The 288,358-nt window shown below is 35.7% G+C and overlaps 1 protein-coding gene across 4 annotated transcripts; it reads right to left on the reverse strand.

Moving 5' to 3' along the window:
* Positions 1-22,188: 22,188 nt before the first annotated feature.
* OLFM3 (olfactomedin 3) lies at positions 22,189-215,128 on the reverse strand (the record flags this gene model as incomplete). Of its 4 annotated transcripts, XM_079724714.1 has the most annotated exons (7): positions 22,189-22,866; positions 23,968-24,074; positions 43,510-43,729; positions 48,758-48,913; positions 51,901-51,967; positions 54,977-55,143; positions 65,027-65,155. In XM_079724714.1, the coding sequence occupies 7 exons, from the start codon at positions 65,153-65,155 to the stop codon at positions 22,189-22,191; spliced, it is 1,524 nt and encodes a 507-aa protein (XP_079580840.1). The 4 variants fall into 4 exon arrangements, with proteins under 4 accessions (XP_079580840.1, XP_079580842.1, XP_079580843.1 ...); XM_079724716.1 differs by lacking the exons at positions 51,901-51,967; positions 65,027-65,155 and adding an exon at positions 215,060-215,128 and having other exon boundaries at positions 54,997-55,143; XM_079724717.1 differs by lacking the exons at positions 51,901-51,967; positions 65,027-65,155 and adding an exon at positions 214,894-214,905 and having other exon boundaries at positions 54,997-55,143.
* Positions 215,129-288,358: the final 73,230 nt, after the last annotated feature.

Consider the following 288,358-nt stretch of genomic DNA (forward strand, 5'->3'; position numbering starts at 1 on the left):
GATTGGTTCAGGGTTAGTCATGTGACTTAACCACACCCAATAAAACTTTTCTGGAACTAGTAGGAAGAGAGCATTTTTCTCTCCACTAGTAGAGTTAGCAGTCAGGATGATGTAAGCTTGAATCTTCTGAGGGCTTCTGAAATCTGAGAATAAAGTCTTTAAAAAACAAAGCAGATTTTATGCTAAGTGAAATAAATCATATGGAAAAAGAAAAATATCATATGATTTACACATATGTGGAATATAAAAAATCCCAATAAATAAACAAACAAAACAGAAACAAGCAAATAGATACAGTGAACAGATTGGTGGGTTACCAGAGGGGAATGGGGGTGGGGGTGGATAAAATAGGTAAAGGGGGTCAATTGTATGATGGCAGATGGAAACTAGAGTTTTGGTGGTGAGCATGCTGTAGTGTATAAAGAAGTTGAATTATAATGTACACCTGAATTTTATATAATGTTATAAACCAAAGTTACCTCAATTAGAAAAAAATCTGTCACCACACAGTGTAAATTAGAAAAAAAATTAAAGAGCTGGGCTTCCCTGGTGGTGCAGTGGTTGAGAGTCTGCCTGCCAATGCAGGGGACACGGGTTCGTGCCCCGGTCCGGGAGGATCCCACATGCTGCAGAGCGGCTAGGCCCATGAGCCATGGCCGCTGAGCCTGCGCGTCCGGAGCCTGTGCTCCGCAGCAGGAGGGGCCGCACCAGTGAGAGGCCCACATACCGCAAAAAAAGAAAAAAGAAAAAAAATTAAAGAACTAATTTTGTGCTTAAAACAAAAGCAAAAGCAAAACAAAGCAGAGCCAAGAGATAAAGAGAGACCAAGTCCTAAAAACATCATTTGAATCCTGGAATCAGCCATATCTGATTTTACAACCATGGATTTTTTTTTTTATATCACATGAGCCAGAAAATTCTCTTTTTAGCTTAAACCAATTTGAGTTAGGTTTTAGATATGTGCAACAGAGGGAGTTCAGACTGATGCCAGGAAAGACCTTTCAGAAATACAAACAGCTACCATTTTTTATCACCATAATTTAATTTAAAAAACATTTTCACAAAAGGTAGGAAGAATTTATTGTCTTTTAATACAGTTCTTTAAGATAGAAATAATTTACTTTAATAAACTGATTGCTCTTAATGTTCTCATTTCTTGGCAAGCAAGTTAAAACCATATCACAGGGCACTGAGGAGCAGCGGGTCTAATAGAATAGTAATGGAACTGAGACTCTAGAGAAGGATGTAAGTCTCACTTCTACCAGTTAGTATTGGTGATTCTCAAGGAGTTACTTAAGTTCTCTGCATCGGTGCCCCCTCAGGTTTTAACTGGAGTAAATGGTTTCTGCATAGGTACCCCATATGCTCTTTATGAGGAGAAAGGTAGGCTAGTTTACATAAAAATGTTCAAAAGTTTCAAGTCACCATAATGCACATTATTTCTTACCTATGATTATGACTTAAGGACTAGATAAATTTTAATTTAATCTCTAGTGACTTTGGCAAATTAAGCTGTGCCTCTTCTTTCAAAGATTAAAACATTTGTAACAGTCACTACACTATATGCTTTCAAGTTTTGGCTAACATTTTGGGCACAATTTTATTTTGATATTATAAAGTGCACTTCTACTGAGTATGTTAGAGTTAAAGGCAATAAAGTGATGTTTTTTAAGAATGTTCACATTGTGTGAAAAAATGAACACATGTTTTATGGGCTAATTATGTGATGTGTAGAAAAGTTTTTTTGTTGTTGTTCATAGCTATGTTTTGAAGGATTGGTCAGCGAGCCATAGCATAAATATTGTTATAATGAGATTTTTGTGCATGAATAAATCAAGCTATTTTCTGTACTCAGCAATTTTTAAAGAGACAGACTTGTTTAAAATGAATTTGATGACTAGAGTAAAACAGTTGGCTTTAAATATTTTCAACAGACAAAACATCTGATTTAGTGAAGTTCAGTGTTTCTTTACCAGGAGGCTATTCTCTTTGGCTTTGTTACTTTCAAAGTTCTAGACACTAGACTGAGCTCCTGTGCATTCTGGGCCAATGGAGAGAAATGTGGGTGTGTTTCTGTGGAAGAGAACCTGCTTCGTAGTGGAGGACTTGCATCACATCCAGTCGCATTTGGCAGAAATAAGAGGGAAAACAGGAAAGCAGATGAAGCAATTGCTGAGATTGCTCTTGATGCCCCCAAGCCTGCACAGTGTATCTGTTTACATTGTCTGCTTACTGACTGCTTGCCATTCGGATGAGTGTTTCTCCTTCTCTGTTTGCCTTTGAAGTTCCCTATTGCCGGGACCAGAGGTAACGGATCATTTTGCACAATATATAGGAGCAAAGTGAAAGTACCAGTTTCTCCTTCAGAAATCTACTGAAATATCACCTGCAGTGAGCATATGTTTGGCAACAACAAGGTCATATACTTGGCCATTTAAACAGTTTGATCAAAACCAAGGGCCCCAGTTTTTTAAGGGCTACAACTTCAATTATGACTTGGCCCAAATACTTCAGCACCTTTTTAATGCGGACAGCTGTCAATCAGGTGGGCACTATTTCATTTTAATATTTTCCTGAATTGAGCTGATTTACTAATTCTACCTGTGCTGAATGTCTTCCATAGCTGTGCTTTGCTATATGGATTTAGCTGCTTCTAGGCTCCAGTGATAAATAGTGTGGTAGGTAAAGCACGTGGACTCTGGAGCCATATTATCTTGAGGTTCAAATCCCAGTTCTAACACTAATTAGCTGTATGACTTAGAGAAACTTACCTAATCTCTCAGTGCCTCAGTTTCCTTACATGTAAAATGGGGGCAAAGGTTGGTTGTGAAGATCAAATAAATATAAGTGACTGGCATATTGTAAGGAGTCCATCAGTGTAAATTATTATTAAGATTTTCATTATTGATTATGATTAAACTTTGATACGTCATTCATCCTTTTTTGCTGATCCAGAAATTTAATTATATCATCACACAATGATTCTGGAATGTTTATTGACTACATATGTTATGTCCATATCATTGTGATAAGTGCTGTTGAAGATAGCAGTGTGTCTTATGCAGTGTGTTTTATGCAGTGTCCTCTGTCTAGTGACTGGTAGAACTAATACTTGAATTTGACAGGGCTTTTGACTGAATCCTATGCCCTCTGACTTACATGACCGTATGTGGCATAAAGGTAAATGTGATAGAAGTGGGCAGGATTGACATAGCTCAGTAGTGTGCAAGGGCAGCCTGGCTGATTCAGCTGGGCTTGCTGGAGTCATGACCACACAGCAACTCCTCAGCTATGTTTCTGTTCTCAGGGTTATCTTTGAAAAGTATTTTAAAAAATTGCCACAGTGATAGTTTCTGGGGATATTCCCAAAGGGAACATGCTGTCTACTTTACTTATATTATAGGGCAACAAAGTGTCTATCTTACTTACAGAGGTGGAAAGAGAAGCTTGCTTCAGTTTTCCTGGTGATGGACACAGCTTCCTAATATGGAAGGACATTCTGATTTTGTTTATATTTGTGATAGTCTAATTTAATTTCCTTTTCTTTCTCTTATAAAGTAAAATATTCAAATCTTTTCTGGGGGAAAACGGTGAGGAAAAGAGTGCCTGTTGTCTTAGAGTCTGGTCTAAATCTTTTGTGCAGACTGGCCTGTGAACTACAATTGCTGCTACTTCCAGGTGGTTTTACAGGCATAGGAGATCTAAATTTTACATATCTGAGAAAATAAATTAGGGCCTTCTCCAGATGATGCTCCCTGAACTATAAATCTCCTTTGCAGTTTCAAATTCTATCTATATACCTTGGCATTAATATTCATTCACTAAGGTAAGTTGGGCTAGAGCAGGTGTAAGCAATGATCACGGTTAGTATAAAGAGGACAGAGAAAAAGAGATAAAATGGAAACAATAGAAACAGAATGAGGAAGCTGGAGAGAGTTAGGGGACAATATGAAAATAAACACATGAGAATGATTTATACGAAGAATTTGGTTGAAGAAAGAGAGATGAGAACTCACGATTTTAAATCAGATCTCTTAATATGAATCACAGTGAACAAAAATGTGTTCAAGTTAGATTTTAGCTAAGAAAGTAGATGCTGAGGTTTAGCATTATTTCCTGAAGTTATTATTAACATCAACAGTAAGCCTTCGTTTATTGCATCAAGGCCAAAATCAAGGTATTGTACTTGAAGCAAAGATGGGACTAAAGCATTGAAACCAAGGCTTTACCATCAGCTAAAGCTATGAGCTTAGACCAGTGGTTCTCAGGTTTAAGCCTAAACTGAATCATATGGGGGACTTCTAAAAACACAAATTACTAGGCTTCAACCCAGAATTTCTGATTCAGTAGGTCTAGAGAGAGGGCGCAAGAATTTACCTTTATGACAAGTGCCCATGTGATGCTGATTGACGAGAGGCCATACTTTGTGAACCAGGGGCTTAGCTCATCATTGGGACCTACATGAGCCTCCTTTTCCTCAGGCAGAGAATGTGACAGAAGACTGTCTACCACTATAGTATTTATGTGTGCGAAGTCTTTTAAATGTATGTATTTTCTTGAAAACTTTCTTTCATCTACATCTAAGACTATTTCATTGATTTGGCCTACTTTATTGGGAACATAATCAGATTATTCTAGTACACCAAGACTGTCAGTGGTAAATTCCAGTGTCCTCTTGGACATTTTGTATTATCAATAATGGACATAAATTTTATTATTTTGTTTTTTTGAGGAGGCAGAATATTGGCTCTCATGTCTTTTAAGATGGTCTGTCTATGGCTATCCTTTCCTCTAGCTTTCTCATAGCTTTTGACAGTTAGGAAAATGGAAAATACTCTTGCATTAGGTGAATTCTGAAAATAATACTTCCATAGATCATTGATAATCCATTTTTCAACTTCTCAGAATTCCAGATCACCAAAAGGAACTACCCCTCCAAATAGTGTTATGTTTTTTACTCATACACAAATTTATAAGCCTAAATACTTTACAGATGACCTATGGAGACTCCTGATTTAGAGATTATATGCAGTTCTAAAGGACAAAAATGTTATTAATTAAAAAGTAGTGGGAATTTGAATATATTATATTCTAATCCTTAATTCTCTATATAGGTATATATTCAAGAATAAACACTTTAGACATCTGGGGAAATCAAATTATTATTTGCAATATTGGAGGAATATTCTACATGTTTAAACACGTTTTGAGTCACACTGTGTTCTAGGCACTATGCCAATTGCTGAGGAAACACATTTAAATGAAAGATTGATCCGAGTTTTTAAGAAGCTTCAAATAGATGAAGAAGATACAAATAACTAATTATGTATGATACAATGTGAAATCGTCAATGGGAGTATGTGCAAAATGCATGAGAATAGATAAACGGATATAAAAATAGAGTGTAAATGTGAAATCATTTCTAGAAAGAAATACCTCATAAGTTACCAAATAAGCATTTTAAATTAAGTAGGCTATTCAAATTCATACAGACTATTAGCTTTGGTGGGGCTAAGCAGCAGAAATAAGAAACTGCCAGAAATCTCTAAGGGATTTTTGTTTTGCATATTATTGAGGCTTAAATAAGGATACTTATATTTTGAGTACCATGTCTTTCCATCTATCCTTCCCTCCTTCTAAATGGGTCTAAATGTTTCAATGTATTTGAAATATATGACCATTATAACTTACCATTATTCCTTAAATACATAAAGTGCTCACAATCTCTTAATCATAGATTTGTTGAATCTGGATTTAATAGTAAAAGTTGAAGCTGGAGGGCAAAGATGTTAAATTTAGTTCTTGAGACTATATAGTGTTGTTGAATATTAGAGCTAAAACTTTTTGCCCTTGAAAATATCTAAATATTTATTCCCTGGATAATAAGTACTTCCTGGTGTATTTTAACTTTGTTTGCTCAACACACTTCTTAAATTCATATACAGCATGTGCTGTGACTAATGCAAACAGAGCAGCTATCAGATCCATTTCATTAAGAGATTAGATGGAGATGCTGTAAATTCCCCATGAAATTTTGATGTACAATTCATTCCTTAATTAAAAGCAAACGGCCTTGCTTTCTGGGATTAGGCCACCTAATTATGTATAAAAAGAGAGAGAATATGTTGATAAAGAGTATTTGAGAAAAAAGGGAAGAAAATACCACCAGAGTTTGCCCTAAATGAATGCCATCCCAGAAAGTAGAATACAAGAATTAAAATCAGAAGCATTTTTGAATAATCTATTCTTCAGATTCCCCCAACTCATGAAGAATAAATGTGGCTAATGCTCCAGTGAAAGGCAGGAGTTGAGCTGATGAGACTTTGGGAAAAATTACAGATACTGAGAGATCGTTGATCCAGACTATAGAGAACAACTTGTCCAAATTTCAGGGTTTATTCTGACCTCCACTGCTAATTCACTGTGTAACCACAGGCAATTGAGTTAATCTTTCTGTGACTTCATTTATGCATTTGTCAAATGGAAATAATAACACCTCTTCACAGGAATATTTGGAGGTTTAATTAAATTAGTGCTTTGAGCTTCTTAGATAAATGTTGCCATAGAAATGCAAAGTGCAATTATTGAAGTCATTTTTCCTTTTCCTGTGTGAAACTGATGATTGAAACACATTTATTTTAATTGGAAAATTGACTAATTGTCTAAAGAAATGTTTCCTTATGACATGTGATACATGTAACTATAGGTCAAACCTCTTTATAATGAATTGGATCATAATCTAATTCTTTAAAAAATTTTAAAAAAGTGTACAATTTTAAATGTTATTTTCCATTTATAGTTATTACAAAATATTGTTTATATTCCTTGTGTTGTCCAATACATCCTTGAGCCTATCTTACACCCATTAGTTTGTACCTCCCACTCTCCCATCCTATATTGCCCCTCCCCCCTTTCCCCATGGGTAACCACTAGTTTGTTCTCTATATCTGTGAGTCTGCTTTTTTTGTTATATTCACTAATTTGTTGTATTTTTTAGATTCCTCATATAAGTGATATCATACAGTATTTGTCTTTCTCTGACTTATTTCACTTAGCATAATGCCCTCCAAGTACATCCATGTTGCTACAAATGGCAAAATTTCATTCTTTTTATGGTGGAGTAGTATTCCACTGTATATATATGCCACATCTTCTTTATTTATTCATCTGTTGATGGACACTTAAGTTGCTTCCATATCTTGGCAATTGTAAATAATGCTGCTGTGAACATTGGGGTTCATGTATGTTTTTTGAATTAGTGTTTTTGGTTTTTTTGGATATATACCCAGGAGTGGAATTGCTGAGCCATATGGTAGTTCTATTTTTAGTTTTTTGAGAAACCTCCATACTGTTTTCCACAGTGGCTCCTCCATACTGTTTCCCATCAACAGTGTACAAGGGTTCTCTTTTCTCCACATCCTCCCTGACGTTTGTTATTTATGTTCTTTTTGATGATAGCCATATTGACAAGTGTGAGGTATCTCATTGTGGTTTTGATTTCCATTTCCCTTATGATTAGCAATGTTGAGCCTTTTCTCATGTGCCTGGTGGCCATCTGCATTTCCTCTTTGGAAAAATGTCTATTTGGTTCTTCTGACCTTTTTTTTTTTAAGGATATTATTATTTTTTTAACATCTTTATTGGAGTATAATTGCTTTATAATGGTGTGTTAGTTTCTGCTGTATAACAAAATGACTCAGCTATACATAAACATATATTCCCATATCTCCTCCCTCTTGCATCTCCCTCCCACCCTCCCTATCCCACCCCTCTAGGTGGACACAAAGCACCAAGCTGATCTCCCTGTGCTATGTGGCTGCTTCCCACTAGCTATTTTACATTTGGTAGTGTATATATGTCCATGCCACTCTCTCACTTCGTCCCAGCTTACCCTTCCCCCTCCCCTTGTCCTCAAGTCCATTCTCTACGTCTGTGTCTTTATTCCTGTCCTGCCCCTAGGTTCTTCAGCACCTTTTTTTTTTTTTTTTTTTAGATTCCATATATATGTGTTAGCATATGGTGTTTGTTTTTCTCTTTCTGACTTACTTCACTCTGTATGACAGTCTCTAGGCCCATCTGCCTCACTACAAATAACTCAGTTTCGTTTCTTTTTATGTTCTGCCCAGTTTTTAATTGAGTTGTTTTTTTTGATGCTGAGTTGTATGAACTGTTTATATGTTGGATATTAACCCCTTATCGGTCCTGTCATTTGCAAAATCTTCTCCCATTCAGTAGTTTGTCTTCTCATTTTGTCAGTGATTTCCTTTGCTGTGCAAAAGCTTTTAAGTTGAATTAGGTCCCATTTATTTATTTTTGCTTTTATTTTCTTTACTTTAGGAGAGAGATCCAAAAAAATATTGCTGTGATTTGTGTCAAAGAATGCATAATCTAATTCTAAATTTAATGACAAAAAATGTAATCTGTGGCAAAAGACTTAGTTATTTCAAGAGTTATTCAATATGTAAAAATTCTAATACCTTGAGGTAATAACAGTGGAATCTGGCTTATAGTCTGGTCCAGAAATGTGATGACTCCCACACTATAATTTATAGGGTTGATTCAGTTCCCCAGTTCTTTATCTGGTACCTTGATTACTTTTTGCTTTTTGGTTCAAAAAAAAAAAAAAAAAAAGCAGTGCTGTTTAAGTAAGGAAGATACCAACCTTCTGAAGAGAGGAAGTTTCCATGTGAAAAACAATTTGTGTATATACACTCTTGTCTGGGATATGATCATGTGAGCAAGTGGCTCAGGATAAGGTCACTGGCAGAGAGGAGGTCAAGGAATTGAGGCGCTTCAGTATTAGAAGATCATCTACAGTAGTAGTGTTAAAGAGAGTGATGGTAAAATACAGAATTATGAAAAATAAGAGGGAGACCTGAGGGTCTGTAGATGATTCTACAAAGAGTTGTAACACGTGGTGAAACCTGGTGACAGGAGGTTCAAAATTGAGTTGTGGCACCATTAGGATGAAGGGACGATAAGTAGCAATGAAGAGCAGAGAGTACCCAAACTGACCTTCACACACAGGTGTTTGAGGACTGCTGGGAGAGGAAATAGCCCTCTTTTGAGAGGGGAAGTCATGTCCTTCAGGGAGAACCAGGTTTCTATTAGACCAGGTTCTGTTATTGAGCAGAGGTTTTCAGCACTGATTGTGTACTAGGATCTCCTGAGAAACTTTAAAAGCAATACTGTTCCTGAGCCCCATTTCAGACCAACTAACTCAGGATCTCTGAGGGTAGATCCCAAAGAACAGAATGAAAAATCAAACAAAAACCCAACAAACATCTCTCCAAGAAATTGAACAGGGTTCAAAAACTAGTACATAGTTTGTTTCATACATACTAGTACATAGCCATGTTTCAGTTTGATCAAGGTGAGGGGGACATTGAGATTGGAGGTTAGAAAGGTAGGGGATTTTGCTATGACAGATTTTGAGTTCTAGAGGATGCTCTGAGTGGGAGTCAGAAGTCTGAAAGTGGATGTGCAATGCCATAGCAGGTTGGAGTGACCTATAGTCCTAGGTTTCTTGGACAATAAAGATGTCAGACTTGACCACAGGCTGTGATCGCTGGACTGTGGGGATTGGGGAGGCAGAGAGTTTTTGCCAGGGGCACACAGAGTTCTCTGCCTTCCCTTTCACTTTTCCGCATTAGACACAAGGAGGATAGGGGAGGGAAAAAGTTTATTCTTAGTAATCAAGACCCCCTTTTACCCCTGCCAATGGGAGTAGTGATGAGTTAAACCACAATCCAGATTACATTTTTTTTTGGTTTGCTTTATTTCTCACTTTTTTGGATAGATAACCAAAATGTCAACCTTGTTGAATATTTCTATTTTTTTTTAAAAACAGCATCGACTAAGATAATTTTAAAGAATTGTGAATTCTTGTTTCATGGTCATCTCTTATGCTTAGGGAAACTATCTCAGGTTGAACAGGTGTATCTTAGGAAACCTATATCTCACATAGATGAACAGTTAGGCAGTAAAAATCCTCCTTTTACCGAAGGAGGATTCAGTATTAGCTTGTAGTTTATAGATGGCATTCAGTAAAAGTGGAAGTATATTGACACAGCCTTCCTGATGATGACATGAAAAGCAGGAGCAGTTCTCTCTGCTAGGGATTAAAGCTCAGCATGAATCTTCTGAGGATTAAATTCTGCACTCTAGCCATTCGTATATCTGTAAGTTGCTGGTAAGATAAGACTTTACAACTCCTGTGTCTCTGAGGATCTAGGTTATAGAAAAGAAAAGTCTACAGTGTCAACATGAACTGAAGACCCTATATGGTTTAAGAATTTGGTACATCAATAAAGTGAACATAGCATATATATGTAAAGGATAACTTTTTGGAACTTCTTTTTCCTTATTCTCTTTTTATACTATAGTACTTCTGTGGCATTTAGGGGAATCAGAACTTACACAGAACTGGAACATCAGCAAATTGTCCAGTACACCTAATTTAATAAAAATCAGTGCCTATGTCATATATAGCCCTTCAAACTTTTTGCCTTCTTTACTCAACTGTTCTCTGTTCCCTTAGACCATTACATCACTCTCACAAGGCATTTATTTTATTTTTCTGGCTGAAGCAGTGGGTATAGGCAAAGCTCTGCAGGATGTTTTTGGGAGACTCTAAAGGCAAGTTACTTATGACTGCAACAGATGTTGATGATTTTTAGGGAAATGCTGACTTTGTATTGTGAATATCTCTCTTAGGGAAAAGTAAGGAATTTCCAATTGCTTGCTAGCTATAAGAAGGGCTAAACAGCCTTGCTATAAAAGTGGAACAATAAAATTCTGACAAAGAAAAATCTAATGAATATATCTCAGTTCTTATTAGAAAGCAAATTTCTCTCTCACTAGTTTAGCACTCCACGGGTATGAGTAAAGGAAGCGGTAAGAAATCCGACCCCAAATTTCAAAATACTTTGTTATTTGATTTTTTTTAAAAAAGGCTGACCACAGAAATGCAAACAGATACTATCAATCTTTCCTACCATTGTTGGTCTAGCATCATTATTATTAGTAGTAGTGATAATAGCTATAGTAAGTCTTGTAATAAGCATATTGTTCCACTGTTACCTCTTGAGAAGTAAAAAACTGAGGTATTTGGCTTGTGTTATTGTAGACTCAAGACTTGGAATTTCTCTTAATCAGCTACTTAATCATTTGTGTTTAAACAAACAAGTATTTAATTCTATTATGACTATAAATATAAAAAATTCAAAGCAATTCAAAAGCTAATTAGGAAATAAGCAACTAAACTATATCAGACATTAAGATGCACAGTCTGGAGTTCTGACTGAGATAATTGTTGATTTTCAACGACTGATTGATTCATTCATTCATTCAACTGTTATTTATTGGGATACTACTATATTCTTGGCACTAATTTAGGAACTGCAGATAAAAACATCATTAAGGCAACTGTGGTCCCTACCATGATGGAGCTTACTTGTTGTTTGGCATTCTATGAAAAGTAGAGAAAATAAGCAGATTCAGTGAAATGAAATTGAATCTTGCAGCTGCGTTTGATCAAGAAGCATTTAACAAAGTGGTCCATATCTGCCTCCTACTTTTATGAAATTCATGGCACACCTAGTCAAGTACTATGGACTGCAGCATTCATAAAAGCAGTCCCTAAGTCTGCCTTTAATTATCTGCAGTGTCCACAGTAATTAGTACCTAGCTTATTTAATAGGTACACCTGGAATTTCATAGATAGACCATAAATATTTCCCCTGACTGAGCAGACGGATTGTCTCAATTTAGAATCAGCTTGTGTATAACCTAAACTTATTGTTTTCTTACTGAGCTTTATTTTAGTTTCTCCCATTGTCTGATTTCTTTCCTTCCTTTTTTTATTACGCATTCTGATCCTAACTGTCCTCCCTTGTTTTGGTGGAACTGAGTTTCAAGAAGCTTTCATTAGACATAAATTTCAAAATCAGCCTAAAGAAAGCCCCAGGAAGGTTATGGGCCCCAAGGAGGAATTTCATTATAGTCCAGAGCTGTTTATTCTTTAACAAATAGTCCAGTTTCCTTTGGGGATTCATTAGAGGAGGTTCTATTTTTTTCTTTTTTTTTCTTTATTGTTATTTGACATTTGAAGTTAAGAGTTTTTTTTTTTTTTTTTTTTTCCTGGCTGTGCTGCATGGCATGTGGGATCTTAATTCCCCAACCAGGGATCGAACCTGTGCTCCCTACATTGGAAGCACAGAGTCTTAACCACTGGACCACCAGCGAAGTCCCTAGAGAAGGTTCTATTTCTTAGAACCACTAGAAATTGTATCATTCCTCCAGAGCAAAATAAACAATGTGAGTTGCAGTGATATGTTGGTTCAAATGTGGGGTTTATTTGAGGAGATTTTATAGCATCATTAGTCAGCTTCTGACAAAGGTTGGTCTAACAAAACAGCTCACATATAGTTGGGAAAGTAATTAATTAGACTGTAAGGTCAAGGACAAGGTTTTATGTCTGTTCATTTTATAAATGTGATCTAGTCCTTCCCTGACAATCATTTCACCACATCACTATATGTTCCTGCAGAAAGAAAAACCACACATTTCCTTGCAAATTTGTCTGACTCCTGTTTTTCTCTACATTTTAATATTGATGCTCTGTATGGAATTATTTGGACTAAGTGAGCTTTACATTTGGCCAAGAGGCATTAGCAAAGATTCTGATAACAAGAGAGGAGTGAAAGCATTCAGAATGTGGATATAAGCTTAGAGGAAAGAAGGCTTATATTATGCATGTAGACTTTATGACTGGGCCAGAGGAAGTATATTGGGTAATAATGGAAAGCACATTTGTAAATGACAGGTGGATTTAGTCAGAGCAGCCTGAAATTGATTTAATGGGAAAGAGAAAGCTATGATTTCCTAATGAACAGGGAGTGTCATAATGCTTTATTGAGGTGAAACTGATGGAAGAATGCAGTTTAGATTTTGTGAGAAGAGATTGGAGACAGAGATATCTGCCAACAACATTTGGCATTTTGTAGGTAGAAGGTGGTAAGACCTTGTATTATTTACCTGTGACATTGGGGTGAGTTATTAAGATTGAAGAAAAATCCTTTGAAAGAAAAAACCACATATTTTTTGTATTTTAGTGAGAGTTTGGACATAGGAAATCAGGGTGATGGAAGAGTTAAATATGCCTAGAAGATATTAGTGATATTATTGAAGAAATACAGTGATTTCGCTGGTCAAGTCAGCAACATAGAGAACTTACAGTTTGCCAGGGAGTACTATGCTAATAAACGATCCCAGGAGACTCATAGTCCAGGATGGGAGGCAGACAAGTAAACAGATACTCACTTATAGTAAAAGTGCTGTGATTGAGGCAGTTACCAGGTAATATGACAAAACAAAAAGGGAGCAAATAGCACAGCTGAGGGAATAGTTAGGAAAGCTTCCTAGAAGAAGCACAGTCTAAGCTCATCTTTGAAACATGGGCAAGAATTAACCAGATAAGAAAGGTACTACAGATAGTGCTATAGTGAGAAGGAATAGCAGGGGAAAAATGGTGAGGAGTGAAATCGAAGTATTTATTTGTTGAGGATGATGGAGGGTTGTGTGTATTGTGTTAAGGAGATTAGACTTTATTCCCTAGGGACACTTGTGTAAGAAAGATGAGTTCATTTATGGAAATGCTACCTTTATATTGATGGAGCATTTGCATTATAGGTACCACTTAGATACATACAAATTCTGCTTGGAGACATGATGCAGATTTGGAAGTCATTAAGTAGTAGTTGAAGCCATATGAGAGGATGAGTTCTTAAAAGGAGTGCAAAGAAAAAAGAACCATGATCTTGAACTGATTTATTGGGGGAGCAGACATTCCTAGTTAGGAAAAAAGTTTTAGTCAAGTAATAGAGAACAATATGAAATGTTTGTCTTAGTTTTAACGTAACATAGTTTCTACAGAGAAACTACTTCGAAACTTTTGGAAACTGAATTAGTAAACTTTCACTTTTATCTCTCCTTTCCTCTTGGTGTTTTCCCTTTGAGTCTGATATCTACAAGCATCCAAGCCCCAGTTCATGCACAGCCTTTACTGATCTTTTAGAATAACAGATTAGGAGAAGGTTAGAGTTGAAAGAAACCTTAGAGACCATCTAGGTAAGTGGCTTTTATACTTGTTAAAAGAACAACAAAAATGTTTTCTGGCAATAAAAGCTTAAAATAGAAGCATTTTTAAAAGTAGATAAAATGAGTTTGCATTTATTGGAGGTGGTGAGGTGGTGGGGAGTTTGTAGTTCATTGTCCCACCTCAGTTAAGTTCCTCTATCCCTTGTGGTAGACTCTGAGGGACCCCTATGGAAACCTCAAGCTCTAAAGGGCAGCTTTTGAATACTACTGAGAGCCCAGTGCTTTCATTTACAGAAACCAACAAACTTGCTCAAAGACATGCAGTTAGATCTAATTTTAGAGCAAATATTCTGCCTTCTGGAAGAGTTTCTTGAACTGTAGGAAGAACTGATCTTCACTAATGTTACTTAGAAGGTGCATTTACTTAGAACCATTGACAGATTAATGAACATCAGATTTCTTGTTCATGCAGCCTCTGAAAACACAGAATAAGGGGTAACACGTGAGAGGAGAATTATGACTCTTTCACTTTTCCCTGACCTGGTAGCACATGCCTCTTTGATAAAACCCTATTTGTTCTTCCAAGACATATATTTCTAAGAGATGTCTTTACTTACAGGAGAAAAAAAGGCAAAATAGGGAACCAGAAACTGAGTGGGTGAAAATTTAAATGCTTTTTCCTTTTAAAAAATTAGTTTTAAGGTGAGACTGCAAATGACCAAGGTAGGATAGAAATAATATTTACTTTTGAAATAAAATTTATTTGGAGAGATCAGTTTAACCAAAGAGTAAATTAAGCTCCATTTTGTCTTTATGCTTCTTATATTTAAAATCTGACCTTAGTAAGAAATGGAAATTTATTTTCAATACAATAAATTTGGAAAAGTTAACTTCTTAGGATGTTCTCAGAATGGAACAATGTTTTTAATGTTTTTAGATATGGGAAGGTGGTCACCTTGTCATTCAGTCTTATACTTCTTTGGTTATTAATGTTTACTGTGAGATTATTCTGTATCAGACACTGTGCCAGGAAATCCCTATGCTTGAGGAGTACACACTAACTTGGAAGAAACAAATGATTAAAATGTGATGTAATAATTTTGATAATATAAGATCAGTACTTTGAGAGAATGATGTTTTCGAAGCTTCAGAACTAAGGTGGTATTTTAAGTGAATTTTGAATGATAAATACAAATTTAGAGAGTAAGAGGTCAGTCTTAAATGTGAATTATGAGGAAAGGTATAAAACCCACCATTTAATCTGACTTGGAAAGTGGGGAGCTTGCTTGATCAGGAAGTATTCTGTAAAGCCATAGCTAATGGAAGTGGCCCTTGGCCAAAGCAAAAAGTAAAGCTGATTATATAGGAGAGGAATCAGAGGTCAGTAAACAGAAGAGGTGTTTCTAAAGAGGGCATCTGTTTCTCTGGGCATGGAGATGCAGATTAGAGGGTTGATTGAATAGAGTAGGAAACAGTGAGTGAACCAAACAAATTGGAAGATAATGGTTGAAAACAAATATCTGGAATAGCATTGATTTAGATTTTAGATATGATTAGATTTATTTATTTATCACAGTAATCTGATAATAGAAGGGACAGGTGTGTTTAAAGAGCCAAAGGTGTGGTAGAAAACAAGGTTGTGGATAGGATGGTATTTTTGTTAACTGGGGTAGGAAGGAAAAATAGATTGGGGGGCAGGTGAAGGAAAGATAAGGATTTTGGTTTGAAACATACTGAGTGTGAGGTGCCTGTGAACTATCTATGGAGAAATATAAACATGGAAACATAAATGTTCCGTTTACTCATTTGTGAAATCAGAATGATATGTTTTGCCCTCCCTATTCCATAAGGATGTTGTAAGGCCTTACATGAAAGAATAGAAATGAAATAGCCTTGAAAAGTGGAAAACAATGAAATGGAAAGGGTTCTTTGTATTTGTTTAGTGTACATTTTCTAAGGAAGAATGGCAAAAAAAGCACTAATAATAAATTAATTATACATTTTAACCGCTTTTCTGGGCCAGACTTTACCTGAAGGACAAGAATGTCATTTGAGTATAAGAACTCATTACCTATACAAAGACATGTTCAACTTCTTTTTCAATGTGTACTACATCTTCCAAGAATAGTTTCTAATGGAGTTTAATAAAGACATTGCAGATATTTATTTTTATTATTTTTGGTTCATATCAGAGTGGAATTAATGAATGTCTTCTTAAGTACTTTGGGGAACAAAAAGAAATCAAACAAAATATCACTGATGGAAGCAGCCTCAATTATCTACTCAGCATGATTTTATCTGTATAAACATGACTAGAGTTTTTTTTTTTTTTTTTTTTTTTTTTTGCGTTACACGGGCCTCTCACTGTTGTGGCCTCTCCCGTTGTGGAGCACAGGCTCTGGATGCGCAGGCTCAGCGGCCATGGCTCACGGGCCTAGCTGCTCCGCGGCATGTGGGATCTTCCTGGACCAGGGCACGAACCCATGTCCCCTGCATCGACAGGCGGACTCTCAACCACTGTGCCACCAGGGAAGCCCTAGAGTTATTTTTTTAAATACAAATTATTTTTATTTTCTGTAGCTGTTGATTACATGCATATCAACCACAGTAGCTTCTAAACCAAGGCAAGTGTTACAATCTTTTCTTTTGCTGTTTATGCGTTGCTGTGGTAGATAATTTCAGAAGAGGAGTTTGCAGTTAAATTTGATGGAGCACACTACATCTCCTCAATTCCAGTCAGATTCTAATGGTGCTGCTAAAAGGCTGCATTAGAACTATAAGAGAAAGTTCTCCAGACTCCAATAGATGTAGGACAGGCCTCATAATAGAGACTCTTGGCCACTAAATGTGGCAAGAATGTGCTCTAAAGCTGGATCACGAAAAAAAATTGGATTTGCTCCAAATATAAAAAAAGTCCCTTTAGAGGTTTTGTTTTGTTTTGTTTTTAATAGGGAACAAATTAATCTTGCGTTCTTCTGAAGAAAAAAATTACGGGTAATACTAGGATGTTAATTCCTTTCCTCTCTGAAACAAGCTAAATTCTTGAGTATTGCAAGACAGATGACACACATTCAGTGCTTGTCATAAAGATGCTTAATAAATTTGGGATTAAAATTTCATTGACATAGTGGTGATCTTTTGGGTCATGGCTTTCTTTTGAGAATGGGATGAAAGCTGTAAGTCCCCTACATAAAAGAATGTACAAGCACACACTAAATTTAGCATATATTTTCAGGGAGTTCAGTCATCATCAGAAGTATATCCTTGAACTCCCAAGTTAAAAAAACAAAAAATGAACAAAACAAAACAAACTTCTGAATAGAGAAATAATAAGAAATATTTGATCCATGGATTTCTAGGAACGGAAAGGAAGAGGTAAAATTTTTTGTGTGGATCAGATGGTGACATTTCATTCCTTGACTGAATTTACCTTGACTATCCCACCTAAAGATCTCCTATCCCACCCTGCCCCTAGTAAATACCCAGTCACTCTTTATGAGGTAGAATTATTTCCTTTATAGCAGTTAGTACAATCAGAACTTACTTTTCATTAATATTTTTGTTGCTGCTTGTTCTTACTAGAATGTATGCCCATGAGGACCTTTAAAATGGCTAATGCTTCTTTTCATCAGCTCATTTTTTGCTCCATTTTCAAGACTTTTGTCATATAGTATTTACTTTCTGATAATGTCTGAATGATATGCAATATTTCCAAGTCTGAAGTGTGGTAAGAATGATATTTTATGGCAATATTTTAATTATTTTTTTAAAAATATGTGCAGTTTCTTCTGGGAAGACTATAGCTTTGGTAGGGATGTAACTTTGTACTGAACTGCATATGTGTGTATGGTTTACCAGCAGATTTCTTGCAGCTCTGTTCCTGAGATCTCTTTTGTATTCACCATTTTGCTTCATATCTCTAACTATGAATAGTGTTTTAAGATGGTTATAGTTATGAAAAGTACTGTGTACTCTTGACAAGGTACAGCTTTATGTCCTTTTTTATATTATTTTCAAGTCATGTTTAATAATAATTTATACTTGTAAAACTTATTTGGCAATCAATGAACTGAGCTTCAAAGAGGATACGTCTTCTGCCAATTAGTTTGACGCTTGGGAGACAAGGCAGACTCCAAACATGATTAAAGTTCCTCTAACCCTGATGAAGAGGGATAAACTATATCACATAATATTAAGGTATGATTCAGAAAAATCAGCCTAGTAAAGTCAGTTTGGGGAGGATTTCTTTCTGACTGGTTAAATAGTAGAGTAAACGCTTTTCTTTATTCAAGAAGAGATTGCCATCAATTGAATTCATTATTTGATAGAAAAATAACTAAAAGAGTTTGGTGAAGTTGGTTTTTCTTCCATCAGCTAATGTTTTCACAGTGTTTTTTCTAGTTCGAGTTCAACAATTTGAAAGAACACATTTTATTAAGCTCAAGACCTTTTATGAAGAGTTACTGATTATGACAAACTATCAGCTAAGAGATTTACGCTGAGCTTACTTAATTTTAGAAACAGAAGTCATTCCATGATCTTGATTTCAGTATGGATACAGCCTACTAAACTGAATGATATTTAGTGCTTCTGAGCCTTTCTAGAAATGACTGTTTCTATCTATGAGCAGTCAGAGATTAAGGCTTTGTATCATCCTATAGTATCTAAATTTTAATTAATGCTCCCTGCCTATTGTGCTAGGTAGACCACTTTTAGTAGCTTTTCTCATGGTCCACTAATCATGTGATGATGGAGAGGCAAAGTATGCTTTGTCTATAAATTCACATTCTTTTATATTGTCATAGGAACTCAAATTGTACATTTAGTAAAGGATAGAATCATACCTACCTTGTCAAATCAGCAAGATGCCATTTTTTATTCTTTTTCAAAAATATCCATATTTCTAGAAGGCTTGGCTTTTAGAAACTCTGTAATGTCAGTAATTTTTCATATTTGCTCTAACTCGAAGCGATACTTTGAATTTTGCTATCAGTTGCATTCAAATTTAGCATTTGTAGAAAGAAACAATTTGGTAATCCTGAGTGCTCAGATAGGGTTTAAAAAATGTTTTTAAGGAGAATAAAGCTAAGGGATTATTATATGTGTGTGTGTGTGTGTGTGTGTGTGTGTGTATATATATATAATATGTATAATTATACATATTATGGATTATAATATGTATAATTATATATATATAATATACCTTAGTAGAAAAATAACTGGTTTCATTTGTTGATGAACATAAGTACAATTTTATATTTATACTTTTAAAATAATTCTGTTTGAAAAATTTGTAATTTTAAGTTTGGTAGTAATTTTCAGATATAAACGCCATTTTCTTGTTAGGACTAAGAATCAATTTTATGAAAAAAAAGATGTCATCAGAGAATACTATAGATTATAACGATGAAATGACTCTATGAGTATGGTGATAGGAACCAGAGATTCTGAGTTCATGGTAAATCTTATCACAACCTTATCACTCTATGGAATGTGGCATATAGGCACTTGTCATTATTTTCTTTTTTAATCTCTACATATTGGTAATGCACTAACACACTGTCATTTTCTGAACTCATAAATGTAAGTGCAGGTGCAAGTAATAAACATCATGATTCAAGTGCCACAAATACAAATGTCACACAAACACAATCAGACCATGATCATATTATTATTTAAATGACATGGAAGTTTGTTAATGATATCGTTAATTCAGAAAATTCCAGTTACACAGTTCACTTAGAATTAAAACTTTCTGAGCTTGGATTTCTTTATGGATTGGATTATGTGTATGATTTTAAAATAGTCATTATTTCCCTCATAAAATGTATTTTATTTGTTGGAGATTTTAAAAACAGTGATTAGAGTAAGTTCTTATTTATTTCAGGCACAAACTGATAATAATTTATTAAGAAAAATGCTTTTAAACTAAGTGTTTAATGCAAATTACATTTTTAAACCCATGTCAACCCCACTTCTAGTGACAATAATAAAATCTGTGCCTGCTCTAGCAGCACATACACTATAACCTGGATGTGGTGATGAACCCTTACATAGAAAACAATAAAGTGCTTTACAAGCTGTACATCTCACAAAAAAGCTGTGATCATTGAGGTTTTGAATTTACGTGATAGCATGTCACATTATTTTTTTAAAAAACAAGTAATGAAGACCCAGATATCTGCTAGAGGCCATATACTAAAAACTCATTCATTTCTGAAATTGACTTTCTTTCTTCATACAAACTCTTGATGTACAAAGTATTGGCTGATTATTTTTGTGGTGTGTGTACAATGACAAGTGAGTCCCATAAATTTTCTAACTTTCAAAAGCAGAGGAGAACATATATAAATGTTTAAAAGAGAAGACAGTATTGCAGAAGAACCCAGAGTGGTCATTAAATCATGCTAATAGCATTTTGTAGGCAAAAAAAGAAATCTTTGTTAAATTTTAACAATTTTGAGATTGAGTTTTTCATACTACAGTTTTGACAGTGAGATATTTGAAAATGATGTTTTACTTGTGACATTTGAAATGAATTACTCTTAAATATTATTTCTTTATACAATGCCTTATCCGATTTATTATATCCTTACTTTACAAAGGAAATGATATTATGTATGTGTGAAACTAAACATTCACAACAGTTTAAGTTATCTATTATTTATTATAGAATATGCTTTTTAAATTGTAAAACCAACCCACACTAGTTTCCATAAAACTGCCTCAGGTAAGTATGTGGAAAGTACCTCCAAACTCAGTGATATGTTTTATATATATTGATTATATGTTTTTGGTGTTATTAACATAAAATATTATTAAAGCTTTATTTTTTGGTTATAGTATTTCTGCACACAGTGAATCAGGGTAACAGGGGGTTGCTGTCCCATCTTATTTTCTAAATTGGTTATTTATACAATAAACCACACAGACAACTCCCAAGTTTTCCCACAATTTTCTTTTGTACAAATCTTGCCAGTAGCTCTCCAGAATTTATAAGTCTAGATGACATTACAGAAATTTTATTTTTAAGAGTTTTCACATGTGCTTCCTGTACTTTTAGAGTCCTGACACAAGAAATTACATTATTGCCAGTTGTGTGTAAAATTTAAGTTAAAAAATTAATATATTTAATTATAAAGAACAGAATTTGAATGTCTAACAAATGAGTAGAGTCAACTCAAGTCAGTTGTGACTCAACTGCATCTTTGCAAGCAACTATATGGGTTGCTTTCAGTGGAGTGATCAGAATAACTCATCCTACTGAATCAATTTTAGGATTCCATGTCAGTGGTCCAGTAAACTTGGGGTAAAATAAAGACTCTATGTAAGGAATCTGGTTTGATTTTCTTTTTAGTTTATAATGCTTATGTAAAGGGGTAAGCTGAGAAGAGACCTCCTTTTTTGACCACTCTTGAAAAGTGACCCATAATGATTACTGAGATTAAACTTCAGTGTATTTTATAAAAAATATGACTTACTTTCACAGAAGTGAAGAGATACAGTTGCACAATGGTGGTTACAATGGTAGAAATACCTATTGCCAATAAAATGTTAGCAAGAGATTTAAAAATGACTGTACAGCACCGCATCAGAGAACTGTATAACAGCAAAATGATTAATAATATTTTCTCATATAAATAAGATCCTTAAATCTCTTTTAGAAATAAATGAGGGGGAAGTGCTTTTTTTTTTCCTAATTCCTACCAAAATATTTTCTGATGTGGAGCAAAAGACAGTAAAAAAATGAGTTAAAAAAAAAAGACATTCATGCATTTAAGCCACCATTAATCTCTGACTCTAATATAAGGCAGATCATTAATCTTTTGTAAAACTATGACTTTAGCCACTTAAGCTCATTTTAGTGCTTTTCATGACAAGGACATGATAGGCCTTGTAAATTTAGGAGTTAAGATGTGTTTCCAACAGGTTAGTTTATACAGGCTCAGATGTTTTTTGAAACACCAACTTTATAACAAAAAATGCTTTGGAGAAATGATGAAAGTTGTTATAAAGAAAAACCAGAAAGGGTCTATAGAGTTTATCACAGATGACACTGTTAGATCAGTGAACACAAATTACATTTGCTTATGTGTCATCCTCAGTCTTAATGATGTGGAAAAGGGTGACATTGAATAGGACCTGGTGACCATTGTTCCAGGCATAAAGAGCTCTATCTCTTGCATTGTAGTCAAGCATAGATATGTGAAAGTATTGGTTATGAAAGGGAATGTCCGTGTACTCATATGTGGAGGTTTTGGTGGAATAGGAATAATACACCTTGGCTCCAGTTAAGTGGGAGTTGGTGACATACAGTGTCCCACAGATCATGAAGGATTCCCCCGCACTTCTCTTGGGATAGCCAGTGCTCCAGCTCTTCATTACCTCCAAGGTATCTTTGTTAAGTTGGCTGATGACAATATTGCCTGCATTCTGGTTAGTTGCATACACAGCCCACAGCCCGATTTCATCAGCCATTAGGTCGATGTCAGAGAACCCACCCCATGTGTAAGGGTAAACGTTGTGAAAACCAGCATACTCCAGGCTTCTTTGGGCAAGCACTCTCCCCATATCAAAGCTGTATTTGATGATGATGTTACTCTGATACTTGTTAAAATAGAGTGAGCCATTGTAGACAACATGGTTAGTTCCTGCCCATTTGAAAGGGAGGTTGTATGTCCTTGATTCGGCCCCGCTGACAAAGTCTGCAATTGATTTGTACTCACGGACAATTTTATTGTTAGTATAACTGTCCATGTACCAAACCTGGGAAGAAGGAAAAAGTGGAGTAATTAAATTCTGTACTTTTTTGAGAATTCCAAAATAAAGACAGTGAGAATCAGCGCATATTAATATTGTCATTCTCAGGCTCTGGAAGATTCTCTTACCACTTACCTGCTGCAGTTCGATAGTACTGCAGGCTTTGGCAAAAATAGTGACATGGTCTGTGTGGAAAGGAAACAACTAAATGTACTGCCTTGAAGTTGATTTGCTTTTTGTCCTTTGTTTTTTTGTTGTTTTAAAAATTTTTTACCATTCAGTGCATATCACTGAGTGAATCAAACATATATCAATGCAAATCACATCACTTTGTTCATTTACCTGATCAATTTGATTAGTAATAACTGCAAAAAATATCACGTTCAGAAAATTTATTTATTCCATCCCTTGCTCTGAAAAATATATGGCTTAATTTTGCACATTCAACTTATTTTTCCTTTATGGATACCACAGAACCTTCTAGTAATACTTGTTCATTGGATCAGCTTATAGGTACAACCACCTTTTAATGAAATAATTTTACTAATTTAGCTACTAAACTTGCTTGGATGTAACCCTTGAGAATCCTAATGTATACTGAGTTCTGTAATAGAACATAAATGGAGCTATGGTAAGTCTCTAGTATATTGATTTTCATAATACAGGCATTGCCAAATACCCTCTATGCTGTTTTCTTTCAAATTACCCCTAGATTCTCGGTATATTTTAGCTTGTTTAGTGAATTGGTTAGCTCTTGAGCTTTTTTACTTATTTAGTGTTTTCTTTCACACTAAGGAGCAAATTCTAGAAGGAATATACAGAAAATTTTGTATACTTGTAACTAGCCCTTTTCAAGCATAAAATAGGACTAACCAATAAAAAATTAGACTCACTATACTGATGAATTATAGGATAGAACATTTTACTAAAATAAGTTTGCCATGTATCTGTAGATTTGTTAATATTATCAAACTGAAAATATTTGCAAACAATGTAACACTTTCCAAGTTGAAACTAATATCCCTGAAAAAACAATGGATAGTCTAGTAGGCATAAAGCTTAAATAAAACATAATTCTAAGCAAAGGCATTTGAGGAAGCAACATACTCTGTTATTTTTTTCAGATGCTAAGGGATCTGTCATCCAAGCGCCAAATCGGGTTCCAGATGTCTTGACTGTAACTGGGCCTGTGATTTTCATCAATTTGCCACATGCTGAAATTAGAGTAACATGAACATGTTGGGTGAACATGGCCGGTGATTCCAACACACATACTTACACCAAGAGCGAAGAAAGGAATCCTAAAACAAAGCAAATAGAATTAATACCACATTCTGAATAAATGATCATTCATGTGGGATGCTATGCATTTAACTATAATTTGAACCATGAGTAGTTGCTTTTTCAGTGCTCTAAATCTAAAGTGTGGAATTTTAAAACGGGAAATTATTTATACAATCTGGAAAGAGATAAATGAGGAACGTCATTATCATTATACCAGTCCAGCTGCTGCTTCTAAGTAAAGAAGCCAGCAAAATTAAATTTTCCATGACGCTGTTTACCTGATCATCAGCTTCCCCTCACCTGACCCTCTCTGCTCATGCTTTGAGACTTTGGACTACTTATGCAAGCCAGAAAGAACTCTGTTAGTCGATTTTCAGTTTGTATTGCTAAATGAGCAGCTCCTGTGAAAGTTATATTTATAGAATATAATAATAAAAATGTAATCACAACCTACCTGAAAGACGTAGAGTTTTGAAAAGTAAATGCCTTGTGCAGGCCTGATAGAGCAGCCCTAAAGGTACAGGGAAAAAATCCCACAAAACTCAAGCCCTCATACCCTGTAGTCCCATGCAGTGAAAGAGGTAGAGTATCAATTGATGTAATACATGATAAAAAACTAGTGACTTTCTTGAAAAATTATATTTTTTTCTTTTTTTTTTTTTTTTGCGGTACGTGGGCCTCTCACTGTCGTGGCCTCTCCCGTTGCGGAGCACAGGCTCTGGACGTGCAGGCTCAGCAGCCATGGCTCACGGGCCCAGCCGCTCCGTGGCATGTGGGATCTTCCCAGACCAGGGCACGAACCCGTGTCCCCTGCATCGGCAGGCGGACTCTCAACCACTGCGCCACCAGGGAAGCCCGAAAAATTATATTTTTTGTCACTCTATCTATGAATAAAATCTTAGGAAAAGCTTGGACTTCATAAATGCCAAAGTCTAAACCAAAAAGAAACCCAGACATTTTGTGAGATTTTTACAACAGAATAATTTAAAAGTGATTTATCATACACATTGTGAAAGGCAATATGAGTGCCTGTAAATGTTGACTTTTGGTCTAAACAAAGAAATTTTCCTATCCATTTATACTCCTCTTTTCTTTGTGTTCTTTTTTTACTTTTAAAAAAATTGTTCTATATGGCCCATGTTTCTTAGATCCTCCTCTGCCTATCCTTAGAACTGATAAATTTCTACTTAGTGTCTGTCAGTTCCTGTATGTTTGGAAGGGAAAGAACAGATCCCCAAAGCAAGTAAAGGACAAAACTAATTGTAACTTAGGGCTTATTTTGCCTCATTTTTCTCTATGTGTGTTCCTCATAAGAATAATTTGTAACTGGCAGAATACTAAGCCATGCAGTTAGAAAGATGATGAATGATAACATTATATTTTATGCTATTACTTGAGTGATAACTACACATTTAGTAATCTCCAGCTTTTTATGAACCCTAAACCGAATATATTTTTTTCTTCTTTTTTGAAGAAACTAGATGTGATAGCATCTTTATATATTTTATATGAAGGAATTACTTTATAACTTCCTAAGACCTGATAAACTGAGCAAATCAGAAGTCTTTGTGGCATTATCTATATTGAATAGCAAGATCTTCAGTTAAACCTATTTAGAATATATTAGCTCAACTTGGTATAAACACATGAACAATATGAGAATAAAATAGTATCAGTTTGAACTAGAAAAAAGTAAATGTATCCTGAAAGAATATAAGTTGCGTATATTCTCTGAATGCACTAAATTAGTGAAAGTAATATGATCTTCAATGATGGCCTACATAAATATTTCTAAATTCACAATGGTAAGTGCATGAAAATTTAAACTATAAGTATATTGAAATAAATAGAAAGACATCGCTCCCCATAAAAAACACCACAAATAAAATGTGACTTCTTCCTTATGCATGAAAAATAAATACTTTTGTTGAACAGGATACAAATAGCAAAAATAGGTAAAATATGAAAAAAACTGGCTAAGATGATGGTGCTTTTATCTCCTTTATTTTGCAAAATCTCATTAAAATGATAGTAAAGGAGTAAAACATGGGGGAAAAAACCCAAAGCAAAGAGAATGGTACAGAGCCATTAGTGGAGAATAAACTTTTCTTTTTAAATAAATTTATTTATTTATTTATTTGTTTGTTTATTTATTTATTTTTGGCTGGGTTGGGTCCTCGCTGCTGTGTGCAGGCTTTCTTTAGTTGCAGTGAGTGGGGGCTATTTTTGTTGTGGCATGCAGGCTTCTCATTGTGGTGGCTCCTCGTTGTGGAGCATGGGGTCTAGGCGTGCGGGCTTCAGTAGTTGTAGCACTCAGGCTCAGTAGTTGTGGCATGCAGGCTCTAGAGTGCAGGCTCAGTAGTTGCGGCACTTGGGCTTAGTTGCTCTGCGACATGTGGGATCTTCCTGGACCACGGCTCTAATCCGTGTCCCCTGCATTGGCAGGTGGATTTTTAACCACTGCACCACCAGGGAAACCCCACTGCTCCACAAGGGAAGCCCAGAGAAGAAATTTTTAACAAATTTCTGGAAGGCAGAAAGTGATGGATAGTGGTAATTAAAGGTGTAGGATGAAATAAAATGCACTAGTGTCTAAGCAGAGGAGATAAGAGCTGAGGATGGAGCTACTCTGCCTTGAAGAAAAGTAAGGGACACCTCAGCATGACGTGCAAGTGGTAGGAAAACTGATTAAATTAAAAGGATTTACCATACATATTATGAATTGCTGATAGGCATATGAAGAGATGTTCAACATCATTAATTGTTAGGGAAATGCAAATCAAAGCCACAATGAGATATCATCTTACGCCTGTTAGAATGACTATTATTGAAAAGATAAGAAATAACTGATGTTGGAGAGAATATGAAGATAAGGGAACATTTTTACACTGTGGGTGGGACTAAATTGGTACAGTCACTATGGAAAATAGTATAGTGCTTTCTTAAAAAAAATAAGAATAGTATTACCATATGACTCAGCTATTCTACATCTGGGTATTTATCCAAAGACCATGAAAACACTAATTTGAAAAGATACATGCACCCCTATGTTCATTGCAGTATTATTTACAATATCCATTATATGAAAACAGCCTAATTGTCCATCAATGGATGAATGGATAAAGAAGTATGCACAGTGGAATACTACATAACCATAAGAAAAGAAACCCTGTCATTTATGACAATGTGGATGGACCTTGAAGGTATTATGCCACGTGAAAAATTCAGACAGAGAATGACGAATACCTTATGATTTCACTCATATGTAGAATCTAAAAAATGAAACAAACGAACAAACAAAATAACACAAAAGCAAACTGGTAGATACAGAGATCAGATAGTGTCTCCCAGAGGGGAAGGGTTTGAGGTATGGGAGAAATAAGTGAAGGGGGTCAGCTGTTTGGTGATAGATGATACCTAGACTTGTGGTGATGATCACTTTGTAGTATATAAAGATGTTGAATTATAATGCTGTACCCCTGAAACTTGTATAACAAAAAATTGTTTAAAAAGTTAGGGATTCAGAAACATGGGTATAAAGGATGTCGCAGGTGAGATAGGACCTGGAAAACAAGAACGCCACTGAAAGAATCGCTTAAGATCAATTGATACCATATTCATCCTTGATGTGGGACCCCAGAAGGCAGTTTAAAAAATCTACAAAACTGTGTTAATTGCCTGATGAGACTTAGGCCAACTTATGAAAGCATTGGAGCTCCAGAACAAAGGTTCTTGCATTCTGACATTGGTAGTTTCCTTGCCTACTCACCATGGAATGAAGTGTCCATTCCTACCTAAATACAGAACTTCCAAGCAGATTTATTGTTCAAATCTTTAAAAAAATCAATGGTTAACCAAGGATTAGCATATGTTTTTGAAAAGCTTACAATAAGAATGACAAACGTAAATGTGCAGAAAACCCAGACCACCATAAAAAGATAATTCGGAGAGCAGAAGAAATCCTAGTGTCTTTAAAGAGATTTGTATATTGTAGACTATATACTGTGAAAGGAAAACACAAAAGATCTACTGGAAACTTAAGATATGATTTCATTTTTAAAAATAATAGGTTGGAAGATGAAAAGAGTTATCCCCAAAATTAAAAGAAAAAGATAAAAATGAAAATAAGACAAAATATATGGATGCATATAGGATTGATCCAGAAGCTCCAACATCTGAAAAGCAACTTTCTAGAATGAGAGGAGAGAGAAAAAGAGTAAAGAAAATTATCGAAGAAATTATTCATGGAATTTCCCCAGATACAAAACCTAAATATTTGGAATAAAAGCCTATACTATAATAAATGAAAAAAATATTTACTCCTAAAAAATTTACTGTGAAATTTTAGAAGGTACTGAATGAAGTGAAGATATTGGACCTTTTCACAGAAAATGTGTGACCTGGACACATGCAGACAAATAAGAACTAGACTGACATTGGCTTTTCATCAATACTGGATGCTTGAAGATAATAATCAGTGCCTTTATATTTAGGAAGAAAAATCAGGGGAAGATAGAATAAGGATATTTTCTGACTTGCAAACTTCAAAGTTCACCTACAATGCACTCTTTTTTAAGAAGTTACTTGAGGTTATATTGCAGCAAAATAAGCAAATATACAGACAGTGGAAAATCAGGAAAATATGATTTCTTGTTTCAGAGTGACAGCTGTGCAGAAGGCCTTGAGAACAGTTAGTCCAGAATGGACAGAATCTCTAGGAGGGTGGTCTCAGAAATAAGAGGAATTAATCTATAGAAATACTGTATGAGACCTTCTAGGAAAAAACTGGTTATGGTGAAGTCAGTTATTGGAGTACATAAGAGGAGAATTCATTTGAACTTAACTCTAGTAACAGTCTCATTTGAATAGCACTGATGTGACATTTGACTTAGAGACATTGAAGTCCACCACTTAGCTGCCGAAGAACGACATCAGCATTGTGGTAATAATGCAAGCACTCATGTTTAACTTGTAGAATCAGGCTGTGAACTAATTACAGAATATTTAACAGACATTTCATCTGTTCTGTGATTATTGAAAAGACAAAATGTTTCCAACCATGATAACATAAAAGCATAGGTAAAGTGCACACTGTGAGAAAAGTAAAAATTGAAAGAAGAAATGATAGAAAGATGGGGGTGTAACTGTCTTTGTATTTAAAAATACGGTGTTTAGAGAGTTTTCCTAGAGTTGAGGAAAAAATGATAATATTTAAATATAAGTGAATAGTTATGAAAGCATATTATGAGGAAACAAGAAAGAAAGTGGCTTTGGCTGGGCTATCTATATCCTCACATTGCAGAGCAGAAAGTCAATAAACAATGTCCAAAACTGATAAACCAAAAAAAAGTGGAAAAAAGCATATTAACCACCTGAAGCCATAAATTTAACCACCTGAAGCCCTAAAATTAAATGTGATTGCCTCTGGAAAGCAGAGCTGGAGGAGGAGACTGTTGCTTTTTATTCCAAGTCCTTTTTATTTAAGCATATAATTTTCTAGCCATGCACATACAATATTTAATTATAATTTAAAAAGTTAAAATAGTTGCAAAAACTTAAAAGCAGACATCAAATTTAAAAAGTAAAAATCACATTTATATACTGCCTATTGAAAGATCATTTCCAGATTTTTATTTGCCATGCTTCCTTGCAGGTTTAGGAAGTAGGTGGAAATTGAAGATGTAAGGTAAGTCTCCAGAATTGGAAGCTGTGAATATTTTGCATTTTAATTTGGTTTCAGTACTGCAAGCACTAGTTTGAAATTGTGTTCTTTAAACTTCTAGCTCTGTCTTACAATTGATAATGCAATCCCTCTAGTTCTTTTAATCTTAAAAAAAATTAGAATCCATACTATGAATTTTAACATTCATCAGTTACTTCATATAGATGTTAAAAAAAGCTAATAAGTGTTAACATTGGTTAGTACATTTGGAGGAGCTGTACTAAAAGATACTAATCATGTGATTCCAGTAGAAATGTTGTACATTTTATTTCAAAATAGTAAGTGATTATGACCTTGGAAAAATATGCTCCTGTTGAATAACTACTTTTTATAAGAGGAAAAATTAGTCTAAAATGTCTTGAAAAATATCCTTTAAAGATGAATAATATTTCATGGTCATTTGAAAAAAAAATACAAAGAATCTCAGATGCCAGTTTAAATTTGTTCTGGACATAGATCAATATAATGTCCCAAATATGAAACATAAACATAATGGAATGTTCATCCCCAGAAAACTTTATACCCAGAGGAAATGACCAAGTGGTAACACAATCAGTAAGAAATTATGATGATGTCAGGTTGTTCTGATACTAAAAGTGAATAGAGATTTTGTAGTTACAAAGTTTGATATAACATTTTAGAGGGACAGACTGTAAAATTAAACCTCAAACTGTGGTTTTTAACCTACCTTATCAGCAAAATTGGTTCCTTTGCCCTAGGTGGCTTCTATTGCCTGAAGGCTGGAGCATAGTTTGGACAAAGCAAGAAGACACAAAGCTCATATTTCCCTCAGTCATATGCATACTTTAGATGTTGATTTGTTTTCTGAGTTTAAATGATCCTCTGGATTCAGTTTATGTCAACATAACTTTAATATGAATTGAGTTGGATTGGTTAGTAAAATCTGAATAAGAACAATCTCTGGGACTAGGATTCATGCCATGAATCAACATTTCCAGATACTGATAATGCATTGGTGGCTTGGGATATCTTGGCTTCTGGGGTATTTGGCTCTAACCCAGTATTGTATCCATATGGCAAAGAGATACTGCTAAGCCTTGTAATGTTTAGGCCAGGAATTAAGTCAGAAATTATACCAGAGGTTAAAGGCTTCTGACATCTCAACTAAAAATGACTTTGCTTTCTTTTTGTAGCAGTAGGTTTTTCTCTGAAATATGGTAGAGGGTAAAATAAATAGTTATGATTTAAATGTAAAATAATAATTTTTTAAACAACCATTCACTAAGAAGTTATTATGTACCAGGACTGCTAGATACTGGGGATATAAGGTGAACAGGGAGACAAAATAGGTCCATAGGTTGTAGCTTCTCAAAGTACCATTGCTTATATGCTATCCTTTCTACTTCTTTTCTTCTTTTTCTTTTTTTAAATTAACTGGCAAGGAAAGTTAAGAAGTTATTTCAGGCCAAATCTATGTTGAGAAAAAAAGGATGTAGCATTGAGTGCACTGAATATCTGTTGATAATAAATAAAAATTATAGAAATTCAGCCCTGGGTACTAAAATATATAATAGCACTTCTTTCATTAAGACAGCCTTCTTAGATAACTTGAAATTTATCTCATTTTAAAACACATTTACCTCTACTGTTCTGCAAAACATACCCTTAAACTGTGAAACATAGAAAGAAACAAGCAATTTCAACTAATCTCCCATGTTCGTTTTCTGTAATGGTGAGAATCTAGAAAGGATAAGTTTACTACAGTTATATAACTTATTAGGTCTTACTGATTTGGTCCTGCATATGTGTCTTAATGGTAGTTGTCTTGTCTCTGTGAAAGTTAACTTATCTCTATTATCTAGTAAATCAATATAAATTTTGCAAACTTTTAACTCTGGGAGATTTCAGTGAATGGGTTTTTAAGTTAGATAAAAACCATTTTCAAAATATGCATGTGAAACTATGTTAGCTCTAGTTTCAAATAAAGATATTTCATATCTAGTCTCTGGCCAGGGAAGATTCTATGAACATTTATGAACATTGTGTTTTTCCTGCTTTGATTCTTTGTGTATTTCTTTCTCCATTAGCTATCTCTCCTCTGCCTAGCGACTCACAATGTGCAAAGCTAACGTTTGTCTTCCTGGCACCACTCGGAATTTGAACTCAGTCCACCACAACTTTTCATCCCAAAGTTGTAGCCTTTGAGTAAACCAAGCTTTGTAGTGTTAATGTAAAAAATACACTTGAAGTGAAGAATTAATGACCTAAAGTATTGACAATTTTAAAATAATGTCTATGTTTATCTTAAATGAGTCCTTTAGTTTCTTAGTCTGAAAAAGTGAGTACATTGAACATTTTGGTCTCCATAGCAATAAACTTGCTTAAAATCCAAAATAGGTCTATGATAATTATGTATGGAAATGTCCTTTACTCTACACTGTGTCATGGATAAAGTGCTTTGCATAAAGTTCTTCCACTTTGGGTGATCATGGTGGGGTCGCCTATTGATTAATCAATTCTTTTACCATCTATCTTGTTTGGTGGGAGTAATTGATTCTTATTATAGTCAGTTCTGCCTCAGAAAGCACACACGTAAGTGCTGAAAGAAGGGCTTTTGGATGTGGTCTTCAGTTAGGTGTGTTTCATTCCCTTATTTATTCATTCATCCAAGATTTAATGAGCATCAAACATTGTTCTTGGTACTAGAATTACAATGCTGAAAAAGACATAACACCTCTGTTCTGGTGAAGCTTATGTTTTGATCAGGAGAGAGAGAAAATAAATGAACAAATAAGCAAACAAGCTAATATATCAGGTAGGAATAAATGTAATACAGATATTTAAATAGGGCAATTTGATAAAGAGCGACAAGGGAGCTGCTTTAGACTGGTGACTAGGGAAGACCTTTCAAAGAAGGTGATATTTAATTTGGGATCTAATTGACAAGCAGGCAGCCATGGATCCTTGAAGAGAAAGATGTTTAGGCATTGAATCAACCAGAAAAAAGTAGGATTTTAAAGTAATTGGAGGCATGGCTTAAGAAATCTGCCTGGATTTGAATCCTGATTTTATCACTCACTCTCTGGAGGACTTGAACAAATTTTAACCTGTCAGTGTCTCATGGATAACAGCAGTAATAATATCTAACTCAAAGGGTTATTGGGAAGATTAAATAAAAAATAAATGCTAAGTGTTTTGATCAGTATTTGGTACAGTTAATTGTCTAATAAATGTTAGCTATTACTATTGTTCTTATAAAGGCCCTGGATTTGGATATGCTTGGTGAGTTAAGAGAAATTGAAGTAAAAATGCAGAAGGCCAGTGTGTCCAGAGAAAACTTGGAAAAGTAGATGAGGTTGGAGAATTGAACGGAATAAAGCTTTGTAAAATCAGAGTATTTGGATTTTATTCTAGGTATGATGGAAAGCTATTGCAGGATTTTAAGAAGATGGGAAAGTGACAGAATGTGAGCTACGTTTAAAAAAAAAAGATCACTCTAGCTACATGTGGAAAATTAATTGTAGAGGAGATAGAGTATAGGCAGAGGAACACACTGAATGTCATCACATTGGTCAGGTGGGAGATAATGAAAGTGGTGATGAAGATGGAGAAAAGTAGATGGATTTGGGTTATGGTTTTGTTTTGGTTTCTTTTCTTTTCTTTTTTGGATAAAGTCAATAGGACCAGGCTTTGGATTAGACATTAGGATGAAAATTAAAAAGAGAAATTAAAGAAAATCTCAAACTGAAAAATAATTTAGAGAAAAATCAAGAATTCACTATGGGTTATTTAAAGTTGCTCATGCCAGTATCCATGCCAGTTATCCATGCCAGTAGAGATGTAGAGAAAATAGTATGCAAATGTAGGTAGGAGACACTCTTCTGAGACACAGTTCTTTTGTTTTTTTCTTTTTGCGGTATGCGGGCCTCTCACTGTTGTGGCCTTTCCCATTGCGGAGCACAGGCTCCGGACGCGCAGGCCCAGTGGCCATGGCTCACGGGCCCAGCCGCTCCGCGACATGTGGGATCTTCCCGGACCGGGGCACGAACCCGTGTCCCCTGCGTCGGCAGGCGGACTCTCAGCCACTGCGCCACCAGGGAAGCCCTGAGACACAGTTTTGACAGTCTTCAGCACACCGAAGATAGTGAAAGCCAGAGCCTTGGAGAGAGGACATACACAAAGAAGAGGAAGGCATTTAGAACAGAGTTCTGGGACATCACAGTACTTCTAGCACCCAGCAAAGGAGCCCAATAAGAAGCTATACATGGAATAGGAAAAATAGTGCAGTGTTAAGAAATCCTAAAGAAGAAAATGTTTTAAGAAGGATGATGTACTGATCTCTGGGGAATACAGAGGTGTCTAGAAAATCAAAGAAATGACGTGGAATTTGGCAGCAAGCAGTTATTGGTGATTACAAAAATGAAATGAAGAGAATGTTGAGATCAGAAGCTGAGTTGGATCTGGTTTTGAAAAGACTGCATACCAAAGCAGCAGCTATAAAAGATTATTTTGAAGAAGAAGCAGAGAAAAGGGGGTGAAGAAATATAAGGTTGTGGGGAAATTTTATTCTTGTGCTGATATTACTATTGTTGCTTAATAAAGATTTGTTTGCCTTTATAAATAATCTAGTAGAGAGGGAGAAACTTATGATATGAAAGAGAATAATAAATGAATTTCATAAGCAAATGGTAGTTTAATCTATTTATTAACTATGCCTCTTTTAACGGTTTTGTTGTTTGTCTCTCTGTTCTGACTTCCACAGTTTTCCAGGAAATGTTCTTTGTGTAGTACATTTCTTCCAGGTTAGAATCCTGAGGTGGGTGTTAGGTGGTCTGGTTTCTAATCTAAGCCACAATATTAAATCATTGTGTAATATTGGATAATGTTCTTGTTCTCCAGGGTGGAGTTTCCTCATCTCTAAGATGGAAGTTCTGAAGCTTGACATTTTGTTACTCTAAGGGAACATGGAATGGATATGGGATCAGTAGACATTTATGCTGATGGGGAGAAGGTGGTATTATTTGTGGTAGTTGTAAAACACACACACGTCATCAGGGTGATCATGATCATGGACATCATCATTATCTACCCTTACTCTTGGGAAGCAAAACACAGAAAGGGCTCTTGATGTTGATTTCTTCCCAGTAGAAGTTTCTCTTAAAAATAGTTATTAGGGTCCTAAGCTAAAATTCATAGTGTCAAATGATATTAGTAAAATTAGAGTTGCAGGAATTTATAAAAACTGGCCACTTTTTTATTTATAATTCATGGTAGTATTAAGTAAACACAGGTATTCTCATTCTAACAGAGCACAGAAATTATAAAGTAAAATAAACAGTGAAAGTCATTTCCATTTATTGGTTTCCCCAAACTAGCTTTTGTTCAAATAAACATTATTTTTCTCACTTTACTCTCACTTTCTATGAGGACAAAGGAAGCCAGACAGAAAGGATAATTTCCCCAAATGCGTGGAAGACAAATGTTCCTGCAAAAGTGGATGGCAAAGAAGGAAGCTGAGTCTTGCTTCATTGATTTTTTCCTGCTATGCTCTTGTCTGCAGTGAGATACATGAAAATATTAGCATTTTATAATATATTACATGTGCAGGGTTCTGTATGTTCAGAAAATATACTGAATGGGTAGTTGAGAAAAGTAACCATTTTAATACTCTGATGATTTTGAGACATTAACTTTTTTATTATCAGTTACAATACATATTTATCAATAAGTAGCTCAGGAAAAGGTATCATTTGGGATTCAGCAGGAAGTTCAGTTGTTTGGATCAATGAAGCATAAAAACCATCTTTTTGTTTATTTCTTTAATATATAATTGTACTTTGTAATGTTGTGTACTAATAGCTCTGGATTTGAATCCTAAGACCATGCCAATATAAATAAATTTAATGGAGTGGCAAATATGTTTATGAAAGAATGTTACTTCTTTTTACTTAAAGGCCATTGGAGAACTCATGTAGCAAGAAGTAGATATGATTTGATCTTTAAAGTCTTTCTATTAAAGCTACTTAAAGTAAGTTTTTCTCTACCATACGTTTGATAGTAAGATCTATTTATATTATTTAACTTTTTATTTGTATGTCTAATCTTACCAACTATACTGCTGAAGGAAAGGTGGGGATAAGAATGAACATAACAGATGCCATATTGCATGGCATGGAATGAGTTTTCAGTGGGTGTCTGGTAAATGGGATCAAGAATAATATGTGTCTAAATACCTCCACTTACCAAAGTTAACACAATTTTACTCTTAAATTATTTTAAAAACTGCCTGAACTTTTTCTGAAATAAAGCTTATATTATGAACATATCTTTAAGGAGAAGCCTATCTAACATCCAAACTAAATGGAGCAGAATTGCATTATTAAAACTGAATAATTTGGCTTGCCTCTAAAAACACAGGCTTTATATTGTTAAAAGGTTTATAATTTAGTTGTAATCTAGGAAAATTTAGGACATTAAAAAGAAAGATAAACAATAAATCAATTTATGGTAAAACAGGATATACCAGTTACCCCAAAAATGTGCTAAAATCACTAGGGTCTCAGGGTTCCAGAAGAATGAATCATCATCAGGTGCATGGATACCAGAGAAATTGCATTCCATATTATAATCTGGAATTTTAGGAAGAATAGGACTCTTTGGTAAATGACTTATTTGAAGCTCTCCTCAATTTAATTTGAGGAGGTATTCTTATAAATTTCTACCATTATATTTCCAAGTTAAATTGCACTCTTCTTCATCCCAGGCACACAGTTTGACTTTCATGTTAATTCTTTCTTTCACTGAGATTTTCACTGTCTCTTGCTTTAAGTACTAAGTACAGCCAAATATCTGGTGTTTTGGGAATGAAATACTGCATTGCCATTGAAGAAAGAACAGATGGCAATAAAAACAAGGATTAAAAAAAGACTGTGCTTTTGTTGTCTTTTTTCCCAAAAGATTTTTTGTTTTGTAAAAGATATAGATGTTTTATCTTTGACATACACTGATTTATTTCTTGAAAGCAACATAAAGCTTTTTATTTTAAAAATAATATTTGCTCTCAGAAACTCTGTAGACACCAATTTTTACCTGTTATGTTTCAGATGTTTTATCACAGTCTATAGAGATTCAACTGGAACAAGACACAGATGATCCCTGACTTCTCAGAGCAGAGGACACCTTGTCTATAAGGTAGTGAAGATTAAAGAGAAGGAAATGGGAATTTTCTGTAAAATATCTGAAGTGTCATGGGGGGGCGGTATGGTGGGGACATGTGGGAGACTGTGCCAGGGGAATTCAGCCATGTTGAGGAGCAATCAGAGAAGGCTCCACAGAAAAGCTGGTATCTGGTCTGTAAAATGAAAAAGCAAGCTTAGAATTTGGATAGGTAAGGTAGGGAGGAAGAGTGTTCCATGAAAGGGGAGAGGAAGTTCAGTGTCCAGGAGCTGAAGAAGCATGCATGATTGAGGAACTGAAAGGATTAAAATGACTAACGCTTAGAGTGAGTGCCTGGTGAAAATTTGAGAGAAAAGGGCTAGAGTTAGGCAGAATCCATGTCATCAAGACAAACGAGGCAAAGCTATTGAGAATTAATTTTAAAGGAAAATCACTTAAACAAGGTATAATATAATTAGATTTGCATGTCAAAAAGATTATTCTAAATTCCTAGTGTGGTAGAGAGGGAATGACTTCAGGTAAGGGGAGTGGTTAGGAGGCCATTGCGGTAATCCATCTGAGAGGTGATCAGTGGTGCTGTGGACTAGGGTGGTGGAAGTGTGAATGCAGAAAAGAGGTGGTTTTGCGAAATCGTGAGGGAGAAGGGAGATGTGGTGATTGCATGTGAGTGAAATTCAAGGAAGAATCAAAAGTGACTCTGACTTCATTCTTTCTATAACAGTTGGGTTCTGTTTACTGAGTTAAACTTACTGAGGTGTCCAGGGCGTTTCTCTATTATTAGGTACCCAACAAAACACATCATGTGTGGGAAAGAAATCTCAGTCTTTGAACTCAGAAGGACTTGGGTTTAAAGTTGTTGCCTCCAACATGTACCTCTGGCAAATTAATTTAAGCTGAGTATCTATTTTCCATAAATTGCTAATAATAATACCTGACCCCGAGTTCTTAGAGCAATTAGGACTAACACACCTAAAGAAGCTGGCATAGTGTCTGTCAAGCAGTAGGCTGTCAGCATTGCTGTAGTTACCTGCTTATGTGCTTATTGTCCCCACTATAATGCAAGTTTCCTGACAGTAGGAGGACACTGCCTGCTACTCATCTTTGTAGCCCCAAATACCTGGTTAAGTGCCAGTGAACACTGGGGAGTCAATAAATATTTGTTGAATGTACAAATAAGACTACTACCACGTAGACAATTTGGTTTCTCTTTTAAAACTAATTTGGCATAAACATGATAAAAATAGTAACCCAAGTTGAGATTACTTGTAATCTCAAATTTTGAATGCTGCTTGTTACTTCTGTTAAACATGAAGGCTCAAAACTGTTTCTGTTAATAGAAGGATGCATCCTGTACTTCACTAGATGGCACCAAACTATTGCCCTAAAATAGAACTAACCCGAGGAAGTGTGTGGGGGGTGGAGGTGGAGGGCTGGAAACCTGGAAAACCTGATTATAATCTACATTAAATATCTATTGGTGATCTCAGGGGGTGTGCAAGAGCTTCAACTGTGCTTTTCCAGTCAAATTCTCACATGCATACAATTATATTTTGCATGTCTAGGAATGTGATATGTTTTAATTAAGCACAGGGGACTTTACTCAGTCCCTCATAGAGAAAATTAAGCACTTTTAGGAAAGTACATTACTGTACCTCATTCAGGCCACTAGGATGCATTGCTATTGAAGCATTTTTTCTAATTTCTATTTTCTCTAAAACTTTAATTCCCTAGTAGAAATAAGCTGAATGGTACCCTAGTGGTCTCAATGACTTGTGTTTCCTTCAGCACCTTATTAAGTTAAACTTTGTAGGCAATGACACTAGTTTGTTTTTTTAGTTTCTTAAAATTCATGTGATGTGCACTGTGACATCTTCCCTAAAAGCAAATCCACTGAAAAGGTGAGTGGAAATGTATTCATCACGGCTGCAATTTTATTTTCTTTCCCCAGCCCATTTTTACCCTCTGCTAATTGGCTGTATGTGTTTAGAGGCTTTTGTGAAGAATAAAGATGCCATTGATGGATGAGCCTTATTGCTCCTGTTACTATATTGCTCATGTCATAATTATTCAATATCCCACTCTAGATCTGAGCAGCATAGCAACTGGATTTTAGACCTTTTTGGAACATTGAACCCCTGGTACTTTTTTTCTCTACATTTCCTGTGAATGGTCCTGATGTTATTTAACATCTGTCTTCTGAGTCTGTGTGCTCTGATATTTTGATATTCGGGCCCTTATTTATGAGATACTGCCAGGCATGGAATTAAAAGAGTTCACAGAGATAACTTGGTCCAGTCTGTACCAATTTTCAGGAATTGTAAAAACGAAGTAAAATGTTAATCAAGTTATAATTTAGTACCACACAAAATTGTTTGTGTTTTCTTCTGTAAATATATGTGCCTTATCAGGTACTTCCTTTGAAATTGGAGTAATTCTTTTTTTAATGAAAAATATGAAGATTCACTTATTTATTTTTTCAGGAACCATGTGGCTTTAGATTTCACAGTGTTAGAGCTGTCTGTCTCTACCTGGACATGTTTTCTACATTGTAATTAAGCATTGTGGTCCAGTTGATAGACATCCTCTCTGCTCAAGAGAGTCTCAGTAAGTGGTTTTGATTAATTGACATAAACATGGTATGATGGAGAAAAGTACCCAGTTCTTGGGACAAAAGCATAAATGAGTTAGAGTCATTGCTTGTGGCACTGGCCTCTGTACTAAGTGAATAGGGATCTGAGGACCACTAATAATCTAAAGCATTATGATGTAAGAACTGTTTTCAATATTTTATAAGGTCATATCAGTTAACTCAAATAGCAATCATCTCATTAAATAAGAAAATTAAATGCTAGTTTTATTGCTGTTTGATATCTCTATTGGTTGCTAGATTTTATATTTTTGATCAGTTAAAATAAAAATAAATGTTAACTAATTAATATAATTTATTTGACAGTCACAGTCTTTCAAACTTTGTGGCCCATGGGGGAAAATTAATAAAACAAGTCTTTGACATACATTGCAGATCACAGTCCTGAGGCCTGAGGACACCATAGAGACATTATCCATGGTTCAGTAAGAAGGAATAGGATGAATCTGTGTCTACTTGGATTAACCCTCTTTGTCTCAAATATCATTTTTAATATTGTAGGAGATTCTGTGTTGGGAGTTATATGTGGATTAGTAAAAACAAATTGGGAGTTACGAAAGAGCTGAGAGGAATGTAGAATTTCCTAACTGTGGTGGACATTATTTCCAGCTAAGTAAACTCAGAGAGAGTGTATGTTAGAAGTGAAGTTCATTTGTAAAGTAGAGCAAATCCCAAGAGTTTTCCATGTTAATCCTTCAAAAACATAACGGGCACACTTTAAGGTTCAACATGATTACTAGGTGTAGAACCTTTCTGTTGCCTGTCCTTGTTTATTAGTTGAATCCATTTGTGCTAAGTAGGTGCCTGGACTTAGCATACAAAGCCAATGGCTTGGGTTTATTGTGAGATACTAGGAATGACAGAGTGAATAGATTCTCAAGGTCTTCAGTGGTTCATCAACAACAAATGGACCTCTTCCAAATCAAATTAAAGCCCTACACAGATTAGTCCTATGTACTGTCATTTACAGAATATCTTTACCCAGATATTTTATGGGCTAATAAATATGCATTTGAATACTCCTTTGAACCCCTAAAGTAACTTCTAGGTATTGAGAGCACTAAAACAATTCTTGGTTTGGGATTTTCTTCTTGCCAGGCATCATCTGGCAAGCTATAAAATGAATCTGTGCATTGAAGACAAAGTTTTTTTTTTTTTTTTTTTTTTTTTTTTGCGGTACGCAGGCCTCTCACTGTTGTGGCCTCTCCCGTTGCGGAGCACAGGCTCCGGACGCGCAGGCTCAGCGGCCATGGCTCACGGGCTCAGCCACTCCGTGGCATGTGGGATCTTCCCGGACCGGGGCACAAACCCGTGTCCCCTGCATCGGCAGGCGGACTCTCAACCACTGCGCCACCAGGGAAGCCCACAGCAGAATTTCTTTATGCAGTAATATTTACCTATTTTCTGTTAGCAATAAACTCCACAACTTGAATTATAAAAGCACACCATATAAGGGAGTTTTTAAGTGCTGTATTAAGTAAATGACTTTTCCCTTGCTTAATCTTAATCAGTCCTGTGTTGACACAAATATGTGGCTAAAAGAGATCATTGTTTTGCAAGTAAAGGGGATTGTTCTCTGCTACTTGTTGAAATACCTTATATTTACTCTGTTGAAAGTTTAGAAATTGTTACTATGACTGCTTATGGAATTAATTTATTCAGCAAATATTTACTGATTAACTTTTCTTAGTCAGTTTTCTAGGCATTGGGAGATACAGTATTTAGAGTGAATATCATAGACGTACTTATTCTTATGGAACAGAAGTCTAGCAAAAGAGACATCCAATAACACAAAATGATAATGAAACAGGAACAGTCCAATCATTGGTGAGATTTCAAGATTTGAGAGCACCTGGCAGGGATGCAGAGGATACATGGGGAGGGCAGTGAAAATTCAGGTGAAACATTACATTTAAACTGAGACCTGCAAAATGAATAGGAGTCTGTCACATGTGACAGGTGAAAGTTTGTTTATTGATAAAGCAAGGATAAACAGGGGAAAGAGTGTTTCAGGAGAAGGAACAAACAGCTTCTCAGTATGGCCCCATGGTTAGAGTGTAGAGCACATTTGACTGGGATATAGTGTATGAGGGGAGAAATGGCAGGACCTAAGATGGGAAATGTAGGGAGTGCCACAATGAAGGGCCTCGTAAGCCATGGGCTGTATCCTAGGGCATAAGAGATTCATAGGAAATTTTAAATAGAGGAAAATAATTTCAGACTTGTACTTAAAAAAAATCCCTTTGGCAATAATGTGGACAGTGGGTAGAGAAGAGCAAGTCATGGAATCTGTTGGAGTCATGATTATTAGGAGACCAGTTATAGGTGAAAAAGTATGGGCCTTGCATGATGAGAAATAAGGAGCTGAGGATTGCTGCACGTGTGTTTAGCCTTAGGAGTTTACGTTACTGCCTTCTGATAAATTCTGTTGGATTCTCTTGGAAATCCTGAGATGACTGCAGTGGGGCCTCCGATGTGGTGATTCCCCACTTTGTTTTGAGGCTGTGATTACTGAATGCAACATATTGTATTTTAGCTATCTTTTTTTTTTATCATTTGGATTGCATCTGTAAAATAAGTAGTCTTTAAAATTTTTTGTAAGTCATCCAAATTTTATTTTGTGTTTACATTTATGCTCTGAATGTTTCTTTACTAGAAATTGACTCTTTTTTTTGAAATTCTTTACTCCTCTTCCCAGTTTATTTCCTATTCCAGAAAAGTTTTTCTTACCTTGAGAGAACACTTTCTATGGTTATTGAGTCCCCCTCACCTAACACCATCATATCACAGCATGTCAACAACTAAAATACTATTCTTAAATGGATTTACAATCCCTCTTAGTCAATTCATGAACACTTATTTATTTCACATTGTTACGAACTGGTCCCATGATGACTTCAACTGAGTGGCAACAGAAAAGTCTGTAAACTCAGACCAGGTGGAACCACACATTTTAGCAGTCAAAAATTAAAATTCATTCCCCATGTCACATGCTTGGCCCCTTGTAGAGTAGTGAATATGTATTTGAGTAGGTACCTCCTTTTTATTTCTTGAGTGGATCAGAGCAGCAGATGGGAGCTCTGCATAGTAGAGAAATTGTATTCATTTCCTTATCATTGCTCTTTCACATTTGGTCCCAGGGCAATGGCCTTGTCCCCAGTCTCTAACATTCTCTACTGCCAGAAATGGCTTTCCTCTTCTGTGGCCACACAGTGATTGACCGTCACCAGTAATCTGTCTGAAATAAAGCTTATTTCCATTAGTGTAGCCAATAGCATTGCTGTATTTGCCAGACCTCTTATTTCAAGCCACCGCGGTAACAGGGTGCTCTGAAAATCAGGCAACTGTTAATCAGATAACCTTGAATAACCAGGCCTGCTTAAGCCATCAAGGAACACTTATTTTTTTTTAACTGTTCTTTTTTTTTAAATTGATTAATTAATTTATATTTTTGGCTGTGTTGGGTCTTCGTTTCTGTGCAAGGGCTTTCCCCAGTTGCGGAGAGCGGGGGCCACTCTTTATTGCGGTGCGCGGGCCTCTCACTGTCGTGGCCTCTCTTGTTGTGGAGCACAGGCTTCAGACACACAGGCTTAGTAGTTGTGGCTCACGGGCCCAGCTGCTCCGTGGCATGTGGGATCTTCCCAGACCAGGGCTCAAACCCGTGTCTCCTGCATTGGCAGGCAGACTCTCAACTACTGCGCCACCAGGGAAGCCCAAGGAACGCTTATTTTACACTTAGAAAGCAGGTACTAGTTTCCCTAGAATTAGGAATTCATGACTATTTCCAAAATATAAGAATGCAGTTGTCATTGAAGCTACTTAAAAACACAACCCAGACAAATGGAATTGTTCTACTCACTTAGCTTTTTCATGCAGTCACGAAGTCTGGTTTCCAAGCTAAGCACCCTTTGATGTAGTTCCTCATAGTCATAGGCTCCAATTTCCTCCTGAATTCCAGTGAGGACAGCAGACAGATTCCGGATTTCCTCCTTGAACTGGGTGATTAACTTGGCATCTGTTTTGTACTGTTCCAGCACAGGAATCAAGGGCAGGAGCTCATCCATCTTCTCTTTCAACTCCTGTGAAAAGCAGCCAATTGTATTCATGAGAGTCATTTAAACAGATCAAACAGCAACGTTCTTTTTCACATGATACTTAAGGGAGATTATTAAGACAGATTCACAATTGCTTATTGATTTTTTTTTTTTTTTTTTTGCGATGCGCGGGCCTCTCACCGTTGTGGCCTCTCCCGTTGCGGAGCACAGGCTCCAGACGCGCAGGCTCAGTGGCCATGGCTCACGGGCCCAGCCGCTCCGTGGCATGTGGGATCTTCCTGGACTGGGGCACGAACCCTTGTCCCCTGCATCGGCAGGCGGACTCTCAACCACTGTGCCACCAGGGAAGCCCTGCTTATTGATTTTTGATTGAAATTGTGTGTTTCGTGAGAATGTAAGTGGCTACACGATCATTAATAGCAATCCACTTATCTCAGCTTTTCAATACAAGAACACCTCTTTAAATGGTTACTTGCTTATGAAACAGATTGATCCTTATCATAAGTACAAAACTTCCTATGGTAGCAGTTCGGGGTTTATGTACTATCTTGCTTTCTGGTGGCATCTTATAAAGTGAACAATGCATTATTTAGTTAGGAAGTAGAAGCAGGGTCCATCTTCTAGTTATGAATTATTAGAAATAGGTCAAATATCCTGTTTAGTTAAGTCTATTTACCCATTAACTAATTATTAATAATATAGGGGTACTTACAGGAAATTTTGGATCCTGGAACAGCTTTTGCCTAACAGAATTTTTCCAACATTGGGCTTCCACCACTCTGTCCTTCTAGTCCTCCCTCTTTTTAATATCCTTCTTAGCACAGCATCATTAGGAAGGTACGTTCAGCAAGTATAGTAAATCATGCAAAGCTTTTCAAAGCTCAAAGAAATGTATGGTGCTGTTTACTATTTTGAATTATTACCCATTTTCCGACTTAGCAGAGAAAATTTAGAGCTTTTTATGTAAGGCAGAGTTGCTTACCAATGTAGTGAAATTAACTCTTTCAGGGGCTAAGGTGCTCATAATTTATGTAATAAAAGAGCACAGAGTTGTTTGAAACTGAAACGTTGATATTTGTCTAGAGAACAAGAAGTATACTTTGCCAACACTGTTTCCGTCACTCCTATCTTGGGACTGAGCCAAACCTGCAGTTTCACTTTCAGTTTCTGAACATGTCACCTTTTTCTCCTTTCTTTTAACTTGGTGGTGGTGGTCAGTGAAAATATTTCATGAGTTTGATTCAGTTGTGAGTTTATTGCAATTAACTCATTCGTTGAAGAGCTGTCACTACTATGATCATAACAGAAACCATGCTGTATACTAACTAATTTAAGGAGCTGAAAATTGCATTTTACAATTACATTTAGAACATGTTATCACTATCAATGCATTAAAATAGCAGGAGCTCCCATTGCCACCCTGATTTATGGGCTTGTGTATCTTGGGGGGAATTTCCACTTGTTCTGTAAGATTGGAATACTTAGAATTTGTCTGTATGTCCATGTTGAGTGGGAGGGGACAGAAGTCTTAATAATGAGAAAGATTGATAAATATCACAGTCAAAAGGCAGAATTGCATAGCTTTGCTCATTTTAGTGGCTCATTTTGAAATAAACTTCTTATTAGTTTGAGCATTTTGTGCTATCCCTAAAGGAAGACACAGTTGCTTCATTAGGATTTTAATGAGAAGAGTTCTGATGGTACCATTTGCTGCATATTATAGCAACTGTTACAATGAAGAATTTTACATTCTACTATGGGAATATTGAAAAGAGAGTAATTCAGTGTCACAATTTTGGTGGCATTTTATTTCCCCTGAGCTAAAAATTATATATGTGTGTGTGTGTGTGTGTGTGTGTGTGTGTGTGTGTGTGTGTGTGTGTATGAATTTTGGGGTCTTTTCAAAAATTTATAATTCAATTATTGGCAGTCGATTCTAACTCTGGACACTTGTCAGAGAACAATAGAAAGTCCAACTAATGTACATATCGAATACGTAAAAGATTAAAGTAGAATAACACAGATCTGTGCTTACTTATCCTTTCTAGAATTTCATTTTCTACTATGTTGCTCTTATAGCAAAGTGTATACCTAGACTGTCTTACCCAACCAAGATTTCTTCATATAAGAATGATAGTCTCAAGTATGATAACTAGAACAAGCATTTTTATCATAAAGAATATAGAAGACACAACCTACTTAGATTTTTTGATAAGCGGAAAAGGGTGTGCCAGAGGAGGATTTTCTTCCAATTTAAAAGTATTCTTCAATGTTAAACTTACTTTTGGAATGTTCCACTTCTTCTTCTCATATATGGCACCTCAGCAGCTAGAGCAAAATCTGACTCATGATAGGACTTGGTGAATAAATATATTTAACAAGCATATATTGAGCATTTAATTATTATTATTAAATTTAATTCAGAGAGCTATAGTCTACTTGGAGAGGCAATATAGCATTGGTATTAGGAGGCTTAACTCGGGAGCTGGACTCTGTAGTTCTGATACATATTAGATATACCATCCTGGACCAATTGCGTAATTTCTTTGTACATCAGTTTCTTCATGTGAATGATGGGAATAAACACAGTGTCTACCTTATAGGATTGTTGTGAGGATTAGATTAGCTAATATATAGTATATTTAAAGTGCTTGGAACTATGTGTTGAATATGTGTAATTCTTCAAGAAAATGATGTTATTATCATTATTGCTATCTGGAGTTTGACATACAAGTTTAGTATCCACGTGGATTACATGAATTAGGAAAATCAAAATCATGTTCTGTGGTCCTGCCTAAAAATTAAGTTTTCTTATTGGTGGCTTGGCTTCTGCTAGGCAAACTTATAGAATAGGCAACTTTCTCTTTTTTTTCCCTCTCAGCCTTGTATCTTTTTGTTTCTTTGTCTCCTCTCTTCTCCCATAAGTTCCCATAGATGCACACGCGTCATCATTTGTCACCAACTCTGCCAGACCTGGTACTTTCAAGCTGTCCCTTGGTGTCACAGAGTTATGTACTGTCCATCCGAACTTGAATGATTTTCACTCTGAGCCAGAAACCCTGAGCTTCTCTCCTTCTGTCCCCCTTCCTTTCTGGGAATGCTCCCTATGTGCCGTAAGTACCGGCTGATCATTCCTACTTTGTTGGTAGCCTCAGCATCACATCAGGCTCACAGTATTGCTCTATTGTCTACACCCTAACCCTGAATATTGAAAATTGACATTGAACATCTTTTGATTTTCTTGATCTCCTCTGTAATTTAGTATTTTCTGGGGAAGAAAGTGGGCACTAGTCCAAAACCGTTTTCTTGAATATTGCCAAGTCCTGTAGCTCTTCCCCTGAACTTCTCTAAACAAAATTAAGAAAAATTAATAATTCTTCCCTTTGTGCCATTTTGATGTTTATGCCTCTTTTTACTGTCAAATTTTACCTGCCTGTTTGTTAGTTGTCTTTCAAAGAAGAGAGATTATGTAGTATATACCCAGCAGAGGGCCCAACACTGCCTTGTACACAGTATGTGCTCAATAAATATTGGTTAAAATTAATTTATTTGCTTTTCAGCCTTATACTCTTCTGTGTTTACCATTCCCCCATAATTTCTCTATTCTTCTAGTTTACTCATTCTCTTATTTCCAATAATCTTTAAATTTATTTTTATCTTCTAGGCCTTGCTCTAATTTGTTGTCATTTCTTAACCTTCTGGCTTTGCTTACTTCTCTCTTCAATTTAATCTCATGATTCATCACTTTAGCCCTCTTTCTTGTCAATACCCTGAACTTTCTTACCCTCCTGTCCTTCTGTTGTACCTTTCTGGGAAAACTTTAAAACTGGTTCAGTGCATGATTGTTTTTTATACCTTTCTACTCAGGCTCCTGAGCACCACTGAAGAAAATTACAAAACCAGGCTAATTTCTGCCATATTAAACTGTGTCATGCAGAGACCCTGCTTCATGTCCCTGACTAGCTCCCTGCCAATCACAATTTTGTATGAAAAGCACTTCTAATGTTTGACCAAAAACTTGGATTCAGGCCCACTCCCTCACCATTAGCAGTGTATCTCACTTCCTAACTGGCAGGGAAAGCAGAGGCTAAAAATCACAGTATGTTTTATAAACAATGTGCTATGCCTTTGTAAGGCAGACTATTTCTTTTTAATAGAGGCTCAAATGGCATTATCATAGATTTTATTTTAATCTATGACAGTGTCATACATAGTTAATAAAAATCCACATAGCATGCTTAAAAGCATTGTTTCTCCATTTTCAGTGTTTCTAGATAATTACCAATAAACAGCTTAAAGTCTAAAAAAATACTTTTTTGTGGGACTTCCCTGGTGGCGCAGTGGTTAAGAATCTGCCTGCCAACGCAGGGGACACGGGTTCGAGCCGTGGCCTTGGAAAATCCCATATGCCGCGGAGCAACTAAGCCCGTGCGCCACAACTGCTGAGCCCGTGTGCCACAACTACTGAAGCCTGCGCTCCTAGAGCCTGTGCTCCACAACAAGGGAAGCCCGCACACTGCAACGAAGAGTAGCCCCGACTCGCCGCAACTAGAAAGAGCCCGCGTGTAGCAACGAAGACCCCACGCAGCCAAAAAAATAAATAACAAAATAAAATAAATACTTTTTTGTATCAAACTGTGAAACAACCCTTGTTTATGTGCTGTTAATAATGGTATTATTGCCTCTTTTAATAATTCATATTCTCTGTATTTCTCCTCATATTAGCAAGGCATAAAATCATCAGAAAATCTTTGATAAATTTAATTATTAATTTTCCTAGATTTACCATTGTCATACATATTGAAATGCCTTTAAATCTATCCAGAATCTCCACCTAGCTCTAGGAGGGTAAGGCTCTTTTTATAGCAAGTCTTCTATGCATTCCTACCAGTTAATGGTCAGTTTCAGTGGAGAGATTATTGATGTCCCCAGTGAATTTTGAACCTTGCATATATGGGCCGATGTACAGTTATTTCTAGCTGAGTGCCATGGTGGCTGTCCATCATACACAGTGTCTCATTTGGACTGACAAAATTGTGAAGTCAAACCTACTTGAAAATGCTTGGTCATTAGTGTCTTCCGGTCATCTTCAATCTGCCGAAACTTGGCCTTCAGCCCTTTCATTTGGGTTTCCATTTTTAGAACATATTGGAAATCTCTCTGAGTTCTCAAGTTTAAGACTTCAATAGACTGAGACATGTTTTGAACCTGTTAAACAAAAATATTGGCATTATTGTCTGTTTACAGGTATATACAATCACTACTGCAGTAGCAAAAATGACATTAACATTAAAAACTGGAAGTGCGAAATCCATAATTGCATTTCCACAGGACATACTTTCAGAAGGCTAATTCTTCATGATAAGCATTCAAATAATTTAGCAAAAGAAAACTGTACCTAGGCAGGATATAATAAAATGGACATTCTAGCATTAGAAATGACTAAATATTAATAAGAATTTGATATATCAGAAAAATAAATTTAAAAAATAGAATATTCATTCCAGGGCTTAGTAAGCTTATCATGGCTCAATCTATTAAATGTTAAGATAAGTTGTTTCTTTAAGTACTGACTGACTTCCTCAAGATCTGGGATGCTTAGCAATTGTGGATGGTGGTGAAGTGTCCAACAGATCTAGCATGCATTCATTCCAGTACAGTTACTTCAAGCTGCATCTGAAGTACTCCCAGGGGTGAGGCTGAACTGAGCAAGATGAGTGGTGGTAGCATTGGGACACCTCCTAACTCAGAGACCATACTGTTTATGAGACTTGGAAAATGGCCACTGCATCAAGTGTTTGGTAGATAGGCAATAAACATATGTTAAGGTGATGGCACCATCCCAAGTTCATTGAGCCCCAGGCTATTTAGAAGTGGGAAATAGGTGACCTATAAAGCATGTAGAAATGAGGAAAGAAAGACTACTCTAATTCTTATGGCAGCAGAATCTGGAAAACAAAGTGAAAGCCTCTAATAGGAGGAGAGCTATTAAATAAGTTGAGGAATAGAATATGACTAAACTAATTTAAAGGATACAATAGAGCTCTATACTTTGGTACTCACAGTATTGTCTACAGAGCAACAGCTTGGCATCACCTGTGAGCCTGTCAGAAATGCAGAATCTTGGGGCCCACCCCAGAGCTACTGAGGCAGACTCTTTATTTTATCAAGATTCCCTAAGTGATTCTTATGTTTATACATTTTGAGAAACATTGCTTAACATGGAAGAATATCCATGAGAAAAGTAAGTGAGAAAAGCAAATGTAAGGATCTTTATATAACTTGAATACTTTTATTCTAAATAAAATTCACCTCTCTCCCTCCCTCCCTCTCTCTTTCTCTCACTATGTCTCACACGTACACACACACACACACACACACACACACATACACACACACTTGAGCACCCATATGTAAAAGAAAGGAGTATATAAGCAAAAAACATGGAGAAAGATATGGAAGGATTAGAAGAATACATATTAGGTGGTTAAAATTAGTTTTCTGGTGGGGGGTGGTGAGGTGTGGGTGAGAGGAGAAGTAACAAAATAAATATTGTAGAAAGAGGTCCCTGGTAAATATTGTATACAAATTTTATATGGATAAATGAATACATGAAAGCATGGGCTCAAAAAATGGGATTTCAGATGACTTTTACTTCATTTCATATATTTTTATGTGTTATTACATGTATTTTAAAATAAACAAGTATTATTTATGTAACACATAAAAAAAGTTATTTTCATTGTGAAACGTTGTGAGTCACAAATAAGGAAGGGATTTGTTCAGAGACAATTTCTGTCATCAGGTAAGTCACAAAGCTTAGTGGACCAGCTAGCTTTAAAGAGCCCGTTGTCAATATATTCCTCAGCATTGGAACATTCAGAAAAGGCAGTGAATTCTGCTGCCTTGGCTTGCCTCAGTTCCGCCACTTGTTTTTTTTTTTTTTTTGTCAGAGAAGGTCACATTTTTCTGTTTCTTTTTCTGCTGTCTTGATCCATAGTCCTGTCCGTTATAAACCCTGTCTTTTTGGGACATACTACAGTCTAGCTTATATTAAATCTAATTGTGTAATGTGTGTGAATGGGAAGCAGAAAAGTGGCTGCCCTTCTGTAAACTCATTGAGGTTAGAATCTGTGTCTTATTCATACCTTTTATTCCCAAGACCTTATACAGAACTAGGCGCAGAATAATTGCTCAATAAATATTTATTGGGTAAAATTATCTTAGGCTTCCAACAGTGGTAATATGCAACAAGTATTTTAATATTTTAACAAAAGTATCTTTCTCCTGTCACTGGTTTGGCTATAGTATTACATGACCCTCAAATATTTCTTAATTTACTATCATTCCTACATTCAGAAAGCTTCATTTAAAAAAAAACTTTGATGCAGCACAGAATTACTGAGGCAACATTGAAAGCATGGTAACTGCATCTTGGATGAATGCAATGCTTTCAAAATAATTTTCAACTCCATTATGGTTAAGCATGAATAAAGAAAAGCCATTTGTGTTAAAGAAACTATCTACACATTTAAATACGACATTTGTCTATGAAAACACGCATCTCTGGCATGTCCAATATTTTCCTAGGAATTCTGTGTACTTAGGCAGAATCCATACAATTAGAAAACGATAGGCAAGTGAGATATCCTGGATAAAGTTAAAACAGCCTCTCTTATTTTGCCTTTAACTTACCCTATCAATTTAAATTTCAACTTTATTTGTGTTATGGGAAAATGCACTGAGAGAATTTTTGCTGAGACTTGATTGTGACCTTCAAGCAGAATCATGTATAATTATAAGAGCTACATTTGGGGTGATGGCTAGAGATGGAGCTGTCTAACTGGGGAGGATGGTTCTGGGCTGCCTTTTGCTTTTCCTGCTGGCTGTACCTAGGACTGTTTAGTTTCCCACTGGTTGTGGAGACCCACTGAGAATCAGTTTCCTGGTGATACTTGAGATTGGATCCCCATGATTACACTTGTGGGAAGGAGACTCATTCCTCTTTTAGTCTGCTTATCTCTGATGTCCTGCTATTCAGCTGTCTACACATGCCCCTGGGTAGACTGTCTACATAGTGTGGCAAGCTCATTGTTACTCTTCACTGATAATTTTGTGAACTCTTTATTTACCTTGGTTCTTCGCATAAATAAAACGTCTGAGGCCTTTCTGCACTTAAACACAAATTAACTTAGATTTTCACTCTCATTTATAATTAGTGTGGAGGCCACTTGAAAAAAAGAAGTCCTACAGTTCAGTATGCTTGGATAGCATTGGGATTAACAAAAATAAACAGGGATTTCTTTACTGTAGTTCTTCACAGAACCTTTAGTATTAAACCATGTAACAGAAATCTTCAAGAGTGAAGTATCATGTACCGTGTTTCTTAAAATTATTTTATTGGAGGATGTCATCAGCATCCTATTCCAAAAATCACAGTTTAGGAAATATTGACCTAGACAATGCGGGCCTGTACAGAGATGCTACATAGCTAACAGACAAGCATTTTTTTTAAGTGAAAAATTTTAGTTTGTATACACTAAGACCTGATGTATTGTGAAACCAATTGTAATTTTTCTGATATTCAGTAGTATAAATACTTGTTCAAAATATTTGACAGAGCATCAGTTAAATAAGTGTGGGTACCACCAGTGGCAGTTTGAATGACACTGGCATGGTGTTGAGAAAATGCAAAGTTGACCTGGTATGGCTCCACAGTCTACTGGTTGAGTGACATTGATAAGTTTTTTAGCCTCAAGAAACACGTTTCCTTTTATGTAAACTCAGAAGGGCAACAACCTCTGCTATAAGGTTTGAATGGAGCAGATACAAATACAATAGATGGGAACGATTGTTATTAATATTATTCTCAATAAGAATATTACCTTATTGTAGACTAAATCAATCCTTTGGTTAATAATGAAATAGGCTGCTTAACCGTCACACTCCTATTTGCCATCTGGTACCTTGGATATTTGTAAAACTATAGAGAAGCCAGCAAGGGATTGGCTCAGTCTGCATAAGGAATGCTGCTTTCAGATGTTTTTTCTTTGGGTCGGTGCAGCAAACCAGTGCTACTTACTTCCTTCAGGACACTCTAAATAGTATACACAATTTATTATTCCTCTGTTTCCATAACACTACCAAATGGTGAATTTGATTAATCTAACCTGTGGTGATGTTGATTTTGTTAATAAATTTTGTTTTTTGTCATTTAGGTATTGATGCAATTTTTAAACATCTTTATTGGAGTATAACTGCTTTACATTGTTGTGTTAGTTGCTGCTGTATAACAAAGTGAATCAGCTATACGTATACATATATCCCCATATCCCTCCCTCTTGCGTCTCCCTCCCACCCTCCCTATCCCACCCGTCTAGGTGGTCACAGTGCACCGAACTGATCTCCCTGTGCTATGCAGCTGCATTTTTAAAGGTGTGATTTTCTCGAATTTTGTTAAAATGGTTAAACAAATTGCCTATTGGATGGTATGGTCATATAAACTTCAATGATTGCTTCAATCAATCCCCTTAGTTGTACTTTTCATACCTTATTCATCCTTTACTAATTCCTGGTTTTATCATAGCTCTGGAATACATTTCCCTCTGGACATGAAGAGAATATTATCCACTTCCTGACATTCGTAGTTTATTTGAACTTTTCAGCTGATTTTTGAAGAAATGTCCAAGTCTATGTGTGGGTGTGTGTATGCAGTGCTGTACTGAAAATAGTAACAGAAATAAGATTATCGAGTCTAAGAAAATGTTTCTCATCATAGTTGATGTAGAAAGAAGATATTTTTGCATAGAAAAGAAGATGGAGTAGAAAGTTAGTAATCTGAGAGGAAATACAAGTTAATAGAAAAACAAAATAGGATTTAAAAGATTAAATCTTTTTACCAACATAATTAATTTCCCTAGTAACCAAACAATATTAAACTATATGTTTGAACTTTTTCATAGATATAAAGAAAATCTATGAAGAGAAGAATAATCATAGTTCATATGTCATGAACAGTTTTAACAGTTGAGAGGCATGTTAGCTGGGGTCATTAACTTGAATGACAGTTACATTTGCTCTTGTTTAGGGGACAGATATTGAAGGAGCAGGGAAGACTGGATCTTTTTAAAAAAGAGACTTAAGAGAGAGCAAATAGGTGATGATGACTCCAAGGGTAAGGGCAGAAAAAGCAGACTAATCTCTGTATGAAAATATGAAAAAAAAAGTCTTCTTAAAATCTTAGGGCATCAATATACTTCAAAGTAATGTACACTGAGGAAAGTTATTTTAATTATATGGCAGTGGAAGAGAGTTACTGTAGCTGGACTTAAAATTGCATAAACTAGGGATGTCTGTATTAACAAAGTCAGTGCTTTCATTTTTCTATCTTCTCTTAATTTTCTGTTAAAGCTTCCTATTCAGTGCTATAATTGTGTAGATGATCATGGAAAGGATATTGCGTAGAGTGAATTGCTGAGCATGATATCCTCTAAAAACACATACTACCTAATTTATCTTATTATCCCTGAAGATATTTAAAATTAAAATATGTTATCATCCTTCCATTACTCTGGCCACCCCAGCTGTCCAACTATATTCAGAGGCCAACACAGTGGAAGTGTGAATGAGGAAAATTGAAATTGAAAGAACCATTCGTTGTTTTTTTTTTCCTCCCTAAACTAAACATAAATAACCCTTCATGAGATGACTTTCATCTGTGAAAGAGAATAAATCAAGGGCATTCTGCATTTGATTGTTATGGATCCAGCTTAAGTAAATTATATGGAGAGAATGCTATTGAATGAAATTGAAGAACTTAATGTTCAAAGGAATGACTTAGAAAATGATGTTGAATACTTGGAATTATTCATTATCTGTCCAGATAGCTTGCATATTGTATGCCATTATTTTAACTTCCCTGCAAGATTGTTAATGAGATTGAAAAGTATGAGCTCAAAGAGCCTAGTGTGATCCTGAAAGTTGAGGCTAAATTTCTGTCATTGGAATAAGACTTCATACTATTTTCTTCTTAAGGAGAGATAGACTAGATATTAAGAAATATGACAGAAAGCCAGTCTTAAGGCAAGACTGGGAGAAGTAAAAGTCATATAAATAGAACAACAGAGCAGGAATCTTGAGGTACTACTTTCAAGGAAGGGGAAAGCATTTATTTGAGAAGGGGGACAAAAATTGGAAGAACCCTCCTCACCGTTACCTGCCTTCCCATAATTTCCTTTTCAAAGAATGGTAGATTTCAATAAAAATATTCACAGGGGACAGAGGACACCTACCTTTTCCAGCAGCTGGCGAAGCTGCCTGCTTTTGGCATCCCGGGAGCACAGGTTTTGTTCTGGAGCAACCACTGTGCAAATGCATCGTCCATCAGGATCCTGTGCTGAGCTGTATACCTGCCACCCTTCTTTGGGACTAATCTGAGTCTGAGGAAATCAATAGCACAAAACACAGAACACACAGACAAAGAGTGTGGGTTTGTATAATTGTAAGCAAAGCATGTTTCTTTTTTTGATATTTAAAGTTTGTGATTTTATTCTCTAAAGTTAAAAAGAAAGAGTTTAAATAATTCACATAGGCAGCACAGCTTCATTCAGTTATACCTTCCTTTTCAGTGCTCAGAGGAGAATCTTTCTTTTTCTTTTGATTCCATATTATTAACTATTTATTGATCCTACACCACTTCCTCATGCTTTCTGTCATATTTGGACAATTTAATGCAACTTTAGAAGTATCTAAATATTCAATACTTAGAAGTATCTAAATATTCAATACTTAGTCACATATCACCAATCTTTCTACACAGGTTCTGTTAGCTTGTCTTCCTCAACAGTAAATGGTAATTAGTAGTATGTATTTTTCTGATTATTACGCATGTGTGATATTCTGAAGCAAAGTCCTCTCCCAGAGAGCTTCCCATGTATTGAAGGGTCAATTATTAATAAAGCTGGAAAAGTATCACATGAGAATATAGGGTAAAAATAATTAGACCAGCATTGTTTTGCAAAGGATATAGAGTCTCAGAAGAGTTAAAGATAGTATTTTGGCATAGGCCGCCGAACTGATCTTCCCAAATTACTTTTGTGCACTTGTCACCCAAACTCCCTAGAACCCTATCTTAAAGTGACATTCCTGTTCTACTGCAGTCTGCCTCCTATTTATGTTTCTGATTTTTTTTTTTTTTTTTTTTTTGCGGTACGCGGGCCTCTCACTGTCGTGGCCTCTCCCGTTGCGGAGCACAGGCTCCGGATGCGCAGGCTCAGCGGCCATGGCTCACGGGCCCAGCCGCTCCGCGGCATATGGGATCCTCCCAGACCGGGGCACGAACCCGTATCCCCTGCATCAGCAGGCGGACTCTCAACCACTGCGCCACCAGGGAGGCCCTATGTTTCTGATTTTTCTGTATCTTCCTATAAGAAACTTCTTTCCAACCAAATTGGTCTTTTTGTGTCCTGAAAGCGTGCAACCTTGATTCACATCTTTGTATGTTACTCATTTTGTTCTCCTACTTGGAATACCTCTCTTACAAATCTTCAATTTACTCAGTCCTTATGGTTTCAACCTCTTCAGAAGGATTGTCTATGTTATTCTTTAGGCACTTAATGTGTATTTTCTAGTATTGTTATCTGTCTTTCTTATGTCTTTTTCAATAATTAGTCCATATCCAGCTACAGGATATATTGGCTACTTCCTATCTGCCATATCAAGTACATTCTATCAAGTACAAAAATAAGTAACTTATTTTTTGTCTAGTTATTTTTCAGAAGAACTCTGCTTTGAGCATACATTGTCCACTATGCAATCAGAAGCTGTTGTGGATGTCTTAATGCACAGCCCAGAGAGAGACTCATTCATTATTCCAGGTGCTGAGAGTGTCAGTGGCTTGACTCTCAACTGAGTTCTCTTTGGGGTTTGCTGAGGCTGAAGAATGCTGCCTGCTCAAGGTCAGACCCTATTACACAGCATAGCTCACATCCATTGACTTGCTGATGCATGGGTACAAAGAAGGATGCTAATAAGCAGGAATAATTATTATTCCCATTTCACAGAAGAGAAAATTAGTTAACTTGCCTAAGAATGCACAGCTTGTACATAGTAGAGCTATGTATGAAGCCAGAGCAGTACTGTCCAATAGAATGAGAGCCACGTGTATAATTTTAAATTTTCTAGTAGGCAGGTTTAAAACAGTAAAAAGAAACAAGTGAAATTACTTTTAATAATATATTTTATTTAACCCAGTATATCCAAAATATTATCATTTCAGCATGTACTCAATATAAAAATTATTCATTCATACTTTACATTGTTTTTTTCTCCTTTTTTGTACCCTCTTTGAAATTGAGTGTGCATTTTACACTTATAGCACACCTCAACTTAGAGCAGCCACATCCCAAGTGCCCAATAGCCACAGTGGCCTCCTTATTGGACTGTATAGCTATAGAATCTTGCTTTTAATTCCAGTGCTATGGCCATATTAATATGATGCTGAACATCCAGATAATCGTTCTTAAAGGTCAATCATATGGATATTGAAAAACCTACCTGACAGGTGTTACATACACAAACCATCCAATTTGCATCTGAGTTTCTTTTTCCTGTGGAAATATCAGATAAACCAGTGGGCCTCCTTCTAGCTAAGCTCTGACTAACTTCTATAGCTGGGATCTGAAACTCTTCAGTCTTTGTCCTTCCCTCTATGGTTTCCAGGGAATCAGCAGATAAGGAGATATTTCTTATATTATCAGGAGAAGAGAGAGATGAATTTTGTCTAGAAAAGAAGGTCTTTAATGACTCAGGCTGGAGGGGCTGGAACAAGGAAGGATGAAAGAAAGGCTGAGATGGGGCTAGGAACATGGAGGTGAATGGTGCCCAGCAGAGAACTATTTTGCACAATGCCCAGTGTTACTGGGCTGGTCTGTTTGCCTTTAGACTGGAGTGCTTTGACTGGTAGGAAGCAGATTCTTTTTTTTTTTTTTTTTTTGCTGTACGCGGGCCTCTCACTGCTGTGGCCTCTTCCGTTGCGGAGCACAGGCTCCGGACGCGCAGGCTCAGCGGCCATGGCTCACGGGCCCAGCCGCTCCGCGGCATGTGGGATCTTCCCGGACCGGGGCACGAACCCGTGTCCCCTGCATTGGCAGGCGGACTCTCAACCACTGCACCACCAGGGAAGCCCGGAAGCAGATTCTTAAAAGGACTAAACCAGCCTGACCTCTCTCCACAGAGCTGCCATAGTCTGTGGCATCTTCTGTCTTGTAATTTTCAGCAGAACAGATATAATCTCCTGCTTATTCTCTCCCAGGTCCTAGCTCATCACATACCATCAACCAACACACAGATTTTTTCCTTTCAAGGGCTTTAGAGAAAATTACTATAGGGTGCTTATAGGCATTCCAACAACAATCATGGGGAAGCTATAAATTATAAACTCACGAAATTCAAAAAGATGTCACAGTCCTTGTCCTTAGTCTGTAATGAAAAGGAAATGGTGCGAAACCTATCTTTTAGTCTCCTTCTTCAGATAGCTCATAGAAGTGTCCTATGCTGCCTTTTATTTCTGAGGTATTGGATTCATTATCATTTCTTTCTTTTGATTCCCCTTACTCCTTCTTTCTAGCATTTATGCCTGACTATGATTGGGACAGAAAGATGTACTTAGAATTATATATTGTTAGAATCAGATAAGATCATAAAGATAATCTTTTCATACTAAAGAAGAAAAAATGCAAAGAGATCATCTACAGAATGGAGATAGGTACAGCTTAGCAGAGTAGTTTCAATGATGTAATTAAAGGTTTAAGCTGTGTAACAGTATGGGACGAATATATCTTGACATAGGTTCTACAGTTTCAGCTAGGCTTTTCCTGACATTGGACACAAATCTCAAACACGTCAGAAAATTAAGGCTTCTCACTAGAATAAATTTAGCTTTTGTATAAAGGAGCAGGGACCACCCAATTACAATATTAAAATATCTTTAACAGCAGTGCAAATACTGATTATTAAACCTGGCATCATTAATATTGATGTTCGCTTGCCAGGTGTTTGGCTAACTAGTAAAGAGCTTATAATGTCAGGGCAAGGTGTCAGTTGCTCTCTGGAATGAGGGAAGCAGAAAAGGTGGATAGGGCTTGATGTTCATTTAGCATTCTTCCTGAAGTGTCAGCTTAATAAAAGTAGACTCTGGTTGTGTTTGTACTTTCAATTGTCTTCTTGTAAGAATTATTGAAAAGAGCCATGGCCTTATCTACTACAGAGTCAGTCTGAATGATCTCAACTATAGCAAGTTACCTCTCTGGCAAGAAAAAGGTAACTCAAAAGAGAAAAAAGCTAGTATAAAAGATGAGTGCTTGACAGTTGTGTGGGTTTGATAGAGACTTTTGTGTCAGGTTTAGTGATAAAATAAAGGAAGCTTTATGAGCGTCTCTAGTGTTCTCTTTTATGGCACCCATACTGGCATTGAAAAGAGGATAAAAATAAAACCAGCTAAGACCTCAGGTGGAAAGAAATGTTTAGATGGGTTTTGGATACCAATGAGAAAAGATCTGCTCTCATTTTAACTTAAAAGAGCAGTTACTTAGGTGTCGGTAAAACTCATATAATAGTAATAGCAAACATTTATGGTGCTCTAGCCATTAGTTGGCAGTTCACATACATTAACTGCCTTTGAATATCACAGTAACTCTATGAACCAGGTGATGTCAGCATTTTATAGGTGAGGAAACTGAGACTTAGAGACAGTAAGGAACTTGCTCAAGGTCATGTAAGAGGTAATCAGCAGAGCTGAGATTTGCACTTGCACAGTCTGACATCAGAGCTTGAAAGTTTAACCCCCATACTGCACCACCAATTATCTGAAATTCCCTTTTATATATGATGAAGATAATTCTGATAGCATTTTCTGAACTACCATGAAGCTGACTACTTGGACCTGGAGGGTGCATACGGTTTATTGCTATCCAAAGCATGCTGATCACAGTGATTACTGATGCAGTTCTCTTTGAACCTTTTGTGTTAATTAGAAGAACTAAATGAACTATTTAGCAGTATTTAATATTACAAAACTCATGAAATATTTAGGCATATTCTAAATAGGAGAATTAAAATGATAATTTTAACAATTGGATTTCAAGTTTGGATTTTTTGCTTACAATTTAATTACAGAGCTATGCTTTATAAATACAAAGCTACTGTGTGAGAAGTCTCTCAGAACTTCAGGGGCTTTGAACAGGAAAGAAAGATCCTGAAGACTGAGGTAAAAATAAAAATTAAAAAAAAATCTTGCATTTCAGCATGTTTTTCTTTTTATAAAACCCCTTCTCTTGTATTAGTCTCACTTCATTTGAACCAACTACCCTTTGAAATAGACATTATCTTATTTATGAGGAAACTGAAACACAAAGAACCGAAGCAATGTTTTCCAAAATCACCCATTTAGTAAATGTTATATATGGGACTTACACCAATTTTCTCCAGTTTTCAGATCAGAGCTCTTTATGTTCATCCTCTGCAGATAAATTGCAGATAGATGGCCTATGTCCATTCACCAATAGCTGAAAAAACTTTGCTTTAGAGGAGATGGACCCAGCGAGGTGGAGAGCATTATCCAAACAATGTGGAAACAAGTAGCAGTTGAGACTCCAAAGGAATAATTAGCAGTAAAGGCTTGGTGAGACACAAGTGGAGGGACAGGCAAAGGGACAGAATTCTGATTCTTTGAAGAGGACAGAATCAACTGGTTGAACATTGTTAGGTCTTATGTTTATGCTGAATGTCTGGGAATTTCATAGAAGTACAGACTGAGGCAGAGAAGAATAAGGGATCAAGCTACTGAAAGGGGTGTACAAGGTAGGGGAAAATAAAGCAGAAAAAAATCCATTTACTAAAACCTATTCAATTTAGAGTAGGAGTTACCTGATGATTTAGAGGAGATACCTGATGAAAAGTCCTTATAAATTTTCTGTCTGAGGATAGGTTTGGTCTCAGAGAATGAAATGTGGTTTAGCATGCTAATGACTTTAGTTGTGAAGAGAAGTAATGTGAGGACAGGAATAATAGAGATGTTGACAGACCACACTAAAAGGAGCTGTGTTCTGGAGGATGTGTTAATAAAGATGTCACTGCATAGCAGTTTTCCTCCTATTTCTTATGAGACTAGTTGGAACTGAAATAAGAAATGTATATTCTTCACTCAAGGCAGCCTCAAGGGTCTAAGAAAAACAACTGTAAAAACAATGACCAAAAATAGTTAAACACAAAACCGAAGACATTCTCAAATTCAGGTTGATTGATCACTTCTTCTCATATTCTGGAAATCATAATGACTCAGAGTTGGGAAGGAATTAGAAGTCATGTCTGGTCCTATGTCTTTCCACTCAGTGACACTTCTATGTATTCTCCTTGTGTTTCCGCTTGAACTCTGCATGATAAGGATTTCCCTGCTTCATAGGCAGCCCCTTCCATCGGTGGAAAGCTAAAGGACTGGCTCTGAACTTCTCTCTTAGTAATGTTCCCCCTTTTGCTCTCCTTCTGCTTTAAGTACTTAAGAATAAATCTACTCTCTTACCTATGCCACAGTTCTACTCTAAAAAGGCAATTATCACATTCTCTGTGACTTTCAAGATTTACCATTCTGTTCTCTCATCCATTTCCTTAATTTGTTTAGTTGGTCTTTCACAAAATGGACATTGCCTAAGGATTTGGGGAAGAAAAACAGTGGTACAAAACAGAGAAGTCAGATATCTTCAGGACTAAAAAAAGAAAAAAAAAAGGTGAGTTAAGAAACTTAGAGAGTATTGAGAGTTTGTGTCAGAGTATTCTACTCATTTTCCAGAACTTAAAACTGACTAACTCATTGAAGTAGTTATTTATGAGGAGAAGCTGGCTAGACATTTGAAAATGTAGCAAAACAAATCACCGATGCCCACAGGTCCCTTGGAGGCCTCTTCCCACCACAGCGGCAGGGCTGATTGAGAACAGCTGGTGTCTGCTAAATGTCCTCTGCTTATTTAATTATTCTTTTCCAGGTTCTTCCTGGTGTGGAATCCACAGTGTGAGTGATTTCTCAGAAGCTCAGCCTCAGGGGGAAGTTACCCTGCATCAGAGAGACATGCCAGAGGGAGCCTGAGCTTTCTCAGAGCCCAGGCTTTGTCTCTGCAGACACCCACTCCTCCGAAGGTAGATGGGCCCAGTTATAGATTAGGAGGGGAAGGAAAGAAAGAAAGAAAGAGAGAGTGAGAGAGAGAGAGGAAGGAAGGAAGGAAGGAAGGGAGAGAGAGGAAGGAAAGAAAGAAAGAAAGAAAGCAGGGCCAAAGAGGAGGATAAAGGGATGTTTCAAGATTCTAAGAGAAGCCAGAGGGAGCTTATTCCCCTAATAAGGAGCTGTGTTTAACTACTTACTGACAAAAATATCCTGGAAATTTAAAAACCTATTTCAGCTTTTGAGACAATCAAACGTACACTGCCTATTTCAGAGGCATCTGCCATAAGCAGATTTAATTGCCTTTAATGATTAAAACCCTGTATTTCTTATTTTTGTTTTTTCAAGGTCATTTGAAACTACCATGTTAAAGAAAGACCACATTCATATTTGTGTAAATCTGTACTTTTTGCCATCTGCACATCCCACAAACACATAAAACAAAATTTAAGACCTATATTATTTATTTATTCATTCATTCATTTTTGGGGGGAGGTGTATACAGACTTGCAAGCACAGACTTTCAAGTTTATGCCATTCGTACTGTCTAAAGTGAGAATGTAGAGTGAGAGAGTTGAGAAGGGCTGAACATCATAGCTCTACTTACTGGGAAGGGAACTGTCAGCCCTTCCATCTAAGGAAAGTGGAGTCCAGGGTCACAGGAAACCACCTTAGATGGACAGAGAGAACCTCGTGTGGCACTAGGGACCAGGAGGGGCAAGGAGAGCAAAGGTGGGTGAAACGACTTCCCTGGTCAGGACTGCAGTCAGGTGACTTGCTTCTACCCTTGATTCTGTCGTTAACCAGCTGGGGGAAATCTCTTTAGTCACTTAAACATTTGGGGTCAGTCTTTGCACTTGCAGAATGAGGAGGTTGGATTAGATCAGTCATATTTCCAGCTAGGCTCCTGAGAGTTCTAAGGTTTCTGTGGAGGCATTTTGACCAGGGAAAGGGGTTGATTACGTGGGGAGGGAACAGATGATAGAGGCACAGTAAATGCCTCCCCCCCATAATTTATTATTTGACCCATGACCTGTTTTATATATTGGATTTCCACCTCAAGATTCATTCAACAAATATTTATTCTGAATGTATTACATAAGATTTAATTCTAAAAAAAAAAGGCACTGCTGCCAAAAAATAGTGTAAAAATAGCTGGCCTGGATAGTTTCTAAGATCCTTTCCAGCATTAACATTTAATGATCTTAATGTAGGAACTAGATTCATTCATTTCTCACCATGGGAATCCTAAGATATGAGCAATTATCTTGAATAGTTAAGGTGGGGAAATTACTTCTGTAATATTTGGCACTTCTGTAAAACATGCACGCACACACACACTCATTCACTCACACTCACACACTTTTGCAACATGATTTCTCCATTCCAGTGAATAACATAGTGTAAACTTTTCTGAACTTTATTCATTTTTTGTCACTCAAAGGGTGACTCAGTTGTGTCAGAACATTTGTAGACCATATCAATATTTTATATTTTTCAACCAACAGATTACTAATCAGAAGGTAAAGGAAATTGATTTACTTTAAACTCATAAGAGAGCAAGAAGTTCTAAAAGAATCATGCATAATTTTGGAAAGTTGATTCTCCTCCATCAACAAGAAACAGGAAATAACCAAACCAATATCTGTAGACACAGAAAATATACATATCAGAACCAAGGTACCAAGTTTGAAACATAGCTTATTCATGAATTGCTTAGCTTAGGTTCATTTCTTGAAAGAGTTAATTCAACAACTAAGTTGTTAAAAATCACCAGGTACTTGAACATTGAGGAAATTTGGCTCAGTAAATATTAAATAATGTACATTTCTTTGTTTTGTGATTGCTTATTGATGCCATGTCATGGTTTCTTTATAACTACAAATGTCTTTTACATCCCTCCTGCCACACACATCATACAGGGAAGGAGGGGAATCTCAGTAATGGAGGCACTGAGGTACCATAAGTGATTCAAGGGCGGTAAAAATATAAAAGCAGGTCAAAGTGTGCCTCACATGTGCTCTGCTGTTGCCCTGAGCACCAGGTTAATCTGGCAAATTATGTAATTAATTTGATCTGACTCTACTCAGTTAATTACACGTTGATTGATAGAGTAATTATTATTAGTAACTGCAAACATATCTTCAAAATGGAGAGTTGCTTTTTTTTTTTTAAGTATCTGACTTTTTCTGATCTGTGGAAGCAGTCCAATGGTAAAAAACAGATAAACATAAAAAGGTAAAGGGCTCTGAATACTAATTGTTTCTGTACTTTTTATTTGCTAGCAGGGAAATTGTTTTTCCAGGTTATTCCTTCTATTTGAATTTGTAAGCTTCTATTTGAATAACCAATAGTTTTCATTTTTATTTGAAATATTTTAGAGTATTTCCAAATAAACCATGAGAAAAGACATTTGTTATAATGTGGGAAGGGTTAAAAAGCCACTAACTGTAGACGAATGAAGACTACAGGAGTTAGACTTGTGACAGGAGAAGACTTTATGAAAAAATTAAACAATACAGGGAGATGATTTTATCAAGTAAGTTTTCTGTTCATGATTCTTGGCTCTCTTAAAGGTCTTTTTGGTCATGCTTTAAACAGCTGAGGTTTTTTTTTTTATTCATTTATGTTTAAAAGAGGTTGGTTTCTCTGACTGAATGCATTTCAGTCACAGGAATTGAATTCCAAAGAAGAACCTGCTATAGTAAAACTAGATTAGCTAGAATATACCCTATAGCATATTCTGTAGGAAAAATTATGGGGATTTTACAGATGTTAAAAGAAGTAACATAATAAGAAACAAAACATATTTTAAAAGAAAGAATTCTTCAAAACCTCAGAACAATGTAAATTAAAGCTTTTCATTAAGAATTTAATGAATCTAGTATTTCCTTTCACAACTAATTTCTCAGGCAGTTCGTTTATTCTTTGATGTAACTTTAAAGTGTTCCTAAAGGAACATCCATGACTAAAGTTACCACATAAATATTGTATTGTTGAAGAAGACCTGTAAATAGAGAAGCAAAATTTCAGCCTTTGCAATTTACAGAATAAAGCCCACTGGTTTAATGCACTTACTTCCCAAGACGGCCAAACCCACCGGAGTGACTTACTAAGGTATCTGGCGTGGATAGCCTCGTGGTGTTCAGTCCTACCAAGGATGGGAGAGTTTGGGACATCCAGTTTGATATCATTGCCATGGTGCTAAGCACAGCACCAAGCTTCAGCAGTGGAAGACTCATTGCTGTGGAGCTAATGAGTTTTCATAGTGACTGATTAAGATCCCGGTTGTGGGCTGGCAGCGGGAGGCGTGACTGCAGCACGCCACATCTACAGCATGAAAAGAGATCCACTTCCCAAGCTCTAATCATGCAGGGAAAGCTCACAGAACCTCTTTCCCTCACCCTCACAGGAAGCGCCCTGCTCTTCCTTTTCCTCCTTTACCAGATACTTTGCTGGATCATCAAACAAAATATTCTTGATAGGGCTTCGCTGGTAATTGTTAGAGCAGAGGTTGAAGGAAGGAGGAAATTTGAGCTTTTCCTGCTCCACTATATAGTCAGTTACCATCAACAGAGTTCACTGCCTCTGGGATTTCTGTCAGTATAATCAGCTGCTCTTTATCCTTCATAAAAAAACATAGCACCCTTAAATTGAGGTCTGTCAAAGCACCCATTTCAAACACCAAATTTAATATCCACAGATTTCTCTGAGCATGGAAAAAGTGCTTTTAGACAAAACATGAAAACAAAGTCTGCAGAGAATATCCAAGATGATTAGATATTGAGTAAGAAATTATTATTTTTTATATAGTAACCTAAAATTAGCACTGTTGCCTCTTAAAAAAATTGTCAGAGATTAATAGCTACTGCCTGTGGAGGACATTGCCCTAGGCACCTTACATGTGAACAGACAGGAAAGGCGGCCTTGGAGAAAAGCTCCTGATAAAGAAATTTCATAGGTTCCCAGTTTTGCTTTCATGAATGAATGCTTAGCAGTTTCTCAGGCACACAGCAAACTCAGTTAACTCTATTTTCACCTTGTGAAGAATGACAGACCAGTACCACAAGTCTATGTCATGAGAGAACATGTGACATTAAAAAAGCACAAGACTTGGCTTCTGTGACTCCCCAGGGAATCTGAGCTCTAGCTTCTTGTTCTCTTGCAGTTAGTTGAGTGACTGGCCAGTGAATTAAAACTCCTTGGCTTCACTTTTTTTTTTTTCCTGTGATATGTGGGGGGTGGACTCCCTGCTCTCCAAGGCCCCTTCCAGCTGTAAAATTCAATGATATGTTTATTAGAGTTCTGACGGCAAATGTATATATTGAATTTGCGGCTTATGGGTAATTTATTATATTCTTTTTACAAACACTGCAAAATTGTCCACATCCAAATCTCAGGTCCCAAATGGAATAAATCAGAGGCCATTGTCTTATATAATATATGTGGTTTAAAATAAAAATACAGAGAGAAGACATGAAGGGAAATATGGGTGAATGAAAATTAAGTGAAAAAGAATCATATGAAAAGGAAAAAAAATACTATTTTGATTCCTTAGGAGAATTCTGGAATTATTTGTATCTGGAAAGATATGTATTTTCCTTAAACAGTTTTGGCAGGAGAAATAAAGAGAATTTCTTTAATAAAATTGAAAGACATATATATTTATAAAGGTGTGTGTGCATTTATTCTTCAAAACAGCTTTAAACTGGGGACTCCAGTTTAAAGCTGGACTGGAGACTCCAGTTTAAAACTGGAAATCCAGGCTACATTTTTTCTTTCAGAATACATCCAGATGATTTCAGCTGACCCTTATTTTTTAACCACAGTGCCCAGAAAACCAAATATTATGTATATTTGTCTTTTTCAAAAATTGTATCATATGAAAAATTTAACATAAAAGCACCATAGTTTATATATTAAACTTAAATAACTTAATAATAATAATAAACTTAAATAACAGTATTAAATAACAGCATTCATAGAAAAGACTGTTAAATATTACATTATTATTACAATGTGGCAGTAACAAAAAGTAAAGTGGATATACAAATCTAGTTGTTTGAAAAATTACCAGAAACTCTACCTGACTTTAATAAAGGAGAAGAGTGTCTTTTAAGAGCTTAATTTCCAAAATTGAAAACTAATATAAATGCAATTACTGGATAATTTAAGATGCAACATGGCAGATGGTAATTATACTTATTAATGAGCTATCAATCAACAAAATAATAGCTTCTTTAGAAGAATATAGCATGAATGTCAGGGGAAACCAGTACTCTTATTTGCAAATTAAAAAGAAATGAAGAAATAAAGAAAAATACAATATAAATGGAAAGCTTCTTGCAATTTCCCAGAGATGCAAATACCTGCACTGCAGAACTGAAAGAGAACAACAGTGAAAGTTTATGATTTGATGATGTTTATGAACAATGTAAAAGCTATAATGTGTGCTTTAAAAAAAAACATTTAAATGGCACACACTGAAATAGGAAAGCTTAAATTATAATGATTGTTAGTTATGGGAAATAAAATAGCTATGATTTGTAAAAGATTAAATAGTTTGCATTGCTCTCATAATCTAGTAAATTGATTATAATTTCCATTTTATAAGTTGGGTTCTTGTTTGCAGATGGGGAAGCTGATTTTTCTATGTGGATGTAGCAACCTGTGTTCAAGGCAAGAAACCCAGTGGTTACAGAAGTCCCACAAGCATGGTGTGAATGTTGATGGAGTAAAGTAGCAAGAGACAAGGCTGGAAATACTAGCAGTTACCAACTCCCAGGGCTTTACGGTCAGCCAAAGATGTTTGGATATTATCTTGGATGCTATTCAAGAATTTTAAGCAAGGCTGTGAAGTCATTAGTTTTATGTCTGAAATTATTACATTGGCATTTTCACGATGCAGGATAGGCTGATGGGGGTTGTAGGAACAGCAAAGCATATCAGAGACAGGAATGTAACTTAGGAGCATATTCTCATAGTTTAGGTAAGACATGATGAGGGCCTAGAACAAGAAACTGTCAGTGGAGCTCAAAAGGATGGATACCGTAAAGAATTGGGGTGAAATCGATAGCACTTAGTGATTGAATAGATGTGAGAAGTGTGGGAGAGGAAGTTATTGATTAATATATTTATTCATTAGATATTTTATGGTAGATTTTTTATTACCCAGAGTGATTTCATGATAAACCTATATAGTAAATAATTAGTAAACAAAGAATTAATGACCAAGAAAGACTTATAGGTAATCTTATGTAATATTGCCATGTGCTGTCATTGGAATTTTATTTTTCTTTGATCTGGAGCACGAAAGTTTAACATTGCTTTGGTACTCAGTACACTTGCTAGTCTGGGGACTATCTGTATGGTAGGTGTGTGTGTTGGTTTCTGGGGAACCTAGCTTGACTAAAAGAATAGGTGAACCAAATTGACCTCTAGAAAAAACAAAGTAGACTCTTGTTAGCAAGGAGGAAAAATAGGAAGAGTGGCATAAAGTAGAGGAAGAGGCTTAAAGTTTATGCTGACTTCGTATTCAGTCACAGAGGATGAGGAGAATAATACAACTTTGCTGAGTGACACAAAGTCATTCTGGGTCTCTGGAGCTAATAGTCCAACTCAAAATAGAGAAAAAGGACTGATGTTCTTGCTTCTTCCTTCACTGAGAAGTCAAAGCAATTACAAGAGAACTTCCGTAAGGCCCCATTACTCTACCTACCTACCTACCTCACCTGTGCCCACATGACTCTACCTTTTCTCTTGTTCCAGAGATAAATTGTTTGTGTTCCTAGGTAAGGTTGATTCCCCCTCTGCACTAGATCAGTGCCTTTCAGACTATCATGCATAGGAATTACCAGGAGAGCTTGATCCAGATTCCTTTGTCCCACCCTGAGAGTCTGACTTATTAGCTCTAGCACAGGGCCAAATAATTTGCATTTCTGACAGTCTCCTAGCTGATTCTCATTCTGCCATTCTTGGACCACCCTTGAGTAGACTGCCCTAGATCACATCCATCTCATCAACTCAATGACAGCTCTCTTAATCCTTTCCTCTCTTACTGACATCAATAAATCTTCCCACTTTAATGGGCCATTCACAGCAGGATGTAAACACCCACTTATATCACTCATTTTAAATACAAACAGGTAAACAATAGTTTCCTGATCCTATTTTCTCTCCATTTATTTCCCCTATCACTCACTATCCCTTTGCAGCATACCTTCCTAAGAGTTGTCTATACTCACCATCTTCAATTTCTCTTTCCCTAATCAAGGTTTTGTTCACACTTCTCTACTGCACTGATACCACTTTTATCAAGGCTACCAATGATACCATGTTGCTAAATCCAGCAGTCAATTCTCAGTACTCAACTTTCTTGACCTATGAACAGCATTCATCAGACTTTTACTTTATCCTTCCTGAAATAAAATAATGTCTTCACTTATCTTCGAGGATACCACATCCACCTAGTTTTCCTTCTATGTTCTGACCTATCTTTCTCAGTCTCTTTTGTCAATTCTTCCTCATCTATATGCTAATGACTCCCAAATTCATTTCTTCCTCGCAGACCTCTCCTATCAATTCAGACCTGTATATCCAATTATCTACTTGACATCTCCACTTGGATGGTTAATAGACATCTTAAATTGAGCATGTTAAAAAAAATGAGCTTCTGATATGCCTTTCCCATCTCCAGCAAACAAAACAAAACAAAAGAAATAAACCAAAAAAATTATATACATGCAACCATTCCTATAGTCTTCTTCATTTCAATTCCATGGTTGAAAAGTTAGATTTCAACCTTAACTTTTTCTTTTTTTTTTTTGCATCTCTTATCAGTTTCATCATCAGGTCTTTTCATCTCTACTTTCAAAATATACCCAGCATTCAACCATTTTACACCACTCTCACTGCCACCATGGTGCTCCAAAGTCATCATCATCTCTCATCTGGTTTATTACAAGAGACACTGATTATTGACCTTGTACCACTTCAGTCCTTTTTTTAACCCCCCAACAGAGTGATTCTGTTAAATTGTAAGTCAGATTATGTTATTCCTCTTCTTAAAACTCTTTAATAGATTCCCATTTCACTCCTGGTAAAAGTGAAAATATTTAGCATGAACCATAAGGTTCTGCATGATCTGGCTTCCTCTTATTTCTCTGATCTCATTTCTTATAACCCTTCCCTTCACTGGAGTCACTCTGGTTCTTCAGAGATGCAAGATAATTTTCCACCTTAGGGCTTCCAGTCTCTCAAATGTCTTCTCACTTCCTTTTTGTTTTAATTCAAACATCACTTTCTCATAAGATCTTTGCTGACCACACTATCTCAAATTTCTACACTTTTCATCTGATCATTTCATGTTGTCTTTTGCTGGTTTACATTTTTTCTCCTTAGAACTTATCACAGGTTAGGATCCTACATATTTTAATTATTCATCTTGTTATTTGTTTTATCCACTAGAAATAAAGTTCCATGAAAGCAGGAACGTTGCCTATTTTGTTCACTGGGGTATTCTCTATGCCTAGGAGAGTACCTAGTACATAGCAGGTTATCAGTAAGTATTAAATTAATGCATAAATTAATATATTATTGTTTTGTTCCTGAACTTCCCTCATTGTAAAATGGAGACCATTTTAAATGCAAAAATTAAAATAGAGCCCCCCCCCGTTTGCTGCAAAATGAGCTGGTGTAATATTATTGCGTTTTGCATGTGTGTTGTTACGTGTACACGATGAATGTATACCTGAGTAAAAAGATAGTGTAAACTTAAAAGTTAAGAATGCTTTTTCCTTCCAAATTTGATATTAAAATGCAAGCACTTTTGGTCTAAGCCAAGAAGTACTGTCTCTCTTATTTTGACTTCTCTTGATAAGCCACAAGTCACTGGAACCCTGAATAAATATGAAAGCAGTCTTTTCTTCCTCTTGCCTTTGGTTAATGAAGTTTGTCTCCAATAACATAGGGGAGGATGGAAGAGACTGTAGACTATGGAAAGGATGAGTTTAAATAAAATGAATTGGAGAAGATGGAGATCTGAGTGACCATTCACACAACTTCCTTTCATTTGGCTCCTGGCAATCAATTAGGGACCACTTGTAGCTCCTAGAATTCAGCGCTTTGCCATTCTTGCCTTGAGGTTTCAGGGTTGTCTTAAAAGTGTTCACTTGGGCTTCCCTGGTGGCGCAGTGGTTGGGGGTCCGCCTGCCGATGCGGGGAACGCGGGTTTGTTCCCCGGTCCGGGAGGATCCTACATGCCGCGGAGCGGCTGGGCCCATGAGCCATGGCTGCTGGGCCTGCGCGTCCGGAGCCCTGTGCTCCGCAGCAGGAGAGGCCGCGGCGGTGAGAGGCAAAACAAAAGTGTTCACTAAAGAAAGAATGTATTGAGTGAAAAACATTAGCAAAGTTCTCTAAAGGAGGGATTTATGCCTTCTCATCTTTGCCTTCATCTGAGAAGCCGACTGATGCTCTATAAGCCCGGGGGATCCTCTGTTGGCAGCTTTTGTTGCTACTTCAAAGGAGAAAAAAAATGGATGTGTGGGGGAGGAATATATTCAGGGCAAACATGGTTTTTTTTTTTTTTACTCTGACTTTCTACTCAAAATTGAAGAAGTGAAAAAATATAAATCCAGGATTAGGCTAGAGGAAAGGAGGATGCAAAGTGGTGTGACAGAGAGACCCTCAGACTGTAAGGCAAAAGGCTTAAATTTTGCATCACTTAGTCATTGCCTTGCTCTGGGTCGTTCAACTGGGAAATGAAGAGATTAAGTTGAATTTCCTATATAGTCCCTTCCATGATATAGTGCCATACTTAAGAGCTCAGCTTCGATCTTTGCAGTTATACAAGCCCCTCCTCGCTTTCTGCCCTGACACCACTAGACAGCTGGCTGTGTGACCTCCCAGAGCCTCGGTTTCCCTATGTGTGAATCGGGGATAACAAGAGAACCTGATTCCTTAGGAGTTTGTGAGGATGAAATAAACATCTACATATAAAGCCCTTGTCACAAGATTTGGCAAACAAGGAGTTCTCAATCAATATTTGTCATCATTACTCTAGTGCCAAAGAAGTTTATGTATATTTTCCCCATATTTATAGAAGAGAGAATAGAGATAGAAATTGTTAGCAATAAGGAAGTGAAGATCATCAAATTTTGTATAAATTACCAATGTAAAGGTTTAGCTTTAAGAGTTTTAAAAGGGTAAAATATTCTTGATTCCAATATGCTTGGTTCATAGGGATTGGCTGACAGCAGTATCCTAGAAAGGGTCTAAAGCATACCCATCCCACAGGCCAGCCTTGAGGAGCCACTTACTTAAGCCTGTCTGCCTGGCACTGTTCTTAGAACTTTATTTGTATGAATTTATTTAATTCTCACAAACCCTATGAGGTTGGTATTGTTACTATAACCAGCTTATAGATGAGGAACTGAGGCACTGAGAAGCTAAGTAAGCTAGTCTAGGTCACACAGCTAATTAAGGGCAAGTTCAGTATTTGAACCTCAACTGTCACATTCTAAGTATGCTCTTAAGTATTACGCACACACATATATGCACACACACACATACATACAAAACACATGCAATGACAGTATTATAGCAACTATTTATTTCAGGTTTAATCCTTTTTAAATAATTGGAATTATTTGGGGGAAGCATTGCCATTTAGTCATTGCATGCTCTCAGTAAATGAATACTTAAAGCTGAGCACAAAAATTAAAAGTAATGTGTCTTCACTTATTGAGTTTATCTTTGAATGTGACAGAGCCAGGTCAGGGAGACACTGACTCAGGTAAGTGTTCAGTCCCTGCTTCATTTTCATTGGAATCTATTTTCAGGTTTTTCTAATTCACCCAACTCACCAGGGCAGACAAGTGTTAAATTATTGCCAAAAGCTTTTCTGGAAGAAATTGTTTAGAAAGAGAAATCTCAAAGAGGTTGGAAAATTGCCTGGTGATCAGAAAGAAGACTGTTTCAGTGGTAGCATGAAAGAATAAAATTGGATCTTGAAGTGTGCAGTTTTCTGAAAGGTTGTTGTAAGTTGTTTCATAAAACTTATCTCCCTCTTGAAATTTGAAATGTATGTTTAGCAGGAACCAAAATTCAGGTAGTAGTAAATAACCCCAAACGTCAAAGTATAAAAGAAGATTACACTTGTAGCTTGCTTTTTAACAAATTCACATAAACAGCAGGAGCTCTGCAGAGTTAATTTGTACGTAGCAGCATTAGCTACTTATTTGTCAGGATTGTCCCCTCATCAGTATGTGTAGTCAAAGTTGTTTTGTGATTTGAAAGAAAGTTCTAGCAGACAAACATAATTAAACATAAATGTCTAAAGATATGGACTTGAAACAAGTCAGGCAAGCTTCGTCATTGAAAGTGTCGTGAGAGTTATGTAGTCTTATAAAAGGGGGTTAGAAAAACAGTTAAGGCCAGGTCATTAAAATAACCATCACATAGATGAAGCTGTACAAGCTCATTACCTCATTTGGTTGTCTTTTTTTGGTTCAACACATTTAAGAACTACTGACCTTATAAAAACAGTTTTAGGAGGACAGAAGTAACTTGACTTAGAAACAGCTCCCTTTGTGAGTACTCATCTGAAAGGGGCCCAATGACATATATATGAACTTGACAATGAATAAGTAAAGGAAAACTGTTGACAAAGGTTATCTCTTGTTATTGAAGTTAAATAGATGATTTTTTTCTGCTTCCTAATATTTTTTGTTCTCTCATTTCCCAGCTTAATTATGTATAATTTTCTGTTGTTAGAAAAACATAAGCAGAAATATGTCATTATTCTCATTGACTTTTAAAGGCATTGACCTATTAAACATTTATTAAGTACATTCTTTGGGCCAGGAACAGTACAATACTGAAAAATGCAAGATTAATATGGTACAACCTCATATTTGGGGTAATTTATCAATCTGGGAATGTAACAGACTATAAACAAATATGTACATATGAACTGAATAGTTCCAATCTTATAGAAATATAGTGGAGGATTAAAAGAAAAGGATATTGGTAGCTTCCGGTGAAATGGTCAGGAAAAAGATAGTGCTTGAGCTGGTTTTAGAAGTTTAGTTCTTAATTCTCTTAATTTTTAACTCAGAGAAATGGACAGTGTAGTTTACTATGGACCCAAAAGTAAAATAAAATTTAAGTCATAAGGAATTTTGTGCAGTGCTTCAAAGAGTAGAGAATTATATTCTTCTGCCCTTCCTTTGTCAATATGCATCATTTGTCCTAGTACATTTTTACCTCTCTTCCAATTAATAAAATAAAATCATGATATTTACTTAAACCATAATAATATAGGGCTATTGAGCGAAAAAAGAGAACAGAAAGAATGAACATTATTGTGAAAACAGCATTTTCCTTGAGAAGGAGGAGAGGTAAATAGAAATATCAAAGCTCTTGCATTATCAAGAAAATTGTATTTAAAATTACATGCGCATGTCAACAAGGAGTAGTTTGAATTCTAATATTTACATATAATATGAGTCATAAAGCATATGGCTGAAAATTTAATTCTAGTATAGATGCTTCTTGTCATGTGCCTGGTAAAATGTATGCAGATAAGGTATAGCATGAGGAGTGCTGGAATATTTGCCATTATTGAAAGCAGATTGTCTTTGCAGTGTGTTCTCTCTCTCTCCTTCCCTTCCCCTCCCTCCCTCCCTACTTTTCCTTCTCCCTTCTCTCTCTACCTTCTTTCCTTTTTATCTTCCACCCTCCTTTCCTTCTTTTTTCTCCCTCTCCCTTCCTTTATTCTCCTTCCTTTCTTTTTCTCTTTCACTTTCACCTAAGTGTCCTGCACTGAAGTAGGATACTAGTATGGTTGCAAGGGCTCCCCAGGTGATTCTGATGTGTTCCCAATTTTTTTTTTTTTTTGCGGTACGTGGGCCTCTCACTGTTGTGGCCTCTCCCGTTGCGGAGGACAGGCTCCGGACGCGCAGGCTCAGTGGCCATGGCTCACAGGCCCAGCCGCTCCATGGCATGTGGGATCTTCCTGGACCGGGGCACGAACCCGTGTCCCCTACATCGGCAGGCGGACTCTCAACCACTGCGCCACCAGGGAAGCCCTATGTTCCCAACTTTTAACAGCCTAGGCTGTATGGCTACAATTTAAGCACAAATAATTCTAGTATTTTACACTTCAAATTAGGAAATTTTATGTTTTACCTTTCTACTCATTCAACACTATTTAAAACAAAACAAAATAAACAAAAGTTCCCTTTTCTAAACATTCAAGCATGCATGCTTAGGCTATGGTTTACCTCTTACTGTGGTCGTAAGGTTTTCAAGAGGTTATTGAACTTAAACTGGAGACTGCTTATAACTACTGTTCAGTAATGGTAACACATCATTCATGTGCACCTCATTTTTCTTCTAAGAGTGATTCAGAAACATGCCCATGATAAAAAATGTGTCCTTTCTAAAATAGTTTTCCTTTCAATAATATACTTATTAATATCTATCAAACTACATGTATAAGTTAGTATTTTTCTATGAAAATTGCATTTAGAATTATTTGAGGAGCAAGGTTTGTTTCATGGTGAATTACTTATGCATTCAATAGGGATTTATTGATCATCCTTTATATGCTAAACACTAAATGCTAGAGAACAAAGATTAATAAAATTCACTCATTTAGGATCTCAGAAACAAGAGAGAAAAACACGTATAAAATAATCTCAATATAACGTGCTATGTAATTTGTACAAAATGTAGTAGGACATAAACAGATTAGCAATGAATTCAGTTTGGGTGGGATAGAAAAAGCTTCAGGAGACTGTGGGTTTAGGTGGATTCAGTAGAATTTCCTAAGTAGATCAGGAAGGAAAGGCCATTCTACCCCAGGAACAGCATGTGAAAATGTACCACCAAGGTGTCAGAGATCACATGTTCTTTAGGGAGCTCTAAGTAGCTTGGACTAGGGCCAGTGAAAAGCTCCTGGTGGGGTGGGGGGAGGGAGGAGATAGGGTTGGAGAGGTAGCAGGGACCACCAGCTGGTGCTTGTGGCTCTCCCAGGAGATTAGATCTTACTACAACTAGTCTTTCAAGAGTTGCAGGAAGGAGAGTGATAGCAAACTTGTTTGTTATTTGGGGGAAGATTACTCAGAAAAGGTGCAGTAAATACTGGGGAGAGGGGTAAGGAGGAGATTGACAGCTGGGAGAGCAGTTAGGGGGCTGTTTGGATGCTCCGATAAGAACTGAGATGTACAGAGGAAGGATAACACATGGGCTAGGCAATTTACATAGAATTTTGTGAATTATTAGATGTGGAGGCCGACAAGAATAAACTCTAGATTTCATGAAACACAGTATTGCAGAAAAAATGCTGGGGAATCACCGAGAACAGTGCTAAACATTAAGGTGCATATGAATCACTGGGGGGTCTTGTTAAAATGTAAATTTTACTTCAGAAGTTGAGGGCAGGTCCTGAGATTCTGCAGTTTGAGCAAGCTCCCAGGTGGTCAGAGTGGCTGGTCTACAGACCACACTTTGAGGAGAAGGGGCCATGGAAGCCAACTAAGTGAAGGGCTGATGTGTGTGGACACACATCCTGTGTGATGAAGAAGGTACAACCAAGGAAAGAAAAAGGGTCAAGCTCTGCAAGAGAAGCGAGAGTGAGGATTCCCAAACACACATATTTCTCACTGAAAAAAGGGGTTCAGGAGTTCCCACCATCCAGAGATGGTTGCTAGCAGAAAGCAGACGTTTAAATTTAATACAGTTTAAATGGGCCCTAAAATTTCTTGAAAGTAAAGTTATAGTTAAAATTTTATCTTGAAAAAGAAAGGTGAACACAAAATAAAATAAATTATCTTACAATTGTGAGGATATATTAGTATGAAGTAAGAATAGATGAAGTCTTTGTGTGTGTGTGTGAGAGATTATTTTTAAAAAATATTGTCATCTGTTTTCACAGCACAATCATAAAGAGATTTGTTTTTGCAAAACTCTTCAAGGAGTTACCTAATTTTTTCAGGGCCTTTGATATTCAAATCATTATCTTTTAAAGAGCCCATTCCATAATTTCTCTCTCCAATTGTTAAAGGATATAAATCTGCCAGGCACTGCTTAATAATCCCCTTGTATTTTATCAGGGCAGTTCTCTCATAACACTTCCATCACTGCATGAAACCATGTGTCATTTGCATGATTTCGATTACCTTCCATTATATTTGCATTGAATAACATTGGATAGTTGCCATATATAAAAATCAGTGGCTTAAGATGGATGCCACTGTTAGGCAGTGAGGGATATTTTAGTGGGATCTGAGGGGTTTCATTTAAAAAGTGGTCATAATTTGTAAATATTTGAGTTTTGATGGCTGTTTCTGCCTTACGCAGCTTCACAATGGCAGGACTTCAGTAACACGAACTCAGGGTTGACTACAGACTTAGCATGGGTGGTCACCCATGTACTCTGATATTGGGATGAGAGGAAACGGAAGAGGATGATGTTTTCACTTAATTCACTCATTTTAGAGAAGTAGTCTATTAACTATATGTAGAAAGGTTGATGCATTGTGTTTCTGCAGCTATGAAAATTGAAATGTGTTAGTTTGATTTGGTTATATTCTCATCCATCAGGGTGGGAATAATCAGGAAATATCTGGAGTTCTGGGTACTGCTTGAAGTTACCAGTGTTAGAGTCTCAGTGAAGGCTCAGGGTATCCCCCAAACCCCGGGAACATACTGGATCCACAAAAGGTGCAAGCTAAAGGAAAAGCCTGAAAAGTTGCTGATTGGCAGCTGAATGAAAACAAACTACCCACGTGATGGGGGTTGGGAGGTAGGAACACCTGGATTCTAATCCTAGTTTTTCATTTAAATTTAGCAGTCTGGCATACCTTAGTTTCCTTTTCAGCTCTAACATTCTCTGACTCTGTGTGCATAGTGTTAAGAGAATGGGTTTTGAAATCATATAGACCTGGGTTGGAATCCCAGTTCTGTCACTTACTGTGTGATCCTGACTAAGTTCTTTTTTGAACCTTATTTTATTGATCTTTAAATTAAGGATTTTAATATCTACTGATAGAGCCCATCTGATAAAGAACATCAAGGACATATCTGTAGTCCAACAGAGTTAGGCTTATTAACATGTCACATCAAGACAGGTGGCACGCCAGAGGAACCATGGAGCATCTCACCAAGCAAAGGAAGACACAGGGTTAAAAATAGGACTTGAGGGACTTCCCTCGTGGTGCAGTAGTTAAGAATCTGCCTGCCAATGCAGGGAACACAGGTTCGAGCCCTGGTCCGGGAAGATCCCACATGCCACGGAGCAACTAAGCCCGTGTGCCACAACTACCGAGCTTGTGCTCTAGAGCCCGCAAGCCACAACTAGTTAGCCTGTGAGCCATGACTACTGAAGCCCGCGTGCCTAGAGCCCGTGCTCCACAACAAGAGAAGCCACCACAGTGAGAAGTCCGTGCACCACAACGAAGAGCAGCCCCCGTTCTCTGCAATTAGAGAAAGCCCGCGTGCAGCAACGAAAACCCAACGCAGCCAAAAATAAAATCAATAAAATAAATAAATTCATAAAAAAAAAGTGGACTTCCATTTTTACTGATCTGATTTCAAATAGCTAAGTTTCTGATAGTCTATGATTTCAGCAATCGAAGTGTCTTGGCTCTACATCCTCCAGTAAAGTAACAAAAGCAGTATTTAGAGGTTGACTTAATAAGCTTGTACTAGGGCCTCCCTGGTGGCGCAGTGGTTAAGAGTCTGCCTGCCGATGCAGGGGACATGGGTTCGTGCCCCGGTCCAGGAAGATCCCACATGCCACGGAGCGGCTAGGCCCATGAGCCATGGCCGCTGAGCCTGCGCGTCCGGAGCCTGTGCTCCACAACGGGAGAGGCCAAAACAGTGAGAGGCCCGCGTACCGCAAAAAAAAAAAAAAAAAAAGCTTGTACAAATAAAATTAGACAATGCATATGAAGTGCTGGGCACAGTCCTCTAAGCAATTACTACAATTAGTAGTAGTAGTAGGATTGCTTAGCTGTCCTTTCACACATAAACCTTCCCATAATAAAATTGGCTGTTGAGTTAAAAGTTCCCAGTCTTAAGTCACTAAAACACAACTTTGAAAATTTAATCAGTCGATAAAGGGATGGAGTCCTTTTTTTTTTTAACATCTTTATTGGAGTATAATTACTTTACAATGGTGTGTTAGTTTCTGCTTTATAACAAAGTGAATCAGCTATACATATACATATATCCCCATATCTCCTCCCTCTTGCGTCTCCCTCCCACCCTCCCTATCCCACCCCTCTAGGTGGTCACAAACCGAGTCCATTGTTTTGACCTTAGAAGCCTGATGCTTTGAAAAGATGTCTGGATTCAGCATAGTCACCTGTTGCCATTGAAAATACAGATTTCCCACTTGATCAGAAATGCTCAAGGGGCTTGGAATGGAACGTGTATTTGCACTTTTCAAAAACTCCTGGTTTTGATATCCAGGCAAAATTTCAGAAACATTCATATAACCAAAAGAGCATGGGGAAGCAACGTCACAGTATAATATATACTATTCCCAAATGGTTAGGAGTAAAGATTTAGAACATCAAAGAATATGGCTTAAAGGTCATCTAGTCCAGATTTCGCTCAGTATTGAAATGCACGATGCAACATCCCTGATACCTAGATTTTTCAACCTGGATACTTTCAGTGTTGGTAAAATCAATCTTATGCTACTAGATGCTTTGATATTGGACATTTCCTATCATGAGTAAGTCCTTGTTGCCTCTCATATTCCATTCACTGTTCTAGTTCTGCCTTGTGTTGTATCAACTGAGAGGTCTACTTCTTTCTGTTACATTATGGCCCTTTAAAATAACAAGCTCCCTAAACCTGCCTTTTTCCAAGAAGAATATGCCCAGACTTTTTGATTCTTCCTCCTATGTTATGCTTGCAGGGCTCCACCTTCCTGGTTATTCTCATCTGGACACACTCTTGTTGGTCAGTATTATTATGCTCAGAACAGAATGAAATTCTCTGAAACATGCCAGGTTGGTCTGATCAGCCTAGATCAGAGAAGAGTAAAAAGGCTTATTCATAACAAATGATGATACATTTTTTTCTTTTGTAGGATTAATGAAATTTATTGCAATTTAAATATATTATCCTTTCCTTTAAGAATCATGATTATAACTGATATAAGGAAAACATTTTCCACTCTAATTTAACAACTGATGTTTGTTAAAGTCAAGTCCAGTTGGAGAGAATATGGTAATTTTGCACCTATGATAATGTATATCTCAGTGATGAATTGAGTTAAAATTTTCTCATCAGTCCACAGGATGATTTAAGATACATTGTATTTTTGAATCCCCTTAAGCAGTCACTATGCTAGGGTTTCCCAAATAGCTGATCTACAGAGAATTTCAGAGTCTTAAATTTCGGCTTTAGATCTCTAAGCATCTTCCCAATTGAGAAGCAGACAAATTTAGTGGGGAAAACAGCTTAGAGGCCACCACTGCCTTTTCTTTTCTGTTTTATTGCTTTGAACTTTAGGTTAAAATTCAACTCTCTCCCCCTTCTCCTTACTCTCCTAGCAAACTCAAATATATTGGATTAGCTGATACACAATTGGTTAATTCAGGAATGATGTCAATATAATGTGAATTTAGATTGGTTCATACATGTTTTTTCCAAATTATTAACATTTTGCACCAAAAGTAACAGAAGCAAAGTATAGTAGCACAGCTGAACACAGCAAGCTGAAGTTATGTGGTTCTTTACAGGATGATACTTTACCTAATGTCATTTTTCCTGACTTGATGTGGATATTCACTTTGTCTCTCTTGCTGTGGTGTTCCCAGATTGTGCGTTTTGCTCTTTATAGCTCAGCAGCCTCAATAGGTCCTTACCTCCCTTTCCATCAAGTTGCCTTCAAATTTTCTTGAAAGTTAAAATCCTGTGTTTACTGAAGTCTTTCCTTATTTATTATTATTATTTATTATTATTCCTTGTTTATTAGAAACTAAGATATATTTTTAACTGTGTTAGTATGCTAGTACAGTTATTGTTTTGTAAGTTCTCTAATCAAATTATATAGGTTTGAGTGGTCTGATATAACCCATTATCCTGTAACCCTTCTCGTTTTTAATGCATGATTTTGGAAACATGATATTTTCTTCCGGAATACATATTTTGTATTTTATTTGCAGAGTGTTCAGGACTTTCCCAGCCAGAACTGGTGGAGGGACAGTATGGTTTGAAGGGTTTTGTGGGGCTGGGGTCCTCTAACCCTCACCCAACTCAGTGCCTGTGCCTCTTCTAACACAGACATTTGGGCTCATCCTCAACATCAGTGCCAATATGCCTCCCTAAATGTGAAAATCTAATGGCTGAATAGATGACACTTTTCCCTCTCAGGAATTGTAAGTCACCTCAGTACCACTACACACAGAGGCTGACCCATAAAAACAAATTCTCAGGATTCCCACATTTCTGTCCCATGTCAGTGGCCTCTATCCCATTCCACTCAGTCTTATCCAATATGATTTTTGTTTTATCTTTACTCCTTGGCTTTAATTTCTTGTCTCAGGCCCCAAAGTTGATAATTATTTCTGTCCCCTCCATATGTGGAATTCACTTTGGCTTTCCTCAGGTGTTTGCACCATGAACTTTCTGTGTGGTTTCTTGTTTATTCTGTCTTTTCTATTCCAGTTCTAAGCACAATGGAGCCTTCTCGACCAGGCTGATTTCTCAGCAATGTCTCTGGTTGAAACAACCTTGGCCAGTCCTTAAGAGGAAGTTAGAAAGACTAGTTAGATTTAGAAAGACTCTGTCATGGGAGCACAGAAGGACATTTTTGATCCTGTGAGCTTACTTTCAAAGTCACCATTACTCTCCAATAAGGCTATGCCTTTTCAATCTTTATATCTGCAAAAGCAATCTATTTATTAGCACAAGCCCAAAGTGGAATTCACTTTATACTGCGGACTTCTAGGTCTTTGGTTCTTCTTTTATAATATTTTTTAATGTTATTTTCTATTCTGGTAAGTTCTCCAAGTATGTAACATTATTCTACATGTGGGAGGATACTAGTATAGAAGGTAAAGGCTCATTAATTCTTTCAGATCAGTGGCAAGTCATTCAGGAATGTTTTGTGCCATATAACAACTTCCTGCTCAAAAATCATTAGACTTTATCCCAGCGTATCTAACAGTCCCATAAAACCACAGCCTGCACAAATCCTGGAAGACACTGGCTGTGGTGCCATCAGTCCAGGGCTGGTAATGCTCACATTGACTCAGAGTTGGCAAGTTCAAGGACTACTAGGTCAAAACATGAAACTCAAACATTTAACTTTACTAGATTTGCTTTTAAAAAGAAAATGAAGGGTTTTTATTAAAGTCTCTAAGAATTTACACAATACTTTTAGTTGGTTCAATGTTTATGTATTTGGTTAGAATCTTTCTCAAAGAGAAAGCTAGTCCAATGATTTGTCATTATGTGTAACAAAGCTGCTTGCATTTCTAAAGGCACGTGAAAGAGAAAACAGCCATTGTATTTCGTCAACAGAAGGAATCTATCCATATGTAGAGCACTAACAACCATTCATTTGTATATTTAAAATATAGCCAGATGAAATAAATTGTGTCTAATTCTCAGAAAACTGTTTTACCAGCCAAGTATATTTAAGGAAACACTATTTATGTTTGGTAAATATAAATAAGATACAATTATTTCTACCTTAAAAATGTAATTGCTGTTTTGGAAGTAGAAGCTCAGTACTCTTGTCTCAGTCAATAGAATCATTGATTTTCATTAAAATGTATTTTGTGCTGGACTTAAATTGAATAAAACTTCTTTGACTATATATTATTTATTTTACAAAAATTAAACACTTTCAATATCATTGTTCAATTACAGTAATTTACATGTTGCATCAATAGATAATAAAATTTTAAAAATATGTAACGCCACCTCTTAGCTTACAGTGATTAGTGCCTTAATCTAAATGCTTGACTTCATAAAATCACAAGTACTTTGTTAAATGTCATGGTATATTAGGAACACAATCTGTATTTTGAAATCTGGTTAATGTTAATTTAAAAATATAGCTATAAAAATGTGGGAAATTACAGAGCACTTAATAGTATTTAATGTAACTTATGCAAATAAACATTCATCTATCCATATTAATGTTTTTATATATGCATTCTACATAAAAATTTTGCAAGTTAGGTAATCATTGAAATGCAACATGTAATGATCATCTATTTAGTCAAATATTTGAAGTAATTTTTTATAAATAATAAGCAAAGCACAGTACTGGAATATGGCTTCGCTAATTTTAAGTCTTATATATGAGTGTGATTTAAAATATTTATTTGGTTTTACTATGTGCTGTGCCCGAGAGGAACCAAGGAAGAATATTACATTTTGATGATGCTAGAGGACAATGCCATCCTTTAAAATTCAAGCACTTGGCTCTTTGCTTACATGAATAGTCATGACTTTTTGGTTTGCCCTTCGTGCAGTCATGGGACAACGGTGTGACAATGCTTTGAAGGCAGTACTTTCATTTACAAGCCCCTACTAGCAGTTGTGTTACTAATACTTTACAACAGGCTTTTGTGATTTGTTTGTATTGTTAAACCTGTTTTAATAATGAACAGTTGGAGGCCCATAGAGGTTAAGAACACTGTCACACAGCAGGGAGGCAGAAAAAAAATTCAAACCTTTGATTCTTCAAGTCTGGAGATTATAGTTACTGGTAATTTTATTCTTTGTGATCTTCTACAGCTAAGACATTTTTGCTATCATAACTTGAGCACTGACCTAAAAATGATACACTGCCATTTCTATATTACAAAGGTGGCAATGTTCTTAATATCCATGAAGAGTGTTGCTGAAGGAGTTTTACACCCTGGAGGCCGCACAGTGCCTATAAAGAGAATCTAGACTAGAATGTTATTCCTCAACCTGGTTGTTTTCATGTTAGGCAGTATTCTGTTTCTTGAAGAAGAGTGAGGTCCATAATTATTTATCCCACCATGTCAATACAACTCAATGATAAAGAGCTTGTAGTCTAGATTTAGTCAGACCTGGGTGTGAATTCTGGTTCTGCTACCTAGCAGTCCTGTACTCTAAGGAAATTATTTAACTTATGGATAACCTCAGTTACCTTATCTTTATATCAGGAATAAATACTACTACTTAGCTGATAAAGTTATTGTGAGGATTACCATGGAATAATTGACCAGCTAAAATGCTTAGTGTAGTGTCTAAAATATATTAATATTAAAAATATTAGCTGTTACCAATGTTAAGTTTCCCAAGAAATAGCATGTAGTCAGTGAATAATTGTGAAATTTTATTTGGTCAATTAAAAAAACAATTGCTTTACCTTTCCCACATAATGTGGATATTATGTTTTTGTACCTGGACATTTAAAAGATCTCTGAGATATCAGTAGCTCCAGGGATGTTGCTCGCTGTTTTAAAAATCCTCTATAATTCATCAAGAACATTGTGCTCACCTTTGCCCCTAACAATCTTCCCTGACACAGAGTTTCAGCTATAGTGCACAACAATGACCTCATTTTCCCTCACTGGTATCACTGAGAGTGGCGAATGTGAAATTATCTCTGCTTGACTTGGCTGCAGACAGCACAGTTGCCTCATCATACAAGTGTGGGATTTCCAGTTTTTCATTAAGTATATATAGTCCCTGCCTAGCTTTCCAACTGCTTGTTCTACTTTGTCCTCACACATCACAGTATAAGACTCCCCAATTACTAAGTTTCTGGTTCCCCTGTGTCCTTAGATACTATTTCCTTCTTCTAGAATGTTAATGGACTTCTTACCCATAAAAATTTAACTCAAAGTTTGTTTTCTGTCTGAAGGTTTTCTCAACTCCTGCCCTTCAGCAAACTTAGGGGAGGTCAGAGAGATCTTTTCTTGCAGTGGTTCCCAGTGGGGGTAGAGGTAGAAAGACTCAGAATTACCTAGGGAGTTTTTTTTTTTTTTTAAGTATTTGTATGATGGGGGCTTTCCTTCCCACAAATGTTGTTGGAATGAGCACTAGAATGTGTAATATAAAAAATTTCCCAGGTATTTCTAATAAAGCATCCACTACTTCTTCCTGTAGCCTCAAAGAGAAGAACTGATTCTTAATTTGATTTTATGGCTCTCATACTACCTGGTTAGGGTATAGTCACATTGTTTTATAATTGCTTATCTCTATGTTTGTTACCCCACCAAACTTTTCAAGGGCTTTTCACCATTTTAATCCCAAGAAAGTATAGTGTAAGTACCTGATGGAAGTTAATTGGTGCTTTTATTTTGATATGTGAATGAATATATTTTAGTACCATATTACTTATTTTATTGTCACTCAACTAGACACATCAAAGTGAATAAAGAAAGTCACATTAATTTGTGTTTAGATCGAAACAGAGAAAAAATAGTCTATGCATAAAGTGCAAACACTTCCCTTCATAAGAAAGCCCTCAGGTCATCATCCACTTTAACTGTATACAGAATCATAAGGTTAGTTTGCTGGTGTTCTAGCTTACCAATTAGTAAATTGGATTTAAGAAAAGTGAATGGATTTGGTTGGAATCTTCTGCAGAAGGATGCACCATTTAGCAGCAAGAGTTGATAGTCAAACAGACTATCAATAACACAAATCCTAAAATAGACACCTAAAATAGCTGAAAAGTTTGGGACATTTTGATTTAACAATAAACATCTCCATAGATATGTCACTCAGGAGCAAAAAAATAAAACAAATGCATATTTATAATCATTCTAAGTTGTATTAAAATGTTAAATTGATTATAAGAAATTGAAAATAGAATGTACATGAATATGCATTGATACATATTAAATGTACATTAAAATGTGTACATTGAGCGTAGAATTTATGCTAAAATGATAGAAAGTACATATTTTAGCTATGTGTTAGAACTTAAGTAGCACACAGAGAAGTGAGGTAAATGTGTGCATAACATAATGTGATAAATGTTGTCATAGAAGAATGAATTATTTCTATGGGATCAAAAGGGGAGCTACTCACTTTGAGTTGAAGAGTTATGAAATGCATGAGAGATGATGAATAAGCTGGTGTTTAAAGAATGGGTGGCTTTCTGGGTAGCATTTCACAGGAGTAAAACCAGAAGTACAAAGGAGAGCCTGGGGTACTTGGAGGAGTTGAGAAGTTCTGTGTTGTTGAATTATAGAGAGGTGAGGATTAGAGATGAGTTGGGAGAAGTTGAAAGAGATGGAAAGACTTGTAGGCCATCCTGAGGAGGTCTGAATCAATACTATTGACAACAGGGGGGTAGCAAAGGTTCTTAACAAGGTAGTGGTACGATTAGATGTATTTGGGTATTTTTGTTGTTGTTGTTAAAATAAAATACAAAACAGAGACCAGATCTGAAAATTCCCTGAGCAGATAAAACCAGTTAAACCACATAAGGAAACCTAATTTAGCTTATCCTGCAACACAAGTGAAACTTGGGTCATTTTTTGTAAATGCCTCTGAAAATCACAAATAAAACCTAAATTGTCGTCAAAGCGGGCTCTGGACCCCGAGCGACAGGATTCCCACGGGGCCGGGAGTTGGGCTTTGTAAGCCATCCAAGCCTGCTGCTCGGCACTCGCGCCTGGGTTTGAAGAGCGCCGGATAAACAGGTTCAATCAATTTCTAATGACTTGGGGGAGCCGGAGGAAGATGGCGGAAGAGTAAGACGCGGAGATCACCTTCCTCCCCACAGATACATCAGAAATTCATCTACACGTGGAACAACTCCAACAGAACACCTACTGAACGCTGACAGAAGACCTCAGACCCCCCAAAAGGCAAGAAAGTCCCCACATACCTGGGTAGGTCAAAAGAAAAAAAGAATAAACAGAGACAATAGGATATGGACGGGACCTGCACCAGTGGGAGGGAGCCGTGAAGGAGGGAAGGTTTCTACACACTACAAGCCCCTTCGAGGGCGGAGACTGCAGGTGGCGGAGGGGAAAAGCTTCGGAGTAGCGGAGGAGAGCACAGCAACAGGGGTGTGGAGGGCAAAGCGGAGAGATTTTGGCACAGAGGATCGGTGCCCTCAGGCACACACCAGCCCGAGAGACTTGTCTGCTCGGCCGCCAGGGCGGGCGGGGCTGGGAGCTGAGGCTCGGGTATCGGCTTTCAGTCGGGGCGCAGGGAGAGGTCTGGGGCTGGCGGCAGGAAGAGACCCTGAAGGGGTTAGTGCTAGCCCGGAGGGAGTCCGGGGAAAGGGTCTGGAGCTACCGGAGAGGCAAGAGACTTTTTTCCCTTTTGTTGCCTGGTGCGCGAGGAGAGGGCATTCCCCTCCCTCCCCTCTGCCTGAGTGAGCCAGAGCCCCCGAATCAGCGGCTCCTTTAAACCCGTCCTGTCTGAGCGAAGAACGGACGCCCTCCGGCGACCTACGCGCAGAGGCGGGGCCAGGTCCAAGGCTGAGACCCGGGAGCTGTGAGAGCAGAGACAGGGAAATCTCTCTGTGCAGCCTCCGAGGCAGCGGATTAAAGCTCCACGGTCCATTTGATGTGCCCTGCGTCTGTGGAGTGCATGAATGGACAGCGAATCATCCCAAATTGAGGAAATGGACCTTGAGGACAAGATTTAAGACTTTCCCCCCCTTTTTTTCCCTCTTTTTACAACGAATTATCTCAAATTAAGGAGGTGGACTTAGCAAGATTTCAGACATTTCGCCCTTTTCCTCTTTTTACAACGAATTATCCCAAATCGAGGAGGTGGACTTGGAGAGCAAGATTTTTGATTTTTCCCCCTGCTCTCTTTTTGTGAATGTGTATGTGTAATCTTCTGTGTAAGATTCTCTCTGTATAGCTTTGCTTCCACCATATGTCCCAGGGTTCTATCGGTCCGTGTTTTTTTTTTTTTTCAATAATTACTTTTTAATTTTAATAACGCTACTATATTTCATACTTTATTCTATTTTACTTTACCTGCTCTTTCTTTTTTTCCTCCCTTCCCTTCCTCCCTCCCTCCCTCCGCTCCTCCTTTCCTTCTTTCTTTTTCTTTCCTCCATCACTCCCTCCCTCCCACCCACCCTTCTTCTTTCCACTTTCTTTTTCTTTCCTTCCTCCCGCCCTCCCTCCCTCCTGTCTTTCTTTCTTTCTTTCCTTCCTCCCTCCCTCCCTCTCTTCTTCCATTCACTCTTCCTTTTGCTTTCATTCCTCCCTCCCTCCTTTCTTTCCTTTCTTTCCATCCTTCCTCCCTCCCTCCTTTCTTTCTTTCTTCCTTCCTTCCTTCCTTACTTCCCTTCTTCCTTTCTTTCAATCTCTCTTTCTTTCTTCTACTAATTATTTCTTTCTACTTTTTCTCACTGTTATTCTGAGCCGGGTGGATGAAAGGCTCTTGGTGCTGCAGCCAGGAGTTAGTGCTGTGCCTCTGAAGTGGGAGAGCCAACTTCAGGACACGGGTCCACAAGAGACCTCCCAGCTCCACATAATATCAAGCAGCGAAAATCTCCCAGGGATCTCCATCTCAACACCAGCACCCAGCTTCAGTCAACGACCAGCAAGCTACAGTGCTGGTCACCCTATGCCAAGCAACTAGCAAGGCAGGAACACAACCCCACCCATTAGCAGAGAGGATACCTAAAAACATAATAAGGCCACAGGCACCCCAAAACACACCACCAGACGTGGACCTGTCCACCAGAAAGACAAGATCGAGCTTCAACCACCAGAACACAGGCATTAGTCCCCCCCACCAGGAAGCCTACACAACCTACTGAAACAACCTTAGCCACGGGGGACAGACACCAAAAACAACGGGAACTACGAATCTGCAGCCTGCAAAAAGGAGACCCCAAACACAGTAACATAAGCAAAATGAGAAAGCAGAAAAACACACAGCAGGTGAAGGAGCAAGATAAAAACCTACCAGACCTAACAAATGAAGAGGTAATAGGCAGTCTACCTGAAAAAGAATTCAGAATAATGATAGTAAAGCTGATCCAAGATTCTATTTCCCAGATCCAAAATCTTGGAAATAGAATAGACAATATGCAAGAAACAGTTAACAAGGACCTAGAAGAACTAAAGATGAATCAAGCATCGATTAAAAACACAATAAATGAAATGAAAAATACTCTAGATGGGATCAATAGCAGAATAACTGAGGCAGAAGAACGGATAAGTGAGGTGGAAGATAAAATAGTGGAAATAACTGATGCAGAGAAAAATAAAGAAAAAAAAATGAAAAGAACAGAGGACAGTCTCAGAGACCTCTGGGACAACATTAAACACACCAACATTCGAATTATAGGGGTTCCAGAAGAAGAAGAGAAAAAGAAAGGGACTGAGAAAATATTTGAAGAGATTATAGTTGAAAACTTCCCTAATATGGGAAAGGAAATAGTTAATCAAGTCCAGGAGGCACAGAGAGTCCCATACAGAATAAATCCAAGGAGAAATATGCCAAGACACATATTAATCAAACTGTCAAAAATTAAACACAAAGAAATCATATTAAAAGCAGCAAGGGAAAAACAACAAATAACACACAAGGGAATCCCCATCAGGTTAACAGCTGATCTCTCAGCAGAAACTCTACAAGCCAGAAGGGAGTGGCAGGACATAATTAAAGTGATGAAGGAGAGAAACCTGCAACCAAGATTACTCTACCCAGCAAGGATCTCATTCAGATTTGATGGAGAAATTAAAACCTTTACAGACAAGCAAAAGTTGAGAGAGTTCAGCACCACCAAACCAGCTTTACAACAAATGCTAAAGGAACTTCTCTAGGCAAGAAACACAACAGAAGGACTATACCTACAATAACGAACCCAAAGCCATTAAGGAAATGGGAATAGGAACATACATATCAATAATTACCTTAAATGTAAATGGACTAAATGCTCCCACCAAAAGACACAGATTGGCTGAATGGATACAAAAACAAGACCCATATATATGCTGTCTACAAGAGACCCACTTCAGACCTAGAGACACATACACATTGAAAGTAAGGGGATGGAAAAAGATATTCCATGCAAATGGAAATCAAAAGAAAGCTGGAGTAGCAATTCTTATATCAGACAAAATAGACTTTAAAATAAAGACTATTAGAAGAGACAAAGAAGGACACTACATAACGATAAAGGGATCGATGCAAGAAGAAGATATAACAATTGTAAATATTTATGCACCCAACATAGGAGCACCTCAATACATAAGGCAAATACTAACAGGCATAAAAGGGGAAATCAACAGAAACACAATCATAGTAGGGGACTTTAACACCCCACTTTCACCAATGGACAGATCATCCAAAATGAAAATAAATAAGGAAACACAAGCTTTAAATGATACATTAAACAAGATGGACTTAATTGATATTTATAGGACATTCCATCCAAAAACAACAGAATACACATTTTTCTCAAGTGCTCATGGAACATTCTCCAGGATAGATCATATCTTGGGTCACAAATCAAGCCTTGGTAAATTTAAGAAAATTGAAATTGTATCAAGTATCTTTTCCGACCACAATGCTATGAGACTAGACATCAATTACAGGAAAAGATCTGTAAAAAATACAAACACATGGAGGCTAAACAATACACTACTCAATAACGAAGTGATCACTGAAGAAATCAAAGAGGAAATTAAGAAATACCTAGAAACAAATGACAATGGAGACACGACGACCCAAAACCTATGGGACGCAGCAAAAGCAGTTCTAAGGGGGAAGTTTATAGCAATACAATCCCACCTTAAGAAACAGGAAACATTTCGAGTAAACAACCTGACCCTGCACCTAAAGCAATTAGAGAAAGAAGAACAAAAAACCCCCAAAGTTAGCAGAAGGAAAGAAATCATAAAGATCAGATCAGAAATAAATGAAAAAGAAATGAAGGAAACGATAGCAAAGATCAACCAAACTAAAAGCTGGTTCTTTGAGAAGATAAACAAAATTGACAAACCATTAGCCAGACTCATCAAGAAAAGAAGGGAGAAGACTCAAATCAGTAGAATTAGAAATGAAAAAGGAGAAGTAACAACTGACACTGCAGAAATACAAAAGATCATGAGAGATTACTATAAGCAACTCTATGCCAATAAAATGGACAACCTGGAAGAAATGGACAAATTCTTAGAAATGCACAACCTACCAAGACTGACTCAGGAAGAAATAGAAAATATGAATAGACCAATCACAAGCACTGAAATTGAAACTGTGATTAAAAATCTTCCATCAAACAAAAGCCCAGGACCAGATGGCTTCACAGGCGAATTCTATCAAACATTTAGAGAAGAGCTAACACCCATCCTTCTCAAACTCTTCCAAACAATATCAGAGGAAGGAACACTCCCAAACTCATTCTACGAGGCCACCATCACCTTGATACCAAAACCAGGCAAGGATGTCACAAAGAAAGAAAACTACAGGCCAATATCACTGATGAACATAGATGCAAAAATCCTCAACAAAATACTAGCAAACAGAATCCAACAGCACATTAAAAGGATCATACACCATGATCAAGTGCGGTTTATTCCAGGAATGCAAGGATTCTTCAATATACGCAAATCAATCAATGTGATACACCATATAAACAAGTTGAAGGAGAAAAACCATATGATCATCTCAATAGATGCAGAGAAAGCTTTCGACAAAATTCAACACCCATTTATGATAAAAACCCTGCAGAAAGTAGGCATAGAGGGAACTTTCCTCAACATAATAAAGGCCGTATATGACAAACCCACAGCCAACATTGTCCTCAATGGTGAAAAACTGAAACCATTTCCACTAAGATCAGGAACAAGACAAGGCTGCCCACTCTCACCACTCTTATTCAACATAGTTTTGGAAGTTTTAGCCACAGCAATCAGAGAAGAAAAGGAAATAAAAGGAATCCAAATTGGAAAAGAAGAAGTAAAGCTGTCACTGTTTGCAGATGACATGATACTATACATAGAGAATCCTAAAGATGCTACCGAAAAACTACTAGAGCTAATCAATGAATTTGGTAAAGTAGCAGGATACAAAATTAATGCACAGAAATCTCTGGCATTCCTGTACACTAATGATGAAAAATCTGAAAATGAAATCAAGAAAACACTCCCATTTACCATTGCAACAAAAAGAATAAAATATCTAGGAATAAACCTACCTAAGGAGACAAAAGACCTGTATGCAGAAAATTATAAGACACTGATGAAAGAAATTAAAGATGATATAAATAGATGGAGAGATATACCATGCTCCTGGATTGGAAGAATCAATATTGTGAAAATGACTCTACTACCCAAAGCAATCTACAGATTCAATGCAATCCCTATCAAACTACCACTGGCATTTTTCACAGAAGTAGAACAAAAAATTTCAAAATTTGTTTGGAAAAACAAAAGACCCCGAATAGCCAAAGCAATCTTGAGAACGAAAAATGGATCTGGAGGAATCAGGCTGCCTGACTTCAGACTATACTACAAAGCTACAGTAATTAAGACAGTGTGGTACTGGCATAAAAACAGAAAGATAGATCAGTGGATCAGGATAGAAAGCCCAGAGATAAACCCACGCACATATGGCCAACTTATCTTTGATAAAGAAGGCAGGAATGTACAGTGGAGAAAGGACAGCCTCTTCAATAAGTGGTGCTGGGAAAACTGGACAGGGACATGTAAAAGTATGAGATTAGATCATTCCCTAACACCATACACAAAAATAAGCTCAAAATGGATTAAAGACCTAAATGTAAGGCCAGAAACTATCAAACTCTTAGAGGAAAACATAGGTAGAACACTCTATGACATAAATCACAGCAAGATCCTTTTGGACCCACCTCCTAGAGAAATGGAAATAAAAACAAAGATAAACAAATGGGACCTAATGAAACTTCAAAGCTTTTGCACAGCAAAGGAAACCATAAACAAGACCAAAAGACAACCCTCAGAATGGGAGAAAATATTTGCAAATGAAGCAACTGACAAAGGATTAATCTCCAAAATTTATAAACAGCTCATGCAGCTCAATAGCAAAAAAACAAACAAGCCAATCCAAAAATGGGCAGAAGACTTAAATAGGCATTTCTCCAAAGAAGATATACAGACTGCCAACAAACACATGAAAGAATGCTCAACATCATTAATCATTAGAGAAATGCAAATCAAAACTACAATGAGATATCATCTCACACCAGTCAGAATGGCCATCATCAAGAAATCTAGAAACAATAAATGCTGGAGAGGGTGTGGAGAAAAGGGAACACTCTTGCACTGCTGGTGGGAATGTGAATTGGTACAGCCACTATGGAGAACAGTATGGAGGTTCCTTAAAAAACTAAAAATAGAACTACCATATGACCCAGCAATCCCACTACTAGGCATATACCCTGAGAAAACCATAATTCAAAAAGAGACATGTACCAAAATGTTCATTGCAGCTCTATTCACAATAGCCCGGAGCTGGAAACAACCTAAGTGTCCATCATCGGATGAATGGATAAAGAAGATGTGGCACATATATACAATGGAATATTACTCAGCCATAAAAAGAAACGAAACTGAGCTATTTGTAATGAGGTGGATAGACCTAGAGTCTGTCATACAGAGTGAAGTAAGTCAGAAAGAGAAAGACAAATACCGTATGCTAACACATATATATGGAATTAAAAAAAAAAAAATGTCATGAAGAACCTAGGGGTAAAACGGGAATAAAGACACAGACCTACTTGAGAATGGACTTGAGGATATGGGGAAGGGGAAGGGTAAGCTGTGACAAAGGGAAAGAGAGGCATGGACATATATACACTACCAAACGTAAGGTAGATAGATAGTGGGAAGCAGCCGCAGAGCACAGGGAGATCAGCTCGGTGCTTTGTGACCGCCTGGAGGGGTGGGATGGGGAGGGTGGGAGGGAGGGAGATGCATGAGGGAGGGGATGTGGGAACAGATGTATATGTATGACTGATTCACTTTGTTATAAAGCAGAAACTAAAAAAAAAAAACAAAACAAAACCTAAATTGTCTTCCAAAAATGGCATAAGATAACCACTTTTACCCAGTCTCCTGTCATTTGGAGAAACTCCAGTGCTATAACCAATGTTTGTAAAGAATAAACAGCCTCTGCATCTTCACTATGTAAGCTGTCGTATTACGACATGCCTCTGAGCTTCATTCCACTTTTGGTTTGAAGACTCCCAGTTCATGAACTGTGCCTCTGTGCTCAATAACTTCTTACTAATCTGTTTTTTTTTATTAATCTGGTTTGATTTTTGATAGTTTCTGGATTTTGACAGTTTGTTTTAGTCAGAGAACTCTAGTGAATGAATGGAGAGTGGATTTGGTAGGATGACTGGTTAGGTGACCATGGCAAGAGTTCAGGAAAAGTTTTTTTTTTTTTTTTTTTTAAGGTTTGAAAAGGACTGAAGAGAAATGATATATTAAAAAGTTATTTAGAAAAAAAAAGTTATTTAGGAAGAAACGAAATTGAGTTATTTGTAGTGAGGTGGATGGACCTAGAGTCTGTCATACAGAGTGAAGTTAAGTCAGAAGGAGAAAAACAAATACCATATGCTAACACATATATATGGAATCTAAGAAAAAAAAAAAGGTCATGAAGTACCTAGGGGTAGGATGGGAATAAAGACACAGACCTACTAGAGCATGGACTTGAGGATATGGGGAGGGGGAAGGGTAAGCCGTGATGAAGTGAGAGAGTGGCATGGACATGTATACACTACCAAACATAGGGTGGATAGCTAGTGGGAAGCAGCTGCATGGCACAGGGAAATCAGCTAGGTGGTTTTTGACCACCTAGAGGGGTGGGATAGGGAGGGAGGGAGGGAGGCAGACGCAAGAGGGAAGAGAGATGGGAACATATGTATATGTATAACTGATTCACTTTGTTATAAAGCAGAAAGTAACACACCATTGTAAAGCAATTATACTCCAATAAAGATGTTAAAAAAAAAAGTTATTTAGGGCTGATTGGAGTGCAGAAAAGAGATGGGTGGAACCCCTTACTGGAGAGAGGGAAATGAAGATGAGGCATGGTTTGGGCAGAGGGAAATGCATGCAGCTTGGAACGTGCTAAGTATGAATAAAATATCAGTGGGATATCCAAGTGGAAATGTTCTATAAGCAGAAATATGAATGGGAGATTTGGGAATTTGTTGGATCAGGAGATTCAGATTTGATCACTGTCACTCATGGGAATGGATGAATACTACCAAGGCAGAACATACAGAATGAAGACAGAAAAGAAGATTATGGACAGAACTCTGAGATAGCATATCTTCAGAGATAAGCAAAGAAAATAGGGTGAGTCAATGTCAAAAGAAGCAATGTTGGGAAAGGTTAAAAGAGGAATAGGAGAGAGTTTTGTCCTATGTGCCATGGAGAGAGTCACGTGTTGCATCAACAGTGTCACATGTTGCAGGGAAATGGAGTAGAAAAGTGGTTATCCCATTATACAGTATAGAAGCCACTCACTACTTTAGTTTGATTGCCTTCAGTGGATTAGTAGAGCCAGTCATCTGAAGTGTGCAGATTGAGGAGCAAGTGGGAGATCAGAATGTAAACAACAATGTCAAGTCCTTTTTGCAGAAGGGACTCAAGGGGAAAGTCAGATGAAGTTAAATTATATGTGGGAATATTCTTTTGATAAATAGTTTTGAGTGATTCTGAAATTTGAGGTTTTTCAACAAAATTTCTTACCCTGTAGTTCATTCAGCTGTAATAAGTAGACGTCTGCTTGAAGTAAGTGTGATGCTTTTCCTTAGAATAGATTTGTTTTTAAAAATGAAAATTATAGATTTTCACCTTTTAAAAATAGTGTCTGCAGACACTAGCTATTTATCTCTCTTCCCTGGAAAGGTCTCACTTGTTCTAGTTTAATCTCACTTTCCTTAGAAGTTAGACTTTCCAAGTTAAATGATGATGAATGATAATTATTCCTAATGAAATCTCAACTGGGCACCAAGAAGCTAGGCAGCATAGGGTAGGGATAAAAAATATTATATCTTATTGTTTTGTAATAAGATAAATGTTATATCTAATAATTAACCATAGCAACAGCTACCTGCAGTATAAATCTTAATAATTACATGTATTAATAATAATATAATAATAATTATTAATAATAATCATAATTACAAAAACAAATCTTATTTATTTTTGTAATTATGATTAACATTTTGGTAACTTAAAATTCAAAAGCCTGTTATATCATTTTTGCTTTTGTATCAACTCTATTGATAATTATCTCTCATTCTATATCTTAATGGGTACATTGTGAAAAATAAACTCCAGAAAATATGGAAAACAGTGATTTTCAGAATCATTTTTTTTCCAGAAAGGCTAATTTTTTTTCAAAATTTATTTATTTATTTATTTTTGGCTGTGTTGGGTCTTCGTTTCTGTGCGAGGGCTTTCTCTAGTTGTGGCAAGCGGGGGCCACTCTTCATCGCGGTGCGCGGGCCTCTCACTATCGCGGCTTCTCCAGTTGCCGAGCACAGGCTCCAGACGCGCAGGCTCAGTAGTTGTGGCTCACGGGCCTAGTCGCTCCAGGGCATGTGGGAATCCTCCCAGACCAGGGCTCGAACCCCTGTCCCCTGCATTAGCAGGCAGACTCTCAACCACTGCGCCACCAGGGAAGCCCAGAAAGGCTAATTTTAATTACCACGGAGCTATAGGTGCTACAGCTGAATGAGTGTATGGGTTACATGGTCATAGGACACTCAAAAGCTGCTAGCTGAAAACTATGCTTCAGTGAGTACTGGAAAGTTTGTAGATTTTCACAAACCAAAACAAGGTTAAGTCTATCAGAATATCAGTAAAATAGAATTCTTCCAGCATGAATAAATTTAAAGTAGGACTGAATAATACACGTGTGATAACACAAACATGAGGAAAAGAAGAGTGTCTGGTGTCCTCTTGCATTTTCTGCAAGCTCTCCTTCAGTTGCTCTTCTGTGAATGTGTATTCATTTATGAGGGCCAGAGGTGGAAGTATTAGCCTCAAGAAAATCCCTGAAGTGACTTAGCATTGAATTTCTGCTGTTTTATACAGCACAATTTATTTTCTATGGGGAAAATTGTCTTTGATATGTCAAGTTCAGGCTTGTAAAATGATAGGCTAATAAAAATACAAACATGTATTAAAAATAACAAAAAATACAAATATTATAATCATATAAATCATTTATGTAAGTTCTGTCCATTACCACAACAAGATATTTTAATGATGAATATCAAACTGGAAACTTTCCTAGCTTTTTATCTATTTAAACGTTCAAAAGAATTAATTTCTATAGGTAACTGTGTACACACACACACAGTGTACATGTGCACAGATGCAAATCAAAATAATTTTCAAGCATGTTATACTTTAAAAAATAGATACATCTCAGACTAGCCCAGAAAGAAACCAGGAGAAGTTCTACATAACCACATGGGGTCCCTTGGTTAAAAAACAATAATGTGCTAGTACCTAATATTTTCTCTTGCAGGTTTCAAAGTCCTCTCATTCTAGCCTCAGACTAACTCAGAGTAGGACCCCACTTTAAAGAAAAAAAGTATTTTAGGAGGCTTTCAACTTTTCCATGGTTATGACAAGTATGTACAAGATCTTCATATTAAAATTAATTCTTCTGATTCCTAATGTATTTTTCTTTCCTAGTATTAAAGAATAGTTGAATGCAGGATCTTTGTAACCAGATATCCTTGGCTAAAATTCTGTTTTCACCATTTACTAGCTTAGTTAAGTTACTAGTAGATCTTTTTCAGTTTTCTTTAATGGAGAATGGAGAAAATAATGGTACTCAGAGAGTGACTGGGTTAAATGATAAAATACTTGTTCAACGTTTTAATTTTGGCAGACTAGTTAAACACCTGTAATGTTAAATATTATTTTTATTATTCCTGAATAATTTACATTTATTTATTAAGATAAGTTGTCACCAAACTCATGATCTAGCAAAGAGAAAGTATCTTGACTTTTGAAATATAATATGCCGTCTCCAATCTTTTGTTTTTCATTTCTTCCTCTTAATTACGTAGATTAGTATGTGTAGGCTGTCCTGAGAGCAGGGATAATCACCATACCTTTGTAATCCTCTAAATCTATAAATTGGAAAAAAATTGGAATTTTTTTCAACATATTTTTACTATCAATGGTTGTTCTGGAAAATGACTACTCTTCTGCCTGTTGACCATGTGGTTTTCAAAGACATTATATTTTGAACTATTATGTTAGTAAATAGACACGTCAGACTAACCCAGAAGGAAGCCAGGAGAAATTTCAATCAATACTTCTTGAATTTAATGCTGTCTCCACTCCTTATATGCTATATTATGTTGGCTGTAGAGCTAACGCTATCATATCTGAAATAGAAGGTCTGATACAACTCTTGATCATTTTTGCCTGTACTGCAGGTAGCTGTTGCTATGGTTAATTTCTTTCTTGGACCTCTACTGTATAATAATTCTAATAATATAATAATAATGATTATGACAACAACAGTGACAAATATTCATTGAGCGTCTGTCAGATATCAGGGACTGTATTCAGAATTTTGATATATACTAAGTAATTTAATTATTGCAGAAATTGAGGCAAGTATCATTATGATCTTTTACCGATAAGGAATTTGAGGCTCTGCAATATTAAATACTTCACCCAGGGTCACACAGTACAACTGGTAGTATTCCATCCCCAGTGTTAGAATTGTTGTTCTAACTGCATTGTGATACTGTATGAGGTAGGAAAGGGAGGAGAAGGCAGATTTTCCCAAAATCTGACTTTAAGAGAAAGGGACAGGGATCTGGTCTTACCTCCCCAGCTGCCTATACAGTTTCTAACTGTCTGGCCAGCCTATAAAATCTTCCAAGCCGATTTAAGTAATTAGTAGACATTATACTGAAAGTCATTGCAGAGCTTTAAATCCCAACTTCTTTTATTTGTGGATTAGACTTTCTGAGTCACAATGACTGTGAATCCCCTCATGACTAACAATTTCATTAAGTAGAAATATTTCTGACCTCATACTTCTTGATGAAATCCATTTAAAGAAACTGGTTTATGAAACAAAGTAATTAAATCTCATATTAATGAAGAAAAATGGAATTACTCTGTATACACCAGAATTTTTAAATAGGTAATCTCCCTTAGATTGAGAGGGAAAGTACTAAGGTGTCAGTTGGTAAGCAATCTGAAAAAGTAATTAAAATACATATTGATTAAGGATAGTGAAACTAATCTGTAAGATATTGTAATGGTGGACACGTCATTATAATTTGTCAAAACCCATAGAATGTACAACACAAATAGTGAACCATAATGTAAACTCTGGACGTTAGTTAATAATAATGTATCAATATTAGTTCATCAATTCTAACAAATGTACCGCATTGTATTAGCTTGGGCTGCCATAACAAAATACTGGGGGTCTTGGTGTCAGAGATTTATTTTCTCACAGCTCTGGAAGTAGTAAGTCAGAGATCAGAGTGCCAGCATAGTCAGGTTCTGGTGAGAGCTCTCCTGACTTGCAGATGACTGCCTTTTCACTGGGTCCTGACATGGCAGAGAAAGTTCTGGTACCTCTTCCTCATCTTCTGAGGGCACTAATGCCATCACGAGAGTCCCACCCCTCATGACCTCATCTAAACCTACTTATCTCCCAAAGGCCCCATCTCCAAATGCCATCACATTGAGGTTTAGGGATTCAACATGAAATTCGAGGGGCACACAATACAGTTCATTGCATGCATTATTGCAAGATGTTAATAATAAGAGAAATTGTGCAGGTGTGTGTGCTGGGAAGTTGTATTTGGTAACAGTCTACTTTCTGCTCAGTTTTTCTGTAAACCTAAAACTGTTCTAAAAAATAAATTCTAGGGCTTCCCTGGTGGTGCAATGGTTGAGAGTCTGCCTGCCGATGCAGGAGACATGGGTGCCCCGGTCCGGGAAGATCCCACATGTGCAGAGCGGCTAGGCCCGTGAGCCATGGCCGCTGAGCCTGTGCGTCCGGAGACTGTGCTCCGCAACGGGAGAGGCCACAACAGTGAGAGGCCCGCGTACTGCAATAAATAAATAAATAAATAAATAAATAAATAAATAAATAAATTCTATTAATCTAAAAATTTGAAGTACATATTCTAGGACACAGGAAGATTTAAATGAGCAAACATAAATCGCATACAAGAAGTGGCAATTTATAATCCCTATACTGAATTTTATAAAACAGTATTATTTCAAATATGCTGTTTTTCTTCTGTCATTAGACCATTTGTCCCCATTTTGAAGCTATAACAAGACCCCCAAAAATGTTTGCATGGAACGGAATTGGAAAATATCATCAATCCTTATACCTAACTTCCAATAATCTTGTGAAAATGGCCTTGTCAATTTTGAAATAACTACAAGGAAAGACTTCAATGGCATCATTTAAGTGAGTGTCACAAACTAGATTTTAGTTGAATAACAAAACAATTTAACTTTTCTTGCAAAACAATTTGCACAAAAATGAGGAAACTACTTACATAAATGACTGGTTTGCTCATGCTAAAGAGAATTTATCAGAATTCTCTGGCAGATTCAGTGTTGCTCTCCTAATTTATTTACTGTACTTCAGATTAAAGGATTTCAGAAGTAACACAAGGAGGTTGTAAATATTTAAAAGATAGAGCCTTATATCAGCAATTCCTAAGGTTCTCTCCGTTTAAAATGTATTTTTCCCTTACACTTAAAATGAAGATTGGGATTGTTCATAAATATTCATTTCATGGATATTTTTCCCCAACTCTCTTCCTATAGTGGAAGCCACCTACTCTGAGGAGCCTCAGAGTGCAAAGCATGTTAGAAGAAACTGCTATATGCCAGAAGGGAGTGGCGCCAAGTGTTGGATGCCTTCTCAAACTCCCTCCTCCATACAGCAACTCCAAAGGCACCTGGACAATGAACACAGAGAAATGATAGGTGCTGGGCCACTACATAATGGTATACCCTCTCAAATGCTTTTACAAACTTATATTTTTTAAAGTATTTCTATATCCTCTGGGAGGAAGAGTGGCTAAAAAATAAATGTTAGCTTCAGAAATTTAGGGTAGTCAGTTAAATAGCTCTGGCTCTGTTGTTTTGTTTGTATTTGTTTGTTTTAAGATAAAAATGAATTTAAGCCAGTCCAAAATGAGAGATAATTTTAGTGTGAAAATTCCAAATTGCGTATTGTCATTCATCTAGTTTATTAAGCTTTTCTATATTTCAGGTTTTCATTTTTTTTCATAATAATCATTCTACCTTAATTCTGTATATCAAATTTTTTAGGAGACTGCATGGTTTGTCTAAGGGTTTCAGCATAGGCTGTAACAAATAATTGCATCACATATTTGATTTTAAATTGCCTTGTGAGAGGTAGTATCCTATAGTGGGATGACCGTGGGATGAAGTTGCCATATCTGGATCCGATATCTAGTTCTGTCACCTTCTGATGTGTGAGATTTGGGTTAAAATTTTTGTTTCTCAAGAAACTGTTTACATGACATCTGAAACATAATCGTGGGTAAATGGATCCTTCACTGAGCCATTTTGAAGAACAAATGAGCTTACACGTGATGGTTCTTTGTGAAGAATAAAGTAGCATGCAAAGAATAGTTATTAAATATGCAGATAATTACAATCTTTGACAAGTAATCAATGGCACAAGCCATGGTTATTTTTTATTTGTTGATAACTTGAAACAGTCTAGAGTTGAGCCAGAACCTTAAGATGTCAACCCCCGTTTGTTTAAGATATACCCACAAGAGTGGCACCAGCAGAACTCTGTAGGGAAAAACTAAATCAGTCTCTTTTCATCCATCTTCCACCTCAGTCCTGACAGACTTCCTGACTCTGGTTAGGGTACCTTGACCTCTGTTTTATAAGGTGGAGATCAGAATACTGAACATGTATTTTGTTTTGGTTAAAGATGTTCAGGGCTTCCCTGGTGGCGCAGTGGTTGAGAGTCCGCCTGCCGATGCAGGGGATGCAGGTTCGTGCCCCGGTCCGGGAAGATCCCACATGCCGCAGAGCGGCTGGGCACGTGAGCCATGGCCGCTGAGCCTGCGCGTCCGGAGCCTGTGCTCCGCAACGGGAGAGGCCACAACAGTGAGAGGCCCGCGTACCGCAAAAAGAAAAAAAAAAAAGATGTTCAGATTTTATTGATGCCATTATTACATCTTAAAAACTAGTTTTGCAAACAGCTATATTTCTAAAATGGCATTAATAAATAAAACAAAAAACATGATCAGATGTTACCTTTGTATATTTTAATGTTTGTGAGAAAATGTTGAATAATTATTTTGAAATATGAGAAGGATGAGAAAATGATAAATAGGTGAAACTTATTCTGGGCGTATAGATTTCAGTGCTACTTTTAATATCAACCTGTTTTTAATTAAATTCCCCCCAATATTGTTGTATGTATGAATAATCTTACTAAAACATCTTAGTTTAAGTATTTTAAGATAACTTTGTTCGTTACATGGCACTTCAGTACTTAGACTTTTAATGAAATACATCTTTTTTCAGATTTTATTTATACAACACATTTTTCATTAAAGCTTAGTTGTCTTTAATATCATTGTCATGAAGTCATAGGACTGTTCAGATTTCCTCAGAGTTTGCTGGATAAGTTTTCTCTGTTTGATAGTTATGACTGGTTTAGGATGTGTATGGCAGGTGACATCACTTTAGTTGCAGCTCAGGAATTGAGAGGACCTCATGAGCATGCTCAGGAGGCATAGTGAGATTTAAGTGTCTTCCTCAGTGGATGTCCCAGAGAAACTACAACTGAACACTAAGTCTTCCATTTCAGTGAAAGATTGTGAGCTTCTAGAAATTGACAAATCTTTGGAGAGACCCAAAATAAGATTTTATACCTTAGAAAGAGACAAAATATAATATTACCTAGAAAGAGAGGCCTAGACAATATTTTTAATTAAAGGGATAATATGGAGGATCATTTATTCAGATTATTGGTTCAATGGTCTATGCTTCATTTTGGGGTATTGGCTGGTATGCCATGATGGTACAGCATATCTGAGCTAACCTCTGCCGAGACTGTTCCACTGTGGATCTTGTCAGTGTCAGAGGAACAGATTATACAGTTACCATGGAGAGCCCACAAAGCACATAGGCATTCATGTATGTTGGTCAGCCCATTAAAAATATCATAGCAGAGAGAAATTGACTGCCAAAATCTGATAAATTTGTATCCTGCACCAACTACAATTGAATAATGGTGCCATTTGTAGCACTGACGCTCTAACACTGGCTTTAGATTGGTGGTTGTAGGTAGCAGCAGGGCTGGAAATAATAGAGACAAGATTCTAGTGTCAACCTGGGCTCATGCCAGAAGCCATTACCTGTGAGCTACCAGCATCCTTAGTAACTATGCATCTTCTGGGTCGATCTTTTGAGTAATGGCAGGAGAGTTCTAGGAAGCAAGCTCATGATGGTAGCAGAAAATCTTACTATAGAGCTTTAGAAAACAAAGGTAACCAGAATCCCTGAAAACTGATTCACAATTAGCCTCCATACATATTTGTTTGTGCTTTTAGGATCAGGTGTAGTTTCATTAGCAGAGAGCAGTTATGCAAACATCATTCAGATGAACCTCACTGTGAACTTTTATTAATCAATAATTATTGTTCCTCAGAGAAATCATATGAGCTGCATATATATGTATATATATAAACTGTATATAAATATAGTTTAATCATATTTGTTGGTGTATTGACCAGCAATGATAGTGAAAGTTCTGAGGACTGTCACCAAGGGAGAAAAATGTGAAGGGGTAATTTGGAATGAGCTGAATTATCTTTTTAGCCTTGAGGTTCTAATAAAATTAAAGGAGAGCTATAAAAACTTCGTCAGAGGATGTCATGAGATCCTGGTGGACTGAGGTACCATTCTTTTTTTAAGGACTAATGAGAATCCATTTTTGTCTAAAACACAAAAAGCATGCCTTAAGGTTTGTTTATTAATCACTATATTTCTTTCCAATATCAGTTTTCATGGTATTATTTATGTGTGTTGCTGACTGTACAACAGAGTTTGAATGGTGACCTTCTGAATTTGTTCATATTTCTTCCTATTTTTGATATATCTGTATTTTACAAAATGAAAAACTATTCCTTAAAATAATAATCTTTCAACTCAATATTTTAGCTATTTTGCTATGTTTTAAGTTATTTATTGCTGTGCTCTATATCATTTCATCTTCTCTTTCTAAAAGATTTCATTTGATATATGTTAGATATTTTATGTCTTTCCTGGATTTAATGAGCTGTTTTGCCTTTTTATGCAATACATTGGGTCTGGTTCCAAAGTCCTTTTCTCCTGTCTTTCATCATGGCTGGGATATTACTAATTCACATAAGAAAAGAGGGTTTATATAGAAGCCTAGATTTAGCTATGGATTAATTGAATGCCATTTTGATAAATGCAGTTCCGAATAGCAAATAGCCAGATACCTTCTATTCCATGTTCAGAAAATCTTAATTTATAGAAAACTGATACAAGGCCTATTCATTTCTAAAGTCTAAAGTAAATTCATTTTCTAAAGTTCTTAAATATTTACAGTCAGCGGTAGCATGAATTTGTAAGAAGGAAAACCAAAATATTGTTTCTTCTAAATTACATTCTTACCATAAGGAAAATAGTACATAGTAGATGAAAAAAACTCCATTTTAGGGGATGTCCTCCATCCCCTATAATCTGGGATTATAAAAAGAGCAATTGATACAACAAACATTCTGACATTTTACCGACAGAAATCCCATCTGTTTTTCTATAGTCTTGCCTAAATATTTAACATTATGTCGAGCTTTCTGGTGAAAACATGAAGGGATTATTAACAGTTTCTTCCCCGATTACTTTAGTTGTGAGCCTCAAGAAAATTCAATCCATATAATATAGTTTCATTAGTTTTTATGTACTGTACATAGAAATTTAGTCATATGAAATATTTATTATATGTACACATACTTGATTTTAAGATACCATTAAGTATAAGATACATTAAGATTAATAATGTTTTTGAAGAAAACTATATTGAGCAAATATCGATTGTAAAATAATCTAATTTTCTGAAATGTTATATCCAAAAATATATGTATGTTAGACTCAACAAAAGTAGCACAATTATTTCTACTCTTAGTATTGGTGTACATATATCTTGCTTTTTCTTTTAAGAGTAGAGGAGCTCTACCAGTTCTGATATTGTTTTTTTTTTTATTTTTTATTTTTTTATTATTATTTTTTTTTGCGGTACGCGGGCCTCTCATTATTGTGGCCTCTCCCGTTGCGGAGCACAGGCTCCGGACGCACAGGCCCAGCGGCCATGGCTCACGGGCCCAGCCGCTCCGCGGCATGTGGGATCCTCCCAGACTGGGGCACGAACCCGTGTCCCCTGCATCGGCAGGCGGACTCTCAACCACTGCACCACCAAGGAAGCCCTGATATTGTTATGTAATCATATATTTTATGTCCGTGTATATACTGGATTAGGGTAACCCTAAAAGTACTATGCGAACTTTCAGTGAAACTCCCATTCATGTCTATGTCAGTGCTGTCTCCCAATCCCGCAGCCATGGCTGCCTATAAGAGTATACTGATCTGGCACCATGAAAGCTTCTGGAACCTAGAAAACTGCTTTAGTTGCGGGGACAACACTGATGTGAACCTGGAAGGGCAGAAGGAGGTAAAGTACGAGAGTCCAGCTATGACTTTGACATCTGATGCATCTTTGTGTGGAAGACAGCAATCTAGGCCCTCTGGATAGTGCTACGTGACATTGACCAATTATTGTTACCAGTAGTGAGCAACCTTATGAAGGTCTGACCAATCTCAACAAAGAAGGGGTAGCTGTCAAGGATGGTGAAGTCCAGGAAAATAGCTGGAGATTTTGTAAAGTCCAACCTCCCATGAAGGAGTCCAATTATCCTCTCTACAGTGACACCAGTGAGGATCATCCCTATATAGATCACACTGAAGATCAGCTGCCCTTTGGTGAAAGCCTAAATGGTACTAAGGCCTGGTCTTACCTTTTTAGATAAATAGTTCATAAATCAAGAAGGTGATGTGGATACTGTGATCATAGATTATGACAAAAGTCTTCAGGAAACTGTCAAATATCTGAGTATCTCTGAAAAAAACATCATGGGGGGGGTGGGAGTTGAATGCACCCACTGGTATTCCAGTTATCTATGAATTAGACAAGAACTTGAAGTACACCATACCCATGCGTTTCCTGGGAAACCAGGTAACTTTAAGTACAGCCGTGGAAGCTGTAGCTGGTCAGTACAAAGTCTGGAAGTTAAGAGATCAGGAAGACCACTAACACCAAGAAATTTATTTCTATCCACTGCCCCATTCCTATCATGCCTCTCCCTTTATGTGTCACATAGACATCTGTCAGAATCTCAAGTTGGAGCTACAGATGAGAGAGTAGAAGCTCCCAGTCTCATTTCTGTCCTGTTTTGACTATTCTGCCTTTTATATCTGTTCCTCTCAAAGAACCTAGTCAAAATGTCTTCTGTCACAGATTTTTAGTTTAAGGCTTTTGGTAGTGGTTAACTTACCATAGATCTTGCTTGAATGAAGATAAGGAATAAATAAGACATGGGGATTAAGTGAGTCTAAGGTTATTCCTAGCAGTCAGCCCTACTTTGCAGTGACTGTCCCAGGGGCCGTTAGCATACTAGAGAAATAGAAGGAAAATGTAACCTTTATTTCAATTAAAAAAAAAAAAAAAGGTCATGTTTCCACCTTAACCTGAGAGGAGTCTGGCTGGGATCAAACCTGTTTACCTGCTGTATTTACTGTTTTTTGTTTTTAATCTATGTATATAAGTCAAAGGAATAGGAATTCTTTCCAGATTTCTGCTGCCAGTTAAAATAATGTAGTCATACAAAATTTCAAGCCGTTCCTTACTCCACTGTGATGTAAGCTCCCTGACACCTAAGTGGTAGGAGGAGTATATCCTATTGTATATTTCAGAATCCCTTCCTCCCTCACTGTTATGTGGAAGGTGAAATACCCTTAATACTTTTGATAATGTCCAATTATGTCACCTTTTAAAGTCATGTTCTAGTTACTTGGCTTTTCCACCTGGGTCCAATACCAGTTTTAGTACAAATACCTGTCCCCCCCCGTTTTTTTTTTTGGCCATAACAGTGTGCACTGATTTAGAAGTTGTGTTCAATTACATATATTGTATGTTACTTTTATATATTTTTACATATTTATTATATCTGCATTCTTAAGAATGGGTACTTTTAGAGTTACAGATTAATGTGTGAGAGACAAACAATTCAGGATTTAACACATTCATGACACTAATAATATTGAGAATAAGAAACAAAAGAGAAAAGGGCAAGGGAAGAGGTTCCATTTAGGCTTACTTCTTGCTGTCACTTTTTTTCCCCTGATTTATATTGCCTCTCCCTACCTTTGGAACCACTACCATCAAGAGCCTTACCAAATAAGCAGAAACCTAGGTTTATTTATTAGCATTCATTCACAGCACCATCAGTGATCTAGGGAAATCTGCACTCTCCTTGGCTTCTTCTTAAACCTTTTGTTTTCTGGGTTCATCTGTGGACTTTCTGGAGCCCCAAACTTCTCCCAACATCTCATTTTTCCTGGTCTCCTTGGAATTTCCCTCTTTACTTGTTATCTGTTTTTCATATTTCTCTGCCTGTATGTCAGTAATGTTCCTTTTTTTTTTCTTGGATAATTTGAAGAAGTACTTCAGTTTCCCTTAATATGTATATAGACATCAGAGACAAAGGAAGAGGTTGAGCCCTTGTCTAAACGCTCAATTCTTTTCATATAAAAGGTATTATAAAAGCTTCAGTTGAATTTTTGAATATTCAGAGTGAGGTCTGCAGCTGAATTTGAGATGTGAACAAGAGAGTGTGTGTACAAAATGGGAAGTTATTTCCCCTGATTGCATATAAATATGGGAAGGTTTTGTGTTTATTTTTTCCCCTGAGATTTGGAATGGGACAGAGAAGAGAAGAGAGGTAAGGGAGGAGAAAAATGAAAGGCATGAGAAAGAAATATAAAAGAAAAGCCCAAATACTTTTAAAATTAAGAATAAATAATAATCAAATTTAAATTGATTGTTTTATAGTATTGAATCACACTTTTTGGCTCAAAGATTATGTATAGAAACATAAAATCTTGGGAAGGGGTGAGGCTGGATGGTGGATGTACTTGTGTACATCAAGTAAATTGGTGTTTCACATCTGGTTTAGTCCCAAGGCCAAAAAAAAAAAAAAAAAAAAAAATAGACTGGAGAAGGAAGAAGTAGGATCAAGGGCTTAGAATGACTTAGGACAGTATTTTCTGGATCTTACAGTAGAGGAAGATCCCAGCAGATAGTTGTGGTAATGAATTTTCAAGAGTGGACCTTTTCCCTCAATGAACATACATCCTAATGTTAACATTCTTGTATATTCTCCTACCAAATTGAAACTGGGCTATTTCCATGCAATAAATAAAAAAGGTTACAAGTGCTGTGGAGAAGCCATCTGAGATGACCTCAGCCATCTGACTGCAACTGCATGAGAGGCCCTGATTAAAAGCCACACAGATGAAGCCCATCAACTCACAGAGCTGAGAGAGACCATAGTAAATTGTGTCAATTTTTTTAGACACTAAATTTATTAGACACTAAAGTTTTGGGATAATTTGTTATACAGCAATATATATTTGTAGCTCACTCCTTTACCAGTTTACTTATGAAACCATATTTTCTCTTTGATTATTTCCAATTCATTCAGCAAATATTTATTAAATGTCATATACTATGACAGGCTCTTGATATAATAAGGTAAATAAAATATCATGTCATATTCCTCCAGTGGATTACACATGATGCAACCTCAATTATTTAATTCCTTCTCTTAAGAAACATTAAGAGGGAAATTAATAAATGTTTTAGTACTTGTTATTGGCACAATAAGCTATTCTTCTGCAATAAATTAATTTAGATCTCTTTTTTCAAATTATTTATAGATAATTTTTAAAAACAAACTATAATGCAGTAGGAAACTATAGATATAGTAGATTGAATCTTTGCATAACCTCCTGGTAGGAAAGGCTTTAATAATCAAGATGTGAAACTATGAACCATAAGTCAAAAGATTTAAGTATTTGACTCCATAAAATAAAAAAAATTTATTGTGACAAAAGATACCATATATATGACAGAGAAAATGTTAAAAATCTTTAATATTTAAATAGCTCCTAGATTTTTATAACCAAAGTCAAATAATCCAGTATAAAAATAAGCAAGAGACATGGAAATGCAATTCATGGAATAAAAAATGGAAAGGAAATAAACATAGAATAATATATTTAAACTCACTAATAGAAAACAACTCTGAAGTTAGTTTAACGTTAAGATACTGGCAGTCTCTTATACGGCTTGTTTTTTGGGGTAGAGAAGGGAAGGCATGTGAATTGCTAAAGTCTTTTGTAAATTCAGTGGTATCTATTAAAACTTTACCAGTCCCACAGTTCAGACAGTTCTGAGGAAAAAAATCAGTAAAGAAGGATATATGTACTATGGTTACTGCTGTTTTTTTTCAAACAACATGAATGTCAATTAACAAGATAGTAATTAAGTAAATTATCATACATCAGTACTGTATAGCAGCATTTAGCCCTTCATATGAATGTGTTTTATCCAAAATTCTTGTTATATTTTTAAATGGGAAAAATCAAATTGCAGGGTAATTATAGTATCATTCATTTTCAGTGTTTAAAAAATAAAGAGAAATAAAGAAGAAAATATATGTGTAATAAATTTGTAGAAATATTTGGATATACTGATCTAGCACAGGAAACTTAAGTACAAATATAAATATAATTCATAACATTAATTAACTAAAGGGTAAAGATTATAAGGAGTAGAAAGATGCTTACTTTTTTCTCTGTATACGTGTAATATTTAAGTGTCTTATTTTTGTATTTTTGAATACTTTTTCATATCATTTGAACCAACAGTTCCACTTCTCAGAAGCTATCCTAAGAAAATAATTGAAAATTCAGGGAAAAAGGGTAGAGAAAATGCCTTCATCTGTATAACAAATAACTACTAAATTGGAAACATCCCAAAAATCTAATCAAAGGGGACTGATTAAGTAAATCATGTTGTAGTCCTAAATATGATATTCATGGATATTAAAATTGTACCTTTTAAAAAACTTTTACTGATCTTATAAAATGGTTATAATATTGAGTGGAAAAAGGAGGATAAACATTGCACACAAGTAATAATCTTAATGCTTAGAACACATATTCTTACACAGTTATGTACATACACAAACACATACATACACACACAGAATGGAAAACAATCTGGAAGAAAACTATTGTGATCAAATATTTTGCTAGGATTAGAAGTGACATTATTTTCCTTTCACTTTTTAAACTTTACTGTAATTTCTGAAAGTTTTATAATACGCGTCTAGTGATTTTATAATTTCTCAAAAGAAAATATCGTAACCAACACGAACACACCAGAATGAATCAGGAATTTTGTGAATTTTTAAAATTTTAAATGAGAGTTAGTTGATTATCCTTCCAATCAATGTAAAACTTTGTTTCTGATATCTATATAAAGGAGTTAATTATATCGCACACTTATACACCATGCTCATTATGAAGAAAACAAAATTAAACACACAAACAAAACCTCATAAGATTTGTTTTCAATGTGCTGAGTATAGAGAAAATCCTGAATTCTAAAACTCAGTGAAGAAAGAACCATTTGAGTCACTGCTTAAATCATTATAAAAACATACTCAAGAAAAAATTTGGGAAGATAGAATTTCTATACTAATGAAAAGAGGTAGTGGTTCAGCAAATTCAAGATAACAGAACAGATTATCATTGTTGAAATAAATTAATCTTCAAGCAGCAAATATTTCCACTTTCCAGATAAAGACATGAGTCCTTCAGACCTTATTTAATACATATAGCATAATTTTAATTTAGCCAAATATTTGAGTAATCTGAAAATTTGATTTAATAAAAGTTTTTCTTCCAGGAGTTTATTAGTATTAGTTTAGTTTTCATAGTGATATAATAAATGTATCTTCTTCTGGACATTCAAAACCAAGGCTGTTCAAGCAGCCTTGGACATTAAAATGAAAAGGAGGGAGGGGAGGGGAAGGCGGAGGGGCAGAGGGAAGGAGGGGCAGTGTGGAGCCCAGGAGACAGAGAGAGGAAGAGAGAGAAAGGAAGAGAAAAGACAGAAAAAGAAGAAGGAAGGAAGGGAGGAAGGGAGTGAAGAAAAGGAAGGGAGGAGAAAAGATATGTGAACATACTGTAAACCAAATTTTTCCAAGTAAAATTTTTCAAGTTTTTAGAGTAAAAAATGACCACTTTTGTCTACAAAGCTTGTATTTTGGGAAAAAAAAAATTAGAGAAAAAGAGTGATTGTTAGATAAATGTTTAACCTTGGTTTATTCTGGTTGAACTAATGTCAGAACCCTGCAGATAACTTTTTGGTAGGTGAATGTATTCTACCCAGATCTCAGAGTTTAGAAGGACGTAGGTAGAGATTTTAAACTTGTACATAATCTGCCCCATGAATCAGTAACTTAGTGTGTAAAGTATGTAATGCCTTCTTCTTTGCGTTAGGGCAATTGAAATCTTTTGCTGAGATTCAAAGAGGAAATTTTTAAATGGCCATTAAGTTTGAAAGAAATAATAACATACCTTATTAAGTATTCCATATAAGGAAGATAGATAATGTATGAATAACATGCTAGTTATTACTAGATGAATATATTAAACTAAAAGCAATAAAAATAAAATGTAAGCACCAGAAGAAAAGAACAAAAATATTGATGATCTACTGACCACTGTTACTCATAGAAAGCAGTTTTTTATTTTTGGGTCAGTTTCTTATAGAGTATTCTCATTTTAAATGGATTTTCCTTTTTTTTACTTAGGTTCACAAGTTGATTCAATGCTTTGATGGTGTGATAAATAACAAAGACCAGTATTTATATGCATTAGATCATCTACATTAATGCCAATTTCATTTTTGTAAAGCCAAGCATGGTGCTTAGCTATTAAAGAAAATACATGTTAGTAGCAAACTTTCTGATGAGTGTATGCAAAGCTATCTACATTTAATATTCATTACTAGTGTTTACAATTTCAAGTCTGGCATGGACATTATTTACTATGAAAATCATGATATGTAGTGATATTTCACTGTGTATTAGAATCATATGAAATTGCCATTTTTAAAAAGATATAGGGCTACCCTGGTGGCGCAGTGGTTGAGAGTCCGCCTGCCAATGCAGGGGACACGGGTTCGTGCCCCGGTCCGGGAAGATCCCACATGCCGCGGAGTGGCTGGGCCCATGAGCCATGGCCGCTGAGCCTGCGCATCCGGAGCCTGTGCTCCGCAATGGGAGAGGCCACAACAGTGAGAGGCCCGCGTACCGCAAAAAAAAAAAAAAAAAGATATAAACCAGTTTTACATGGTTTCACTTAATCCTTATTTCTCACAAAATCTCAAATTTGCCTTTACATGCACCATGGATGGTAAAGTTAGGCACATTCAGGACAGGACAATACTTTTAATTTTTTCTAATGAGGGACTATTTTAATTATATAAAGCTCACAGTCCTCATTAGCACAAGCTTCATATATTCTATCTTCCTGCTGGATAAGAATGAGATTCTACCTTGAATGAGACTATTATTTTTCATGATAAATGATTCTGCAATTTATTTTTCCCACCTAAACTATACAGGTGTGCCAAGCTAGAGATGTACTGGGCCTGGCCTCAGTTCTACACCAGAATATCTGGAGAAGTCTGGGGAAATGATAAGAGTTTTTGTATTTCCCCCAACTATTCTAATAACAGGCTGGTAAATATAAGAGACCCATAGCAGATAACTGGTCAAATTTATTGTTCTTTTAAAAACTTCATCCACAGAGGCTTATAAAATAGCAACCAGTGAACAACAGACTTTAAGTTGAAAGTTGCACATTTATCTAACAATCCACCCTTTCTCTGGTTATTTTTTCCAAAATACAACCTTTGTAGAACAAAAGTAGTCACTTTTTACTCTAGAAATTTGAAAATTTTTACTTGGAAAGTTTGCTTTACATCATGTTCATATATTTTCTCCTCCCTTCCTTTCCCCTTCTCTCTCTCTTCTTTTCATTTTAATGTCCAAGACATTAAAATGTTGAAAGAAACCGAATAATTTTGCTTACTCATATTTTAAAACTGGTGGCATTTATATTGCATACAAAATTCAGTAAAAATTTGACTGATGTCCAAACCATTTTTAACACCCATGAGTTGCTCTGAGCATTATCATGTCCTCAGTAAAGAAACCAGAGAACCTGATAAAACCCTACAGAAGAAAGAATCTGTTTAGAGGCAAATATTTGTCCTCCCTATTCAACCTATAATTATTTAACAAATTGAAGGTAGTCATTTTCATAATTTGCTATCATTTTCACTCAATATTTTTAGTGAAGTATAACAGAGAAATAGGACTTGAGTTTTTTCAAATAGATTGAATGTTAGATTGTGTGTGTGTGTGTGTGTGTGTGTTCATTCATTCATTCATTCATTCATACTACTAATGACCCTCAATTCCTGAATGCTTGATCCCTCCTATAGTGAAAAGGATCTTTACAGATTCCTGTGAGCCAACTTTTGGTCACTGAAGAAGCAGTCAAACTGACAAGAATGAGCACAACCAACAAAGATCCCTTCATTTTTGCAACACATAGTTTTAAATTTGATTTTCAGAGTCACTTAACGGGAGGTATATCACAGAGAACCAGAAATATAAGCTAAGTGCTCTACTAATGAGATGTCCAAAGGGAAATGATCATTCCCAATTACTATTTGATATTTGTAAAACAATCTCTTGCGATATTAACAGTATATACTGTGACTTATAAAATGGTAAGCATATAAATTATCTGGTTTATTAAATCGGTGCTGATGTTTAGTTCAGATAATTTAGATACTTAGAATAATGTTTCAGGTGGATTGACTTTTATTCATTTTACTCTATGTAAACTCAAAGAGAATTGCACTTTCTCAGAATGTGCCACTTCGCTACTTTCCATTTTAAAGAAAAATAGAGTCTGTAGCATAATAAATGACTATTTTATTATTTATTTATTTATTTATTTTTTGCGGTACACGGGCCTCACTGTTGTGGCCTCTCCCGATGCGGAGCACAGGCTCCGGACGCGCAGGCTCAGCGGCCATGGCTCACAGGCCCAGCCGCTCCGCGGCATGTGGGATCTTCCCGGACCGGGGCACGAACCTGTGTCCCCTGCATTGGCAGGCGGACTCTCAACCACTGTGCCACCAGGGAAGCCCCATAAATGACTATTTTAATATTTGCCTTTGTGTCATATTTGAATTGTCTTTTTAAAATTCATTTAAAATGTTTCGCAGTCCAGTGAATGTAACAGTAATACAAATTGTAACTGTTATTCAACAACTTAAACTGTTTGTTCCATAACAGTGTAATTTCAGGCATCTTTAACAAAAGGCACATGTATTAAAAAAAGCCTTCTTAAGCTTGTCATTAGCGTATTTGGAAATGTTTTCCCCAATGGAGCTGGAAATATATATGGCGTAGAAGCACATGAGAGATTTCTTTTATTTGGAACTCTCAGGATACAGGGAACATGATCCCAGTATTGAGCTGTTTACCTTTCACAGAGAGAATAAATATGAATACCAATAGATGTTAACACTCTGATTACTCTCAGGTCAGTAGCGGGTAGAGTGACTAAATAAGATGAATGAGCACAGGGTTTTAACATGTTTATCTGCAAACACTTTTCTGGGAGTCATTATGCCCTTGTACATGCTGCTAACGTTTTATTTCTAACCTCAGTTAATGGGATTTATTTCTTCATGAGTTTTACCCTAGCCCTGGACTAAGTTCCTTTATTTGTTTATTTGCTTGTAATCTTTTGTCTTGTTTCTGGTGGATTCTGCTACAACCCCAAGCCTCCAATTCAGTTGGTAGAGATAAATTATGCATTATCAGTACATGCTGAACAAATTATTCTTTATTCAGGTTGGGATTTTGACCTTAAACTTGTGCTGTTCTACTTTGGTAAACCTCAAGAAGATTTTTTCTTTTTTTGCTTATATTAAAGTAGACCTAAATTTCAGGGTTCATTCATCATTTTCCAAGAGTCTTATAGTCACCCCATGTATTAATGACAACTTTTAACTTTCTTTTTCCTTCCCTTGAAAGCTCCATCCCCTCCTATTGGGCCCAATTCTGGACCTCTGATCCATATCATGGCACCTCCTGAAGGGCGTTGAACTGTTTGACAGGGTCCTTGGGGCAGTGGTTTACAAATTGTATGGTTTCGCTATTATTAGGTTATTAAATTAATTTAATGGGTCATGAATAGCTTTTGAAATTAAAATGGAATAGAATAGGATATCAGATTGAATTTGATAATTCTTACATTTCCAGTGTAGGTGTAAGAACTCTGAAATTTTCATTGTGTGTTTGTGTGTGTGTGTGCTTTTGGAAATTTATCACTTATTCTGGTTTGTGTTTGAAAAGCATTAAAGCCTAGAGCAGAGTTTCTCAGGATAGAGTCATCAAATGGACCCATTTAAAAGGTAGATGATAATGATGATGGTAATGATACTACTACTACTACTGCTAATACTGTGGATAGCACTGTTTACTTAGATTGACTTTTCTAATACAACATATGTATAAATGTATGCAGCAAATATGTATAAAGATTAGGAATAGATTTATTATTCATTTTACTGTTATATAACTAAAAGCCAAAAAAGTAAAATTTTAAAACTAAAATAAAATTTAGATTAATAATGTTAATGTTATTAATATAACTGCTTTCTTGACTTTAAACTGACCAGATGAGGTTTAATAATATAAAGATATATTGGCATCTTTTAATTTTCATTTGCTATTGATTCTTTTAATTTTGAGAATGTTTTATCATCCCTGAATCACTGTCCAGGTCATTGTAGTTATTTTGCACAGTTACCATGACACTACTGATGAACTGCTATAGCTGGTATGTTCCAGAAAGAAGAGCTGCACTTTGTACACTCACAGTTTGCATGTGGTACTTATTGCAGTTGTGCAGGTCTTTTTATCTGTGTTTAGCATGCTTATGCACTCTGTATCTATAAGGTATCTCCATTCTCTGATCACTTTTTTCTATTAGAACTCTTGAAAAAAAACATGTTTTATATCATTCCTTGACTTTGTTTGAGCCTCCCTCAGAGCAAATTCAGTAAAAGCCAAAAAACCCCACAAAAAAAAAAAAAAAAAAAGTAAATGCAAGCGGTAAATCCTGGGTCAAAATTAGGATGAAAGATGGTCACAAGATGATCTAAAACATGATTCAATTTCACTCCTTTTCAGTTTATCTTTGAAGAAAAAACACAAAAATTAAAATCTATCATTGAACTTTGCAGAGTATATTCATGGAGCTCAGGAATTCCTTAGACCCCAATGTGGAAAACTTTCCCTGGAGGATTTCTCCAACTTTTTTGACTGCAGATGGATATGTGGTGTGTGTGTGTGTGTGTGCATCTATCTCATGTGTCCCAATTGTCTGTAGAAAAATAATCTGTGATAAAAAAATATTGAAAGAAACAAAATGGTAACAATGCATGGATTTATATGTTTAAAATTAACACTACCATCAACTGTCCTAAAATATATATTACTATAAAAATATTTAAAAAATAGGGCTTCCCTGGTGGCGCAGTGGTTGAGAGTCCGCCTGCCGATGCAGGGGACACGGGTTTGTACCCCGGTCCGGGAAGATCCCACATGCCGTGGAGCGGCTGGGCCCGTGAGCCATGGCCGCTGAGCCTGCGCATCCGGAGCCTGTGCTCCGCATCGGGAGAGACCACAACAGTGAGAGGCCCGCGTACCGCAAAAAAAAAAAAAAAAAAAAAAAAAAAAACCAAAAAACATACCACTACCAGCACAAGATAGCAATTATGATGGACTTGTAACAAAATGGTCTTTGTAAAATGTATTAGAATTCCAATAATTTATATTAACATATGTACACAATGAATGTTGTAAAATGGTTAAGTATTATATGGAGAACACTAAATTACAATGCTAAGTATACTCTACTCCCTAAGTTTAGTTTGTGAATGCCAAACCTCTGTTAATTCTTTTAGTACCTTGCTAGTATAGCCCTCAAGTGAGCATGAAAATGAACACCAATGGAAAGTGTATGAAACTAAAGGGTGTATTTTTAAAAATCAGTTTGAGCCATAAGAGTCCATGTGGGTGGTGAACAATACATTAGGAAACACTCCACTAAAATTTTAAATATAGTATTAGAAATAGCTATAAATTTACCAAACTTTAGAGAGGTTAAAAAAAAAGATTGTTCTACATTAAAACATAAAATTGACCTATAGCCAATTAGTTCTGGAATGTAAAGCTAAGAAAGAAATGAATATAATTCAGGCAACCCATCTGAGTCAAACAGGAAAATCATTATTTCTAAAGTAAATACAACTTTTAAAATTATGATTAGCAGTTATGGTTTGTAAGATCATTAAAGAAAAAACTCATCTCCTGATTCTGTGGCAAATTTTTGAAATTCCTTTTTAGATAAATCATATTAACAATATATTTCAATTGAGTATCTATTTAGCTTGAAAAAACCATACATATCTGAAAGCAAAAAACAGTTGTTTTTGTTTTTATTTTTGTTTTTTGCTTCTGGTCATTCATTTACCTGTTAGTTTTTAGACAGGAAAGAATTTTCAAAGGAAATGGGTCATCCTCCCTTAATGTTTATCCGTGTCAGAAATATCCTTGGCTTACTAAAAAAGAAGAGTTTTAGAGGGGTTATTCCATATTTTCCATTTTAGAAGGATGATTTTTAAATATTTAATTTTTTGAGCAAGTATTATAGGAGATAATAACAAATAGAAGATCTCATTTCCTTCTTTGTCAAAGATTTTAATATCGAGCCACATTGCATTGCTTCCTAACTGTGATTTTTCTTGGAAAAGAGCATATTTACTTCACAAGTAGGATTTTTCCCTTAAGTTTATAGTTTAGAAGTAAAGGACCCTAATTCCTAAAAAAAAATGTTTCTTAACTGTGAAATACATTTTCAGACTATGCCAGGATATAGGGGAAAATAACAGAAAAGTTACAATATAGTTGCTTGGCATTTTCAAATTACATCATAATTTTTAAATGACACTTTAAGGAAAGAATTTCATGGATAAGGATATTCCAGTTGGGAAAAGTTAATGGCAATTCTGTGTGTTTTGGCATTTGCATGTGCTAGACAAGAACAAATTTGCTTTTACCATTTCTTAAAGCTTCAAGGACCATAAACAAGCAATAACATACTTAAAAGTGAATGATTTAAAAGTGTTTAAAGATGATTCAACCTCTAAATTCTAACCCAAGTTAGGAATTCTTAGGTCGTATATATATATATATATATATATATATATATATATATATATATATATATATATATATATATATATATATACAGTTTTTTTCAAGTGGACTTAATATGACCTGAGTCAAATATACTTCAGAGTGCAGGATAAACTGGAATATTCAGTTTAGCTTTCAGGGGTTTAAAACAGAATTTTTTTTCAGGATGTCTTGTTGGAGTCTAATTATAATAGCTACGTTTTTGCTTACTATAGGTTAAACACATTATTGAATTTAATTTTCATAAAAACCTTCTGAGGTGGATTATATAATCTCCTTTTGACAGATTAGGAAGCTAAGGAAGCTTAGTAAGGTTAAACTGCTCACCCAAGGTTATGTAACTGGTTAAGTGACAGGTTCAGGATTTTATTTTTATTTTTTTATTTATTTTATTTTTTATAAATTTATTTATTTTATTTACTTATTTTTGGCTGTGTTGGGTCTTTGTTGCTGCGCACGGGCTTTCTCTAGTTGCGGTGAGCGGGGGCTACTCTTCGTTGTGGTGCGCGGGCTTCTCATTGCGGCGGCTTCTCTTGCTGTGGAACACGGGCTCTAGGCACACGGGCTTCAGTAGTTGCGGCACATGGGCTTAGTAGTTGTGGCTCATGGGCTTATTTGCTCCGCGGCATGTGGGATCTTCCCGGACCAGATATCGAACCCGTGTCCTCTGCATTGGCAGGTGGATTCTCAGCCACTGTGCCACCAGGGAAGCCCCAGGATTTGATTTTTGACTGATTCTAAACACATACAGTAACAGCAGCTTTACTTGTGGAGTGATTCAAATTTTGCAATTATAGTGAGTGATTAAAAGTAATTCTAAATGGTATTCAGACTTCTGGATGTTTAAGTGATTATATTTAATACTGAGTGATTTGGGGAACTAACTTACATCCGCAAGTATACATTTCCCATAAAAGAAGAAAAGAATAGAATTGGATGATAAAAGTAGAAAATCCTCAACATATATTTAATTAATTCATTCAACAAGCATTTATATGGGTACCACAGAGTGTACAAAGGGAACAGGCAGTTATATTTGGTATCTATTGCTGTGTAATAAAGTACCCCAAAACAGTTGCTTTTAAAAAATGAACATTTACTATCTCACAGTTTCTGTGTGTCAGGAATCTGGGTACACCTCAACCAGGTGCCTCAGCCTCAAGGTCTCTCACAAGGCCACAGTCATGGCTGGAATTGTGATCACATATGAAGGCTCAGTGGGGGAAGATCTGCATCAGAGCTCACTCGTGGGTATTGTCAGGATTCACCCCCTCACAGGTCATCCAGCTGATGGTATCATTTCCTCACTGGCTATTGGCCTGAGACTGCCCTCAGTTCCTTGCTATGTAAGATTATCCCTAGGGCAGCTCACAGCATGACAGAAGAAGAAGGAGATAATAGTGAGGCAGAGAGTAAGAATAGGTGAAAAAAAGGATGAACTCAAAAATTACTTCAGTTAGGGGGTACATAATTTTTTAAACATTCTTTTAGGGGGTATATAAGCAGAAGAAGTTAGAATACCACTAAGTTAGTTAGAATATGAGGTAAGTCTCTTCGTAACCTCATATTGAAAGTGTAATCCTATCACTTTTGCAAATTCTGTTCATTAGAAGAGAGTCACTAGATGAGGCCCATACTCAAGTAGATAGGATTACATAAGGGCATGAATACCAGATTGGAATCTTTGGGGACAATGTGGAAGCCTCCTACCAAAGCCTCCTACCAAATACCAAATCAATATTTGTTAATTTCTGGTTAACATTTGGCATATGAATTTAGAGTCTTATGACTTACCAAAACTTTGACCTCATGAGTTTAATCTATAGGAGTTCACCAAAGGAAATAATTCTTATCCAAGGATAATTTTTAATTGTAAAAAATATATATAAACAATTTGAATTTTCAATAAAATTGGATTGAATAAATACATTTATATATGTTCAATATGTAAATAAGTAATTTAAACTTGGAAATGTATTTATATACGTATTTTACTTAACACTTAATATGTACATTTTTTATGTATTAAACTGCATTTCAGTCTTTGTTTTAAAAGTTAGCTTTTTAGAGAGAACTTCTCTACCACATATTGGCCCTAGAATCTTAGGTTGTGGTACAGAAGTTGAATCGTCACAAGAAATTTTAAAATCCTCATTTGAAATAGGATATTCCCTTACTCTGTTTTATTTTTTTCCTATTGCTTATAATAGCCTGACATTATATTACCCATGAATTTCCTTATGTTTTTGATGTTTCCTTCACTAGAATGTAAGTTTCAGGATGACAGGAAGTTTGTCTGCTTTGTTCATTCCTGAGTAGCTATTATTTAGACAAGTCCATGGACACAGACTTAAGAAATATTCACTGAAGAAATGAATGTAATGGATATACAGATTGCTAGGGAACATAGAAAAAAAGGTACCTAGCCAGCCTGCAAGTCCATGGCATGTTTGATCAGAAAAGTTTTCCCAGAGGACACAATGCTTGAGCTAAAACATATTGGTGTTAGAGGAAAGGAAGGTGAGGTCCTAAATTGATAGCGATACCAGTCTGTGCATATGTTTGATCGTACCTAGAAGCTCATGATCTGGGTGATGTGGAGAAGGCATTCAGTGGGTTGCATTTTGGCTGTGGGGATAAAGATGGTGAAGCAAGCAAATTGAATGTTAAAGCAAGAAAGTACTTGGTGTGGGGAAATCAGGGGGTGAAAGATAGATAGTGAAGGAAGTGAAGCCAGGGAAGAGGCTTATAACATGGAAGAAAATGGGAGCATTAGCGAATTAAAAAGCTCAATGAGGTCAAAGACAAGTAAGACATTTGAATTTTGGAGATTATGATTGAGATATTGAACATGTTTGTGATGACAAAGTCAGAGTGGGTCATGGATTTGGGTACCTACAGTGGGTTGGGTTTGAAGGTTAATGGAATCTATTTTAAGGACATTCTAAAGTATTAACTTTATAGATTTAGTGAAATTTTCAAAATTCCTTTCAGAAGTAGATGCCTATATTTAAAGAAATCATTAAACGTGTTTCAAAAATAAGGTTCCAAAATGTAAGGGGTGTTCATGAGATTTTTGGATTCTCTATGTCCTTTACTTCTAAATATCTTTTACCATATTCCTGTATATGTCTACTTCAACAATTCAATATATTACTATTTCTCAGAGCCTATTATGTGGCATGAGAGATACAAAAATAAATATGATAAAATCTCTTCTTTTAATAAACTAGTTAAAAGTAATACTAGTTAAGGCAGTCAAACAACATTATAAGAGGTTTACATTATTTTGGACATGCAAAATAAACAGCTGTCACACCAGTTGGGAGAACCAGGGAGGACTTCAGGAAAATTATATTTGAGTGGTATCTTAAAGAATACATATAATTTCATCAATCATATAGGATGAGGTAGAATTTCAGGAGGAGACAAACTCTGAGAGAAAGCAGTAGAGATAAATGTGAGAGATGTTTGGGAAGGAAAAGATGGAGATGGGATGCTCTTCAATATATGGGGTATAGAGACATAGAGCTGGAAAGGTAAGAGAGGTAGAGAAGCAGGCTGCGGGAATAAGAGTTTGGACTTAAGTGTGTCTCTGATGGTTTGGAAAGAAGAGGTGAAAAATGGTGGTATTATGACTAGAAGCCAAATGGGGAGAGATTTCAAGAAGGAGGGCATGATAGGTGATTAGGGGGTCAGTAGTAGTTTGGAGAGAATAATTTCAATATTTAGTAGACCTGTTAAATAGTACAGGTCCACGGTGAATCATGATCACAAGGGATAAATTTGAGGAGTAAATAAATTCTGAGAAAGTGGAAGCATCAAGGTGTGCTCTATTTCCATAATTTTGGCAGCAAAGTAAGGAGACAGATGGTGTAGAAATTTGAAATCATAGCATCACAAAGAGGAAATGAAGAAATTGAACATGTTTGCCATCCAGAGAGGAAGGAACTGCATAGTACAGAGGAAAAGCGTGAAGATGGAAATGAAACTAAAAGGAACTAGGGAATTTAGACTAGACAGAGGTCAAGAGTGCAGGTAAAAAGAGAAATTGTTCCACGAAAGAAGGTTACAGTTACAGTTATCAGTTATACAAAAAGGGAAGTAGAAATGCCAGAAATAATTGATATGTTAAGGAAACTGCACTTGGTTCATCATAATTGCAGTAATCAATGAGAGAAATTAATATTTATTTAGGGGTTGCTGTTTGCTAGGAACTATACTTAATGGTTTATATGCACTAACTTTTTTAATCCTTTCAACAGCTCTGTGGAGTATGTACCATAAATACTCTCATTTTAAATACAGAAAACAGAATCTTTAGAGAATATAACTTGTCAAGGCTCTTACTGAGAGGTAGGTCAGCGAATCCCTGACTACCTTGCTAGGTGGGTAGGTTGAGAACTTAAGGATACAAGGGATTTCCCAGCAGCTGTGGTGATTCACTAAGACAGCGTGGCTCTAATGTATTGTATTTAGTCTGGTTTTGTGACTTTTACCAGAAGAATTTGGAAGCCTTAGTAGAAAGAAGATAGTAGAGAATTTCAGGAATTGCAAGGAAAATATTGCAAAAGGATAGAGGGGAAGATAATTCTAAGGCGAGCATTGACATATATTTGAAATGACTGACATCGGAGTCCAGTGTGGGGTGGAAAAGAAAAGCCTTAAAGAAAATAGCTAGTTGGAAGCACAGGGAATAATCAAGGGTCTGGACTTCACAAGAAGGACAAAGACAGAGTTAATTGGTATGAGAGGATGAAACACTGCATTAAGAGAGGGATTTCATTCCTTCAGAAATATTTAAGTGCCAAATAGATGCCACTGTGATAAGCTTTTGGATGTACAAAGGTTAATTAGATATCATTCTGCCTGAGATAATAGGTTTAATATGGCTGAAATAGATTGGAAATGGGGGTCACTGTAGTCATGGAGCTAAAGAACGTGAGGCCAAAAATAGGCAGGGATTGTGGTCAGTGCATGATGTTAACTGTTGAGTTAATGAGGCTGATGATATTGACTTTACAAAGGTTAAACAAAATATAGTTTTCTTACTTTTGCTATTTCTATGATTTATTATTAGTGATGCTTAAGAACTTCTTGCTTACAGCTTCTGTTAAAATCTATGAATTCTCTCATTTCTTATCAAAGAAAAACAATTCTTGAAACTATTTTGCAAATTTATACTTTTGTATATTTTGATACATGCCTTTCCTAAGGGAATTTAGTACTTGAAAACCTCTTTGAAACAAAATATAATAATATTTTAAATAGATAAAAGGTTTTTCACAATAGTAATTCTTATGTATCTCAATAAATTATTTCTAGTTATTTTTAATGATTCTCTGATTACGGTAAACAAATATGATTGTGTTTTATTTATCAATGTGCTGTAGACATAGCTACACTTAACTGTATTTTTCTGGATTTAAATTCCTTCATTATTCAGAGGGCTCTGGATACACAAACAAGATATTTCCTTTATTTCAATAAAATCAACACTTTTCAAACCTTTCCTTTTCTATAACAACTTTTATTCACTAGAGAATATGAGCAACTGTTGAGTATTTTTTTTCTATTGATTCAGTCATCATTATAGTTGTGAAGCTATAGTTCTTTATGTTGTATAGTCTGCCATCACACAGTTACCTGAAGAAACTATTTAGGATCATCAAAAAATAAATGGAAGAAGTTAAAAAAATATTCTTGAGTACTTGAAGATGGGAGAGGATATGGTCAGAGTAGATTGGAACAGAGCATCAAAACTAATCATGTCAAGCAGGAGAAAAAAAAACCTTGACTTTATTTTAGGAACCAGTCAGAAGTTATTTGTAACATTTAGCAGGATGAAAGAAGAAAGGGACATTCCATTCTTCATTTCTAAAGATGCAGCTGCTGGCTACAAGTCCTAGCCTATCATGTGGTCCACAATTCTCTAGAAAGAGGGGATGAGACTGAATTTTCATTTTCTAATTTTTAAGTAACTTGGAATATATTGTTCATCCTTTAATATGTGGAGGAAAGGTGAATCTGTTTTAGTACTTGAATAAATGGTTGATATGTACATGAAAACTGCATTACACTAAGCAGTTTTGAACAGAATTGCTAAAAGCTATTGGCCAGCAATACAATTCAATGGTGACAAATGACGCTTTTTCAGAGATATTTCCTTTTTGGAAAATTGAAATTTGATGGCAAACAAGTCAAGGAAAGTAACTTTCTCCCTATTCCTGAAAATAACTTACTATTAGAAATCAGCTGTCCAGGAAAAATAAAACTGCTGATATCAATTCTCCTCCCACCTGTTTAACTCTACTCTCCACAATCTCCCCAGCCACCACTACCACCATCCAGCCAGTCTCCAATAACTCACTGTCAGTGTGTGGACACAGACAAATGTGTAGATTTTATACATAAAAAAATGTAAAAAGTGAGGAGGCCTGAGGAGGTATTTGTTAACAATTCTTGTGCTATGATAAGGTAAAAGGAACCTTTCCAGTGATTTCCAAAAAAAGTTTTTGTTGTCAGGTTATGGCAACAAGGGATTTGGATGAGTGTTCATGCATCATATCATATATTTTGCATATTTGAGAGTTTTTATTTTTCACTAGTAAGACTTCATTCAGCTACTGTTACTCTCTGAGCACATTCTTCCACTCATGGTGAAAGTCTCCTTCTAGATTGTAACACTCTAATGCAACCAAGGAGCAAAATCTCCCCTGGTTTTTAAACATTGGGAGTAGTCTGAAGGTAGCCAAACATTCACTGGATTGCGATTGACTGCAAATGATTCCAGCTAAACTTCCCAGAACATCAAACTCTCATTAAAGCAGCCATTAAATAAGAATATCACTTAAGATACACGCAGTGATGGACTCAGGCCAAATGTAACCAGACTGGGTATGGGAAACTGTTAACTACTGCAGGTGTTGTATTGCTAGAAGAGTTATTTTATTTTAGATTTATTTACTTCTTGGGGGAAGCCTACAATTTGCTCTGTAAGGGTTCTCCTGCAGACTTAAGAAAGTTGTAAAGTAAATTTCTCAGTGGGGAGTGATCATCAACCTAATAGCCTGTTTCTAGGAAGTAAATAAAGCCTCTGGAAATGCCATTGACTGTATCACAAGGAAGAGGCACTGTAAAAGCTGTGATCACCTGCTTTCAGAATTGTGATTGGCCATTATTGCCTGAAATCACAGCTGCAGTCAATGTTTTGAAGATTAGTTACTGGCAGCAGCCAGGATCTGTGAGAACACTCAACAATTGGCTAAAAGTTACCTTTAAGATTTAATGAATAATTCAGAACGAAAAATAATCTGCCCCTGACTTGGAGCAGAAGAACACAATTCTCAGCATTACAACCAGGGAATGATCTATTCCCATCATAAATATTAACTATGTATGGGCTTCTTTTCCCTTTACTATCTGGTTAAATCAATAGTAATCAGTAAGGATCAAGGGAAAACGTATACTTTCACCTCTCTTCCATTTTCTAAGTAGAGTGGGAATAAGAATGGATTTAGAATGCCTTCTCCTTGAGGAGCCAGGGGAGGAATAGCTCTCTTCTCCCCCATAAATTGGAGGTGTTTCCTTGACTGGTAAATTTATTCCACAGAAAACAGGGTCTAGACTCTCTTAGAGAAATGACTTTTATAGCCACAGTTCCTCTTAATACTTTTGTGTTAAATACACTTGTAAAATATCTCTTATTTCTTACATCATTGCTAAATTATTTAATTGAAGCAAACATACGTTAATAAATGACATGGACCCAATTTTAATTAAAGGCCTAGCAATCATGAGAAAATTCAAATATCTGGGTACAAGTGATAGGTTTCAATATTTCCAACTGTGCATTGCTTAGTAAGTGTCTTCATATTTTATCTCATGTGTCTTATATTACCAAGTACATCATCTTAGAGATGATCTGTTTTAGTGCCTTCATTATACATGTAAGAAAACTGAGGCCCAATGAGCTTAAATAGTTCTCCATATGAAAAAGATTAAATGGAAAGCTCGGTCTAGGACGTAGAATCCTTTGATTCTAGCCTAATAATCTTCCAATGATTATAAGTGATTCCTGCCATATTTTAAAAGAAAACAATAAAACCATGAAAAAACCTCACATTTTCCAGGTCCCACAAAATTAGAGCAAGAATGAATTTCTTAGCCTAAGCAACGGCAACTTGTAGGTGGAGATTACCCAGTACTCTTGACAAAAGCTAAGCTTTTGATGGAAGAAATGGAAAACTACTTCAGTCATTTGGAAATCTGACAGCTAAACTCACTCACTTGACTTACAGTGATCTTCTTCACCATCAGTGACCAAATTTTGAATATGACATACATATACATATGGACCATAAATACACATAGATTTAGAATATGATATATATGATACATATCTACACACATATGCAGACATGCATGCATAAATATGTATATGTTTTTAAACTAAACTAGTAGAGGTCTTTTAGTGGGATATTCATTATTTTTCATATTCACATTTTACATTTCTTATATTTTAAGCTCTTCATTTTGAATAAAAATGTTCACTTTTCTAACAATTATCTTTGACAAATAAAAAAGAATTAAAATTGAGCTAAAAGATAAATGTGACTATCTGACATGTGAGTTTGAACTAGGTTTCCATTATGATAGCAATTGAAGCTTTTAGTATTTTTTATAAAAGCAGTTGAAGCTTTCAGTTTTTTGTTTTTTTATTTTGCCATGGGATACAGATAAAATCATAAGCTGATTGAAATGTTTAGACAATCACTTAAATACAGTGAAAGGGGAAATGTCAGAAGAATTTTAAGTTTTTTTTTAATCTCTGCAGATAATATAGTTAAAATACATATGCCCACAATCATGTGTACCAATCACACATCAGTTATTAGGGTCAATTATTAGCACTATTTCTATATGTCCTAAATGCAAAATCATTGTGATGACAAATGCCATTCTCTGACCAGGTGGTATTAAATGCAGACAGTGGAATTCTGGTTTTAGAATTTGCCTTACTCCTGCTGACTGCTTGACATTACTTGATCTTACCTGTGCAGACTATAGAAGGAAATAACCTAGGTCACTCTGACTTTGATAATAGTTCCTGTGGTTTTAATGAGGAGAATTGCAGAAGTGACCCAGCCTACCCAGTAGGGCAGGCAAAGGTGGGTCTCCAGGTGGGTTCCAAATAACACATTTCTAAATATTCATTTTAAAGTTTTTCTTACATTACATATCATTTACATTACTGCAGTGTCAAAGCTTTTTTGGAACTTGTACCATTGTCTACCCTAAGGCTAACTTCTAATGAAAAGGGGCAAACGTCCCTGTTAAATCTGGGACATTTTGTGGTTACCTGTTTTAAGCTCAGAAGCTTATTTTTGTAAAAAGAAGAAGATCCTTAGGATCTTTTGAAAGTTCCATTTTCTTAGGAAACACTTAGAAGTTGTACTAAACAATTCATATTTTTTGTCCATGTCAAAGGAAATTTTCTATATACCTATCAACCTCCACTGACATATTGTTGCTTTATCTATATGCAGTCCTAGAATATATTAATTGTGAAAAAATGTTAGATGGAAATATAATATTTAATATTTGCAAAATCAGTCTACTTAGAATTTGCTTTCCCCACCAAATATGAAGATATGATTCAAAATCTAACACTCAAATTCCTTTAATTTTTACATTGCCTTCTACATGTTAAAAATGCATTTGTCTGCATAATTTAATCATTGCACATGACTGTGAGGGAAAAACTTTAATCCTCATTTTACAGATGCAGAAAAATGAGTCTCAGTTTAAGTGATTTGACCAGGACTCAGTAGGCAAAATCCAATCCTTTCTCAACTGCCTTGCTGCTCTTGATTGTGCCATGTATTAGCACTAGAAGAACATCTGTAACTAAAACAGTCAAGTCTGACATTATGAAAAGCAGTCCAGCCTACATCAGTAAATAGTGGGAGAAAGTAATGAAATGTGCTCTTGAATAGCTTTCCTCCTTTTGTTAGAAGAAGTCATACCTGGGAAAACTAGCCAGCCTAGGTGGTTCTCAGTGGTGTAATACTGCACACATGAATGTGTTTTGGATATCTGTAGAAGTGTTTTTGGTTGATACAATGAGGCATGACAGAACAGCAGCCTGGAATGGAAAAAGGTTGTAGTGAGTTGAATGAATATACCCAAGATATGTTCATGTCCTAAATCCTAGAACCTGTTAATGCTGCCTTATTTGGAAAAAGGATATTTGCTGATTTAATTAAGTTAAGGATCTTAGATGAGATCATCCTGGATTATCCAGGTGGGCCTTAAATCCAATGACAAGTGTCCTAATAAGGAGACAGACAGAGAAGAGGAGGCAGTGTCACCACAGAAGCAGAGATCTGAGTGATGCAGCAACAAGCCAAGGACTGCCTGGAGCCACTTGAAGCTGGAAGAGCCAAGAAATTGGGTTTCCTCTAGAGGTTTCAGAGGATTGTTCATACCTTGATTTCGGACTTTTGGCTTCCAGAACTGTGAGAGAATACATTTTTGTTATTTTGAGCCACGAAGTTTGTGGTAATTTGTTACAGCAGCGCTGGGAACTAAAATGTTCTCTCTCACTTCCTGAGAAGGTGTCTCTCACTTCCTGTCCCAGGGCTTCTTTGCTTTCACCTGTGGGACATCTGTGGGAACCCACTCAGAAATTCTGATGGCTTTAAGTGGCTAGCCAAAAATAGGCCACAGGTCTTTCATATCGAAGGACACTCCTTGATTTAAAAAAAAAAATTCTGGAGCCCTCAAGACGTTCCAAATGTTTAATAGGTATTAATATAGGCAAAAATCCTGGTTGTAATTATTTGATCCTAGAAATAGCATTATTTTTGTATAACTGGAAAATGTTTTGGCATGCTTTTAATATAAACTGAGTTTTCCAGTAATATATTCACCATGTAAATTGAAAGAAGAATGTATTTTGTTTGGTTTGGAACTTTACCAAGATTTTTCACCATTTTTTAAATTGCCTGCTAGTTAATCCAGTGTGTTTTGTTGATAACAATATGTGAGTTGTCCATACTACACTCTTGATTAATCTTCATTTGTAACTCTCACACTTATGATGATTACGTATGTACATTAAAGTATCTGGCTACTTAACTGTCTTTTAATATTGAACTGCATCATTTCATTACTGTTATCTTATATATCTCAATTATATTAGTTATGTTTCTTAAATTTTTTAATTTTTTTGTTATACTTTTAGTTTTAATTTTTTAATTGAAGTATAGTTGATTTACAATGTTGTGTAAATCAACACAAGTGTATAGCAACATCTTCAGATTCCTTTCCATTATAGGTTATTACAAGATATTGAATATATAGTGCTCTGTACTATACAGTATGTCCTTGTTATTTATCTGCTTTATCTGTAGTAGTGTGTGACTGTTAATCCCAAACTCCTAATTTATCTCTCCCCCCTCTTTCCCCTTTGGTAACCATAAGTTTGTTTTCTATGTCTGTGAGTCTATTTCTGTTTGTAAATAAGTTCATTTGTATCATTTTTTAAGATTCCACATATAAGTGACATCATATGATTTTTGTCTTTCTCTGTCTGACTTCACTTAGTATGACAATCTTTAGGTCCGTCCATGTTGCTGCAAATGGCATTATTTCTTTCTTTCTAATGGCTGAGTAATATTCCATCATATATCTATATATCTATGTCATCTAAGATCCTTAACTTAATTATATCTGCAAGTATCCTTTTTCCAAATAAGGCAGCATTAACAGGTTCTAGGGTTTAGGACATGAAAAAATATATATATATATACACACCACATCTTCTTTTATCCATTCCTCTGTCAATGGACATTTAGGTTGCTTCCATGTCCTGGCTGTTGTAAAGAGTGCTGCTGTGAACATTGGGGTGCATGTATCTGTTCAAATTAGAGTTTTCATTTTTTCTGGATATACGCCCAGGAATGAGATTGCTGGATCATATGGTAACTCTATTTTTAGTTTTTTAAGGAACCTCCATACTCTTCTCCATAGTGGCTGCACCAAGTCATAAGTTTTTAAATTCAAGTATTGGTAGATTGTTATTTTGTGTGTAGGTTGATAGGTTATTTTTCTCAAAAAATTGCTTTGGGCTCATTAAAAGATTTGCAATAAAAAGGATATATATTAGTTTGGAAACTGTTAACAATCCTCTGAGCTAGATAGATGTCTTTAAAGACAGACCTGATGTCCAGGTAAAATATAGAATCATCCAGTGAGGTCCTTTGCACTATGAGAGAATAGCATTTTTGAGGAAGACCATATCTGATATTGTTGCATAACGTTTTTTTCTTATCCCTTGTCCCAAAGAAGCTTCAACTCTACAGTTGATTGAGTACCTATAATGTAAAAATACATTCTGAATGGACTGTAAACAGTATAAATTTCAGCATTTTGTCCTTAAAAATTTATCAACAATATAAATTACAAAACGTATATGTATGAACTAAACTTAAAATCATGGTCAACTGTATCACTTTCTTGCCTTTCTTCTCTGGTTAGCATTTTACATGTCTTTTTATGTTTTTTTCTTGCCAGTGTTTTATTAGATTGTAAAGTTTTGAGGGTTTGGGACCATATTTAAATAATTCTCTTTGTACAAACCCTGAAATAGCACAATGCAAAATTAGTACTTTAAAATACTTTTTGATGAGGGAGCAAAGTTGTGTCTAAATCCCTGATAGAAATCACCCCTATTTCCAAATTACATAACTGATATATTTAAAGCTTCTGATACGGAGCATTTAGTCAAAACTAAAATTCAGTGACGCTTTGGGGGAACTTAGAATTCCGGTGAGCAATTTTTTTTCAGGCACAATCCAGATAGGATGTTCACACTATAGAGCTATTGACATTGTGGTGTCAAAATATTTGAAAGGAAAGCAATACAATGGCATAGCAACTCATAATGGTAATATTTTATGAGTCTTGTTATTACTTCATGCATAGCTGCCCTGTGAGTAGAGGCATTATACATCTAGTAAATGATTTACTCAGGAACTCAGTGGGTATTCTTTGAACAAAACAGAAGCAAATATCTGGCAGGGTGAAGGCATAAATCTCCTGCAACTTAACATATATAAAGTTATATTTGGTAAATAGCAATAGAACATATTATATAGGCAGGGCGAAGGCATAATCTACTGCAACTTGAAATACATACAGTTATATTTGGTAAATAGCAATAGAATATATTATAGGAGGAAAGAGTAGAAGCATATTAGAATGGGATTTTTAATTTAAATGGAGGAAAAAATAACCCAGGAGAATCAATACCAGAAGACCAGCACTCAGATCTGGAACTATGAGTTGAGACCTCCTGGCAAATTCAGGCTCTGTGGTGAAACAGATAAATGACTGGAATTATGTGGATGTGTTATTAGCCGTTGGTAGGGAGAAAAACAATTTACTTTAAGGACTCTGTTGATATGTCTACCTACTTAACTATAATACAGTGGAAGGAAAAGTGAAATTAATATGCTGTGAGGTTTATTTTTACACTAGTTACCCAATTTTAACTTCACAGTAGTCCTTCAAGGTTGTCAAGTGGGTACCAAATACTAATTGAGCACTTATTGTAAAAAGACAGTGAATGATGAGATACAGACACAGTTACTGTTTTGAGTAGCTAATGTAAAAAAAAGAAAAAAAAAAAAAAAGAAGAAGAAGACTGTAATTGCCCAATTCTTAAGAGTAAATCCAGGCTAAATCAGATTAAGGAGCCAACGCAAAAGCAGCAGTCTGTGAGTTGCCAAGGGAAGATTTTAATTTGAGTCTCTAGAGATTTATTTGAGTCTTCACACTACACTGAACTGTACAATTTCAGGTTGCTTCCTTGAACTCTCTTCCATATTTTGAATCTCTAACCTTACTTATCTAGATAATTTCAAAAGATGTTTTATTTAAAAGTTCACGTTGTATTGTTATTTTCATATTGAATGTATGTTATTAATATTAAAAATATCACCAGTAGTGAAGCTTTGGCAATGAGGCATGACAGGCCCTCAGCCAGAAGAGAAAGGGGGTTTACTGAACACCCCTTGGTTCTGCTTGATATTCTCTTGGCCCATATATTTACTCTAGTTATAGCTCTGGTAATGGACTGTGCACATGTAACTTGACAGCATGTTTTCTAGGCTGCATCACATGACTTTTATGGTTTTCCTGCCTTGGGGCTTCTCTACTTCTTTGGAATGCCTACGGGAACCCACTCTGACATTTGGACTTATATATGTGAAAATCTGGAAATGCAAGGAGTTAAACACTGCAAATCTTAACTAATGGGAGACCTAAGCCAGGGGATAAATACTCCTGTCTCCATCCCTTGTGTAAGTAGATTGAGGCGCATTCAGCATGGCTTCTCAGAGGGTCTTCAGCATGTCTGAGCCCCAGGTACCACTCATTTAATCTTTACAACAACCCTAGAGAGTAAGTTTTACAATTATCCTTGCTTCAAAGATGAGGAAGTTGAGGTTTAGAGATGTAAAACAAAATGCCCAAAGGCAGAGTTTCTTAATGGAGGACTTGGGGTTTGAACTCATATCTATCCGATTTCATGGTCTGCACTCTTACTTACTGAAGCAATGCAGCAGAGGTGAATCTGTTGGCTAAAGGAATTTAGGGCAGAGGTTGAGAAAGCCATGGGGATGCCTACAGTGAAAAAGAAATAACTGTACAGTTGAGGTACATCAAACCTTGTATTTTCAGATGTGGTATAAAATCCAGATACTACCCTCTACCCACAATCTCTTACCTGCTACCTTCTGTGATAATTCAGATTTCCTCCATTAAATATTTATTAGATCTTCAAGATCTGCTAAAATGCAAGTACCTTTTAGAAAGTCATTGTAAATTAAACTTTAAAAGGGGTTAGTTGTAAGCTGTCTGAGAGCAATAGCTTTGAGAGAGTACCGTACCAAAAATAGGAAAGGAGCTGAAACTAAAAGTGAAGGAGCTACAAAGTAAAATTTCACTTTCATTTATTCTCTTCAGGGTTTCTCCTATCACAAACTATAAAAAGTATGAAATTTCAAAGCAAAGATTCCACCGAAAGTGCTACCTTCTCCCTGCTAACACATTATAATGCCAATCTGAAGATTAATTAGCGGGAAGGCCTTCTGATTGGAAAGTCTTGGAAGTGTTTTAGGAGCAATGCAATTTTTAAAGCAGTATTCCAAGTTTAGCTTTCTAACTTTAGTTGGGATATAAAGAAATAATTATATATCTGGCTTAGTCATAATTGCACCATCTTCCCTCTCATGAAAGCCTACAGGTTATGTAACTGCAGCTATTGATTTTCCACATCAGACAGTTTAATGGAAAGGTTAAGAGGAAGCTGGATCAGCAAAATTTTAGGTTACTAATTCTGCATTAAATAATTTGGGACTTAAACTCCCTCAACAGACAAGAAGCCAAGAATTTTAAAGAACAATTTCACTTCTTGGAAAAGGAGTATTACTATTGCCCATCAGCAGAAGATATTTAAAGCCTGGATTGAAATAAAAGACATGAACTTTATATAACCCTAGTTTATGAATGGGATGTTTAGCATTATTTACTTTTGCTGATTATAAAAGACCCAACTGCCACTTTACAGCTAACATTGTTTTTCATTGACAATTGACATTGACATTTGGAGTACTCAGGTGAAGGAAATGATGTCAGGACCATCATGTAGTAACTATTGGCATCAAGAGGTTACAAGTTCAATTCTTAATCCTAAAAATCTTACACACACACACACACACACACAGATCAATACCCAATAGTTAACTGTCAAAAATACTGATTCCCCAAGACCATTAAGTAGTAATAGAAAGCAATACCTCCATCACCGTTAGGATTGGAGATCATCTGAAAATTTAGCAACTGAATAAAATGATTTAAATGCTTCAGTGAAAGAAACAAAGTGGATGAAAAAATATTAAAAAAGGTGACTAGGAAAGACCAAAACGTTAGTAAATCTAGACATTGCTCACAGAACGCACAGTGAATATATATCCAAATATATTCCTTGTATATTGAGTTAAGACTAGAGGCAAAAAACTGAAAACCAAACATATGAAACTAAATATTTACAGTGATACCCTCATAAAGAATTCCCATTATTTTTTGTCAGTATTTTCCAAGTAAGCTGTACATTACCAATATTATTTCCTTTTCAGAAAAAAAGTGATATACATAATTAAATAAATTGCTTACTACATATTGTAGTGAACTGATATCTAATAGCTCTTAGTTACCCTTCAGGTCTGCCCCACTGATGCGTCATCATGAAGTCATTCTTGATGCCTTTGTCTGAACTGGGTTTTCTATCACTTGCTCCCACAGCGTGCTGCCATACCCAGCTTCTTAGTATTTATCCCACTGTTTTTGAAATTGTCTATTTAAATGTAAGACTCCTGCAAATACACTGGGGTGCATGATTGAGAATAATGACCATGTTCTATATATTTGACAACAATACTGCTATCTCAGTATTGCTTGTTGGATGGCAGTGTCTGGCATCCAAAAATAGTTGTTAAACTGGACTGAGTCACAAGCTCAGGATTTAACCTGGCCAATCGTCCATCCCTGACTACCCGGTTTTTAGAATACTATTTCGATAGAATTGAGTTAGCTCATTACTTTGCAGTGATATTCCAGTCACCTGTACCACCACAGGTATCACTTCCAATAACGCTGTGATGCCAGAAATCGATCAGGGGTGAGAATAGCCTGAAGCAGGGATCAAGTGACAGGATTTAATGCTGACAGCGTTTAATAGCTGAAGGGTGAAAGCCTACGTGGGACTCCTTTCAGCCTTTAATCTACAGTAGTGGTCAAACAACAAAAAAGTTTTCAAATGGTCTAAAGCAAAAGCATGGACGTTATATACACATATACTCAAGGAGTGTAGATACAGAAACACATTTGACCATAAGAAGAGATTCGGAGAGGGGCGGGCTCAGCCGGAAATCTTAAAAGGCCCGGGCTACGCACTTCCCCAAGTCCCACGAGGGTGCTCATCATGACCTCTCCCCTGGCCTGCTGGTTGGAGCCTGACGATGGACGCAGGTGCCACTGAGGCCCGCGGGTACGGAAGGATGATGCCCACCAGGGGAGAGGGGCTGCTGGGGTTACCACTTCTGCCACCACGGATTTGCACCTGGCCATGGTGGTTTCCTGTGCAGGAACTGAGAAACCCAGTGTTGTTTTACCTGGAGGCATGGCTGGCTGACTTGCTCTTCGGCCCAGACTGAGCCATAGTTCCGAAAATGGAGTGGATGAGCCTGGCCCCATTGACGGTGGACACAGTTAACGCCCGAAACTTAGTCGAAATCACCGTCTTCGGATGGCCGGATGTACAACATCTGGTGAAAGTAGGCTCCTGAGCCTGGCGTCGAGGCACCAGGAGCATCGTGACTGAGGTGAAGGTCTTGTAAAATGTGCATGTGGAGGGAGCCACGGGGAAAATACCTGGTCCTACCTGGCTTCCTTCCAACCTCTCATGTTTCCACAACTTTTTGCAGTTTCCTAACTCCAGTATGCTGCACGTAGATCCTGGGCATCGCTTTGTGAGAGGCGTCCAAGTAGGACCTTGGAAAAGTAGGCAGAGATATGATGCATTCAGGCCCATCACTACCCATGCCAGCCTCAGCTTGGTTACGCCACTATTTCCAGATCCTAGGTTCAGAGCTTCCACCCTAAGAACTGATATTGCCGGCACCACTCCAACCTCCCCCTCTCCCGCCCTCCCCAACCCTCATGAAGGAGTAGTTTGAAACAACGAGCATTTTTTTCTTACCCAGCTGAGAAGATGGTACAACTTGAGGAGTTCTTGAAGGTCCATGCATCAGGTCCCCAGACCCCCCCAGCATCCTGTTGCATAAGTATTATCAGGAGCATGAGAATAATCCTGCTTCTGCTACTAAAGTTAAAGGGAAGCAAATATCCTTAAATTTCTGCACTTTTTTTTTTCTGTATCCTGATGGATAGTGGTTTGATTATTTTGATGCAAACGTGAGTTTGCAGTGCCATTCTACTAAATAAATGAATTCCTTTTTCTCTCCAATGGCATAAAGACATTTGCTCACTCAAAACTAAGCAGATTTATAAAAGATGGACTATTCATTCATGTCTTGATGTGAGAGGTGGCTAAATGGCTGATAGGTGGTGGATTTATTTTTCTTTTTTTCTCAGTTTCTACCGTTTGAAACTGCTAACCCTTTTGCTTTTATGGTCAGAGTCAGGCCCTCATGCACAGGGGGCAGAAATGCAGGGTCAATCAGCTTTGGGTTTCTTTTGCTTCATTTGTTCTCAAACTTTAATGTGTGTAAGAATCATTTTGAGAACTTGCTAAAACACAATTTCTTAGGCCCCTTCTCCACTGATTCTGATTCAGTACATTAGGCCCATGAATTTGCATTTCTAACAAGCTCTTAGGTAATGCCACACTTCTCTTCCAAGGCTCTCGCTTTTTTTTTTTTTTTTAAGAAGATGTTGGGGGTAGGAGTTTAGTAATTTATTTATTTATTTTTGCTGTGTTGGGTCTTCGTTTCTGTGCGGGGGCTTTCTCTAGTTGTGGCAAGCGGGGGCCAGTCTTCATCGCGGTGTGCGGGCCTCTCACTATCGTGGCCTCTCTCGTTGCGGAGCACAGGCTCCAGACACGCAGGCTCAGTAGTTGTGGCTCACGGGCCTAGTTGCTCTGCGGCATGTGGGATCCTCCCAGACCAGGGCTCGAACCCATGTCCCCTGCATTAGCAGGCAGACTCTCAACCACTGTGCCACCAGGGAAGCCCAAGGCTCTCACTTTTAAGCTGGTAGTTTCCCCCCTGAGTAGCAAGGAGTGTGCCTGTGCATTTTCTTGGAGTGGAGCTTCCCACCTTGCACATGGGTAGGCATTCCAACATGCAAGCAAAGAGAGGTGATCAGCATTCATTCTGCTGGTGCTGTGATTTACCAGAAGGAGCCAGGGTCCTGGGCAGCTTGTGCATTGGAAGGTGTCCTTCTAGCCCACTGTCCCCACCCCACCCTGCCCCTCCCCAGACAGGTGTCCTGCATAGGCTGGGCTGGTTTTCCATTACCCATTACAATGGTGTGACCAATCTGTGCAAAATAGTCCCAACCCCTTGTTGCTTCCACTTTCAGGAAGCAGAATTCTTGGAGGAAAGATTACCAAGAATTCTGTGGCTTCAGACACAAAGATGGAGTTGATTCAACTCATGCAGTTTCTTTACCCGTTAGCAGTAATGGATTCGAGCCATTTGCAAAGCTTTTAAACACACATATACACAAATCTTTGATTGCAAGTGATACTGAATGTTATTCTGCTCTACTTCACATGTTTGTTAAATGCTTTTTTACATTTTTCTTATTTTTTTTAATTAAAAAAAATTTTATTGGAGTATAGTTGATTTACAATGTTGTATTAGTTTCAGGTGTATAGCAGAGTGATTCAGTTATATGTATATTATATATATAATATATGTAACTGAATATATATAATATATATATATTCTTTTTCAGATTCTTTTTCTTATAGGTTATAGTTCCCTGTGCTATACGGTAGGTCCTTGTTGGTTATCTATTTTATATTTAGTAGTGTGTATCTCTTAATCCCAAACTCCTAATTTATCCCTCCCACTTTCCCCTTTGGTAATGCAAATTTGTTTTCTATGTCTGTGAGGCTCTTTCTGTTTTGTATATAAGTTCATTTGTATCACTTTTTTTTTTTAAGATTTCACATATAAGTGATATCGTATGATATTTGTCTTTCTCTGTCTGACTTAACTTCACTTAGTATGATCATCTCTAGGTCTATCCATGTTGCTGCAAATGGCATTATTTCATTCCTTTTTATGGCTGAGTAACATTCCATTGTATGTACATACCACGTCTTCTTTATCCATTCATATGTTGACAGACGTTTAGGTTGCTTCCATGTCTTGGCTATTGTAAATAGTGCTGCAGTGAACATTGGGGTGCACATATCTTTTTGAATCATGGTCTTCTCCAGATATAGGCCCAGGAGTGGAATTGCAGGATGATATGGTAACTTTGTTTTTAATTTTTTAAGGAACCTCCATACTGTTCTCCATAGTGGCTGTACCAATTTACATTTCCCACCAACAGTGTAGGAGGGTTCCCTTTTCTCCACATCCTCTCCAGCATTTATTATTTGTAGACGTTTTGATGATGGCCATTCTGACCGGTTAAAACTACTCAATGTTGTTTTGATTTGCATTTGTCTAATAATTAGCAATGTTGAGCATCTTTTTATGGGCCTCTTGGCCATCTGTGTGTCTTCTTTAGAGAAATGTCTGTTTAGATCTTCTGTCCATTTTTTTTGATTGGGTTGTTTGTTTTTTTGATACTGAGCAGTATGAGCTGTTTGTATTTTTTGGAGATTAATCCTTTGTTGGTCACATCATTTGCAAATATTTTCTCCCATTCTGTAGATTGTCTTTAATTTTGTTTAGTTTTCTTTATTCAGTCCTATCATTACTTCTTTCAACTCTGAAGATAAGGATTTTTATTATCTGTATAAGCTTTTGTAACAAATAATGGTCCATTATAACCAATATTGCCCACCATTTTGCTTCTCAAATTTTTGCATATGAAAAAATTTTATTGTATGTAGTTAAACCATTTACTGTTTTCTGTGTGATTTTCCATCATCCCCACCTTTTATATTAATCTTAGGAGCTCCTGCTTTGTCTCCTTTTGTAGGAATTTGATAAATATTCCTACAGGATTTTCCTTGTGGGATTTTTACAAAACCATTGAACATTTTTGACTGTTCAACATTTGTGGGAAGATGGTTATAATTAAACCTTATTCCAATTTTCCAAAAATTATTCACAACAAAGTTACTAAATGATCCTTTACTCTATCCTTTATATACATTAGCATGTTGGAGTCCTAACCCTCAGTATGTCAGAATGTGAGTGTATTTGGAAATGCAAGAAGTAGTTAAGGTAAAACGAGGTCATTTGGGTGGGCCCATATCCAGTTTGACTTTTTTTTTTAATAAGAAGAGGGCATATGGATGGACACAGGTATGTGCATGTATAGAGGAAAGATGATGTGAGGATACAGCAGGAAGTAAGCCATCTGCAAGCTAAGGAGAAAGTCCTCACATGAAACCACACCTACTGACACCTTGATCTTGGACTTCTAGCCTCCAGAACTTTGAGAAAATAAATATCTGTTGTTTAAGCCACCCATTTTCTTATTTTGTTACAGTAGCCCTGGCAAACTAATACAACATTTAATACAGTTAAAAAGAAGAGAGATTGGGAAATTTCTTTTTAGAATAGTAATTTAAATGCTTGACAGTTTGGCTAATGTTTGGGTTATTCATCACTATGTACTATGTATAAGGCCACTACTTTTTTTTTTTTTTTTTGCGGTATGCGGGCCTCTCACTGTTGTAGCCTCTCCTGTTGCGGAGCACAGGCTCCGGACGCACAGGCTCAGCGGCCATGGCTCACGGGCCCAGCCGCTCTGCGGCATGTGGGATCTTCCCGGACCGGGGCACGAACCCGTGTCCCCTGCATCGGCAGGCGGACTCTCAACCACTGCACCACCAGGGAAGCCCAAGGCCACTACCTTTTAATCTTGATTTTATTACTCACTTGGCCTACTAAAGTCAGCAAACATTAACAGTTTTAAGAATTCCAAAAATTATGCACATAGAAACATTACATAAAGTAGGTTCACTATACATGGTATGCTGTGTGCATTCTATGTACACAATACATGTTGATAATTAATAGAATGTGTTAAAATACAAAGTTGTATAAAAGAAAGTCAATTAGATTTTTAAGTGGCAAGGAATAGAAGTAAATATCAATATTTTTGGTACAATTGGGCCAGTGTGCTATCAGGGTACAGAAAATACTCAAATTTTTTTGGTGTCCTTCATTTAACCAGCTGGAATTATTTTAAAATGATATCTTTTTGAAAATTTGCTTTGAATAATTTTTACACTGTAATTCTCTTAAGATCTGAACTGTCTGAAAGAAGTCATCTTTAAAACAAGTAAAAGGCACTGATAAAGAAGTTTCTGTTGTCTTAAGGTAAATGATGAAGTATGCCATTAAACAATGAAACACTTTATCTTAAAATTCATGCTTATTTTTTAAAGCTTGATTCTCTACCTTTGAAAAACTTAAAGATAATGATCATAATCATTTGATAGAGCTAAAAATACAATAACCCTCCTCTCTTAGAAATAGCTCAAAACCCTTCCTAGAAAAGAAGTTGGCAAATATTCAAAACATGGAAAAATTGATGAATATTAAAATAAAGTAATAATTATCTTTGCAAGGTAGAATAGTTTCACTTCCTATAGCTGGAAACACACAGAATTGAGGATGTTCCAGCTTTGGCATCCTTTCAGAAGTCTATTTCTATATACTTGCCAATTCATTGGGAACTTTCTATCCTGAAAATAGATCATTGTAATGTCCTCAGTAAGATGACCCATTGTTGTGAATTAATGCCAGATTTATCTGTGCTATTAAATTATTATGAGTATTAGCACAGCTATTAATAACACCACTTTTCAAAGAGCTTTCATTTGTATTGCCTCATTTGATCCTTTCAGCAACTCTGAGAGGTACAAAGCACTGGTTATTATCATTCTTATTGTATATGTGGGAAAGTGAGACATAAAGGCTGAATTGACTTTTAGGCAGTTACACAACTGGGAACAGTGATTCACAGATCAAAAATATTTCTAATTTAAAAAACAGTGGAAATATTTTTTAAACATTTATTCTGCGTCATTACTTTTCCAATAATAGTTACTATGCATTGAATGTTTACTTTATATCAGATACGTTGACATACCTTATCTTTAAAAGTCCAAATAGACTTTCAAAGATAGATATTGCCATCCTCCTCTTCCAAGTGAGGATGCAGAGACCTTGAGAGGTGTGACATAATGGATTTTAAATTTAGGTCTATCTGACTTCCAAGTTCAAGCTCCTCTGTCTGAGATATTACTTCATTTAATTCTCACTCTATCCCTCTGAGGTAAGTATAGTGTCCCTTTTTATAATTCTGGAGATGATCTCAGAGAGTTAGTATCACAAGGAGATATTAGTTGAGGAATTGGCATTCTGGCTGGCTGAATTTTCAGTTTTCATGATTGTTGACAATACTTTTGAAATATATACATAGTTAAATTTCCTGCCTTACTAAATATAATATATTGAGAGCAATTGAAGTTTTTGTTGATGATGATTACCTTTCAATTCTTAAGAACTATTATTATTTTCATATTTTGTATTATTTTTTATAGATATTCAAGGCACCAAATTGGCTCAAATCTGTACTGACTGTCAGATCTGACTGAATGTTGTCATAAACAATAAATCATTAATATTGAAGAGTTTTTATGACTGAGAGATCTGAGTAACTGATTTATTATAAAGCACCTACTATGAGCTAGATATTAAGCTGTATACTGAGTATACATAGCTATATACTGAATATATACTGAGTATACCTATACGGAGTGTATACTAACTATTCCTATAGCAAAAAAGACATGTGAACAAACCAAATATGTAAGCTAGATAGTACAATATCAGGGGCATCAAAGAGTTATAAAAAAGATCAAGTGAAAACTTTAATACGGTTTAGGTTTAGTTTGAGGAAAAATGATTCACTGAGCTAAGAATGATGTAATGTTGAATAACATGTCTAAAGGAATCACAAACAGGAAAGCAGTACAATATATTTATATTCTTTGTTAAATATAAAATCATCCAGATGATTTTTCAGCTATTTATGTTTTTTTATAATTTGATAGTACAATATTATGTGCACTGGGAGGAGAGGTTAGTATGTTTCAGAGTTAAATCAAACATTAAGATCTCAGTGATTTTTAATACTATGTCTAAATCACAGTATCATTTATTATAGTGACTAATATAGCAATGAAGGATTGAAATGGAATACAGCCTTGTTTATGAAGATAGTCACAAACTTTGTTTTGTATAATAGGAAAGTTATTTTCAGAAAACACTTTTTTTTTAAAAAAGGTAAATTATAATTAAACTTCTATTTTTGGATTTCATGCCAAAAATAAAAATAAAATCAACAAACATATTTTACAAATTGAAGTAACTATTGCTGAAATTTTTTAAAAAATGGTGTTACCTTATTACTTCTTCCATGATTAAAAATATGCAAATCCTAGAATGCACTTATATTAAAAACTTGTGGAAATCTAAGAGTATGTTTCTTCTAATATTCAGGAATTGTAGTAGCATCCTGAGTAAGAAAAGGTCACATAATTTATAATTCTCCAATGTGTCTTTCATTTATGTTGGTAAACTCATTTTTTTGAAAGAACAATGAGGATAAATACCACATTTTTTCATTTTCCCCTTTAGGGCTTCCTTCTGCACAAACATTTTTGTAGTTACTGGTCTAGTTTTGATACAGTGCTTATATATTAATTAATTTTCCAAAGAAATTCAGCATTTATTGAGCAACTGTTATAGGCAAGGTACCATAGAGATCTGTAAGAAATACAGGGCTGATCAAAACCAGAGCCTGACTTTAAGGAGTTCACAGTTTATTGAAGGATCTAGACAAATATAGATCCCTGACAGTGTATTAGTTTTCTATTGCAACTAGAACAAATTACCACCAACTAAGTGACTTACGATAATAGAATTCATTATCTTACAGTTCTATAGGTCAGAGGTCTGAAATGGATCTCATAGAGCTACAATTGAAGTCTTAACAGGACAGTGTTCCTTCTAGAGGCTCTAGGAAAGAGACTGCTTCCTGCCTTTTCCCTCTTCAAGAAGTTGTCTGAGTTCCTCGGTTGTGGCTCCTTTCCATCTTCAAAGCCAGCAATCATATCACTCTAGCCTCTACTTCCATCATCACATCTTCTTCTCTGACTCTAACTCTCCTGCCATTTTTTTCATTTATAAGGACACTTGTGATTAAATTAAGCCCACCTGGGTAATCCAGGGTACTCTTTCCATCTCAAAACCTTAAACTCAACACATTTGCAAAGGCGCTTTATCTGTGTGAGGTAACATACTTACTGGTTCTGGGGGTTAGGATGTGGACATCTGCCTACTACATATGACTAAACATGGTAAATAGATTATATCTTATATTTTATATCTTAGGTGTGGATATTGACACACTCAAAAATTCAGTATTTAGGTTGTCTTAATCTATTCACGGAAAAACATTTAAATATTAATAGGGAAGATTATAAGGCCACAGATTTAACATATTCAATTAAATAGGTGAAGAATATTTACAATCTTAGGTTTCAAAAGGAGGAAGGTAATTTGTTGATAATGTGTAGATTTAGTTAATTGACTTACATAATGAATTTTCAGTTCGCTGTTACATGTCAACTACCTAAACTTACCTTAATTTTATTTGCAAAATATTATTATCAGAGATCAAACAATGCCAGACATTAGAGCTTAATTTGATCCTTATTTAGCTCCTTGTGATGAATTGTAAAACAATGAAATAGTAGATTTTAAAGAAAATTTAATATATTATCTGATAGAAATCTTTAAATAACTACAAAGTTCTTTTAACTCAACATATCCCTTTACCAGACCATTTCCCTGCTCTTCTTTAAAGTAAAATGCCTTGATGTTGTCCCACTGCTTTATAAATTGATCTCATCTGCATCATTTTTCCCATTTTACAGAAAATTGAACCCAAGGAAGTTAAGTAATTTTCCAAGGTCACATAAACCAGGAAGTAGGTGGACTCCGAAGTCTCCCCAGTTTTCACTTTGACCACTCAGGGGCAGAGCTTATTAAAGGTTGGTTTTTAGGAAAAAAAAAAGTAAAATGCCTCGAAAGAGTTTTCTGAACTTTTGATCTCCAGTTCCTCTCTTCCTATTCTACTCTTAACCTGTTCCAGTCATGTTCTGTTCCCACTGCTCCACAGACATTGTTCTAGTTAGTCACCAGCGGTCACTACAATGCTAAATCAGAAGTCAAATCTCAGTCCTCATCTTTTGTGATCTCTCAGCAACATTTGATGCAGATGATCATTCTCTTTTCCTTGAAATGTCAATATTTTATTCATTTGACATCCAGCACTCTGGCTTTCTTGCTTTTCCTACTCTCTCACCATCCTGTCCTTCTTAGCTCCCTTTGCTTTTACTATTCAGCTCCCTGATCTCTGATGGTAGATTGTCCCAGGAATCAGTCTTTGGATTTTTACTCTTCTGTATCTCCTCTACTCATCCCTAAGTGAGATTATCCAGTCTTAGAGATTTAGCTATTATCTACATGCTGTGAACCCCTAAAATTTTATTTCCAGCCTGGATCTATTCCTTGACCTCCAAATTCATTTACCTAAACTCCCTACTTAATATCTCAAGTTGGATCTACACAGGCAGCATATGATCAGCTTATTCTAAACTGCATTTCTTATTTCTGTCCCCTCCTATCACAGAAACAATGCAGAATTGCTCAAGTGACCTTCCCCATCTCAGTAAATGGCAACTCTACTTTTGTAGATGCTCGGCTTAACCATGAATCTCAGAGGATTCTGTCCAGGCATTTTCTGGATGCCAGGTAGTCCTATGCATCAGACAGTGCCCTTTATTTCTTAGACATATTTCTGTAGAATGACTGACTTTAACCTGATTGCCCCAATGAATGCTAATTTTAAAATTTACACAAGGATATATTCCTTCCTGTGTGACTATTCCTTTGCTTTTGAATATTTGCTCCTGAATAGAATAAGGAGGTTTGGTAGAATTTATAAATATTTTTAAATTCTGCTGTGGCTTTGTCCTTTTAAATCTGTGTATTTATAATCTCAATCCAATTACTTATTTTTAACTTGTATTTTTGCACTAAATTCTACAGGGGAATTTCAAAACACTTCAGCACTTCTGAATTCTGAACAACCTGGAAATAGGAATGTCTGAAATATATTCTTAGCTCATCCTATGAGTGAAGTAATTAAAGTGTGGGTAAAATCTGTTTAAAGTTTATGTAATTAGCAAAGCTTGGGGTAAAAGTCCTATTTAAATCTAACAAGTGAAATTTCTATATTTTAAAATTATTCACCAAAATGTAAGAAGAAAAATGGAGTCAATTATCAGAAAGACCTAAGAGTCTAAAATTTTTTAACTTAATTATCTAGATCTTCTCTACTTATAATGGCTTGACAGTAAATATTTGGTGAATATATTTAATCATATGCTTTTGGATAGTAATTCTGACCCAAGTGTCAAGGATGCAGAGAAGTGAGGTAAGAGAGTAGTCAAGAAAGTGGCAAAGTCTAAGTTTGAATCTGGATGATTATTTTAAGGTAGTGAATATGCTATACTCTTGCTCATAATAAATTGCTGAATACTTAAAGCCTTAGGTGAGCTTAATTGAGCTAGAGCATAAAAAATTAGAAATTTATAGCTGTAGGCTTAAGCCAATTAAGCTGCATCATATTCAGCTACATTTAGCTGTTTGGTCACAGACCTTCTACCTGTGGCAACTGAGATGGTACTAAAATAGGGATGTTATCTAATCTATATCTAACAAGGTAGTCTCTATCACAGAAAAAATCACATTTATAGTATCTAGTCTTAAATCTCTTATCTTTGACAATAAGGTTCAGTTCCCCAAATAATTTCTCTTCAGCCTGTCACTATATTCATGTATGCCTTTGATCAATCGATGGTACAAGATGGCTTGGTATAGCAGAAAGAGCTATGTATTAAGACAAAAGTCTCCAGCAGAAGTCTCAGTTCTGCAGTTAAATCACTTTGTGACTTTGGACTAGTCATAAACTAGGACTTATGACTCTGATTGCAAGTTGGATGTAAGTCTTAAATGAGGTAAAATAGATTAAAAAAACTGAGTAGAGTAACTGGCATATTGGAGGTATTAGTCTCCTCCCTGAGTTTCTTCATTTATTTAAATAGAAGGATTAGTTGCAACCATTTCCGATGTCTTTATGAGTCTGTAAGTCTGTACAATGCGTTTTAAAACTAGCTGTTTACATTTCACATATGGTAGATAATTGTCTCTCAATATGGTAGGACATAAAAAATAGAAATTGAACAAAGTTTTCTAACTTTGGTTTAAAAGAAAGCTCACTATTTTTTTTAAAGCTCACTATTTTATTGCATTTTTAAAAGGAAGTTCTTTAATTCTAGCATTGCCTTCTGAAAAACAGATACAGCAATAACAAGAGAATTGGAAAAATAATGTAATCACTTTGCCTATTGATGAGTGAAGTCCAGAGCATTTCTTGGATTGAAAAGCATTTGAGAGCCACACTTAGCTTGAAATCTTTTAAAAATGATTTAGCCTTATTTCAAAGGAAGGACGGCTTTCATTCCTTACATATAACCACTTTCATTTTTTATAAAAATAGATAGAAGGACTAAAAATGACAGTCCTCTATAACCCTACACTGTAAAAGCCTAGAGAAGAATCGTGAGAAAAGAAGTAAAAACTACCTGAAATGGTTTGATATAAAATGGCATTTTTTTCTAAACTGGGCTTTGACTTGTCTTTCAACTTTTTTTTTTTTTTAATGAAACAGAAAGGGACCAGCTTCCTATTAATCTAGAATGGGTTTTTAAAAATCCTTCTTTGAAAAATAATCCATTTAAACATTTCTTGGCAATATGGAGGAAGCTTTATCACATCACTGGAAATTTTCTTTAAGAAGCATTATCTAAATTTAACACCCATTTATGATAAAAACCCTCCAGAAAATAGGCATAGAGGGAACTTACCTCAACATAATAAAGGCCATATATGACAAACCCACAGCCAACATCATTCTCAATGGTGAAAAACTGAAACCATTTCCACTAAGATCACGAATAAGACAAGGTTGCCCACTCTCACCACTATTATTCAACATAGTTTTGGAAGTTTTAGCCACAGCAATCAGAGAAGAAAAAGAAATAAAAGGAATCCAAATCAGAAAAGAAGGGGTAAAACTGTCACTGTTTGCAGATGACATGATACCATATATAGAGAATCCTATAAAGGCTACGAGAAAACTACTAGAGCTAATCAATGAATTTGGTAAAGTAGCAGGATACAAAATTAATGCACAGAAATCTCTTGCATTCCTATACACTAATGATGAAAATCTGAAAGTGAAATTAAGAAAACACTACCATTTACCATTGCAACAAAAAGAATAAAATATCTAGGAATAACCCTACCTAAGGAGGCAAAAGACCTGTATGCAGAAAACTATAAGACACTGATGAAAGAAATTAAAGATGATACAAACAGATGGAGAGATATACCATGTTCTTGGATTGGAAGAATCAACATTGTGAAAATGACTATACTACTCAAAGCAATCTACAGAGTCAGTGCAATCCCTATCAAACTACCAATGGCATTTTTCACAGAACCAGAACAAAAAATTTCACAATTTGTATGGAAACACAAAAGACCCTGAATAGCCAAAGCAATCTTGAGAAAGAAAAATAGAGCTGGAGGAATCAAACTCCTGGACTTCAGAGTATACTACAAAGCTACAGTAATCCAGACAGTATGGTACTGGAACAAAACCAGAAATATAGATTAATGGAACAGGATAGAAAGCCCAGAGATAAACCCACACATATATGGTCAACTTATTTTTGATAAAGGAGGCAAGAACATACAATGGAGAAAAGACAGCCTCTTCAATAAGTTTTGCTGGGAAAACTGTACAGCTACATGTAAAAGAATGAAATTAGAACACTCCCTACCACCATACCCAAAAATAAACTGAAAATGGATTAAAGACCTAAATGTAAGGCCAGGCACTATAAAACTCTTGGAGCAAAACATAGGCAGAACACTGTATGACATAAATCACAGCAAGATCCTTTTTGACCCACCTCCTAGAGAAATGGAAATAAAAACAAAAATAAACAAATTGGACCTAATGAAACTTAAAAGCTTTTGCACAGCAAAGGAAGCCATAAACAAGACGAAAAGACAGCCCTCAGAATGGGAAAAAATATTTGCAAATGAAGCAACTGACAAAGGATTAATCTCCAAAATATACAAGCAGCTCATGCAGCTCAATATCAAAAAAAAAAAAACAATCCAATCCAAAAATGGGCAGAAGACCTAAATAGACATTTCTCCAAAGAAGATATACAGATTGGCAATAACACATGAAAGGATGCTCAACATCATTAATCACTAGAGAAATGCAAATCAAAACTACAATGAGGTATCACCTCACACCAGTCAGAATGGCCATCATCAAAAGATCTACAAACAACAAATGCTGGAGAGGGTGTGGAGAAAAGGGAACCCTCTTGCACTGTTGGTGGGAATGTAAATTGATACAGCCACTGTGGATAACAGTATGGAGGTTCTTTAAAAAACTCAAAATAGAACTACCATACCACCCAGAAATCCCACTACTGGGCATATACCCTGAGAAAACCATTATTCAGAAAGAGTCATGTACCACAATGTTCATTACAGCTCTGTTTACAATAGCCAGGACATGGAGCAACCTAAGTGTCCATCGACAGATGAATAGGTGAAGAAATTGTGGCACATATATACAATGGAATATTACTCAGCCATAAAAAGAAATGAAATTGAGTTACTTGTAGTGAGGTAGATGGACCTAGAGTCTGTCATACAGAGTGAATTAAATCAGAAAGAGAAAAACAAATACTGTATGCTAACACATATATATGGAATCTAAATAAATAAAGAAAGAAGTGGTTCTGAAGAACCTAGGGGCAGGACAGGAATAAAGATGCAGAAGTAGAGAATGGACTTGTGGACATGGGGAGGGGGGAAGGGTAGCTGGGATGAAGTAAGAGTGAGGCATGGACATATATATACTACCAAATGTAAAATAGATAGCTAGTGGGAAGCAGCCTCATAGCACAGGGAGATCAGCTCTGTGCTTTGTGACCATCTAGAGGGATGGGGTATGGAGGGTGGGAGGGAGAAGCAAGAGGGAGGAGATATGGGGATATATGTATATGTATAGCTGATTCACTTTGTTATAAAGCAGAAACTAACACACCATTGTAAAGCAATTGTACTCCAATAAAGATGATAAAGAAAGAAAGAAAGAAGCATTGTCTGATAAAGTCAGTCCATCTTTTAAGATTTGTGGTATAAGGACCATGGTAAGAGGATAATCAGCTTAAGGCTGGCAGCTCTGTGGAAAATTTCCTTTCATGACTCTACAAGGACTATCTGGCTTCTTTAAAGCCTAAAGTCTTGTTCCCCACCGCCTTTTGTTTTAAATTCAAGTTAATTCAGAGCCTGCAAACTTTATTAAAAGGAAATATATTGAGTAACTACTATGACTTAGTCGTTATGCTAAATTTTAAAAATTTATAATGCCATTTTTGAAAAAGATATTACATATAAATATAATTTATGTATAGAGAGAGAGAGAGAAAGAAAGAAAGAGATTAGAAAAAGTGAAAAAAACACATGCCAGACTATTGGTGGTAGTGATTTTGCAGAGAATGGTATGATAAATTTTCGTGCTATGCTATGTCTTTTGAATTTTAAGAATATAAATGTATTCAGGAATTAGAAAATTATATCATTAAAAAAATTAGTAGGAGGCCATCATAAGAGTGTCAGACGTGAAGGAAAAGGTATAAACTTCATCAAAGCAGGCCTGTTTCTATCTTGTTCACTATTGTGTTTCACATTGTCTGCCTCACAGAGACCACTTAATAAATATTTCTTGAAGGAGTGAATGAAAACATTAAAGAAAGCTGCCACAACTAATTTCAAGGTTGTCTTTAGAGACCACATGAAATCTTTTCTCTTACGGGAACATTTACATTGTTAGACTTGAATAACACATCTTTGGTCATTGCCATGGGAAATAAACATATCTACAATACTTACGGGGCAAGCTTTGGGAAGTGTAGTCATTCAGTGGAGAAAAACCAACAAAAAGCGTGTTCATTTTGTTTGCTAGAATGCTGCTTTTTGCAGGGTTATAGAGGTTTACTGTGCATGACTCTACACACATTGCATTCGGGAAGATCTACAGAATGAGCGGAATAGATCCTGAGTCCTCCTCATCTACTTGTGTCTTCCTTTTTTGGGAGGCTGTTTTACTGGCAAATTTAGCCAGCAACATTTGCACAGAGTATGTGTTTCCTTTTACTTAAATTCATAAGCACTTTTCTACTTTCTAACAGAGAAAACTTGACAAAAATCTATTGAATTTTATAATTTCACCGTCATTCTGATGTTTTCTTCTGGCACAGGGATTCTAAGGGTGTGATTAGGGGTAACTGTTTGTACAGATATATTTACAACTACAGAGGCAGCAAAAAATACCATATTCTGAAGGCCTATTTTATGCTTGTCACTATATTCATTTTCTAATTTAGTCCTCCTAAAAAAAGCCCTAGTGGTGGGCATTATCGCATCCATTTTTAGATGGTAAAACCAAGGCTCAGAGATATAAAATTTACTCATAGAAGGCCCTTGTGGAAATGACTGACCTGAGATTCGATTTCTGCTAGGTGTGGATCAAAGCATGATTGCTTGTGTTGTTTTGTTTTGATTAGAATCCATTGTCTTTATGTCTTCACTGTAAAGATCTTGCACACCCTGAAACATTCTCATGGAAATTAGAGTACAATCCTGAAATGCCAGGACTTGGATTGTACTCAGACTGTCACATGCTTTCTAGCTATGATATATGGGCCTGAACTCATTAGTGATGGATTCCTAGAGACAGCAAATGTGCAGGTAAATCTTCTTAACTAAGCAGATAGTACATCATCCTGGCACTGTAAAATGTCATAAGTGCTCTCAGTGTAATCATCTTTTTGTTTCTTTGCTACATTTGGATGAGCAAAACCAGGAAGCATTAGAGTCCTACCAAGTCCTACCAAAGTATAGTCTAAATATAGAGGCATCTTGGGGAACCCACCTCTTGCATTCCGCTAAACTTTCTTGAATCTTGATTGTTTAATGCCAAAAGTACTAGTTAAATTGCAGTCTTGTTCATTCGAATGCAGAAGAGTAAGTGTGCTGGGCTCTTACCTTTATTTCTGGTATCTCCATTCTGGTGGTCCCACATCTGTCTCTACCCCTCAGCCTCCAGGAGCTTGGCACTCTGCCAGCAGTCAGCTCCTGAGACAGCCTAATGAAAGTTAATAGACTTCCAATTCAGGTAATTTACATGAATTAAAAATTACTTAGGAAACCATTTAGGGCTCTATAAAATCAAATTTAAAATACTATATGCAGAGGTCATAATAGTACAGTTCAACTTTTCTGCCACACAAAAAACGTAAAGTTTATTTGAAGTTCATCTGAAATATACAAATATTATCAGATAGTTGGAGAGAATAAAATTTTTACATGTCTTTTGGAAAGTAAGTAATCCCAATAATGCTTTCTTGCTCAGTTTCTTCCAGATGTTCTAAGCTTGATTTCAAGATTGCTTACAAATTATAAGGTACATGTAAAAAAGATTTTCAGCAGAGGATAAACTTATGAGGAACTATTTCATAGTTCCTCATAATTCTGCAAAAATTATGAGATAAAATAGAATATATAGACTGTGGAAGAAAAAAAGGTGATATTTGTTCAGAAACCAAATAAATTCTATGATAGATGTAAGAGAATGGGAGGGATCTTGAATTTGCTGTAAAAGAGGTATAATAATATTACTGTTGAAAAATCATTTCATCCTTTCCTGTGCCACAGATAGAGCCACAGTCAAACCAATCCAGAGAGATTGCTGGGATCTCTTTAAAAAGCTAAATTTCTCAATTTCACAAATGTTTATTGAACTAGGCATTATGAATTCAAGTACAAAGATCAGTAGTGTGCTCTTTTGTCCTTAAGGAATCTTGAATTTAGTTAATAGATAAGGCAGGTACTGGCACCTCACAATGCAAGGAAGAGCATAGTAGTGGCCACAGGCAAACATACAATGCTCTGTGAGCTTTCTGAAGGGAAACCACATCATGTTGAAGTCTGCAAGGCAAAATGAGAAGATATGACTGAGGTTTAAATTCTAGCTTTTCCATCTTCTAGTTCTGGGCATCTTCTAGTGTCTAGGCAAACTGTTTAACCTTTTGGAGCTTTAGCTTTGTTTTCTGTAAAACGGTAGTAGTAGAATATACTTCATAAGTGTTTTACGTAAGATTTTTCTCACTTATTCATTCATACACAAGTATGCACTGAATGTTCACTGTTGGCCTGGTTGTACAGCTGTACAGTGTATAGTGTGGGTGAGGAGGCAAAAAGTTTGGTAGGTGCTTTGATAGGAAGTATTTGTAGGTTACAGCAAGACTTTAAAGAAAAGTGTGGTCAGTTCCATAAAAGGAAGATCCAGAATCTCTTCATAGAGGAGGCTCCCATAATCCTTACTACACAGATGAGATAATGAAAGTTTAGGACATTTGAATAATTGTCCAAAGCGTATATAGTTAGTAAATGGCTGAGCTAGGATCCAGTGCTTCTGAATTTTCACATAAAGCAATCAATTCTGTTTCCTTTGAAAGCGATTACCCACACAATGAGACCTAAAGGAAGCATTAATATCAATGGGAATGTGCTTTTTGCAATATCTCAGAGGACTTCAGACACATCGATATTTTGTTTTGTAATTACTTTTTATAATTAATGGTATATCTTACTAACTCAAATAATTGTCATGCAAAGCAGGATTTTAAATAGAATATGGAAATATTTAAGAGGTTACTTTAAAGTAATATTTCAGGTTACTTTCAAGGAGTTTTTGTTTCTAAGCCAGCACAAATGGAATCAGCTGTCTCTGTATTTCAGTAATAAACTCTTCATGACCCCCAGCAAACTCACATTTTTATCCCATGCTAAGGCACTGAGCTCATAAAGATTCATAAGACAAAAAAAAAAAAAAAGTTTTTTTTTTTCCTCTATTGTGTAGGACCTTTATATAAGTCAACTCCCAGTGGGGAGAGATCTACTCTACTGTACTTTCCTCTGTCTCTTCCCTTTTCTATAGCTCTAACACAGTCTTGAGAAGTATCAGTGAGCACCTCCATCCTTCTTTCCCTCCCCCTGCATCCCTTGTCAGCGTAATAATGTTTCATATATTAGTGCACTAGCTATCATAAATATGTTACACAATATAATCTAAGTTAGAGTTCACAGAGAAAATGAGATGAAGGTGCCCATAACCATATTGTACAGATGACTAGTTCTTAATGAGAAATGGGGAAAGATTGAAGCCTGCTGAGAATCCACAGGTGATTTTTTTCACACCAAAAATATTTTAAAAATTTTATTCAATTTATTTAAGCTAAAAACAAAACAATACAGTTCACCACTAGTCTATTCTCTGTATCTATGACCTCGTTGTGTTGTTTTTGTTGTTGTTTTAGATTCCACATATAAGAGAGATCATGTTTCATATGATCATACGTTATCAGTGTTCGTCTTTCTTATTTACTTAGTCAGTGTTTCTCTGACCTATTGACTTAGCATAATGCCCTTGAGGTCCATCCATGTTTTCACAAATGGCAAGATTTCATTCTTTTTTATAGCAGCTGAATAATATCACATTATGTGTGTGTGTGTGTGTGTGTGTGTGTGTGTGTGTATTTACATCTTCTTTATCCATTCATCCACTGATGAACACTTAGGTTGTTTTAATATCTTCAGATAGAAGATAATGAAAACACTAACTGGAAGAATACCTGCACCCCCATGTTCATTGCAGCATTATTTACAATATCTTATGAGCTCTGTAGTGGAGTTGTAGTGGATTGTATGGTAGTTCTATTTTTAATTTTTGAGGAACTTCCTTACTGTTTTCTACAGCAGTTGCACCAATTTACATTCCCACCAACAGTGCACGAGGGTTCCCTTTCCTCCACATTCTCACCAACGTATGTTATTTTTTTTGTTTTTTTTGGTGATAGTCATTTTAACAAATGTGAGGTGATATGTCATTGTGGATTTGATTTGCATTTCCCTGGTGATTAGTGATGTTGAGCCTGTTGTACCTGTTGGCTATCCAAATATCTTCTTTGGAAAAGTGTCTATTCAAATCTGCCCATTTAAGAATTTATTATTATTGTTGTTATTATTATTTGCTATTGAGTTGTATGTGTTCTTTATGTATTTTGGATATTAGACCCTTATGAGGTATATGAATTGCAAATATTGTCTCCCATTCAGTAGGTTGCCTTTTCATTTTGTTGGTTTCCTTCACTGTACAGAAGCTTTTCAGTTTGATGTAGTCCCATTTGTTTATTTTACTTTTGTTGTCCGATTTAAAAAAATCATTGCCAAGAATCATGTCAAGGAGCTTACAGCCTGTGTTTTCTTCTAGGAGTTTTATGGTTTCAGGTCTTACGTTCAAATCTTTAATCTATTTTGAGTTTATTTCTGTGTATGATGTGAGATAATGGTTCAGTTTCATTGTTTTGCATGTGGCTGTCCAGTTTTCCAAACCCCATTTATTGAAGAGGCTGTTCTTTCCCCATTGTATTTTCTTGGCTCCTTTGTTATAAATTAATAGACAATATACATGTGAGTTTACTTCTAGGCTCTCTGTTCTATTCCATTGATCTACATCTCTGTTTTTATGCCAATACCATACTATTTTGATTACTATAGCTTTGTAATATAGTTTGAAATCAGGAAGTATGCTATCTCCAGCTTTGTCCTCCTTTTCAAGATTGTTATGTCTATTCAGGGCCTTTTGTGGTTTCATACAAATTTTAGGATTGTTTGCTCTATTTCTGTGAAAATATCATTGGAATTTTGATACGGATTGCTTTGAATTTATATATCACTTTGGTTAGTGTGGACATTTTAACAATATTAATTCCTCCATTTCATGAGCATGGAATATCTTTTCATTTATTTGTGTCTTCTTCAATTTTTTAAGCTAATATCTTGTAGTTTTCAATATATAAGTCTTTCACCCCCTTGGTTAAATTTATTCCTAGGTATTTTACTCTTTATGATATAATTGTAGATGGGATTGTTTTCTTAATTTCTATTTCTGATAGTTTGTTATTAGTGTCAAGGAACACAACACATTTTTATGTATTTATTTTGTATCCTGCAACTTTACTGAATTTGTTTATAAGTTCTAATAGTTTTTTTGAGGGAGGCTTCAGGGTTTTCTCTATATAGTATCATGTTATCTGCAAATATTGACAGTATTACTTCTTCCTTTCCAATGTGGATGCCTTTTATTTCTTTTTCTTGTCTAATTGCTCTGGATAGGACTTCCAATACTATGTTGAATAAAAGTGGCAAGAGTGGACATACTTGTCTGGTTCTTCATCTTAGAGGAAAAGCTTTCAGTATTTCACCAGTGAGTATGGTGTTAGCATGGGTTTGTCATATATTGCCTTTTTTATGTTGAGGTATGTTCCCTCTATACCTACTTGGTAGAGAGTTTTTATCATAATGTTGAATTTTGTCAAATGCTTTTTTGCATTTATTGAGATGATCATATGATTTTTATCCTTCATTTTGTTAATGTGGTATATTACACTGACTGATTTGAGGATGTCGAGCCATCCCTGCATCCCTGGAATAAAGAACACTTGATCATGGTGTATGATCCTTTTAATGTATTGTTGACTTTAACTTGCTAATATTTTGTTGAGGATTTTTGCAATTATGTTTATCATGGATATTGGCCTATAATTTTCTTTTCTTGTAGTGTTCTTGTCTGAACAGTAGGGTAATACTGGCCTTATAAAATGTTTTTGGAAGAGTTCTCCCCTCTTCAGCTTTTGAAATAATTTTAGAAGCACTGATATTAGTTCTTTGGATGTTTGGTAGAATTCACCAGTGAAACCATCTAATCCTGGACTTTTGTTTGTTGGAAAGCTATTGATTACTGTTGCATTGTTCTTACTAGTAATCAGTCTGTTCAGATTTCTTATTGCATCATGATTCAGTCTTGGTAGGTTGCATGTTTCTAGGAATTTATTCATTTCTTCTAGGTTGTCCAATTTGTTGGCATATAACTGTTCATAATAGTCTCCTTTGTATTTCTGTGGTATCAGTTGTAACAACTCCTCTTTCATATTTTATATATTTGAGTCCTCTCTTTTGTTCTTTGTGAGTCTAGTTAAAGGTTTGCCAATATTATTTATCTTTCAAAGAAGCAGCTCTTAGTTTTATTGATCCTTTCTATCCTTTCTATTGTCTTTTTAGTCTCTATTTTATTTATTTCCTCTCTAATCTTTGTTATTTCCTTTCGTCTAATTTTGGGCTTCATTTATTCATTTGCTTTTCTTTTTTATGTTCCTTGAGGTAAAGTTAGTTTGTTTATTTGAGACTTCTCTTGTTCCTTAAGGTAGGCATTTATTGCTATGAAATTCCCTCCTTAGAACTGCTTTTGCTGCATCCCATAAATTTTGGTATGTTATATTTCCATTTGGCTTGTCTCAAGATTTTCTTTTTAATTTTTCTTTTGATTTCTTCTTTGACCCCTGGATTGTTCTGTAATATGTTGTTTAATCTCCCCATATTTGTGAATTTTCCAGTTTTGTTCTTGTAATTAATTTCTAGTGTTATACCATTGTGGTCAGAAAAGATGCTTGATATGATTTCTGTCCTCTTAAGTTGATCAAGACTTGCTTTGTGGCCTAACATATAATCTACCTTGGAAACTTTTCTCTGTGCACTTGAAAAGAATGTGAATTCTGTTGCTTTTTGGATGCAATGTTCTCTAAATATCTGTCCATTTGACCTAACATGTCATTTAAGGCTGATGTTTTCTTATTGATTTTCTGTCTAGATGATCTATCCATTGATGTAAGTAGGGTATTAAAGTCCCCTACAATTATTATATTGCTATTTCTCCCTTTCGGTCTGTTAATATGTGCATTATATATTTAGGTACACCTATGCTAGATGCATAAATATTTACAAATGTTATATTCTCTTGTTGGATTGTCCCCTTTATCATTATGTAATGCCCTTCTTTGTCTCTTATTACAGTCCTTGTTTTAAAGTCTATCTGTCTGATGTAAGTTTAGCTACTCCAGCTTTCTTTTGTTTTCCCTTTGTGTGGGATACCTCTTTCATCCCTTCACTTTCAGTCGGTGTGTGTCCTTACATCTAAAGTGTTTCATTTGTAGGCAGTATAGATATGGGTCATTTTTTAATCCATTTAGCTACCTTATGTCTTTTGGTTGGAGAATATACCCCATTTACTTTTAAAGTAATTATTAATAGGTGTGTGTTTATTGCCATTATGTTCATTGTTTTCTAGCTATTTTTGTAGCTCCTCTCTGTTTCTTTTTCTCTTGCTCTCCTTTTGTGATTTGATGACTTTCCTTAGTGGTATGTTTATATTACTTTCTTTATATCATTTGTGCATTTACTATAGGTTTTTGCTTTGTGGTTAACATGAGGCTTACATATAAACAACTTATATCTATAACAATCTATTTTAGGTTGATAACAACTTAAATTTGATCCCATTCTAAAGCTCAACAATTTTACTCCTCCCTATGTTTTATGTTTTTATGTTATGTTTTATATCTTTTTATCCTGTGTATCCCTTAAATAATCATTGTAATTATAGTTATTTTTACTACTTTTGTCTTCTAACCTTTATACTAGCTTTATAAGTAGTCCACTACCTCTACTATATGTTTACTTTTCCAATGAGATTTATTCTTTCATATGTGTTCTTGTTACTAATTAGCATCCTTTCTTTTCAGTTTAAAGAAGTCCCTTTAATATTTATGTAAGGTTGGTTTAGTGGTAGTAAGCTCCTTTAGCTTTTCCTTGTCTGGAAAACTGTGTCTCTTTCCTTCAATTCTGAATGATAACTTTGCTAGGTAAAGTATTCTTGTTTGGATTTTTTTTTTTTTTTTTCTGTCAGCCCTTAGAACATATCCTGCCAATTCCTTTGGCCTGCAGGGCTTGTGTTGAAAAAACTGCTGATAGCTTTATGAGGGTTCTCCTGTATGTAACAAGTTGTTTTTCTCTTGTTGCTTTTAATATTCTTTCCTTGTCTTTAATTTATAAAGTGTCTTCATGTGGGTGTCTTTTTTTAAAAAATAAATTTATTTATTTTATTTATTTTATTTTGGCTGCATTGGGTCTTCATTGCTTCGTTCAGGCTTTCTCTAGTTTCAGCGAGCAGGGGCTACTCTTCGTTGTGGTGTGTGGGCTTCTCATTGCAGTGGCTTCTCTTGGTGCAGAGCACAGGCTCTAGATGCACGGGCTTCGGTACTTGTGGATCGCGGGCTCCAGTGCGCAGGCTCAGTAGTTGTGGCACATGGGCTTAGTTGCTCCATGGCATGTGGGATCTTCCTGGACCAGGACTCGAAACTGTGTGCCCTGAATTTGCAGGTGGATTCTTAACCACTGAGCCATCAGGGAAGCCCAGAGTGGGTGTCTTTGGATTCATCTTGTTTTCAACTTTTCTGGGCTTCCTGCATCTGGATGTCTGTTTCTTTCCCTAAGTTAGGGAAGTTTTCAGCCATTATCTCTTCAAATAAGATTTCTGCCCCTTTCTCTTTCCCTTCTCCTTCTGGGAGACCTATAATACAAATTTTCATTTGATGTTGTCCCATAAGCCTTTTAAGCTATCTTCACTTTTCTTAATTCTTTTTTTTTTTTTTTTTTGCTCCTCTCATTGGGTGAGTTCTACTGCCTTGGCTTTGAGTTGACTGACTCTTCTGCTTCACATAGTCTGCTGTTGAAACCATCTAGTGTATTTTTTAGTTCAGCTATTGTATTCTTTAGCTCTGTGATGTCTATTCGGTACTTTCTTATATTTTCCATGTCTTTGTTGATGTTCTCATTGTGTTCATCCATTCTTCTCCCCAATTTTATGAGTATCTTTATGACCTCTACTTTGAACTCTTATCAGATAAATTATCTGAGTTTCATTAGTTTTTTTCCTGAGATTTTATCTTGTTCTTACTTGGGACATATTCCTTTGTTTCTTCATTTTGCTTTACTCTATGTTGCTTTCTTATATCCAGTAGATGAGACAACCACGTCTTCTAGTCTTAAAAGAGTGGCCCTGTGTAGGCCTTGTCCACGCAGCCTATTATATTTTTAAGAGCTTCCAGTAGTTGAGAATGTGCCAAGACCTATCAGTGTCCCATTGGGAATGACTTCAGCACCTAGATTCAGGCTGAGTGGAAGCCAGACACCCTGGCAGCAGTTTTTTTTAAAGCCAAATAGTAACAGTCCTCAGGGCCACAAGCATGAGCCCTGCTGGCCATCAGAACCAGGTGATCTGGGGGTGTCCCCTGATAGCCAGTTGTAGAAATTGGTGTTCCAGATGAGTGTATAAGCTCCTTTCTGGAAGGTACTGGAGAGCTGGAGCAAGGCAGAGGAAGTATGCCAAAAAGGGGTACATTTCTTGAGAACAGCTGTGTAGGCCACTAAATGTGCATCAAGTCTGAAGTAGGTGTTTTGACTTGTGCCCCTGATATAGCTTTGGGAGAGCTCATTAATATTTTATCCTAATAATAATTGGCAATCCACTGGGTTATGTGAGTTTGGCCTATTTCAGGAAAGCAGGCATAAGAAACTTTCTGTAACTCTGTGAGCAGCCAGTAAACAAATTCAAAATACTTATGGCAATTTATCCTTGCCAGAAAGCAACAAGGCAGCCTATGTCCTCATTTTCTTGTTCTTACATGGTCACTAAGGCAACCTACAATAATGGAACTGTTGTTTTTCACAGGTCATGAATGTGTTAATGTTCTTGGGCATCTAATGGCAAAATCTGCCTAGCGTGGATTATTTTACTTATATGAAAAGTGCAGAGAGTGTTTTTTCCATGCTGTAAAGATTTCAAAAAGAAAAAACTGATTTTTAAATTTTGCGGAAATCTTATAGTCTCTATATTGACTAGGTGCAGTGGTTTTCAAACCTTCCTCTGCATTAAAACCTTCTAAAATGGTATTCAAGTTAGATTGGTGGACCCACCTTGCATTCTCATTCAGTAAGGCTATTGTGAGATACAGGAGTATGCATTTTAAAATAGGATTTGGAGTTACAGAACTCAGATTTGATGTCTAGCTTTGCTACCTATTAGCTGCATGTCCCGGGGCAAAACATTCAACATCCTTGAGCTTCAATTCCTTACCTATAAAGTTGGAATAATATTCATACTTAATTTACAGTATTGTTGAACAAATCAAAGAATAATATAATAATAGCAGCTAACATTCAGTGAGTTAATAAGTGCTTACTGTGTTACGGTCAACTTTTGAGGACTTTATATTTATCTTCTTTACCTTCATCATAATCCTCTGAGGCTGGCACTGTTATTATCCCCGTTGTATAGATGAAAAGACAAACATATGACAATTAATTCTTCTGAAGTCATACAACTAGCGTGTGGCAAGCTAGATTCCATACCCAGGTAGTCAGACTTCAGAACTGGCATTTGTGTTTAGTGTATTATATTCTTTTAGTGAAAAAATAGATGTGACTATTGTAAACTCTATTTTAATATAAATATAATAACTGTGATATATAGTTTGCAAATATGGTAACCTCATGTACCTGGATTTCTTGATTCGTCCTAATTGTTAATGTTTGAATATATTTTTCTGGTCACTCTGATTACATGACAAATTACCATAGAACTTAATGGCTTAAAACAGTCACACTGTGTATTATCTTTCATGATTGTTACAGGTCAGGCATTGAGACAGGTTACTAGGAGGATGGATTGTTTCTGCTCCATAATGTCTGGGCTCTCAGCTAGAAGACTCAAAGACTGGGAAATGGAATCATCTGAAGGCTCTTTAACTTATGTGGCATAGAGTAAAAGAAACTCCCTTTCAATTTGGCGTGGAAATAATTTAGAAATAACATAATCTTATGTGCCCAGGCACATTTTTTCCAAATATTTTTCTATATGTAACACATATCTATAAAGTTCTAATAATATTATACCTGTATTCTAATTTTTCCCATAAAACAAATAGGAATCATGTATTATAACAAGCTGTTTTTATAAAACATAATCTAAAAAAATCCTTTATGCTTTCTCATGTTTCTGAGTCTTTGTTCATTTTATTTACACTATTTTTCCCCAAAGTAATTCCTACCTATCTCCCAAAATATTTCAAATATCACTGTGTCTTTGGGCACCTTCCCTGAGACTCACCATCCCTTCTGCAAAGTTAGGAACACTTCCTCTGTATGCTCACCTTTACATAAGAACTTACAAAAATGTCCACCAAACTCACTTTGGTGGATGCTTATAAAAGTCCCCTAGTCATCCAGCTATATGGGAATATCCTATCCTTTAATTATTAATAAAATGGCTCAGTTGCACTACTCAGAGAGTAGCAATTCCAGTAGCTTTTCAGATGTTCTGAAAATTATCTGGCATATGTGGTATTGACTCCAGTTTTCCAGCACTTCTCAAATCTGAAGCTCCTTATATTTTGTCTCCGTCATTGCATTCTTCCCTCTGTGCCATATTGATCAAACATGGAACATATTCCTATCTCCTTCAATTACCCTAAGCAACACTAAGACAAAGCCATGTTGATTAGAGGCAGGAATAAAGGTGTACTATGCACCCTGCAAAACACAAACCAAGAATTGGAACTGAATATTAGGTAATTAACTAAATATTATTGTATAAATTCCCATCAACTATATCCTGTCCTGGGGGAAATTTCTTATTTTCCATGTTCTTCCTTTAGTTTCAGCTTACTATTATCTTTGGACCTTGCTGTCTAGAACATCACTCCTCATACTTCCAGTTTCTCAAACCTGTCTCTCATGCTACTCGGATTCAGGTGACAACTCTAAAATATATGTCATCTTTCTGTATAGAGAAATGTATCTTTGTCTTTGTTTTATTCCATACTACGTCATGCCCTAGTCTAGGAAGATGGGAGAGTTGAGAGAAATCAAGGTTTCTTTTATTTAAGGAAAGCTATGAAAGAAATGTTTAAACAGTAGTTGATGTATAACAGCTATTCAGATGTAAAAAATGGGAGAATAGATGGATGGGTGAGTGGATGAATGGATGTTTTACTCTTTTGTATTATATGTATAATTTTAATGGCTACTTATTATTACAATCGATTATTTTGCTGTTTTTACTCAGCTTAGCCCCTGTAGTGGAAGATTTGGGTTGTTTTTACATTATGATAATAATATTAGTAATAGGTAATGTTTATTGCATGCCTACTATATGCAGATACTTTAAATGAACTTATGTAGTACTCACAACAAAACTATGATATATATGCTATTATTATCCTAATTTACACATGAGGAAAGTAAACAGCAGGGTGGTTAAGATCTTATCCCGCATTACCCAGCTAGTAAGTAGTAGATGATTTGAACTTAGTATACCTGATTCTGGAACTCCGTATTTATAATTTCATAAACTTATTTTCACACACCTGTTTCACACACCTGTTTTCATTTTGGTTGTCTTTGCTCTGTTTCCTCGTGTCCTGTTTTGTGACTCAGCCTTTATTTGGCCACTAAGTGGTGACTTGACTGTTGCTAGTCTCATCCAGATCATCAACACAAACATTCCTTGTGTTATGCACATAACAGCACATGCTGCTTTTGCTAAAGAGAGAGGGAAGCTTTGGCCCAGTGTGTTTAACACAAGTTCTTGGAGTCGCTGCTGAGTTTTCCCATTCACTCAGTTTCTTATATTGCTCCCTAGAATGTAATAGAAGAAACTCTTATTGGGCTTACCTTCTCAGTTTCTTACAGCTGCCTCTCTCAGGATATTTGTAACAAGTTCCCCTGAGGCTAGAAAGAATTCTAGTGTCTTATCAAGTATTCATCCAAATCATTCTCCCATGCTGAGAATCAGTGTATTTGCCAGGATAAATCCCAGATGTTTTGTCTCTTTCTATCTAGGGTAAATTGCCTGGAGTCCTTGTTGAGAGACTGGTACCAGAGAGACAGTTGTTTCTTTCTGTCCTTGTTTTGTTATATTGTCCTAATTTTAGTATTTCTTTTATAAATTATAATGCCAAGGTAGGTCTCATCTTGTAAAATTCCTGCCATGCTTTTAAAAAAAAACAGGGCTTCCCTTGTGGCGCAGTGGTTGAGAGTCCGCCTGCCGATGCAGGGGACACGGGTTCGTGCCCTGGTCCGGGAAGATCCCACATGCCGCGGAGCGGCTGGGCCCGTGAGCCATGGCCGCTGAGCCTGCACATCTGGAGCCTGTGCTCTGCAACGGGAGAGGCCACAACAGTGAGAGGCCCGCGTACCGTAAAAAAACCCCAACAACCCAAAAGCTTCTTTAGAAAGTAAGGCAGTTCACAACTGGCACAAACACCATCCAGTACTATGGCCAGGTGAAGAGAAAGATCACAGTTCATATACTAAATAGCTTAAAAATTTTATTCCCAAGAAACTAATTCAATTGCTTTTTTGTTTATTTGTTTGCTTACAGACTTCTTTGGGAACTAAAATTGGATAAAGAAATTATATAGGGAAGTAAATGTAATTTATATTAGCAGAATATTTTGAAGGTAACTTCTTGCATTCATTTGTTCATCCAACAAATGTGTTCATTGCGCATTAATGGTCAGATATGTTGTGCCTACAGAGATGGTTATACATGGTACAGGTCCTGCTTCCCTGGTGGCACAGTGGTTGGGAGTCCGCCTGCCAGTGCAGGGGACGTGGGTTCGGGCCCTTGTCCGGGAAGATCCCACATGCCATGGAGCAGCGGGGCCCATGTGCCAAACTACTGAGCCTGTGCTCTGGGGCCTGTGAGCTTCAGCTGTTGAAACCCGTGTGCCACAACTACTGAAGTCCGTGCGCCTGGAGCCCGTGCTCTGCGACAAGAGAGGCCACCGCGGTGAGAGGCCCACGTACCACGGCGAGGAGTGGCCCCCGCTCGCCGCAGCTGGGGAGGACCCACGCACTGGAGACCCGGCACAGCCAAAAAAAAAAAAAAAAAAAAAAAAAATCCTTAAAAAAAAAACCACTATAGATCTAAATCACACTCTTTTTTAAGCACTTTATTTACAAACTTGAGTGTAAGTTCATGACGGCAAGGTTATAAAAAAAGGAAAATTCCAAAACAGTGAAAAGTTAAAATCCTAGGAACATATTAAAAACTTTTAGAAAGTATATGATATTTCAGAAGTTATAATCTACCAAGGGGTAAAAATATACCTAAGTTAAAGTATAAGCAACATTTGTTAAAACTGAAGTACAGCTTTGGTTCAAATTAGAGCACTTGTATCAGCCTGAGTAATACTTCCAGGCTGTTAGAAAGAGCTAAGTAGAAGACAAGAGCTATACTCTCTTACCCTTAAAAAGATAGCAGTAAAACTAACTCATGTATTGAATAAAACACTTTCTAATTTACCACATTCATATTCATCCTCTTATTTATTTTTCACAATAACCCTTTCAAGAAAATATTTTCATCCCAATTTTGTAGGTGTGAAAATCAAAGTTAAGAGAGATGAAATCACACCCCAGGTCACAGGGATTTTAAACTTAAGTATTTTGGATTACAGTTACAGATGCCTAGCTATGAGTATTGGCTTGTACTCAGAGTGTGTCTTAATAACTTAGGGTAATAGAATACTTGGAAAGCTAAAGAAAGTGGTAGTTTTCTCCCCAGGAAACAACACAGACATGCACACATACAAAATTAGAGTGTTCTTTCAGAAACACTTTTGAAACATATTCAGGGATACCCTATATATCTAAAGACTCCAGGATAAGAAAGTCAGGCCAAGGGTTAGTGGTATATTGTAGTTCTATAACATTTCAGTTTAATAAGTGGAGAGTTTATGTAAAAACAAAAACAAAATAAGACAACAACAAAAACAGTTTAAAGCCTTCCCCACCCCTGCCCCTTCTCCACATCACTGAAATTTAAGAATTGAGTTTTTTTGTAATTGATGTCATGTCTTGAGTTCCAGGGAGATGTTACTAAGTGTTTCCTCCTAATGTATTTATATATTCACACCGGGGAAAAGGGTTTTCTATAGTTGTTATTTCCTTCTGTGTATCCGCATGACACATCTTTCATCTTTCTCTGTTCCTATAGCAGTAATCCATATGATCACTATATGGAACATTTACAGATCCATTGTTTTATGAACCTTCTATGATTTTTCCAATTACTACTAGACAATTGCCTGTCATAATTGGTAGCCATAGGGTGAACTGTTCTTTGATGCATGTGGTACAATATGAGGGCTCTGAAATTATTTTCCTCCCACAGTTAATGAATAAATTACTGGAGAGAGATCTTTGAATAATAGCATTACATTAGAAGAAGCCGCACTTCCATTCTTGCTTTGTTCTTAGAAAAAAGAGGGAAAAAAATTAAGAATGACCTTTAGTCTTTTAGCAATTAGACCATATTTTCCTCTTTGGTTAATAACAGTGACTGATGAAAGCAACTGCTTAGAACTTGGACACTTACAGCACCTTAGGATAGAAATTATCTATGGATGTCTGAGCTCAGAAACATGCAGGATTGGCAAACCCTCAGCTTTTTAGTCCCATGTCCCCTAATAGGACACTGGAGCATTGTGATGGTCTTTTGAATGTGTCAGCTCAGCTAGGCTACAGTCCCCAGTTATTCAGTCAGACAGAAATCTAGGTATTACTGTGAAAATAACAATATATGTGAAAGTATATGTGATTGTAGCTCATAATCAATTGACTTTAAATATGGGAGGTTATCCCTAATAATCTGGGTGGGCCTAAATCAAGCAGTTGAAAGAACTTTTTAAAAATAGAGCTGAGGCTTACCTGAGAGAAGAAATTCCACCTGTGGATAGTAGCTTCAGCTTATGCTGTGAGTTTCAGCCTACTCTTCTTGATAGCCTGTCTGACAGATTCTGGGCTTGCCTAGCCATCCCATGATTGTGTATAGAGAATTTGTTGCAATAAATCTCTTATTTACCTCCTATTGGTTCTGCATCTCTGGTTGAACACACTGGAACACATATACAAGTATCAACTGATATAGAGCAGTAACTTCAGGTATCTAAGTCTTCAGAAAATATACAAACTCAATGTAAAGAGTGACCCTGAGTTAGAGAGAAACATGATGATTCCCTTGTAGTTTTCAAAACATTAAACAGTTCTGGATCAGAGAACTGCTATTGTAGATACACTCTTTCTTATTATCATCACTTAATTTGCAAATATATTATTTAGCAGTCTTAATTATAATATTTTCTTAAGTAAAAAGTACATAGATATATGTATCTATATCTGTATATCTATATATTCTCTATTGTATATCTATGTATATATCTAATACCCCTCAACATGTATTTGCATAGGGATAGCCACAGAAGAATCAGTGATATTGTGTATTGGTATATTTAACAACACCATATCTGGTTAAATTTGTAAAACTCTAGAAAGAAAATTTATTTGCATCATATTACTACCCTAAGCTTATAATTAAGATAAGAGTTTTGCCCCTTGCAGCATTGCCTAATAATTTATGGTAAAGTAACCCCAACACAATATTTCATTGAAAGTTATCTTCCTACTATTCTTAGTAATAAAAGAGTGGCTAGATTTCCGATGTCAATGTCTTTAAAGAATCTCTAGCTACTTCTATTTTATATTTCATTATTGCACATAAATTATATATAATATCTGCCAATACCTAGAAAAATAAGCTCTGAGAATAAAATGATAATATCAATTTATTATGGATCAGAACATACACATAGAAATTTATATGTAAAAGTTCTTAATTCTGTAAGAATTGCTTATAAATTTATTGTATTAGTAATCTAAAAAAAGATAGAGAAATTGAAAGGAGTGGGTGATGGAGGTTGGTCAGAAGAAATAAGGAAAGAATGAGAGACAAACTTAAGTAGTGCCTGCTCAAGCACTGTTTAAAGAAGGAGGCTGGTTCGTTGAGAAAATCATTTCTAAGCAAGAGTGAGTGAATCTAACTCTTCTATTTTGATTTCACATGTTCATCTGTCCATCTTCCTCCATTCCTCATTCTGAGACATGCCAACATACCATTAGTAGTACCTGGTGTATATGCTGTTGATGATCATGTATTAAAATATATGATAATTAAATATTAACTATGTTCCAGTTACTATGCAGAACATATATATGCCTTATACAATTTAAAGCTCACTCTATCATAAGAATGACTATTTTAATAATATGATATTATATATCATGTAAAATATGGTTATCTTAATTTTATAATTAAAAATAAGAGATTCATAGAAGTAAAGTTACTTGCCTAAGATCACATAACTGATAGATTACCTGGTATTATAACTTTATGTGAATCCAGTGCTCATAATGAAAAAACACAAAAACACACAATAGTGCAAGTCTGGTTGTGATATAGGATCTAATAGATATATAACAGTAGACCATAAGAGCAAAAAAGGGAACTTCAGTTTCTGACTAAGTTGGAGTCGTATGAACAGATTTGATAAATCTTCTGATAAATTTTAAAGTTGGGCAAAATATGTGAAACAGTGATTTTAACAACATTGGATATCAGGTAACAAAGAATAATGATCTCAAAGCGACAGGGAAGAAACAGGATGAAGACTAAAATTACACCAGTTTATTGTTGTCAGAGTTTCCAGATTGTAGAGAAGGGGAAACCCAGGAGGAGTCCAGTGGTCTCCTTGAGCTGAGTAGAGGAAACTGAGAATCTTGGAAAATTAGAGCTTGCTAAGTTGAGTTCTGTAGAAGAGAGGGTTGCACAGAGAGAGAAATGTACAGATTTGTAAAGGTGCCCCTCAAGTATTCGGCAGATATTGATCAGCGCTTGCATCAGTGCATGTGAGGAACTATCAGAGGCTAGAGAAGATGCTCAACATCATTAGTTATTGAGAAATGTAAACTAGAACCACAATGAGATATCACTACATACCTAGTAGAATGTCTAAAATTATAAAGATTGGCCATGTCAAATATTGGCAAGAATGTGGAAGAATTGGAACACTCATACATGGCTGGTGAAAATCTAAAATGGCAAAACCACTTTGAAGAAAAAAATAAACATACACATACTATATAATCTAGTCATTCTACTATTAGGTATTTATGCAAGAGAAATGAAAGCATGTGTCCAGTTCAGAGACTTGTACATGAATATTCATAACAGATTTATTTGAAATAGCCAATAACTGGAAACACAAATTTTCATCAAGAGGTGAATGGATAAATTATAGTATGTCCTTACAATGGTGTACTACTTAGAAGAAGAAGGAATTAACTGTTGATAAACACAACAATGTGAATGAATCTAAAAATAATAATGCTGAGTGAAAAAAGCCAGACAAAAGAGTATATGTGATATGATTCCATTTATATACAATTTTTGAAAATACAAAGTAATCTATAGCTATAGGAAGCAGGTCAGTGGTTTCTCAGGGGAAGGTCTGGAAGCGATGGGAAAAAGGGATTACCAAGGGGCCTGAGGAAATTTTGCAAGGTGATAGATGTATTCTTTATCTTGATTGTGGTGATAGTTTTATCAGGGAATACACATGTCAAAACTTATACAACTTATAAAACTGTACACTTAAAATATGTATTATTGTATATTGATTTTATCCCAATAAAATGATTTTAAAAACAAAAACAATAAACACAACAGCAACAAACAAAATTAAAAATAACAAAAATACTAGCATAAAGGAAGATTGTGATTATAATGGAATGGATTGTAATGCAGTGTGCTTCCTGTTGATAGTCTTGAGTCAGGGACAAGGCAAGAGTCTGGAATTATTAAAAATGGAATCTTCCAAAATGTTAGTATTGTAGGAGTGACACTTCTGATACTCTTCTGCTTTCAGAAAATGCCTGTTGTGTATTCTTGGTACTGTCATTTGGTCTCAGTTTAGTAACTTGGTCAGCATCATTCTCAAACCTTGCAAACCACCCAAGTATTGCAGTGAAAAGCAATGAAGCAGTGTCAACAAGAATCCAATTTGATCTGATATTTATCAAATGCCTATCATTTGAAAAACAATGAATTAATTCCCTCTGCAACTGTGAAGATGACCATGACACAAACAATACTATTGTGTTGGACACAATTTTAACTGCTTAACATATATTAAGTTATTTGATTCTCACAACACTCTTTTGAGATAAACACTACTAATGTCATCTCAATTTTCCAGATGAGGAAACTGAGGGGTAGGAAAGATATGGTAACTTGTTTCATGGTCTCAAAGCCAGTAAGGGCTGGGAATTGAATTTAGGCATTCCACATCCATATTCATTGTTCTTTTTGACTTTTATTTTGTTTATTTTTTTTATACAACACTTTCTTATTAGCTATCTATTTTATACATACTAGTGTATATATGTCAATCCCAATCATATTCATTGTTCTTAATTACCAAGTTTTTGTTTTCTGGTGCATACAAGTTAATTAATTTGGTATTGTCATTTTGAGCAGCCAACAGACTTCCTGAAAAGAAAAAGAAAAAGAAAGAAGCAGAAAAATAAAAAGAAAAGTAGGATGAGAGGATGTGTTTCTTTCTTGAAATAAATGTGTGTTACAGAGAGGGAATTTGGTGAATGTGTTGAATATAAGGGAGGTAGGGAGATACATTTTTTTAATGAAAGTCCTGAGACAAAGGGATGTAATTTGCACAACAGAGGCAGTTTGCAAGGGTGTCAAGCAAGTCAGTAATGTTAGGACTTCATTTGGTTTCATACCTTTAAATAAACAATCAAGCCAGTAAGCAAATAAGTAAATAAATAATAAAAAAAATTCTTTAGAAATTACTTGATTCATTCAACTTTTATATTTTAGAGTAGCTGTCATTTGAAAGGCAAAGTTACAAAGATTATAAGTGGCAATAAAGATTCAATTAATTATGTATTCTTAGTTATGATGTGGGCCATATTTTCAAAATATTTTCAAAATCAAAACCTTTCTCGTGCTTTGACTGCCATCCCTCTAGACAAATTCATATTAACACAGATTTCTATTTTTTGACCCCTACATCTCCTGTTATACTCTATTCTCTACAAAGTATAAAGAGCAATCTTTTTAGAATAATAGTTTAGATCCAGTCACTCTGTTAAAAGCCTTTGATGGCTGCAGTTTTACTGAGGATTTGATCTAAAATCTGCTTACTGTGTTTAAGACCATTTGAGATCTTGTTCCAATGACCTTTCTAATATCATCTCTGATTACTCTCCTGTCCTCTTCAAGCATACTTGTCCTTTTGGTGTTCCTTGAATACACCAACAAGATTCACCACTAAGCACCTTGCTTTCTTTGTCTTGGTACATGTACTCTCTTGCTTGCTTCACATTTCTGCTCAAACATCATTTTAACAGAGAGGCACAGCATAACCTCAGTGTATAAAAATCACAAACCATTTACGATTTTTATCATTATCTCCACCTGGATAGATTTCTCACCTTACCAACCCCTATTGCTAGTGATAATATTTCATTGTATTTATTTTTAATTGACAACTTCTGTCTACCAGAGTGTCCTCTAAGAACAAGGGGCTTTCTCTGGTTTGTTCGTTGCTATATCCCTTAGAATAGAGCCAAACACAGAAAAGGAACTCAATAAATATTTATTGATTGAATACATAAATGAATTCCAGATATGCCAGTTACTGCAACTCAGGAATGTTATGTAAAAGCTCTATGTTCTAACTTCTTAATTTACCCAGCAAGAAGCTAGAAAATCTAATCTGCAGAGTCTATTTTAGGCTAAATGACAGTATATGCCATGGGGATACTTTAACATATAGTAAGCCTTAATAAATTGATTATATTACATTGACAGTTTGGCCAGAAACTATTTGGAAGCATAGCTTTTTAGCACCTTAATTTTCCTATTCTAAATTGCTTCAGTCAATTTCCTCTAATAAAAATCAATAACAACCACCACAAGCATATATTTTGGAAGAGCAAATGAGACAAGTGAATAAATTTTGAATTAGCAATTATAAATGCTCTGTTGAGACTTTATAACTTTTTTAACTTAAGTTTGTTTTCTATGCAGTAGGACATTCAAGGAAAACTGAAGTATTAGTCTACACACTTTTGGGGAAAATATTATTTTAAATGAAATACAATGGTTTCTTTCCTATCTCAATATTCCAGGTACATGCAGCTTAGACCTCATAATAAGCTAGAGAGTGACTTAATACATCATTCATGATTAGTTTGAATAATCATCAGAATGGTCAGACATTGGCAGGCGTTCCTGTAGTGAAAGGAAATGATCTACTGTTCACAAGTGCCTCAGAATTCTGGAGGTTCTTAGCTGCTGCTGCTGCTGCTGCTTTTCTTTTCTCCACAGTTAGTCATTCTCTGCAGCCATTTATCTTGAATAATCCAAAAGAAGGAAAGGTCAGCCAGATTCAAGACTTCAAAGGTGCCATTTCCTTAGCAAACATGCTCTCTTCTTGGTAGATTTTGAAATATTTTGCATCTATAAAGGGTTCATTCAGAATGATAAATTATGAGCTTTTCCAATCTTTAAAATAAGGTTATGTTTTGAGCTTGTGTCAGCAAAACCATTCAAACTCAACTTTCTTTGTCCCAAACAGTGAAAGGATTCTTTGCTGAAACAGATATCTAAGTTTTATGGGGACAATAGTTTTCCATTTTTCTATCCTTGTATAGAAGTTATAATTAGGGGTATTAATTGGAATAATTGTTTCTTTGAAGGAAAGCTAAAATATGTAGCTATTTAAATTTCTTCAAATCACAAAAATATTTTACTCATATATGTGGAATCTAGAAAAATGGTTTAGATGATCCTATTTGCAAAGCAGAAATAGAGACACAGACATAGAGAACAAATGTATGGATACCAAGGGGGAAAGGGAGGGGGGTGGGAGGAATTGGGACATTGGGATTGACATATATACACTATTGATACTACGTATAAAATAGATAACTAATGAGAACATACTGTATAGCACAGGAGCTCTACTTAATTCACTGCAGTGACCTGAATGGGAAGGAAGTCCAAAAGGGAGGGGATATCCATATATGTATGGTTGATTCATTTTGCTGTACAGTAGAAACTAACACAACATTGTAAAGCAACTATACTCCAATAAAAATTAATTTAAAAAAACAGGTACCTAGTAAATATTTGTCAAATAAATGATTGGTGGGTCTTTAAAAAAAATACCCAACATTTATCTAGTTAATAGTTATCTATTTTTTTAAAAAAAAATTAACTTTCTCCCTGGTTCCCTTGATTATAAAGTGTTGCTTAAACAGTATCTGGGCTGCACTATTTACCACCATAAACAGCTAATCTGCCTAAGAAACACCTACCTAGCTTTTAGGACAGCTCAAGAAAGACTGCCTCTCTGATTCCTTCCTTGCTTCTATACTGGACTGACTTGTTTACATATAGGTACTTCTTGACTAATTTATCGAATACTTGAGTTATTTCATTTTTCTTGTTTTAGTTACCTGCTATTTAATACAGTTCTGTATTATGGCTCAATAATTTATTTTAAAGCAACACACATTTTTGTGAGTAGATGGTGAATATAATGACTATAACATTCAATGCTTATTCAAAAAACATTTATTGAACATCTCCATGGAATGAAATAAAAAGAGTATAGGAGAGCTACTGAATCACAAACATATGCAGGACAAAACCCCCTTTCTCACAAAATTTGCACTTTAAAAAATGATGAAAACACTAAGTTGCATAAAATACATATAGATTGGGATGATCTATGCACTTAACAGCATTTGTCCCATTGTTCGTTCATTCATTTATCTATTCACACTTTAGGTGAGACTCTTTGGGCTGCCAAATACAAGATCTTCCCAGACAATATTTTTTAAGAATGCTGCAACTGAAATCCATAAGGACTCTGGGCTTCACAGGAGACTGGCTACTCTCACAATCTCTTTTATGGTCTACAGCTACATAGTTCAATATGATAGCCACTAGTAAGTGGTGGCTTTTCAGCACTTGAAACATGTCGAGTCTAAACTGAAAAGTTATGTTTAGTTGAAATGCCTAGTCTAAACTGAGAGGTGCTTTAAGGGTAAAATGCATACCGGGTTTCCAAGACTTAGTATTAAAAAATGCAAAATTTCTCAATACTCTTTAAAATTAATGACATATTAAAATGACAGCATTTTGGACACATTAGGTTAAATAAAATAAATTAATAAAATTAATTTCACCTATGTTAACTTTTTAATGTGGCTAGTAGAAAATGTCAAATAAGATACATGGCCCATATGATATTTCTACTGGACAACAGTAGTCTAGGACAGGAATTGGCAAACTATGGCTTGTTGGCCAAATTTGGTGCATCACCTGTTTTTGTAAACAAATTTTTATTGGAACACAGCCACATTCATTTGCTTACATATTTGTTCATGTCTGCATTCTCACTGCAATGGCAGAGTTGACTAGTTGCAACAGATACCATATGTCCTGCAATGCCTAAAATATTTACTATCTGTCCCTATACAAAAAAAAAAAAATTTGCAGATCTCTGTTCTAGAAGAGTACTCTTCCGTGATATCTCTGCTTCTCCCTGTGTGTCCCTTCTGCCTCGTCCTGCTATGAATTAGTCAAACCCCTTTGTAATCTGTAGTCTAAATTCTGGAAGGAAACAAAAATTTTGGTTTATCAAATTTCAATTGATGCTATTTGGTCAGAGCATTTTTGGCCAGGCTGTTTCATCCAACCTATAAATCAGATACTCATTTCAATCCAACATGTGGCTAACCCTGGGCAAAAACGCAGTCTAATATTTTTGCCCTTCAGAGACATCTCTGAGCAGGCAGAGAGGATGCTGGGCCCAGCAGGCACTGTGATCTGTGTGTCCAACACAGTTAGCCCTATTTTAGTCCCTAAATAGGTAAGAAAGGTAAGTAAGAGAGTGACAAATACATATACAGATAGTAGGAAACAACCAGTTCAGATTCTAGGTTCTAGGGAGAGTCTTTAAGAGCAGCCTTTGGGGGCAGATGAAGGATTAGTTGAGCCTTAAGAAAGTAGGGGAAATTGTTCAGCTTTCTGGCTTCTTCCTACTTTAATCTTCATGAATTATAGTGTTATTTTCTTTAAAATGAGGTTTATTCCTAGGATGCATTCATATTTAAGTATAACTATTAAAATATATATTCTAGCATAAATTTTAAAATGACTTTGGATTTCCATTTTAAATTATTTTAATTATAACACTATTTCTTTTGTAATTAAGAAGATTCACTTTGTTATAAAGCAGAAACTAACACACCATTGTAAAGCAATTATACTCCAATAAAGATGTTAAAAAAAAAACTGATCGAATTGCCTACCCATTTGAACAGAATTGTAGCCAAAGAGCAAATTGCTTTTCTATCTAATATGACAGAATTAAATAAACCTGTCCACTTTCATTGTAAAAAGATTTATTTCAAATTTAGGTGTAGGAATGTATAATTTCTTGGTATGGTTTTTATTTTAGAAGTAACATCAGTAAATGTGTAAAATTTGATAGTATAGATGGGTGTATATGATTATTGTGAAATCAAAGTGAATTTCATTCCATTTCTAAAGACATGTAATAATTTTCCTTCCTTGTAAAGAACACGCACACTAAAATGTTTTAATTTAGGTTTAAAACTTCCCTTAATAATTTTATAGCTTTCCTAAGATGAGTTCTTACCTTGAGGGTCAATAATGACTTTAACCTAAAAGCAACAACTCTACTTTAAATATTTCAAACTAAATGTGTCCTAACATAAAGGTAAACTAAATAAAAGGTAAATAACAATGTTTCTGAAGTTTAGTTAGTAGATAACAGTTGACTCCTTCTCAAAGAGTGGGCCCACCCTCTTTATTCCACCCTAAAGGAGGAAGAGTGCGTAATATAGATTAGTCAAAATTTAAAACATTTTATTGGGTACCATGCTAATAAGTGTTATTTTCAGATGATATCAGATAGCTAAGTGTGACTATTTTCAAGGTTGTTCCTTTATGGAAGTTGCCGTCTCCCGGTTACGTTTTGGATCAGAATGCACTGTGTTGTGGGGATGTGTGACCTTACTGCTTACCAAACTCAGTTTGATTGCTGGAGATGGGGGAGAGGTAAGGAAGAATGAGCCGACCATTTAGTCTGCTTCATTATGAGGCTGTTTCATTTAGACCAAATAATATATAAAATAAATTCTCCATGTGGTTCATTTTGGCATGCTAAAATTCTAAGAATCTAAGATTGAAATCTTAGTTTATAAGAAGAATGTTAAATTCTTTTGCTGCTGTGGTCCCTCTATCTCCACTGGGAATTCAAAGGGAAAAAGAATTGGTTAGATCAAGGCAGAATTCATGTATCCATAGGTTTGCTGAATATTATCATGATGCCACCTCAGCTATTCTGGAATTAGGAAATGGAGATTAACCCAGTTTATAAAAAATAATCTCTCATCCAAAACACTATTACCCTGGGTTATTTCTTACCCAGTTATGACCCTATATCTCTTATTCCTTGTACAAGTAAGATTCTATTGAATTGTTAAACCTACTTGACATCTGTTTTTTTAATTTAACCTGCCTAAATAAGCTGCTTTATGGAAACACTAAAGTTTTTAATAAACTCATGATTACCATCTTTGATAACTTGTCTTCAGCACTACTTGACTTCCATGTACACTTTTTACTGCTGTTACCCATTCCCTGGGCATTAAAATTTTTTTCACTCTTGGTTTCTAAGACAGTTCCCCCTTCTGACTTTTTTTCCTAGATGTCTAACCATTAGTGCTCTGTTCATCTTGCTGGAGGCTTCTTACCCATTGGAGTTCCAAAGGTTTTGGTCATTTATATATATATACCAGGAGAACCTCATTTTACCCAGTGCTCTTAACTATCTTCCATGTATTGATGTCTCACAAATCTATGTCTTCAGTCTTGAAATCTTTGTATACTTAACATCTAATTGCTTCTTGAATATACCTCAGTTTCCTCAAATACTACAGGTACCAAAGTGCTCATGATTTCTCATTACCACCACCTCCAAAGTCTGTTCCTGTTCTTGTACTCTTTATCTCAGTTAAGGGTATCACTGTCTACCATCAAGTTTTGAATCACAGTTATTAAACTTTTATATTTCTCATACCACTCACCAAATTCTGTCCATTTTACTTCATGGTTCTTTCTTTAATCTGCCATCTCTCGATTCAACACAATCCCAGTTTTATATAAAACCTTTTCAGGATTTTTCTTGGAATTTTTTGTTTTCATCCTTTTTTCATTCCAGTCTAAACTTCACAGTGCTACCATGGTATCTCACTAAAACAAAAATCTTTTTGAAATCCCCTTTTAGCTCTTTGATTATAAGATGAAATTAAAACTCTCTAATGTGTCATATAAAGCTATACAATTTGGTCTCGACCTACAGAATTAGGTCACTTATCACTCCAATTCATAGAACTATTCTCCTACTGGTAATACTTCAGCCTTGCCTTCCATTCTTGGGAAACATCTATTTGCCTTTCAATATTCAAATATTCTTTTTTTCCCTTTGGAACCCCTGCCAGAGCTCTGTCTTCTTTAGCTAGTGAAGCCATTCAACATTAAATATAAATTAGGTTTGGAAAGTTTGAGTCTGCAGGTGGTAGCTTATTTATTTAACCTAGAACAACTAATATCAATGAAAGGCCCTGATATTTTGAATGGCCATTTGTAGTTCTTCAAATGTCTATTTTGGTCATTTAGTGAAAAGAGCATGTAATTGAAAGTGGACAGATTTATTCAAACACAATTAATATAGTTTATATGAAATAAAGGGAAAAGAGAAGGCATAGTTTGCATCCTTTTGGTCTTTGACTATCTTAAGCCACTGCCTATACATAATCTTTTCATATCCTATTACAGAAAACGCTTTATACGTCTCTCTTCCCCATTGGATGGTGAGTTCCTGCAAGACAGATTATTCCTCATCCTGGGACCTCTGGCTAACAAAGGAAAATGTGGCTATGGTTCAAACTGCAGGTAAGAGAATTCGATAATCTTAAAGAAGACTCATTAGAGGAAAAACACAGGAATGCTGAAGTCTCAATCTTTCTTTTCTCCTCATAAAACCTCTCCTGTTATGAGGTGTATAGGATTCCCTCTCTCTCTCTAAACAATAGTCCATTCCACAATTGGAATTCAGTGTTCATTAATAGGCCAAATAAAGCCAATTGCACAGCTGTCCTTCTAAAGACATTCTTTGGGAGGGGCTGTCATGAGGGACGCACTTTTGGAGGCCACTCTCATATCTTTATTGATTAATCATCATGGGTGGGTATTCTGTGATTAACATCCTGTATTTTTTTAAAATTCGTTTTTCATCAGCAAACCCTATAACTCTGTTCATATGTTACTTTTAAATTATTGTCTTTAACTTACCTCTCCTAAACCCACTTGTGGTGCTGTTGTTTGGATTAGGGTGGGGTGGTGGAAATGGCAAAAACTGGAATGACTCAAAGATATCAATATTTAGCAGACAAAATCAAGAAAAATGGAGGTGATAAAGGAGAAGGTGTCAAGAGTGACTTCTAGGTTTCTAGCTAACACAACTGGATGGATGGTAATACTCACTGGGGCAGAAGATATTAAGCCAAGTTCATGTTAGGGACTGGAAGCCCATGAATTTATTTTTGGATATATTAAATTTGAGGTACTTCTGACATACCTGCAAGGAGATGTCAAATAGCTGTTGTAAATGTTGGCATAGAGCTCAGATTAGGGTCAGTAAATGTAAGTAATTAATTAGCTAGCTAGCCAGTTAATTAAAAACAGCATTATGGCATTTGAATTAACTTATTGATAAATGGTTGATATTGATAATTTATGAGACCTTACCATTATTGGTAAGAGCTCACAATCTTCAGATAGACAGGCATGTATGTGCAAAATATACAAGTAGTTACTTAGCCATACCATAAGTATTGTAATAGAGGAATAAACCAAACATCATAAGGCCATATAGAAGGAAGCAAATAATTCTGCTGAGTGGTGAGTCTGGAGTATAAAGATGAGAAAATGTAATAGAAATCATGAAATTTTAGCTGGGTCTTGATAGAACATTGAACAGTGTCCTTCTTAACTGCCTCAATAGTACATTCTCAGAGGCATTAAGCTCATGGCATACTTGAGGACCAGCAAACAGTCCTTTCGGGAAGAATATAATCAGGAGAGATATACTTTTTCTGCATCTCTAATTGCTGCAAAGAGGAACCATTGAAAGCACTACTCATCAATTTTTCTCTTTCTGATAATCTTACATTTTGTAATTCAACCAATTCTTTCATTTCAACAAAATTAGGTTAATAAACGTCTATACTCAATTCTTTCCTTTTGTGCCTGCACTATGTCTGTGTAAATATTCTGTAGTTTTAGGCAGTATCTGATATAAAATGCGCATGTAGTGCTTCGGGAGGCTTGTTATCACAGTACATGATTTTCAGTCGGAGAATCATGTACTCCTGATAATAAAAAAATATAGGTGTGCATTCAAAGGACAGTTCCAGAAATAATTACTGCCCAATAAGAACAAGGTAATTTTACAGCTGTTGTGTCAGACTTGGAGATTCAACCTTGGTGTTTTGATTGTTGAAAATGAGATATGTTTAAAGCACACTTAGACTGAACGCTCATGTAATGTATTCCATCAGAGTGCCAGAGACAATGAAGATCAGAAGGCAAGTAGATTAAGAAACACCAAAGGGACAGTATGAAAGCCACATAGGAAACTGAATACAAATGAACATCTTCACCTTCACAGTAAACTACACAGAGGAATTCATAGATTAAAAATTTAAAAATCCAACTGAATCTTTGTTAAAGCATAACCTAAACATCTAATTGTTACTAATTTTATTGCCAAATATGGATGAAATAATAAAATGTATGATTAGCTGTTGCACCAAAGAATGGTACAGAGATTAAATAATAGTTAATGCTTAAGTTAGATATACTTTCTCTTTCTGCCTTTGAAATTTAAGAAAATTATAAAGACTAGATGTTACATAAATGAGATCTCTCTGGGAAGAAGCTGAATAATTAGGAAGTGAAAGGATAACATTGTGGGTTCTTAAAAGGCTAAAGACTATTAAAATTGACATATCACCAGTTCCATGCATCATACATCAAGGAATGGTAAGGAAGTGAGAGTGGAAATTAGAATAACTTCAGACAACACTTTCTTCTTAAGTGTGTTTAATTCAGGAAATATACCAGGGGAGAAAAAAGATGGTAACAAAATGCTTGAATTTAACTTACAACCAGAGAAAAATGTAAATGCACAGCAGAAAGGGATGCAGCAACTGTGAGATTAAGCAATGATTTATGTGGCTAAATGAATGAACCTTAGAGGTGCTATAGCATTCAGGAGACGGCATAGGTGGGTGAATGGTTTAGGTGACTTTTACTGTCTTTAGTTTTTGTGCCTGCATTAGCCAACCCAATTCCCTTAAAACATTGAAACTTTTAAAAGTATGTTGGGAAAAACAGACTTTATGCTTTACTTAACACTGACAATTTGAAATACATGTTAATTGTATCTACTGTTTTTACTAGCTTGGAATTTTTTTATTGAATTCCATATTTTAAAATATTTGCAAGTTTACTATGATGATATACTCTTTCATTTATGTAGCCCACTGTAATGGATTAAATTTTTCATAGTGGTTTTCACTACACTGTGAAGTGGTAGGCATGACTGATGTTATTGATCCCCTCAGAAAAAATAGGCTCAGATAGGTCTAATGGTTTTCCTATCTCAGACAATTTATTAGTAAAAGTCAAGATTATTCACTAATTCAGAGTCCTTTTTACAGGACTGCATTATAGATTTTGGGGTCAGAAGAGCATAAAAATTGGATGCATTTTAAGTTTTCTTCGGGGCATGTAAGCTTTTTTTTCATCAGAATTTTAGAATGTGGTCATATTTGCTCTCTCTGAGCAGGCAATAAAGATTGGATTTGGAGAAGACATAGGAAGAATTTCCTGGCTAAACTGTGTGAGCATGAGAGTGGATTCTTGAGTAACATGATTTTTTTCCTCAAATAGAACACGCATAGTCTTTTAACTGACTTGAGAATGCAATTTTGGGTAAGATAGCTGTAGAGCTTTCTATCAATAATATGGCCCCAGGAGGTGCTCTGGAACAGTATATATATAGACATAATTTATACTACTTTCCTTTTCAGCAGTACTACAGAAATAAATTTTCCTTACTGTTAAATATGCCAGGGGTTAGAAGTATAAAGCTGAGCTAGATAGGTCTCAGTTCTCAAAACCACATATTTCTAAATTCTCAATGCATTCTTCTTTTCCTCCCCGCATGTTTTTTTCCCCTTTTACTTTTTAAAGGTTTGTTAAATTTAGAGACATAATGGTGGGAAAGGACTGGCACAAATGGGATGTACTGCTCACCAGGAACTATAATAATAATAGATATACTTTAAGAAATACTTCTACATTTCAAGCACTGTGCTATACTTGTGAAACATCCACAGCAACCCTATTCAATGGCTATATAAATATCATCATTTCTTAATGTAGAGAATTAGGCTTAGTGAGGCTAACTGATTTATTCAGAGTTGGGTGTTTGAATCAAGATCAGTCTCCATTGCATTGCAGTACAGAAATTAGACATTTTAAAAGGTTTCACAGCAAGATAGAATGATGGATCAATCTTGGATGAGGGTAGATGGCTGCTGAGTCAAGACCTTAGAGGGTGGCATTAATCTCTATTAGTTCCTAGGAGTTCAGTCTGGTCTTCAGCTTTTTAAGGTTATCAACTCAGTTTTGTTAGTGCTTAGACTTGACTGAGCAGTTGTCTGCTGATATATGTTAACCAAATTTACAAGAGATTGACATATGTAATAAAAATGCAACTTTATAATTTCCTATGTGAAATATGACAGGTGGATTGGATATTTGCATTGGAGTGACCAGTAATGATCAGAAGTTACTTCAAGCAAAGGAAATCAAAATAAGATGACTTAGTCATATAATTCAAATAATACCAGTGTCAGATACCCTTAAGTCTCTCTACAGATGGTAACATATACACGTTTCTGTTGTAAAATGATACTTGGATTCTTGAAAAACTCTATCCTGAAAAACTGTGTACTAAAAATTACATTATTATGGGGAAAATGGGGTTGGGACAAATCACCCAAAACCTATGTAATTGTGTATCCAGAACACTAACAAAAACAATAATTGGTACCTTGAGAGATTACTTGGATAACTTGGGAAGGCAGCTCACAATAGCTTCAGTTTGCACCATGAGATACTATAAATGCCAGGAGCAACTGAGTGTAAATTGTGACTTGTGGGCCTGGGACAATGCAGATGGAAGCATAACTCAGAGTCACTATGTTTGCCACAACGGGGAGTACAACCTGCCACAAGCCTAGACCAAAGGTGGCGGTACATTTTACTGGGGAAAGTGACCTGGGTACAGGGGCTCATTATCATTCTAGTCTCATAATTCCAGCTCCACATGCCTAGAAAAAAGGCATTTGTAAAACATCACATTTCTGTTATGTTAACATTATTCCTGTATTTGCCACTCACATAAGAGCTGCTTGGTGTTATAGAGGATGTGTCGTAGCAGAATGGTCTGCCTGTGTTTGTACCCTTCCGCCTGGGCAGTTCTTGGGTTGGGTATATTAAATTGCCTCAGTGATTCTCCTTTTATATTTATACCTGACTACTGGCCAGCTCTTCATTTTAATTGATACGTTCTTAAGCTATGTAGTATCTTAATGAGTATCCGTGTACCTCACTGTCACCCTCTTTAGATGGAAGAGAAATAGAGTTACTAGAACCCTAGAACTCTGCCAGTCCCACTGAGAAAATCCTATCACAACATCCATAACCCATGTTAAACAGTCTTTGCTTGAACTCTTATAGGGATGGAGACCTTAAATGGTCTATCCTTTCATCTACTTATAAAAACCACATATGCTCATGACATTTCTAAACTTTTGAGTGTTTAGAGAAGACAATGTATTTAAATGAGTCTTTAGCTTAAGAATAAATTGAATAGAAAGAAATTTCTGATTCTAAATATTGAGATACTATGATGAGATTTATTTGGATAATATATGTAGACTGGTCAGTGGCCCTCGGAGACATCTTTTTGGATATGTCAGTTTATCATAAGGAAAGCTCATCTACAGAACTGGTGAAGGAGGATGATGGGGTCAATGAAAATTTCAATGAAGTGTATTTTTACAAAATTAATGACTTGTAAACTTCTCAAGCAGTTAATGGTAATTGTTTTATGAAGAATCTTAAAAATAAGCTAATTTTTATTAGATGTAATTTTACATCTAATTTGTACATAGAGAAATTTAAGTTGACTAAACCTTGTGATTTAAGTCTTTTGTAAATTATAGTAACATATTTAAGATGGATACTGTATTTTTAAATTTATTTTCCGTAAGATGTTATGGAAAAACCTGGATGAACTTTTTGGCCAGACCAATATTTAATTTTGCTTTCAATAACTTGATTCCTTGACCCTCTTAAATGCCATGTGTCAAGCCTTCTTTGTTGGTCAAAAAGAGCAGAGCCGTAAGTAATAATTTTTAACTTTAGAAAATGTTTTTACTGAAAAAAGAAACCATTTTAAAATATTTGAGTCTATTAAAATAAAGACTCAATTATTTGAGTCTAAATAAAATAAAGTTAGAGATAGAAGAAAACACCTACAGAAATAATTTTCCTAATGATCCTGGTCCCTGACAAATGGACTATGTAATAAAAAGCCATTAATATTGTTATTGTGACTTATAATCTTGCAGTGTTTCACAGAAGAGTAGATAAAAATTTACTGCAGACAGTGAGGGGAGACCATGCCTTAGTAAAAAGCAAATTCCCATCATGGGTTGGAGGCTAAATAACCAATATATTTTCATGACTGAAAGATATAACTTATAAAGTGATCCAGGAAACTGGGCATAAACCTTCACACAAGAGTTTGGATTTAGAGCTAATATGTTAAAAATTCTAAAAGAAAGAAAACTATATAGCAATATACACATTGAGGAATGTGGGAAGTTCTGTGAAGACCTCCAGATTCAACTGCTTAGCTTCCTTTCACCTCTTCTTGGCTTCTTTTCTAACACTCATAATAAGCTCACTTTTATCTGTTAATACCTCTGTCGACTTTTTCATTTATTCTCCAGATTATCAAATTGCTGACTTTTTTTTAGCACCTCCTATGAAATAGGTATAGAAGTATTTTCTAAAGTTAAATAAAAAGTTTAATGTTAGTCACTTCTCATCGTTACCAGCATGTTCTTATTTTTGAGGGGTCAGTGTTGGAAGGGGAAGGGCTGATGATTAGAACTACAGGGATTGCAGAGTTTGCAGAGATTCACAATTCAATGCCATAAACAAATACAGAATTTTGACTAGATATTATACAACTGTCCCCTCACATTTTTTTTGATCTGCAGTACATAGCAAAGCACTTTTCTTCTAGTAGGGACTTTGACAAATGATTAATTATTGTAAGTGATGATTGGTAAAGTCAGCTGTGTTGTTTTCTTTCCTTTATTAAAATACAGAAATAGAAATAAAAGAAAAAAATGGCCTATAATGATTTTTGGAGAATAAATTATACTTCATTCTCTAACTGGTTTGTTGAACATAAATGACTTGTAAATTATCATCAAAATGCAATTTCTTCTTGAATTTTTATTGATCCTCAGTCCTTTTTTTCAATGAGGGTGAACTTCTCTGTCCCAGAATGAAAAGTTTCAGTAGGTCCTAGAGTTTTTACATTTTGACAAAAATAACATACAGCTCTAAAATTGCTTCAGTAACAAACACAATCTTGATTCAGGAATTAGCATGAACTTTGTAATGATCAAAGAACTGAAGCTTCTCTGTGTTAAATATTCTTCCCTCCTGCTTCTCCACTGGCTTCAAACAGGAAGTCTAGGGGCCTTCCCTGGTGGCGCAGTGGTTGAGAGTCCGCCTGCCGATGCAGGGGGACACGGGTTCGTGCCCCGGTCTGGGAAGATCCCACATGCCGCGGAGCAGCTGGGCCCGTGAGCCATGGCCGCTGAGCCTGCGCGTCCGGAGCCTGTGCTCCGCAACGGGAGAGGCCACAACAGTGAGGGGCCCGCGTACCGCAAAAAAAAAAAACAAAACAAAACAGGAAGTCTATAGATAACATGGTTAGTAGCTCTCCTTTATCCTTCCAACTTGTTTGTCTCCACCCTTCAGAAATGGTTAACTCTTTCCCGAAGTCAAAGTTTGAGGGTGGTGCATAGAGGGGAAGCAGGAGTAGCCAGTTTTTTCTTAGCTAGGTGTCTGCTCATTGGGCTGCTAGTTAAATTTCATACCACTCTGTAGGGATGCAAGTGATTAGAGCTGAATGTCTCATTGTGTGACTTGGGATTTTTACAAGTTCCCTGGTGGGCTCTTTTTCTTGCAATTTAGTTGACATTAGTGAATGCACCCTGTGCAGAGTGGAGTTCCTTTCTCTGTCCTGGACAGCTGGCAGTACAACTTCATATCCTTCCTGTTGAAGTCTCCTCATATTTCTGGGCCACCCCATTGCACAGAACCCAAAAGACTCATATTGCATGTTTTCCCCATTGCCAAACAGTATGTGGAAAATTTCCATATATCCCTTTTCCTGACAAACTCTAGGAGTACAAGCAAATTCCATTATCGGTCTCCTTGGCCTGCTTCCAAAGCAGGTAGATAGCTTTTCTCTTGTCCTCTAGATTCTTTTCAGGTAGGCCAACCCCAGTCCACAATCAGCCTCAAAAGTGTCTGATGCCAGTTTTATGTGTCTAATTGCAGAAAATTTATCTCAGCTCTGTAGGTGGTTCTTTTGAAGCCCCCTTTACCAGGATTTGTGTTAGAAGGTAGCATCATATGTATCTGGAGAGGGAGACATAACTCAGAAGAAATCTGTCCACTTGTTTTAGGTTTTGTTGTTGTTTTTTCATTTCCTCTCTCAGACACTTTTTACACCCTTGGGCTTAATGAAGTATCCAAGAGATGTAAGCAAGTTTCTTTTCATCCAGTTCGTCAGTTTTTCATGTCTTTTTAATATCCTTGGTTTTGATGAGGGGACCAAGAGATAGGAAGAGATTTTAATTCATCCCTTCTGTTAATTCCTCATATGGGGTTGGAGGTATACCTTGTCCTCTCTCTTACTGGTTTCTCTGTTGAAATTGAGGAAAAGAAGACATTCATTCTGGTATTTTTTAACACTGCAAACATAGCAGTTATTAAATGTGTTGCAAATATTGATTTACAAATGAATTGATTCAACCAAGGATGACCATGTTCTAGAGGGCATACATTCTTCTTACTCACAGTTATATTGCCAGTAGCTAGTACAGTGCCTGAAATGTATGAATATTCAAAAATAATAGTAAAAACAAAATTTCTGCCCACATTTCATGGCTTTCACTTTGATATGGTCTGATCAGTGATTGTTTTTTCTTCTCAGTTCAGCTAACTCAGCAAGGCTTTATAGAAGGGATTCCTAAGTTAGTCTTGAAGCAGATTGTGGGTGGTGGTGGTAAATATATGTGGAAGCAGGTTTGAAAGGAGCATGGTGTGCATTTCAGGCCAAGAGATCAGCAAGTGCCAGAACGTGGGGAAGAACACCTTGGAGCCCTTGGATAGTGCTGGAGTGTGTGGCAGAATGAGAAAGCAGGGGGTCAGATCGGACAACACTGTGGGGGTTTTATATGCCACATTGAAGAGTTCGCATTTGTCTTTAGGATAATGGGGGGCTTTTGAAAGATTATAAGTGGAAAATATGTTTTCATCAGTTTGTAAATGAAGGACTTAAAGAAGAAAATTCATTAATTTCAAGTACAGTATATTTTGAAACACTCATCATCAAATCAAAGATTTGTGTTTCTCCTGGTTACATATATACAGCTTTGAATGGACCTTCACCATTATCAAGGAGTTATAATTTTCTGGCCTTCATTGTGGTACATGACTCTTTTTTTTTTTTTTTTTTTTGCGGCACGTGGGCCTCTCACTGTTGCAGCCTCTCCCGCTGCAGAGCACAGGCTCCAGACACGCAGGCTCAGCGGCCATGGCTCACGAGCCCAGCTGCTCCGCGGCATGTGGGATCCTCCTGGACCGGGGCACAAACCCATGTCCCCTGCATCGGCAGGTGGACTCTCAACCACTGCGCCACCAGGGAAGCCCTACATGACTCTTTTTGAATTATGGTTTTCTTAGGGTATAGGCCCAGTAGTGGGATTGCTGGGTTGTATGGTAGTTCTATTTTTAGTTTTTAAGGAACCTCCATACTGTTCTCCATAGTGGCTGTAACAATTTACATTCCCACCAACCGCGGAAGAGGGTTCCCTTTTCTCCACACCCTCTCCAACATTTATTGTTTGTAGATTTTTTGATGATGGCCATTCCGACTGGTGTGAGGTGATACCTCATTGTAGTTTTTTCTTTTTTTTTTTTTTGCGGTACGCGGGCCTCTCACTGTTGTGGCCTCTCCCGATGCGGAGCACAGGCTCCGGACACGCAGGCTTAGCAGCCATGGCTCATGGGCCTATCCGCTCTGCGACATGTGGGATCTTCCCGGACCGTGGCACAAACCCGTGTCCCCTGCATCGGCAGGTGGACTCTCAACCACTGCGCCACCAGGGAAGCCCCATCATTGTAGTTTTGATTTGCATTTCTCTAATGATTAGTGATGTTGAGCATTCTTTCATGTGTTGTTGGCAATGTGTATATCTTCTTTGGAGAAATGTCTGTTTAGGTCTTCTTCCCATTTTTGGATTGGGTTGTTTGTTTTTTTGCTATTGAGCTGCATGAGCTGCTTGTATATTTTGGAGATTAATTCTTTGTCAGTTGCTTCATTTGCAAATATTTTCTCCCATTATGAGGGTTGTCTTTTCATCCTGTTTATGGCTTCCTTTGCTGTGCAAAAGCTTTTAAGTTTCACTAGGTCCCATTTGTTTATATTTCCATTTCTCTAGGAGGTGAGTCAAAAAGGATCTTGCTGTGATTATGTCATAAAGTGTTCTGCCTATGTTTTCCTCTAAGAGTTTTATAGTGTCTGGCCTTATATTTAGGTCGTTAATCCATTTTGAGTTTATTTTTGTGTATGGTGTTAGGGAGTGTTCTAACTTCATTCTTTTACATGTAGCTGTCCAGTTTTCCCAGCACCACTTATTGTAGAGGCTGTCTTTTCTTCATTGTATATTCTTGCCTCCTTTGTCAAAGATAAGGTTACCATATGTGAGTGGTTTATCTCTGGGCTTTCTATCCTGTTCCATTGATCTATCTTTCTGTTTTTGTGCCAGTACCATACTGTCTTGATTACTGTAGCTTTGCAGTATAGTCTGAAGTCCAGGAGCCCGATTCCTCCAGCTCCATTTTTCTTTCTCAAGTTGCTTTGGCTATTTAGAGTCTTTTGTGTTTCCATACAAATTGTGAAATTTTTGTTCTAGTTCTGTGAAAAATGCCATTGGTAGTTTGGTAGGGATTGCACTGAATTTGTAGATTGCTTTGGGTAGTAGAGTCATTTTCACAATGTTGATTCTTCCAATCCAAGAACATGGTACATCTCTTTATCTGTTTGTATCATCTTTAATTTCTTTCATCAGTGTCTTATAATTTTCTACATACAGGTCGTTTGTCTCCTTAGGTAGGTTTATTCCTAGGTATTTTACTCTTTTTGTTGCAATGGTAAATGGGAGTGTTTCCTTAATTTCTCTTTCAGAATTTTCATCATTTGTGTATAGGAATGCAAGAGATTTCTGTGCATTAATTTTGTATCCTGCTACTTTACCAAATTCATTGATTAGCTCTAGTAGTTTTCTGGTAGCATCTTTAAGATTCTCTATGTATAGTATCATGTCATCTGCAAACAGTGACAGTTTTACTACTTCTTTTCCAATTTGGATTCCTTTTATTCCTTTTTCTTCTCTGATTGCTGTGGCTAAAACTTCCAAAACTGTGTTGAATAATAGTGGTGAGAGTGGGCAACCTTGTCTTGTTGCTGATCTTAGTGGAAATGGTTTCAGTGTTTCACCATTGATAATGATGTTGGCTGTGGGTTTGTCATACATGACCTTCATTATGTTGAGGTAAGTTCTCTCTGTGCCTACTTTCTGGATGGTTTTTTATCATAAATCAGTGTTGAATTTTGTCAAAAGCTTTTTCTGCATCTGTTGAGAATATCATATGGTTTTTATACTTCAGTTTCTTAATATGGTCTATCACATTGATTGATTTGTGTATATTGAAGAATCCTTGCATTCCTGGGATAAACCCCACTTGATCATGGTGTATGATCATTTTAATGTGCTGTTGGATTCTGTTTGCTAGTATTTTGTTGAGGATTTTTGCATCTATGTTCATCAGCGTTACTGGCCTGTAGTTTTCTTTCTTTGTGACATCTTTGTCTGGTTTGGTATCAGGGTGATGGTGGCCTCATTGAATGAGTTTGGGAGTGTTCCTCCCTCTGCTGTATTTTGGAAGAGTTTGAGAAGGATAGGTGTTAGATCTTCTTTAAATGTTTGATAGAATTTGCCTGTGAAGCCATCTTGTCCTGGGCTTTTGTTTGTTGGAAGATTTTTAATCACAGTTTCAATTTCAGTGCTTGTGATTGGTCTGTTTATATTTTCTGTTGCTTCCTGGTTCAGTCTCGGAAGGTTGTGCTTTTCTGAGAATTTGTCCATTTCTTCCAGGTTGTCCATTTTATTGTCCTATAGTTGCTTGTAGCAATCTCTAATGATACTTTGTATTTCTGCAGTGTCAGTTGTTCCTCCTCCTTTTTCATTTCTAATTCTATTGGTTTGAGTCTTCTCCCTTTTTTTCTTGATTAGTCTGGCTAATGGTTTATCAATTTTGCTTATCTTCTCAAAGAACCAGCTTTTAGTTTTATTGATCTTTGCTATTGTTTCCTTCTTTTCTTTTTCATCTATATCTGATCTGTTTTTTATGATTTGTTTGCTTTTGCTAACTTTGGGTTTTCTTTGTTCTTCTTTCTCTAATGCTTTAGATGTAAGGTTAGATTGTTTCTTTGAGTTGTTTCTTGTTTCTTGAGGCAGGACCATGTCTGGTGATGTGTTTTGGGGTGTCTGTGATCTTATTATGATTTTAGGCCACCTCTCTGCTAATGGGTGGGGTTGTGTTCCTGTCTTGCTAGTTGTTTGTCATAGGGTGTCCAGCACTGTAGCTTGCTGGTCGTTGAGTGGAGCTGGGTCTTAGAGTTGAGACTGAGATCTGTGGGAGAGTTTTCACCGTTTGATATTACATGGGGCTGGGAGGTCTCTGGTGGACCAATGTCTTGAACTCGGCTCTCCCACCTCAGAAGCTCAGGCCTGATACCCAGCCAGAGCACCAAGACCCTGTCATCCACACGACTCAGAAGAAAAGGGAGAGAAAGAAAGAAAAAATAAATAAATAAAGTAAAATAAAGTTATTAACATAGAAAAAAATATTAAAAATAAAAAATGAAAAAGTAATTTAAAAAAGGAGAGAAAAAGAGAGCAACCAAACCAAAAAACAAGTCCACCAATGATTACAAGCACTAAAAACTATACTAAAAAACAAAAAACAAAGAAAAAAACAAAATGGATAGTCAGAACCCTAGGACAAATGGGAAGAGCAAACTATACAGATAAAATTACACAAAGAAGCCTACACATACACACTCAGAAAAAGAGGAAAATGAAAAAATATATATATATATAAAAAATTGATAAAGGAAGAGAGCAACAAAATCAATAAACACATCTACCAATGATAATAAGCTCTAAATACTAAACTAAGATAAACATAAAACCAGAAGCAAATTAGATGCAGAAAGCAAACTCCAAGTCTACAATTGCTCCCAAAGTCCACTGCCTCAATTTTGGGATGATTCATTGTCTGTTCAGGTATTCTGCAGATACAGGGTGCATCAAGTTGATTGTGGAAATTTAATCCTCTGCTCCTGAGGCTTTTGGGAATCTGAGTTCTTCTGCCAGTGTTCAGTAGGTGTTCTGTAGGAGTTGTTCCACATGTAGATGTAGTTTTGATATATTTGTGGGGAGGAAGGTGATCTCCCCATCCTACTCCTCTGCTCTCTTGAAGGCCCCCCCTTCAGCTATTATTGAAAAGTTTATTCCTAAAGCAGTGTTGAGGATGTACTATGAAAATAGAGTATGGGAGACAAGTAGGCATCCATTGTTCTGGTCCAGGTGAGAGAAAATTGAGGTCCTGAGTAATTGCAGTCACAGAAGAATTGGAGTGGAAGGGCAGATTTTCAGTCAGAGTAAGGGTGCAGATATGACAGGGATTGGTGATCACTTGAATGTGGAATTAAATAGAGAGAGGATTTGGGATAACCCCTCCGTTAGGATTTAGGATGGCATAGGCTTTTCTTCAGCTGTTTTCTGCCAACTGTGAAGAGGCAATTTATAAAGAAAGCAGTTGCAAAGACTTCAGAATGCTGGAACCCCATATTCCAGTCTTTTGTTCCCTGCTTTTGGTAAAACAATTTCCTTATTGTTAATTAGAGAATAGCCACACCTGTCAACAGAACTTTCGTGACCAGACTGCATTCTTAATAGTTCACAAAGACACACATATTCCGAAGTGAAGTTTTGAAAACTTAGTTGAAGTAAAGCAAAACTTCTGCATTCAATTTAAATGCTTATTAAGTTGAATTGAATAAGTAATTCAAGGGAAGTGTATGATATTGTTTTCAATATTAAAGTTATATTTGAGGCCCAAGCAGACCAGCCTTTAGTGTGACCTGGAGCTGTCCAAGGTGGTAGTACAGTTCAAGAACTAGAGCTGACAGAAAATCTCAGTTTGGTCAAATCATTTTTTATTTATGTTTTTTCACTTATTATAAAGCAAGTTGTTAGGAGTATGAAGAGTATTCTAAAGGAATTAAAGGAAATAAGAAGGAACTAAAGGAAATAAAGGGATATCTTTCTTTTATGTAGTTTAATGACAGAGGATTGATAATCTAGTTTTGCTTTAAGTATTTCAGAGCTTGTGTGTGGGTGCGTGCATGCCTGTGTGTATGTGTATTCCTAAATTTGATTTTAAGATAATTTTTTAAAAGTCAACTTTTGAGTTTATGGTTTAGTAAGTATTTTTTTTTAACTGCACTTTTCTCTCTTTGCAGATCTATAATAGTGTGGCATAACTAGTATTTTTTTAAGTTATTGTTCAATTCGTTTCAAGTCCCTGACATTTAATTTTACTACTGCCCTTTTCCTCTGAGAAGGTAATGGTGATATGGTAACTACTGTTCCTTGGACAGATCAAATGTTTCTGTCTCATTAGAGGACCTGGCACATGATAGTTGCTCGGAAAGTATATGTCAAAATTAGCAGTTATTGCTCAGATTATTTTTACCCGCTGCAGTGTCAGTGTTTCATGCTGCTTTTCCAATGACTAGCATTTTACTATTGTACTCGTTAATGGTTTGTGAAATAAATTCTTGCACAAATGCATGATTTAATAAGTGGATAAATGGGTCTTCTAGGGTTTTGAGTATTTCCATACCAATACATTGTTTAAAATCAGCCTGCTCATAACTAACTATTTTTAGGAGCTCTAAATATTTTGATATCATCTCCCAGCTCTGTAATTTCAGAATTACAGAGGTAGCGCCTCAGGATTCAGACACTTCAGTTGCACCAGGGGTACCCTCACTTTCTTTAGTTTTGGATGTTGCAACAGTGGTTCTCCTTTCATAATTTTACCTTTATGCCACTGTGGAGATGTTTTAAATTTCCTTTTATTTAGGTGATAAGGACCTGTAACATCCTGTCAAGTTATTATTATGTTTCTGTTGGGTTTTTTTTTTTTTTTTTTTTTTTTTTTTTGCGGTACGTGGGCCTCTCACTGTTGTGGCCTCTCCCGTTGTGGAGCACAGGCTCCGGATGCGCAGGCTCAGTGGCCATGGCTCATGGGCCCAGCTGCTCTGCGGCATGAAGGATCTTCCCGGACTGGGGCACAAACCCATGTCCCCTGTATCAGCAGGCAGACTCTCAACCACTGCGCCACCAGGGAAGCCCTGTGTTGGGTTTTTTGATGCAAGGTGCAGTATTAATCTAATCCTGTGTCCACTAATGCTGCATAACCCTACCATCTTCTCATGCTTGTGCCCTGAGTTAGTCTCTCGACAATTTGCAAATGCTACATTGTTGTGCTATTTATTTATCTACTTTTTGATTCAGTCTCTGTCCACAACTAGATTGTAAGACCCATGAAACAGGGACTGTCCTAACATGCTCTTGAAGCATGTTCCCCGGAATAAGATGTAGGATAAATAGGAAATGAGAAACAACTCTATTTGTTCTTCAGGTCCCTCATTCTCACTTTCACAAAGGAGGAAATTCAGTAATAGAACATCATGTTTTTGTTGTTGTTCATGTGGTTGATGCCACTGTTGATGACATGAGAAAAGCTCTGGATCAATCCCCCTTACCATGAAACTTGTCTAGTGAGTTGATTGTGACTTTACCTCAACCAGTGAGAAGACTGTATGAGGTTATCAGTATATGCTTCATGGAGGGTTGTGCTTTACAGATGAAAGTAAAGCATCCCTGCTCAACAGAAAATGAATTATTTCAGTTATCTAAATTAACAACATATCCAGGTTTCTCCCAGGCAAATAGTTGTTATTTGGGGACAGTGGTGTGGATATTGTCGGATAACATTTAGATTAACATTTAAAGTTGCACAGCAACATACCTACATAGTCCTATGGCTAGAAAGTAATTATCAGCTAAATCACACACATTCTCTTAGTTTTTAAAATGAATTTAAGCTTATTATCTATGCACTGATGCTTTTAACTGTAAGGAACCGTAAGCAATATCCTTTGGACGTTAAAGAATTAATAGTAAAACATTTTTGAAGGGTTTTGTGTTTTTGAAATACGTCACTTTTTTTCCTGTAGGTAGAGGTATTCACAAAATATCTGAAATAATTTGCTTTGTTTCCTAAGGTAACCATTTTTCTGGTGGCTTTCTGACTTATGGCCAGTCTTTTTTGCCAGAATATCAAGGTTTCTTGAGGACAAAAATAGTCTCATTTCAGCCAGCAGAAATGTCATTTGGAACTGCAAGTGACCATTACCACAGAAAACATAAACCACTTATTAATGCTTGCAACACAACAAGTAACACAGTGATTTCATAAGAGATTGCTTTTTCCATACAGATGGAAGTTAATAAAAAGAGACAGCGAAAGGAAGAGGAAGGCAGCAGAATGTTATTGCATAGAAGGTATAGTCTTCAGGAAAAAAAATATTTAGGAGAACACCAGGAGCATTGGAATATACATATACAGAGAGTTGAAAAAGGAGGGTAAAAATAATACATAAAAATGACAGAAAGAGCTTAAAAAACAAGGAAATGAAGGAAGGAAAGTACAGGAGGAATGAGAAGCAGGATTTAAGGATTTGCTACAAGTTACCAAAAGCATAGTCATAGTTGTAGTCTAGTGGACATTATTAAGTTCCAAAAGGACATTTTAAGTTCTTTGAAAAATTAATAAGGGGAGGACAGAAAAGAATACAAGATTAAGAGACAGAGTCCACAAAATGCTAGGACACAATACAGTCAATATGTAATTAGCAGTTTGTGGGTTTTTTTAACTTTTTCATTAGCCTTTTAAAATAAATTTACCTAATATATAATTAGATAATTTCAAATTACTCTGTTTTATGGTTAAATTCCACTTAAGGAACTGTGACCTAATATTATATGTAGGAGAATCATATGTATCCAGGTGGGTTGTAGTGACCATCTGATCACTGGATGGATGCCATGACTGGACAGATTATTGCTGATTTCTAGCTGTACCCACACCTTTTCCACCTTGTAAAAAAGCACAATTGGAGAAGGCTTGCATAATTAGCAACCTAACCAATTTTATTCTATTCTGGCATCTTTATTTATTTATTTATTTTGGTTAAATAACTGATGCTTTATTTGGCATCTAATTAATCTTTGAGTTCTTTGATATATTCGACTTTGCTAAAGAGCTGAACCACAATCAACTGAAATTTAGATCCGTTTGTATTTTTCCTTTCCTTGAGCACATACTATGATTCTGGATAAATCCATGAGTACAAAAAATGCATAGAAGATTGGAACAAACAAAAATCACAGCATCTAGGGGACCTGAAATGAACATGTGCTTAGCAAATATTTGTTGAATTGAAATACATCTCAGAATTGGAAGGGACTTCAGGGGCCATTTGTTAATCCAATTCTATCCTACTTTATGCAGAAGATTTTTAATACCAACAAGCAGTGTTCAAGAGATCAGAGACGATCTGTGAGTAAAGATAGAACATATAAAATCGCCTCCTTCCACCCCTCTTTTGTCAACCCTTATGGCAAATCATTGGTTGTTATTTTTTAAAATAACTGTGCTCTTGATTTATTCCTAAAGACATAGCCTTTTCTGTTTTGAAGAATGTTACTTTCTCTTTTCTCTTTTGGTCCCCTAAATATAAACACTTCCACACCACTGTTTCAAAAGATAATCTAAGCTTTATGAGGATGAGGACAGGGGCAGGAAGAGAGTTTCTGAAAGGAATATGTATTTTCTGTTTTCCTAAGATATACTGGGACTAATGTAAAATTGGATAAGAGAAAATAGATGAGTAATGTCAGGTAACAAATTTAGCACATTTAATTAAGAAGTAGGACATATAGCACAAGCAATATTTTTTGAACACTGATTTACTGAAAAATAAGCAGCTATTTATTCAGCACTTACTAAATGTCAGGCCTTGGACTTGGTGCTTCAAAAGATTATCTTATTTAACCTTCATTTAGTCCCATGAGGGTGGTATTATTTTCCCCACTGTATTACTGAGAAATGTATGATCTAGAGAGAAGTAACATGCTTCAAACCAGACAAGTAATTTATTACAATTTCAATCAATAGACATTATTTTTTGCAATTCCCTGTCATTTGGACCATGTAATAATTGTGACAGGTTAAAGATGACATTTTATCATTTTAAAGATGATAAAAGGAAGAAGAGGAGTAAGAAAGGAAGGAAACAAGCTTTTTTTTTAATATAAACAGAATTTTGATGGGAAATTTAAATCACTCCTGTTTATTCAATTGATAGGATAATTTAAAAGTCATTTCATCTATTTTTGTAATATGTTCTAAAGATCTCTCTTAGGCAAGATTCAAGTAAAATTTATAGGACTAACTTAGATTATTATGTGATTTGGAAATAAGCTGCATTTATAAATATTTTGTAATTCATGCTGTTCACTTACTTCCATAGTTGGTGTAATTAGTTTCAATTGTTGAGGTTTTACTCTAATAGTTACCAGATGAAACTTTTCCTTTTTCATACACAAATACACATGCACACATACACAGGCATGTGCTTTCATTTTCCATTTCCCATTCCTTAGTTCAACATCGTTACATTACCTTACACCTTCTTTTTGCTCTATTATAATGTCATCCAATAGCAAGGGAAATGAGAAGAATGTCACAGAGGGTTTTGTTTTTTGTTTTTTGTTTGCTTTAGTCACATAAAACTTAACATTTTTTTTCTTTTTTGTTTGTTGGATAATTAGAAAGACATCATATAATTGATTAAGAGCCATATGTGAGCCACGTCTTTGTAAGCATATGCTAGAGCAGAAGTAAATTGCTAAATATAACAAACTACAAATTTCTTTCCATTAATGTAGTACACTGAAATAAGACTTTATTTTGGTTTCAGGATTTCTGGAAGAAACAAAAGTGAACCCAGATTTCCTGTGTGTTTGAGGCTGAAATAACATGTCCTCTTGGGCACTGGAAGATTGCTGTTTAGAACTGATAGCCCCCATATCAATCAGTGAGACAACTTTCTTGTAGTGCTTTAAAAATATTCCAAGGTAATTTTCAGGATAGAGTTTTGACCCATTACAGTTAAAATATGTAACCCTGTTTGCTGTTAGCTTTGCCATTCTTTCCTGGTTATACCATATCAACTTCTAAGGCTCAGTGGATGAGTCTTCCCTCGAGTATGATGTGACATCTAAGATAAATCTGGCCCAGAGTGAGGGGGAAGGGAGTGATACATGTTTCTACTTTCTACTATAATCTTTGTTGAATGCCCTCCAACTAGTTTATGGCTTTGCACATTTTCCACATCTGGAGGTATTTGAACTTGCTAAACCTTTTCATAAAGTCAGTGAAAAAATAACTAGTTCCTGGGGAAAACTTAGACTTGTCTTTCAATGTACATGAAAGAGTCATTATTGATTTACTGCAGACAGCAACATGTGAGAAACTCACAATCAATCAACAGTGACATTCCCTCATGTCTACTCACTTCCCTGAAAATTTCTTTCTCCTTTTCACTTTTATTGAAATCTCAGATTTTCCTCTGAGTACGCAGCTGCTTCTAAAGTAATCTCAAGCCCTTTGCCACACTCCTCTATCACTAAGTCTGGCAGTGGAAAAGTCCTCATTGCTCCTGATTTTCAGGACATTCTTTTTGTCTACCAATAACTCATTCTCACTTTCAGCTGATACCCATGCTTTCTACTTCACTGAGAAGATAAAAGCAATTACAAGAGGGCTTCCACGTGCTTGCACTTCCTTATCTAAACTACCAACAGCATTTGTACACATATACTTTGTCTTTCTACTTGTTTCCATAGAATTCTCTGTGTTCCTATTTAAAACTAACCTCTCATAGATTATTCCAATCAGCATTATAACATGGTGCTCTTATCTAATTTTAGATATCAGCAGAAACAAACATATCTGATGTCATATTCTCCTCTAGGTATACCCAATTTCTCTTCTCTTCATAGCAAAACTCCTAGGAAGCCTTGTTTATATCTGTTGTCTCAAATTGCTCTTCTCCCATACTTTATTGAGTCCATTAGGATGATGATTTTGCCACCATCTGTCTACTGAAACCACTTATCAATGTCATCAATGATTTCCATTTCTAAAGACTATGAATAATTTTCAATTTTCATATTACTTAGCTCATATGAAGCATATGATAATTTAGTAATTTAATAAATCTTTCTCCTTGAGACATTTTCTTCACATTGTTTTCAGCACAATATATTCTTCTAGTTTTCTTCCTGTCTCATGAACTACTTCTCAGTCTATATTACTGGTTGTCCCTCATTTATTTAGCTCTAAGTATTTGAGGCTTAGTGGTCCGGCTACTTCTCTTGGTGATCCCCTCCAGTTTCACCGGCTCAAATACTGTCTAGATATTGATGATTCCCAAAATGATATATTCAGTCCAGACCTCTCTACTGGACTCCAAATACCAGCTGCCTACTCAGCAACTCTACTTGGATGTCTAATAGACATTTCAAACTTATCATGTCCAAAATCAAACTCCTGATCTCCTCTCCCAATGTTTTTTTTTTTTTTTTTTTGCATCTCAGGAGACATATTTCTTTCCAGTGGCTTAAGTCAACAACCTTTCATAACCAATTTCCAGTGCATTCACACATTCTATTAGCCACCATCAACATTAACTTAGTTTTTTATATCACATGGTCTCTCTACTTTTTCCCTTAACACTAGAAGTAAATTATTCACACAGCAGCCAAAGTGGTCCTATTAAGACAAATGTATTTCATGTCCATCTATGCTCAAAACCCACTAAAATCTTCCCATCCCACTCAGAATCCAACAAACCACTTACAGGGATCCACATGATCAGGCCTCATTTTCTGTTAGTCTTCTCCTTGCTCAATTTCCTTGTTCCTAGTCTCCTTGCCCTTTCCCAAAATTTCCATGTATGCTCTTGCTTTTCTAAATATGTACTTAAATTTTCTCTGCTTGGAATTCTCTTCTCCCAGATATCTGTGTAGTTCACTCCCTCACCTTCTTCATGTTTTTGCTCAAGTATCACATTTACTGTGGAACCTGTTCTATTTGTCACTACCCCGCAACATGCCACTGCCTCTCACTCTTCTTTGTTTTGTTTTTCTTCCACATAATGTATTACTTTTTGACATATATTTGCTTATTTGTTTGTTTATTATTTTTTATTAGTCTGTAGTGTTATGAGGGCAGAGATTTTGTCTTGTTGGTCACTGCTATGTCTTTAGATTCCAGATAGTTCTAGGTACATGGCAGACATTCTAAAACTACATTGAAAATCTTTCACAAGTCCCTAGTGATGCACATGTCATGCAATCAGTGATTGGCTCCAAACTTCTATAGCAGGCTTACCTTAGTCATTTTGTTGCCTTTGTTGCAACGTGGCAACCCATTTTACATGTTTTGAACTTTGGGGCCTCAATTTTAACATTATGATGGGGTTTTATTGTATTTTTGTAATGAATAGAAGAAAAGAAGAAAGAAATTAAGTGAAAAAGGAAGGAAGGAAGAAAGGAGGGGAAAAAGGAGGGAAAAGGAAAAATAGGAAAGACAGAAGAAAGAAATTCCTCTTAGTCCAAGATGAATAAGCTTTGAATCATGAAAAAAAAACTGGTCAATAGAATTTTTCTTTTTAATGAAGAGATTTTTAATTTTTAAAATAAATCTATTTATTTATTTTTAGCTGCATTGGGTCTTCATTACTGCACACTGGCTTTCTCTAATTGTGGCGAGCGGGGGCTACTCTGTGTTGTGGTGCGCGTGCTTCTCCTTGCAGTGGCTTCTCTTATTGTGGAGCACGGGCTCTAGGTGCACAGGCTTCAGAAATTGTGGAACTTGGGCTCAGTAGTTGTGGTTCACAGGCTCTAGAGCGCAGCCTCAGTAGTTGTGGCACACAGGCTTAGTTGTTCCGTGGCATGTGGGATCTTCCCGGACCAGGGCTCGAACCCACGTCCCCTGCATTGGCAGGCAGATTCTTAACCACTGTGCTACCGGGGAGGTCCTTGGTCAATAGAATTTGAAATCAATGTGCAACTTGATTAAAAATTTAAGGTGATGCTAAATCACAGACCAGTTTAACTAAGCCAAAATCATCTAGTAACCAGATGAAAATATGATACATCATTTATTTAGGGGAAACTATCCTGACAACAGACTTGTGACCAAAGGATTTACAATAATTTTAATAATTGAGTAATAATAATTTTCATGCATGGTGGTGGTGATGCAATCCCTGATTCAAAGAATCTTCAGTCACGACTTTCATGGGAGCCCAATCAGCTGATATGGACAAGGCAGGGACAGATAATCAAAATAAAATTGTAGAGATCTTGGGGTAAAGTATGTGTTGGGATTCTCAGCCATTTCTGTTTTGCTAATTAAGATAGGTAGATGGTTACAAAACTAGCTTGGTAGATAGAGATGAGATTAGATAGATAGATATAATACAGAGACACTTAGATATATAGCTATATAGATTGTTTTAAATTTTATTACTGTGATGACTAATTTTAAGTATCAACTTGACTAGGCCATGGGATGCACCTATATTTCATCAAACGTTACTTTGGGTGTGCCTGTGAGGGTGTTTCTGGATGGCACTAACAATTGAATTGGTAGACTGTGTAAAGCAGATTGCTCTCCCTGATGTAGGTGGGCCTTGTCCAATCAGCTGAAGTCTTAAATAGAACAAAATGGCTGAGTAAGAGAAAATTCCTTCTGCCTAACTGCCTTTGAGCTGGGACATCAATTTTTTTTCCTGCCTTTGTACTCATACTAAAAACATTGGCTCCTTCTATGTCTTGAGTCTGTAGTCTTTTTGACTGGAACTACACCATTAGCTCCCCTGGTTCTCCAACTTCTTGACTACAGATCTTGGGAATTATCAGCCTCGATAATCACATAAGTCAATTCCATATAATAAATATTTTTACATATGATGTATGCTGTATTATGTACACATATATTATATATATATATATATATATATATGTGTGTGTGTGTGTGTGTATACACACACATACACCCTATTGGTTTTGTTTCTCTGGAGGACTCTAATATAACTACATTTTGTTTTGTTTATTTGTTTTGGGTTAAGGTAATTAAAGTCCAGAAATATTTAAAAATCTGGTCAGGTTAAGTCTTAGACTCTTTAGGTAGTCATTTTTCTAAGAATTTAATGCCACCAATAGTTCTCTTTGTTTTTCATCTGCATCAGCTTCTCTTACTTCCCATATGATTAGCAGCAATAGAGCTAAGTCACATTAAAAACATTCTTTAGTGCTCACACGCTCTTTTACATCTCTGTGATTTCATACAGGCTCTTGCCTTTTAATGGAGTAACCATCTTTTTCCTTTCATTGCCCAGCTGATCTTCCTTTAAGCATCACCTCCCTCAGGAAATTTTCTTTTATGTCCCAGTCTACTGAAGGTATCCATTCTCTATGCCCTACTTGCATCCCATCCAAGTCACTGTTATAAGACATATTACAGGACTACAATTATTGGTATACCTATATGAGTTCTCCAGTAGAAAATATTAAGATCTTTTTGAGAATAGTAACTGTGCCTTTTTAAAACTGCTTTTATCTCCAACTCCTAGAACAGTGTCAGGTATGAGTATTTGTTGAAAAAATTATTACAGTATGAATGCCAATGAACTACTTTATCATGTATAATATTTAAGATCATTGATAATCATTCATTTCTGGACTAATTATTTCTCATATTACAAATTTTCTTAAAGCTAAAAACAAATCTCAATTATTCAAAATTAAATTAGCAAATTCAACAACGTTTTTCTTGACTGCATGTAAAAAGGGTAGATCCTGCTTATAGTATGCGGGATGTTACTAAGCAATCATCATGTTTGACTGTGCCTTTATTTGTGTAACATGCATTGGTTCTCTAAACAAAATTGCTTTCAAAATCAGCACTGAAGACGTGCCAATGTCTTTAGTAAATCAGATTTGACTGATGAAAAAGAAGGAGCTGTCATCATCATTTTACTGAATCATTGGTAGAGAGTTTGAATTTTCACTGTAGATTATAAATCCAGGACAAAGAATCTGGAATCAAATGCTTTTAAAAAGTCCCATGCTGGCAAAGACATGAAATGAAATCCACTTACTTCTTAGGTTGAGGGTGAGATTCTATAGGCAGATTTTACCTAACAACAACAACAAACATCACTTTGTGTCTTACAAATATCAACTAGGGGACACAGTAACCTGTCATGTAATTCAGTGAGGATTATGTGTAATCTTGTAAGTATTCTTTAGTAAGCGATTTTTAATTTCTATACTACCTTTATAATTTTTAGACCTCACTGTAATTTCATATCTATTGTCTTTCTAATCTTAATATTCACCAGTACAGACTGTAGTATTATTTGGCTGACTTATGTTTTGTATTTACATATTAATTATTATCATCTAGACTAATATATTAGTTTCCTGTTGCTGCTACAACAAATTACCATAAACTTAATGATTTTAAACACACAAATTTAGTATCCTATGGTTCTGGAGGGCAGAAGTCTGAAATAAGTCTTATGAGGTTAAAATCAAAATGTCAGCAAGGCTGTATTCCTTTATGGAAACTACAGAAAAATCCATTTTCTTGGCCTTTCAGTTTCTAGAGGTGGCTTGCATTCCTTGGCTTTTGGCCCCTTCCTGCATCTTTAAAGTGCTTCTCTCTCATCTCTGCTTCTGTCATCTTCTCTTCTTTTTCTGACTCTGATCATCAGTCCTTCCTCTTATAAGGACCTTTTTTTGTAAAAACAAAAAAAAGTTGTATGTTTTTAAAAATTTTTTTGATTTATATTGGAGTATAGTTGTTTAACAATGTTGTGTTTCAGGTGTACAGCAAAGTGATTCAGTTATACATATACATGTATCTATTGTTTTTCAAATTATTTTCTCATTTAGGTTATTACAGAATATTGACCAGAGTTCCCTGTGCTAAAGAGTAGGTCCTTGTTGGTTACCTATTTTAAATATAGTAGTGTATATATATATATGTCAATCCCAAACTCCCAATATATCCTTCTCCCCTACCTTTCCCCTTTGGTAACCATAAGTTTTTTTCCTAAGTCTTTCAGTCTGTTTCTGTTTTGTAAATAAGTTCATTTGTGTCATATTTTTGATTCCTCATATAAGTGATATCATATGATATTTGTCTTTCTCTGTCTGACTTACTTCACTTAGTATGATAATATCCAGGTCCATCCATGTTGCTGCAAATGGCTTTATTTCATTCCTTTTAATGGCTGAGTAATATTCCATTGTATATATGTACCACATCTTCTTTATCCATTCCTCTTTTGATAGACATTTAGGTTGCTTCCATGTCTTGGCTGTTGTAAGCAGCGCTGCAATGAACATTGGGATCCATGTATCCTTTCGAACCATGTTTTCTCCAGATATATGCCCAGGAATGGGATTGCTGGATCATATGGTGGCTCTATTTGTAGTTTTTTAGGGAACCTCCATACTGTTCTCTGTAGTGGCTGTACCAATTTACATTGCCACCAACAGTGTAGGAGGGTTCCCTTTTCTCCACACCCTCTTCAGTGTTTATTGTTTGTAGACTTTTTGATGATCACCATTCTGATTGGTGTGAGGTCTATCTCATTGTAGTTTTGATTTGCATTTCTCTAATACTTAGCAATGTTGAGCATCTTTTCAAGTGCCTCTTGGCCATCTGTATGTCTTCTTTAGAGAAATGTCTGTTTAGGTCTTCTGCCCATTTTTTGATTAGGTTGTTTGTTTTTTGATATTGAGCTGCATGAGCTATTTGTAAATTTTGGAGATAATCCCTTGGTTGCCTTCATTTGCAAATATTTTCTCCCATTCTATAGGTTGTTTTTTTGTTTTGTTTATGGTTTCCTTTGCTGTACAAAAAGGGACTTTTTGATTACATGATCCCATCAGAAAATCCAGGATAATCTTCCCATCTCAAGTTTCTTAATTTAGTCAAATCTACAAATGCCCTTTGGCTATATAAGGTAACATATTCACAAGTTCTGTGGATTAGTATATGAACATCTTTGGGAGGACATTATTCTGTCTACTACAGTCCATATACTTTTTTTTCTTTCTATATTTAGCCACATAAAGAATTGTAACTCAGTATTAGAAAATATTATTTTTGATTAAAAGTAGTCTAATTACTTGAATACTATCCTACTCCCCAATATTAGAAACACATAACCATAAGCTAGCTAACCATCCATCAGTTATGTTATAGAGGAGATTTTTGCCTTATGCAAAATTAAAATAGATGGCCTTTATATTTCCTGTAACTCTAAGGGTCTCTTTAGTTTAACTATTGTCAGATAAAGACACTTACTATTGTCAGATAAAGACACTAGATACACAATGTCATTCACTCATTTATTTTTCATTAAATCTTCTAAAGTTAATGGAATGATACAAAATAAATGTAAAATATGCTGTAATGCTTGGGATATGGAATGACCTTATACGTTTTGACATTTATTTTTTTGTGTCACTATGTGTGTACAACTGAATTGTTATAGTCTGCTCAATGACATAACTGATTTTCAGCAGTAAAGTAGAAGCAGCCTAGATTGTATCCTGAATTTTAACCATCTGAGAGTTGGTGAGCAGAGGAAGGAGGTTGAAAGGGTGATGAACTACATTTAGAAGAGATGAATGTGCCCCATTTTAGGATGACCTACCAATACAAAAGAGCATTTTGTTCAGCATCCTTAATTTTTACATGAGGAAATGGAAACCAAAAAAGTTTAGTGAGTTGCCCAAAGCCATACAACTAGATAGTTGCAGAGTTGATATTAGGCCGCAGATTTTCTAACTCCTAATTTAGTACCCTGTTCACTCCACTATGAACTTTCTAATTTCCTAATTATTATATAATTTGCTCGGAATTTGATATGGTTTCTCTCTTCCTTTATCTTCATTTTACGTGTTAAATTAATATTAATTAGGTTGAGTCCCTTGAGAGATACCTTTTCCAAAAGCAATGACCATGTACAAATGGACAAAATGAAGTATGTTTTTATTTTATTTCTATCTGTAGTGTTTAGATGCAAATAAAAAAGGAAAAGGAATTTAAGAATGCTTTCATGCCTTTTTCTTCCTTCTATTTCTTCTTACCAAGAGATATTAAAGATCAGTTGAACTAAATTAGAGACCCTATTTTAAACAGTTAGTAATAGAAGGGCATCCAGGTCTCAGATTAATGAATGCAGTCATTGTGTAGGAGCGTGTGTGTGTGTGTGTGTGTGTGTGTGTGCGCGCACGCATGTGTGGTGTTAGCAGGGGGCAATAAACGTCACTTGAAATGCTTAAATAAGCATTGGCAGATGTGTTGTATATATCATCTTTAAAAGCTGCATCCTTGATGTGTAAATAAATGCTTACCTCATCTCAATTTTTCTTTTTCTTTTAACTATATTTGAATGTGTTCACCTTCCTGCTGCATGTAAGCTCATCTATAATTTCATCACTTCTTAATATCCATTTTTATTTTAGGACAAATATTTAGATTTGGAGTCTTTTCTTGCTTTGCCTGACAGGGAAGTCATCATGCTTTGGCACCAATGGCGGCACTACTAGTAAATATTGACTCCTTCAACCCACTTGATTCCTTACTCTCAAGTATCATATGGCCTGTTTTGAGTCACTATATGTTACAATAACTAACTACCTCTTTGGCATGATCTTCATAGCACTTTGTACATTTCCTGCTACTTATCCCTGGAATCTTTTAAGGTATATGGCAGTCAAACTAGAGTCATTTTATTCCCTGACTTGGTCTAGCACTCAGCTTATTGTAAAGAAGAATACATCTGTAGCAAAATATAAATAATAAACAACAAGTATAGTAAAAAGTCTTTAGTGTGTCTTGAGCTGGATAATATTTCAGTTTGTTTAGTACTACAGTAATATGCACTAAGATGTAGTCATCATGCCCCAAAACACATGTAGGTGTGAAAATACTCACCAGATACACAATTCCATAAGCAGCCATAGACCTAGATCATTCCCAGAAGCAACGGCGTCTTTTGTAAGGCAACATTTCATCAGTGACATTTTGGTGCCAGTGAATCAACATATCCAGTACTGATCTCTATTTGAAGAAATCCTGCCTTTTGGAACTGGTCCCTCTAGTAATGCTATTTAAATCATCAGGGGATAATGCTTCTTTTTTTTTTTTTTGTGGTATGTGGGCCTCTCACTGTTGTGGCCTCTCCCGTTGCGGTGCACAGACTCTGGAAGCGCAGGCCCAGCAGCCATGGCTCATGGGCCCAGCCACTCCACGGCATGCGGGATTCTCCCGGACCGGGGCACGAACCCGCGTCCCCTGCATCGGCAGGCGGACTCTCAACCACTGCGCCACCAGGGAAGCCCGATAATGCTTCTTAATCACATTCAGTTTAGTTGGAAAAATGAAAAGGATCTTCTGTTCAATTTATGTCCTTCCTATGGAGTTATCTAGATAGCTGTTTATTTGTGCTGTTGAAACAATTTTATTACTGATATTTCTTTTCAGAGCATTTTAGCCTACAAAGTTAATTATAAAAATTTGGATTTCTGATTATATTTAATTCAGATAAATCTAACTTTACTTCTATTTGCTTTTAATCATTTAACTTTATTCTCTTTGAGAGTGTTGTGCTCATATAGTAATGCAGTACAAATATGGAGCCAATACTACTTCTCTTCCTATTGTGGTATTATAAGAATATATAGTAAGATAATAATTTCAATGGAATATTTTAGATCCTTAAAAAAATAACTCAGTCCCTAGAAGAGGTAGAAAAATATAGGTAATATACTAATTTATCCAATAAGATAAGACATTACATAAAATAAAGATAGTCAAAACAATAAGCACACATTAATAAAATGTTTAGACTCATAAACTTATGCAAATAAAATGGACACATAGATACACCAAGGAATAAGAGGATATGCTAACTTTGCCAACAAGCATGATGAAACACAGCAAATAATTCACAAGAGTATTGAATTTGTAGCATCCCAGGAAGTTACCAAAAGTCAAAAATAGCACTAAGGATGGTGAGGCAAGACAGGAAATTAATCAAAAATTTTAAAAGACATCATCTTGCAGCATTCTTCAAGATAAATAACCTGGTATGAATTCCAAACCCTTTAAAACAAGGTTCTTAAAGTTTGTCTTACTTCCCTACCCCTAATATATTGTCTGATGAGAGCATAGGCCAAAAACACAGATTATATCTGTAGGTCGTTTAGCCTAGGATTTTAACGTTTTTTCTTCATCTATTCATTTGTTCATTCAACAAATGTTCATAAATATTATGTCTGAATAGGCACTGTGCTAGTTGATAGATAGGAAATAATAAGATCATGATCAAGACACAGAGCCTGCCCTCAGCTACATTATAATTTAGTAGGGGAGACACAATATAATAAATACCCAGTTTTTTTAAAAAAGAAAGTGGTAAGTATAGTAAGAGTGATTGGAAATAGAGTGTTTTATAAATCTGGGAGGAGAAGAAATACAGTTCAGTCTGTGTTCATTGAACACCTATTCTGTGTCAGACACAGTGCCAGTGGCTGTAGATGTAAAGATAAATAAAACATCATTCTTTTCTTATAGGAGTTCTTAGTTTATCAGGATTATCTCCTCCTGGGGTGCAGGGTGTGTCAGGAAAGGATTTATGGAAGAAATGATACTTGAGTTGCATCTTAAAATTTAGGTAAATTTTTGACATATGGAGAAGAAGGATAGAGCTTTCCAGGGAGAGGCAAAAGCATGAACATAGCAGCATCTGTGATGCTTTTCTCTGAATTTATTTTTATTCTGCTGAAGGCTTGGTATGAGAATAACAGAGGCATAGCTTTGTGATTATGCTTTACAACACCTGTTTTTAAAGCACAAAAGATGTGTTTTTAGAAAAATCTATTGTTTTGACAATATATTTGAGTATTTTTATTAGCACCATTTAAATTACTGGCACTTTTGATAGAGTTGTTCTAATTTTGTTTTTGTGTCTTGGACCCCTCTTCCCCCAAAATGGTTTTCAACCTCTTGAGTAAGTAACAAGTGAGTTAAAAGTTAAACTTCACTAAGGTATGGTGTGCAGGTATTTTTGAAATAGTATATTTCTTCTTAAATATTAGGTGTTCATGGGTAGGGTCTATCCTAGATATTATACAATTGCTCTCATCTATTTTTGCCCTTCGTATGAGAGAATCAGTTCTTGAGTTACTTAGGTGGACTTGCATTTGGATGAGCAGCATCAGGAGAAATGCTGTTGTGTCTAATTAAGGGTCAGGTCTTTTCAAGGACTTTATAGAAGTTTCTATTGAGAAAAGCAGGGAAACCGGTATAAACAGAGGGACTGAAAAAGGAATCCAAGAGAAAAGAGCAAAGAAATTGTGTTCATAGAAATGGTCATTTCTCCATTACTGCTATGGTCTGAATGTTTGTCTCCCCCCAGATACATATGTTGATATCCTAATGCCCAAGGTGATGGTATAAGGAGGTGGGGCCTTTGGGAGGTGATTATGTCATGAGAGTGAAGCCCTCAGGTCTCACAAATTTATGATCTTATAAGCTATACTCTACAAAAGAATCTGCTAATTTTTAATGAATGATCAAATAGTATTAAACAGAATATCTTAGTCTGTTTGGACTACTATAACAAAATACCCCAGACTGGGCAGCTTATAAACAGATACTTGTTTCTCACAATTCTGAAGGCTGGAAGTTCAAGGTACCAGCATGGTCAGGTGAGCTCCTTCTTCCAGGTTGTAGACTTCTCTTTTCATTTTTTTGTGGTACGCGGGCCTCTCACTGTTGTGGCCTCTCCCATTGCGGAGCACGGGCTCCGGACGCGCAGGCCCATCGGCCATGGATCATGGGCCTAGCCACTCCGCGGCATGTGGGATCTTCCCGGACCGGGGCATGAACCCATGTCTCCTGCATCAGCAGGCAGACTCTCAACCACTGCGCCACAGGGAAGCCCTAGACTTCTCTTTATATTCTCACATGGTGGAAAGAGTGAGTTATCTCTCTGGGGCCTCTTATATAAGAGCACTAATCTCACTCATGAAGGCTCCATTCTCATGACTCAGTCACGTCCCAAAGGCACCATATCTTAATATCATCACATGGAGATTAGGTTTCAACATATGACTTGTGGGAAGGGGAGGGGGCACACACATACTGACCATAGCATAGAGTCATCCTAGAGTTTAACAAAGAAGTTTTAAAAACATGTAGATTTTTTGTTCTGGTTCTGCAAAAAATGCCATTGATAATTTGATAGGGATTGCATTGAATCTGTAGATTGCCTTGGTTAGTATAGTCATTTTGACAGTATTGATTCTTCCAATCTAAGAACATGGTACATCTTTCCATTTGTGTCATCTTCATTTTCTTTCATCAGTATCTCATAGTTTTCCGAGTACAAGTCTTTTGCCTCCTTAGGTAGGTTTATTCCTAGGTATTTTATTCTTTTTGATGTGATGGTAAATGGGATTGTTTCCTTAATTTCTCCTTCTGATCTTTCATTGTTAGTATATAGAAATGCAAGAGAGTTCTGTGTATTAATTTTGTATCCTGCAACTTTACTGAATTCATTGATGAGCTCTGATAGTTTTCTGGTAGCATCTTTAGTATTTTCTGTGTATAATATCACATTTCTATGGAAACACAAAAGACATAAAATAGCCAAAGCAGTCTTGAGAAAGACAAATGGAGCTGGAGGAAGCAGGCTTCCTGACTTCAGACTACACTATAAAGCTACAGTAATCAAAAAAGTATGGTACTGGCACAAAGACAGACTTACAGATTAATGGAACAAGATAGAAAGCCAGAAATAAACTCATGCACCTATGATCAATTAATCTCCGACAAAGGAGGCAGGATATACAATGGAGAAAAGACAGTCTCTTCAATAAGTGGTGCTGGGAAAACCGGACAGCTACATGTAAAAGAAGGAAATTAGAACATTCTCTAACACCATACACAAAAATAAACTCAAAATGGATTGAGACCTAAATGTAAGACTGGATACTATAAAACTCTTAGAGGAAAACATAGGCAGAACACTCTTTGACATAAACTGCAGTGATATCTTTATGGGTCCACCTCCTAGGGTAATGAAAATAAAAATAAAAATAAACAAATGGGTCTAATTAAACTTAAGAGCTTTTGCACAGCAAAGGAAACCATAAACAAAACAAAAAGACAACATGCAGAATGGGAGAAAATGCTTGCAAACGAAGCGACCAACAAGGGATTAAGCTCCAAAATATTCAAACAGCTCATGCAGCTCAATATCAAAAAATAAAGAACCCAATCAAAAGAAATGGGCAGAAGATCTAAATAGACCTTTCTCCAAAGAATACATACAGATGGCCAAGAAGCACATGAAAAGATGCTCAGCATTGCTAAGCATTAGAGAAATGCAAATCAAAACTACAATGAGGTATCACCTCACACAGGTCAGAATGAATGGCCATCATCAAAAAGTCTACAAACAATAAATGCTGGAGAGGGTGTGGAGAAAAGGGAACCCTCCTACACTGTTGGTGGCAATGTAAATTGGTACAGCTCCTATGGAGAACAATGTGGAGGTTCCTTAAAAGACTAAAAACAGAACTACCACATGATCCAGCAATCCTACTCCTGGACATATATCTAGAGAAAACTGTAATTTGAAAATATACATGCACCCCAGTGTTCATTGCAGCACTATTTACAATAGCCAAGACATGGAAACAATCTAAATATCCATCAAGAGGGGAATGGATAAGAAGATGTGGTACATAAATACAATGGAATATTACTCAGCCATTTAAAAAAAAGGAAATAGTGCCATTTGCAGCAACATGGTTGGACCTAGAGATTGTCATACTGAGTGAAGTAAGTCAGACAAAGACAAATATCATATGATATCACTTATATGTGGAATCTAAAAAAATGATACAAATGAACTTATTTACAAAACAGAAACACAACTTTGTAAATCAACTATACTCCAATATAAAATTTAAAAAAGAGCATGTAGGTTCCTCATTTTACAGGTGAGAGAACTGAGATCATAGCTTTCCCAAAGTTATATATGTGTGTGTGTATTTGTTATATAATGTATAATAAACATATACAAGTATTTATTATGTAATATATATATAATAAAAACACATATATACATATCAGTGGCAAATTAGGGATGAAAAATGAGGGACTTTGTCTGAATCTGACCCTTTTGTTTCTCACTCTTGTGCTGCTTTCCCTCCCAACAGAGAATGGATCATCACAATAGTCATTTTCTAAAGAGAATTGTTGCAAAATTACAAGGAATAAGATTTTTTTTTTTTTAAATAAAGGAGCACAGTACCATTTTAACCTTTTCAGGTTGCCAAGAAAAGGAGTCAGAAAGAATATTTACATTTCAAACTAAATATTTAATTGGGTTAAGAAGGATGGGATAAAATGAGAGTAGCAAAGTCATTTGCACTTTCAAAACATAGGTGGGCTGTGTTGAGCTTTTCATTTTTTACCATATCCAGGTTTATTGGTATGTAATTACAGATGCCATCGATCCATATTTTCTGTTCTAATTTGAGTTGATCCTGTTGTACAGAGAATGTCTCTGGCGTACAGGAGATACAGGAGAAGATAGATTTTTAAGATGAATTTTAAAGCAAATTCATACTGATCTCAGTTTATTTCTCTTGCTGTTTTTGCTTTTATGAATTTCATTTTAAAGTTATAAGAAAATAAACTTTAACTAGATTTATGTACTAAAGCCACCTCTAGCCAATTTAGGTCTTTGATGATCTTGTTTTTAGCAATACCAAAACACAAAGGCAGTTATACGTGGTATATTATGTTATGAAGCATATAACAATATAATTATTGAAATTCCCTTACTTCCCATTGTGTTTGTATGGCTTAAAGCAACTGTCTTATTTAAGGCAAGAGTTCTAATTGGCCGAGTAGTTTTAGATAGAAAAAACAGTTTGGTGTTGAAGATTATTGCTGAATCATTGTTTCACTTTATGTCTGTAGTGTCAGCAAGAACCATGGTGATAAGTTCTTTAATATATTTCTAAGTAAGGAGATAGTGAATGCTTTCTCAATCTAAGCATGCTAGGGCATTTTGCAATATATTTATCACACAGATATGACTGCTTAAAAGTATAACAGTCACTGTAATGTGTGGCTATGCCTATGTCACCTCTTTTTAACTGTTCCCCAAGTGTCTGACTCCAGTGTAAATGTTCTATTTGAAATCTGCACAGTCACATTTATACCTCCTTTCTTTATAATTCAGCATTGCAGAGCAGAGAAATTCACAGTTCTGGTTCAAGGGATTACTGTTTTGTTATAATGTTCAAATAATGGTCTGCTAAAAATCTTCTTGTAAAAGAAAAAGAGGTTCACTCTCCTACTATCAAGGTCATTACTAAACTCTGTGCCTTCTGTTTAAAAGCACAGAGATGCCATCTAGCAGCTGCCTTCAGGAATTTGCTACACAGAAATAGTCCTTTGTAAAACCGAGCAATAATTGAATTCTTACAAGCTTTTGTTTTTTCTTAATTTACTTATTGGATGAATGATGATTTGGCATATTGCCTGTAGTTCAGATACTCCATTACAAATGAAATTAATTAATTAATATTTCTTAAAAAGGGTAAAGGGATATACCTTTGAGTTTTTGTAAATGGAACTGGAAATTTGTTAATATGATTTTAATTAAGAAAACATAATTCTCATGATTTTCTTGAGAGGAAAATTGATAATCTGTCTATATAAAAATACAAATAATTGATTAGTATTGAATTGGCTTCCTTTACTGAAAGAAAATACTAATCTTACCAATATTCTGGTATATTAAATGAGAGAAAAGAAAGTAAGTGGATGCTGAAAGTAACTTCATCCTGTGAATATAAATATTTGGGCATTTTGTTTTAAATTTAACAATAAAATTGACTTTCAAGTGATTTATCTTGCTGTAAGATGGTGATACCTAAGCACTTTATAAAATGTCATATATGATCTGTAAGTTTCAGTCTCAGGAAGAATGATCATAAACATAAATATTATATAATCTTCCATGAAATGGAATTGGTACTGTTGTTAGAAACCTTTTTGTTTCAGATAATTTAATATATAATAAGCATGCTCTAAAATTTAGATTTCCAATATTTGATATATGTGACAATCCTATACCTAAAAAAGTCTATTCAATTTTAATAGCTCTACTATATTGCCAGTTCGTGTGTATCCATGCATAATTTATGTGTATATAAATATAAAATGCAATAATATAGAGGAATACTTAAATGAATTTATTTAAAAGTATGATTTTGAAATATATCAGTCCTAACGTTATAAAAAAATTTTTATTAGCTGTTTAGAATTTTTGTATATTTAAGTTTCATCACTTAATTATTACTTATTTGTCCACAAACTGTGGTCTTTTGTGCTAATTTAATTTCAATTTTGCCAAAAGTAATTTGCATCATGGATGTTAATTTTATTATCTAAACCCTTAAGTAGTTAGTAAAAAAATAAAATTTGAGAAAATTTCTATGTCATAACCTAATTGACAATCATTTTGAGAATTCAGTGGTGCCATTTGTGATTTGGGGGAGGGGAGATGATATAGTTTCGTGATTCTCAATAGTTTGCTAAAACATAACAAAAGTAGTTTTATTCACTTTTTTAAACAAAATTTGTCTACTAGTCCAAAGACCTCTTTATAACATTAAAATCACTTGCTATGAACATTTTAATATTCTCTATATTGTCATATGTAGTATATAACAAATACTATCTGCTGTTCTTTGCATACTGTATTGCAATATCTAGAAACTGAAAAGGACAGTTTGAAAAGTTAATGTATGCCTTTCCTTTCCTGGATTTCTCAGCTCAGTTGTACCAAACAGCCAAAATTAAGTCTGAAGAAAAGTTTTCTGTTGTTGAATACCTGGAAATAAACTTATTAATACTAGAAAAAGATCACAACTAAAAATAGGTCATTTATTTGGAGAATTTGTCTCAATATTTATTGGAAGCTCTTCTTTGTTGCTATATTTTTAATTTGGGAAAGAATGGGGTACAAGAAGTGAAGATATTTATGCATTTAAAGATATCAGAAAAATCAAATGAAACATGCAGTTGTTAGTAAAGCTCTGCATTTCTGAATTCATTTTAAAGAATGATAAAACGTACTTTAAGTGATTTTTTTATGCGGTAACTCAGTAATTAGCTTTGCTTTTAAAAAATGTTTTACCAAGAATATTTCAGATGAGATATACAGTAGAATGTGTTCAAAGTTGTAACAAACATAATATAATGAGAGTGGCAATGGAATATGTTACTATAGATCCAGAGAAAAAAATGAAAAAGAAAGATTAAAAAATATGAAAGCAGAATCAACACTTTGTACCTAGATGTAAAATGCTTTAAAGCTACACCTTAGTGTATGAAATATCCCATTAAGGATATTAAGACAAAATTATTATTTTGTCTTAATATCACAACCATAGCTTTAAAAGGAAATGATCTTATTCTTATCAGGTCTCTCTAAATATGAAAAGTACACAGAAATAATTATAAGCATAGATGATATGATTCTAAATTTTCACTGTATACTATATTAGGCCTAGAAATATTCAGTCAACCACAGTATTAGGCTATGCTTGGTTATATCTTAGTTCAATTATGAAAAGAAACAATTTCTCTACACTACACAGTTATTTTAAAATAACTTTACAATATTCCAAAATACAATTTTAAATGGTTTTAGAACATGACATCATTTCTCCTATTGTGTCAAATTGCTCTTGACCAGTTAAAGAAGTAAAATAATTTTTGAAATTGTATTTCCTTACTTTTTACTAGATGCATTATATCTTATTCCGGATAGTTATGATTTTCTTAGAATGCTGAAGCTCTCTAATTATCTCATTTTATCCTCAAGACTTTTCTCATACACTGCTGAAAATATTTCTCCATATTTTCTGATTTTTTATCAAAAGAGGTTAGCATTCACTTTAATTGCCAGTACTGGATAATTATCAGAGTTCAACAGATATGAGACAACTCATCCTTGCTATTGCCCTCCTTAGTTTGAAAGGATTCTCACTTCCTGTTTCTTAACACTGGTAATCAGAACTTCCTCAGTGCTCCGTAATTTCCTTAATGAAAAGAGAGAAACAAACACAAGTCCCTTTCACCAGTGCCTCTCAACCACGGCAGAGAGTGGAGCTCTGCTGCTCTGCCCTGTGTGTTACAAGCAGCATCCCAAATGTTTTGGACACAAACCGCAGCACGTCTGCGATGGGAGTATTATTGACCACGATCAGCTGGAAAACGCTTCTCTGCTTTCAACAAAGAAACGGTTCACCATCTCCTAATACATGATTACAAATTACATTATTTTAACTGCTAAGTCCTTTGCATTACCCGTCCGACTTCAGAAGAGAACATTAAACACTTGGATACCAAATAAGCTAAATTCTCCCAAGAGCCGCATTGCCCGCTGCCCATACACGTTATATTCGCTCCTGGTCCCTCCCCCCTCTCTCCGGGACTCTACCTTGTGGAGCTATTTCTCGGGTAGTTCACCTTGTTATCTTCCAAGCAGTGGGGATACGCCAGACACCACAAGATAGCTGGAAGAGCGGTCTTTCATGCGGCTTTTTTTTTTTTTTTACATAATTAAATGCATTTTTGGTCGGTCTGTAACATATTGCACATTTATTTCAAACAAGAGTTAAAATATTGCCCATACCTTGGAAGGGTCTAATCCAGCAAGCAAAGACAGCAGCAGGAGATTGAGTAGGTTGGATGCCGCCTGCATTCTGATCTGGGTTTTTGCCCCTGTTTACTCTCTTTTATGTAGCCACTCCACTCTCACTGCAGAGACCTTTCCTTCGTCAGTTGCACTTTCTGCCTGCCAGTCAGAGCTGAGTGGAGACAGAGGCGGCGGCAGGAGCAGTAGCAGCAGCAGCGGTAGCAGTAGCGGCAGTAGCGGCAGCCGCCCTGGGGGGCGATCATTCCGCAGGCATTCTCAGGGCTGGGAGTCCGCGAGCTCTAGGAGTGGATTGAGCTGCAGTGGTCGCTGACCGAGGTGCTGAAGCTCCTCCAAGCCGCGCGCCCCAATTTACCTTCTCTCCCGCGGCTATGTAGCCAGACCACCTCAAAAGTTTTGACCCAAGAAAAAGATAAAGGGAGTAACAGCTGAGAGAGGTGTGGAGACCTGGACAACGGATATGACATCACTACAGCTCCCTGGGGCTTGGGGAGATATTTTGTAGGAAATTTGTTATCCAAACAAGGATTGACTCTCCTGCTCCAGTTCAGCATTTGCTGGTATCTTGATCTTCAGAGAAGTAAAGTCAGCTAGATATAGCATTATGAAACAAATAGTGCCTGGAATCGTCTGCTGTCATTGACAGAGGACTTGATATTGTATTTAGTGCTTTAAAGAAAGTTTGCAGTGCAGACTATCAATGTGTATTTTCTGTTCAAGGTACACAGTCTAAAGCTATTATATATGCATATATGCACTGTCATTTATAACTATCCTATTGAAATAATCTATTTGGTTAAATATTCATGTGTTGACCTATTATCTATCTAGGGCTTTTGGTCACCTAAAATACTACGTATAAATAAATGAAGAGGCTTTCTTTTCTTTTTTCTTTTTTCTTGTAAATGGGATATTCCACTAGTGACCCCACACAGCTGAAATCTCCCCTCCTCACACACAGCCATACCCAGAAATGTAGTTTCCCTGTCAACCTGAGGTAGAATTCAGTGATGGGTGGACAGTGGGATGGGAAAAGCATTATTTCTAAGCTTCCAAATACTTGTTTTCTAGAGCTCAAGAAAAGAGGTAGCTGCCTCACAAGAGCAAAGAAAGAGTAAATGACAAACTAACTTTCTCATACACCCTGCATCATTTAACTATACTCAAGAAACTTTTTTTTTTTTGTAACTGGAAAATGTGTTTTCCATAAGATAAAAAGATGGGGAAGAGTTGTCAACCACCCTCTCATACAATTACACCTCTAATGCAACTTGAGTTTTGTCTTCTGTTGATTTTTCTAGAATTTCCTAAGGACTACAGTATATGAACTAGAGATATGGGCATTTCTTCTACATTAAAAAGAGGATAAATTGTTTGAGATATCAGACACATACTGTGTATAAATCTCTACAATCTTTTACTGAAAACTCTTCATGTATATATAAATATGTATATTTTAAATTCAAGAAATCTCAATTAGGATTCAAATACTTCTGAAAGTTATAATCCCCAAGGATTTGCATCACATTGTATCTGTTTTTATCCTGATATTATGAATATGAGTGCATGTGTGTATGATTACTTGAGGCTTTTTTTCCCCATAAAACATCAATAACAAGAAAAATAAATTTAAAAATTTTTTTGAAGAGATGGATCACACATAAAAAAGAGGTTGCAGAATAGCAGAAAGAAGGTGGAATTATTTGAGGGTTTTTAGTTTAATGATAACCCTAGCAATCATAACCACAGTTTGAATTTCCATTATTTCCTAGCAGAAACAGAAAACAGAACTTTTCTATTGAGGTAATAGATAAAACTACAGAGTTATGTCTGACACTCTTTGGGATAACTTTCTAGAGCATGTTTGAGGCTAACTCTGTCTTTCTCTTTTTACATTTGTTTCCCTATCTATCTATCTATCAAGGGTAAATCAGCATAGAGTATGTTTCAATGATCCATACATAAAAATTGTTGGGAATTTTATTCTGCACCCGTTTTCAAACCTTTCAAATCATTGCACAATTTGAAAATGAGTTTATAGAGGTACAGTAGCTGGGTGGTTATAATAGTGCATTAATACTTAATACAACATGATTGTTTGATTATTTGTTTTTACATATGCTTTTCACTCTTCTCAGAATGTCTTCTACAATCTTTTTCCACCTCTCAGCAGGCAGGGCAGCATACGTATTTGAGTACAGGAAGCTGTATTTAACAGACACACAAAATATGAAAACATAATCATATGAATTTTATTGCCTCAAGATCAACTGCTATTCTTTTAATGACATTAATATTTTTTCTGGGAATAAAAACTATTCTGATCTCAAACATGTATGGTCCAATATTAATAATTGGACCAAAACTCCTGCATAAGCACATTTTTTCCCCTTTAACTCTCCATTTCCCTGTATTTCATGGTACTGGAAGATCATTTGTAACAAGCAGTTAATAAGAAGACAAATTCTGTGAAAATTGATACCAGATGATAATACTTAAAGATCAAGTAAGCAATGGATGGTAATTATGTTACAGATAAAAACGGATGATTTTAACATACAGAAAACATACTTGCTGTAAGAGAAGCTTATTCATTTGTAGAGAACACTCAAGTTTAGTAATAAACCAAAAACTATTGATCATACCACTGAAAAGCAGAAGCTGTAGCTATACATAAATTCAACCATACCCTACTACTTCTTCTATCTCTCTTTAAAAAATAAAACTGCATAGTTTTTCTTAAACATAATTCTATTGTTTCTAATTAGTCATTTGTTTTGTAGTAAAACTTTCTTATAATACATTTCCATACAATCAATTTGATAGTATTGTAGGCCACATCATATCTTATCTGTACATACCAATTCCTCCTTTTTAGAAAGTCCATGAAACTCTTTGTATCTTGTGTCCTACATTAGATATTCAAAAGAATTTTATTATAGAGAGGAAATGGTATAACTACTTTTGTTTTCAGTCACTTCAGATTGGTTACTGTAACTTAAACTGGTAACTGGAACTTAGAACAAAATGATAAAGTGTGATGCATAGCATAGATTTAGAAATATTGCATTTTTCAATACATGCATGAGAAAAATATTTGATATTTATGTATCTAATTAAAGATCTTCTATATCTACAATGGGTATAAAATTGCTTTGAAATTTATAAAGCACTACAAAAATTTTTAGCCAGTACTATCTACAGAGGCATACATAAAAATAAGTTTATATGAAATTGTATATATACAACACGTAGAACAAAGAATGAAACTTTTTAAACATTTATGCCCAATATTACAAAAGTAAGTTCTTAATAGTATATAATGGATTATATTGTTAGCTGTTTATGTATGTTAGTCTTCTTTTGATAAAAATCTTATATGATATACTTCTTTCATGTATGTTATACTGCTTCAGCATTCCAGAGATGTTCCATTCTGTTAAAAAATGCTGTTACCTATTTTGATTTTTATCTATCATTTAATATTGATGAACTTAGTTATTTTAGAAAAACATTTTTAAAAAGGATTATCCAGTAGGTTATATAAACCCTTGAGAAAAATTTCCCCTTTCATTATATAAATGAAAATAGCCTTTGAAACATTTCCTAAGGTCCTTGACCTGTCAGAGTACTGACACACTTTCATTTTTTGCTCTGTTCTCTTTTGTTCTCTTTTGAGGTGACTTTTCCCTGTTTTTAAGTCATTTCTATCTAGATCCTACCTCCCCTAACTAGTCTGTCAAAATAGTACCTTAATCATTCTCTATTTATTATTTATTTATTATTTTTATTATTTACTGTCTCTTTTATTAGAATATATTCTTCAGGAGGAAGGGTCATTGTTTGTTCTGCTCTGCTTTAATCATGTAGAGTAGTGTCTGGTACCTGGTAGTCACTTAATCAGTAATCATTTAATGAATGAGTGAGTTTCTAACCCTAATACCTCCGTGCATGATATTTATATACTCAAGATTTGCTATATGTCACTAACTTAATTTCTTACAGGAACTTCAGACTCAGTATATCAAACCAATATTTTCCTTCAATCATATTAGTTTGTAGCACAATTTTCTCTCCATTGCAAAGCAAGAAGCATGGAAATCACACTTGATTTCTCTCTCATCGTTATCCCTGCATTCAATCCATCAAAAATTCTGTTAAATTTTCTGCATAATATCTCTCAATCCTTCTTACTCCTCCATGTATGCCTAGGTCAGGACCTTATTTTATATGATATGAATTATTAGAGTGATTTCTTTCCCTTTCCTTACCATCAGTATTTCTTTCTTTTCTAATTCCTTCCTTCCTTTGCCATTCAGCTGTGGTTGAGAGGGTTGATTTCTCTGTCTTCCAGCACCTCTGCACATTAGGAATCAAGTCTCCTTCTCCTGGTGGCTCTGTGACCTTAGTTTGTCACCTGTACCTGTGTGGAAGAGGAAAAGGATGGGGCAACCCTTTCTCTTTTAAGGCATCTCATTTCTTCTATTGTCCCACTGGCCAGAATTTAGCCACGTGGCCATATCTAGCTCTGAAGAAGTCTGGATTTTTAATCTTCCTTCTGGGCAGGCATGAATCAAATAAAGACTGGGCATTCTGTTATTAGTTCTGGAGGTTGGAAGTCCAGGATTAACATGCTGGCAGATTTGGTGTCTGGTGAGAGCCGCCTTCCTGGATCACAGATGACCATCTTCTTATATCTGCAAAATGATCCCTGTTGCAAGGACTCAACTCTGCCTCAGGCATTATGTCTCTTCTACTTTCAATCTGCAATTTATTATCCACACAGCACCTGAGATGGTTGATTTAAAGACTAATTTTGCCTTGTTGTTTCTTAGATTAAAGGCCTTCAATGTCTCCCTGTCTTCTAGACAATCAAGTGAGGATTCCTTAAAATGACTAATCCAGGGCCCTGCATAATATGGTCTCTTGCCTTTTTCTCCAGTCTTTTCTACCCATTGTCTCCCAATAATTTGGATCCAGTACAATTTTAATGTGTATAGTTCCCTTAACATTGTTCTCTCTTAAAGAAGATAGAGAAGAACATTAAACATCTTTAATGGCATTTCTTTTGCCTGAACCATTCTTATTTTTCTTCTGAGTTTCTTTAAGAATATTATCTCATCTAGAAGTCTTTTCCTAGGCCGCCAGTACCCTCTCTCAAGGTTTCTCTTCTCAGTTTCTTTTTTCCATAACATCTTGTGTGAACACTTTTGTCATTGTATTTACTACACTTGATTATTAGAATCTACTTTTGTGTCTTCTTCACTTGATTGTAAAGCTCCTAAGGATGTTTAGGTTATCAATTGCTGTATAACTAACTCTTCTGAAATTTAGTGGTTCAAAAAATATCATTAACTCTCATGGTGCTATGATAATTCTCACTTGAGGTTTCTTGTTCAGTGTCAGTCAGATGGAGGCTAGGGTCATCTCACAGTTAGTCTTGACTAGATATTCAAAATTGCTCACTCACATGGTTGCAGTTGATGCTGGCTGTCAGCTGGTTGCTCAGGTGGGGTTGTTGACTAGGTTACCTTCATGTCTTCACTTTATGTGGCTTACATTTCTTACATCATGGTAGCTAAGTTCTGAGGGGGCATCCCAAGAGCTAGTATTCTTGAAGACCTAGGCATGAACAGCAAAGATTCTTATGACCTAGACTCAGAAGCACAACAGTCACATTTGCAACATCTTTTGCTTAAGCAACTAAAGCCAACCCAGATTTAAAGGGAAGTAAACTAGGCTCCATCTCTTAATGTAAAGTACAACATATGCATACAGGGAGGGAAGAAATTCATAGATGCTGTATTTGAAAATATATTTTAAAAGGGATCATTTTGCACACTCATTTAAAATTCTCATGGTACCCCTACCAATCACGAATCTATCAGAGCTAGGATGTTTTTAAAATTTTTATTGGAGTACAGTTGCTTTACAATGTTGTGTTAACTTCTACTGTACAGCAAAGAGAATCAGCTATACGTATACATATATCCCCTCTTTCTTGGATTTCCTTCCCATTTAGGTCACCACAGAGCATTGAGTAGAGTCCCCTGTGCTATACAGTAGGTCCTCATTAGTTATCTATTTTATACATAGTATCAATCATATATATATATGTCAATCCCAGTCTCCCAATTCATCCCGCCCCCTTCTTTCCCCCTTGGTATCCATATGTTTGTTTGTTTGTTCTCTACGTCTGTGTCTCTGTTTCTGCTTTGTAAGTAAGATTGTCTATATCAATTTTTTCAGATTCCACATATATGTGTTAATATATGATACTTGTTTTTCTCTTTCTGACTTACTTTACTCCGTATGACGGTCTCTAGGTCCATCCACATCTCTACAGATGACTCAGTTTCTTTCCTTTTTATGACTGCATAATATTCCATTGTATATACGTACCACATCTTCTTTATCCATTCCTCTGTTGATGGACATTTAGGTTATTTCCATGTCCTGGCCATTGTAAATAGTGCTGCAGTGAACATCGGGGTGCATATGTCTTTTTGAATGATGGTTTTCTCTGGATATATGTCCAGTAGTAGGATTGCTGCGTCACATGGTAGTTTTATTTTTAGTTTTTTTAAGGAACCTCCATATTGTTCTCCATAGTGGCTGTATCCGTTTACATTCCCACCAACAGTGCAAGAGGGTTCCCTTTTCTCCACACTCTCTCCAGTTTGTAGATTTTGTTATGATGGCCATTCTGACTGATGTGAGGTGATATCTCATTGTAGTTTTGATTTGCATTTCTCTAATAATTAGTGATGTTGAGCATTTTTTTTGAAGATGGATTTTGATTTGGATATAATTTAGCAGGGGTGAAGCAAAAATTCCAGTAAGAAGGAATTGCATATTTATAAACACTAATATTACAGAAGACTTCTGCTTCTAGTAATGCAAGACTAGATAATTTAGACCAACTCTTTCACTGAGAAGGACTGGAAGAGCCAGAGAAATATAAATATGACTGCTTTAAGGCATTGGAGCATTATAATGACAATGACAAAGTATGAGACCAAGATCTGGAAGAGTGAAGAAATAGAAGAAAGCCTAGCACTTAGGGCTACATTTTCATTAAGAGCATCTGCCACCTTCAGAAGAGTCTACATGGAGGCTGAGAAACTTAGCAGACCTTCTAACAGCCTCACAGGGCTAAGGTAACTCAAACTGGAATTCCAGATTCTATCACCAAGTTACCACCCTGCAGTCTTCCTTTTTCCCTTTCCTCCTGCCCTATCCTTATTTTGGGTTGAGATATATAAGTACTAACACACCTATAAGTAAGGGGGAACCCCAAATAAAAGTCTTCATGAAGACTTTTATACACAGCTTCTGATCATCACTATCTCTAACACTGTATTAAGATGATATGGGGTTACATATAACAATAGATCCCTGACAAACACAATCTTTTTTGGTTCTCATTCTAAACCTAAATATTTAGTTTTTTGTATAATTATTTTAGGGATGACTTAGCAGAATTTTGTGCCTGATTGGCTAGTGGATAATTATAGGATAATTGGAATTTTAATATTGGACATTCAGAGAGGTATTGGTAACAAAAAAAACATAAAGCAAATATGTTGTGCTTCTTTTGATGAAAGTGGGAAAAAATGTTTGTTGGTTTTAATCAAGTTGAATTTGAGTTATGAAAGGACACAGAGTCAGAAAAATCTACATTATAATTCAAAATGTAACATTTGAGTGTGGAAAAAATTATGGGCTACATATATGTAGAGAGAAATTCTGCAGTCCATGATTTATAACAGCCAAATTATACAGCTTAAAGTATCTCACCTTCTTATTATAGTTTTCTATTTATGTTATTTAAAATCTCTTCCCTAAAGTACTTAATTCCAGTTAGACAGCTTTTTTTCTTTTTAATAAATGGAACAACCGAAACATTTCTTTTGATTATATACTCTGCTAAAACAATAAAAATTGAAAATGTATGAAAAAATGTTCAACTTCACTAGTAAACAGGAAAATTAAAATTTAGAAATGAGATGGAATTTCATATTTCTAAATTTGGAAAAAATGTAAAAGTCTGAAAATATTAAGTGTTAACTGGGATGTGGGAAAATGTGGTACTCATATACTGCTAATGGGAATGCAATCTGGGAAAAAAATCAATGGGAAAATAATTAAGTAATAAAGTTGAAAATGTACATAGCCTGTGATACAAAACTCATATTCTGTAGATATGTTAGAGAATGTGTCACACACGTACATAAAAAGAACCTTTTGCATAATGGCTAGTAACAGGGAAATCAGAAAAAATGTCTAAATGTTTCTCAATAGGAAAAGAAGAAATGAATTATTGTTATCCATCTTTAAAATAAATAAACTTGATTTAAATACATCAGCATAATAAGAGGATGAAGATAAAGTTGAAAATACAGCTCAAGTATAATGTAATTTATATGAATAAAACATGCAAAATAATATTACTATTGTTTGTAGACACTAATAATTATGAAAAATATGTGTTTTGGAAAATAACAAACTATATTTATGATTGTAGGTACACCTGAGAATAGAGGGAAGTAATAAGGATTTCAACATGATTAGTAATGATTGATTTCTTTTAGATACGTTATACATATATGCAAACCATAAACAATTATAATACATTAACATGGACTTCTCTGTGTATTTTTTAACATTTTCAAAATTAATGTGTGAAGAAGACAATTAAATTTGTATATATTAAGTAAAGGTAAGTGTCAAGAATCTCAGTGCATCATCTTATTAAATAATAATTTTGTAAAATTTTTTAACCACCGATGGGAAAAATATATAGCAATCGTCTAACTTTCATATAACTAGAATCTCCAACCATCATACATGTCAGTTTTCCATTTAGAAATAATTTTTTAAGTTTTAGAATCTCAGATCATCCAAGGTTGCTGAAGGACAGTACAGTGGTAATAACATCATAAGCCACCATATGCAAATACATACCTTAGGGAAAGGGCATTTAAAATTTTTTTTGTGCTCTGAAGACCTGCGTCTACTTTTCACCTCAGCCATGAGCTTTAAGTATTAGGAAGTGGCTCCTTTGTCTAGGACCAGTTGACTCCTTTAGGCAAAGGACTAATTGGAATGGTAGGAAGGGGAAAGGGCTAGAGGTCTAGTAGACTGAAGTGGCAGAAAATATGACGGTGATGCCTTCTTTTGATATGTATTGCTAATTAGTTATTTTCCCAGTCATCACTTCTGTTTCTTTGGTGAAGTCCTTGAATTTGGCTTGTGGCATTTCACTATAATGAACTCTTGAATCTAGTTAAGAGTTCACCGTTCAAGGGTACTGATTAGGAAAAAAAACCTGATTTTCAAAGGGAATATTCAAAATGTGTAGCATGGTGCACACCTGCTGAACATTTAATTCCTGTTGGTTGCAGATATCCTGGGGATTGGAGGGAACGACAGAGGTCCAAGTGAAGGTACTGAGGCAACCCCATGTGTAGAGTGGCTGTAGGAAAATCCAGATATTTTTGGCATTATATACAATTACTTTTGGCTTTGTATACATAGTATTTACGTTATTAAATACTGATTACTTTACTTACCCCATTATTATGCCTTATATGCTGTATACTACCAGTTGGTCAGCTGTCGACCAATTGGTAGGAAAGTATAGAAAACCCAGGCATATGGCAACAAAGTCTCCAAAATTTCAATTGCCAAAGGTGCAAGTTTGTATCATTCCAGGTTTAGAAAGTAGCAGGTATAGCCTGCTGTAGTGGGGGTGCGGGGTGGGGTGGTTGCAAAGGACCAGATACATTACATTCAAATTTGCATTTTATGTCAACATTTCAGCACCTGATGGGCCTTGCCAGTGTACTTGCTGCACATTACCAAGATGAATATTGATTAGTCCTGTTCACTCCCATCTCCTTGCATTTCCATGGGGAGGGGCTTTGCCAGAGAACCATGTCTGCTCGTTCTTCCTCCCCTTATTCACTTATTTCTGTGGGAGGAGGGGTGAAGTATCTGATTACTGAATTTGGGAGATGTCACTGGTCATAATCATTTAAACCCCTTCCTCTCCTTTTCTTTGAGATATGCTTGACATATGGACTTAAGCACCAAAAAGATCAATTGAGGAACAGTATGCAATCTATATATCTGCCTATAGAGTGTGCCAGTATAATTGCAGGTTTTTGCAGTAATGGAACTATTTAATACTGTTGACTTAGTTTAATGGAGAAAATACTTTTTGCACTGACTCCAGTGAGAGGACAACCTTTCTACCCCATAACCACATCATTGGCAGAACAGAAGGAGCAGTGAGAGCCACAAGGAGATGCACAGATATTCCATTAGATAAGGGCAACTTTCCTACATAGTAGTCAACAAGGGATATCTGTTTAAAAGGGTGTATTAGAAGAAAGTCCAGGTCTCTGACTCTTAAAATTCAAACAATAAATATAAAAGAGATTGAAAATTATTTGAAATCATCTCTAACAACCATGACACGCGGACATCTTACAATGCATTCTCACATGGAATTAGAACTTCAGGGGACAACAAGGTGATCTGTAGAATCTGTGGAGAAAAGAAAAGAAAACCAATATGAATCAACTGTTTTTAAGCCCTTCCTACTTGCCGGTCACTGTGTTAAACCCTTAGAAGGATTATTTCACATCATCCTTGCAAAACTTGTTCTGTTCTAGTTTCCATCTTACAGCTGAGGGATCTGAGATAGAAAGTTTATGGCTTAACCAAGATCACACGTTTAATAAGTGAAGGAGTTAATGTTGAAGTCAAGCAGTATAACTCCATAAACTATACATTTCTACCTTCATTAGACTGTCTTTGAAAACTTATTTTATTTATTTATTTTTGTCTGCGTTGTGTCTTTGTTGGTGTGCGTGGGCTTTCTCTAGTTGTGGTGAGCGGGGCTACTCTTCGTTGTGGTGCGTGGGCTTGTCACTTCGGTGGCTTCTCTTTGTGGAGCTTGGGCTCTAGGTGCGCGAGCTCAGTAGTTGTGGCTCATGGGCTCTAGAGCGCAGGCTCAGTAGTTGTGGTGCACGGGCTTAGTTGCTCCGCGGCATGTGGGGTCTTCCCAGACAAGGGCTCGAACCTGTGTCCCCTGCATTGGCAGGTGGATTCTTAACCACTGTGCCACCAGCGGAGCCCCCATTAGACTGTCTTGGATTCACATTGCACTAGAATAATGACAGGTCTATTTTTCCATATTTCTTAAAGTTTAGTCCTCAGTGTACCAGCAACAGAATTATTCAAGACATTTTTTTAAATGGCAGATTCCTCAGTTCCACTCAAGTCCTTCTGATGTGGAATCTCTAGTTTTTAGCAAATTCCCCACATATTCTCATCCATACTACAACTGAAAAACATTTAATTGAATTCTGATGAAAGATTCCAATATAGCTAATGAAGATACTATAATAATCCTAATGCATATTATTAATATTTTGAAGAATGATTATGCTTAAGTATAATCAAACAGAATAGTACTATCATGAAATTGAGTTCAGGCAACTGATGTAATCTTCGTTTTTCTAAGCCCCATGTGTGCAGGTACATAGGCACAAAGTTCTTTTGAAGTCTTTTAAATCATTTTACTATATATTATCCAAGGGGACACAGACTGAGGGCTAAAATATTTCTTACTCCTACTAAGAGATTTCTCCTTTTTCTCTTTGATCCTGCAGGGAAAGAAAAAAATGTATGTACATTTTAATCAGTTGCCTTTTTACACAAAAGCCATATGTGAAAGTCATCTACACTTTAGAAACAAAATCCCACATTACACCAAATATTTTATAATAAATTCTGAAGTGAGGAATAGGTCAGAAGCTTTACTTGGAAAAGAGCTAATGGAACAGGAGATACTTTGAAATTCAATTCTTATTAGGCATTTCTAGTACCTCTCTCTCTTTTGTTTCTTTACTTGTAGCTATTTTTGCTTGTAAAAGTTCTTACCACCCAGATCAGCCTCAGTACAGGAAAAGGGGTGAGATGTCTTGAGAGGAGAAATCATAACAGCCATCAACTAGTAGGTCAAGAGAAAGAAGGAAAGAAAAAAATTCCCCTACCACTGTAGGTGGCTACCAGCCACATTTTAGTGCCCAATCATATACAAAGGAAGTAAATGGGAACAAAAATTCAGAAAACACCTCTAGTAACTCCATCTCTGTTCAGAGATCAGCATGATGGTACCTAACCAATGGCTTAAAAAATATATGGCGTCCACTAACATGTGCAATCAATGAGACTTATTTACATTAAATAGTATAAATAAGTTATGGGATCAGACATTGGAACTTGGTGAATGAATGGTGTCAAGTTTGAGAATAGGCAGTTCTCGCTTTCTTGGGTAGCGTATAAAGGTAAAAATGACATGAAAGCTAAATCTGTGCAAATAAATCCTAATAATCAATAGGGAAAAACACTATTGTTCTATAACTTCTAAATATTCCTGTCAAAACATTAAAACTTTCTTACTGCTGGCTGTAAATGTATAGGGAAATAAAAATATAGTAAAACTAGTATGTATTTAGTGCACTGTAATTTTTTTAAATGAGAAAGGATTTTATGTTTATAAAAAATTATCAAGAGTACTTTGAACAGTGTTTGCTTCTTCTCCTGGTATAGCATGATAGAGTATTTTTTCTTTGCCTTGGAGGATTGTCATACTCCATTCTAAGTGTGAAACAACTTCCAAAATTTTGGGAGGCTTTGCACATTCAGTGTCCTGAAATTTCTCTTAGAGTTGTGTTCATGTGAAGTTTTTTGACCTCACTTCCTCTCAAAGTCCTTTCATTTTGTCACAATCATTTTCTTCCATTATGCCCATAAGTTCACCTTCACTAAGTTTCCCTGGCTGCTTTTCTAGAATCTCTTGAACTGTGATGGTGTCAGCAATCCTGCAGTCAGATGTTTCTTCTGTTACTCCATTTACTTTGGATCGCAGTTTCATTTCCAGCATTATCACTTTTCATTTCTTTTTTGTTCTTTCATCTTTACTGACAAGTGCCCTCTTTTGATTAATCATTTTGTAAAATGTCTTGTGAGTTTATCACTGGGAAAAAGGAGGCAACACAGCTGTACTTTTGCTGTGAACTAAATAACAGATGCACAGTGACCAGTCATTGATAGACTTTGAAAGAAGTGATGTGATTGATCACTAATCATGATGTACATCTATTATTTACATAGTGATTTGTGGTCTGAAGAGACAGAATTAAATTGCACTTTATATAATTAGAGCTAGTACATCATGGTAAATGAAATTTGAATCATATTTTGGGGTGACTGGTGTTTTTTAAACTAAACTGTGGTAATTGACATTTGTGCACATAGAACCATGCAAAGATAGGACTATCTGTACTATGCATGTTCCTTGAGAATGGAACTTCATAAATAAATAACTCATTAAGAAATGTTTAAATATATAAATGTTTAAAATATATAGTGAGAGAATAAAAATGGCAGTGTTAAAGGACAATACATTTTCCTCTTTACCCGCTTTCTCCCACGCCCTCACATCTATCAAATTGGGGTGAGGGTCTTTGAGAAATAACATAAAAGGAGAGGGCTTTGCTAGCACAATAATGTGTCACATTTAAGTCATATGATAAAGGTTTGTGTCCCCATGAACACTCCACTTTTTTTTTTTTTTGTGGTATGCGAGCCTCTCACTATTGTGGCCTCTCCCGTTGCGGAGCAACAGGCTCCGGACGTGCAGGCTCAGCGTCCATGGCTCATGGGCCTAGCTGCTCCGCGGCATGTGGGATCTTCCCGGACCGGAGCACGAACCCGAATCACCTGCATTGGCAGGCGGACTCTTAACCACTGCGCCAGCAGGGAAGCCCAACACTCCACTTTTTAAAAAAGTTTAAGTCATTTCCTGAAATTACAACTTCCAGCAACCTTGAAAAACATATATAGCATGCATTCTCAGTGGAGGTGATATTTCCCGCAAGGGGGTAAAACTTGGCTTTGGGAGAAAGAAAATAATTTAGATATTACAATATATTTTGGCCCTCCAAAACTCAATCTTACATGACAAAATGTTATTCCTTAGTACTTTACCACACTCAATGAAAATTTAAATTAAGTTCAAATTTTCTCTTGAGAAGCAAAACTGAAAAGGTTGAGAAAGATTGATCTATAGTCAAGCTTAGACTGTGTGAGATTTGTGGGGGTGGAGCTGGAGGAAGGGTAAAGTAAATTTTAAAAAGCCTAAATTAGATTAAGGAAAAACAAGTCAAGAAGGCATTCTTGGTCATCTATTCAGGTCTATTCCATATAATCTCGATGGGGAGAGTAAAAAAAGTGTCAGTACTATTTTTTTGAACCCTAAGTGTTTATGTCATTAATAGAAAATTTTGATTAATCTGATAATGAACTGCACCTGTAAGCTTTATCGGACATTGTGGAAGTTAATTAAATCAGCAAATTAAATCAAATATTTAAATTTCTATTCTATATAAAGCCTTATGTTGTGGATGTTATAAAGGAAAGTCCCAACATACAAGAACTATAGACTTATGTTGAGAAAATAGATATTAATGTATGAAAATTAAACAGTGTATGAAGACAAATACATTCCAGTGCTGTGCAAGATCAATTATTGAATAAATTGTTGGTGCATAAGGGATCTGAGTTCAGGGGAATCCCAAATTTTTAAATTGATCCAGAAAAGCCTTGACCTGGACTTTAAAATATGTATAGTATAGGGATAAGAATTTTAAAATGGCATAGAAAGAATATTAAAACAAGCTGTTTTTTAAAGAATGTATTTACTTCTCTAAAAAAATCACCCTGAGTATTTTTTAAATAGCTATTTTAGTGGGGTGCAGGTTATTAAATAATATTTTTGTAAAGTTACAAGTCATGGCTCTCATAAAAATGTAAAATAAATGTGTCAAAGATTTTATTTAACACATTAATTAATAAAGGAAGCAGAAAAAATGTTGTAACTGGTTTTATGGAAAATCCACAAAGCAGACATATTTACAGGACATTAGAAATCCTAAAATAAGTTTTCTTAATAGATACAAACTCTTTTTTTTCTACAGTGGGGAAAGGAAATCAATTGAACCTCCACTAGAGAGATGTTTCATTTCTATGGACAAGAATTGTTTTCATAGCTATACATTTTTCTACAAATTAATTTCTGTCTCTCTAGGGTTATAAAATAGCCTAATCAAAACAGTGAAAGGCAAAGATAATCTGGACAGTTGACTAGAAATCTGTCCTAAGATTTCTTTAGGATAATCTGGAAGGCAATGGGGAAGTTGCCTTTTCAGTTTATAAAGCCTAATCTAAATACTAAGTGACTTGTAGTTTACAAACTGATTTTTAAAACTTTTTAAAGTAGATGCCAAAATGTATTTTAGGATAAATACCCGATAAGCCTTGCGAGAGGCAGAGCCTAACCACTCCTTGGGAGTACTTCTAGCTACTTGGTGAACTAGACATGGAATCACAGACACAATGACCTAAGAGTAAACAACAATCAATAACTCCAAAAAGCTTATTTATAGCTTTTAAAGGATACAGTAATTCCATTAAGTGAACTTATTCTGCTTCTCTGAGAGTACATAGTTGTACATAGCTACTGTGTATTTTTCTTTAAGCAAAACTATTTGGATAATACACCAGAAGCACAGGCAACAACTACCAAAAAAGCATTTTTCACAGAACTAGAACAAAAAATTTCACAATTTGTATGGAAACACAAAAGACCCTGAATAGCCAAAGCGATCTTGAGAAAGAAAAACGGAGCTAGAGGAATCAGGCTCCCTGACTTCAGACTATACTACAAAGCTACAGTAATCAAGACAGTACGGTACTGGCACAAAACAGGATAGAAACCCAGAGGTAAACCCATGCACATATGGTCACCTTATCTTTGATAAAGGAGGCAAGAATATACAGTGGAGAAAAGACAGCCTCTTCAATAAGTGGTGCTGGGAAAACTGGACAGCTACATGTAAAAGAATGAAATTAGAACACTGACACCATACACAAAAATAAACTCAAATGGATTAAAGACTTAAATGTAAGGCCAGACACTTATCAAAATCTTAGAAGAAAACATAGGCAGAACACTCTATGACATAAATCACAGCAAGATCCTTTTTGACCCACCTCCTAGAGAAATGGAAATAAAAACAAAAATAAACAAATGGGACCTAATGAAACTTAAAAGCTTTTGCACAGCAAAGGAAACCATAAACAAGATGAAAAGACAACCTTCAGAATGGGAGAAAATATTTGCAAACAAAGCAACTGACAAAGGATTAATCTCCAAAATTTACAAGCAGTCATACAGCTCAATATCAAAAAACAAACAACCCAATCCAAAAATGGGCAGAAGACCTAAATAGACATTTCTCCGAAGAAGATATACAGATTGCTAACAAACACATGAAAGAATGCTCAATATCATTAATCATTAGAGAAATGCAAATCAAAACTACAATGAGATATCATTTCACACCAGTCAGAATGGCCACCATTAAAATATCTAGAAACAATAAATGCTGGAGAGGGTGTGGAGAAAAGGGAACCCTCTTGCACTGTTGGTGGGAATGTAAATTGATACAGCCACTACAGAGAACAGTATGGAGGTTCCTTAAAAAACCAAAAATAGGACTACCATAGGACCCAGCAATCCCACTACTGGGCATATACCCTGAGAAAACCATAATTCAAAAAGAGTCATGCACCAAAATGTTCATTGCAGCACTATTTACAATAGCCAGGACATGGAAGCAACCTAAGTGTCCGTCAATAGATGAATGGACAAAGAAGATTTGGCACATACATACAATGGAATATTACTCAGCCATAAAAAGAAACGAAATTAAGTTATTTGTAGTGAGGTGGGTGGACCTAGAGTCTGTCATACAAAGTGAAGTAAGTCAGAAAGAGAAAAACAAATACTGTATGCTAACACATATATATGGAATCTAAAAAAAAAAAAAAAAAGGTCATGAAGAACCAAGGGGCAAGACGGGAATAAAGACACAGACCTACTAGAGAATGGACTTGAGGATATGGGGAGGGAGAAGCATAAGCTGTGACAAAGCGAGAGAGTGGCATGAACATATATACACTACCAAACATAAAATAGCTAGTGGGAAGCAGCCTCATAGCACAGGAAGATCAGCTCGGTGCTTTGTGACCACCTAGAGGGGTGGCATAGGGAGGGTGGGAGCGAGGGAGATGCAAGAGGGAAGAGATATGGGGACATATGTATATGTATAACTGATTCACTTTGTTATAAAGCAGAAACACACCATTGTAAAGCAATTATACTCCAATAAAGATGTTAAAAAAATTTTTTTAAACTGTTTGTCCTTCGAAGAATACTATTAAGAGGGTGAAAAGGCAAACCATAGAATGAGAAAAAAAATCTTGCAAATCACAGGAGATTAATATCCAGAATATATAAAGAACTCCTACAACTTAACGAGAACAAGAACAAAAACCAACCTGACTAAAAAAATTGTCAAAGAATCTGAATATACATTTCTCCAAAGAAGATAAAAACCTGTCAATAAACACATGAAAAAATGCTTAACTAATCACTAGGGACATGAAAATCAACTACTATGAAGTATCACTTCATATACACTTCATATACATTAAGATGACTCATCAGAAAAATAGAAAATTACAGATGTTGCAAGGATGTGGAGAAATTGAAATCCTGGTGCACTGCTGGTGGAAATGTAAAATGATGCAGCCGCTGTGGAAAACAGTATGACAGTTCATCAATATGTTAAACATAGAATTACCACATGATCCAGCAACACCACTTATAGATATGTACCTCAAAGAATTGAAATCAGGGACTCAGACTTACACACCAACGTTTGTAGTAGCATTATTTCTGATAGCCAAAAAATGAAAACAACCCAAATGTCCATCAACAGATGAATGGATAAATAAAATGTGTATATACATACAATGGAATATTATTCAGCCTTAAAAGATGAAATTGTGATAGATGCTACAACATCTATGAACTTTGAAGGCATTATGCTAAGTGAAATAAGACAGACAAAAAAGGAACAAATATCGTATGAGTCCACTTACATGAGGTACCTAAAGTAGGCAAATTCATAGAGACAATAGAGGTTAGTAAGGCAGGGGGAAGGGAGTGGGGAGTGATTGTTTAATGGGTACAGAGTTTCTGTTTGGGATGATGAAAAAGTTCTAGAAAAGGATAGTGGTGATGGTTGAACAATATTGTGATTGTACTTAATGCCATTGAATTGTACACTTAAAAATGGTTAAAATGGTAAATTTCATGTTAAGTATATTTTGCTATTTATAAAAAAAGACCAGCCTGATGAATATTCTTTCATTTGAATATAATATTCCTGTTACTGACCCACCACCAACTAGAAATGTTTTATCAAGAGAGGGTATATTGACCATTATAAAGTGGAAAAAAAAGTCCATTTCTTCCCCTATCACGTAGTTATACAGGGTTACAGAAGTTCTTACACTTTTTGCTTTTGCAAAAAAATGTGTTTTTTTTGTTTATTTTAATTGTTATTTTCTTTTAAGTTCTGCCCTTAGGTTTTGGAATCAAATCAAATGGACTTTTATATTCAGTGCTTCAGATTTATATTTGGGGTCATCAGACAAGGGCAACCTGATACGTTGTGTTAATAGTAAGACAAATATTTCTGTAGAGAAATAGAAGGAATCTTTTCCTTTAATGGGCTCTACTTACCACCTTAGTGGTATTTGCAAATCGTATTTACTACTTAGAGTTTATAACCTCTTAATTGAGTTTGAGCTTGGAAAGGGAGGAGTAGAAAGTCTGGTCACTAGCAACAGTAGCTTAATGCATTGGTTTTACTGCAAATAATGAAAAGAAAGAAGGCAGTTTCTGTACTTTAATCAAATTCTGCTTTGTAATGGTAGAAAATGTTGAAATGCATTTCTTATGTACTTTCTAATAGTCTTGGCATGTTGGTTTGAAACAATTTTCCATATTTGATTTTTATATACTATGACCCAAAGGTTTATATCATCTTATTAAACTTAGATAGTTGTTTTAGAACAAAGGCCGTTGGCAACCAAAACATTTAACCAAAAACAAATACAGAGGGCCTCCCTGGTGGCGCAGTGGTTGAGAGTCCGCCTGCCGATGCAGGGGATACGGGTTCGTGCCCCGGTCTGGGAGGATCCCATATGCCGCGGAGCGGCTGGGCCCGTGAGCCATGGCTGCTGAGCCTGCGCGTCCGGAGCCTGTGCTCCGCGACGGGAGAGGCCGCAACGGTGAGAGGCCCGCATACCACAAAAAAAAAAAAAAAAAACAAATACAGAAAGAAATAAGAACAGCAAACTGTTATTTTTTTGACAGCTTAAAAAAAATGTGTCCTTCAGTAGATCAAGAATAAGATAATTTGAGGTGGGAGGTGATGATGGTTGGTGAAACACTGATATCAGATGATATTAAGACACTAGGGCTATTAATACTCTACTTAAAAATGTTAATTTTAACAAATAAATTCAGACAGCCAGTTTAGAGCCAGTCTGTGATTAGAGGCATGCATTCTTAATAGAGAAGCTCCTCCTTTCTCTAAAATAATCTAAGTCCTTTCATTTATAGGAAACTTAGTGTCATATATTTCTATATACCTTAGCTATTATCTTTGAGTATTAACTGAAGATACTGCAATACAACCCTACCTCTAAACCAGGAAGAAGGAACAGTAATGTATTTTTTCTTTTTGTAAATGAACTTCTTAAAAATTTTGAGGTTACAGAGCTGTCATTTTTTTAACTTGATACCTGGAAAAATACTTGAACAAACCATCAATAAACTTTGACAGGACCTTGGTGATCACTAGTATTAGCTAATAATAAATATTAGCTAATACTTTGGTCCACCAGCATCTACATCTTCCTCTGATCCATGGTAACCCCTTGATACAGATTTTTGTGGAGAAACTCACAACTTGATATTTTGAAAGTGTTTAATGAAGATAAAATGTGCTGAAGTTTTGTATAGAGCTTGCCATAGGGATGTCATAAAAACTTCCTTGATTTTTTACGGTTCGTAGGGCTTGATGTTTATCCCTTAGTTGTTAGTCAGACATGACAAAATGTGACTGGCAAATTTTTAGGTAATGAGGCAGCGTCATGGATCCATTCTCTAGTGAACTTTAATCTTTTGCAAGTCCATGAATTCAGGTTTAGCAAAGAGATTATCGTTTATATAATCATGACTGAGCATTTAATAAGAACATATATATCTTTCCAAAATACACATCTGATCCTTCTGAAAATCCTTTGGTGGCCCCCCATTGACTCCATGACAAAAATATAAATCCTTTAGGATGGCACACAAGGTTTTTAGCATTTGGATACAACCTTGCTCTCTGTAATCAACTATCCTAATTGTTAGGTGAAAATAATTAAGTTATATTGATTTACTTTTAACTTTTCCAAAATACCGTGCACTCTCTCACAACAGTTCTTTACACAAACAGTTCCTTCTACCTTGAATATCTTTTCCCAACTTCTGTATTTGGTTTCACATCTCAATTTACTTCTTTCTTAGCCCCTCCAGGCTGAATCTAGCCCTTCTATTGATTTCTATTACATCCTAAGCTTGATTCTGCCATGGTATTCATCACATTTAATTCTAATCATGTACATGCATCTCTGTTTTCCTCAGTATACACTCAACACTTTCAGAGCCAGAAATGTATCTTTTACATCTCTTCCCACAACATTCAACATAGTGCTCAAAATAGGCACTAAATGAAAGATGAATGATTAAATGCTTTTGCATTTACACCTCACAACAACCCTGCAGGGTAGGTAGTTTTCTCTTATTTTACTTTTGAGGAAACAGATTCAGAAAGAACTAGTGAGTAATCTATTTGTTACCTAAGGTGACATAGCTAATGAATTGCCAAATCAGAACTCAACACACACCCTCTGACTTCAAATAATGCCACCATCCAAATAATTCCTTCAAATATGTGCCCAAGAAAAATAGATTTGTGTAAATTGCTCATTGCCCAGTTTTTGGCATTTAAAGATCATTTGGTATAGAAAAAATAAATACCACTCTTTGTGTTTAGTTAGTAAAAACTATACTTGAGAAAAATATGTGGTTTATCCCTTATAAGTATCACCAGACATCTACCATATCTCAGACAGACGCTTTACAATTTTATATTAATTAGTCTTCTTTGCACTAATATACAGGTATCTCCAAAAATACTATTTTAAATATTGGCTTTTATTTGACTAATTGTTCAAAGAAAACAACAGGAGAAAACTTATTCTTTTCTTTGTTATATTATCGAGCCTTTTGACTAAGAAAGGGTGAGTCCAGGTTAGTTTGTTTTGGGGGATGTTATAATATTTTACATAATAGAATAAATTAATGTTATAACTTCATCTTATTATGCCTGAAACATCATAAACTGTCTGTTTATATTAGCCCGCTGTGTTAGTGAGGGTTTGGTAGTGAAAAATTAGTTTTTGGCTCTTGTAATTTTTTTAATGTTTTGAGGCAAAAGTCAGCCAGAGAAAACAGCAGGCAAGATCATGGGCAGCTAACAACAAAAGACAGAAATTGAGCTAAGAGAGCAGGAATTTGAAGAGAATATAGGTACACACAAGAAAAAGAAAGTACCACCCCTCAACTTCACCTGGCATTGAATCCCACATTTAGGGATCTGTAGAAATACTGGGAAGGGTACTGGATCTATTGAAATTTTGTTGGAGTGGAGTTTGAGTGATTTTTTTCTCATGTTAAGGAACAGTTTTTAGGTTATTTGTAGCAGAAAAATACTCCCACTGAGAAAACTTTAAAAGACAAAAAATCATCTGTCTAAATATATCTGAGAGTTGTATTTAAAGATACAGATAATCTATAACTGTTTTCCCTTGGTGGTATTTGCCAGTTTTGAGAATTAAGAATCTGAACTTGGACAGATGTACTGCTAGAACAGAGAGACCAACTGAGCTTTCGGCAGTTGTATGGACTTGAGGTGACAAAATAGGAAATCTGAGTAGAATCAATGAACAGCCTGTTTTCCCTGGCAGACATTTGCTCAATTCTGAAGCAAGGTGGTAGGACAATCAGATAAGCTGAAGACTTCTGAAAAGCACAGTGGAATTACCTGTAGTCTAATGGTGCTCAGAAGACAAAGATGTGCCAGGATCCAGGAACCTACTGAAAACACCAGTTGAAAGCATGAAGGATGCTATCTAAAAAACAGGGGAAATGTAAGATTACAGTTAGTTTTAGAAAAGTTGTAGCCTGGACTCAACTCAGCTCAGTCTCTAAATTAAGATGCAACCCACCTGTCAATTTATCTGCGTAGTGGAGAAAGTGAACCCACTCTGATGGAAGATAACATTGTTTGGAATCTCTAGACTCTGTGTGCACTATTCCTAGCATTCAATCAAAATTACAAGGTATGCCAAGAAAAAAATAGATAATGGAAACAGATTCATATGATTAAGATGTTAGAAATAGCAGATAGGGACTTTAAATAACTTTTATAAATATGTTAATGTAGAGAAAAAAGACGGACAAAATGAATTTCAATAATAAAATGGAATCTTTTAAAAAAATCAAATGGGCGTTCTCAAACTAGAAAATTACAATGTCCAAAATTGTGATCTCAATAATTGAGATTAACAGTAGACAGGAAACAGCAGAAATCATGTCAGTAGCTCAAAAGGCATTTCAATAGGAAATCTACTTTCTGAGGTAGAAATAAAAAATGAAAAGAATGGAGAAAAAAAGAGATGGTAAGACATATGTGGGACACATTCAACCATATGTGTATTTGGTATCCCTAACATATATGTTGCTGGAGTCCCAGAAGGATAGGAAAGAAAAAATGTGGCAAATGTAATATTTGAAACAATGATAAAAATTATATAAAACTGAAGGAAGATATCAACCAACAGATTCAAGAAGCTCAGTGAATATAAAGCACATCATAATAAAGCTGCTGAATACTAAAGACAAAGAGAAGAATCTTAAAACTAGCCAAAGGGGGGAAATTATTTTCAAAGGAACAATAATATTTCTCAACCCTAAAGATAGAAGCCATATAACATTGAAATAACACCTTTAAAATGCTAAAAGATAATTCAGATCAAACTACAACTCCATACCGAGGAAAAAAAACAAACAAAAAACCTCAAAAGTTTGGAAGTAAAAGGATAAATAATTTACTATTCAAACCTTAATCACTAGGCTCATGTAGATGTATTGCTGACAAAACAACTGTTAAAATGCATCACTGCAAATGTACAGGAGTTTGTTTTCATTCATTTAACTGTCAATCCATAAGGAAGATAAAACAATTCTAAATGTATATCACCCAATAACATAGTTCTAAATAAATAAAGCAAAAATTGACAGAATTAGAAGCAGAAATAGACAAAACCATCATCAGAAAGGGAGAATTTAATGTCTTTATTAATTGCTGACAGAATAAAATGACAAAATCTAAACACAACTTATAAACTGACCTAATTGACATATTTAGAAAATGAATCCACCAATGACAAAGACTATATTATTTTCAAATGCGTGTGTAACTTTTTATTTACCAAAATTGATTATATTCTAAATGATAAAGAAAGTCTCAGTAGTTCAGAGTATATTCTCTGACCTTAGTGGAATGAACTAGAAGTCAATAACACAAAGTGCCCAACTTCTTGAAAATTAAGATACACTTCTAAATAATCCATGGGTCAAAAAGAATTACAATCAAAATTAGAAAATATTTTGAGCCTGATGATAACAAATATGTATATCTAACTTGCACACAGCTAAAACATTCACAAGAATGAAATGGACATATTAGGGGAAAAAAGGCTAAAAACGAATGATAAATTTCTATTCCCCAAAGCTAGAAGAAGCATAGTAACTCAAAGACAAAAGAAATAGAATAAAGTAATAAAAGTAGAGCAGAAATCAATAGCATAGAGAATGAATGTCTAATAAAGAATATATCCAATCCTAAATTATGTTCTTTGAAATGATTAATAAATTTATAAACTCTTTAAGACTGATTAAGAAAAAAGGAAAAGGACACATTTTCAAGATTAGAAATAGAAAGGTAACCTCAACACAGTTTCTACAATCATTAAAACACTATTTAGAATTTAAGTGGAGTGGACAAATTCTTTAAAAAACAAAGTTTTCTAAAACTTCTAGAACATGAAATAAGAAATATGGTTAGCCTCATATCTGTTAAAGAAGCTGAAAGTCTTACTAAAAACATTCACTGAAAGGAAATTCCAGGCCCATATGTCTTCTCCAGAGAAGTCTTCCAAATATTTAAGAAAGAAATAACACCAACCTTATCTTAGTGTATAAAATAGAGAAGAACATTCCTAACTCATAATGGAACCCAACAGTATATGGAAAGCATAATACATCATGAACAAGTGGAATTTATTTCAGTAATGCAAGGGTGGTTATCCATTTGAAAAATCAGTCAAAGCGATTTAAACAATAATGAAGGGTTACCTCAGAAGTTTTATTAATTTGGAGATACTCAGATTATTCATAGAAAATGTGCAGAACTTGCCTTCCTGTAGTCCACAGTTATTTAAGCAGATAGATTATCATCGATATGATGATTACCATCAACTGAGATGAACTGACATGAACAAAGAGCTGTGGAAGCTTATATTTCCTGGAGAAATCAGAGAAGACATTATCAGAGAGCAGCATGTAAATCATGACTACATTCCATTATTCAGTCAGTAATTATTTATTGAGTGCTTTCTGTGATTCAAAATGGACTAGGCAATAGGGAAACAAAGATGAATAAGAGCTAGTTGTATTGTAAATCTCTTTAGCTATACTTATCACACATTTAATATTTGTCTTTATTCATAGAATACAAGCTTTTTGAGAACAGAAATTCATTTTAACTTGTTCACTGCCACATCCCTAGTACCTATTTTAGTGTCTAGCTCATCAAAGAAAATGCTTGCAGTAATGTTGTATGCCCTAAGATGTGTGCCCTAATTATGGTGGGCCACATAACTGGAGATTGGAGGGTGTGATATATGAAGTATTTCATATATAATAAAATAACTGAAAATTCCAAAGTAGGGTCAAAAGTACAGAAGTGGTGGGAAAAAGAGAAAACAGCAGGAAATTTCAGTCCAGGTAGAGGGAATGTAGAAAGTAATGAAAGGGGTGAGAAACAACCCATCTATTGACTTATTAACTATACTTCTTTGCCTTATGATTTAATGGTTGCTAGAGTTACTATACATAGTAGGAGTATGTGTGTGTGTGTGTGTGTGTGTGTGTGTGTGTGTGTGTGTATCCTTAAAATATGACCATCTACCTTTAAAAGATGTTATAGCATTATATGTAATTAAATACTCTAGTAGGGCATACTTCCATTTCCCCCTTCTTATCTTTGTGCTGTTCTTATTATCATGAATTTTTTCTATACAAGTTATAAACTTTCAATATAGTGTTATTAATTTTGCTTTAAAAAGTAAACTATCATTATTATAGTATAATAGTATATAGAATAGAATAGAATTATTCTATTAACTCTAGAATACTATTATTCATCCACATATTTACCATTTTGGAAACTCTATGTTCAGCCTGAGTAATTTCCTTTAGCATTTCATGTAGTGCTGGTCTGATGGCTCAAAATTCACTCAGCTTTTGCCTATCTGAAAATGTGAATATTTTGTCTTTATTTTTCATGGATGCTTTGTTGCAAACAGTACTTAGGTTGACAATTTTTTTTTCCCTCAGCACTTTAAAGATGTTGTTACATTGTCTTCTGAATTGCATTTTAAGAAATTTGTGTTATTTCTTACCTTTGTTCCCCTGTCCTCTTTTCTCTTTGTCTTTTACAAATGTCTCCAAATTCACGTATGTTAGACTGCTTGATATTACCCCACAGGACACTGGGCATGTGTTTATTTTTTTTTCAAGTCTGTTTTCTCTCTTCTTCAGTTTTGGTGTTTCTATTTCCTGTCTTCAACTTTACTAATATTTTTTCATTCTTTTCTAATTTTCTGAAAGCCCAGCCAGTGATATTTCATTCTGATATTTTTTGGCTCTGGAAGTTTACTTAGTCTCCAAGTCCATCTTCATAATTTTTATGCTTTACTCTAAGTAGTTGAATATGTCAAAAGAGCTCGTTTAAGGCCCTTGACTACTAATTATATCTTCTTTAATATATTGAGTTTGTTTATTGATTGATTTTTCTCCTAGTTATGGGTCATGTTCCTCACTTGACATAGTTTTTTATTAGATGTTGGACATTTTGCATGTATGTTGTTGAGTGTCTGGATTTTGTGGCTTTACTAGAGACAGTGTTGAATTTTGTTCAGGCAGTTAATTAACTTGTGAATCAGCTTGTACATTTTGAGAGGGCTTCAAAGACTTTGCAAAATTTTAACTATTACTTCTTTTGTCTAGATGCTTATTTTTCTCTTATCTATGTGGTGGCTGCCAAATCCAAAGATGTAACTTTACCTCAGCAGGATGCATGTAAGATATTTTGAGAAAAAATTAACTTCAGATTCCAGATCTTCTTGGTACTGCTACCTATGGCTGTGTATCTGTCTGGTGTGTTTTGATCTTTCCTTGCTCCTTCCAGCCACTCTGTCTTCAGCCATCTGCCTTGTTTTCCTCTTTGATATGTGGGTACTTCTGGTTTGAGGTTACATTCAAAATATCCTATTATTTTGACCTATACAATCCCTATACATATTAGACTTTTGGTTTCTCAATGGTTTCATGATTTGACATCTCTTTTGACTGTAAACTTCCAGGGTTCTGTCAGGACCCTACTGGCAGATTCTTACTGAATCTTCTCATTATCCTCCTGAAAACCAAGGAGAGCAATGAGAGTAACAGTCTCTCCTCACATTTCTTTTTCCAAATAGCATTAACATTTTGGAAAACCAGAAAAGGATTGTGTGTGTGTGTGTGTGGTTTTTTTTTCTCCACTTAAAACAATTTGGACTCCTTGAAGTACTCACTGATTCTAGGTCCTGGGCAAAGACTACAGAAAAGGAGCAGAGAATGTCTTGTGCCAGTAAGAAGAAATTTTTCAAAGAGTAATAGGGTCATGTCGAAAGGACATAACAGCTCATATAAAGAGGCTCTGACTGGCCAAATATGGAACAATTAGAGGAATTTAAGTAATAATGACTGTAACTGAATACAACATGTTGAATAAATAAAAAGCAGTTTGTTCATAAGATTACCTAAAGAATAAAAAGTCAAAAAAAAGCAAAACAAAAAAAGCAAAAATAAAAAAAATCAACATACACTACCAACTGGATGCTATTACAATATCCAAGGGAATTGAAATGTTACGGATGCGTTTAATTTCTTTGATAAATTCTTATTGTTTGCTATCTAAAATACATATCTTATGAATTTTTTCTCATATCTTCAGGGTCTTAAATGAAATTCTTAATCACCCATCTGTAGCTTCTTTTGATTGACCTTTCATGTTATAAAAACAAAATACTAACACAAAGAAAAAGCTTAGCCTATCAGTTTATTGGTGTAAACTTTTATCTACTGACAAATGATGTATGTATTCTGTTAGTAATAGTTAATAAATCTGAATATAAAATAACCGTGATAACTTACTGTGCTATTTAAAATGTGTTAACATTTTAATAAGGTTATCAGAGATAGGCAGTATTAAATGTGTGCCTCAGAAATAATTTTGATCAAATAGATAGTTTATTCTTTTCTTTTTAAATTTGCATTTGTTTTTATTACTGATAAGCCATATTGGCAAGCAATACTTATAGGAGCTTTCAATTATTAGCTTATCCAAGACAAATCTTTTAAAAATTCAGTTGGTTTGTTAATTGTCACTGTTAAAACACCATGACTAGATAACCTTCTCATCCATTATAGTTATTTATCCCTAAAGTTCTGCTTCCAAATTAAACTATTTAATGACTGTATCAGTTTAATTTCAGGAAGCACTTGTAAATTCTTAAAAGGAAACCAATGTACCTCTTTATGCCTAACCAAAGTTGTATAGCAATATAAAATCTGACACCTCTCATTTTCTTTTTATTCTGTTACATTTGTAAATCTTTAAACAAATTGTAGATTTACTTTTTCACTTGTTCAGTTAATCTTTCACATTATGTTATAACTCATAGTAAAAATGGCTAGTATGCAACCTGGTAGTTACATTAAAAGCCTTTGCTATAGGGAAGGGAAAAATGTTTCAATTTTTCAATTCTTCAGATATTTAGTAAAGCTAGAATTTAAAAAAACACACTTCCAGACTATAAACTCTCTTACAAAATACATTTTTATTCCCTTGAAGGCTATTTTGAATTTTTCATTGTATTTTTGTTATATTAAAAATTCCAGAAAGCATTGTGTTCATATTTCTAAAATTAAACCAACAATGTAATATACTTTAAAGTATCTCTGCCATGATTACATTGTAAACTCATGCATTTGTTCTGTAGAATTACAAAGAAATAATAGAGAACTACCAATTCCTATTATAATTTTATTTAATTTGTAGCATAAGATCAAATTCAATAATAGTGTAATTTCAATTTTTAATTAAATTATAATGTCTGTGTTCAATAAATAAGCCCACACAGTTTTATTGTAAATAATGACATAGTAGTGAATATACAGAAGCTGAAAACATTGTCTTCGAGAAGCTGCAACTGTACTGAAAGTAACACGGTATACATTTGTCAAATGAATGGTAGACATAAATATTAGGCATCCAGAGGTGATAAACTTGTGTTATTAATATGAATAGGACTTTGCAGAGTGAGAACAATGGAACAGGTAGAAAGATTGAGGGAGGGCAATCCATGGTGGTAGTGTAGGTAATAAAAAAAGAAACCAGACATTTTAAGGGTGTTTTGAGGTGAAAAATAAACCTGTTTGTCACAAAAAATCATGTCAGCAGAGAGATAATGTGTGTTGGGGGAGAAGTTGGCCAAAAGAGTGGAATATTAGGTCTGAAAAAGAAGGTACAATCAAATTATGGAAGATCATGAATGGTACACTAAGAAATTTGAAACTTACAGGTAATCAGATGCCAGTAAGCATTTTAGAACAGGTGTAAATATCTGACAGTTCCTTAAAAAACTAAAAATAGATATGATCCAGCAATCCCACTCCTGGGCATATATCTGGAGAAAACCATACTTCGAAAATATATGTGCGGGCTTCCCTGGTGGCACAGTGGTTGAGAGTCCGCCTGCCGATGCAGGGGACACGGGTTCGTGCCCGGGTCTGGGAAGATCCCACATGCCGTGGAGCGGCTGGGTCTGTGAGCCATGGCCGCTGAACCTGCGCATCCGGAGCCTGTGATCCACAACAGTGAGAGGCCCGCGTACTGCAAAAAAAAAAAAAAAAAAATGTGCATCCCAATATTCATTGCAGCACTACTTACAATAGCCAAGGCATGGAAGCAACCTAAATGTCCATTGACAGATGAATGGGTAAAGAAGATGTGGTACATATATACAATGGAGTATTACTCAGCCATTAAAAAGAATGAAATAATGCCATTTGCAGCAACATGTATGGACCTGGAGATTATCATACTAAGTGAAGTAAGTCAGACAGAGAAAGACAAATATCATAGATATCACTTATATGAGGAATCTAAAAAGTGATACAAGTGAACTTATTTACAAAACAGAAACAGACAGACTTAGAAAACGTATGGTTACCAAAGGGGAAAGGTGGGGGGAGGAATAAATTAGGAGGTTGGGATTAACATATACACACTACTATATATAAAATATATAATCAACATGGATCTACTGTAGAGCACAGGGAACTCTACTCAATACTCTGTAATAACCTATATGGAGAAAGAATCTGAAAAAGAATAGGTATATGTATATGTACAACTGAATCACTTTGTGGTACACCAGAAACTAACACAACATTGTAAATTAACTATACTCCAATATAAAATAAATACTTGAGAATGGACTTGAGGATATGGGGAGGGGGAAGGGTAAGCTGTGACAAGCGAAAGAGAGGCATGGACATATATACACTACCAAACGTAAGGTAGATAGATAGTGGGAAGCAGCCGCAGAGCACAGGGAGATCAGCTCGGTGCTTTGTGACCGCCTGGAGGGGTGGGATGGGGAGGGTGGGAGGGAGGGAGATGCATGAGGGAAGGGATGTGGGAACAGATGTATATGTATGACTGATTCACTTTGTTATAAAGCAGAAACTAATAAAAAAAAAAAAGAACACATTTCGTATGTGCCAAGTTCTCTTATAAGAACTTTACAAATAATAGCCATTTAATCTTTAACATAATCATGTGAAATTAGATATTAATTTTCTGTAATTTTATGCACTGTTTATATAAAGAATCTGAGGCATAGGGAGGTTAAATAACTTATCCAAGGTCACAGAGCTCATAAGTGGTAGAGCCAGGATTTGAACCAGGCCGTAGTGGTCACAAATTGTTCCTCTTAACCAAAATGCTGTATTGCTATGATTAGAGCAATTAGCCCCAAATATGTAAAGCATAAAGATAACTCATTCAGCAATATTTTATAAAGCAAAGAATATGTACATGTGGAAGAAATAAATGACCTGCCCATAGTTACTTGGGCAGTTAGTGCTGGACTTATCATAGTGTTAAATTCCTTACTCCAAATTCAATGTTGGTTGATCAGTCCTTCTATAGATGATACTTTATATGTTCCAATGTTAATATCTGTCCTTCATTACTTATAATAAGGGAATGGATTGATTGTACATCACCTTATTTATTATTTAGGTACAGTCGATTTATATTAGTTATTTATGTTAGTTTCAGGTGTACAACATAGTAATTCAAAATTTTCATACATTATACTCCATTTAAAGTTACTATAAAATATTGGTTATATTCCCTGTGCTGTACAGTATATCCTTGTAGCTTATTTTATACATAGTTGTTTGTCCCTCTTAATCTTTACCCCTCCTGTGTCCCTCCCAACTCCCCTCTCCCCACTGGTAGCAACTAGTTTGTTCTCTGTATTTGTGAGTCTGTTTGTCTTGTTATATTCATGTGTTTGTTTTATTTTTTAGATTCCGCTATAAGTGATAACATGCAGTATTTGTCTTTCTCTTTCTGACTTATTTCACTAAGCATGATACCCTCAAGGTCCATCCATGTTGCAAAATTTCATTCTTTTTATGGTGGAGTAATAATCCATTGTATTTGTAGTTGACATTATTTGCAAATAAAAATAAGGTCTAAGGCATCTTTTGAGTTCTGCCAGAGTTTGAACTAAGTCATATTAACCAAAAAACTGAAAATAAAAATAAATTATCCAGAATGTAATGAAAAAGGAAAAAGTTAGACCACAAAAATGAAGAGTCTAGGTACATATTATATTGAAAAGTTTTGTTTTAATATATCTCAGGAATAACAGAATTATATTGATTGGTCGTTCAGAATTACCAGATTTCATATTTTCTTGAATAAATATCTTCTCTAAAATCAGAGTACATAAAAGTGTTTGTGTGAATATTTTGTAGGATATTAAGTTTTTAATATTTTCCTGTCTTCTAAATGGTTATTTATCTATTAGGTTGTGCTGTTTTTGGCTAACATAAGCCATAATCTTCAACCCACTTATGTTAAATGCCTGTGAATATGTTATGATATATGGTAAAAGGGACTTTGCAGATGTAATTAAGTTTCTAATAAATTGACTTTAAAATAGAAAGATTATCTTGGATTGTTACATGGGCCTTTAAAAATGAAAGAAGAGGCGGAAGAGGCAGACAAAGATGTGGTGAAGAATAGAAGATAGGAGAGATGAGGTATGAGAAGGACTCAACCCACTGTTGCTGGTTTTGAAGGTAAAGGGGGCCATGAGTCAAGGACTCAGATAATATCTAGAAGCTGAGAATGACCCAGCCTATATCCTGCAAGGAAACAGGGATCTCAGTGCTCCAGCTGCATGGAACTCAATTCTGCCAACAGTCTGCATGAATTTGGAAGTGGATTTTTCACCAGAGCCTCCAGCAAGGAAAGCAGCCCTGCTTTCACCTTGATTTAAGCCCAGTAAGACCCTTTTGAGCTTTTGACCTAAAGAACTGTGAGATAATAAATTCATGTTTTTTAGATTATTACAGTTGTAGAAAGTTGTCATTGTGTCAACAGAAAACTAATTGCAGTTGCCCTCTTCATTGCAGGCATTTGTTTGGACTTTTCCAGTTACCTTCAGGAGAGTTTATGTGGAATAACCTTACATTTTCTGGAACTATATCATAAAATGTAGAGATTATAGAGATAATAAGAAGGCATTAAAGATACATTAACACACATAGTTATTATTATTATTTGGTTGTGGTGAGAGAGAAGAAATATTGAGGACACCTGGTAGACGCAGAAAAGTTGCAAAAGGGTGGGAAGGTCAAATGAGTGTAAAAGTGCTGTGTTAACTTTGAAGTGTTAGAGAACTTCCAAGAAATATTAGGGTGCATCATACTTTTATTAGTTATTATATACTTAGGAAACCTTCATATTACAAACAATCCAGGATTTTCCATTAAAATGAGCAAACATTTATCAAGCAATGTATCATATTACATATATAACTTTTATAAAGTTTGCACACTACTTTTCCGTGCGTTGTTTAATTTGATCCTCACAATAATGCAAGTAAGTAGGTGTTCTCTTTAAGGGACTAGCTATTATATTGATGACAAAATTAAGATAGAGACTTCAAGTAACTTCTCATTGTGATACAGCTTTAAAAATGAACCTGTAATTCAACCTGAGTTAAGAACTTGATTTTGAATTCGGGTTTTATATCTCAGAGTTGAATTCAGAACTTGAATTCAGTTCTTATATCTCAAAATGTACATTTTAATAAGTACCATGGCATTGTGCCATTCTGTTGTCACCACTGTTAAGGAGACTTTGGGTGTTAAGGGGATTATATACAAGATTACTCTGTTAAAAAGAAAGATACTTGTATTATTGGTCACACAATTGCCAAGGAAATAAATCATTTGATTAGACCCAGATATGAATAACCTGGGTAACAAAGGCCTAAATTTTATATAAGAAGTTGCCTTAATGAAAGGTTTAAAATTAATTTAGAAAATAAAGAGAACTACATCTTTAATTTAACATCATCTCCACTATAACACGTTTATATTCCTTTTTAGGGGATGGTGCCCATCCAAGTCTTGCTTTGGTATAACTTACTTAACTGTGAGATTTGCTGAGTGTTCAGATCCAGAGCACCTCAGCCAAAACGTAGGTGCTTCACTGAAAATGAATACAGAATGTAATCTCTTTGTCAGCTGGAAGCCATTCCCGTCATTTAGAAATCTTAAGCTACTAGGTGTTTGTGTAAACTTGGTTTATATATTTTCTCACTCTCCCTCAGTTGGTAAAGATCAAGTTTTTCTCACATGCTGTCCCTTAGTCAGACAGATACTCTTCATAAAAAATCAAGAAGTAAATTATTTGAATCATCAATTTAAGAAACCAGAACAAACTGATCTTAATGTCGTCTTATTTTATGGTAAGCTACAGAGTAGAAAGCAATAGCTAAAAATGGCTGCTTTGTATGGTCAATTTTGCACTAGTGAAAAGAAAAATGAAATAATTCAAAACAGCTAATTATTCAAAACATTATGCCTATTTATATTTGGTATCTTTTTTCTTGTGTGTGTGTTTACATTGGGAAATAAATACAGAAATTCAGTTCAAGATAGCAGACTGAACATAATGTGTTTATTGCTTCTCTCACTAGTGATTCTCTTAAAATATATAGGATATGTATGTTTTAAGGATATTGTATAAAGTAAGAGGAGCAGAGATATCAAAGAAAATGAGGTTTCAATAAAACTGTGCAAGAAAAGAGTCAGATAAAAGAGTGTTAATGGTGGAAAATATGGGAGAGAAAACTGCAGCCTTTCAGGAGAGGGAACCAGAAACATTCTTGTGTTGACCAAGTGAGCTCCTCTGCCTGTTGAAACTCCAGCAGTGCGTGAATACAAAGGGATGTATAGAGGAGAGCCTGCTTCCTATTCCTCTCACATATCCCTGGCCCACGGAGCCAAGGAGCCTGATGATTATACCCTCAGGAAAAAAATATTAAAAAGAATGTTCTCTTAAACATCCAAGAAGGATCTTGGGAAAAAAGAGAGAAGTTAATGTGAGTGTTGGTAGAGCAATTAACGTCTCCTCAGTTTAGCTCTTTACACCTCCACTACTCTCCCACACCCTGGAACACAGCCACCCACCTTCTCACTCTGTGGGCTGTCACACGCAAAACTCCCAGGTTTCCTATTTCCTTACTATTCTTCAAAATGATTTTATTTTGATGGACTATCTGATACGTACAAAATAATAAATACAATGCAGATAAATAAGGTACTACAGATAATAACAAAAGCTAAAAACATACAGTTACATAGACCATGACTGTCTGTGCTTTTTCTCACATCCTATTCCTTTCTACCCCAAGGGTAATCACAGTTCTGAATTTTGACTTGTTATATATCAGTTTCACAATTGTTTTGCTATTGATACTTTAATAGTAAAACCAATGTATCAGTAATTTTTCTTAACTTTATGTCATTGGCATCATACTGCACATATTCTTTTGTTACTGCCCTTTTCACTCATGCATGTTATATTTTTGAGATTCAGCCATACTGCTGCATGGTTCTGTAATAATTCCCTTAATTTGAGTTATAGTATTCCACTGCATGAATATGTTGTCAAGTTGTCATTTACCTATCATAGACATTTGCATCTTTGAGGTTTTTGTCATTACAATACTGCTAATGAATGCTTTTGTATACGTCTCTTGATGTATTTGTGCAAGTACAAGATAAATGAAATTACTGGCTCTTGTGAAGTTAGTACTGTTGACTCTATGATATAATGTCAAATGTGCTGATAAATGCTTCATTCATTTATTCAAGTGTTAAATTTATATTTATGAAGCATGAATTATCTGCTAGGCACTCTTCTAGGACCTAGGAATAAATCAGTGTGCAAATCAAAAAAAGAAATCCTTGCTCTTATTGGAACTTCTATTCTCTTGACCAATAGTACTGTATAAACGTTTCTGTTATTATGGAATTGTCTATGTTTTTATTTTTTGCCAATATGGTTTATATAAAATAGTATTATATTGTGTGTTTTTAAAATAATTTAAAAAATAACTTTATTTGGGAATAAGTAACATGCATTAAACTGTACATTTTTAAGGGTACAATTTGATATTTTGACATAAATATATATTCATGACACTATCACCACAAACACGATAATGAACATATCTATCACCCCCAAAATTTTTATCATGAAACTGTAATCTCTATAGGCCACCCCTCATTTCCCTTAATTTCACATACAATCATTGATAAGCTTCACTGTACACTAATGTGCATATCCTGGTATCTTATATAAATGGAATCATAGAATGTGTACACTTTTCTGTCTGTATACTTTCACTTGGCTTGGTTATTTGGAAAGATATACATGTTATAGCACACTTCAATAGTTTATTCCTTTGTATTGCTGAATAGTGTTCCATTGTATGGATATAACTCTTTCTTTATCCATTCACTTGTTGATGGACATTTGAGTTATTACCAGATTTTGTCTATTATGAGTCAAGCAGCTATTAACGTTTGTACGTGAGTCTTTGAATGGACATGTGCTTTTATTTCTCTTAGTAAATACATAAGATGGCTGGATAATGTGGTATGTTTATGGTTAACTTTTTAAGAAACCATAAAACTATTTTCCAAAATGGTTGTACCATTTTCCATTTCTACCAGTACTGTATGAAAGTTCCAGTTCCTCCACCTTCTCAGAAACACTTGATGTGGTCAGATATTTAAAATTTTACACATTTTGCTAAGTATGTAGTGATATCTCATTATGGTTTTAAATTATATTTCTCTAATGACTGATAATGTTGAGAGTCTTTCATAAACTTATTTACAACTGTATATATTCTTTGGTGAAGTGTCCAGACTTTTTTCACAATCTTTAATTGAGGTAGCTATTATTTTATTATTGAGTTTTGAGTATTTTTTATATATTCTAGGTACATTTTTAAATCAGATATAAGTTTTAAAACATTTTCTTCTGATCATTAGCTTACCTTTTCTTTCCCTTAACATTGTCCTTAACAGAGCAGATATTTTAGTTTCAATAATACTTAATTTGTAAATTTGTTCTTTTAAGGACCATGCTTTTGGTACTGTTCAAGAAATCTTTGCCTGACTTAGATTTCCTCCTATATTTTCTTTTAGAGGCTTTATCATTTTATACTTAGGTCTGTGAACCATTCTGAGTTATTTTTTGAGTATGGTGTGTGGTATGAATCACAGGTCTTTCTTAACTTTGTGTGTGTGTGTGTGTGTGTGTGTGTGTGTGTAGATACGCATTTATTCCAGCATCATTTATGTAAAAGACTTTATTCTTTTTCCACTGAAATACCTTTGTAGCTTTGTCAAAAATCAGTTGTCCATATATGTATGGGTCTATTTCTAGCCATTCGCTTCTGTTCTTTTGGTCTGTCTTTGCCCATATACCACACCATCTCGATTACTGAAGCTTTAAAATAAGGCTTGAAAACAGATAGCATTAGTCTTGCAACTTTGTGTTTTTCAAATATTTTTTTGTCAATTTTAGGTCCTCTGTATTTCCCTATGAATTTTAGAACTATCATATAATTTTTGACAAAGTAGACTGTGACTTTGATTAGGGTGCATTGCATATATAGATAAATTTGAGAAGAAATGAAATCTTAATATTATTGAATCATTAGACATGAGTGATATATATCTTTATATTTATTTAGGTCTTTAAATCTCTCAGCAACATTTTTTAAATACCAGTGTACAGATATTTCATGTCATTTGCCAGATATATTTCTAAGTATTTCATATTTTTATGGTATTGTAAATGTTATTTTTCTAATATTCAGTGTACAGTTATTCATTACTTGTACATAGATATACGATGGATGTTTCCTTATTGACATTTTATTCAACAACCTTGCTATATTCAGTTATTGGTTCTGATAGTTCTTCTTTTGAGGATTCCATTGGATTTTTTTTACATAGAAAATCACACCATTTAGGAATAAAGACTGTTTTGATTCTTCCTTTCCAGTCTGGATGCTTTTTTTTTTTTCTTTTTCTTGCCTGGTTTTGCTGGCAAGTTGTACAATGTTGCATAGAAGGAGAGAGAGCAGACACTATTTACTTGCTCTTGATCTTAGGAGGAAAGAATTCAGTCTTTCACCATTAAATATGATTTTAGCTCTAGGATTTTCCTAGATGCCCTTTATAAGACTGAGGAAATTTTCTTTTATTCTCTTTTTAAAAATCAGGAATGGATGTTGAATTTTGTGGAATGCTTTTTCTGTGTCCGTTGAGATGATCATAAGGGCTTTCTTTTAGTTTGTTAAGAGAATGAATTACATTTATTAATTTTCAAATGTCAAACCAACTTTCTATTCCTGGAATAAACTCCATTTAGGATACATTATTCTTTTTATACATTGTTTAATACCATCTGTTAAAATTATAACTTTTGCATCAGTGTTCATGAGGGTTAGTATATTACTCTGTACTTTTCTCTTTGAACGTATTTGGTTTTGTTTTCTGGCCTCAAAGAACGAATTGCGAAGTTTCCCTCCTGTTCAGTTTTCTGGAAGTATTTGTGTAGATTTGGTAGTTTCTTTCTTAAAAGCCAGAAAGGAAAGGAGAACCTCAGTGTTACAACTACAAGAAATGTATTATGCCAGCAACATAAATGAACTTCAAAGTAGATTCTTCCTCGGAATTTCCATGTAAGAACTCAACCAAGCAAATACCTTGATTTTGGCCTCATGAATGCCTAATTAGAGGACCTAGCTAAATCTGCTTAGATTTCTGACATATAGAACTGTAGGCTAATAAATGGTAAGCTAAATCTGTGGTAATTTGTTATGCAACAATAGAAAACTAATAACTTCCAAGAAGGTTGGAAGTTTGTGTCTTTCAAAGAATTTGTTGTTAAATGTAGTAGCATAAACTTCTTCATAATATTCTTTAATTATCATTTTATATCTATAGAAATAGTATTTTTTCAATCCTGATATTGTAATTGTGTCTCCTCTCATTTTTTCTGGTCTGGTTGTAGGTGGCAGATAGCCCCATTCATCTACACCTCCTGGTATACACACCTTTGTGTAATTTTCTCCCATTAAGTGTTGGCTGGGGCTAATGACTTCTTTCTAATGAACAGAGTAATGCAAATGTGATGAGATGTCACTTCTAAGATTAGATTACAAAATGTTTCTGGGTTCTATCCTCCTCTCCCTTTCTTCCCATTTCTTTGTTTCTCTCTCTCTTTCTCTTTCCTTCTACCACTTTCTCCTGCTCTCTCTCTTTATCAGGCCTCATTCTGGGAGAAACAAGATGCCATATTTGGATAGCTCTACAGAGAGAGGCCCACGTGGCAAGGAACTGATGTCTTTGACCTACAGCCAGTGAGGGTATGAGGCTTCCAGTAGCCACACAAGAGACTTAAGAGCACATTTTGCACACAAGTCAAACCCTGAGAAGACTGCAGCTGTAGCCAACACCTAGACTGTAACTTTGTGAGAAACCCTGAGCTAGAGGACCTTTGTTAAACTATGCCTGGATTCCTGACCCATAAAAACTAGGTGATTAAAAAAAAATGTTTGTTGTTTGAAGCCATTAAGTTGTGGAGAAATCCATATATATAACTAATACAGATTTTTGTACTGTAGAGTGATGCTCTATCAGATATCTACATGTGTAGGGTCACTTAGGAAGCTGGTAGTGCATAAAGACTGGGAAGGATTTTCAGCATAGTGTTAGAAAAATCCTAAATTGTCTTTACTATAAGACTTAGTAAAAATATGGAGGTGGACAGCCTTTCCAGGGAGAACTTAAAGGGAAATGAGAAACATGTTCTTAGAAACTGGAGGAAGGGACATGACTTGTTATGGAGTGGCAGAAGCTTAACAACAGTATCTACTTAATGAACATGAAAAGTAGAAAGTATGCCTAGTGAGTTGGGTGATATGGCTAAGGAGATTTGCAAGCAAAGAGTTGAGGGTAGATGTTGAGCGTCCACAAGACCACCCTCATGTTTGATGATTCACTAATAGAACTCACAGGACTCAGAAAAAGCTTTTATCCTCACAGTTACAGTTTATTGCAGTTAAAGGATACAGATTAAGATCAGCAAAAAAAAAAAAGAAAGCAAGGGTCCAAGAGAAACCATGCACTAGCTTCCATGTTCCCTTTCCCAATGGTGTGGTATGAATGTGCTTAACTACACCTGAGTTGTTAAGAATAACATCTAAGGAGACTTACCTAAGCCTCCTTAGAGTCTTGAATCTGATTTATATGATGAGACTTTGAGCTGATGCTATAGTAGGGAAGGATTGAATCATTAAAGGACAGAGAAAGGACTGCAGTAGACAACCTATAAAATGGCCTTTAATGATCTTAACTTGCTGGTGTTCACAGCCTTGTGTAGTCCCCTTCTCACTTGTATGAGCTGGGCCTAGTAACTTGCTTCTAATAAGTAGAAAATGGTAAAAGTGATGGGGTATTGCTTTAGAAACTCAGGTCCGAATACTCTGGCTTTCTTTTTGCTCTGTTGCTATCATGCTCTCTCTTTCTGTCTCTGAGCCCTTGATGGGAGAAACAAGACTGTGATAAATATAATTCAGAAGTGCTAGGTGCTAAGTTGGCATAAACTAGGGACTACCAATTCCATAATACAGGGTTTTTCAAACTCAGCACTATTGACATTTGAAGCCAGATAATCCTTTATCATCTGGGGTTGTCCCATGCATTGTAGGATGTTTAGCAGCATCCCTGGTCTTTACCTCCTAACTTCCAGTAGTGACAATCAAAACTGGCTTCACATTTTGCCACATGCCCCCTGGAGGGAAAAATAACCTTGGTTGAAAGCCATAGGTTTATCTGAACATGCAAAACAAATTTATAAGAGACAGAATAGCCAGATTTACCTCAGAAAAAAATTTTATACCAAAGGTAAGAATTCCTCTATCATATTTTAAGATATATTATGAAGCAGAAGCAACAAAGATATTGTGGTATTAACACAGTAATAAACAAGTTGATCAATGCAATAAAATGTAATACTGAAAAACAAACCTATACATACAAAGTTCATTTGTGGCAGAAATGGCTTTGAGGGTCAGTGGAGAAATATAAGACGTTGAGAAATATAAAGACAATTGACAATTCGTACACAAAACCAAAAAGAAAGGAATCAGATCCCTATGATACATTATCATAAGATGGCTAAGATTAAATTAAAAGTTTTATAATTTTTAGAAAGAAATATATTACCGCTTAAATTATTTAGGTTAAAATTTTCTCTAATTTTAATATTAGTAAAAATAATTGTCATTTATGAAGCATCTTGTATGTACCAAGTACTTTACATTTATCTCCAGTCTTCCAATAATATCTGAGGTGGGAATTCATATCCTCTTTTGGAGATCAGAAAATTGAGTTTCAGTGAAATGATGTTCCCATAGTCACCCTGATGGCAAATGATCTAGCAAGGATTTGATTTCATGAATGTTTGCCTTGATCATATTCTTTGATAATACACATATGGACCACAGTCTCACCAGACTTAATATTATTTTTTGGCATGTTTAGTTTTTACTCCTAACACCATAAATTGTCTAAATTTCAGGATTAATTCTTACTCCAACATATATTGTGTTAGAAAATCATTGGTTGAATTAAAAACTTGTGTAAGAAACAGATTATTCTTTCCTGTATTACCCATGATGGATACTTAGTTTACTTTCCTAAATTCCTTATCTTCTAATCATAAGATTTCCAGTTTAATTTGCTTACTTGATGCCCTACCTTCTTGCTCCTGCTGCTGGTTATAGTGCCACTACTATTTTTGTTCATTTTTATTTTAACATTTTATTATTTTTTTAAACTTTCTTAATGTTTCTGCAGCCGGTTGTGTTCTGCTGCCATCCAGCCGGGTGTCTCCTGGCTCCTGCTACACTGCTTTAGCAGTGTACAACTCTTGTATGCAGTGCTCCTCCTTTGTGTTCACCAGTTTTAGGCTCCATGCTCTCCGTAGACATGGGCTTCCAGGTACCCACTGAATTCCAGTCTATTATCTCAGATTTGCCTTCACTTTCCGCTTGGTTTTGTTCTATAGCTGTCTTTTGCCAGTGTCCTTATTACTGGGCTCTTCGAAATTTCTTTCCCTTTCCATTCCCACAGTATGCCAAGAGTTTACTTCAACAGTGATGATAGTCATACACGAGAGAGAAGTAAATAAGGATATTTAGAAATAAAAATCAAGTTAACTAAATTTATCTCAAAACAGGTCCACTTTGGGAAGCAGGATACATAAAAGAGTAAACTGTTACTTAATTATCAAAACTGATAGTCCTCAATTTTCAAAGATGTTCTAGCAGGTGAGTAGTGTTATTTAGTGCATCAGGAGTTGTAATTAAAGAGACTGCAGGCCTATGAAAGTGAACGTGTCTCATGATATTGGGCAAGCTTTACTAACATCAGTATCACTTCTAGAATCTTATGACTTCCATGAAATTGAATCTTAGCAGCATTATGTTTTGTTTTCTCTGTGTGTTTGTTTTAGGGTAGAATTGAGAATCATTACATCAGTTGAACCCTGTTAGTATCACATAAGATGAGAAAGTATTAAAATAAAAAGAATATAACCTACTACATATAATATATACTATTGCTTTACCACTTTTTTACAACTCAGCATTTTGAAAATTAAGTACTATTATAAACCTTTTCTCTCATACCTATTAAATTTGCCATTGATGCTAAAATTATAATGATTACTTATTGATGCTGTCTAGCATAATTGCAGTTAAGAGTCTTGCTGTGGGCCAATTAAGCAGGAAATGATAGATACAGTTTAGCTTAAGACTCTCAAAAATGACACTAGAAATAGATATAAAATGACAAAGACCAAGAAAGAAGAAATCCACTGACAAATAGAATAGCAAAGGGCACGTTATGATATAGACTTAGTGTAACAAGTCATTTTATACTTGAATTCCTCCTCCATTAATGCTGATTAGTTTTGAAATGTAGTTTTTGAGTAATGGCAAGTGGAATGTTATATGACTAGCCATGTAGATGTAAGTTTTTAATCAAGAGAGCGAGTGAGCGAGTGAGCTGTTGAACTAATTGAGAACATCTGAGGATATTAAATTGTGTCTCTCTCATTTCTCTTGGAAGTATACTAGCATCTAATAACAAACTGTGATTGATATAATGTATAGCTTAACTTGTGATTGAGCAACACAGTTGACATTTTCCTCGTGACACAGAGATGCTGATTTAGAAGTAGAGGTTGTCTACAAAAATTTTCAGAGACATTTATTTTTTATTTAATCTTAAATGATAATTAAAAATTACTTTTCTTGGGCTTCCCTGGTGGCTCAGTGGTTGAGAGTCCGCCTGTCGATGCAGGGGACACGGGTTCGTGCCCCGGTCCAGGAAGATCCCACATGCCGCGGAGCGGCTGGGCCCATGAGCCATGGCCACTGAGCCTGTGCGTCCGGAGCCTGTGCTCCGCAATGGGAGAGGCCACAACAGTGAGAGGCCTGTGTACCGCAAAAAAAAAAAAAAAAAAATTACTTTTCTTCAGTGAAAAAAGCAGTAGATGTAGAAAAGTGTAGAAAATCTAGTGATCATATCAAAACAGAAAAAAAAAACTTACTCACCATTAAAAGATTACTACTTTTAACATGAGTGCAATTTATGTAAGTCTTGTTTCTAAATATTTTTCACATCACACACAGATTGAGGTATCATAATTTTATGCAAGTAATAGTAAGAGTTAATATTATTGACTGATTTCTATGTCAGGAATGCTGTAGTCACTTTATATGCAATATTTCATTTGTTGCTCACAACAACCTGATGAGGTAAATCATATGATTTTCCTCATTTTATAGATAAGGAACCTGAGGTACAGAGAAGTTAAGTAACTCACCCACCCAACATCACCAAGCTAACTAGTAGTTAATTGAGATTAGGGTCCAACTCCAGAGCCGAAGTGTGGAGCTGCTATTTACATTATATCATATTACCTTCATTTAAACAACTTTAAAAATCTTTTAAAAATATTTTTTCATGTATTGGGTATAATATAAGGTATTACTGGAAGTACACAACTTACCTCATAGTAACTCTTTTATTGAATATTTAGGCTATTTTCAATTTGCCACTATTACAAATAATATTTCAACAAAAATTTGGGGCAAAAAAGTTTTTCAGCATTTCTTATGGTATTTTAGAATAAATTACTAAAGGTACATTTAATGTGTCAAAGGTATAAACATGTTCAGAGTTTTAAAAACATTGCTGAATTGCTTTGCAAATATATTTTATTGATTTAGGCTCCCACCAGCAAAGTGTGTGACTGCCTATTTCTCAGCAGCTTTGCCAGCACTTCAGTGTGATTTGGAGAAAGCTTTGTGGTGAGAGGGCATGGTTTTTCTTTTTTTTTTTTTTTCCTGTTTCATAAATCTTCAATTGCCTACAAAAAGCTTAGAAAAGAAAGGACATACAAAACACTCAGTAGGAGTACTTTCTACTTAGGGGAATGCCAACAAGATGAAAAAAGAATTTTAAATAAACTCTGATTTTCAGAAAACAGAGGTTCATGTTAATTGGTATTGATCCCACAGCATTCATTACTCTTTGACATATAGTGTGAGATTAGCAAGGACAATTAGCAATCAGTGATGAAGAGTCATGTTCCTTTATGAAGCTGTGTTTTTGACACACACATCTTTGTGGAAATGGTGACTGAATTGTGCAGAAAGTAGTAACGCTGCAAAGATTATGAGACAATCACAATGGGTACCTTTTGTGTTTCTTCGGAGGTTAAAAATTGCTTGTCTGCAATAAACTGGGTTTGATCTTCTTCAGTTCCCAGACTGTTAGGTTGTGAAGACTGAATGATCTTGATCCCCTCACATCCCCCACCCTCTCCCATCCACACCAAGAATTACTCAGGGTTTATAGAGTGTGGGTTGGAAGACACTGACTTTTGGCACAGTACTGGTATCTACAGCTGTGAACATTTAAGAATCCAGTATATTTCTGAGGGTGTTACAACTTGCTACCCTGTTTTCTCCTGGACAGTTTCCTGATTTTGAAACCCTTGAAACTAGCATTCTGTTTTGAAGTACAGTTAAACTAAAATGTAGAATCCACAAAAGAGGAAAAGGTAACAGAAATAAATTATAAAATAATATTTGTTGGGAATGATTGCCACAAGTGGTAACCAACCACAGCTTTCTACTGAGGACTACTCAGTACCCGTCACCACACTCCGTGCCTTATGAATGTCATCGCATGTAATCATTGCAGCAAGCTGGTAGATATTATATACATTACACACTTAGAAACAAAGATTAAGAATGGTGCATGACTGACAGTCACATGGGTAGCAAGTGGCACAGTGAAGATTCAAACCTAATTTTTAAAAGTTTAAATGTCTTGATTTTCAAACTCCCATGAGAGAAGCCATCATTCACAGAACTGCTATCTATATTTGACTATTAAGAGCTAATATATTTTAAAATTGCATTGGGTATGCAATAAATGCATTTTGTTATACACATTTTTTGAGAGATAACTTGAATGATGCCATGAGCTAGAATAAAAGCCCGATAGTTAAGCTCCCAAAGTCTCAAGAGAGAAAGAAAAATCAATTATCTTTTCTAGTACATATTTTCCTTTGTTTAAATAATTTATATATCCTCTTTATTTTACATGCAGCATTTTATAACTTTAGGCATCTTATTTCAAGTAGATTTCATTTTTATTGTCTTTAAAAAATCATTTTCAGTCCCAAGCAAATCATGTTTTGCTCAACATCTATATTATGCATGGGGAACTTGTGGTTGTACTAATAGTGTTTACATTTCCCTAATTCAATAATTAAAGTTTTCATGTGCTTATTTATTTCCTATTCTTCTTCAAAAAGACTTCTACTGAAATTATCTTCTTTTACTAAAAATAGCAAAATATGAAGATGTGAACTTCATGTTTTTAATTTTCTGATGACCTCTCTTGGTAGTCCCTTTTCTAGTGTGTCAGTTCACCATTGTATACACTTGCTCAAACAGGTAACATCTATCTTTTACCTTTTTTAAGTTATTTAAATTTTAGCCTAATTATAACTATGTCTACATACCACAACAATGATGAGTTTTTAACTATCTCCATTGGTAAGTTTTAACTATCAGTATTGTTGGTACATTAGTCTTTTGCTATCTAGAGGCAAACTAGATTAATTCAAGAAACCCAGAATGTGATTTTTTTGTAGCCTACAAACACTAAGAAATTTTAATATGTATTGCTGTTCAATAAAATACCTTTATCTTCTTGAAAATTAATATATTTGAAAAGTATGTTTAAGATACCAGGTACCATAAAATATGCAGGAAGTTTCTGTCCTTAAGAGTTGTCTTTTTTTTAATTTTTAAAAATATAGTCATTATATTTAGAAATGTTATTGTTTACAGTGATTTAATTAAACTAACTAGTAAATGTTCCATTATAGTTTATTGAATTGAAGGTGATCAGTGGACAGAATAACATTTATAGCACTCTGTTTCTGACATGGATTTAAAGGGATACCTCATGGGGTGTGCTTAAGGGAATAACTGCTAGCTTATTACGTAGTTGCCTGAAAATCAAATACAGGATACTATGGGGAGATGTAAAAAATTATTTTGAAATGTAGTTTGTACCTTATGAACCTAACTCATCATTATAACATAGGGCTCTTGGCAAAAAGTCCTAATCTTGAATCTTTGTGGAACTGTTGATTTTACTCTATCTCTGCCCATGCAAAGTTCTTTTATTGATGAGGGAGTATTGAATAAGCAGTGCACACCAATGCACTATTATATCTAGAAAAAAATGTGGGCTACTTAGAATTATTTGGAATTTAGGTAAAACAATACGTGAGTTCAGTATTCCTGGCAGAATAATTGTAAATTGACTTTTCATTAGTATCTGTATATTTTTATATATTTTTATATACATATAATATATTGAAATATACATTTATATATTATTATATTTATATTATATCAAAGTTATTAGGCATATCAGAAGGAGAAATAAAGAAAAAATCTCTTTTACAATTGCATCAAAAAGAATAAAATATCGAAGAATAAATTTAATCAAAGAAGTGAAAGACCTGTATATTGACTGCTACAAGACATTAACAAACAAAATTGAAGAAAAGACAAATAAATTGAAAGATATTTCTTGCTCATGGATTTTATGGAACCCCCCAAAATCCCTCAGATAGTCAAAATAATCTTGAAAAAGAACAAGCTTGAAGCTGTCATGCTCCCTGATTTCAAACTATATTACAAAGCTACAGTAATTAAAACAGTATGGTATTGGCATTAAAAACAGACACATAGATTAGTGGAACAGAATAGAGAGCCCAGAAACAAACTCACATGCATATGGTCAATTAATTTATGACAAAAGAACCAAGAATATCCAATGTAGAAACGACAGTCTCTTTAATAAATCATGTTTGGGAAAATTGGACAGCCACATGCAAAAGAATAAAACTTGACCATTGTCTTGCACCATGCACAACAATTAGCTAAAATGGACTAAACACTTGAATGTAACACCTAAAACCACAAAACTCATGGAATAAAACATAGGTGGCAAGCTCCTTGATGTAGGTCTTGCTGATGATTTTGAATCTGACACCAAAAGCAAAAGTAACAAAGGCAAAAGTAAGTATGTGGGACTACGTCATACTAAAAATCTTTTGCATACCAAAAGAAACCATCAACAAAATGAAAAGGCAGCCTACCAAATGGGAGAAAAATATGTTCAAATCATGTAACTGTTAAGGGGCTAATATCCAAATATATAAAGAACCCACACAATTCAATGGCAAAAAGAAAAAAAAAAGACAATCTGATTAAAAAATGGGCAGAAGATCTGAATAGACATTTTCCAAAGAAGACATCTAGTTGGCCCACAGGCACATGAAAAGATACTCAACATCATTAATCATCAGGGAAATGAAAATCAAAACCACAATGAAATATCACCTCATACCTGTCAGAGTGGCTATTATAATATCAAAAAGACAAGAAATAACAAGTGTTGGTGAGGATGTGGAAGAAAGGAGACCCTTGTGCACTGTTGGTAGGAAGGTAAATTGGTGCAGCCACTGTGGAAAACATTATGCAGGTTTCTCAAAAAATTAAAAATAGAACTACTATATGAACAAGAAATTCCACTTCTGTGTATTTATCCAAAGAAAACAAAAACACTAACTCAAAAAGATTCACGCACTCCCATGTTTGATGCAGCATTATTTATAATAGCCAAGATATGGAAAGAACCTAAGTGTCCATCGATGGATGAGTAGATACAAATTTGTGGGTATTTATACAATAGAATATTATTAAGGCATAAAAAATAATGAAATTTTGCCATTTTTGACAATGTGGACTGACCTTGAGGGCATTATACTAAGTGAAGTGAGTTAGGTAAGTCAGACGGAGAAAGACAAATATCTTATGATCTCTCATATGTGGAATCTAAAAAAAAAAAAGAAAAAAGTACTGAGCTTAAAGATACAGAGAACAGGGCTTCCCTGGTGGCGCAGTGGTTGAGAGTCCGTCTACCGATGCAGGGGACACGGATTTGTGCCCCAGTCCAGGAGGATCCCACATGCTGTGGAGTGGCTGGGCCCATGAGCCATGGCCGCTGAGCCTGCACGTCCGGAGCCTGTGCTCCACAACGGGAGAGGCCACAACAGTGAGAGACCCACGTACCGCAAAAAAAAAAAAAAAAAAAAAAAAAAAAAGATACAGAGAACAGATTGATGGTTGCCAGAGGTGGGGGTAGAGAAGTGGGAAAATGAGTGAAGGGGGTGAAAATGTAAAAAAAGGAAACAAATTGAAAAACAAAACAATAACATTTAAAAAACCCCAAACAGTGAAACAGATATCTATAAATCCATGCACAAAATGTCCTTTATTTTATTTTATATCTTTCTAACAAGTTTGGTTACCTGGTTTCCTAACCCATAATAAATTACTAGTTAAAACATATATTAGGGGCTTCCCTGGTGGCACAGTGGTTGAGAGTCCACCTGCCGACGCAGGGGACACAGGTTCGTGCCCCGGTCCGGGAAGATCCCACATGCCGCAGAGCGGCTAGGCCCGTGAGCCATGGCCACTGAGCCTGCGCATCCAGAGCCTGTGCTCCGCAATGGGAGAGGCCACAACAGTGAGAAGCCCATGTACCGCAAACAAACAAACAAACAAAGAACACATATATTAGGTATAAATCTTACTTTTTGATTTTATAGCAGCACCTATGAATATGTGGTCATCTGTCTTTATTGCTCTAATCTACTTTGATATTGAACTATATTTAAATATGGTGGCATATCTCACTATGTATAGTGAGTACAGTTTGTCGTATTCTGGTGCCATTTCTAAAACGTTCTATATTCACTGGACTTTATTTCTATATTGTAATGTTTGAGGTTTTGATAGACAAATAGAGTTGTGGCTGGGAGTTGACAAGTTTCTCTACGTATCTATCTATTGATGAGGCTCATAGTCCTTTTAGTATTAACAAGTACAACTGACTTCCAATCAGTTAGTTTCGGTATACTCCGAAAAAGAACAATAAATCTTCTACTAACACTAGCAACAAATATGACCCTAGCCCTATTACTCGTAATTATCGCTTTCTGACTGCCCCAATTAAACACATATGCAGAAAAAACAAGCCCTTATGAATGTGGATTCGACCCTATAGGATCTGCCCGCTTACCCTTCTCCATAAAATTCTTCCTAGTAGCAATCACCTTTCTCCTCTTCGACCTAGAAATTGCCCTTCTACTTCCCCTTCCCTGAGCAATCCAAACAAATAACCTGAACACAATACTCACCATAGCCTTATTCTTAATCTCCTTACTAGCAGCTAGCTTAGCCTATGAATGAACCCAAAAAGGCCTAGAATGAGCTGAATATGGTATTTAGTTTAAAACAAAATAAGTGATTTCGACTCACTAGACTGTGATCCAAACTCACAAATACCAAGTGTCTTTAGTCCATATAAACATTATTATAGCCTTCACCCTATCCCTTGTAGGTCTGCTAATATATCGATCCCACCTAATATCTGCACTACTCTGTATAGAAGGGATAATATTATCACTATTCATCTTAGCAGCCCTTACAGTCCTAAACTTACACTTTACCTTAGCCAGCATGATACCAATTATTCTCCTAGTATTTGCAGCCTGCGAAGCAGCCATTGGACTAGCTCTACTAGTTATAATTTCCAATACATATGGCACCGACTACGTACAAAACCTTAACCTCCTCCAATGCTAAAATTTATTATCCCCACTATCATACTAATACCTCTAACCTGACTATCAAAAAGTAACTATATCTGAATTAACTCCACAACTCACAGCTTATTAATTAGCTTCACAAGCCTTCTTCTCCTCAATCAATTTAACGATAACAGCCTTAACTACTCTTTAACATTCTTCTCTGACTCCCTTTCCACACCACTTCTAATACTAACAATATGACTTCTCCCCTTGATACTAATAGCAAGCCAATCCCACCTTCTCAAAGAACCCCTTATCCGAAAAAAACTTTACATTACGATACTAATTACATTACAAGCACTTTTAATCATAACATTCACCGCCACAGAACTAATCTTATTCTACATTATATTCGAAGCTACACTAGTCCCAACCCTTATCATCATTACTCGCTGGGGCAACCAAACAGAACGACTCAACGCAGGACTCTACTTCCTATTCTATACATTAATCGGATCTCTTCCACTATTAGTAGCACTAACGTATTTACAAAACACAATAGGAACCCTAAATTTTCTTCTATTACAACACTGAACTCAACCACTATCCTCATCCTGATCCAATACCCTAATATGACTAGCCTGCATGATAGCTTTTCTAGTAAAAATACCTCTTTACGGACTACATCTCTGATTACCTAAAGCACACGTAGAGGCCCCCATTGCAGGCTCAATAGTCCTTGCAGCCGTACTTCTAAAACTAGGAGGCTACGGCATACTACGAATTACGCCTCTACTCAATCCTCTAACAGAACACATGGCTTATCCGTTCCTTATGCTATCCCTATGAGGAATAATTATAACCAGTTCTATCTGTTTACGCCAAACAGACCTAAAGTCACTCATCGCATACTCTTCAGTTAGCCATATAGCACTCGTCATCGCAGCTATCCTCGTTCAAACACCCTGAAGTTATATAGGGGCTACCGCCCTAATAATCGCCCACAGCCTAACATCCTCTATATTATTCTGTCTAGCAAATTCAAATTACGAACGAATTCATAGCCGAACTATAATTCTAGCACGAGGACTACAAATCTTTCTTCCACTAATAGCCACCTGATGACTACTAGCAAGTCTAACAAATCTTGCTTTACCCCCCACTATTAACCTAATTGGAGAACTACTCGTAGTTATATCAGCTTTCTCATGATCAAACCTCACCATCATCCTAATAGGAACAAACATCGTAATCACAGCCCTATACTCTCTATACATATTAACCATAACACAACGCGGCAAATATACACACCATATCAACAACCTCACTCCCTCCTTTACACGAGAACATGCTCTAATAGCCCTGCATATTATACCCTTACTGCTTCTATCCCTAAACCCTAAAATCATCCTAGGTCCCCTTTACTGTAAATATAATTTAATAAAAATACTAGTTTGTGAAACTAGCAATAGAAGATAAAACCTTCTTATTTACCGAAAAAGTACCGCAAGAACTGCTAACTCATGCTCCCACACCTAACACTGTGGCTTTTTCAAACTTTTAAAGGATAGGAGCTATCCATTGGTCTTAGGAACCAAAAAATTGGTGCAACTCCAAATAAAAGTAATAAACTTATTCACTTCCTTTACCCTACTCACACTATTAATCTTAACAACTCCCATTCTAATATCTAACACTAGCTTCTACAAAAGCAACAAGTACCAACATTATGTAAAAAATATTACCCTCTGTGCCTTCATCATCAGCTTAATCCCAGCAATAATATATCTCCACACAAACCAAGAAGCACTCATTTCAAATTGACACTGAATTACCATTCAAACCCTCAAACTGACACTCAGCTTTAAAATAGACTACTTCTCACTCATATTTATACCTGTAGCACTATTTATTACATGATCCATTATAGAATTCTCAATATGATATATACACTCTGACCCATATATTAACCAATTCTTTAAGTTATGTTGTTATGTAGTCACTATGACTACCAGCATTAAGGACTTGACAACCACGCAGCTTCTCCAGGGCTCCAATAGCCATGGGGCTGCTCATTGGTTTGGATAATTTGGACTGTGAAGATGGTGATTTAATTCACAATTCTTAGAGTTTAATGCTTCAATTTTTGTAACTTCAAAATAATTGTAAAGTCTCCCACTACCACCAAAGTTGAGGTCACTTATTTCATACTTTAACACTCCATGTCTTCCCAAATCCTGTGGTTAAGCAAAAAGAATATAAGGGGCTCTAATTCAATGCTGTGAAACTCAGAATAGTCAGTTCTGTCACATTTCCAGAAATGATCTTTGAAAAGGAAGTGTAATCTAAGAGATAACATCTGGCTTGGAGACCAGTAGACATATTTTTAAATACCAGTTCTTCCCTGTATTAGTTGCCCTTGGACATGACACTTAACTTCTCTTGAACCTGTTTCCTCATCCAGAAAATGGTGATCGTAATACCAATTTTACAGGGAGTAAATTTAAAATAATGAATATAATATACCTTCTTTCTCATTTCAGTCCTTGCATTGTTCAAGTCTGTAATCTTAGGCCCCACATAAAATCTGTCAACAAATCATACTGGGTCTACCTTCCAAATATATCCATTATTTGATCACTTCTTACTATCTGCACCACTATCATTTTGGATCAAGACTTTATGTTCTCTCACTAGATTACTGTGATAGCCTCAATATATTTTCATGCTTCAGCTGTTTCCCCATATATAGTCTGTTCTCCAGAGAGCAGGCAGAGCTATTAAAAAAAAAAAAAGTCAATACATGCCACATCTCCTCTCAAAATCCTCCAAAGGCTTCTTCCTGTCTCAGCACCAAACTCCTTAAAATGTACTTCAAAGCCCTATATGATTTGGCCACATTTTACCTCTCTGGCCCTCCCTGTTCATTCTATTTAAAATTGACTCACCTTTCTCTGATGTATCTGCCCCCTTTTCTTGATTTATTTTTCTTCCATAGCATTTATCACAATCTACCAAACTGCACATTTTATTTTGTTTATTGTTTACCTTTTCTTTATATCAACCACTGTCATGCACTATTTCAGTTTGCTCAACTGTTTTGCTTTTTTTCCCCCACTCCCAACCTCTGCTGCTTGGCTTATACTTCCCAATAAATTACTTATATTTAAACTTTCATTTTAGGCTTTGTTTTATTGGGAAAAACAGGTTAAGACAGTAGTATCCAAAGTTGCCTAGAAAGCTGAAATTTGGAGGTGGATCATTAATCAGTCATATGGCAGTAAGAAACTTGCTGGGGTTAAGTGGAATGCTGAAAAACCCTGGGATACACACCAGCTTTACAATTCATATTATTCTCACCTTTGATGGATTGGGATGAAGGAAAAATAGTAAGGCATTATGTTATACTGTGACTGTGATACCTGGGAAATATAGAGGCAAAAAATATTGCAAAGACTGTGGAGATACTGGCACTGGGATCTTTGAAAAAAAAAATCAGAGACTAAATCTCATAACCATCAACTGAAGAGTAGCAGGTCTCTATGGCAGTTTAAGGAGAGCTTCATCTCCTATAGTCTCAAGACAGACTGTATTGAAAATCAGGTCAGGATCTATGTATGAGGGAGGCAGAATTGCAAAGGAGATAAATCCACAGCCTTGACAGGTGTCCTTTTTCTTGTTTCTTCTGCTTGGTTAAGACCTTGAAAGGAAGAGTAAGATTTTGAGAACAGGATGGGGACATTTCGATGGATGATTCCATGGAACTCAGACCACTAAATTTCCCTCAACTTTCTATGCGTTGAAAAAAAGATCTCTGCTCCTTCACAGAGGAGAGAAATCTCCGCTTTCCTGGAGTCTCTTTAAATACCTCAGCTGAAGCAGATACTATTCACCCTAGAAGAGGCAGCAGTTAGGAATTTGACATCAACTCCAGCTCTGGGTTTATCTTCGTTTCCCACAGTGCCTCCTCCATTGTGACCAACTGAGAGTTTAGAGAATGCCTAATCTCTTAGGCATTTATCCCACATAACACTGCCTTGCAATTAGATACCTATTTTACAACAAAAGATGTCTAACAGTGACCCTGAGATATACAGACGTTAACATGTATTTCATCAGTTGCAAGTAGCTGGTTTAATATAACATGTAGCTGGTTTAAATAACGTGGAATACTGAGCTAACGTGTCTGAAAGGGATTGACATCCTCTGAAGCTGGGGGCTGATATTCAGAGTGTGGTATATATGCTGAAATGACCATTGATACATAGTGTTTTGTCTCAAGTGCTAGAATATGTTAAGTCCAGGAACCAAGAGATGGACATACTCCAGTGATCCACTTTCAGAATCTGTACTTTCTGTCTTCACCACTTTAGGTTCTGTTACAGTTAACCTCCTGATTCCTCTTGATGGAGAGGGTGCTTCTGCTTAGGAAAACACTATTTGTTCCTAGAACATTAAAACTATATCTAGTTCATTTTGGTCTTTTCGTTCCAGCAGACTGGCAAGCAAAGAAAGGAATAACTGAAATATCAGGAGTAATTGACTCCAAATAAAATGAAGAGCTAGGATTGCTGTTACACAATGGAAGAGGAATACACTGGAATATAAGATATTCTCTTCAAAGTCTCTTGAAGCTTTTGGGATTAGTTATAAATCTGAATATATATTACAGCAGCCATAGGCTGACAAGGGCAAAACAGTGAAGAGTTCATTCCTTTTGGGAATTTGGGTCTCAGAGCAGCTAAACTGATATATGAGGTGAGATAAATCTAGAAGGATATTGAAAGATATATTTAATCAATATTAAATATAATCTAAAGATCAGTGGTTGATTGTAGCTATTTTAATAGCCTTCCTGCCTCATGACTTTACAGAGATTTCAGTATACCATCAGCTGGATAGTAACTCTTCCTTGGATTTGATTTCAGGGAGGAAACAAGTGGAACAGTGTGGTGCAAGAAGTGACCTGTATCAGATAACTCATGTGCACAACTTCATATCTAATTGTCTTCATTTGTTTTTAATTCCAGCCATGGCTGTTGTGAATCCATTCTGTACATGCTCTGAGAGTATGTCAAATCAGTCCTTTGCTATACTTATTAGTTTCCTGGCCTTTACTGCTGTCATACCTAGGGATAACACGGTAGTGGCTTCTACAGTGTGGATGCTACAAGAAATTTCTTGGCATAAACATGCACATTTTGGTAGTGTGGGGGAGTTAATGCCCTGTGGAGTGAACTGCCTTTGAAAAAATCCCTTCCTCATTTTTCATCCTCTAACAGATAGTTCTATGTGAACTTCATAGAGCTTCTTAGGAGGACCCATGGGATTGAACAACCCCTTCTAGCAGTTGCCAACTTGATTACATACAGTGATATAGGCTTTCCCTTGTTCTTGCATCCAACGCTTCCTATGTTACCCCAATAAATGCCTTTTATTTAAGTCTTGATTTCTGAGCCTGATTCATTGCAAATCATGTAACCCTTTAGAATGTAAGTTCCATATGGATAATGGTTTTGGTCTGTTTGTTCACTGCTGTGTCTCCAGTGCCTCAAAGTGACAAGTCTGACAGAGGGCATGCCTTCATTAAACATTTGTTAAATCGATATATTAGCCATTGTTAGTGCTCCTCTCAGGCACCTTCAATTCAGTTATTCGTACTGCCCAGTTGTCTCTCAGTTTCTGTATGCTTTAAGAATTTGCGCAGGCAACTTCCATTGGCCTGTTGAAGCCCATTGCCCATATGCATGGAAGAGCTGGAAGTTACCTGGGATTTTACATTCTCTCCCCTACTTCCAGCTGGGACTGACTACTGTAGGAATATGGAAGCCCAACTCCCTTGCCTCAAGGAAGGACAAACTCTGAAGTATAATTTATGCTTCAGAACTTTTGGTGTAATCAGATATAGGTTGTGCCTGAAATGATAGTCATGCTTGTCTTCTCACTCTCTGTCTTAACTCCCACCACTCCCTATTGGTTTCTTCTACAAGCAGCTCCTTAAAATCAGAAAAGCCCAACTTGAAACAATGAAAGAAAATGCCAAGAATACAGCAGGTGCTCAATAACAGGCAATGTACCTTAAAATAAGTTATTAGTTATTATCATTGATTTAAATAAAATTATCATTATCTCCTCTTTTTTTTTTCGATACGCGGGCCTCTCACTGCTGTGGCCTCTCCCATTGTGAGCACAGGCTCCGGACGCGCAGGCTCAGCGGCCATGGCTCACGGGTCCAGCCGCTCCGCGGCATGTGGGATCTTCCCGGACCGGGGCACGAATCCGTATCCCCTGCATCGACAGGCGGACTCTCAACCACTGTGCCACCAGGGAAGCCCTATCTCCTCTTTTTGAAAAAAAGAAATGAAGCTTCTGCTTCCTCTTATTTTTGAGACCCAGACTTTGAGACCCAGAGCTGTCCAGTTCTGAAAATGGGTTTCCATATTATTCTTTGTGACTGAGATTCTGTTTTAATAACATGGGAATTAGATGATGTATATAACATAAATATAGTACTGGGTGTTTTCCATGCTCTACTGATTATATGAATCAACAGAAAACTATAAAAAAATATGAAAATTTTAAGCCCCACATTCCAGAGATTCTGATTTATTAGGATTTTGTTTTTTAGGAAACTGTATTTTTAAAATTTTGCCTGGGTGATTTTAATGATCTGTCAGGCTTGGGAACCACAGAGTTTAGCCTCTCAAGACTGTAGTCCTGTTTTGTTCTTAAAATCATTGTGGTTAATTTCATGAATAGGTTTTATTTTATTTTCCTGTATTGTCTGTTGCTAAGCCCTTCAGAGACCTGGTTGGATGGACCAGTCAGAATCAATTTCGAGCTCCAGCAACCAAAGGGTGGGCCTGTTACTAAGGTTATACTGTACAATCTCCTAATTAGTTGAAGCTACTTACAGTTAACAGTAAGCTACTATGTGTGTGTGTGTGTGTGTGTGTGTGTGTGTGTGTATATATATATATATATATATATATATATATATATATATATATATATATCTGAATGACATGTAATACAATATATATTATAATGTTGTAAGGTATAAGTCTTAGAAATAAGGATATTTTAACTATTGCAAATAAATTTTTAAAGGTTAAAAATTATCACCTGTGGTATACAGTAGGTTCTCATTAGTTATCTATTTTATACATAGCAGTGTATATATGCTATATGCCTCAATGCTCTGTGGTGACCTATATGGGAAGGAAATCTTAAAAAGAGGGGATATATGTATACGTATAACTGATTCACTTTGCTGTACAGCAGAAACTAACACAACATTGTAAAGCAACTATACTTAAATAAATTTTTTTTTAATGGTCACCTGTGTTCTTCATATACATGATTTTTTTCTTGTAAGTTAGATGTGGTTGCTTCATTATCTGACTACAGTGTGGCACAGAGAATTCAAAGCAAATTTTATATTAGTAAAAGGAAACTTTAGAAGAACATTTACTTATATAAATGAGATAACCCATTATAAAGAATATGTATTTATATCTATCTGTATTTATAGAGATAAACCATGACCATTATTTAATTGTGTATTACCAAAATTTTATGTTTATATAATTATCTGCATATAAACCACACATATATGTATATAATTATGTATGTATGATATATATGTAATTTTGATTATGTTCTGTTAAATAGTAATCAAAATAGTTATATTAATCAAAGTAAAATAAAAAAATAAATATATTAGTTAATAACATTATTTTAGCACTGTATAGTTTATGAAGTACACTCATAAACTTTATCTCATTTTATCCTCATAATAACTAGGAATTTAGCATTACTAATAACTAATCAAAGGCAATGATGCAGGGGTACACAATGGGTTCCTGGGCTTTGAGACCCCTTGAGATAGGTCAAATATCTGTTTTTCCACTTATTATATAATTATCATATTTTGTGCATGCTCCTCAGTTTCTATAATGCCTTCAGAATACATTCTTTCATTTGATCTTACAATAATCCTAGGGGATATGTAAAATTAACTACGTTTTAAATTGAAGAAATGTAAGCTCAGAGAAAATTGACTTGAATAATGACAGCAGGGAAAAGATTATCTGCTATGTAAAACAATTTTTTTTTAACTTTCAAAGCTTGTACACAGCGCTTCTTTTTTCTAATACTAGTCAGTTTTTCACATATAAACATAAATTTAGTTATTATACTTATATGTCCTCAACATTATCAGATAGAATCAACTAAACTAATTGAGCAGAGACATTTATATGCATATGGCAAATTTTGTAAAATATACTTTATTTCAGTAACAGATAAATAATATTTCTCTTCAGTGTTATAGTACTTTTCATTCTTATAAAGCATTTATTCTTTTCATCTTTTTATTATGAAAACATTTTAAAAACACAAAAACTTGAAAGAAACTTGACATGCACATAATCTTGATTCTACAGTTAATATTTTTACCATACCTGTTAATTGCATATCTATCCATCTCTTCATTTCTCTATTAATCTATCAGTTCATCCTCCTTGAGCAGTTATAATTTGTGCTTTAAAATGTTTTATCTGTAAATCTAATATTTGTTTCATCTGGCATTGGTCCCTATTGCATTGATTTTTTGTTTGTTTTTCTCTTAAGAAATGGGTCTTATTTTCTTCTTTCTATGATATGTAATTTTGGATTTTTTGTCTTGGACATTTTGATTTGTGTATTGCAGGAAATTTGAATTAAGTTAGGATCTGCCAAAGTGCAATTTTTTTTTTTTTTTTTTTTTGCGGTATGCGGGCTTCTCTCACTGTTGTGGCCTCTCCCGTTGCGGAGCACTGGCTCCGGACGCGCAGGCTCAGCGGCTGTGGCTCACGGGCCCAGCCACCCCGTGGCATGTGGGATCTTCCCGGACCGCTGCACGAACCCGTGTCCCCTGCATCAGCAGGCAGACTCTCAACCACTGCACCACCAGGGAAGCCCCAAAGAACAATTTTTAAAGCAGCATTTATCTTTGATAAACCAAGCTACAGTCTTTGATTTTGTTGTCTGCTTGGAGTCTGCCTTGTGCCTATCTGGTGCAAAGATCAATCAGATATCTAGCTATTACCCTAATTTAAGTTTCCTTTTTCTGGCATCCTTTTTTCAAGAATTTTCATCTTCACTTTCTAGTGTCTGTGGTGGCTTGCACACTGTCCTTTAATTTGCTAGACAATGTGACCTTGTGTTTTCCATCAGAGTTTTAGCCAACCCACACAGTGCAGACTTGGGGGTGGGTGGCATTTGGGTAAATGTGATAAAATATGAACTTTTCAAGCTCTATTCTCTCCAGATCTCAGCTTCTCTCCAGTTCTGTTTATATTTGTTTACCCTCTGTTACATTCAAGCAGCTGTTGTGGCTTTTGGGAATTCTTTTCTCAATATTTTATCCACACTTTATAGTTATTATTTGCTGCATAGTTGTTCTTTTAGGAGTTATTTAGCCATACTAGAAGAAGAACTACCATGGTCACCTTTTAACTCACTACATTTCTGTGATTGAAAACCTTTTTTTAAATGAGATTTATGATAATAGATATGAACGATCCATTTAAACCATGTAGCTTATTATACATAAACATTTTGACTGTTTATATTTCCACTTGGACCTTCTCTACCTAATAAAACAAATTTGGTCCATATTTATGATAATCCAAAGGTACAATTAAGAGCTATTCTCATATTTTATCTGCAGTCTATGGGAAATGCCAGTTAAAGTATTCAAAGAAACATAGGCAAAAGAAAGCTTACATATCCTCTTGCTAGAGTAAACATTGTACAATTGGACTGAGCGTTTGAGAATATAAGGAATATCGATCGTTCAGTGTATGGCCATAGTGACATCAGAAAACAGGATTCTCGACTTGAACCGAGTGAATTTTTGCCTATGCCACACTCTTTCTTGATGAAATAAATGACCTTAACTTTTCAACAGTCATGAAATCTTTAATCAGGACGGTCATTTAAAACATTATCATCAAACCTCTCCCAGCAGCCTCAGAAGCAGCGGATTAAAGCTCCACAATCAACTTGATGTACCCTGCATCTGTGGAATACATGAATAGACAACAAATCATCCCAAATTGAGGAGCCAGGAGTCAGTACTGTGCCTCTGAGGTGGGAGAGCCAACTTCAGGACACTGGTCCACAAGAGACCTCCCAGCTCCACATAATATCAAACGGCGAAAATCTTCCAGAGATCTCCATCTCAACACCAGCACCCAGCTTCACTCAACGACCAGCAAGCTACAGTGCTGGACACCCTATGCCAAACAACTAGCAAGACAGGAACACAACGCCACCCATTAGCAGAGAGGTGGCCTAAAATCATAAAAAGTCTGCAGACACCCCAAAACACACCACCAGACGTGGACCTGCCCACCAGAAAGACAAGATCCAGCCTCATCCACCAGAACACAGGCACTAGTCCCCTCGACCAGGAAACCTACACAACCCACTAAACCAACCTTAGCCACTGGGGACAGACACCAAAAACAACAGGAACTACGAACCTGCAGCCGGCAAAAAGGAGACCCCAAACACAGTAACATAAGCAAAATGAGAAGACAGAAAAACACACAGCAGGAGAAGGAGCAAGATAAAAACCCACCAGACCTAACAAATGAAGAGGTAATAGGCAGTCTATCTGAAAAAGAATTCAGAATAATGATAGTAAAGATGATCCAAAATCTTGGAAATAGAATAGACAAAATGCAAGAAACAGTTAACAAGGACCTAGTAGAACTAAAGGTGAATCAAGCATCGATTAAAAACACAATAAATGAAATGAAAAATACTCTAGATGGGATCAATAGCAGAATAACTGAGGCAGAAGAACGGATAAGTGAGGTGGAAGATAAAATAGTGGAAATAACTAATGCAGAGCAAAATAAAGAGAAAAGAATGAAAAGAACAGAGGACAATATCAGAGACCTCTGGGACAACATTAAACGCACCAACATTCGAATTATAGGGGTTCCAGAAGAAGAAGAGAAAAAGAAAGGGACTGAGAAAATATTTGAAGAGATTATAGTTGAAAACTTCCCTAATATGGGAAAGGAAATAGTTAATCAAGTCCAGGAGGCACAGAGAGTCCAATACAGAATAAATCCAAGAAGAAATACGCCAAGACACATATTAATCAAACTGTCAAAAATTAAACACAAAGAAATCATATTAAAAGCAGCAAGGCAAAAACAACAAATAACACACAAGGGAATCCCCATCAGGATAACAGCTGATCTCTCAGCAGAAACTCTACAAGCCAGAAGGGAGTGGCAGGACATAATTAAAGTGATGAAGGAGAGAAACCTGCAACCAAGATTACTCTACCCAGCAAGGATCTCATTCAGATTTGATGGAGAAATTAAAACGTTTACAGACAAGCAAAAGCTGAGAGAGTTCAGCACCACCAAACCAGCTTTACAACAAATGCTAAAGGAACTTCTCTAGGCAAGAAACACAACAGAAGGAAAAGACCTACAATAACGAACCCAAAAGAATTAAGAAAATGGGAATAGGAACATACATATCGATAATTACCTTAAATGTAAATGGACTAAACGCTCCCACCAAAAGACACAGATTGGCTGAATGGATACAAAAACAAGACCCATATATATGCTGTCTACAAGAGACCCACTTCAGACCTAGAGACACATACAGACTGAAAGTAAGGGGATGGAAAAAGATATTCCATGCAAATGGAAACCAAAAGAAAGCTGGAGTAGCAATTCTCATATCAGACAAAATAGACTTTAAAATAAAGACTACTAGAAGAGACAAAGAAGGACACTACATAATGATCAAGGGATCGATCCAAGAAGAAGATATAACAATTGTAAATATTTATGCACCCAACATAGGAGCACCTCAATACATAAGGCAAACACTAACAGCCATAAAAGGAGAAATCGACAGTAACACAATCATAGTAGGGGACTTTAACACCCCACTTTCACCAATGGACAGATCATCCAAAATGAAAATAAATAAGGAAACACAAGCTTTAAATGATACATTAAACAAGATGGACTTAATTGATATTTATAGGACATTCCATCCAAAAACAACAGAATACACATTTTTCTCAAGTGCTCATGGAACATTCTCCAGGATAGATCATATCTTGGGTCACAAATCAAGCCTTGGTAAATTTAAGAAAATTGAAATTGTATCAAGTATCTTTTCCGACCACAATGCTATGAGACTAGATATCAATTACAGGAAAAGAGCTATAAAAAATACAAACACATGGAGGCTAAACAATACATTACTTAATAACGAAGTGATCACTGAAGAAATCAAAGAGGAAATAAAAAAATACCTAGAAACAAATGACAATGGAGACACGACGACCCAAAACCTATGGGATGCAGCAAAAGCAGTTCTAAGAGGGAAGTTTATAGCAATACAATCCCACCTTAAGAAACAGGAAATATCTCGACTAAACAACCTAACCTTGCACCTAAAGCAATTAGAGAAAGAAGAACAAAAACATCCCAAAGTTAGCAGAAGGAAAGAAATCATAAAAATCAGATCAGAAATAAATGAAAAAGAAATGAAGGAAACAATAGCAAAGATCAATAAAACTAAAAGCTGGTTCTTTGAGAAGATAAACAAAATTGATAAACCATTAGCCAGACTCATCAAGAAAAAAAGGGAGAAGACTCAAATCAATAGAATTAGAAATGAAAAAGGAGAAGTAACAACTGACACTGCAGAAATACAAAAGATCGTGAGAGATTACTATAAGCAACTCTATGCCAATAAAATGGACAACCTGGAAGAAATGGACAAATTCTTAGAAATGCACAACCTGCCAAGACTGAATCAGGAAGAAATAGAACATATGAACAGACCAATCACAAGAACTGAAATTGAAACTGTGATAAAAAATCTTCCAACAAACAAAAGCCCAGGACCAGATGGCTTCACAGGCGAATTCTATCAAGCATTTAGAGAAGAGCTAACGCCTATCCTTCTCAAACTCTTCCAAAATATAGCAGAGGGAGGAACACTCCCAAACTCATTCTACGAGGCCACCATCACCTTGATACCAAAACCAGACAAGGATGTCACAAAGAAAGAAAACTACAGGCCAATATCACTGATGAACATAGATGCAAAAATCCTCAACAAAATACTAGCAAACAGAATCCAACAGCACATTAAAAGGATCATACACCATGATCAAGTGGGGTTTATCCCAGGAATGCAAGGATTCTTCAATATACGCAAATCAATCAACGTGATACACCATATTAACAAATTGAAGGAGAAAAACCATATGATCATCTCAATAGATGCAGAGAAAGCTTTCGACAAAATTCAACACCCATTCATGATAAAAACCCTGCAGAAAGTAGGCATAGAGGGAACTTTCCTCAACATAATAAAGGCCATATATGACAAACCCACAGCCAGCATCGTCCTCAATGGTGAAAAACTGAAACCATTTCCACTAAGATCAGGAACAAGACAAGGTTGCCCACTCTCACCACTCTTATTCAACATAGTTTTGGAAGTTTTAGCCACAGCAATCAGAGAAGAAAAGCAAATAAAAGGAATCCAAATTGGAAAAGAAGAAGTAAAGCTGTCACTGTTTGCAGATGACATGATACTATACATAGAGAATCCTAAAGATGCTACCAGAAAACTACTAGAGCTAATCAATGAATTTGGTAAAGTTGCAGGATACAAAATTAATGCACAGAAATCTCTGGCATTCCTATATACTAATGATGAAAAATCTGAAAGTGAAATCAAGGAAACACTCCCATTTACCATTGCAACAAAAAGAATAAAATATCTAGGAATAAACCTACCTAAGGAGACAAAAGACCTGTATGCAGAAAATTATAAGACACTGATGAAAGAAATTAAAGATGATACAAATAGATGGAGAGATGTACCATGTTCTTGGATTGGAAGAATCAACATTGTGAAAATGACTCTACTACCCAAAGCAATCTACAGATTCAATGCAATCCCTATCAAAATACCACTGGCATTTTTCACAGAACTAGAACAAAAAATTTCACAATTTGTATGGAAACACAAAAGACCCCGAATAGCCAAAGCAATCTTGAGAACGAAAAATGGAGCTGGAGGAATCAGGCTCCCTGACTTCAGACTATACTACAAAGCTGCAGTAATCAAGACAGTATGGTACTGGCACAGAAACAGAAAGATAGATCAATGGAACAGGATAGAAAGCCCAGAGATAAACCCACGGACATATGGTCACCTTATCTTTGATAAAGGAGGCAGGAATGTACAGTGGAGAAAGGACAGTCTCTTCAATAAGTGGTGTTGGGAAAACTGGACAGGGACATGTAAAAGTATGAGATTCGATCACTCCCTAACACCATACACAAAAATAAGCTCAAAATGGATTAAAGACCTAAATGTAAGGCCAGACACTATCAAACTCTTAGAGGACAACATAGGCAGAACACTCTATGACATAAATCACAGCAAGATCCTTTTTGACCCACCTCCTAGAGAAATGGAAATAAAGACAAAAATAAACACATGGGACCTAATGAAACTTAAAAGCTTTTGCACAGCAAAGGAAACCATAAACAAGACCAAAAGACAACCCTCAGAATGGGAGAAAATATTTGCAAATGAAGCAACTGACAAAGGATTAATCTCCAAAATTTATAAGCAGCTCATGCAGCTCAATAACAAAAAAACAAACAACCCAATCCAAAAATGGGCAGAAGACCTAAATAGACATTTCTCCACAGAAGATATACAGACTGCCAACAAACACATGAAAGGATGCTCAACATCTTTACTAATTAGAGAAATGCAAATCAAAACTACAATGAGATATCATCTCACACCAGTCAGAATGGCCATCATCAAAAAATCTAGAAACAATAAATGCTGGAGAGGGTGTGGAAAAAAGGGAACACTCTTGCACTGCTGGTGGGAATGTGAATTGGTACAGCCACTATGGAGAACGGTATGGAGGTTCCTTAAAAAACTACAAATAGAACTACCATATGACCCTGCAATCCCACTACTGGGCATATACCCTGAGAAAACCATAATTCAAAAAGAGACATGTACCAAAATGTTCATAGCAGCCCTATTTACAATAGCCCGGAGATGGAAACAACCTAAGTGTCCATCATCGGATGAATGGGTAAAGAAGATGTGGCACATACATACAATGGAATATTACTCAGCCATAAAAAGAAATGAAATTGAACTATTTGTAATGAGGTGGATGGACCTAGAGTCTGTCATACAGAGTGAAGTAAGTCAGAAAGAGAAAGACAAATACTGTATGCTGACACATATATATGGAATTTAAGAAAAAAAAAGGTCATGAAGAACATAGGGGTAAGACAGGAATAAAGACACAGACCTACTAGAGAATGGACTTGAGGATATGGGGAGGGGGAACGGTAAGCTGTGACAAAGTGAAAGAGCGGCATGGACATATATACACTACCAAACGTAAGGTAGATAGCTAGTGGGAAGCAGCCGCATAGCACAGGGAGATCAGCTCGGTGCTTTGTGACCGCCTGGAGGGGTGGGATAGGGAGGGTGGGAGGGAGACGCAAAAGGGAGGGGATATGGGAACATATGTATACATATAACTGATTAAATTTGTGATAAAGCAAAAAAAAAAAAAAAAAAAAAAAAAAACATTATCATCAATTAGGTCAAAGAGGTCATTAACAGATCTGTTAATAACTTCACTTATTGCCAGGAAACTGATTCTTATTTTGGGTATAGCCTCCTCTCCCCCATTTAAGACACAACTGAACTGTAGAACAATAGGAGATTTGGTTAGTCTGTCTCTATTCCTTATTCTTGATGCTAACATTTTCTAGCCAGAATAATAAAGCTATCTTGACCTTCTTCTCTAAAGTTAAGCAACTTATTCATTTAAGTCATACACAAAGAGTGTATTTTAATCATTTCAGTGCATTCTTATTTATTGTCCCTTATGGTACTTTATTTACATAATAGAAGTTCAATATTTTAACATATAAAATATTTGAGGAATTATAAACCAGTGAAAAAGGTCTGTGTTGGCCCATCAGGTGAAAGCATTTATAGAGATTTTGTTTGTGAACAGAAATAAGCTTTGCAGTAGAGCATTTCAGAAATGCGTCCTGATGGTTATTTAAAAGCTAGTTCACAGACATATTTTCTGATGATTACAAATCTTGGGCATAAGTTTATTTCAGCATATTCCAAATGGCAAAAGCTATACTGCAGAAAACAATTTTTGTCCTGTCACCAGTTCACTCATCAAATGTCAGTCCTTTCTCAGGATCTCATGTCTGATCAGCAAAGGCCTAAATAAATTACAGTTGCAAATATTTATCATAGTGATAAACATCTGCTTGTCTCAATCCTATGACTGACCAGCTTGGAGCAAAGCATGCCACTTCTGCTAAAACACCAAATGACATGAAGCTTCTGAAAAGAAAATTACGTAAGATGACCCAGATGAGAACAATGATTTGCATATTCAGATTTTAGTGAAAACAGTGCTTGTAGTTTGTTATTTAGAGCTCATGCTACTATTAACTGTTGCCATATATGGCCATATTATCCTCTGGGGAAAAATGTGGATTATGCGCCCTGATTCTCTTCCCAGATTCCCTACTATTTGTACTCTGATCTTGAAAATAGAAGTACCTTTAAGCTTGGTCATAAGGATATTATGTCAAGAAGAAAGGTTTTCTGTATTAAGGACTCAACTCTTTTCCACACTTATATACATTTTAGTCTCAATAGTACTAAAACTTACCCATCTTACTATATACAATAACACATATATCTAAAATTTTTCTAACACTTTAGATTTTTGGAAGGCATTTTCAAACAATGAATTTTTATGGGACACTTAAAATGTACATGGGCAGACAGATATTTTTACCTGCACTGAGAGGATTTCTAAATGAAACAAATGAAATAATGATTTTGAAAGATGTTATCTTTGTATCAAATACAAACTTATTATATATTTACTTGAATTGGTTAAAATCTAAAAATACTCTTCTTAAATATGTAGATACCTTGTAGGTAATATAGAAACAATACTAACAGGAGAAAATATGTTTTATCTTTTAAACTTTATGATTAAGGTGTTACAGAACAGTAACTGGGCCCATTATTCATTACTTGTGTAAGCTGATTAACCACTTGGAAGTAGGTGCATCTTTTCCTCTCAACTTCTCTGTGATTAACATCTGAGAAAATATAGAAAATGTATTTTTATTTTGGTTAAAAGAAACAGAGGCAAGGAACTCAGAAGCTACCTCATGCTGTGTTGATGTCAAGCAATGTCAGATGTCTGAATTAATATATATTCTGTTTGGAAGCAGTGTGGATATAATAGTACATAATAATAGATTTCTCTACTTTTATATTTCATAGTTGATGTGGAATTTGCTGCAAACCATAGTGATTCTGTAGAGAAGGTGTTGTGCTCTTAAATCATAAAAAATTTACATTGCTTGTCTTGACTAACATTTGTTTTGCTCTGAAAACACTATCAGCTTAAAAATAAAAAAAAGAACTCTCTGCACATTTCTGCCACTGTTGAAACTGAACATGGTCTCAACCAAGGGCTCTAATCTTCCTTATTCTAGTATAATTTCTCAGGTAACTGTAATTGAAAAAAGTAAAATATGAACAGAAAATCATTAAAAGGAAGCATCTTTCAGAACTGTAATTAAATAGATTGGTTGTATGGAATAAATTAAGAGCAAAGAAAGTTAAAATCAGTATAATATAAGGGAGACACAACAGAATGCAAACCATGCAATAAAAAAGATGAATACTCTTGACCCTTTTGTTACATGTATTTTTCCTAATGATTTGCCCTTGGAACATTTCAACACCGTCGAGAGTGACTAGCTACCTTGGTCACATTCTATACAAAAGGAGATTGGGGAAGAGTATAAGATTTTAAGGAACACACTTATGCCAGTTTCCTCTTTGTAGAATGCCTGCAGAGATGGCAACATAGGAGCTCTGAGTTGCTGTAAATGCTTCCTTTAGGCTAAAAATTGGTTTATGTTTGCTGGGGCAAGCTTCATTCATTATTCAGCACTCTTCTTGAATGCCTGACCTACACTAAGGATGGAGATAAGAGCAGAAAACAATGTCCTAAAGACATTTCTACACCAGTAAACTTTTCTACAACCTCACTCAAGGGTTTCTGTCTTAGATGAATAGTCTATTCAGTCTTTTATTTTTTTTTGCGATAAATCCAACATATTCTTCATGGGAATATTTATTGATTTTTTTTTTCCTCATGTTGTCAGCCTTAGAAGTGGTAACTGTAAAGTTTCTAACTTCAGTTGGTAGATGCTGGGACTATCATTTATAAATTGACCTAAGCTTTACTCCCCTTTTGTATAACACAAGAAATCCTGACAATAATGTTAATGTTATTATTTTAGGAAGTCGTTTTATTAAATAGATTAGCAACCATATGACAGGTGTTTGTCTTGTCTTCCAACAGAGTTGACGTAAAAAACTTATACTTTCTTACACTGTCATAAAGAGACATTTTTGGGTTATTGAATTATAGAATTGATTTACAAGTCCATGTTGTCCTTTCCTTTCTATATCATGTATTTATATATAACTTTATATAACAGAGGTATATCATAACAGTCTCTGGCCTGATTGCACATGATATTCTATTGCACTACTTCTGTGCAAATGTCAGAGTGGTTCTGAAATCTTGTGATACAGGACACATCAAATGTTAGCAATGATGGAACCATTTTCAGCTTAATTATTTGGATATATATGGATTTAGGTCAATAGACATATATTTGGGGAAAGAATTTCCTCCAATTCTAATAGCATCAAGTCCATTAATTGTATTTGTTGAAGAATATTTATCTGTGTACACCATTACATAGCTTTTTTTTTTTAATCCAGACAGTGTCATAAAAGACCTAGCCATTGATCAAGGGCACTAATGACCCTTAAAACACCCTTTTAAATGTGTTTATTCTGAGCACCTGATATCATGAGATTGTTTTATCCATCTGTCCATGAAAAACATTTATTATTGTATGAAGTTTTATAAATTTAAGTTCAAAGGAAAAATATATACCTATTTTCAAAGGAGTGCAGTATATAGCAACATTGTATGATTATACTGTCAAATTACAACAGGTCAAATTTTGGATATATATTGAATGTATGCTTTTAGATTAAAACAGTTCATTTACTATAGGAAGATAGTCAATATGAATCTGGTTATTAGGTGTGTCCACTTGGTGCCTCAAAAAACTGACAGAGACTCTTACAGTGAGGTCATTTGCAATGGCTATAAAAACTCAATTTATATTCATATGATGAATAACAGTCAACACTCAACAGTGTTATTTATATTAAATGCATGTCACCACGTGTGTAAAGCTATTTTGTATTTATTGTTTATCTCTTTACTGAAGTTCTTTGTTTTAAAATACTATGAAGACTACCTGAGGAGAGTTCTTGCTCTCTTTAAACACATTCAGTGAAATATGCATATAACCCACATAAGGATACCTAAGAGAAAAAACTCAGGAATACCATACTTCAGTATTACTAAAGATCCCTTTCTCATTAATTGATTTTTCTTTTGTAAAAATGTTCCCACTACTGCTAAAGTAATCAGACTTTCAGATTTATGAGCTATTTTTATGTGAGTAATGTCTTTAAAGATAAAGCATCTTGATCAATTGCCAGGTAACTCTTCCATTCTCCTTTCAACAACATGTTAATCCAGCACATTAAATTATTTTTAATTAAGTCATCATATTACCATGAATCTTTCTTATTTTATGAAGAAAAAATTCTGATATCTCCTTAATGGACAGACATGAGAAAGTATATAGGTAAGAGATAGTGCAGAAACTGCTGTATCAATTTTGACCAAAAAATATGTAGAAAGAAAGAAAGAGTGGGTTAATCTCTTACTTTAGAAGCAAAGCCTCCAATTTCTAAAGAGGGTCCATGTGATGGTTCTTTATTAATGACTGCAAATGTAATTCCATCAGGCTCAACACAGGCAGAAACTTTTTAAAAAATTCTGTGAGAAATTCAGCTTCAGAAGGAAGGAATAAGATACATTCTCTAATTTTATTCTGGTTAAAAAGAAAATTAGATCAAACAAATGATCAAACACAAAACTCTTGGCTTGATAATATATAATCACTAAGACAATTGTTGCTGCTATGAAATTACCACAGAAAAAATTTAGAATAATTAAATAAAATAAAGGATTGGGGTTCCTGAAGTAGAAAAATGTTCTAGGTTAAGTTCTGAAATTTTAAAAATATAGAGAGAGAAAATGACAGTTGTGCTTTTGTTCATTGTTTGGAGAAATCCCTGTTCTTTGAAAAAACGAGAGAGTAATAAGCATGGGTGAGAAAAAGAAATGAAAATGCCATCAATTTGTCAACAAAACTCTAAATTTTGCAACTGTATTAGGTGCTAAAGGAGGTAGTGTAGGAAAAAATTATCCACAATTTGGAAATACGGCAAAAAAATATAGCATGTCTTCAATATCATATGGGACAATGTCTATAACAAGGATTGTCTGGGGAACGTACTAAATTAATGTCTTTGTCACTATTGATCAGAAGTCCCATATATAGTGGAGTTCCTTGTTAACTTGTAGAATTTCATCAGTAGAGATGCAAATAATTTCTGCCCAGTGTTACAGATAACTTCAAATACTTATGACCTGTTGTACATTAAACATGTTGATACGTATCTCAGCCATCTTATCCTAACATTTTCCTTTTCATTGCCTGTTAATATTCTACCTTCTTAAATGCTTGAACTGGTCACAACATATTCTTGGTTCTCTCATTAATAAATGAGTTAAAGCAAATCTAAGAGACTAAGAGGAAATCAGAAAAGTAAAGGCATTTTCTTATCAAATAGAAAATATTATGAATAAGAATACTGATGTATCCAGTATAATCTCATGAAACATCATCTTCCAAACCTAGACTGGTTCCATATGGCTCATTTGATAAAGAAAGAAATTTTTTTAAAAAAAGGAACGAAAAATTAAATATTTAATTCAAGAAATTTCAATTAAAAATGCTACAAGTTTTTTACATTTCTCATCTTTTTCTCTGGAAGAATTGTTTATATTCTCAGAGATTCTTTGCATAAGCATTAATGTATTAATAATAAAACCACATCTCTAAGAAAAGAATGTCTAAAATCCACATATACAAGGAATTGTATTTAAGAATATTTGATTATGAACAGAATCTGAGTATATATGGAGGATTATCTTTTTGGTGTATAGGATGGAGGTGACGTACATTAATAATTTAATAGCAATAATTGAAAAGCATGTTTTACATGTTGAAATTAATAACTTTACATTTGATCATGGTTAATTTTACATGATTTCTAATGTTATCAGGTTTACTTGGCTTTAAATGTACTCAAATAAATAAAAACTTGCTGTATTCTAAAGGGAAACATTTTGGGTATAGAAAACATGATTTAAAAATATCAGTCCAAAAAAGGCCAAAAGAACAATAATGTTTAGAGTAAAAGATGAGAAAGTATTTGTGAAATACATTTTTTTTTCAAAGGAAAAAAAACAGAATTTAACTTTCTAAGCATGCACTGTTATTCCAAAGAGAAGGTTCTGGAGCAACCTTTCCACAAAACTGCTTTCATCCAAACCTAATGTGACAGAAACCCTAACCATTGGAGCTTCACTTGACTGTTTCATTAAAATTCATTTTCCACAAAGCAAAGGCATTAGTGCAGAGGCTTTATTCCCTTAGTTCAGTTAAGTGTGTATCTGGCATATTACCACTATAATTGTTGTTATAACCGTGTGTAACATTGAATGGACCAGGAATTTGAAAATAACCTCAATGTTTTCAGTCAGAAAGACTGAAAGATAAATTATTTTTGTAAGAGTAAAACTATTGAGATTGAATTTCCCTAGATGAAAGAAAATACCTTTCAGGAGCACAGTTATTTTTTCTCTGACATCTCTGTGGTAAAAGAGTATGTATTTCTCAAAGTTCAGGTCAAATACTACTTCATTTTTTTTTTAACATCTTTTTTGGAGTATAGTTGCTTTACATTGCTGTGTTACTTGCTGCTGTATAACAAAGTGAATCAGCTATACATATACATATATCCCCATATCCCTTTCCTCTTGCGTCTCCCTCCCACCCTCCCTATCACACCCCTCTAGGTGGTCACAAAGCATGAGCTGATCTCCCTGTGCTATGCAGCTGCTTCCCACTAGCAATCTATTTTACATTTGGTAGTGTATATATGTCCATGCCACTCTCTCACTTTGTCCCAGCTTACTCTTCCCCTCCCCGTGTCCTCAAGTCCATTCTCTACATCTGTGTCTTTATTCCTGTCCTGCCCCCAGGTTCTTCGGAACCATTATTTTATTTTATTTTTTAGAGTCCATATATATGTGTTAGCATACAGTATTTGTTTTTCTCTTTCTGACTTACTTCACTCTGTATGACAGACTCTAGGTCCATCCACCTCACTATAAGCAACTCAATTTTGTTTCTTTTTATGGCTGAGTCATATTCCATTGTATATATGTGCCACATCTTCTTTATCCATTCATCTGTCGATGGACACTTAGGTTGCTTCCATGTCCTGGCTATTGTAAAGAGCTGCAATGAACATTGTGGTACATGACTCTTTTAGAATTCTGGTTTTCTCAGGGTATATGCCCAGTAATGGGATTGCTGGGTCATATGGTAGTTCTATTTTTAGTCTTATAAGGAACTTCCATACTGTTCTCCATAGTGGTACATACATTCCCACCAGCAGTGCAAGAGGGTTCCCTTTTCTCCACACCCTCTCCAGCATTTATTGTTTGTAGATTTTTTGATGATGGCCATTCTGACTGGTGTGAGTTGATACCTCACGTAGTTTTGATTTGCATTTCTCTAATGATTAGTGATGTTGAGCATCCTTTTATGTGTTTGTTGGCAATCTGTGTATCTTCTTTGGAGAAATGTCTGTTTAGGTCCTCTGCCCATTTTTGGATTGGGCTGTTTGTTTTTTAGATATTGAGCTGCATGAGCTGCTTGTCTATTTTGGAGATTAATCCTTTGTCAGTTGCTTCGTTTGCACCTATTTTCTCCCATTCTGAGGGTTGTCTTTTCATCCTGTTTATGGTTTCCTTTGCTGTGCAAAAGCTTTTAAGTTTCACTAGGTCCCATTTGTTTATTTTTGTTTTTATTTCCATTTCTCTAGGAGGTGGGTCGAAAAGGATCTTGCTGTGATTTATGTCATAGAGTGTTCTGCCTATGTTTTCTTCTAAGAGTTTGATAGTGCTGGCCTTACATTTAGGTCTTTAATCTGTTTTGAGTTTATTTTTATGTATGGTGTTAGGGAGTGTTCTAACTTCATTCTTTTACATGTAGCTGTCCAGTTTCCCCAGCACCACTTATTGAAGAGGCTTTCTTTCCTCCATTGTATATTCTTGCCTCCTTTATCAAAGATAAGGTGACCATATGTGCATGGGTTTATCTCTGGGCTTTCTATCCTGTTCCATTGATCTATATTTCTGTTTTTGTGCGAGTACCGAACTATCTTAATTACTGTAGCTTTGTAGTATTGTCTGATGTCTGGGAGCCTGATTCCTCCAGTTCCATTTTCTTTCTCAAGATTGCTTTGGCTATTCAGGGTCTTTTGTGTTTCCATACAAATTGTGAAATTTTTTGTTCTAGTTCTATGAAAATTGCCAGTGGTACTTTGATAGGGATTTCATTGAATCTGTAGATTGCTTTAGGTAGTATAATAATTT

Source organism: Hyperoodon ampullatus (assembly GCF_949752795.1).
Source record: "Hyperoodon ampullatus genome assembly, chromosome: 2".
Taxonomy (NCBI): domain Eukaryota; kingdom Metazoa; phylum Chordata; class Mammalia; order Artiodactyla; family Ziphiidae; genus Hyperoodon; species Hyperoodon ampullatus.